This window comes from Ictidomys tridecemlineatus, chromosome 11 (genome assembly GCF_052094955.1).
Source record: "Ictidomys tridecemlineatus isolate mIctTri1 chromosome 11, mIctTri1.hap1, whole genome shotgun sequence".
NCBI classification, from domain to species: Eukaryota; Metazoa; Chordata; class Mammalia; order Rodentia; family Sciuridae; genus Ictidomys; species Ictidomys tridecemlineatus.
Genome location: NC_135487.1, coordinates 15,163,031 through 15,451,388, shown reverse-complemented (window position 1 = coordinate 15,451,388; position 288,358 = coordinate 15,163,031). Strand labels below are relative to the sequence as shown.

General features: G+C 41.9%; 5 protein-coding genes and 1 non-coding gene across 26 annotated transcripts in view; 5 read left to right on the top strand and 1 right to left on the bottom strand.

The window, feature by feature from the left end:
* The first annotated feature begins 67,202 nt into the window (after nucleotides 1–67,202).
* Nucleotides 67,203–86,404, top strand: Htr1d (5-hydroxytryptamine receptor 1D). The gene is made up of 2 exons (XM_078025587.1): nucleotides 67,203–67,440; nucleotides 84,106–86,404. The coding sequence occupies exon 2, from the start codon at nucleotides 85,039–85,041 to the stop codon at nucleotides 86,179–86,181; it is 1,143 nt and encodes a 380-aa protein (XP_077881713.1). The 5' UTR covers nucleotides 67,203–67,440; nucleotides 84,106–85,038; the 3' UTR covers nucleotides 86,182–86,404.
* An 18,085-nt stretch (nucleotides 86,405–104,489) lies between these two features.
* On the top strand, nucleotides 104,490–198,238 carry Luzp1 (leucine zipper protein 1). Of its 19 annotated transcripts, XM_078025572.1 has the most exons (9): nucleotides 104,495–104,757; nucleotides 116,829–116,905; nucleotides 117,841–117,910; nucleotides 140,253–140,341; nucleotides 165,518–165,616; nucleotides 166,092–166,122; nucleotides 166,292–166,384; nucleotides 189,583–192,764; nucleotides 194,295–198,238. In XM_078025572.1, exons 8-9 carry the CDS (start codon nucleotides 189,702–189,704, stop codon nucleotides 194,448–194,450), a joined length of 3,219 nt encoding a protein of 1,072 aa, XP_077881698.1. In that variant the 5' UTR covers nucleotides 104,495–104,757; nucleotides 116,829–116,905; nucleotides 117,841–117,910; nucleotides 140,253–140,341; nucleotides 165,518–165,616; nucleotides 166,092–166,122; nucleotides 166,292–166,384; nucleotides 189,583–189,701; the 3' UTR covers nucleotides 194,451–198,238. The 19 variants fall into 19 exon arrangements, with proteins under 19 accessions (XP_077881710.1, XP_077881698.1, XP_077881704.1 ...); XM_078025578.1 differs by lacking the exon at nucleotides 140,253–140,341; XM_078025567.1 differs by lacking the exons at nucleotides 166,092–166,122; nucleotides 166,292–166,384.
* Nucleotides 175,229–175,301, top strand: Trnav-uac (transfer RNA valine (anticodon UAC)). Its single transcript has one exon. It is a non-coding gene; the product is annotated as a tRNA-Val (tRNA).
* A 1,197-nt stretch (nucleotides 198,239–199,435) lies between the features above and the next one.
* Nucleotides 199,436–265,354, bottom strand: Kdm1a (lysine demethylase 1A). Of its 2 annotated transcripts, XM_078025585.1 has the most exons (20): nucleotides 264,864–265,354; nucleotides 255,585–255,750; nucleotides 240,366–240,425; nucleotides 234,733–234,866; nucleotides 230,734–230,812; nucleotides 229,811–229,903; nucleotides 228,280–228,386; nucleotides 223,244–223,325; nucleotides 221,266–221,360; nucleotides 212,558–212,700; nucleotides 212,107–212,197; nucleotides 210,585–210,719; nucleotides 209,799–209,872; nucleotides 208,936–209,047; nucleotides 205,110–205,242; nucleotides 203,502–203,689; nucleotides 203,028–203,142; nucleotides 201,400–201,527; nucleotides 200,677–200,823; nucleotides 199,436–199,911 (listed from the first exon to the last, which is right to left on the bottom strand). In XM_078025585.1, the coding sequence occupies exons 1-20, from the start codon at nucleotides 265,212–265,214 to the stop codon at nucleotides 199,726–199,728; spliced, it is 2,619 nt and encodes an 872-aa protein (XP_077881711.1). In that variant the 5' UTR covers nucleotides 265,215–265,354; the 3' UTR covers nucleotides 199,436–199,725. The 2 variants fall into 2 exon arrangements, with proteins under 2 accessions (XP_077881711.1, XP_077881712.1); XM_078025586.1 differs by lacking the exon at nucleotides 240,366–240,425.
* A 44-nt stretch (nucleotides 265,355–265,398) lies between these two features.
* Tex46 (testis expressed 46) lies at nucleotides 265,399–271,845 on the top strand. The gene is made up of 2 exons (XM_040288091.2): nucleotides 265,399–267,621; nucleotides 269,862–271,845. The coding sequence occupies exons 1-2, from the start codon at nucleotides 267,430–267,432 to the stop codon at nucleotides 270,159–270,161; spliced, it is 492 nt and encodes a 163-aa protein (XP_040144025.1). The 5' UTR covers nucleotides 265,399–267,429; the 3' UTR covers nucleotides 270,162–271,845.
* A 9,297-nt stretch (nucleotides 271,846–281,142) lies between these two features.
* Lactbl1 (lactamase beta like 1) overlaps nucleotides 281,143–288,358 on the top strand; it is a 19,773-nt gene continuing 12,557 nt past the window's right edge. Inside the window, exons 1-4 of one of the 2 annotated variants that reach the window (XM_021734185.3) lie at nucleotides 281,143–281,395; nucleotides 281,657–281,779; nucleotides 285,232–285,367; nucleotides 287,569–287,678. In XM_021734185.3, the coding sequence (XP_021589860.2) occupies nucleotides 281,279–281,395; nucleotides 281,657–281,779; nucleotides 285,232–285,367; nucleotides 287,569–287,678 (486 nt within the window). In that variant the 5' untranslated portion in view covers nucleotides 281,143–281,278. The remainder of the gene's footprint in view (nucleotides 281,396–281,656; nucleotides 281,780–285,231; nucleotides 285,368–287,568; nucleotides 287,679–288,358) is intronic. The other variant, XM_005317572.4, reaches the window with a different exon arrangement.

Below are 288,358 nucleotides of genomic sequence, written 5' to 3'. Positions count from 1 at the left end.
CTCAAGGTTCTGGGTTTGATCCTTAATCCCCTCTCAATCCCCCCTCTCCCACCGAAAAAAAAAAATGCAATAATTTACTAACAATATCTTTTCTCCTTCCCTGTAATCCATAGATTCCCTTAGGATCCAGGTGTTTCATTCTCCATTATGACTCATGAAACTGATTAGTATCCATTAATATGCATTTTTGTCAGCAGTCTTAACCACACTATTACATTTTGACAGGATTGAGTGCTGAGGTGATTTTTTTTTTGAAAGAAAAACATGGATAATAGTTCTTTTTTTTTTTTTTTGAAAAAATAAAATAAAAACATCTCAGGGTTATATATCATCAGGATACATGATGTAACCCGATGACTTTTCAACCTTTTCAGCTCTTCCTTCTCCATTTACTATTTTTCACCTTAAACATTTCCTTTTTAAGTAGTTTTAAGACCTATAACTACCTCTGGAACAGTCAGTATGGGAGAACTGAGGTTAACACACAGTACTGGATATAATTGCAAAGACAATCCTGCTTGAAAAGCTAATATAGAATATTTCCATATAAATCCATATAAAGTATAAATGTGGATACTAAGACAAGAAATATTTTCCTCTAAGGCCTCACAGCTAGAGAAGTAGTCCATCTGATGTTGAATGCAAGTGGGTGTGATACCAGAACTGACATTTTAACCACCATTCTACTGTCTTCTGGATTTACTTGCTCTATGCAGTCTTATTAGGTAAATATCATTGGGCTTCTTTGAAATACTGAAAAACTGGGATATTACTAACTAGGTGGTTAGGCTAACCATTTCTCCAGTTCAGAACTGTAGGGTGGGGCTAATGACTGGTTTTGTATAAAAAAAAGAGCATAAAGATTTTATGTTGTGATATTATAATTGATTTTAGCCTCTAAGTAGCTCAGAAATTTTCTTTTTATAAATAATGTACTATCAATCTAATCTTCATTTAGTGAACAAATGACTTTAAAGTAGTCAGTTTTTCAAATTTTTATTTTTGTACTTGTGACTTGTTTGTTTACTAAACATTTTAAGATTTCCTTTTACCAGTATCAGATTATCTCCTAGAGTTTTTTAGGATTTGTGTTAAATTATTTTTAATAAATGGAGGCAGGCTGTTATATTTTATCTGCAACTATTATGGTTTTACATGGAATTCAATTTTATCATCTTAACTTTTTCTTTCCAGATTGGGAGTTCTTATTCCTTGAAGGTAAAGGCCACTTTATTTCTGTGAATACTTCTTAGTTGCCCTGTTTGTACCTTCCTGCTTTCTTTTATGTCTTCAGAGTGGCTACTTACTAGAAGCTCATGAAGGTTAGGTGTATTTATAACCATGTTTGTCTGTAGTGTTGATTGTCTTTTCTATAATGCCTTCCTGATTAGGAAGTGGTCATTATTATTCCCATTTCACTTTATAACTCATGTGATTTACCTAGGCTAGGGTTATGGAATAAAGATAAAACAGAACTAGAACTTCCTGATAACTATTCACTCACCTTAATTCCTAGAGAAAACCTATAGTGATATGCATAAACAGAGGTAAACAGTACCCTGATGTACTTTGGAAAAATCTGTTCTGTGATAGTAACAGTCTGTATATGTACATGTGTGTATATATATGATTAATAAATATCCAGGATAGCAGAACTGGGACTTAATGACCAGAAAATATTAAAACAGACTGGCACTAATCATAATTAGCAACAAAGATTAACCAGCCAACTTCAGAATTCCAAATAGCTAGCTAACAAGGTATCCACAGTTTTGCAGTTCCATCTAATTGTTTTGCCTAGGAAATTTGTAATTACCGATTCATTGCTATTCAAAGTCAGTGTACTAATAATACCAATAATCTTCAGGCCATTTCAGTTGCCTTTTTGCTCCCAATCACTTGATTTCTGACACAGTAGTAGTAAAGCCCTCAAAACTTCTAGCTTTTGAATTGTTTGAACCACAATTCTATATCTTTCCTTGTCCTGGGTAATGCCTCCTTTCTGTGTAATACTTTTGTCCTACTTTAGGAACTTCTTCCACTTGTAAGGCTCTGTAGATTTTATATCTTCCTAAATCATACCTCTAGCCATAATCTTTTCACTCTCCTATGTACCTCTAGATCATTGAAACTTTGATAAAATTAAAAATAGTTACCAGCATTTGTTCACTTAAATACTTAATGAATACGTATGTTCCTAGCACTGTGGAGGCATGTGGCTACAGGGGGAACATCTGGCAAGGGGGACAAAACCTTCAAAAACAACCATGAAAGAACTGTGTGCTTTTAAAGCATTTTTGTGTGGTGATGAGGATGGAACCCAGGGCTTTGCACATACTGGGCAAGCACTGTAGCCTCTGGGAACACTCTGCATCCCACAGACTGCAATCTTCTATTGGGTTATGCCAGTTCTTGATGATGTCTTTCCCATAATTCCTGCAGTCATTAGTTCAGTATCCTCAGATGGTTGTATTTATATTTTTCTTGTAGGAAAATGACTTGGAACCAATGCAGAAACAAATATAATTATCAACAAACACCAACATGCCCATTATGTCATGATGTCTAATTAAATTCTTGAAATTTTAGACCCTTTATATAGTTTGCTAGGGTCTTCCTTTCAGACCTTTATCTTGTTAAAACTGACTGCAGTTCTGCATAATGCTTTCCTCTTAGGAAGGCTGTACTAACTTACTTGCTCACACCCTTATCCACCTCTTTACTCATTACTTCCTAGCAGTTACTTTGGAGATTATTCCCTTTTCTTTAAACAGGAGGATTGGAAGGTAATGTCATAACAGGAAAATGATATCTAGGCTCCACCCAGTGGCCCTCTTCAAGGAGCATTTGGAAACACTTAAGTGATGGGCAACAAATTTGGACAGAACTTTACTATCTAGATGTTGTGGGTAACAAAATCTGTACGTAGAAAATGTAGAAGGGTCAGCATTTAGTCATAGGGGAGTTTGAGGGATTTTAAGACCCAACCTAATGACTCAAAAGGAACTTGGAAGATTTCTCTGCTCTTCATCAGCGTGGTGTAGTCTTGCTTCCCAGTTTTTCAAAATCCCCATTCCATGGAAGTTGACTGACCAAATGGCAGAAAAAATATCCTAGTTGTCCAGTCCTAGCCTACTCCTAAAAATTAAGTGGTGGGTACATATATGCTGTTAATATACTGAAAGCAAAAGCACTATAAATATTGTGATCTGTCCATATTGCCATAGGTATCCATTACTGTGGGCAGAGTATTGGGTATGGAGCCCTTTCCTTAAATCACAGTGATAAACTCCTTTATAGTGTGTTACAGTTTTTATTTTGTTTTCCAGCTATTTCCTAGGGAAATTAAAGTACAAAAACAGCTTTTTGATATTTTGAACTTGATATCTAGTCAGCCTCCCCATTTATAAAAAGAACTCCCATTCATTGAACTCCTACTGTGTGCTAGGCACATGCTTTATATTGACTTTGACATTCAAAATAACTCTTTGAGTGGGGCTGTGGCTGTGGCTCAGTGGTAGGGCGCCCGCCGAGCACGTGTGAGGCCCTGGGTTCGATCCTCAGCACCACATAAAAATAAATAAAGATATTGTGTCCATCTACAACTAAAAAAATGTTTAAAAAAAATAACCCTTAGTTCGTTAGTAGTATCCCTGTTTGACCAGTGGGAAAATTGATGCCTTATAAAGATTGATACTTATAAAGCTGGGTTGTGACGAAGCAAGTACTGGAACTAAGAATTGACCTTTCTGTCTCCCCCCACCCTTAATCTCAAGTACGCATTAAGTTTTATAGAGGTAGAGACAAAGCATTTTCTTAGGTTAAACTTGTGGGGAGAAGACAAAACTGAAAAAACCCAAAAGGTTCGTGTCTTTTAAATTTAATTTTCTCTTGTATGCTTCTGTTGCCCCTGACCTTTGCATTGTACAATATTTTAACACATTTTGTAATTGATATATGTGTGGTTCTTTGTATGTACAAAAACTTAGTAGTTTTTTAGAGAAAAAGAATTTAAAAAGTTCAAGTAGGGTGGGATTGTAGCTCAACAGTAAAACACTTGCCTAGCTTGAGGCTCTGGGTTTGATCCCCAGCACTGCATAAAAAATACTCTAAAAAAATATTTTTAAAAGCTCAAGTATATATATAGCTTGGTGGATTTGATTGTCCCCTCAGCAAACCTGAATATTCAATTCCCTCCTCAGGATGCAGACACTAAATGAGAGCATAGTGATTCAGTACTAGAGTGCTAGCCTGGTGTGCTCTAGCCTGGGTTTGATGCCCAGCACTGGGGGAATAAAGAACATGTGATCTTTCATTTCTTTTTAGTGTAAACAGTGTCACTTGGTGCCCAAGAGGACCACTACGTTATATTTTAGGTGAGCTATTTCTAGATAAAGAGAGTTTTAAAGCGTTTACCTGAACCTCTGAAAGTTGATTATAATTGGATACATTATCAAAACCCAAACTTAAATTCCAGCCATTCAGGGAGGGAAACTTTCTGAGGGAGACCCCTGTTTTCACCATGAAAAATGAAAACAACCTACAAAGTAATATATAAATAAATATTGCCTAGCACGTGCAAGGCCCTGGGTTCAATCCTCAGCACCACATAAAAATAAATAAATAAAGCCATTGTGTTCAACTACAACTAAATAAATATTTTATAAATAATTTTTAATATTTATTTTTTAGTTTAGGTGGACACAATATATTTATTTATTTATTTTTAAATTTTTATGTGGTGTTGAGGATCGAACCCAGTGCCCTGCACGTGCCAGGCGAGCATGGCTACCGCTTGAGCCACATCCCCAGCCCTAAATAAATATTTTTTAAAAATAAAATAAATAGTATATTTTAAGTTAAATATTATAAATTAAATACATAACTGTTCCATTCTAACAGCATTTGTAAAGTGCTTACTAAGTGCTAAAGTACTGGTCAAAGTACTTCTCAGGTTTTTTTTTCTTTTTTTAGTTATACATGAACACAATATCTTTATTTTGTTTATTTTTATGTGGTGTTGAGGATTGAACCCAGGGTCTCAAATGTGAGAGGTGAGTGCTCTACGGCTGAACCACAACCCCAGACCTCAGGCCCTCAGGTGTTCTTTTTTGATCTTTGCAACTTTCGTTTACAGATCAGGATACTAGGATGCAGGGAAGTCTATTTAACTTCCCTTTTCCCCTAAGTTTATATCACCAGTAGTTAGCAGTTGAGCCATGATTTAGATACTAAATAACAGGTCTATTTAAAAAAAAAAAAAAGGAGTCCCAGAGTATTGTAGATAAAGGGCTTATACTTTGTTGCTTTTGGTATTCTCTATCTCCCTTTCTTCTCAACTGCTTTTATTCCTTTTTAAAGGATTTTTACATTCTTAGCAGAAAACTCTGAAAGTAAGTTTAGACATTTTATGAGGCATGTCAGAATAAGTATATTTCTTTGGCCTATGCCTTGTTTTAGAAACTTTTCATTTTGAACTATGTTATTTATAGGAAGGGCTATTAGTGTTCTCTCTGCCCATTTGTGATAAATTTTAGATTTCTAAATTTTGTCATGTTATAAAGGTTTAGTAAGTAATAAGTTGATTTTGTATGTCTCAAGGGTTTCTCAAATAGACACATATTTGAGTTTATTTTATTCTTGCTTTTTTCTTTCTTTCTTTCTTTTTAATTCCCCCAGTGATTCTGTTTGCAGTATTAACTGAAATTTCTTATGCTGACGCTAATTGTGATCTTTTTTTCCACTAGCATGTATTGGCGAACTCAGACTTGAAGAAGGACATAGGTAAAAAGTACAAAACAGAACATTTTCTAACATTAGGATTGTGACATTTCCTATTGTTTAGTTGAATACTTGCCACATTCTTTCTAAAATTTATTTATAAAACAATTTAAGTAGTTTAGTTTAAGCCAAAACAATTATAGATATTTCATTTCTCTTATTTTTAGAAACATAACATCAGTTCTCAATCCCTAAGGTCTCATGTTACCTTAGGACATGCTTAAGACTTAAAAGTATTTCCTCTCTATGTGAAATTTTATGCAGATTTGAATTATTTAATAAAAAAGTGAATAGCAGGTAAAACATGCTGCATCCAGGAATGCTTTCTTAACTTCCCTAGAACCCTCATTAGTTTTAAACCTACATCACATCTCACATATCTGAGGCAGGTGTGCCACTGTGAAACTACATGTCCTTGTAAATTCTTTTCAATGACTAGGAGTTGCAGAAGACCAAAAAACCTTAGGAGTGACTTACTCCTTCATCATCTTCACAAAAACAGCTTTAAAACAAACAAAAAAACAGTAAAAGAGATTGATGATGTGACTTGTGGTAAAGCACTTGCCTGGCATGCATGAGGCACTGGTTTCAGAAAAGAAACATTAAGATAGGCCTCACATCTTAAAATGATAAGCTAAATTTAGTAACATGAAAAATGTTGATGATGCACGCCTGTAATCCCAGCAACTCAGGAGGCTGAGGCAGGAGGATCAGAAGTTGAAGCCAGCCTTAGCAACTTAGTAAGACCTTGTCTCAAAGTAAATAAATAAATAAAAAGGACTAGTGGTGTAGCTCAGTGGCAAAAGCATCTCTTTCAGTGGCAAAATCATCTCTGGGTTCAATCCCTAGTGCCAAAAAAAAAAAAAAAAAGGTTGACATGTCAACAAATTATTCTGTCAAACGATTATTCTTTGAAAACAAGGTGTCTTCCATGGTATTTACTTTGGAATTACTTGAAGTTTGCTTAAACTCCATTCACTTTGAGTAGAATTGCCTCATTAGTGATTGAAAGTACTAGTACTAGGTTTTTCTTTAGAATCTGAGAACACAAGCTTCTGCATAAGTGTGATATATATTCTCTCTTTTCTAATTTTGTCTTTTTTAAAAAAAATTTTTAAAGAGAGAGAGAGAGAATTTTTTAATATTTGTTATTTTAGTTTTCAGCAGACACAACATGTTTGTTTGTATGTGGTGCTGAGGATCGAACCTGGGCCGCATGCATGCCAGGCGAGCACGCTACCACTTGAGCCACATCCCCAGCCCTCTAATTTTGTCTTGATAATCAGATATTTAAGAGCAAGGCTATAATGGTAATCTAGGAACAGTTGAGAGTAAGAATATATCAGTATTTGATTGGGGGTTGTATTTGTTTTTTAGTGGTATTAGGAATTGAACCCAGGGGCACTCTACCACTAAGCTGCACCCCCCCTAACCCCTTTTTAAAAAAATTTTTTAGAAGTTGATGGATCTTTATTTTATTCATAAATTTACATGTGGTGCTGAGAATTGAACCCAGTGCCTCACACATGCTAGGCAAGTGTTCTACCACTGAGCCACCATCCCAGCCCCCTTTTTGTTTTAGTCAGGATCTCAGTAAGTTGCCCAGGCTGGCCTGGAATATGAATGCCTCCTGCCTCAGTCTCCCAGTAGCTGAAATTATAGGTGTGTATCACTGCACCCAACAAAAATATTCCACCTTGTACATCCTGTGTATAGTAACCCAAGTTGACAAGATAAAATCAAGTATTTCACCCAGGTTTCAGATGAAACCATTAGTCCATTTATCTTACTTTAAAAAAAAAAATATTAATGGGAGAAAGGAGAAGGTGCTAATTTGAGACAATCAGAAATAAAGATGGTAAACATCATTTACATGATAAATATTGACAAGTTTTTATTTGTCAACTTAAAAAATAACTAATGAGGTTGGGGTGTAGCTCAGTGGCAGAGAACTAGACTAGCTTTTGTGAAGCCCTCTAGAAAGAGATGTTGTAAGGCATCTTTTAAATTAGTCTGTAAGTAATTGAGCATGGTGGCACATGCCTGTAATTCAGTTCCTTGGGAGGCTGAGGAAGGAAGCCAGCCCTGGCAACATAGTAAGACCCTGTCTCAAAATAATAAGGACTGGGGATGAACTCAGTGGGCGAACACTTGCCTAATACAGAGGCCATGGGGTCAATCTTCAGCTTTGCCAATAAACAAAGAAGTTAGTCTGTTAGATATTTAATGGATCTTCAGCAATTGACCTGTATCATAAAGAGAAACAATATAAATGACCTGAGCATGGTGGCACACACCTGTAATCCTAGCAATTTAGGCCCTTAGCAACCTAGTGAGACCCTGTCTCAAGTTACTTAAAAGTTCAGTTAGGTTGAAAAATAAGGGCTTGATTAATGGAACTGTATATGTAGTTCAGTTTTAGAGTGCTTAACATGTGTCAAGCCCCAGTTTCAGTCCCTAGAATGACAAAATTAAAAAGATAATGGTGATATTGCCCTTAGAAAGTGTAGGATTTTGACCTTTGTTCCAGGAGTCTGCAGCAGTTTCCACATCTCTCTACCCAAAGAGAGAGTGGGATTACCCTTCTTGAAAGTAACTTCCATTCACTTTGTCCCTGCCAGTGACCATCATTTCTAAGGTTTATTCTTAGGACCAAAAGTAAGCAAGGAGGACAGGTCACTCTGTAATTTCTGGATGATAATTTATGGGTAAGGAATAGTTCCTTTTTCTTTAGATCTGTTTATTATTTCAACAGTAATGTATTTCCCTTAATTTCCAGGAACATGATATGTCTTTTTAATTATTTACTTATCTAAAATTTTTGTCTTTTCTTTTTGCTACTGGGGATTGAACCCAAGGGGTCTTACTACTGAGTTACATCTCCAATCTGCTTTATTTTGAATTTTGAGACAGAGTCTTGCTAAGTTGCTCTGACTAGCCTCAAACTTGTGATCCTCCTGCCTCATTTTCTTACATCACTAGGCTTACAGGTGTATGCCACCACACCAAGTTGCAGTGTCTTTTTAAAGAAAGTGAGAAGAATGCCTACAAATGTTAGGAGAAGGGAATTAAGCAGGGAAAACATTTTCTCAAAAAAAAAAAAAAAAAAAAGAATGAGAACAAGGGACTGAGGATGCAGCTCAGTGGTAGAGCACTTGCTTAACATGCACAAGGCTCTGGGTTCCATCCACAGTACCAGTACCAGGGGCGGAGAAAATGAAAACAAAAAAGGTTGCAGAGAATGAAATGAGTGTCAGCATTGGGGACAGTATAGTTTGTAGTCTGATTGCTTCCTATGTGGATTATTAAAATTAATGGAAAATAAGTGTTTTGTTTCTTAATCATGCAGCTGGGAAAGAATAGGAAGCCAGCCTGGGGGCACAGATTTTCAGCAGATGCTCTGTATCCAGGCAGCAGAAATGATTCTTAGCATTGCTGGTATCTGAGAGCAAAAGCATCTCCAATAGGAGTCTGTGATTTTGAGTCTGATTACCTTCATCCTCATTAGGCTGCTGATAGGATAAGCTTTATAAAGAGAGTTTTGGTGGGTTTAGATTTTGGGGAAATTATGTTAAAAAAGACTGAAATTATGGTCAATATTCCTCCCCCCCCATTTGTTATTCTTCTGATACAGTTAACATTTCACAATAACAACACAATTATTTTTTCTTGGTATTGCAAATGAACCCATGGGTACTCTGCCACTGAGCCACAAGCTGGTCCCTTTTTTTTAAGACTGGATCTAAGTTGCTGAGGCTGGCCTTGAACTTGGACCTCAGTGCCTCAGCCTTTCAAGTCACTAGGAATACTGGTATGCACCACCACACCCAGCTATTCACAGCTAAAATATTCTTAACAGATACTCTGAAGATGCCCTTCATGAACTGAAACTGCCAAAATCACCATTTTCTAGGGCACATTTCACATTTGACCATTTATTTGCTCTCTTCAGACCATCCTCACGTTGAGAGAGATTGCCCTTTTTTTTTTTTTTTTTTTAAAGTCAGTAGTCATTTTACCTCATTATTAACAAGGATCAGCCTGCAGGTTCAGTTTTCCTCTGAGTTTAGAACTGAGTAAGTCCAGGGACAAAACCAGCAGTTGTACCCCAAATATATCTGAGTCTAGTTTGTTTTTTTCAAAAGACAGATTATTAAGCCCACCTCAGGAAGCACTGAATACTGTGTTAATATAATAGTGCTGCTCATGTTGGAAATTAAAATTTTGAAGAACTTTATAATAAACACTTGAAAAGGTAGCTGGGGGCTGGGGATGTTACCTCAGTGGTAATATCCTTGCCTGGCTTATATAAGGCCCTGAGTTCATGCCCCATACTGCATTAAAACAAACAAACAAAAAAGAAAATATATCTGGATTTGTTACAGCCAAGTGAGAAATATGGCTATTAGTGTAAGGACATAGCTTGCATGGTTCTTAATTACTTACCATTAGAGAAGAGCACAAATATGAAAAACTCAAAGGCAAGAGTTTATATGTACCTTTGTGTGAGGGATGGCTGATATCCTTGAAATTCACTTCGAGTAGATAGTGGCAATACCTGTGAAAACTTAGTGCTAGGACTTCTACTTTTTCTCAGGTCCAGTGGACAACTTCTTATCAACCAAGCATGAAGAAAAACAACAAAAAAACCCTTTTGTCCTGATCTTGAGGATGATTCTTCAACCCAGGCACAGGTATAATGGTTACATTTCTCAGAGGTTCTTCTCTGTTTTGAGCCTATAGGGGCATCTGAGATGTCAGTGAAGCTATGATGAAGTGTATTAGATATGGGAAGTTGAAACACCAAGAGAGTGTTTAGTAACATAGGTCTTAACACTGACCTTGATGAAAAAATTAACCCTGGAAATTCATAATGCAAGACTAAAGATGTGATTGGTTTTAAAAATAGCCTTGAAATTCAAGTTATTGACTTTTGTAACAGCAAAATTTCACCAGTCAAGATACATAAGAGCGAAATTCTGTGCTTGACAACTGGCAACTCTCTTCATTTAGCAAGCCTAATCCAGGGTGTATCTCAACCCTGCAACAAACTATTTTATTTTTTCCTCTTTCCAGATACCAATTTTAACACCTATGCTTTGTCCATCCCCCTACCCCACAAGCTTTGAGCAGTCTTTTTTGCTTTGAAAGAAAACTCACGTGTACATTTTTGTCTTCCCCTTAATTTTTTTTTTGGGGGGGGGTACCAGGGATTGAACGGAGGGGCACTTAATCACTGAGCCACATCCCCATCCTTTTTTGTATTTTGTTTAGAGTTAGGGCCTCACTAAGTTGCTGAGGCTGGCTTTGAACTTGAGATCCGCCTGCTTCAGCTTCCCAAGCTGCTGGGATTATAGGTATGCACCACTGCACCCAGCAAATATTTCTTTTTAACTATAAACCAAGAAACTTTGAAGCTCAGCATTCATACAGTTTGTTCTTAAACTTTCTTATTCTGTTTCTTACTATTTTTTTCTGAGGTCTTTCTAAATGTGATTCCATTTATTTTCTTTTTTGAAGGATTTTTTTTATATATATAAAGTGGAGTGTAGGTAATAAGAATCACTCTTGTCCTTTTCTGTTAAAATCTGGTATCCAGGAGCAATGTCTGATTTTCATTGATGAGTTTTTGTCTGGGATAAAAGACCTGTTGAGTCCAGTGTTGATTAACTTGGCAGTGTAAGTAAAGTCACATCCTGCTTAGTGAATAACTAGCCATTATGTTTTATATTCCTTACGCTTCTGGAATGCCAGCCTGGAAACAAACTGGAGAGGAAGGAGAATACTTTGAATGACAGACATTTGAGAGTTTTTGTTTTTTGTGGAAACAAAACTTAGGATCAAATGTCTTCATACTAGTTTTCTTTTTTCATTGCTTCTGATCATTTTGTTTATTATTTAAAATCAGCATTCTGCCTCAGGGTGTTTTTATATACTCTAACTTTTGTTTTGCCTTTCTAGCTGCTAAGGTAGATAATGATTATTGAAAGTGCACATTTTTAAATGATCTCCAGTGTGGATTGCTTCTGAGTCCCTGATGGAATGAGTTCCTAGAGGAGGAATCAGTCATTTGGAATCCAGGACCATTCAGCAAGGATAACTGCCTGCTCATATGGTCAGAATGCTCAGACTCTGGCACACCAACGGCTTTCTCCTTCATTTTCTAAGAAGCGAGTCTTGTCAGGCCCAGTGTTGCCATCTAGCTATTCTCATTTCATTCCCAAAGTAGTGATTCCACCACTTTGAATGTCAAAGGGAGTTGAAGTGTCAGTGAGTCAGTGTAACAAATCTGTTAAGGAAGCAAATAAAAAGAATTTGGTTTGCTAACTGCCTGAAGTTTAGAAAGTTCTGGTTTTCACTTTACAATTTGCAAAGCATAAAGCCATTTCCTTGTTAAATTCAGATGAATTCTTCAGTATTTCTTCTCTTAATGAATTCATTTTGATGCTTATTTCCTATAACCAAGAAGGCAGTAGAACAGAAATAAGTCTTTTAAGTTTGAAGCTTGTGCTAATAATCAGATAAAGTTCACTTTCTTCTGGTTTAAGTGATATATAAATAAAATATCCATTTTAAATTAGATTGGCAACTTAAAAAATCACTTAGAACAATTTGTTAGTATTTTTGGTTCCCTTTGATAGAATTGTTTTTCCTTTACACGTTTTTACTGCAAAATGAAGGATAGACTTGAACTAAATTGGTCAACTTGTATTTGATCTTCACGGGAATTACATCTCTTTTCACTCAACATTTATTAAAGAAGTATGAAAACCAGTTGTGGTGGCATGCGCCTGTAGACCCAGCTACTTAGTCCGAGACAGGAGGATCACTTGAGCCCAAGAGTTCAAGGCTAGCCTGGGCAATATAGTGAGATCCCGTCTTAGAAAGGAACACAGAAAATTCCAGTCTATAGCAAGTTCTTGGCTTGACTAAGAGCTGATTTTCATTAAGGAACAGAACTTGTAATTCATTTCCACACGTTAAGATACAGTTTATCCCTATTAAAATTTGTTTATTCTGAAACTACACCCTTGTCATCTAATGTTATGTCATTCCTAGTTTACTGTGTCTCACCTTCAAGATTTCGTGCCTGCTGCTGAAATGGAAACCAGCCAGTGCAGAAAACTGGGGGAAAATGACATGTGAAGAATGCAAGGGGAAATGGGAACTCATTTCTAGCATTTTCAAATCAGCTTTGTCTACTCCACTACAGTCAGAGGAAAAGAACTGACTTCATGGAATTTACCAGCTAAGCCTTACCACTGTTGTTAGTGTTTTTAGGAAATATACTAAAAGGTAAGTGAATTGTATGTTTTGAAGAATGATTGCTAGGTATTGTAAAACCAGTTGTTCCATTTTAGTAAAGATCAGCAGCTCCTTTATTCTAAACCTCAAATTCTTGCCCATATTTGGTATGTTAACAGTATTGTGGAGAAGGTGAACTTATGCAACATGGACCTTTTTCTCCACTCTCAGCAACTAAGCTGGAACTTAGGTTGAAGTATACATGGTGCTGATTTTTGCTGTTTTGTTGTGCTTAAATTTTTTTTAAATTATTTCAGTTGAGTTTTAGTTTTATCCCTCATTATATAGAAAAAAGCTTTAATGTTTCAAAGGTCCTATCAAGCATTGTATATACATTAGCTTTTGACAAATAAGAGCAACATTAAGGATTTTTATTAACATCCACCAATATATGGTTTTAATAAATAATTTTAAATTACCTGAAATAAATTATTCCACATTTATTATATACCTATGTATGCCAGGCCCTGAATACAAAGATGAACTAATATACCCAATTCATATCCTCACGGAGTTCATTTTTACTGATACACTACAGATAGAAGTTTAGTTTGAGGAATCAAAATCTGATAAAATGAGGCTAATTCCATATTCTCATCAACAATCCACTCTAATAACTAGTATGTTAATCTGAATGTGACATATTCTATAAGAAAACCTCCATTTGTGTGTACATGTGAGCTGAACATTTACCAATACTTTGTATGTGTGGGTACATCACAGGTTTAATCCTCACATCTGTGCTATGAGATAGGTGTTATTTTCTCAGGCAAGCATAAAAGCTAACTAACTTGGCCTAAGTTTGCATAACTGATGAGGACTGATACTTAAACACAGGCAGACTGATAGCAGAACATGTACTCCTAAGTTAGATGTGATATTTATATGCAGTTCTTGGCTATAAAACATTCACAGTTCTTAATAAAATATGCCTCCTTTTAAAAAAGGAAATCACAAATAGCTTAGAAAAATAGAAATATAATAGAATCTGGGGTTTTAGAGAGCCAGAAAATCACAAACTTTTTCTTCCCCAATTCAAAGATAGTTTGTATGCTGACCTTACCTCTTTGCCCCAGACACAAAATTCAGTGGAACAGAAGGAGGATATTTATATTCATGTAATATAAATATAATATTATATAAAATACATTTACACATATAAACTTACAAAACATATTAATATAATTATACAAATATTTATATAATTTAAATATTATATAATAATATTGCATTTAGGATCTTGTCCTTCAGGTCCACCCTCTTTTTTGGAATTTAGACATTTTCTTTAAGTGATAAATTATGAAAAAATACCACTGCTGAGACTTTCCTTAGGACTCTTTTTAAAAAATAGGTTAAGAATTTTTGTGCAAAAGTGAAGAAAAACTTCTGAGAAACCCAGGTAGGTAATTTATCCCCTGTTGTATGCAAAGCCTCTGCACTTCTGTCCTTTATTGTTTTATACTTCTGTAAATCTGATTTTACCTTTAATAAACTGGTTTCTAAAGTGAGTAGGTTCTTTGGTCTCATTTCCCATTAGATTCTGTGTGTTTGTTCACTTTGTGTATGTTATCGCCACTCCCTTCAACACTGGTGGGAAGAGAATGCTCCTCTTAGGAACCTAGTACAGTTGGGGGGTTTAAAGACAGGACCTCAGAGCCTTGCCTCAGCTCAGTGCAGGCTCTACCAAGTACTAAGACTTTGCAGGGAAAGCCAGAAACTGTAAAGTCACTGAACAGTGTTTATCTCAAGCAATTGTGACGGGGAAAATACTACCTTAGTGAAATCAAGCTGGCTATTCTGAAAGTAATGAAAGTGACTGGAGAGGCAATTTTGACCATATTTCTTTTTGATTACTGCTTCTCCAAACATCAGTGTTTTGTGAATTGCCTGGGAATCTTGTTAAAATGCAGTTTTGATTCAGGAGGTCTGAGGTCAACCTGATAATTTGAATATTCTTTTGCATTTAAAATAATAAAGAGTTTTATTGATACATAATTGGTACCATAAAATTCATTCGTCAGGGGCTAGGGTTGTGGGTCGTGGTAGAGTGCTCACCTATCATGGGCGAGGCTCTGGGTTTGATCCTCAGCACCACATAAAAATAAATAAACTAATTAAAGATATTGTATGCAACTACAATTAAAAAATAAACGTTTTTTTTTTTAATTCACTCTTTAGGGTTGGGGTTGTGGCTCAGCGGTAACGTGCTTGCCTAGCATGCGTGAGGCACTGGGTTTGATTCTCAGTACCACGTACAAATAAGTGAAAATAGAAGTCCATCAACAAGTAAAAAATATTTTTTTAAAAAGATAAATTTTAAAAATTCACTCTTTTTAAAAGTATATGACTGGGCTGGGGATGTGGCTCAAGCGGTAGCGCGCTCACCTGACGTGTGCGGCCCGAGTTCGATCCTCAGCACCACATACAAACAAACATGTTGTGTCCGCCGAAAACTAAAAAATAAATATTAAAAAATTCTCTCTCTCTCCTCTCTCTCTCTCTCTCTCTCTCTCTCTCTCTCTCTCTCTCTCTCTCTCTCTCTTTAAAAAAATTTTTTTAAAAAAGTGTGTGACTGGGCTGGGGTTGTGGCTCAGCGGTAGAGCACACGCCTCATATGTGATAGGCCCTGGGTTCGATCTTTAGCACCTCATAGAAAATAAATAAAATAAAGCAATTGTGTCCAACTACAACTAAAAAAGTAAGTATTTTTTTAAAGTATATGACTAAGCCAAGTTTGGTGATACACACCTGTAATTCTAGCTTCTCAGGAAGCTGAGGCAGGAGAATGGCAAATTTGAGGTCATATTCAAGTAATGCCTTTAATCCCAGCTACTCCCAAGCTAAGAGGCAAGAGGATGGCAAGTTGAAAGCCAGCCTGGACAATTTAGTGGGACCCTGTCTCGAAATAGAAAATAAAAAGGGCTTGGGATGTAATTCATTAGGAAGAGCACCTCTGGGCTCAGTCTCTAGTATTGCCAAAAAATCTTCCAAGTGTGGCTTATCTGAGTGATTCTGGCTCAGAGTCTCTTGGAGTTGCAGTCACTGAAGGCTCCACTGGGGTCAGAGGAATTGTTTCTGAAGTAGCACAGTCACTTGCCTGGCAGTTAATATATGTGGTTGGCCAGAAACCTCAGTTCCTAGACAAGTTTTACTGAAATAAAACTTTAGACCAATTAAGTGTTCTCATGATGTTCAGCTAGCTTCCCCCTTAAAGTAAATAATATACCATTTCCAAAATATCCCATTGATCACACAGGTCAGCTCTATACTGTGTAGAAGAGACTAGACTGGGCTAGAGTAATAGAAGGTCAGAATCATTGAGGCCCTCTTGGAGGTTGGCTGTCAAACTTTGAATGAATTTGAGGCTGTTACACTATCTTTTTATGAAGTTTATGAAGCTAGCCTTTGACATGCAGACTTAGTAGTGATTATTTATGATTTCCGCTACATTTCAAGTATAGTGTTCTCCAAAAGTGTTTTGATCTAAATGTAAACAAATTGTTTAGTATGCCTTCAGAACTTTGGCATAGGGGTAGGGGGTAGACATCCTTCTAAAAGGTATGTTAGTAGCTATATCAGTGTGAATTCTAGTATGTTTCAAGTGTACAAAAGGTGCTTAGTAAATATTTGCTCAATTGAACTGACTAGAAGAGAGAAGTCAGCCAGGTGCACACACACCTCTGACCCCAGCTACTTAAAAATTTTAAAAAATCTCAAAAAAATCAAAGAGGCTGAGGATATGCATGGTAAAGTGACCTAGGTTCAATCCCAAGAAGGAAGGCAGGCTTGCTAAGAAAGGAAAGAGAAAACAGGGCTACTCTTTACCGCAAGGGAATACTGGGAGGAGGCCCACTTTTTTTTTTTTTTTTAAAGAGGGATAGCCAGTAGAAAATGGGAAGGTTGAAGATACAAGAGAGGGGTGATAATTGCTGAATCAAGGCTCCAGAGAAGATGGAAGTCTTGGAATAGGTGGCTTGGGACAAGGGAACATCCAGTCCCCTTCTGAGACTGGTAAGAATACTGGAAGCTTACAAGGTGAGAAAGGGCTGTTTTAAAATTTTGAAACTTATTTGGTTTAAATATTTAATTTTTCAGGAATTAACATTCTTTAAAGTCTTTAAGAAGAGGAATGCATTATTAATGATATCTCAGATGTCAAGAAGTTTTTGTTAAACAGACTAAAATTATTATCTTCATGTTCTCAGACTGACTGGATGTGAGGGCTTACACATACCCTTTAACCTCTCTCTCTTGGCTTCAATGTTCTCATGCCTGATACCATAGCATACTTAGTGCTCTTTGCAGGTCCTGCTAGCTCTTGGTTACTGATTAATCCATGTAAGTAATGTTATTCCATGTATGTGCTCCAAGTATTCAGCTGGGCTCATTTACTGCTTTTATGTATGTATTGATGAAACCTTTAGTGGAAGTTGTGCTACATATGCAAAATATACAAGTTTCAATCAACATGAATCTCAGTAGGCAAAGTAACCTGTCTGAGCCTCTGATATCTATAAAAAAATTGCAAAGGCTAATAATACTTCATTTAATCATCATAACCGTCTTGTTATGTACGTAAAATGAATTCATGGTATTGAAAACATTACAATGATTCAGTAAATGGTAGGTTTAGAATCCTATGTGTATATACTATCATTGTGGCCAGATGTGTTGAGCAATTCAGAAATTTGGGGGATTTTAGCAAACAGTCCTGGAATGTAGGTATTTGTGTGTTATGTTATTCTCCAGCCAAGTCTGGAGCAGCATCCATAGTCGAACACATAACTGTTTGCGCAGGAAATGGTAGTAGTGTCGTGTTAGTTCAGTTTTTGTGGCCAAGTGAATTTTTTTTTACCAAACATGGAGAAATTTTGGTTTTCAGCAATGTTTGGATTTTGAATTGCAGGTAAAGACTATAGACTTGCAATTATCAAACCAGCATACATTTATTAAGCCCTAGCCTGGACAGCTGTGTTTAGCACAATGAGTCACAGAAAAAATATCCTTGGCATTTATCTTCTCTGTGCTATCTGCATCATTTATCTAGAACCCCTTGTGAGGCAGAATGGAAGGAAAGCATAAAATAAAAATTTTTTGAAAAGATAAGTCACAAGTTGGTACATTATTATTTTTTTTTTTTTTTAAAGAGAGAGTGAGAGAATTTTTTAGTTTTTAGGCGGACACAACATCTTTGTGGTGCTGAGGATCGAACCCGGGCCGCACACATGCCAGGTGAGCGCGCTACCGCTTGAGCCACATCCCCAGCCCAAGTTAGTACATTATAAAAGGTTGTTCCAGTAAATACAAAGCATGAAAAAGTGCTCAGTCTCAGTAGTAATCAGGGAAATGTATATAAAAATCACACCAAACTGCCAGTCTGATGAGTGGTGGAATAAAAATGTCTTGACAAAGGCAAGTGTTGGTGAGAATGTGAAGCAATGGGAATCTTCACTGCTAGTAGCAGAGTAAACTAGAATGCATACTGCACAGCTGGCAGTACATTTCATACCTAGTACTGGCACACCTTGAGTGTATACCCCAGAGAGACTTGTCACATCCATCAGAATATATAGCTACAGATAAATATAGACATGTAATGGGCATACAAAGTTTATGCTACATACATCATAAATGAATGTTTACCAAAGATGCCAGACAAAATTAATTAGTCTGTTTCAGGTACTTTTCTGTATTGTTTTATAATTAAAAATGGCTTTGGAGTAAAATCTATTAGAATTTAACTTGGTGGTCTTGAGCAAAATAACATCCTTGTAGTGTTGTGAGAGTTATTGAGACAGCCATCACAGTGGCAGTCCATGCTAGTGTACAGCATCTTTCCACATTTCCTGACATTGGGCTAAGGTCTAATTTTTATAACAACCCTGGGACACTGGTGCTCTTCCCTTGTCCAACATGCATGGGGCCCTGGGTTCAATCCCCAGTACCAGAAGGAAGGAGAGGGAGGAAGGGAGAAATGGAAAAACTAACTGGTGCTATTTTATTTTTCCAATTTATAGATCAAGCAAGACCCAAGGAGGTTTTGTCAGAAAAAAATAGCCTATTTGTTTAATGGCCACCTCACCAGATTTACTTCTTTAACTATAAAATTTATTTTATTTATTTTTTTTTTTAAAGAGAGGCGAGAGAGAGAGAGAATTTTTAATATTTATTTTTTTTTTAGTTCTTGGCGGACACAACATCTTTGTTGGTATGTGGTGCTGAGGATCGAACCCCGGGCCGCACACATGCCAGGCGAGCGCGCTACCGCTTGAGCCACATCCCCAGCCCTAACTATAAAATTTATAAAAATTCACATTCAAATCATTTTAATAGCAGTGACTAGATTTACTTGAGCAACTTTCTCTTAGTCTTCTCAGCTTTTTCAGGCCTGTTAGCTTGTTCTTGCAGTCATCCCTGTGAAGCAGCTGGAGGCTGCTGATGTCAGAGGTGGGCGTTACTGGGGGACATGAGGACCCTGTGGAGGAAGGGAGCAAATGATATCTAAGAAAAGCAGACTCAAAGGGAATGAATTCTACAAACCACACAATCAAAGTTAACTTACAGAACATACCAGAACCCAGGCCTTTTCATTTAGGGTATCACTGCCTCCTGTGGGCCCTTCCTATTTCAATTAGAAGACTGTGAGAACTGGAAAATCCTCCAGACTCCAGCAAAGACATTAATGATGATTAATAAATGAAGATCAGGCGGGAGGTGTAACTCAGTGGTAGAACACGTGCCTACTGTGCCTGAGCCCCTGGGTTCCATCCCCAGCACTGCAAAAAAAAAAATAGTGAAAGCACTGGAAGAAAGGTACTTTGGTCCCTGGAGTTGTAGGATAGTGAATGAGCAAATATTGGTGAGAACTCATTCGGCACTATCACCAGGGGTTGGAGGTGTAGAGAGGTGCGATGTGGCCGGCTTGGCCAGCATGAGGACCTGAGAACAACACAAGAAATGCAGGGTGCCTCAGGAGGGGCCGGGGTCAAGCAGTACAGTAACTAGTTCTCCAGGCCTCTAGTCCTTTGTTATTTCTAGAGTGTCACAGGCACTTCATAAATGTTTGCTGAACATCTAGAAATAGTGCGGGGGGGGGGGGGATATTAAAAAGACGGGAGAGGGGACAGTCGGTAGGAAAACCTTGTTAGGGTAGTCCCTACTCTGACCACCAGACGGCGCTGTTTTCACGAATTATAAGTCTTGGTTGCTTTCTAACAGGTTAAAACCATCTGTGCAAGTATGTTTATGAAAAAGAATTTCTATCTTCAGATTTCAAAGGTTTTTGAAAGGTGTTGTTTTTACCTTGACACTCACTTTTTTAAGCACCAAAAGAATGAACATCAAGCTTGAAGTTGTCCAACTGTATTCCACGAGCCCTAGGACTTGAGTGATAGGCCTCAACACTTAAAAACTGCCAGCTTGGCTGGGGATGGGGCCCAGTGGTAGAGGCATACTTTGCATGCACCAGACCCTGGATTCAATCTCCACTCACAAACAACAACAAAAACCAGATTTACTTCCACTTTTGGTATACTGGACTTGATAGCTAAAAGATTTTTGTTTTAATTCTAATCTTTAAATAAAGCATTTATAATCATGTGACTGGAAAAATAGCCAATTCCAAAATACAGATGAGATTAGTAATTTGGTATTCTTAAAAAAGTTCTTTGGGTTCTTGTTGAATCTAAGGCATATTTCAATTATTTCAACTCAATTCAATCAAAATACCTTTAAAAAAGCTCTCAAAGACAGAAGTAAGAAAGAAGGGGAATTGTAGGCATACTTAACTCTCTCATCTCCTCTTTTCCTCCTCCTCCTTTTTTTTCTTACATTATGATATGCCTTTAAGTTTATTTCAACATTTTATTATGAAGTTCTTAAACTCAGAGAAAAGTTAAATAATTTACAGAAACTAACACTACAATGACTACCAAGATTCTACAATTAATACTTTGCTTGCTTTAGCAACTATTTTTCCAGCCCCCATCAATCCACTGTATTCCTGTGATGCATTTCCAAGTAAGTATGGTATTATTAGGAGCATATTTAGGTTTTGCCAGGGTTCTTGGTATAGAACTCCTAAACCCTTGGCTGATTTTTTTTTTTTTTTTTTTGTACTGGAGATTGAATCCAGAGGTGCACATCTGCAGCCCTTTTTTGTTTTGAGACAAATCTCACTAAGTTGCTCAGGGCCTTATTAAGTTGCTGAGTCTCGCTTTGAACTTGTGATCCTCTTGCCTTAGCCTCCTAAGGCTCTGGGATTACAGAGTACCCAGCAGATGGATGGAACTTTTATCCCTAACCCTTCCAAGAAGGAAGCAGGGCTAGAGATTAAGTTCTATCTAAATTTTTTAACAATGAGATTTGATGAAATTCTGGGTTGGTGAACAAACTCATTGAGGTGGTGGGAGGGCAGTGCCCCTGGAGAGCCCTCCCTGCTCCTGGCATGCGCATCTCTTCACCAGGCTTTCTGAGTTGTATCCTGCATAATAAATCAGTGAGCCTAAGGAAGGCAAAACTTCACTGAATTCTATGACCTGTTTCTAGCAAATCATTGACTCTAAGGTATCAGAAGTGGGGTAGTCTTGGACTGAATCCTTGATCTGCACTTACTCAAGGTAGTTAGGGACAGGATTGTACCAAATCATCAGACACCCAGTTGCTGTCCCGAGAGCCGGAGAACCAGTGTAGGGAAAAAAAACCCATAAAGTATCAGAAGTCTTCCTCTAGATTGTGACAGACAGAAGTGCATGATCCCCAAGTAACTCAGCACATGATTGACCTAACATCTACTAACACAACTCTTCTGGGTTTGCAGCATTGTTTGAATGAACAGTCCTTTCGGGGACTTTAGTTCACATTTCTTCCACTCAGTGGAGCTTAAAGTCTTAATTTCTGTCCTTGGTCTTGCCAAGCTTCACAACCCTACATTCAAAGTCTCTTTCTTGGCTGACTTCTGTCTTTGGGGTCCATCCAGGATGATCAAAAAATGTGTTAGTCACTCAGTAGTGACCAAAACATGTCCATTGTCTTCAAAGTCCCCAATGACTGTCCCTATCCCCACCCTCCATGCTCCTGATGTGGCCTCTGCAACCTGCTGCCAGTTTTCTAGGAGAAACTCTTGTTCCTTCCCACTAGATTAGGGAACAATGTCAGTTTCCAAAGCAGTATGTTGCTATGGGAACCTAAAGTTATTTGGAGTTGCAAAGAGATAGCAAGTAATCAGTGACACAATCTGAAACACTCCATAATTGTCCCTCAAGAATAATAGAATAAATGTTTTATTCTTAGGTGAGGGAACTTCTGTGCTCCTGAGAGGATCTGGGAGACAGTGACAACTGCTGAGGGAGAAAGCAGAGGGTTGGGATGAGGACCTTCTGCTGGCAAGACAGACTCCTGGTTCTCCTGCTGTGTGTCTCTTAGACAATTAATCTATTCTTTCTGAGCTGCTTTTCTCTTCTGGAAAATGGGATGGCAGCCTGTAGCTGAAAGGGACCTTGGAGATGATCTGGAAGATGATTCTCTGAAACAGATGGTGCCTGCTTGTTTTACTGGGGAAAACCTACCTTTGAGGAACCAGCAATGTGAGGGCAAGTGTGTACACACAGTGCTGGACTTTGCTTTCCTTGATGTAAGTCACAGTCACACATTACACTTTGACAGTCCTTAACATTTTAATTTATAGGCTGTGACTAGTGCCATCATGTACTGCATAACTATTAACCTGCTATGGCCAGGGTGGGTGATCCTTGTGTTCCAAATGCCTTTTGTAAACAGTAGTGCTGAGGATCAAGCCCAAGTTCTAGGCACTGAGTCACATAGCCCTCAGTGTTTTTTTTTTGTTGTTGTTGTTGTTTTAATTGAGACAGAGTCTTACTATGTTGCTTAGGCTGGCTTCCAACTCCCAGGCTCAAGTGATCCTTCCACCTCAGCCTCCAGAGTAGCTGAGACTATAGGCATATTGCTACCACACCCATTGATAATGCATTTTAAAAATATATATATTTGTGATCCAGCATAGTTAAAGCCAAAATGTTTATGAACTTAAAAGATGAAATTGGAGGGCTGGGGTTGTGGCTCAGCAATAGAGTATTCGCCTAGCACATGCAAGGCCCTGGGTTCAAACCTCAGCACCACATATAAGTAAATAAATAAAAGGTGTTGTGTCCAACTATATATATATATATGAAATTGGAGGGTTGGGGCTGTAGCTCAGTGGCAGAATGCTTGCCTGGCATGCATGAGGCACTGTGTTCAATCCTCAGCACTACATAAAAATAAACAAAATAAAGGCATTCCATCCATCTACAACTACAAAAATTTTTTTTTAAAAAAGATGAAATTGGAAAGGTAATGAGAGCCGGGTGCATTGCTTCGTGCATATAATCCCAATGACTCAGAAGGGTGAAGCTGGAGGATTACAAGCTGAAGAACAGCCTGGGAAATTTAGGGACACCCTGTCTCAAAATAAAAAATGAAAACGACTGGGGATGTGGTTCAGTGGTAGAACACCCAAGGTTCAATCCTTAGTACAAAAAAAAAAAAAAAAAAAAGGCGAGAATCAGATCCATAGACCCTTAAAAACCTGCTGCAAAGGTTTTTGAGTAATAATATTGTTTGAAATTCTCCACTGGATTCCTGTTTCACATTTTCTTGCATTACCACAGTATAATTATTGAAAACAGGAATTTGAACCTGATAGAGTCTTTTTTTGGGGGGAGGGGGTTGCCAGGGATTAAACCCAGTGGGCACTTAACCATTGAGCCACATCCCCAACCTTTTTAAAAATTTTATTTAGAGACAGGGTCTCCCTGAGTTGCTTAGGGCTTGTTAAATTGCTGAGGCTGGCTTTGAACTCCTGATCCTCTTGCCTCAGCCTCCTGTGCCAAGGTGATGCCATAATATCAACTAATATACAGCCCATTTTCGAATTTCATCAATTGTCCTAATAACATCACTTACAACTATTTTTTTCCTGTCTTAGATCCAAGTCCGGGTCACATGTTGCATTTAGTGGTCTCTTTTTGTCTTACATCATTCTTCAGCCTTTCTTTATGTTGATTTCTCAGAGTAAATGCTAGTTATTTTGTAGCTTTGTCTTAATATTTCTTTATGATCAGGTCAAGATTATACATGTGTCTTTGGCAAGAATATCACAGAAGTGGCCTTAGGTCCTCAGTCTGTCATATCAGGAGACTCAGTTGGCACTAGCTTTAATCACCTGGTTAAGAATGGTGCTTGTCAGATTTCTCCACTGTAAAGTTATCATTTTTGCATTTGAAATTGCTAATGCCATTGTAAGGAAGTTCTTCAAGATTACATTTCTCATTAACAGCATTCCTTCCATATCTGTTAGTTGTCAGGCTACCACAAGGAAGAGGGTTAGGGTTAGGGTTAGAAGCCCCTTCTCCCCTTCTTCTATGGTGCTATGAACTCCTGGATTCCTGTTTTATTCTATGGTTTATGATTCACTTCAGTCATTAATTATTCTGATGTTGAAATTGTCCCAGATTTCTGGCCAGCCGTTTGCTCAAAATTCAGTTTACATGAACCATACATAGTCTCCCAGTTGGGCTTGAATAGGTGATGGGTCCAAATTGAAGTGGTAGCATTTAGGTTACTGAAAGCAGGAAGAATTTGGTAACTAAAGTCACTTTAAACGATTTTCAGGAACAAAAACACCCTATACTGAAGTGGGTTTTAAAAAGCAAGAAAAATAGCACAATCACCCAGCAGTGACAAGAAGAATTTGGACGGGGGTAGGTGTGTCCTTATGAGAAGAAGAAATGGCACAGGCAGAGCTGCTGGGTCCTTTCAACCCTGACGCTGAGGTCAGGGGTGGGGAGTGGGGATAGTGCAAGGAGCAACAGCTACTCATAGAACCAAAATGTCTGTCAGAAAGCATCGTTCAATCCATCTGGTTCAGCTGTTCCTAATCTTTGCGAGGACATAGCCTGCTCTGAGGATCTGGTGACAGCTCTGAGCCATTTCTCTTTAAAAAGTACACACTGCATTAGGTGAAAAATTATGGATTTCAAAAATTGATCCTGGGTCTGGAGGTTCAGCTCAATGGTACAGTGTGTGTACACTATGTGTGAGGCTCTGAGCTCCATCCCCAGCACTGCAGAAAAAAAGGAAGAAAGAAAACAAGTTCATCATGGGTCCTTGGTCTACTCAATTAGCCTCAATTGTTTTTAAATTCTGTAGCATTTCAATTAAAGGAGAGCATGGTTTTCCCACACAGAATAAGTACAGGTATGATCTGTTTCACCATGAGGTCATCATCCACAGATTTTTTTTTTTTTTTACTCCCATGCTTCTCTGATAACTCAATAATTAGCTACCAGCAAAAAGTTGTCTTCACCAAAAAAGAACCATTTCAAAGCCTTCCTTCCCCATGCCATGGTAAAGAACCTATATGTACTTTTAAAATTGAATTTAATTAATAATATTAATTTTTGTAGGACTAGGGATTGAACACAAGGGCACTTTACTAATGAGCTACATCTCTAGTCCCTTTTTATTTTTTCTTTTGAGACAGGGTCTTAATAAGTTGCTAAAGGAGCCTAAAGCTTGGAATCCTCCTGCCTCAACCTCCTGAATCTCTGGGATTACAGTTGTGTGCCACCAGGTCTGGCTTTGTTGGTTGGTTGATTGGTTTAACCAGTGTCCCTCTTTACTAGACTATAATTGGAAAAATTGGTTTTGCAATCAAGGCCTTGCCTTGTCCTCTTTGAGACTGATGCCGATTTAATCAGGCATGGCCAACCCTTCTAAGGAAATAAATTTGACTTTCACAGAGCCAAAGTTTTCAAAGCCTTCTCAGGAAAACCCAGCCTATACACAGGTTACAGAGCACCCAGTCTTACAGGTGAGGAAGGAAGGTCACTTCCCAGCAGCTCAAGAATCTTAGGTATTTGAGGGATTCAAGAAAAGAGGAATTCACCCAAGTTGAGATTCCTTATAAAAATTTGCAGCAATTTTCTATAGTGTGTGTGTTAAATTAAAATTCTTCCTATACCTGAGTCTATAATCAAACCAAATGTAAAGAGATCAGCCTTATTTTATGATCAACAGTGATCTTTCTTTTAATCCCAGCAGTTTGGGAGGCTGAGGCAAAAGGATCGCAAGTTCAAAGCCAGCCTTAGCAATAGTGAGGCGCTAAGCAGCTCAGTGAGACCCTGTTTCTAAATAAAATACAAAATAGGGCTGGAAATGTGGCTCAGTGATTCCATGCTTGTGAGTTTAATCCCTGGTATTGTCCCCAAAAAATGATCTTTCTTTGAAGTATTGGAAATATGGCTGAACACTGGCCTAACGTGTGAGGCCCTGGATTCAATCCCCAGGACTGGGGAAAAAAAATTAAAAAGGAAAAGAAAAGGTAATCTTTCTTGGAGATTACTTTTTTGGCCTGGGAACATAGCTAGGTGTCAGAGTGTGTGCTAGGCATGCACAAAAGCTTGGGATTTAATCCCCAGCTCCACCAAAAATATGTGTGCACATGTGTATATATATACACACACACACACACACACACACACACACACACACACACACACGAATTTATTACCCTTCATGTCTGGAGGTTAGAGATCCAAAATGGGTGTCCCTGGATTAGAGGCTGACCACATTTCTAAGTTTGTGGCTCCATCTTCAAAGACAGCAATGGATGGGGAGGTCTTTCTCACTTGCCATCTCTGTTCCAACTCTTGCCTGACTCTTTCCTGTGTAAGAATCCCTGGGATCACACTGGGCCCATCCACATAATCTAGGATACCTTCCCCATGTCCAGGTCATCTGAGTAGCAACCTTAATTCCCCCTGCCAGCTAATGTTACAGATGCACAGGTTCCAAGGACTGGGACTGGAGCACCTTTGGGGAGCCATTTTTCTGCCTTCTATGGGGGAGACTAGGGAAAAAATTGTGCCTTGATGGAAAACTGCAGTGTCTGAGCCAGAGTTTTCAAATTACGGACTATGTGGCAAATGTCACAGCCACTTGTTTTTTTTTGTTTTTTTTTTTTAATATTTATTTTTTAGTTCTCGGCGGACACAACATCAGCTGCATTTTTTTTTTTTAAAAAGAGAGAGTGAGAGAGAGGGGGGCACAGAGAGAGAGAGAGAGAATTTTAACATTTATTTATTTTTTCTTAATTCTCGGCGGACACAACATCATTGTTGGTATGTGGTGCTGCTGGGGATCGAACCCGGGCCGCACGCATGCTAGGCGAGCGCGTTACCGCTTGAGCCACATCCCCAGCCCCGCCACTTGTTTTTTGTATTCAACCTGTGTCAAGAGTCAGCCATGCGCTGTGTGTGAGCTATGTGCATTCAAGCACATGAGGGGACTGGACTGACGCTGCTGCTCTGACTGGGCTGTATGATATACGTGTCCTTTTCCCTCACTCTACCTGTGATCTCCACATAGCACCTGAGATGGGTGTGGCCTTCCAAGATGTCAGTCAATCTGCTGACTGCAAGACATCACCAAGCAACCCCCCAAAACCCAATCTTTTGCCTGCCTCTCTCGTCTCCTTTGTGGGAGCTGAGGTTGAGAAGCTGTCACTGAACCCCCAAAAAGGTATTTTCTGCCTCTGTGTGGTTATTTAGTAGCCAGCCCAATTCACCTGGAGTGACCCTGACTGATTTAGTCGTGTGCTTTGGCAAACCTGAGGATAGATTTTACATTTTTAAAGGATTGAGAAAAATGCAAAGAATAATATTTTGTGATGTGTGAAAATTATACAAAACTCAAATTTCAGTGTCCTTAAGTAAAGTTTTATTGGAACAGAGTTGTTCTCATTTATTTATGTGTAGTCCATAGCTGCTTTCATACTTCAAAGGCACAATTGAATAGCTGAAATGAAGACTATAAGGCCCATGAAACCTAAAATATCTACTCTCTGGCTCTTTACAATGTGAGTTTGTTGATCCCTAGTCAGTACATGCCTTTCTGATCCTAGCCTTATGTCTTTTGAGCTGTTTTTCAAGTCTATAAATTATAGAGAACTGAGGGCAAAGATAAATAATTCTTATCTTTTAGCAGGCAAATTCTGTCTGGCAGATTCTGTTGACTTTCCTCTCTGACTGCCCAATGAGGCAATTTCTCCTCCGTTGCAGATTGCTGTCAATATTCCCGATCTCTATTTCTTTATGAATTTCCCCAAATCAGTCATAACATCTTAACTGGCCTTCCCACTAACTATGAATTAAGTAAGATATTTAACATGTTCTTGCTTTATATTCAAATGAAAATCATGATTTTACCCTTTTTGAAAATCATCCTTTACCAATGGCTAAATCATTCTGCTATGCTTTTGCGGTGATGCTGTGGCACACACCAGGACCCAGTGGCTTCTGTGTGGCACAAGGGACTCAGAACACTGACAGACTGAAACCTATTCAGAGATGCATGGTGATAGTCTGGGGACCCAAATGCACAAAAGATAGGCAAAGTCGATGGGTTTTGAGTCAGATGGCCTAGTTCCTGCCCTAGTTCTGCCATAATGTCATCTCAGAGAAGTGACATGTCTTCTCCATGGACATAATACAAATTACCTACAAAGACTGTGTGAAGGAAACTGCATGTGATCTAAGACCTCTCCCACGGTGAGCCTTCAATAAGCATTAGCTATTATTATTACCAGTGGGGGTAGCAGGTAGCTGAGGCTGACGAGCACATGAATGCTATTTTGAAGTTGTATTAATCATTGCTAACTTTTTGACTGAGTCCTTACTCTGAGGCTCATGCTCCTTTAGTCCTCACAGTGTCACTGGGGAACTGGCACCACCACAGTAGGACACAGTTTTATTGTTTTGGTTTGGTTTGGGGATTCTGGAGATGGAACCCTGGTCTCATGCATACTAAATAAGCACTCTACCACTCAGCCACACCCCAGAACAGAGTTTATCCATCAAGTGTTGCCTTGTGGCGAAGGGGGTTGATTTTTTTCTGAGGACCCTTCAAAGTCCCAACTAACTCTGGTGTAAGTTGCAGGGAGACTCTGATATGGTTAAAGAAAGGACTTTATCCAGGTGCAGTGGTGCACACCTGTAATCCCAGTGGCTCAGGAGGCTGAGGTAGAAGGATCATGAGTTCAAAATCAGCCTCAGCAACTAAGCAAGACCCTAAGCAACTCAGACCCTTTCTCTAAGAAAAATATAAGATAGGGCTGGAGATATGGCTCAGAGGTTAAGCGCTCCTGGGTTCAATCCCTAGTACAAAAATAAAATAAAATAAGGACTTTAACATCTAAAGGTGTCACACAATGGAAAAGTCTGATGTGAGGTAGTGAACTCCCCCTTCCACGCAGTGCTAGAGCAGACAGCGTGCAAGTTTGTGGTAATGCTGAAGAGGGGGAGTCCATGTTCTGTAGAGTGTGGACAGGTGGCCTCCAGTTCCTTTCCATTCACCTTCTCTATCACTGTTACTTCCCACCTTGCTATTGATCCCCAAAACCCTACATGCACCTCTAACCTGGATCATTCTTTGTCACTCAGAAGCTTCTAATCTATATGGTCTTTAAAAAGTATCCCAGTGTTTTTGTCTTCTCTTACAGTAGTCATGAATTGGAGGAAGGACATCTCCACTTCACATGTTCCCAGGTTCCCTGCCCCTGTCTACAGTATCCATTTTCTTAAAACAGATCTCATCCCCGCTCCCACCATGAAGGTAAACTTGTAACCCAAGATAGGCCGCTCATTTCTGTGCCCCTGACCACAGTACACCAGGCCATGTCCCCTGGCATTCCTCTCTAGTCTTTTTCAAACCAAAAGTCAGAAGCAAGTTTTTTCTTCTTTCCTACAAAAATAGGAAGGTGCAATTAATGTTGCTTGTGGCCATGTCCCTAACACGTGGACAAAGTCCAGATGAGTTAGGAAAGAATGAGGCAAAAACATAAACAAAGGAGTAGTGGCCTACACCTGTGATCTCAGCTACTCCCGAGGTGAGGCAGGAGGATCTCAAGTTCAAGGCCAGCCTCAGCAACTTAGGGAGACCCTGACTCAAAATGGAAAGGGCCAGGGATGTGGCTCAGTGGTAGAGCGTCCCTGGATTCAAATCCTGAAGAAAGAAAGAAAAAGAAAGATTGAGTGAACCGAAGATAGGACTTTGCAGGGGCTGAGGCAGAGGCAACCTCTGCAGCAGTCAGGACTCCACAGCCACTTACGAGGTGGTACTGACACTCTGCTGCAGATCCTGCCACTGCCTTGCTGGGTAACTATAGGCAGGTCAGGGCCCTCCCAGGGGCACTGAAGTACATGAACCTACAGTTTCAAGCCCTCACTTACCCAAGTTCCTCAAGGCTTTACCTTATTCTGTGTTTTCATTCATTTTTTTTAAGTAGAATATTCCTTTTTTATTTAAGTTTAACTGATACATAAAAACCTTGCATTGATGTTGTATTTGTAATTTTGCATTCTTTATTTAAAGAGGGCCCTCCACGTTGTCGATGCTTCAAACCCAAACCCTCATCCCCACCCATCTGGGCTCCTCTCTGGGCTTTTGTTTCCAAAGATGTGCAAGGAGGGACTTGTTTTGGACAATGTAGACAGTCCCCTCTGGCTCTCATTTCTCCTGATACTCAGCACCTTGGCCACATGATCAAACTGGAGTGTTCCCTAGAGCATGGACATTGTGGGGAGAAGACTTTGGCATTGAGCATATTATAGCAAAACCATTGCTGCTTAGGCCAAAAGTAAAACATTTTACTTTGGCTCCCGAAGCTATGCCCAGGCTCTCCCTCTCTAGCTTCATCTTCTCCAGAAACTTCCTGTTTTTAATAATTCAACCACTCTGGCCTTCTCTAGCCAGTGCTCCTCAAAACCACAGGGTATTTGCATATGCTATTTCAGCCTGAGATGCTTTTCCTCACTCCCATTAACCCCCCCTGGTTCTCTGCCTAATTAATTAATTCTCCTCCAAGCCTTGGTCCTTTCCTGATCTCTCTAAGCCCAAGAAGAGGGTAACACTGTGTACCTCTCCCATACAGCACTTGTCACTATTATAACTTTATGTTCATTTATCTCTCTCTAGGGAGGATGAAGCTCCTTGAGGGCCCTGAGGCCAGCAACTGCTTCTACACATCCCTGGTTTTAATGCCTAGCTCTGTAGTTCACAGCAAGGGCCAATTTTGCCCCAGGTGACATTTTGGTTGTCAAACTGAAGTGTGCTACTGGTACCTGCGGCCAGGAATGTTGCTAAACATCCTGTGATACACAGTACAGACTCTTGCCACAAAGAATTGTCCTGCCCAAATGTGAGTAGCACATAAGAGGTGAGAAATGCTGGCCAACTCAATACCTGGCCAATGAAAGGGACTTGGAGAATCTGCATTGAGTGAGTGAATAAGAATGAGCCTTCAGGGTTGGGGTCGTGGCTCAGTGGTAGAACGCTTGCCTCACATGTGTGAGGCACTGGGTTCGATTCTCAGCACCACATATAAATAAGTGAAAACAATAAAGGTCCATCAACAACTAAAACAATATTTTTTTAAAAAAGTGAGCCATCTGACCCAGGTGAAGTGGTGCTCATTTTCAGTTCCAGATAGTCAGGGGACTGAGACTGGAGGGTCTCAAAGATATGAGTTGAGGCTTGAGTATTAAGTGGGGAAAAGCCAGTGGGACTGGAACTAGACTAGTGTCTGATGTTTCTATAATATGAGTAGATGTCCTATATTGAGTCTTCCTGGAAAGGGCCTCCTGGGTGTGATGATTCAGGCATCAGCACTGTATTTGTCAGCTTCCATTAATGTAACTAAATACCTGAGATAATCAACTTAAAAAGAAGAAGGGTTTGGATTACGGATGCAGCTCAGTGGTAGAGCATTTGCCTAGCATGCACTAAGGCCCTAGGATCGATCCCTGGCATTGCAAAGAAAAGAAAGAAAGAAAAAAAAAGTAAAGAAGAAAGGTTTACTTTGGTTCAGTTTCCAAGGTTCCAGCTCATGGCCTGTGGGCCCTGTCTGTCTGTGGTGAGGCAGTGTCTCATGTGGGGAGCGCATGGCAGAGGAAGATGCTCACATTGTGGCCGCCAGGAAGTGAAGAGAGAAGGGGGAGAGAACTAGGTCCCAGTAACCCTTCAAGGGCATGCCCTGGGTGACCTAACTTCCTCCCATGAGATGCCACCTCTTAAAGGTTCTCTTATGGCACCTCTCAACAGTCCCAGAGGTGGGAACAAAGGCTTCAACCTGTGAGCCACCAGGGGACCTTTTCAATCCACAGCACACATCTACAGGAAGTCCCTATGCCACTAACATTGGAATTTAAAACCCATGCTCACTGCCAACTGGGACCCTGTCGAGTCCAGAGCTCTGGTGGAAGGTAATGGCAACCAGTGGGAGGAGCAGGAGGTGGAGAGAGGGTCTTCCATTATGGCAGGTGGGACGCTCATTCCCCTGGGGCCGCCCCACCCAGGCCCTTCAGCGGACACATTCTAACCACTATCCCTCTCTACAGAGCATCCCTCAACTCCAGCCTGCCTCCAGCTCAGAGCCTTGCTCCCAAATGTCTTAAAACCAACCGTTCTTCCCACACCCACCACCCTTGGCCCCACCATGTCACCTCTTGCCTATGTCACTGCCTATGTCTCCTTGTCACTGCCTATGTCACCTCTTGCCTATGTCTCCTTGCCTTGGGCCATCCTCTGTCCTGGCAAACAGAGCTACACAGTGGCAAAAGCCTGCAGTGAAAGTCCTCAATGTGACCATGGAAATTGCTGACATTTGTACCTCCTTCTGTTTGTAAGACATGCTGTCGCAGATCAGCTCCTGAGGACGCTTAGAACCCATTTGGCATACAAAAAACAGATCCAGAGGAGGGGGTGGGTCACGGCAGCAACTGGGACAGAACTTATATCCGAATCAAATTCCTAGAATTTGTGATGGCGCCTACCTCTAGATGGGTGTGTGGGTGGGCGGATGGAACAAAAGATGAACACGTGAGAAAAACGCAATTGCTTTTCATCTCTCTCACCCTGCAGATGAGAAATCTGAGGTCTAGGAGGGTTAAGATTGCATTGTCTTGGGCTGGGGATGTGGCTCAAGCGGTAGCGCGCTCACCTGGCATGCCCGGGTTCCACCCTCAGCACCACATACAAAACAAATATGTTGTGTCTGCCGATAACTAAAAAATAAATATTAAAAATTCTCTCTCTCTCTTAAAAAAAAAGGTTAAAAAAAAAAAGATTGCATTGTCTTAAACCAAAACTAGAACTTGAATTGGGGACTTAGCCTAAAAGCTCCATGTCTAGGGAATTTTTTTGACAGCACAGCCAGCTTTTGATTTTAGTGGGGCTGAGCGCTGGGTTCTATCCTCAGCACCACATAAAAATAAAGATGTTGTGTCCACCGAAAACTAAAAAATAAATATTAAAAAATTCTCTCTCTAAAAAAAAAAAAGTGTTGTTGCTGGGGCTGGGGTTGGGGCTCAGTCGTAGAGCACTTGCCTCGAATGTGCGAGACTCTGGGTTCCATCCTCAGCACCACATAAAAATATATAAGTGAAATAAAGGTATTGTGTCCAATTACAACTAAAAAGTAAATATTTTAAAAAAGGTGTTGCTGCTAACACTTAACCCCTAGGCCAGGTGTATCTACTTCTACCATGATTGTGACATTGATGATGGCTTGGGAATTAGGTTACTTTGTTCCTATTGGTAAAAGCCGAGTGGTGTTAACAAATCTTTAAGGAGTTCTCTAATTCACCTCAAGCTCACTTCTGGGCACAGGGGACATGGCTTTCCATGTTTTTAGCATTCCTCAATCTCTTCCTGCAGAGAGACATCTTTTAGGGGTAGAGTATGTCCTTCAACCCTGACCCAGGGTAGATTTTCCCCAAAGCAGTGTTTTGGGGTGCTTAATTCATCCTAAATGCAGTAAAGTCTTCATCACTAGAGACAGAAAAGCTTTGGCATGCTTTTGGTAATGTCACACTTGGGAGACTGCAAGGGAAGGCAGAAGGCTCCCTAAGAGCAGCCTTCAATGGAGCAAGGTGCACTGAAATGCCCGCCCTGCCCCTCCCAGTTGGGGAAGAGACTGGGGGCAGGGAGCTTTTAATGTCTCCTAATTTGAGGAAGCTTCATGATGCAACTCAGGGAAAGGAGGAAGAAAATGCCTTTGGCATAGTAAAATGGGAGCTATTATTTCACAGCAAACATGATGATAAAAGGGTGACAGAAGAACACCAACCTCTCAGAAAGGCCTGCCCTCCCTGAGGAGATCAGTTCTCCGGGTGGAACAGCGTTTTGCTTTCAGCTGTTTACCAGGCCTGAGCTTCAGCCTGGAGTGGAGGTCCCCCACTGCTCCTCTCTTCATCCATGGGACCCTTTGTGCTGGCCAGGATGGAGCCGGTACCACAGCACACGCCTGTAATCCTAGCAACTCTGGAGGCCGAGGCAGGAGGATCGCAACTTCCAGGCCAGCCTGGGCAACTTAGCAAGACCCTACCTTCAAGTAAAAATAAAAAGGGCTGGCATGCCGCCCTGTGGTAAAGCACCCCTGCCCAAAAAAAAAAAAAAAAAAAAAAAAGAGAGAGAGAAAAGAGGGAGCAGAGGTGTATCCTCAGGCCCCCTTTCTTTGCCACCCAGGATGTGCTTGTAATGCTAAGAGCTGAGCAGTCCATACAGAGCTCCTCACTGTCTTTATTTTGGGACCAAAAGAGAATAGATGTGAATGGTCTTTGGGACCACCCAGGAATTCAGATTTTCTCCCTCCAGCTGAGGGTTTATGACCCAGGCACTAGTGACCTTTGGGGCCAAATGATTCTTTGTTTGGAAACCACTGTTCTGGCAGAGATGCAGGTGGACTGTGGAGTTGCTAATGAGGCAGTGGCCCACAGCCCCTCAATTTTATCAGCCCCTTTCAAAGCCCTGAGAGAAATCCTAATAATGTGTTCACAGAACAAACATTTTTGTAATATTTGTGAAAACCAGATTTTTTTTTTTTGTACCAGGAATTAAATCCAGGGGCGCTTAACCACAGAGCCACATCCCCAGGCCCCACCCCCTACCCCCCCCCCCCCCGGCACTTTTTAAAAATATTTTTTTTAGTTGTCAATGAACCTTTGTTTATTTCTATGTGGTGCTGAGAATCGAACCCAGTGCCTCACATGCTAGGCAAGTGCTCTACCACTGAGCCACAAGCCCACAAGCTCAGCCCCCCCAGCCTTTTTTTTTATACTTATTAGAGACAGAGTCTCACTGAGTTGCTTAGGGTCTTGTTAAGTTGCCGAGGCTGGGTTTGAACTCAATTCTCCTGCCTCAGCCTCCCGAATCACTGGGATTACAGGCATGTGCCACTGTATCCAGCTGAAAATCAGATATTTAAACCGCAATTAATCACAGCCATTTTGTCTCCTTTTACTCCCACACTTTTGTGTGTTTATGTGTGTGTGTGTGTGTGTGTGTGTGAGAGAGAGAGAGAGAGAGAGAGAGAGAGAGAGAGGGTCTTGCTAATCTGCTTAGGACCTCACTAAATTGCTGAGGCTGGCCTCTAACTTGCAGCCCTCCTGCCTCAGCCTCCCACAACACTTTTATATCAAACTTTGAGGTTTTTGAGGAGGAGGGTACTAAGAATCAAACCCAGGCTCTCTACCGCTGAGCCATATCCCAGCCCCTTTTATTGTTTGAGACAAGGCCTTGCTAAGTGCTGAGGCTCACCTTGAATTTGCAATCCTCCAGCCTCAGCTTCCCAAGCAGCTGGGATTATAGATATGTGCCACCATGCCCAGCTCAAAATTTGTATTTTTGATCCTTCCCTTCCCTGGGCTGAGGATGGTACCAGGGGCTCATGCATGCTAGGCGGGCACTCTACCACTGAGCTACACCCCAGCACTATCCTTTTCTTAAATATGATACTGGGTGGGGGTGTAACTCAGTGGTAGACCATCTAGCATACCCAGGGCTCTGGATTCAATTCCCAGCACCCCCTGCCCCAAAACACCAAACCAAAAAAAAAAAAAAATACCCACAATGATAAAGGTGTTTGCCCTGCCCTTCCTATGATTTGGGTTTGGCTTGTCCCTAACGTCCACATGTAGGAAGGTTGCTCCTGGAGCAGTGATATTGGATCTCGGTAGAACCTTTAAGAGGTGGGTGCTAGTGGGAAGTCTTCAGGCCGCTGCCCTCCAAAGGAAAGCCCTCACTAGAGAGCTGTTATACAAGGAGCAAGCCCAGATCCTCCCTCTCCGCTTCCTCACTTGAGATGTGACCACTTGCCCCACCATATGGGACCATCCACTGCCCACACCAGAGGTCAAACCAATGGGGCCTGCTTAATATTGAACTTCGAGCTTCCAAAACTGTCAACTAAATAAAACTCTTTTCTTCATAAGTATCCTGCCTCAGTTGCTTCGTTATACCAATGAAAAACTAATACACTAATACACTTCCCCAGTAGCCTAGGATTTAGGCCTCAAAAAACCCAAATCTGACTGTGGACTGAGAAAACCCTGGGTTCAAATCTTGGCTCTACCCCATCCTAACTCACTTAAGATTTTTAAATCTCTTTAGGCCTCAGTTTTCTTATCTGAAAAAATGGGCTAGTTAACCATGGTGCCTTCTAAGATTCTTATGAAAACTGAGAACATTCATGTCAACTGTTCGGCACCTCCGCTGAGAACAGGTGTTAGGAAGATGACGATGTTTTTTTTTCCCTCCTGGTGGAAATCAAATGTGGCGATTGCTTGAGTTGGGGAAAAGGACAAGGAGGTTCCTGAAGGTGGGAGAACAAGGTGACACTGGGGAGCTACCATATTTGGCTAGAACCATTTCCAAGGAAAAATTCTGGCTTTGAAAACAATGACTGGATGTTCAGGTGGAGACCAGGGAGAAAGATGAAGAGCAGACACTCAGAGCCGCCATTGAGGTTTTCTTTCTAGAAGGAGCCCTTGCTAGGAATTCTCTCGGCATTCCATGGGCAGCTGATTCCACCCAAGACACCTGTTTAAATAGATGCAGCCTCAGGGGCTTCACAGGTGCTGGTACCAATTCTGAGTCTCCCTGGATGGCAGGGTCAGAGGGTTCCTTAGCATTCTTTAAACAGTAAGACACACACACACACACACACACACACACACTTTCTTTGTGTGAATGGTATCTTTTCCTTTTTCCCCCAGCCCTTTTTACTTATTGATTATTTTGAGACAGGGTCCCTTTAAGTTGCTTAGGGCCTTGCTCATTTGCTGAGGCTGATTTTGAACTCGTGATCCTCCTACCTCAGCCCAAGGCTCAAGCTCCAGCATGCCCCTCTCCAAAAAAACCAAAAAAAAACCGACAACAAATATTTGCAACCTGGGAGGGTCTCCCTTGTTTCTGCCCCATCTCGGCTTCCACTTGGGCAAAATGGGCCTCTTCAGGGTCCTTTCTGGCTTTAACAGAGTAGGAGCCTCTGAAGGTCTTTGACGAATCGATAAGAACGTAATGAACTTGTCTGACAGCCGGTGTGAACGCCTCCCCACCCTGCAGCAAAAGGTACTTCTGTCCGGACATCTACAGTGGAGGCTTAATGGCTGAGAACTGGTGAAGCCAGATTTAAAGTTAGGTGGTCAGTAGTCAGTGTGGTTAGGTAAATCAGGTCTAATATCGAGTAGGATCCAAAATGGAGGCCATGTTGAGAATGAATTCCGGGAAAAGCAGAACAACTCTTGGAATGTTAATGAAGTCTGGGAAAAGCAGGACAACTCAAGGAATGTTAAAGTCCCCAAGGCCCAGAGCCCATCCCAAAGAAGTGTTAATGAAACAGCTCCCAGCAAACTTGAAGATGCTGACTCAAAAGTCCTTCCTGCCCAGATTACTCCTTTGGCCCACCTGTGCCCCACCCTTAACAGAACAAAGGACAGGAATGTGACAGGAATGCAAGAAGACCCTAGGTATAAAAAAGGGGAGACAACCGCACTTCCACGATTCCATCTCTTGGGTCCCCTTCTTCCTCTGGGAGAAGTCTTTTCTGCTGTCCTTTAATAAACTTCTACTCTCCAGTCTGACCTTGCCTCGGCAGGCTTCTCTGGGGTTATACTTCAGCTTTCGGGGAAGCAAGGACTCGTCACCGGTCAACAGCGTAACACTGGTAAGTGTGTTTGGGGAGAATTAGAAGAACTGGATCGGTCCTGGGCCTCCCTCAGAAGCTCCTCTAGAAAGCTGGGCTTTCAGGGAGGGCAGGAAACCTCAACGGGACCAGGGAACCTGCAGCCCAGCGGTGGCAGATCCACCCTGTGCAGCCCCACAGCAAGAATGACAGCAGAGACAATATGTACCATTTATAGGACACTAATGGTCCCAGGGTACAGTGCCAACTGCTTTAGTGGTCACAGAGTGCTCCTGACAATCCTCCAGTAATGTCTAATGGTGGATATTGTCCATTGAGAATTTAGTATGTACCAAGCTCCACCCAAAGAAAAAGACATAAAATATCTCACCTGGTCTCACAACTCTGTTACCCCCAAATCACAGATGGAGAAACTAAGGCAGAGTTAGGCGCTCAAGACAAATAGTTAATGTATGGTGGACAGGAAACTCATGCAGTCTGGCTCCAGGGCTGAGGCTCTTAATTTCTCTACTGCGCTCTCTTGCAGTATGGTCTGAAGCATGTGCTGTTATTACTTCCACTTCACGGATGACGCAACTGAGGCTTGGTGGGTGAAGTGACGTACCTAAGGCGGCATAGCTTGTATGGCAGAGCCAGGTTTCATCACAAGTTTAGGCACTTTCTTTCTTTTTTTTTTAATTGGTTGTTTAAAACATTACAAAGCTCTTGACATATCATATTTCATACATTAGATTTAAATGGGTTATGAACTCCCATTTTTACCCCAAATACAGATTGCAGAATCACATCAGTTACACATCCACAATTTTACATAATGCCCTAGTAGTAACTGTTATATTCTGCTACCTTTCCTATCCTCTACTATCCCCCCTCCCCTCCCCTCCCATCTTCTCTCTCTACCCCATCTGCTGTAATTCATTTCTCTTCTTGTTTATTTTCCCATTCCCCTCACAACCTCTTATATGTAATTTTGTATAACAATGAGGAGTTTAGGCACTTTCAAAGCCCAGGTTGATTGTCATTCCCTATTGCCACCAAAGTCACCAAAGGCCCACTGTGTACCCAGCACTGTGCACCCAGAACTGTGCAAGGATCTCTTGGGGAGACTCAAAACAGAAGCTGTACAAGTAGCAGTAGGTAGGACGCTCCTGTCTATGCTCTGGATTTCTCACTCATCTCTGTGTGACTTTAGGAAAGTCATGACTCTCTCTGGGCCCCCAAATCCCATCTGTAAATGAGAGGTTGTGTGATCTCCCAGAGGGTGGTGAGGTCCTGCCTAGTGGCATGGGACAAGGAGATGAGGGCATGGTAAAGGGCAGAGAGGGGCCTTTAGATGACTCAGCTGCTGTCCAAGGAGGACAGAATACCTCTAGGATGGAGGGGACGGCCCTGTAGCTTACTTTAGAAAATGCCCCTTTCCACATCTCACCTCTTTCCAGGGGAGAAGGACCAGGAAGAGGGATGATTGATAGAAGATCCTACATCACTATATATTATATTATATTACTATATTATATATTACAGTACCGTATTACTTTCCTGTGACTGTGGTAACCACTGCAAACAGTGGTTTAGAACAACAGAAATTTCTTTTCTCACAATTCTAGAAGCCAGCAGCCCTAAACCAAGGCCTCAGCAGGGTGCTGCTCCCTGAGGCTCTGGAGGCAAATCTTCTATTTGCCTCTTCTGGCTTCTGGTGGCTGTTGGCGTCCCCTGACTTGTGGCTCCTGCTCTCTCTGCTCCGTCTTCACGTCACCTCTCCTCTGTGCATGTGTCCAAGTCCTTCTGCCTTTCTCTTCATCGCTGGTGATTGCATTTAGAACCCACTGGGACAATCTCTCAAGCCCACACACCACACTTAACTAAATGTGTACAGACCCTTCTACAGAACACACTAACGTTCCCAGGTTCTGGGAATCAGGACATGGACATACTTGGGGAACCGGTTTCCAACCTGCCACAGAAAGAGAAGGAAGGGAAAGAGACAGGAATGAAGATGAGCCCTGAGCACGAGCCTGCCAGGCGTGGCCCTCGGCTGCCCCGATCCTCAGTGGGTCTGGGGGAATCTGGGTGAGCCTTCCAGCTGGGGTCTCCACGAGCTATTCTGAGGCTCCGCGGGGCCTCCAACACGCCTGCTGCAGCTGTGAATCCTAGTGGACAGCGTGGCCTGGGTGCGGGGGGTTGGAGACCTGGCTCCTGGGTCTGCTGCACGGCTGGCTGTGGAGCCTGGAGCTAGACCCTGCTCTTCTCTGAGCCTCTCTCCTGCCAACGTGCCTGCGCTCAGGCCTTTCTCTGCACTTGGATCTCCTTTGCGCTCTAGCCCTACTTTTTCTCCAATCAGTTGACAACCAGTATCTCTTCCAAAATCTCTTGCGGAAGCCTTTCCTAAATTCCCAGCGTGGGGCTAGCAACAGATACCCTGAAAACTGATAGGTATATATCTTGAATGGATTAAAGGAACTACATCGTCTTGCCCCTAGAACGGCTCATTTCTTTGTCCATCATTCACACAAACTCACCAGATCCTGAGCACCTCCAGGCATTGAGAGCCTGGAGCCAGACTGCTCGGGTTTGAGTTCAGACTCTGCCACTTAGATCTCTATGGCCTCAGGCAAACTACTTATCTCTTCAGTGCCTCAGTTTTCTTATCTGTAAAATGGGAATAATAGCAGCATCTAGCCCATGGTCCTAACTCATTCAACTGTTACCTGTAAACTACATAGAACAGCGCCTGGCACAGGTCATCGCACATTTCACACCAGTTCTTGTCATTCTCAGTATTCACATCCTCCCTCCCCCAGGGCCTGGCACACAGTGGGCTCTCAGGGACGTGCTGACAGGAACAGGTGATTTACAAGATCTTTTCCAACGTTGGGCCAATGACAAGATGAGGAGGAGAAGCCAGGAGTGGCCACAGTGCGGTGGACAGTAACTGGAACACGTCTGTGCTCCGCATCTGCTGGGAGCTGGCCAGGCCTTTCATCTGCCAGCCTGGATCTTCCTAGAAGGAAGCCAGCCCCTCTGCCTCTCTGTTCAGCCTCAGCCGGCGCCTTTGGGTGCTCACCTAGCAGCCCCCGTCTGAAAGTTGTCATGAGCCTGGCTGGTTCAGCAACTGACCCGTCCAGAAGAGGCCATTTCCTCAACTTCCTTGGGTGGCTGCAGTAGCCAGTGACACGGGAAGAAGGAGGCTGGGCCAGGGAAGTCCTGTGTCTTTGCAGGGAGACCTCGAGTCTGCGGGGATGGAGCGGCGTGTCCTCCTGTAATCCCCGTCTGTGGCCTGTGCTCTCTGTTTTTCTCCCTTGGTGGACCAGACTTGAAACTTAGGACATCACTGGGTGGACAATAAGAAACATGTGATGTGGGACGCCTATGAGATGGTTTCTGTTATTTATTTTTATATGCTGTGCTAAAAATATGTTCTTCTAAAAATCAATTGGATTTGGATTGATTTTTTAAACAACCACAAAGTTGTTCAGAGTGACCCAGCCTAGGCGGGCACCGGGGAGAATTGTGTTTCCATCTTCCTGTCCCCAGGACATGTACCTTCCCAGGCCCCCTTCTCTGCTGATATCACCCAACCCAGCTGAAGGCTGGCTGATCTATCACCTTTCTCAGGAGTGTTTGCATTTGAAAAGCAAGGGAACCCTAGCACCCCAATTCTTCCAAGTCATAGTACCCAGGATGTTGGGGTGTAGCTCAGTAGGGGAGTACAAGGGCCTGGGCTGCATCCCCAGCCCTGGAGAGAGAGAGAGAGAGAGAGAGAGAGAGAGAGAAGTTGAGGACACAGTAAGAGGGCACCAGCTGTGAACAGCTCAATGGAATCTTTTAGTACCTTTATCTTGGACTCCCCAGACTCCAGAACTATGAGAAGAAATACATTTCTGTTGTTTTTAAACTACTCAGTCTATGGCATTTTGTTATAGCAGCACGGATGGAGTAGACTCACCCAGGTTCCAATCCCAGCTTTGGACTTCTAGCTGTGGGGCTGAGTCACTTTCTCTCCCCAACCTCAGTTTTTCCATCCATAGCAGGGGGATAATGCAGCCTCCTAAGCTTGACTTCTTGATTAACTGAGATGATGTAACCAAATCTCCTGATAGTGGGAACATAGGAAATGGCAGCTGGTATTATTATTAAGAGGTACGTGTATGAACATTGCAATTTCAAGTCATTTGGGGACTGAAACATTTTCCCTGAGAGCAGATGCCCAGTGGCTCTAATGACAATCTGTGAGCAAAATCTCTGCAGGATGCAACCAGGATTTTAAAAAATGAGGTAAATGGTGAGTCGTGGATGCAAAGTGCTTAGGCCAGCGTCTAGCACACAGAGAGGATGGCGCTCCAAAAATGAGAGCCCTCCCCGGTGATCACAGTTCCACAGCCTTCTTACGCAGACTTCAAATGCCTTAGCACAATGTGAATAGCTATGAGTTGCAGAGGATTTTTCAGGAATCCATCTCATGCTATCAAAGGACCCCTACCTTGCACAACCACTTCTCTCTCTTTACAAATCATATTCTGTCCTGTGCACATGCTTTAAAGAAAAGTTACTTTTTGACAGGCTTGCATTTGGAACTGGAGAAAGGGACGAGACTGCTTCAAAGTCAGAGAGATGCAGGGTGTGAGGTTGCCATGGAAACAACTGACTGTAAACTTTATTTTACGGCCTGCCCAGCTAAATAATTGGTCAAGAGGGAAGGGGAGAAGCTGCAAGCAATTTCCTCCAAAACAGAAGAGAAAACAATAACCAGGGAAAGGCCAGCCTGTGAAGAGAGAGGTTTTTCTGCTTAGGGAAAAGAGAGTTAAAAGGTTCTTGCTTCTGGTGAGAACAGGAATTGCAGGACTTGGAGCTTGCTTTCCTTCTTTTCCCATTTTCCCTTCGGTTTCTGGATTGAAATATCAGGGAAGAAAATTAAGAGCAGAGAAAGAAAGCAACGTTAATTACACTCCCCCTAAAAGTATAGAGTCCTGGAGGCTGGGGTGTAGCTCCGTGGTAAAGTACTGGGTTCAATCCCCAGTGCCAAAAAAAGAAAGAAAGAAAAAAGAGATGAATGAATCAAGAGATATTTTCTCTTCTAGCCAGAGCCCTAAGTCAAGATTAGGCTACTGCCAGTAAATGATAATAGGTTATCATTGTTCATTATTTAATAATAAGAAGCAAACTACCTATAATAAATAATAGTTAAGAATTAATGAGACTTGGTTATTTGTTTTAAGCTGATGCTTGCTTTAATTGCATATATTTTAGCATATTATTTTATAGAGCATTAACATTTTGCTAGTGCTTCCTTGGTCTTTTAAAAAAGGCTTCTCTCTTCACTACCCATTCCATTTACTAAATCATCTTTTGCTAAGCTTTAGAGCCTTCAGGCCAATTGACAAATATTTCTTGTCTAACATTATCCAGGCCCAGTGGGAGGCTTCCAGCCATAGTAGGAGCTAATCAGGGCCTTTCCCTAAAAGTGTGCTTTCTTTTCTTTTTTTCTTCAGCACTGGGGAAGGAACCCAAGGCCTTGCATGTGCTAGGCAAATGCTCCACCCCTGAGCTACAGCCCCAGTCCCCTGGATATTATGGTCTAGGAAAGTAGGCTCCGTGAAAAACTGCAGAATTGTATTGTAGTTGTGGTAAGTGCTAAAATAAAATAAAATAAAGAGAGAGAGAGAGAGAGAGAGAGAGAGAGAGAGAGAGAGAGAGAGAGAAACCCAGTGATGTCCAATCCTATTTAAGCAGAATATGAGAAGGATGAGCTTCAAAGCAAGTACCAAAATATCATTCAGAACACAAGTCTCAGAATCTCAAAACAGGGACAAGAACCTTCTCTGTCTGTGAGTTCTGCATTTCAGCATATTCAAAATTTATTTATCTATCTTAGTGTCCATATGTGCAAGGCACAAAACAGACATGGTCCTTGCCCTCAGAAAGCTTGCACTCTACGTGAGGAGACAGACAGCTGGAAACTTTCTATGAAAATTCTGTCATTAGCTGAGTCATGGAGCTCTTACAGCTGGTACCAGGTTAAGGACTCACCAGTACCATCTCATTTCAACTTCAGGACAATCTTATCAGATAGGTATTATTATCACCCTGTTTTCCAGATGGGAAATGGAGTCACAGGGTCACATACTTAGTGAAAAGAGTAGGAATTTGAACCCAGACAGTGGAGTCCCAAGGCCTCACTATCCCGCCAGACCATGCTTCAGTTAAGCTGCGTAAGCCCCTGGGTGTAACTGCCCTGGACAGAGTCTGTTGGTCAGGAATGTGGAAACATCTTACTATGGAAATGGTGGGAACAGCCAGGACTCAAGGCTCCGAGGGGCTCCTGAGTAAAAAGAAAATCCCTTCTCTTCCTTCTTGTTGGAGTTCGTCATGCCCCATCCCTTTATTTTTTGCTTGAGTCACCATCGAGGCCTGCTCTGAGAACCTGGAGGAGGCAGAGTGAATCTAAAAGACCTCAAGAGTCAGAGGGAGAGGAGGCTTGTGTGACCCCGGGTTAGCTGGGGGTGGGCCAGGCCTGCTTCCCAGATCACAGGAGGAGAGTCTTACCAAACACCTGCAGCCCTGGGGATGGGCCCAGAAAAAGAGCACTGTAGGACGCCGGGGAAAGAGGACATAGAGGTGATATGTCCTCTATGCTGGCACCCTTGAGGGTCTTCCTTGCCATGACTCACCCTATGTCCCTGGGCCTCAGTTTCTTCTTCTGACTCTTCCTGTTGCTTTTGCAGTTTGATGTTTCCAAATTTCTGACTGGTAACCCAGGGTGAAGAAATGTAGGCAGGGCGCCTGGCCTGGCTCAGTGTCATAGGCTAGGAGGTGGCGCCTGGATGCAAACCCGTGTTCTCTTCCCCACCTCTCTGTCCTTCCCATGGCCAAGGCCCAGCTCCTGTACCGAGTCAGCAGCCCAGAGCACAGGGCCAGCTCACTTTCAGCAGGTCCTTCTCCTACTGGCTGCAGGCACCCCCAGCTCCCTGAGGGCCAGAACTAGGTTCCATCCCACCGGGTCGCCAAACCACTCAGCAGAACAGGCCTGTGATAGAAGGATGCAACTATTTCCCAGAAAAATAATGAAAATCAACCAACTGGGCATTCGCAGCCTCAGCTCTGGGGGCAGCAAGTGCTGCCTTGATTATTTCTCAAATAATTAGTGACTGAGCCTGTCAAATCTCACTTGAGGTGTGAGGAGCAGGAGGAGCCGAGTGGGGTGCTGCCTCTGCCCCATGAGGGACATGGAGGGTTATTTTTATAAACTTGGTCTTGGAGCTTTGTCTGAGACAGTCCCTTTGTGCCCTGCTGGTGTCAAGATGGGCTTTGCTGAACCTGCCAGTCCTGCAGGTCCTCCTGAAGGGACAGCTCTGAGCATGTTTTCCCTCATGCTCAGGCCTACACATTCCCACGTGAAAGCATCTGTGCCCCGACCTTGCCCAGCTCACACCCACAGGGTCACGGTGCAGCTGGAGCCAGAGGCATTGCTATGACCACACACAGCCTCCTCCTCTTGCTGTAATCACTGTGCCTGAGGCCAGCGGCTTTAGATGCCAAACCTGCTGAGTACCAGACCTACCAGCATCTCTGTTCATGACAGCTCATGCAGAGGGGCTTTGCCACCCTTGCCCACATTTTCTGGATGTGGAGACTGAGGCTCAGAGAGCTTCAGTCTCGTGCCCAGAATCCCATAGGTGGTGTGTGAAGGGAGGTTTGAAGACCAGGTCTCTGGGACCCCCAAGCTCTTTTTGTGGCACTGGGGATGGAACCCAGGGCCTCACATATGCTTAAGCAAGTGCTCTGCCCCTGAGCTGCCCCTCTGCCCTACCCTGGTGCTCTTAACCAACAAATTCATCCAGGAGGCCAGCAAGTCAGGGGGCACCCAGCTGGTTGGAAGTTCCACTGGGCCCAACCACGGAAGACTCCGGCAGCCCTTCACACTGTGAGAATGAGGTGTGAGAGGAACCTCACTGAGGACCAAAGCCCACAGTGATCTCCCCACGAAGAATAACAAAAATGTAGAGGCTGGGGTTGTGGCTCAGTGGTGGGCGCTTGCCCAGCACGTGTGAGGCACTGGGTTCCATCCTCAGCACCACATAAAAATAAGTAAAATAAAGATATTGTGTCAATCTATAACTAAAAATATTTTTAGAAAAATAACAAAAATGTGACTCTCAGAGGCCCAAGCAGCCCTCCAGGGACCCTGTGTCCTGGCAGTGATAAGGAGCTGGGAGAACCCCCACCCTGCTTGTCTGCTGAGAGTTGACCTGTGTTCCAGAAGCCTCCACCCCCCACCCTGCCCGTCTCCTTTTCTATTACCTGAAACATGCCCCCAAATTCTTTTCACATATTAAGGAGTCTGCATATTTCCCATCTTTGCAAGGAGGTGTGAAGAGGGCCAAGCCTTTGGGTAAAAACACAGACCTGAGGTTTCTGAGATAAGGAAGACAATATCCACCCCCCACAGCAGGTTCTAGGAAGATGAGAAAAGCTCTTCCTTTGTGTCTGGAGACACTAAGAGTTGACATAAAAATCTCCAGACCAGAGTCCTAGCTCAAAATTAATTCAGCATCATGATAAATAAATAAATGCAATGACAACTTATCTTTTCATACTTTTTAGTACTATTTTTTTAAATTATGGAAGTTATGCATGGTCATGCAAAAGATTTGCTTTTTTAATGCCTAAATAAATACATGTGTGTGAAGGTGGATAGTGCTGGGTTTTTTGTTTGTTACTTTCCTTTGCTTTCTTGCCTTTATCTACAGAGAATCATTCTATGGTTCTATGCCAGGAGTGGTGGTGCATGCCTGTAGTCCTACCCTAGAGGCTGAGGCAGGAGGATCACAGTTCAATTGGTAGAGCACCCCAGCACCCCATCTCCAAACGTAAATCATTCTAGGGGCTGGGATTGTGGCTCAGCGGTAGAGCGCCCGTCTAGTACGGGCAGGACCAGGGTTCGTTCCTCAGCACCACATAAAAAAAAAAAAAAATAGAGACATTGTGTTGTGTCCATCTACACCTAAAAAAGTAAATATTTTTTAAAAAAAGTAAATCATTCTATATGGTTCTGAACAGACTTTTTTTTAAAATTTAACAATATATTATGAACACCTTATATTTAGATCTTTTAATTAATCCACTGTGTGTGTGTGTGTTGCTTTGTCACTGAGCTATACCCCAAGTCCTGTCACTTTTTTAAATTTATTTTTTAATTTTTAAATTTTTTGGTACCATGGATTGAACTCAGGGGCATTTAACCACTGAGCCACATCCTCAGCCTGTTTTTATATTTTATTTAGAGTCAAGGTCTCACAATTGCTTACAGCCTTGCTAAATTGCTGAGGCTGGCTTTAAACTTGCAATCCTGCCTAGCCTCCTAAACCACTGGGATTATAGGCATGAGCCACCTTGCCCAGCCCTGCCATTTTTTAATAAGTATTACATTAGCACGATTCAAGATGCCAGAGGTACACAGACTCATCAGCACCCAGCTATCCCCCTGCAGTTGTCTTTCCTTCCAAAGCCCTGGAAGCACACTGAAGCAAATGTGCATATATATCAGTCCTGCCCTGTCTTACATAACCAGACATAGAATATGCATTGTGCTTTAATAGAGACTTGTTCTCCACCGGCTTTTTTCACTTAATACCAAGTCTTAGAGGCCATTCACAGCCATGTATAGTATTTCATTCTTCTCAGTAGCTGATCTCATCTCTGAGGTATGTAGACTAATACAGTCAGCCTCTCTCCTGACGGCCCTTCAGGTGGCTTCCAGGTTATTGGCTTTTTGCTGTTACAGAGTGCTTGGGTGGGCTCGGCTGTAGCTCAGAGGCAGAGCGCTTGCCTAGCATGCAGAGTGGTTCTGTAGAACTCCTCTTACACATATCTTTATGTCCCAGAAGTGGAATAGCTGAGTCAAAAGTATTCATGTTTTGAATTTTAATAAATAGTGCCAGAGCCAGGTGTGGTGGTGCTCACCTGTAATACTAGCAACTCAGTAGACTGAGGTGGGAGGATGGCAAGTTCAAGGCCAAGTTCAATTGTCCAAGGCCTGGACAATTTAGTAGGACCCTGTCTCAAAATAAAACAAAGACTGGTAGAGTGCCTCTGGGTTCCATTCCCAGGACCACAAAAGTAAATACATAAGTAATGCCAGGAGATTTCCCCAAAGGTTGTAGAAATTTAAGGGCTCTCTAACCCCTTCCCACATACTTTTTTGGGGGGAAGGGGTGGATACTAGGGATTAAACTCGGGTACTCAACCACTGAGCCTCATCCCCAGTGCTATTTTGTACTTTATTTAGAGACAGGGGCTCACGGAGTTGCTTAGTGCCTCGAAGTTGCTGAGGCTGGCTTTGAACTCGTGATTCTCCTTTCTCAGCCTCCCAAGCTGCTTGGATTACAGGCGTGCACCTCCATGCCCAGCCCCGCCACATGCTTTTTATTGTTTACATTTTTCCTGTATATGAGAGAAAAATGGTATGTCCTGGTGCTTAATGATGTGCATCTCCTCCACCAGCCTGAGGCTAAGTGTCCTTTCATAAGTGTCTTGGCCATTTACCGTCAGGTTCTGCGAATTGCCTGTGTCTGCCCATTTTCCTAGGGGTTTTCCTCTTTCTAGTTACTTGACAACTTGTTTGTATTAACCTTTTGTGGACTTTTCTCCCCTTTGCCATGATGGGGACAGAATGAACCCCAGGGCCTGCCTCACACACGCTGGGTGAACGCTCTACCACAGAGCCGCATCCCCAGCCGTAAGCCCTTTGTTTTATGTAGAAATATTTTCCCTTAATCTGTTATTTTTTCTTTGTTTATAATGTCATTTGCCATATAGAGAAAAGTTTATTTTTTGTGCAGTCCAAGCTGTCAAGCATGATAATATTTTAAGGAAAAGAAGTTTATTTTTAACATACACATTTTAATATAGAGTATAATTTTCCTGTGAATGCTGATTTTGCTTGCTTGCCATATGTTTTCCTATTCTAGGTAACGTGAAAAAAATAGAAAATAACACATCAATCGATACATCATGATGGCAGCGAGGAAAAGGATGAAGACCATGGAAGCCCCTTGCCGGGTCTGTGTGCCACCCTCACCCACCATCTCCTTCCAGCCTTACAACAGCCTATGGAGGTACTTTTTTCTTTTTTCTTCTTCTTCTTCTTTTTTTTTTCTTTTTGTTGGTATCAGGGATTGAACCACTGAGCTACATCCCCAGCACCCCTTTTATTTTATTTTATTTAGAGACAGGGTCTTGCTAAGTTGCTTAGGGCCTCACTAAGTTCCTGAGGCTGGCTTTGAACTCACAGTCCTCCTGCCTCAGCCTCCCAAGCCTGGATCTTCTCTTTTCTTTTTAAAATTGAAATACAATTCACAAATCATAAATTCACTTTTTCCCCCCTCAGTGCTGGGGATCTGAACCCAGGGCCTTTCATGTGCTAGGCAAGTGTTTGACCACTAAACTACACCCCTGACCCCAAAATCACTCTTTTAAAGTGAACTTTAAAGCACATTCACAAAGCCGTGTGACCATTACCACTGTTCGAATTCAGAACATTTTCACCATCCCAGAAAGAAAGCCCGTGGGAGGTGCCATTCTCATCTCCATTGTACAAATGAGGAAGCTGAGGCTCAGGGAAGCAGAGGGACCTGGCTGAGACCACACAGCCGGGTCTGGATGTGAACCTAAGCCCCATTGCCTGGGCTGGCATCTTTATCAGTGAGATCCATTGTTTTGCACCAGGGATCTGCAAATGTGTTCAGCAAAGGGTCAGGCAGTAAATGCTCTAGGGTTTGTGAGTCATTCAATGGGACAGTGGGGTTTTTTTTTTTCAGTGGGGACAGAAATCTAGGTTAATAGAATTCTTTTCTTTTGGTCTTTTAAAAATGTTTATTATCCTCTCACTTTGCTTCAGATGCAAAATCTGAAGTCACTCCCCCTACTGTTTTTTCTCTTGTTAGAGATCGAACCGGGACCTTGCACATATTAAACAAGTACCACTGAGCCCCAGCCCCAGCCCTTACTGGATTTTTTCTTTGTTTGTTTTACATTGAATTAAGGGCCTTAATTAAGACACCTCTATCGAGGAAGTTGATATGAATCTCTAAGTGTCTGAACTTGGGTCAGGATCCCATGAAGGGTAATTCGGCAGAGGGCAGGTAACTGGTAACAGTCTTCAAGGGGCGGATTCGACCTGATCTCAAGAAACCAGACAGTCCAGCTCAATGTCACCAGCACCAGACTTGTGAGGCCTCGCCCATCTCAGCAATCCCCACGTCTAAGAGCACACCTGGCACATAGTAGGCCCTTTAGAGGGTATATCATAAGGTCTAAAGTTATGTGAATTTTCTGGCATATTTGAGCCTCGCCAAGCCCTGAGCCCAGTTCTCCTGCTCCATATATTTCCCGACCCTGCCAGAAGGGCTCCCCACATGCTAGACCCCCACCAGCAGGAACAGCTGGACCCAACAGACCCTCAGCCTAGCACCTCCTGCTCCCACCTGCAAAATTATTCACACGAGACAATCCCGTCTTCCCTTGGAACCAGGCATCATGGATCCATTCGGTTCACTACAAAGCCAGCCCTCTACAACCTCTGCTTGCTCCCTGTCTTCCCGAGAGCAACCCTCACATGGCCCCTCCTGTCAGGCTGTTCTCCTCGGGGGCTGTGAGTACATTAGTTTCATAAACTGCTTTGAGCCAGGCGTGGTGGCACATGTCCACAATCCCAGTAGCTCGGGAAGCTGAGGCAGGAGGATCTCAAGTTCAAAGGCAGCCTAAGGAATTGAATGAGGCCCTAACCAACTTAGCCAGTCCCTGTCTCAAATTTGAAAAAGTAAAAAGGGCTAGGGATGTGATTCAGTGGTTAAGCGTCCCTGGGTTCAATCCCTGGTATTAAAAAAAAAAAAAAAAAAGATGAACTTGTTTGATTTCATCTGTCCATTGGAGGGTGTGATGAGTTATACCATATTGAACTAGTTAGTGTGGGATCCAGTGAGATGACTAAGAAGCAAATGGATCAGAAGACATCTGTTGCCCTTTCTCAACATTCAATCCCCCTTTTTTCTGGTAATATAACCTGATATTCCCTTGGGCAGTCCCTCTTCCTCATCCCCTCTCCCACTCATGTCTTATGGTAAGGAAAACAGAGTCTGGATCTAGCTTTACCTGAAGTGGGTTCTATTCTATTCCTAGATTTCTTTAGTTATGTGAGCCAATGTCTTCCTTGGTACAAAATGCAATGAACTCATTCCCAGTACTTACTATACTCCTTGGAACTCAGTCTCCATTTCAGAAAGAAGAAATTTTATCTGTTGGAAACTAAGCCAGGGCTAAGGTAAAAAGTCCAAGGTAGCTAGCTGGGCATGGTGACACATGGTGACAACCCTATTTTGTATTTTATTTCGAAACAAGGTCTCACTGAGTTGCTTAACACCTCGCTCTTGCTGAGGCTGGCTTTGAACTCTCGACCCTCCTGTCTCAGCCTCCCGAGCTGCAAGAATTACAGGCATGCACCACTGTGCCTTGTTTCAAAATATTTTTATGCTTATCACTACTTTTGAACTAGACTCGCCATTAGGCCAGCTGCTAGATCTTGTTATTTAATGCATTAAGAAGCATTTTTATTATTATATCATGGGCTTAAAATTATTTTGACAATTCTATTTCATTAAAATTTGTTTCCTTTGCACTCCTGCATATTTTATTTTATGCACTTAAAACCATGTTCTGGGCGGAGGCTGTGGCTCAGTGGTTGAGCAGTTGCCTTGTATGCATGAGGCACTGGGTTCGATCCTCAGCACCACATACAAAAAAATAAATAAATAAAACAAAGATACTGGTTCCATCTACAAATTAAAAAATATATATTAAAAAAAAAAACACGTTCCTAGGCTGGGATTGTGGCTCAGTGGCAGAGTGCTTGTCTCGCACGTATGTATGAAGCACTGGGGTCAATCCTCAGCACCATATAAAAATAAAAAGTAAAATAAAGGTATTTGTCCATCTACAACTAAAAAGCAACAGCAACAACAGCAACAACAACAACAAAAAACATGTTCCAAAAAAGAGACAGGTCAGAGTTCACAAATTTAAACATATTGTGTTGAATCCAATTCAGTCACTTGATTTTGTTATCTATTTTTTGCAGTACCGAGATTAAACTCAGGGGAGCACTCTACCACTGAGCTACCTCCCCAGCCCTTTTTAATTTTTGAGTCAGGGTCTCCCTAATTGATCCAGATTGGCCTCAAACTTGCCATCCTCCTCCTGCAGGCTCCGGAGTTGCTGGGATTTCAGGCATGTGCCACCACACCCGACTCCCTGACTCCAGTTCTTAGCCTCAGTGAACCTCAGTCTGGCTGTCTATAAAATAGGAGCAATAGGAGCGTTAACACCTATCTCACCAGACTGTTGTAATATTTAAGTGAAGTAAACGTGGTGTCTTGCCTGTCACTCAATATTTAAGAGAAAATCTGTTCCTGCCTATTTCCTTCCCTTCACCTCAAGCAGTTCCTGACTGGTGGTGCTGCATAAAATACAAGGACTCTTAAAAAACGTTTATTTTTTGAGGTACTGAAGATTGAACCCAGAGCTTCATGCACTCTATCACTAAGCCATATCCTCAGCCCTTAATTTTTTATCAACATGCATAAATTGTTCATATTAATAGATTCAGTGTGATATGCATACATGCGTACAATGCAGACTGATTGAATCCAGCCTCCTTTTATCCAGCCTCCTCCCTAGGCACAGGGATTTAATGCCAGACCCCTGGATTCAAATTCATTTCTGTCATTTTATTTGTTGTGTAATTTTAGATAAAGAACTTAACCTCTCTAAAATATAGTTCCTCACCTATGATGATGATGATGATGATGATGATGATGATGATGATGTTGTTGTTGCTGGGGATTGAACCCAGGCCTCACACATGCTAAACAACTGCTCTACTACTGAGCTCCATCCCCAGCCCTTAATTTAAATTTTATTTTGGGACAAGTTCTCACTAAGGCTGACCTTGAATTTGCAATTTTCCTGCTTCAGCCTCCCAGGTAGCTGGGATTATAGATATGTGCCACTGCACCTGTCTTGTTTCCTCATCTTGAAAAGGACATCATTACTTTCTGCCTGTGTAACAAGGATGAAAGACTTTAATATATACAAAGTGCCCCACATCGTGCCTGATCCAGAGTGGGTTCCAAAAATTAGAAGTTGCCATCATCACTGATGATCTCACCAGTGTCTGTACTGGAGGAAAAAAAAAAAAAATGCAGGGCCTGCCAAGCGCATGCCCAAGCTTTCCTTTCTTTTCCAGAGAATAACCCTCCTTCTCAACCCATTCCTTAATGATCCCAGCCACACTCTTTTTAAGCAATAAGCCAGTGTTTGGGGATATTTTTCCTCCCCGACCTGCTGTCCTGTCAGGATGAGCTCTGGACTCAGCCCAGAAGGACAAACTTGGGGCTGTCATATGCATCAAGAAGCAGGTGGCCAGAGTTGAGATGTCCTCTGGACCTTGTGTTATAGATGTCCTGAGAGGGCAAAGGGTCTAACTCAAGGTCGTGCAGGTTTCCTCTGGGAACACAGATGCTTTGGCTGTTCTTTCTACAAATGGCTGCATCTCTTCTCTGCATCATTGTTGCCTGAGTAGCGAGAACAGAGAAAGAAAGACAAGAGAGGCTGGGGTGCAGCTCAGCGGTGGAGTCCTGGAGGTCCTGGGTTCCACCCCCCAGTGTGGAAAAAACGAGAAGAGGGGTGGGGACAAACCTAGGCTTTTCAGGAACGGGTGGGAAAATAAGGAGAATAACACTGGAGCCTAGTGTAAGCATTCAATCATGTAGTCGTGCCTGGCCTGTTAACAGCTGTGCACACATCGCCTCCCTCCCATTTCAACCTGTGACTGTCCCCAGCTTGTCAAGCAGGAAACCCTGGAAAGGGTTACACATCTTGTCTAAGGTCACAAAGCTAGGAAGTGGCAGAGCTCCTTGCACCCGGGGCCTTTTGATCCAGCACATGCGTTCTTTCCATTCTGAATCTTAAAGCCCCTTCTGTTCCTCACCTTCATGGAATTTCAATGATGCTGGGACTTTACAGTTTTGCTGTGGCTTGAGGTTACTCCACACTGCCCCAGCCAGCGACCCTACCTCCGGCAAGCTCCCCAGCTAGCACTGGGGTCTCTACCACCCTTCCCACCCAGGGTCAAAGGTCACTGTCTTGCCAGGTGGCGGTGGTGCACAACTGTAATCCCGGTAGCTCTGAAGGCTGAGGCAGGAGGATCACAAGTTCAAAGCCCATCCCCAGGAATTTAGCGAGGCCCTGTCTCAAAATAAAAATTAAAATGGTTGAGGATGTGGCTCAGTGGTTAAGTAAGCACCCCTGGTACAAAAAAAAAAAAAAAAAAGAAGAAGCCGCCAGCTCTCTGCGGCTGGGACCAGGCTGACGAGGAGCCTTGGCGCTGGCTTACCTGAGGCCCCCACCACGCTCTCCTTCTTTTTCAAGATTGCAGGGCAGCCTGGGCCTGCTAATTGTGTTTGTATTTGGGTTGATTTATATTTGTGCTCAGTATGTGTCCACACCCCCTACCACGAAAGCAGATGGGCATGTTGTGCTTTTTGAAAGAAATATAATTAAGGCAATTTAGCATCATCCTCCAAGGAGGCTCTTCCTCCACACAAGAGGAAATGTTTTTTGCTGCTGCTTTAGAATGTCTGAGGTTGATTCTGTGGTACAGCTGGTCCTTGCTGAAGGAGGCTGAGAGGAAGAGTGGGGAAGCTTGCTTGCTTGCTTGCTTCCTTCCTTCCTTCCTTCCTTCCTTCCTTTCTTTCTTTCTAATGCCTAGGACCTGGGGCAGGAGGGGAGACGTCACCAACTCTGTGGCAGGACCACCTGCTTTGTGACTCTGAGACGGTCTCTTTCCCTTTCAGAGCCTCAGTTAACACATGGGCCTCTCTTGTTTTGTTGCTGTGCTAGGGATTGAACCCAGAGCCATGAGTGTGGTAGGCAAGTGCTCTCCTGTCCCTTGAAGAGGCCCAAGGAGTTCCCGGACAGGAGGTCCTCCACCCAGGACAAGTGGGGTCCGTGGTGGAGGAGAGGGCAAAGCCTTGCAGCGCATGTCAGAGACCCAGGTTTATGTAGGAAAGCAGACCCACACTCCAGGAGAAGCCGGCCATCTCAAGGGAGGGATGTGCTTTGGGGGTTCCTGGTTCTTATTGTGAAGGAGACTTGGTGAGGGGTGGGCTTGGGAAGGTCTGTGACGATGGCCTCAGGCTGGTGACCTCAAGGCTTATGGTGGGTCTGTTTGTTCTCAGGCTCCTTAGGCTGATGAGGTCTCCATGATCTGATCAATAGAAAAGGCCGGAAAATCCCCTAAATGATACATTTCTTCCGATGCTCGCTCTCTCTCTTTGCACAATCTATTTATTGATGGACTAATTAACAGCACACAAGGTAGTTTTTACAAGAGGGTGAGTTTGCAGTAACTCTAAGATTTACAGATTTCCCAGAAATTTGGGAGTGGACAGGACTGGGAGAGGGACGGGCTTGGGGGAGTGACAGACCTGGGACAGGATGCAGAACCTCAAGTTAAAATTATATTTCCTGTCTTTCCGTCTCCTTTCTATTTATTTATTTCTCCTACCTCAGTACTAATGAGCTACACCCCCAGCCCCGTCACATTGTTAAAAAGCACAATTATAAAGCAATCCAGCAATGATTTTAAAAGCAGTTCTACAGACTCAGAATCCTTGGAGGTGTAGAACAAATTTTCGCAAGCGATCCTGACTCAAGCTAGCCTGAGAACCTTTGGTTTAGATGCTTTTAAAAGCATATATATTTGGACTGGAGTTGTGGCTCAGCAGTAGAGCACTTGCCTAGCATGTGCGAGGCCCTGGGTTCGATCCTCAGCACCACACAGAAATAAATAAACAAAATAAAGGTATTGTGTCTAACTACAACTAAAAAATAAATAAAAAAATACATATCTTCAGAATTTTCTAGCTGGAGGTAACATTAGTACTTATCTTAATGTAACGTGGAGCATGAAGATTGCTGATATAAATCAGCTGAGCCACAGGCTTCATAATTACTTTTTCTCTTTCTATTTTATTTATTTAAATCACAAGCATTACATGCCTATTAAAAAATGTCAACAATATACTGTACCTAAGAGAATAAAGGTGAAAATGCTTTGCACCTGTCCGAGCCATCGCTCCCCTTCCCCTCCAGCTGACCACTCTGAGTGATTCCTTCCAGGTAACTTCTAGCATTTATATGTGTGTGTATATTGTTTTATTTTTTAGTTATTGGTGGGCCTTTATTTTATTCATTTATTTATATGCAGTGCTGAGAATTGAACCCAGTGCCTCACATATATGAGCCAAGTGCTCTACCACTGAGCCATGACCCCAGTCCTTTATAGTTTTTTTTTTAAAGAGAGAGTGAGAGGAGAGAGAGAGAGAGAGAGAGAGAGAGAGAGAGAGAGAGAGAGAGAGAGAGAATTTTTAATATTTATTTTTTAGTTCTTGGCAGACACAACATCTTTGTTGGTATGTGGTGCTGAGGATCTAACCCGGGCCGCACGCATGCCAGGCGAACGAGCTACCCCTTGAGCCACATCCCCAGCCCCCTTTATAGTTTTTATAGCTGTGAATATACACAAATGTAGTTCGGGATACCTGAATGGATTATAGCCTATCAACCATCATGTGAGGCAAGCGCTCTACCTCTGAGCTTCTTTTCCAGCCCTTCTGTTATTTTTCATTGCTTTAAGGTAGTGCATAATGTAGATATAATATCATTTATGTCACCAAAAGGAATTCAAGGACCTTAGGTCATCCTCATTTTTTTCACTACGATACAACAATCTGTGTGAGAGTATTTTTATAAGATGGCAGCGCAGGGTGTGGTGTCCCACACCTGTGATCCCAGCTACCTGGGAGGCTGAGGCAGGAGGATGGAAAGTTCAAGGACAGCCCTGCAACTTAGCAAGACCTTGTCTCAAAATAAAACAGGGTTGTTGCTTGGTGGGAGAGCACCCCTGGGTTCCATCCCTAGTGATGCAAAAAAAAGAAAGAAAAGAAAAAGAAAAAAGCCAAGAAGCATATTTGCTTAATATTTTGATGGATGCTGCCAAAAAAATGCTCTCCAAGAAAAGATTGCCCCAATATGCATCTGTCCTGGAAGTGCATCCTGGGGCATTGCCCTACACCCCAACCAGCACTGGGAATCACCAATCTTCTTAAACTTCTTCACTGTGATGAGTGAAGTCTGACATTTTGAAATTGAAATGAATGTTTATTTCTGTATGAAATTTGGAGGCTCTACAGGTTTTGAAAGGAATACCTGAGATTTTTAAAAAGATGTCTAGGAATCTCAAATGCATCTCTTGATTAATTATCCATTCCAGAACTTTCCCTCAGATTCCAGACACTGTTGAAATGTCTCCTCTTCTTCTCTCCATAATATCTGGAGGTTAAATTTGGAAGCAGCACTCGTGCCTTATTATTTTCCTTCCACACCACTCTTTAGAATTAAATCCTGCCTTCAGCTTAGCGGGTCCCGTGGGAGTGTCAGGATGGGCTCATAAAGTAAGGAGGCTGGTAGGTACGTGGGTTTACGGCACCAGCCCTGCTTCTCTGCTCAGCACAACAGAGAGAGAGAGAGAGAGAGCTCCTTCTCAGACGCCCCTCCTTAAATGAGATTCAACACATGTGCACACTGCAGAGAGATCCTTCAGGCACAGGGCCCTGAGAGCTGTAGGGGCACAGAGGTGAGAAAGGCAGGGAAGGGAGGGCTGGTCTCCCACTGGCTACTCTCCCCAGTCTCCTTTGAGCTTGATTCTGGGACAGCAATCCCTCACCTCACGCTTGGTTCTTCCATAACAGTTCCGTGTGAATTGTGATCCCATTTGTTTCCATGGGGTAGACACACTATTCCTATCTTGTAGGCTCAAGCCAATGGCATGGGTCCTGGAGCGCCAGCTTCCCGTGTTAAAATCCCAGCTCTGTCATTTCTCAGCTGTGAGACCTTGAGCAAGTTACTGCCCTCTCTGTGCTGTTTCATCACCTATAAAATGGGGATTATAAAGCGCAGACTCATGAACTAGTTGGGAGTATTCCTTAAGGCAGTGCCTGGAATCCAGTAAACACTTATGAGTAGTGGCTCTTTTCACAGGTTACCCTGGGGAGGGTTATTTCAGCTCTCTGAGCCTCAGGTGGTTCATCCATAAAATGGGAATGACGATTCTCCTTCTTGAAGGCTGTTGTGAAGATTAATCAAGGAATGAATCTGGCACCTGGGAAAGTGCCACAGAGAGCAGTGGGCCTTGTCACCTTTACCTTCCTGGCTCCATCTGTCTCCCAGAAGAACCCAGCTCTTTCTCTTGTTGAAATATTTGGAGGAGTGTTGTTAGGGAATGCCCTGGCAGCCCAACCAAGGGGAGGTGACTTACAAGATTGTGGCGGGTGGCATGGTAAACCAAGGATGCTCTTTGCACCTCTCCCTAAGTCTGGGATGGTCAAGAACCTCCAGACACCTCAGGAGCCTCCTCCTCTTTGTCTCCTCTTTCTCCCCACACTACCGACTGAAGCCAGGCCTGACACTTCCTGCATCAGCCTCTGGGCCTCCCTCATTGCAGATCCACCCACATGTCAGTTTCAGAGTCTCCGCCATATCATGCACAAGCTACTAAAGAACTGGTCTTTGGGGTTTTTGGTGCTGGGGATTGAATTTAGTGCCTTGCACATGGCAAGAATGCATTCTACCACGGAGCTACCCACAGCCCCTTAAATACCTGGTTTTTATTTAGCACTTACTGTGTGCCCATCACTGTGCTGAACACCTTGAAGGCATCATCTTATGAGTTCCTCACCTTAGATTATTTTATTATGCCTCTTTTATAGACCAACAGGGAAGTAACTCACCCAAAGTCATGAAGCAGGGAAGTGGAGACATGGGAGGTGAACACAGGGTCCTGCAAGCAAAATAATAGCGGTGTCTTTATTACTTTCTTCCTTCAAGATATACTTTCTAGCCAGATGGGGTGGCGCACGCCTGTAATCCCAGAGGCTCAGGAGGCTGAGGCAGGAGGATCAAAAGTTTAAAGCTGGCCTCAGCAATTTAGCAAGATCCTAAACAACTCAGTGAGACCCTGTCTCAAAATAAAAAAAATGAAAAGGGCTGGGGATGTGGCTTGGTGGTTAAGCACCACTGGGTTCAATCTTTGTTACAAAAAGAAAAAAGAAAAGAAAATGAAAAAGAAAGAAACACTTCCTGTGTGTCTAGCATGTGCAGGCTTCTATCTCAGAACCCAGATCAGCAAACAAAATAAGACAACAGTGGAGCAGATGGGTGGTCAACAACAACAAAATAACGTCAAGTAAGTGCTAAAACCACAGGTAAGAATTCAGCGTGGAGGGGAGGAGGGCTCTGGGAAGGTTCCTGGGGAGGAGGCCTCGGGAGAAAACTGAACAGAGTGGAGGAAAGGGGATCAGAGAGGAAGGGCCTTGGCCCAGGACACCCAGCTGGAGCTCGCCTGAGCAGGGGAACGAGGACTCGTGCCCAGGTCTGTGCCGTTCTTTTCTGCCCTCACCACTCCACTCTTCCTAAGGGAACCAATAACAGCTCCCTGATGCCAGAGGAAGTGGCTCCGGAGAGGGCCGGAGTAGCAGACCGGTCTCTGTCAGTTACCCCCTTGGCTCAAAGCCTTGCAGGGCAGGGCCAGGGGAGCTCAAGGCCAGAGGATCTTACTCTTGGGCCCCAAATCAGGCCACACTTGGGCAGGACAAGCTGACCTCAGCTGATGATGTTGTATCTGCATGGAACTGCTACCTCTGCTTGGGTTCTGCTCAGAGCTGGGGTGTCCGATAGAGGCCTCCTCCTGGTCATCTGGGGGCAGAAACATCAAAGTCTTTCTCAAATAGCTTTGCCATGAATTAAACACACCAGAAAATCAGTTCTTCTTGGAGGACATCTACTCAATCTTCAGTCCTTTCGGTTGAAAGAACTAATTAGGTTCAGTTGGATGTTGCTTATGGGGTGTGTGTGTGTGTGTGTGTGTGTGTGTGTATAACTGGGAAAGGAATCTGCACTCTACCACTGAGCTCTACCCCCAGTGGTCCCCACTCTCCTTTTAGACAGACCTGATCAGTGGTTTCATAAATGGTTAATCCAACACCAGCTCCATCATACGTGGGTCTATAGGAGGTCAAGGAAAGCGTGTCTTCCTCTTGGCACATCCAGCCCCCAAAAGCCTCCGAGAGTCTAGAGTAGGTTGTTATGCCAAGTAACAAGCAGCCCATGAAAAACCCAGGGCTCTGGTGACAACAGGCAGGCCAGGGATATTCTCATTTGAAACTTAATGAGTGTGCACTGTGGGCCAGACCCCATGATAGGTATTTCCATTTCTTTTTATCATTGAATTCTCACAAAAACAAAACAAAAACCCAACCAACCAAACAAACAACAACAACAACAAAAAAAAAACAGTGAAATAGAATCTAAATCCCCATCTCACAGATGAAAAAACTGTGATCCACAGAGGGGCCTTACCTGCCCAAGGTCATTCAGCCAGGGAATGGCAGAACTGGAATTTTCTCCCAGTCCTGGGCTCCTCTCTCTCTGATACATTATCTCCCTTCTATCTGCCAGGTCCTGTCCCATTTATTCCTCCCCCTAACACCTCTCATTTTATAGATGGGTCATGTGAGTGGGGTTGGTAGAGTTGTCTCCATTTTGCAGAAGAGGATCCTGAGGCTCAGGAAGGTGAACTAGTAGAATTGGAACTCACTGACTTTCCTCCAGTCCCCAGCATCGAGGCAAGACACTTGGAGTGGTGTTAAAGAAAAATTACTCATGGAGAGTGAAATTGATCAGTTTTTGTTTTTATGGTTGCAAATGTGTCACAATGAAACCACCATTCTGTGTAATTAATATGCACCAATTAAAAAAAAAAAGAAGAAAGAAACTAGGGCTGGGGTTGTAGTTCAGTGCTATACTGCTACACTGCTTACCTCGCATGTGGAGGGCGCTGGATTCAATCCTCAGCACCATGTAAAAATAAATAAAATAAAAGTATTATGTCCATCTATAACTAAAAATATTTTTTTAAAAAAAGAACAAAACTAAAATAAGTAAATCTAATTGTACCTAAAGAAAAGAAGTGGCCGACCATGGTGACACATGCCTGTAACCCCAGCAGCTCAGGAGGTTGAGGCAGGAGGATCACAAGTTCCAAGCCAGCCTCAGCAATGGCAAGGCGCTAAGCAACTCAGTGAGACCCTGTCTCTAAATAAAATACAAAATAGGGCTGGGGATGTGGCTCAGTGGTTTAGTGCCCCTGGGTTCAATACTTGGTACAAAAAAAAAAAAAAAGAAAGAAAGAAAGAAAAAGAAAAGAAGCTAAGTAAGGTGGTGCACACCTGTAATCCCAGATCCTCGGGAGGCTGAGGCAGGAAAAATCACAAGTTTGAGGCTAGCAAGAGACCCTTAGAGGTACCCTGTCTCAAAATAAAAATTAAAAAGGGCTGGGATGTGGCCCAGTGGTAAAGTGCCCTGGGTTCAATCTCTAGTACCATTGGGGAAAAAAAAATCAATGATACTTGTTAAAATGACAAAGATTCTCTGCTTGACCAAAACTTAGTCTTTTGAACCACCTCCGAGATCTATCTGTGGACTCCCTTTTAAAATCCTGTTTTTGCAGAGTTCTGTTAAATCACTTTGGCAAGAACCTCTCTGTCTGATCACCCTGAATATCTAGTGGGGTTCCTCATCCCACGCCACCACCTCCAGATGCTGTCCATCATCCTGGCCTGTCTCAGCAAGAATCCTGTCAGGTGGGTTTAGCCAGGTGCCCCTGACCGCTGATGTTTCCTGTTAGTGATTTTCCACTCACTGACCCTCACCCTGCTCTCTGGCTACCAATCCCCACTTGCCAAGTGCTGTATTGGGCATTACAATCTCTCTCCCCCATGCCAAGGCCCACTGCTCTGGGGCCCTGTGTCTGACACAATGAGTCTGGACAAAGTCTTCTTTACCATCCTTTAACCTGTATCACCAAATACTTTTTTCCATAGCAGTGTGGGTGGGAACCCTTGGGAATATCAAGCCTAGCCTTTTTCCTTGGCGGCATTAAACTTCATTTCATTTGCACTACAGAATCTCAAGTCCCAGTGGGGAAGCACTCTTGTCCTGGAGTGGACCAATGTACCCTGTGAGCTGAGGCGCTTGGCTGCAGCTTAAGTCCACAGTGCTGAGAGCAAAGTCAAGAGAGGCCCCCTCCCTTGCTTTCTCATAGCCACCAGCCTCAGCCATCCAGTCCCCTCAGATTTCTGGTCCCCAGGAGAGGCAATTGAGTTCTTAATTAAATTCTCTCACTGCAAGTCCAGCTGGAGGAAAACAAACAGAAAACCCTCTCCTGTGGACGCATCTCTTCTGGCTCGAGGCTGAGAGTCCGTCTGGAGATAGCATCTCTGTCCTCCCCTGTCCATCCCTCGCTGCTGCTCCCGGGGAATATCCTGTTGGCTCCGGCCTGGCTGGGCCCCGCCCTGTCTGGTCCAGAGGAAATTGTGACAGGAGTGCAGGCATGTTATCAGGAGTGTCTGCGCATGTTCCAGTGAGGAGCCAGTCTCTGGGCTCCAGTCCATGGGGGAGAAAAAGGGAGGCTTCAAGGGGGGAAGCTGGGAAGGGGGCATGATGGAGGCACTGAGTTCAGGGACCAGATGGGCACTTGATCACACACACATGCCACCCCTCCTGGGTACCTCCCATGACCATGCTCTAGTGGACCCAGGAACCATGCAGAGCTGGAAAGAGCATTAGAGGGGAGTCAAGAAACGCAGAGTCCAGTCCAGATCTGCTAGCAAGTCATTGTGACTGGTTAGTAATCATCAGAGCAAAATATGTGTGGCACTGGGTTCTGATCATCAGGATATTCCTACTCATGGATGTGCTCACTTCCCACAATGTTATCCCTCTTTTTCAGTCAAGGAGACTGAGATTCAGAAAGGTTAAGTAACCAACCCAGAGTCACCCAGTCCTAAGTGGTCTGGCTCCAGAGCCCAAATTCCTAACCATACTCTCCAGTTCCTCCTTCCAGGGTTCGGTTTTACCAGCTGTAAATTAACAGGATTGCTATACTTGAACTCCAAAGACCAGAACCTTCCAGCTCTGACGACTTGTGACTTATGCAGCACTCACTGGTTTGCCAGACCCTACGCTGGGAACACAAAGATAAGTCAAGCTTCACCTCTGTCCTCAGGTTATGAACTCTGTGAGAGTAGAAATCACAATTTAATGATCCTTGCTGGCCCTACACCACTTACCACAGCACTATGTAAGGACCGAGCGCACAAAAAATTTGGACATCTGATTCCTGGGGAGTCAGATATAATTGAGGTCCTGCCACTATCCTTGCAAGAGACAGTCACTTAATTTCTGTGTCTGTTTCTTCATCCACAGAGCTGAAATACACAATGGTGCTTTCCTCACAGGGTCACAGAGAGGATTAAAGTGGTTGGAACAACACAAGAATCCTGATCAATAAATGCTGGTTCCTGTTCTTGATGGATTCTCTGCCCTTTGCTTAGCCCTTGGCTGTGCTGTACCCCTCTCTGCTGTCCCCAGGCAAAATCTGTGAGGCGATTCCCACTGCAGGAGCAGATGACAAGTGAACGTGCTCAGCCAGGTCTCGAGCTGTGGGGAGGAAGGCAGGAGGGCGCGGGCTGGGCTGCAGGTCCCTGGGAACCCTCCCTGCATTCTGATTCCTATGCAGTCCCTGTTCCTCCCTGGCACTGATGTCCCCTCTGTCTAGACAGTGCTCCCCTGAAGATACTGCAAACCACAGGCTGTCTGGTGACAAGACCTGCCCAGACACAAGTCCCCTGACACAGGAGTCATTCAACATTCTTCAGAAAAGGAAAAGCCCAGTTCCTACCTTTACAGCAGAGGGACTGTAGGGAAGAGGGGTGGCCAGGTGGTTTCTTCTACTAATTTATCCATCCATCTTTGGTTGAACACTTACAACGTGTCAGCTCCAGGACGGGACAGGAGGCACACCTAGTGAATAAGACAACCCTTCCCCTCCAGAAACTCATCATATCGGGGAGGGGGAATAATTGTGGAAGGTATGTGACATCCAACTACAATTACAGTCACAGGGGACAGCCATGGGACCTACTGTGTGGTATTTACTGTTTTATATGTATGTCACACATGTGCCAGATACTGACTTCAATTTGGCTGGCATCAGAGTCCATGAGGCAGGCAGTGTTCACTGTGACACTCAACAGACGGCCAAGGCGAAGTTCACAGAACTGAGAGAACTTGTCCGGAGTTGCACGGCTACTGAGCAGTGAAATCAGAAGTCAGATCCACATGATTGCTGAGCCTGTATCTATCACCCCAAGCTGCTGCTGACCTCTGAGGAGGAAACCACAATCCCAGGCAGGGGAGATGGAGGACCATCCAGAAGTGGGTTTCTGAGCTGGGCCTTGAGGAATGAGTCCTTGTAGGTATGAAAGGAGGTATGAGAGATATGAGGGCCATTCTGGTCAAGGAAAACGGGGCTCAGAGCTTTCCAGATAGAAGATAACCATAAGCCCGAGCTGGCCATGGAGAAGTCAGGAGATGTAGGGCGGGGACAGACTGAAAAGAGCCTGGGATGCCAAGAGAGGAGGAGTGGGGACCTCTCAGGAGGCAGTGGGAAAGCACTGGTGACTTCCAGGTCTTTAGTCAGGGGATCACAGCTGTGTGGTCAGTAAGTCTGCTTTAGTAAAGCCTGGGAGAAGTTCTGCAGGGGACAGGAAGGTGACTGGGAATTGCCCCGTGTGGACCTGCCAGCAATGCCCACATGGTTGTCAGAGTTCAGGCACCAGGGATTGCTGGGCTGCCCAGTCCTGTCAAGCCCTTCCTTGTTCCCAATGGCCCTGGCCAAAGGAACGCTCCCGTCAAGCCTTCAAGTCTCCTCCTGCGCTGGCCTCTTCCTGCCCCACCAGCCCCACCTCCAACCCTATAACTCTCCCTTACCTAAAGACCTGCCGTGTCCTTCCCTGGTTCTCTGTGGCCTCAGTTTCTCTGCACAAGCTACACCTACCGGGGAACTCCTCTGCTTGTCTTGCCAGTCTTTGCCCAGATGCCTTTGACCTATCCTTCAGGGCTCAGTGCCTTTCCTGACTGCCTGCCCACCTCCCAGCTGGGCTGTGCCTCCTCCTCTCCCTGCCCACTCCCTGCTGTTGTGGCTTTTCTCCAGTGACCGACCATGAGCTCCTTGGGTGCATCACACATGCACTGGTCCAGGGTAAAGGCTGAGAAGCTGAGGTCTTCCCTCCTGAAGACCTGGGCTTTTCTTGCAACCAGCTCTTCCATAATGTTTACCATCTTTGGCTGCTTTTAGCTCCTGAGTGTTATAAGCATATGTTTCCTTAGAAAGTGTTGCAAGAGTTTGCCTCTCTTGGCCCTCTGTTGTGGACTAGGGAAGTTTTTGGGGTGTCAGGGTCTCTTTATAAAGTACACACGCTCAGGATAAGTCTCTCTCTACTCCGCTGTGTGGATTTTTCAACTTCAGACCTCCTGCCAGGACCCCAGTAGTAGTGACAATGTTGGGTTGTGTAGGCAGGACCTTTGGTTCCTCTGTGACAGTTCACCTCATGGCATCAGCAGCAGTGCTTATTCGGGGCATGACTACATATGGCACTGCTCAATCTTCTGATTTCCTATGTGGGAAAAGAGCCCAGGGCCCGAGGAGAGTGGAGAAGGCTGAGGTGTGGTTGCCGATAACTCCTGTCTGTTTGCCAGTGATTTATTTGCCTGGGATTTGCTCTAAGACAAAAAGAACTTGTGCATTATTAATGATCATTGATCACAGGCTTCCAAAAAAGAGAGAGATTGAGAGAGATGGAGGCTCCAGGCCAATCATCAAATGATAAACCAGGAAGGTGAGGTGTGGAGAAAGAGGGGAGGGGCCAGGTGGGTAGAGAATTTTGTGCACACAGAAGGACACAGAAGGACACCGAAAAGAGTTTGAATAAACTGCGGAGGTTTTTGGTGAGCTAGATGTCAGAAAGCTCTGTGGGTGCCAATGGGTGCTATGGGCCTCTCCTTAACCCCGGCTCAGGAGACTTCAAGGTGGAACATTATCAGAGACAGAGGGTCACTTCATAATGACAAAAGGGTCAACTCATTAAGATATACAGTCCTAATGATGGATGCTCCTAATAACAAGGCTTCAAAATATAGGAGTAGACAACCCACAAGGACACAGAAGGCCAGTTCTACTGCAGCTGCTCAAAACCTGGGTGCAGCCTGCTCAGTGTTTTTGCCTGTTTGGTTGGTGGAAGTTTCTTGCTGTTTCTGTCTTGGAGCTACAGTCTTCTCTCGCCCCTGGCTCTGCAACCAGGGAGATTGATCTGAGCACCTCCAACACCTACTGGATCCCTGCAGGGGGGGCTGACACTCAGAATCTGTTGCCCCCACCTCTCTGACCTCCACTACTGTTACCCAGCAGGGAAGTGGCTGGACACTGTCCCCCTCTGGATGGGGAGGGGTGTTCTTCCCTTCAGGCATCCCACTGATGCCTCCCTAGCCAGAGCCCTCAACTCCATTCTCTACTTCCCTTCCTTGCTTTAGTTCTCATCCTACCATTAACCGCTATAAACATTTTACACGTTTTGCTTATTAAGTGTATTGCGTCTACCCCAGTAGAATAGAATGTAAGCTCCACGGGATCTAAGCCCGTCTGTTCTCTGCAACATTTCTAGTGCCTCGAGCATGCCGCCATAGAGTAGATGGATAAATATTTGCAAAATGAAAAAAAAAAATCAACTTGTAATGAACACAGGGGATAAGAACAGATGGGGTCTCTGGGCATGACCCACCTCCCTGCGGGCCCTAACCTCAGACGCAGCCTTCTGGTCCTCCAACAGGTGGGGGACCTGGGCGTGCCTGGGTTCTTCTCCACCTGATTCCTCAGTGCCCTAGGTGGGCTGGGGCTGGTAGCTGTGGAGCCTGCAGTCCTGGATCGAAGGGGCCGCGCTCCCTCCTGGCGGGCGGGGGGCCGAGTGGGGAGCGAGCCCGGCAGGGGAGGAGCTGGGGAGCGGAGCGAGGAGGAGCGGCGGGCGCGGGCAGGGAGCGCAGCGCCGGAGCCGCAGGGCGCTGGGAGCGCGGAGGAGGTGGGAGCGCGAAGCGCGGCGGGGCAGAGCCCCGGGGCGGCGGGGCGGCTGCGCCCTGAGCTCCGCGGGGTTGTGGCGGAGGCCGAGCGATCGCTGGCGGAGACGCGGCGCGAGGAGCCCAAGCGGTGAAGGCGAGCCTGGCGTCTGTCCGCACCTGCAGCCGCGGAGCGGGTGAGTGCCGAGCCGCGTGCCGCCGGACAGGGGCAGGGGGCGCGCCGCCGCCGCGCGTGGCAGTGCCCGACCTGGGGTTCCGGAGAGCGCGGGGACCGGGGCACCCTCTTTGGCCCCCGGTGGCCCGCCTCCCCGCGCCTTCAGACGGGAGGGGAGTGTGGCGCCGAGGACCTGCGGCTCCCAAGGGGAACGTCGGGGTCGCCCTCCGGAGCCCCGGGACCGTGGCGTGGGCCGAGGCAGCCGTCGGGGCGGCTGAGGGGTCTCCTGCGCTTTCCGGGTGCCCCCGCTCAAGCCAGACCGGGCGGGGCACGAGGTGTGCCCCCAGGCCGGGCTACGTCGCCCCCAGGTGGTCCCAGGCGGAGGGAAGCCGGGCGCTGCCCCCTGCCGGCCAGGTCTGGGCGCGGTGCCGCGGCGGGGCTGCCCTTTCTGGAGAGGACGCGGAGCATCCAGTGTGGGGGCTCCAGTGTGGGCTTTCGGGTGGGCCCGACTTGCTTGTGACCTTGGGCAGGTCGCGGCATGTCTCGGAGCCTCAACATGCTCATATGTCAACTGGAGGAGATACTTCTCCATCTCTGCTGACTCGTGGGAATACAGGAGGGGCCGGATGGGTGTCTTCATAGACTGTGAAGTTCTGTACAAACCCTCACATAATGTCAGAACTGGAAGAGCACTAAGAAATCTGCTAATTGCAGGTGCAAAATGTGTGGAATAAATCTTGCCCAAGGTCACACTACTTGTAGGAAAAGAGAAAACAAAAATCCTGCCTTGCTATTTCTGGGGAAGTTCAAGGATTAGGAGCCAGACTGTCAGGCTGGCTGCATTAATGAACTGGCCTCAGCTACCTACTAGCTGTGTGATCAGAGAGCCCTTAACTTCTCTGAGCCTTGGTTTTCTCCCTTATGAAACGAGGATAACAACACCCCTCACAGTCTTGCTGTGCAAATCAAACGGGATCATTGCTGAGACGAACACCTGGCCCCAAACAAGAGCTCAGTCATTGGTGGCTGTGATTTGCTCTGATGAGTTGGAGCAATTCCTGTCTCTTCCTTGGAAGCACCTTCTGGTGTTTTCCAGATGAGTGTGCATGGTGGGTCTGTGCCTTTCTCTGGACCACAGGGTCACTGTGGGGTGACAGCCCTCCTCCCCGGGGATATTAAAGGACCCTATAGGAGGGCCACTTAGGCAGCTGGGCCTTTTCCAGCTTGTAACGTTGTCCAGCTGGTGGGCAGAGGTGGGTGGGCTTTGTCCTGTCATGGAGGCATCCAGGAAGCCAGGACTTGGAGGGTGGAGACAGTGCGGGTCCAGACCAGCTGTACATGATTGGAAGGCCTGGGGCATCCTCTCTCCTCCACCTGGTACAGGGTCAGAGCTACAGAGATGCTTCCTGAAGCTTGTCAGCTGCCAGTGGGTAAATAATTGAGGATGGGTCCTGTGGCCACCCCTCTGCTCCTAGGCCACAGATAGATGACTCTTCTTTCTGGCAAGGGTGATGTGAATCTAAGCAGAAGTAGTTTCTCAGAGCTTGGAGCATCCAGACCTGAGAGGTCCCTTTCCTTGCACAGATGGCTCCCTCTGAGGCCCACAGAGCCGAAGGGGTCTGCCCAAGGTCAGCAGCATCTGGGAGCTGAATTCGGCCTTAACTTTCTCTCTCAGCGGCAGTTAACACTTCCACACCTTCCCTCCAGAAGCATTCTCTTGTGACTTAACGCTATTACAGTTTTCCTTGTCTTCTCTGTTGTTTTCACCGAACAGTTTCCTTTTTACAGCCATTAGATGCCCTGCTCTCCAGGGCCCTCCTCTCCTCATAGTCAACCACTCTCTGGGCGAGTGCACCCACCCCACTGGCTTTATTTACCATCTCCATGCACATGACTCATAAATCTCTGTCCCCAGCCCAGATCACTCCTCTGGGCTAGGGACCCACACACATTTACTGTCACCAGGCACTGTTCAGGCCCTGGGAATAGAGCGATGAGCTTGACAGAAGGGGTGTTTGGTAGGGGTCTGTGCGGTGGCGGGTGTGTGGTGCACAGAGACAAGGAATTAACAACCAAGTGGAAAAGATCGGCTGGTGTTGAATGCTGAAAACGAACCAGCCCAGGAGGACACGGCAGAGCAGGAGAGCCACTGTACCTCAAAGCAGTGAGGTTTAAGGGGGGCAGCTGGTAGGAGGTGGGGGTCAAGGAGGTGGCAGGGGTGGAGGCCCGTCATGTAGGGCCTCACAGGCCAGAGTGAGGGTTTGGGGTTTTATTCTGAGTGCTACGGAAGCCCCTGAAAGGTTAAATAGAAGGGGACAGAGATGGGGGCATAGTCGTGGAAGAGTGCTTACCTGCCATGCCTGAGGTCCTGGGTTTGATCCCCAGCACCTCCCACAACTACAAGAAAGAAAGAAAGAAAGAGAGAGAGAGAGAAAGAGAGAGAGAGAGAGAGAGGGGGGGGGGGGAGGGAGGGAGGGAGGGAGGGAGGGAGAAAGGAAGGGAGGGAGGGAGGAAATGCTACTATTTACATTATTATTACTTTGTTGCTGGGACTCAAACCCAGGGCCTCAAATATGCATGTTAGCCACACCCCAGTCCAAATGCTATAATTTCTCCAGGGCCCATTTGAAAGAAGATTCTAGATTGACTGTGAGAGCTCTGGGGGCTGAGTGGGGGACAGAATAGGTAAATTTTCAAGGGGTTTCTAGACAGAGGCAACAAGAGGCACAAACAACCTGGAATCCAGAAAGAGGTGAAAGGCCAGACTGTGCTCTGGGGGCCAGGGAGGGCGTCCTGAGGTCGGGGCTTCCACATTGAAGGGGGATGGGAAGGACTTCTCTTCCACGCAGAGGGAACAGCCGGAACTGAGATGCAGATGCCCCAGAAACAAGTAGAGAAGACAGAGGGAGGAGGCAGAATCTGTAGGGGGTGACAAGTCCGAGGCTCTAGATCTGGCCGTAGATTTGGGTGAGGCTCAGGGTCCTCACCCTTTATATGAAATAAGGGATTAAGTGTTAAGAATCCCAAGTTGTGAGACTAAGCCGGGATCGTGGCTCAGTGGTAGAGCACTTGCCTAGCATGCGCAAGGCCCCGGGTCTGATTCCCAGCACCAAAAGAGAAGACAATTAAGTTTCAGGGCTAGGTAAGTGAGACTAGGGTACAGCCTGTCCGAGGGGCTGGTGTGGCTGAGAAAAGATGGCGGCTGGATTGATGTGGGGGTCCCCTGGGGGATATCCAAGAGGGATGACCAAAAGACATTTAGGGCTAAGGGTTCAGAGAGGGGAGTCAAAGAAAGGTAAAACCTGGGGCTGGGGATGTGGCTCAAGCGGTAGCGCGCTCGCCTAGCATGCGTGCGGCCCGGGTTCGATCCCCAGCAGCACCACATACCAACAATGATGTTGTGTCCGCCGAGAATTAAGAAAAAATAAATAAATGTTAAAATTTAAAAAAAAAAAAAAAAAGAAAGGTAAAACCTTAGAAATGTAATATATTTCTGGACAGGTTTAATAAACTCGAATAATTTTGGAAAAAGAAAGGGCCCAGTGTGGTGGTGCAGTCTTATAATCCTAGCTACGCGGGAGGCTGAGACAGGAGGATCTCAAATTGAAGGCCAGCCTGGGCAATTTAATGAGGCCCTGTTTCAAAATAAATAGTAAAATGGGCTGGGGTTGTTGCTCAGTGGTAGAGCACCCCTGCGTTCAATCCCAGTACCTAGGGCAGGACGGGAGTAGAAAAGAAAAGATAAAAGAAACCTAAAGCTGTCAGCATTCTTCTTTCATTCATTCCTTGAATCAATCTCTATGGAATATCTGTAAATGTTAAGCCCCAAACATGGCACTATGAACAAACTGGGTGGATCGCTCCAGAAACGTCTCTTGTGGAACAGAGACTCACCAACACTGGGCTGCATGACGCAGGGTGTAGATTATGGATCACCAACGCCCCACACCGGTACAAGGAGCAGGACAAGCTTCAGTAAAGAGAACAGTTGACTTTGGTCCTGACAGTGAACTAGAGTTGGGGGCCAGTGGAGGGACAGGCACTGGGCTTCCTGACCCACACGCTCCCCTTTCCTTCTGGAGTTCAAGTCTGGCAGGGAAACAGGATGTTGGCAAGTGAGCCCTGTCCAGGGGAGTGCAGCATGATGCCTACAGAGGAAGCCCCAAGGGGCAGAGAGGAGGGAGTGATCAGTTCCATCCCATCCTAGGGGCCAGGGGAACCTCTAGAGAGGGTAGAGGAGACCAGCAGAAAGGCATTCTGGGTAGAGGGAATAGGCTAGGCAAAGACTCAGAAGTAAGAACCAGTCAGTGTCTTCGCAAGCACAAGGCTCAGCTAAGAGAAGGGTGGAGGCATGATCTTTTGCTGAGTCCAGGTGAAGCAGGGTCACGAGGGGAAGGAGCTGCTCTGTGGGACCTCTGGATGGGTAAACAACAGGAAATGAAAAAGGATTTGGGGTGGATTGCAGACAAGGGCTCTCCAAGGTTCAGTCCTGTGGGATGGGTGTCATCGGCTCCCATTCCTCTTCACTCGCTGCTTCTTGCTGGTTCTGTTCCTTCTGTGGGCAGCCTCAAAACCACTTCCAGACGGGGCGCAGTGGTGCACATCTGTAATCCCAACAGCTTGGGAGACTGAGGCAGGAGGACTGCAAGTTCAAAGCCAGCCTCAGCAATTTCACAAGACCCAGAGCAACTTAGTGAGACCTTCTCACAATAAAAAAAATCAAAAGGGCTGGGGATGTAACTCCATGGTTAAGCACCTTTGGGTTCAATCTCCAGTATCACAAAAAAAACAAAACACTTCCGGAGTGGGATCTCAGGGTTGCAGCTGGTTACCTACTCTGTTGTCCTGCACAATCCACTGTCATCCTCATCGCATCTGTGGTCCCGGGTACCTAGAATGTTTCCCCAGGGCCACTCTGTCTTCCTAAGAGCAGTGTTCACATCTGTATTGCTCATGCCAACACCTGGTAGGCTTTACTACTTATTGAATGTAGGAGGAAACAGGCTCAGAGAGGTTGAATAACCTACCCAAAGTCCCACAGCTAGTATATGGAGCTGGTAAAGTGCGTTGTCCACCTGACTCTGTAGCTCTACCTAACTCTGAAGCCTGTGCTCCTAATCATTGCCGCATTGTGCCTCTCAGCAGGGAAAGCAGATGGTGAATGGTGGGATTGGATCCTGTAAACACTAACATATTCCGTGTTTGACTTCTAGGAAATGAATTCCTGCTGTCAGTACCTTGTTCTTCCAGACTGGAGAAGACAGCTTCTCCTCTGTCCTGAAAATGGTTTCCATCCATCAGCTCAAGTGCTCTCTGGGAATCCAGATGTACAACATCTGGGGTGGGGAGAGGAGGCAGGTTCAACTCCAGGGGCAGGGAGTGCAGTTTTAAAGGCTTCTTGAAGAGTGTGGTCAGGCCGACAGTCTCCTCCCAGGGTTACTCCCCTGCTGTGTTGGGGAGACTTGAAAATGCCAACAGCGCATGGCATGAACCTCTGGCTACTTTTGTCCTTCATCTCAATTTCCTGTTGCCAGTTGGAGGCAGTGGAAGGAGCCTGGATGGGATTCTGGAGATTTGGTCTCTGTCTGTAACTCCCTGTGTGACTTTGAGAAACAGTTTGACCCTCTCTGAGCTCATCTCCCCGTTAGCAGCATGAGGGAATTGTACTAGATGATTCCTAAGAGTCCTTCCCACTCTGATGCTGAGATCCTTGGTGAGCCCCGGGCTGCCTTCTCATTACCTTCGCTACTCAGTCTGGGCTGGGAGGCTGCAGCAGCACCAGCCTCACCTGGACCTTCCCAGACCCTCAGACTCTTAGGCCCCGCTCCAGGCCACAGAATCTGCATTTTTAACAAGAGCCCCCGGTAATGCCTACGCACAGCCAATGTGAGAAGCTTGCACAATTCCTACCCTTTCTTTTGGGCCATGCCAAGTGCTGGAGGCCTGGCAGAGGGAGGCTCTGTTCAGGCAGGTGAGCTGACTTTGCCTTGTGCCTCCTATGAGTAGGGCCCTGTGGAGTCTGGCAAGCCCAGATTCCAATCCTAAGTCCTCTGAGTCCCAGCTTTGGGACCTCAGTTCGGCCATTTCTCTGAGCCTCGGTTTTCTCTCCTGAGGAGTGGGAAGATAATTCCAGGACTCATTTCAGAGTAGTGGTTAGACTTCACCAGGTAACAGGAGTCACTGAGACACCAGCTCCTGGCAGGAAGTCAACTCTCAGTAGATGTTGACCAGGACTTTACTACCACCCTTTTTCAGCTGGGCCTGCTCCCTTGATGACATGGCTCCCGTGTTGTCCCTGTCCCAGGAATGCACCGAGCTCCCAGAGGAGTGTGATATCACCCCTGTTGAGCATCCTGGGTCTGGGACAGCACTGTCCAACAGAAACATAATGCAGGGGGGACAGGCTTGTAGCCTAGCAGCAGAGCACTTGTCTATCTAGCAGGACAAGGTCCTGGTTCCATCCCAGCACACACCAAAAAAAAAAAAAAGTATATATACATATGTGTGTGAATGTGTATGTGTGTGTGTGTGTGTGTGAGTGTGTGTATAACACAGTTGACAAACATGGTTTTTTTAGATTTAGAAAATTTAGATCACTGGGCATGGTGGCACATACCTGTAATCCCAGCAACTCAAGAGACTGAGGTAGGAAGATTACAAGTTCAAGGCCAGCCTCAGCAACTTAGCAAGACCCTATCTCAAAGTAAAAAAATAAAAAGGTCTGGGGATGTAGCTCAGTGGTAAAGTGCCCCTAGGTTCAATCTCCAGAACCTCCCCCCGCCCCCCCAAAAAAAATTAGATTTAGAAAATTTAGGAATAGCCATGTTAAAGTGAAATTAATTTTAATTGTTTTATTAACTTACTCTATCCAAATAGTAACATTTTCAACACATAACATATAAAAAATTGTTTCATTCTTCTTATGACTTGTCTTTGAAATCCGGTGCTTTGTTACACTTACAGCAGGTCTCAGTGGCTACAGTTCAAGCACTCAGTGGCCAGAGGTCGCCACTAGGGGCTATTCTGGTTCCTCAGCTTTGGCTTTCCATCCAGGCTGTGCGTGTGTGACCTTGAGCGAGTCAGTTTACCCCATCTGGAGCTCAGTTTCTTCATCTGGGAAATGGGTATGCTGATTCTGCCCCAAGGGGTATCGTTAGGGGCAGTTGGTGGGAGTTTAAAATCTCAGTGCTCATTTCCCACAGGCATGGGGGAGTCCACTGAGCGGGCAGCTCTTGCCTTTTGGCAGATGTGTGATTGTTCAGGATGGTCCCTTGCCTGTGACAAGGCTGGAGGTAGGAGGGGGTTAGCTTCTCCTACTTTCTACCCATTGCAAAGGCCTTGAGAACAGGGTTCACCTGTGTTTGATTTTCTAAAAATAACCAGTTGTCATGACGGAGCTAACTGGATGTGATCCAGGCTGGTGGGTTTCTATCCTGGCTACCCCTAGAGGTGCTTGGAGAGATTTCAGAGATCACAGTGCCTGGGCGCTACACCCTGGGAATGAGGTCTAGATATCTGGATTTTGGGGTGTGTGTGTTTAACAAATTGATATGTTTAAAGCTCCCCTAGGAGTTCAAATAGTCACCAGGAGAATCTGATTTGGTCCAATGGTCTCATTTTCAAGTTAGGGAAACTGAGGCCCATAGGAGGAGCTGACTCATCCAGGATGACTCAGAGTCGCCAGCGGAGCCGGGCTAGAGCCCAAGACCCTGCTCTCAGGCCCTGTTATATCCTTGGCCTGAAAAGTGACCTCTCCCCAGTGTCACCCTTCAGGACTAGCCTGTGGCATCTCTGCAGGAAGTGCCCCCTGACCTTCCTGAAGCCCCTCTAGGCTCAGGTGCCCCTCTCCTGAGTGCCTACCACCATGACTCCCACCATGCTAGCTGTCTCTGTCACTGGACCATGTGTTCCTTAAATGCAGGGACTGTTTCTTCCTCACACTGGCCCAATACAAGGGATCAAGCAATATCTGCCTGTTTTAGTACCAGTATATTTCCTGCTCTGATTCTTTGTCCCTGTTATATCCTTGGCCTGAAAAGTGACCTCTCCCCAGTGTCTTCCTCCAGGGCCAGTGCGCCGGCCTGGTCCTGTTCTCATGGCAGTGGCAGAGTGCAAATGGAAGAATGCACAGCCCTTTGGGGACAAATTTTGGAGCTGGCTCACTGTTGATTCTGCTTTACTCTGTTGGTCATAGCTAGACAATACTGGCCCAGACCTGAGGGACAAGAAAATACCCTCTGTTTAGTAGGGCAAGATGGAGATAGTACAGGGTGGAAGTACTGAGCTGACCTGGAGGGCTGCCGAGCTTGCCTTGTGATCTTGGGCAAGTCACACACCTCTCTGGGCATCAGCAATGTCAGCTGTTTGAAATAGAAGAACATTTTAAAAGTCTCTTCTAAATCATGTTTGCCAGGGAGGACCATCGGTTACAACTCCAGGAGACCTTCTTATCCAGGGTGGGTACATTCTGAGATCCTCTGTGATGCCTGAGACCGAAGCTAGAGCTGAACCCCATATAATGGTTTATTCTTGTACATCTGTATTTATATAAAGTCTGTGTTGGTTTTTTGTTGTTGTTGTTGTTTTGTTTTGTTTTTTGCTACTGGGGACTGAACCCAAGGCAGTTTACCACTAAGCCACATCCCCAGGCCTTTTTATTTTTTATTTAGAGACAGGGTCTCGGGAAGTTGCTTAGGGCCTTGCTAAATTGCTGAGGCTGGCTTTGAACTTGGGATCCTCCTGTCTCAGCCTCTGCATCTGCTGGCACTACAGGCATGCACCACCATGCCTGGACTATAATAAAGTTTGATTTATAAGCTGAGCACAATATGAGATTAACAAATAGCTGGCAATCTTCTGCAGTTGAGCTCTTGCCTAGCAAGAGAGAAGCCCTTGGTTTGATCCCCAGCACAGCAAAAAATAAAAGCTATGTGAATATGATCATGCTCGCTTTGTCGGAATATCTTGTTGCCCTGTCCTCACCTTTCTCATGATGATGCCTGCACTGTGAGGTGAATGACGTAGCTCTTGGCGTAGCGTTAACTCCTACCTAAGTGTTATTTGAACACAAACACTGCGATTCCAGGACACTTGATCTTATAGCAGCTGTTAAGTGACTAACGTGCAAGTAGCGTCCATGTGTATACACACAGACATGTGTGTATTTGTAGGATGGTTACACTGGACAAAGGGATGATTCACATCCTGGGCGAGACTGAACAGGACACTGTGAGATTTTATCACACTGCTCAGAATGGTGCATACTTTAAAACCTATGAATTGCTTGTTTCTGAAACTTCCCTGTAATATTTTCAGTTGATTGTGGGCAACTGAAACTGTGAAAAGCAAAACCACAGAAAGAGGGGGGCAGGTACTGCTGGAACTGGAATTTATGGAGCATTTACTATGTGCCTGTCACTTTCCACCCAGCCCACTGAAACCTAACAGAGTTAGGTTTCATGAACCTCACAGAGTTCCATCTCACATGGCATCTGGCTTCTTCTGCCCAATTTTGTGATTCATCTGTGTGGTTGTATACATCTAGGGTCCCTTCTCACTGAGGCACAGTATTCTACTGTCTGGGTTGGGTGCTATTACACTCCCCATTTTCCATATGCAGAGCCTGAGCACAGAGTGTCAGTGATGAGCCCAGACTTTGCTGTAACCTACAGAACTGGTGCATAAAAGCTAGGTATGGTAGCCTGGTGTGGTGGTACATGCCTGTAATCCCAGCAGCTTGGGAGGCTGAGGCAGGAGAATCATGAGTTCAAAGCCAGCCTCACCAAAAGTGAGGCTCTAAGCAACTTAGTGAGTTTCTGTCTCTAAAAAATAAAATGCAGGCTAGGCACAGTGGTGCATACCTATAATCCCAGGAGCTCTGAAGGCTGAGACAGGAGGATCTCAAGATCAAAAGCCAGCCTCAGCAATGGCAAGGCACTAAGTAACTCAGTGAGACCCTGTCTCCAATAAGATATAAAAATTGGGCTGGTGATGTGGCTCAATGGTTGAGTAACCCTGAGTTTAATCCCTGGTACCCCACCCCCCGAAAAAACCCTGGGCACGGTGGTGCACACCTGTAATCCCTGAAGCTTGGGAGGCTGAGGCAGGAGGATCTCAAGTTCAAAGCCAGCCTCAGTGACTTAGCAATGCCCTGAGCAATTAGCAAGACCCTGACTCTAAATAAAAAATTAAAAGGCCTGGGGATGTGGCTAAGTGGTTAAGCACCCCTTGGATTCAATTCCTGGCACACACACACACACACACACACACACACACACACACACACAAATCAGTGCATAAAGTTCTTAGGTACTTGGGCATTTAATCACTACTTTTTCGTTTTTTGGGGGGTAAAGTTTTTATAAAAGCGAAAGTGTTCAAAACACAACTGTTCATGCAGACTGATGAATTATCACAAGATGAAATGTGCAGTTCAAGAAAACATGACCTGCCCTGGGAAGCCCTCCTACTCCCTCCACCCCTCGCCCCTCCCTCAGGAGTCACACTGTACCCTGACTTCCACGTGTGGGGCTCAGTTTTGCCTGATCATGAACCTCACAGAGTTCCATCTCTCATGGCATCTGGCTTCTTCTGCCCAATTTTGTGATTCATCTGTGTGGTTGTATACATCTGGGGTCCATTCTCACTGAGGCACAGTATTCTACTGTTTGAAACTGCCACCCTTACTTATCCATTGAACTGTCGATGGTAGTTTAGTTCGTCTCCAGTTTGGGGTTGTCACAAAGAGTGCTGTTGTGGACAATTCTTGTGTACATATTTGGTAGATCTAATGGCTTCCCCACCCCCACCGCGTGGTGCTGGGGCTGGAACCGGGATCTGACTTGTGGTAGGCAAGTACTCTACCTCTGAGCCACATGCCCAGTCCCGAGGGTGGGGTGGGTGTACAGCGCGGGGTGGAAGTGCTGGGTCAGAAGTTGGCCTGCTGCACATTTTCTGCATTCTCCCGATTTTGTAATTAGAGAAACTGAAGCGCAAGAGGGATTTGTGTGCACCTCAAGACACCGATCAGAGTTCAAAACTTGCACCCAGAGAAATGCACGCACACACACACACACACACACACACACGTGCCCACACACCCATACCCATGTGAAGATTTTTTAGTCATCATCTATTTTATGTTTAACCCTCCTGACGTCGCTGGGAGGGCATACTTCATTCTTTGATTTTCTAGAGGGAAAAACTGAGGCTGCAAGATGACCTCCCTCTGGACTTGTGGAATGACCCCCCAGGGCCCTCAGCCCTACCACACAGCTTCTAGAGAGCTCACCGGAATTCCTCTGTGTGTGTGTGTGGGGGGGTCACTGGGTCTGTTTTACTGCAACAAATCTTTTATCACAGGCCTCTGGGCCTTTTTCCACCCCCTCTGAAAGGACAAGAATAGCTTCTGAGGACCCATTAACGGCATGCATCCTCTTTGTTTTTGGCAGGGTTTTATGACTCAGTTAAAGACCCTTCACAGAGGAGAGGCAACTGATCTTCCGGCCAGCCCAGTGAGCCCTGGGGAGCAAGCTCAGGTTTAGAGGAATAAAAAGGACACCTGCTGGGTGCCAGCCGCTCTGCCACTGTTGTCCCAGCTTAGCTGAAGCCACAGAACAATTCTTGGAGAAAGGTGTTGTTACCCTAATTTACAGATGAGGAAGAAGGGCCCAGGAGGTGAATGGACTTGGCTGGGATCCCACGGTAGGGATTGTTTGGTGGGAAAGAACTGAAATTCCTCTGCCTTACAGTGATTCCCAGGGCCTGCTGTGTCCATTGGAACTGGCGCAGCTGGAAAAAGATTGAAATGGGGTTTTTTTCATCCCCCCTTTTGAATCTTCTTTGCTGGGGATGGAACCTAGGGCCTCACAGGTGTGAGGCAAGCACTCTACCCCTGAGCCACATCCCAGCCCGGAAAGACTGACTTAGTACAAATGAGGCTTCCTGGGTAGAAGGTCACTCATAGGCATCTACATGTCCCTGGAAGAGGCCCAAGGAGTTCCCGGACAGGAGGTCCTCCACCCAGGACAAGTGGGGTCCGTGGTGGAGGAGAGGGAAAAGCCTTGCATCGCGTGTCAGAGACCCAGGTTTATGTAGGAAAGCAGACCCACATTCCAGGAGAAGCCAGCCATCTCAAGGGAGGGATGTGCTTTGGGGGTTCCTGGTTCTTGTTTTGAAGGAGACTTGGTGAGGGGTGGGCTTGGGAAGGTCTGTGACGATGGCCTCAGGCTGGTGACCTCAAGGCTTATGGTGGTCTGTTTGTTCTCAGGCTCCTTAGGCTGATGAGGTCTTCATGATCTGATCAATAGAAAAGGCCGGAAAATCCCCTAAATGATACATTTCTTCCGATGCTCGCTCTCTCTTTGCACAATCTATTTATTGATGGACTAATTAACAGCACACAAGGTAGTTTTTACAAGAGGGTGAGTTTGCAGTAACTCTAAGATTTACAGATTTCCCAGAAATTTGGGAGTGGACAGGCCCGGGAGAGGGACTGGCTTGGGGGAGTGACAGACCTGGGACAGGATGCAGAACCTCAAGTTAAAATTATTTCCTCATCCTTTCTATCTATTTGAACTCCTTTATGTCTCCTTCCTACCTGTTTGTTTTGTTTGTTTTTTCTTTGTTTCATACTAGGGATTGAACTCAGGGGTGCTTAACCACTAGTCTCATCCTTGACTCCTTTTTATGTTTTATTTAGAAACAGGGTCTTGGGCTGAGGATGTGGCTCAAGCGGTAGCACGCTCGCCTCACATGTGTGTGGCCCGGGTTTGATCCTCAGCACCACATACAAACAAAGAAGTTTGTGTCCGCTGAAAACTAAAAAATAAATATTAAAAAAAAATTTCTCTCTCTCTCTCTCTTAAAAAAAAAAAAAAGAATGAAAAAAGAAACAGGGTCTCCCTAGATTGCTCAGGTCTTGCTAAGTTTCTGAGGCTGCCTTTGAACTTGAGATCCTCCTGCTTCAGCCTCCTGAGCTTCTAGGGTTACGGGTGTGACCCACTGTGCCCGGCCCTCTACCTGTTTCTGATTTCTTGTATCCTGCCTCACAGGGAAGGCTGCAAGGTGCCTTCCTTCTCTGAGTCAGGTGGTTCTTCTCTCTGTTTCTTCGCCTGCCCCACTCTCCTGCTGATCTCCGATCTCTGAAGATCTGTTTTCACTTACAAACATATCATTCCCTACATACGTATGTCTGCTTGTAGTATGTGTGTGTATATGTATGCATGTATGTAGTGTGTACACACACACATAAGTATATATTATATGTAAAGATTGGAGAATAATAATAAATACCCATTTACCCACCACCACTTTTAAAAAATAGAACATTGGGGCTGGGAATGTAGCATGTTGGTTGAGTGCTTCCCTAATGTGTAAGGGACCTGGGTTCCATCCCAAGCACCACACATACACACACACACACACATACACACACGTGTGTGCACACACAATCATTCAAACATTATTGACAGCCTTAAGACCCTTCATGATTACATTCTCACATCCTTTTCCGTCCAGGGGTAACCAATATCAGTTTATCACTTGCTTTTCCTGTGGTCTTGCCACATGTATTTCTCCTTTGAAAAAGTCTATTTCTTCTTTTTGGTAATACTGGAGATTGAACCAGGGGGGCCCAGCTACATGACCCGTCCTTTTTATTTTTATTTTTAAAATTTTGAGTCTTGCTAAATGGCTAAGGCTGGCTTCCTGTGATCCTCCTGCTTCAGCCTCCTGAGTTACTAGGATTGTAGGAGTGCGTTACCACTCCCTGCGGTTTCTTTTCTTTTTGACTTTGGCACTCAGTCTTGTTTGTGAAAATCCCCATTTGATGGGTTTAGCTTTGTCTATGCTGTTTGGCTTCTCATAGCCCTCCATCATAGGGATGTGCCACATTGTACCATGCTGCTGTTGCTGGGTGCCTGTGCTGTTTCTGACTTGCTTACAGTCAGTGCTACCAAGATCCTCCTGTTTCTGTCTGATGCACAGAAGCTTCTCTGCCGTGCATTACCCAGGAGTGCAAGTACTGGGTCATGAGTTAGTTATCACAACTCTAGTTTTATAATTGTTTGCTAACAGGGCTTCCCCGGTTTATACTCAACTCTTGGCAGGGGACAGTTCCTCTCGCTCCCCACTCTTTAATCATCAGATTAAAAATCGCTTGCCTACCTGCTGTGTGGAAATGGTTCTCGCTGTCACGTGAATTTTCTAGGGAAAGAGAGAGAGAGTTGCTCACAGAGCCGAGGCATCTGTCTCCACGGGCAGCATAATGGCAGGACCCCCAGCTTTGTTCAGGATGGGGAAGGACAGCAGCAGGAAAGGAGGGGGACAGCCTCAGAATCCCTCCGCTTCCTGCGAAGCTCCAGCCCAAGTGTCCTCACCACTCTGCTCCTGTCCTTCCTCCCAGGATGTCACCAGGGCTTGCTCATCGGCCAGCCTCTCAGGCCTCTCTGAGCCCACGCCTTGCCCTGAGATGAGCTCACTGGAATGCCCGGAGCCCATGACCGCATGAGCTTGTGGGCAGGCCCAGCAGCCTCCGTGGGAAATGCCGGCACCTCGCTCGCCCAGGCTGTCTGGAGGGAAGAAAATTCCACACAGTCCAACTGGACTTCACATCTTCTCTGTGAACCAAAGTGGGAGGGACAACAGCCAGAGGCTTTGGAGGAGAGCCTGGGATGTTTGAGGGCAGGAGGACCATGTTGTCCCCTATCACCACGGGGACCCAAAACCATTCCTGGAGGCTTGTCTGCCTGAATTGCAGCTCTGTGGAGAAAGGTGGGGGTTTTGAGAGCTCAGGACCCAGTTCTTCCACTTCCAGCTGGGTGACTTTGGATAGGTGACATCACCTCTCTGAGCATCCATTGGTCCATTTATAAGTTGGGGACCATTTTGCCCCCTTGACAGGTTGGGTGACTCTTCGTCCCAGGACTGACTCAGTGCCTGGACCCATAGCAAGAGTTTCACAAAAAAGTATATTATATTTCAAATTTTGGGATATGTTTTGGGGTTGATAGCTAAGAATGAGTTTTCTTACATTGAAGCTGTATCCCTTCTCCAGGAGGATATATCTTTAAGATGAAGCACCCACAAGATTGAGAAATGGGACAGAATATCACATTGCAGATTTAGCTTCTGAATGTTTTCAAATCAATCCATCCAGACAGACTGACCTTCCTAACAAAGCCCTGAGCTGAGCTCAGGGGGTACAACAGTAATGATTCTTGACATTGCTCAGCTCTTTACTGGGTACCCAGGACCGGCCTTGCCAGGAGCAGTGTAAGTTCCCAGCATCCCTGGGAGGCAGGTTGGATGGCCACTGTTTGGCCATTGTTCAGGGAAGGAAACCTGAGACTCAGAGAGGAGAAGGGATTTTCCCAAGGCTGCACAGTAAGTCTGGAGAGCAGAGATTAGAGCCCAGGTGGTCCCAGCCCAAAGCAGACTTTCCCTGTGCCCTGCCGCCTCCCCAGCCCCTCCCTGCCCCTTCCCTGCACCAGCTGAGTCCTGAGTCTCAGCTCGTTTGGCTTCTCTGCTCTTTACACTTCAGCCAGCTTGGTCATTTGGCCAGACCTGGCCCTTTCTGACTTCTGGGGCTTTGCTCTTGCCCCTTTAACTATCAGGAATGCCAGCCTTCCCAACTCTGACTACCAGACTTTTCCTGAATTTAGCCAGGAACAAGATGTTGTTCTTAAGAATGAGGTGAGGCTGGACATGGTGGCGCATGACTGCAATCCCAGCAATTTAGGAGGCTGAGGCAGGAGATTCCAAGTTCAAGGGCAGCCTGGGCAATTTAGGAAGACTGTCTAAAAATTTTTTAAAAATATAAAAATAAAAAATAAAAACATCTGGAAATGTAGCTCAGTGGTAAAGTGCCTCTGTTCAATCCCCATTATCAGGGGGTAAAAAAGAAAAGGATGATGTGGTGGGTGGGAGTGGGTGATGGATGGAATCTTTGAGATACGTTGTTGAAAAATATTCAAACCATGAAACAAATTCATATATAATCCTAATGATCAAATGTTTTCAAGCGTGTGTACATAAATTCTAAAGTGGTCAAGCATTCCTGGGTTAAATCCCTAGTACCCAACCGGCCCAAAAAAAAATTCAAATGTATTTTCTGGAATTGAACTTTCATCACAAAAATGCCCAGGGATTTAAATGTTTGCAATTCACGTCTTTGCTTAACAAAAAAATATTCTGTTATTTTTTTGACTGTTTATTTGTTTGTTCTAAGGGTCATTCATGCTCCTCCAGAAAATTTGGAAAATTCAAATGAATATAAAAAATGTCACCCCCCCCACACACACACACACACATACACTCCCTTGAGAAATACATTGTGGCGAGCTGGTGTTTTTTCTGGTGGCTTTTGTTTCTCTCCCTGTCACAATTTGGTTTGGCTTGTTTTCATTGCTGAGTAAATAGAAGGATGTTTTCTGATTCTTTCTGATTCATGATTTAGAGAACTGATTTCTCATACTTGCAACAAGCCTGTGATACTTCCAGCTCTGTGATACCTTGTCCCCTGTGGGAATCCTGGGGGTGGGCCTATCACCCTCTGCTCTGACACCTTTGAAAAGGCAGTTTCAGGTCACTGTTGCCAGCCTTAGAGACAGTGTCCTTCTACCTGATAATTTCAGCCTTCAGAATTGTCCTTCTAGAACCTAACTCTTCACTTCTTTCTTTTTTAAAGCCCAGAGCTCCTGAACGTGCGGCCCTCCGGATGAACCCACAGCGATCCGATCCGTGTGTTTCGCCACTTCCTGCTCCTGCATTCTTCTGTCCTGGTAACCGGAATGTTCTGTCTGTTCAGGCTCAAAACATTCAGTGGAACCAGAACCAAAGCTAAGCGTCCCTCAGGATGTGTCAAGATCAATCTGGGGGAACTGAGCGGCTGATTTACTGTCTCTCTGACTCAGCGGGTGCTTCTTTTTGAGTCTAGTTTTAAAAACTCCTGGCAACAACCTGAAATCCAGAACCTTCTCTGATCAGGGATGGGGACATTTTGAAGCTTTTATTCAACACATTGATGTCTCCAGCTTTGCAAAGAGCCAAAATGCCAAAAGCTAGAATCCCAGAGCCCTGCCCACACTTCTGTGAGACCCTGATCATTGTCTAACAAATTCAGCATGTGTCCACTGGGCTGTACCATCTGCTAGGCAAGGTTCCAGAATGGCCAGACATGTCGGGATTCATCTGTTTTAGGAAAAACCTATAACTACCAGCTGGGAGTCGATTTGGTTTTTCTTTCTTTCTTTTTTGGTTCTGGGGTTGAAGCCAGGGGTGCTTAACCACTGAGCCACACTCCCAGCCCTTTTTATTTATTTTTTTTTATTTTGAGACAGGATATCACTCAGTTGTATAGGGCCTCACTAAGTTACTGAGGTTGGCTGTGAACTTGCGATCCTCCTTCCTCAGCCTCCCAAGCTGCTGGGATTACAGGGGTGCACCCCTGCACCTGGCCTTGGTGTTCTAGCCAAGTCTGCAGGTCCTTTCAAGGTGGTCTGTTCTGATGGATGGCCCCTACCAGCATGAAGCCAAAAGATGACCTTACTCTGTAGGCCAGGCGACTGGGAAAGAAGGAGCCTTGTGTGTGGAAGTCTGCAAGGAGAGCGAGCCACCTAGCATGGCCCCGCCCAACCAGTCAGTAGAAGGCTTTCCCCAGGAGGCCTCCAACAGATCCCTGAACACTACGGAAACCTCGGAGGCCTGGGATCCAGGGATCCTCCAGGTGCTCAAGATCTCCCTGGCCGTGGTCCTTTCCATCATCACGCTGGCCACCCTGCTGTCCAACGCCTTTGTACTGGCCACCATCCTGCACACCAGAAAGCTGCACACCCCGGCCAACTATCTCATTGGCTCCCTGGCCACCACCGACCTCCTGGTTTCCATCTTGGTCATGCCCATCAGCATCGCCTATACCATTACCCGCACTTGGAACTTTGGCCAAATCCTGTGTGACATCTGGGTGTCTTCTGACATCACGTGCTGCACCGCCTCCATCCTGCACCTCTGCGTCATCGCTCTGGACCGGTACTGGGCCATCACCGACGCCCTGGAGTACAGTAAGCGCCGGACGGCTGGCCACGCGGCTGCGATGATCGCCGTGGTCTGGGTCATCTCCATCTGCATCTCCATCCCACCCCTCTTCTGGCGGCAGGCCAAGGCTCAGGAGGAGATGTCCGACTGCCTGGTGAACACGTCTCAGATCTCCTACACCATCTACTCCACCTGCGGCGCCTTCTACATCCCGTCCGTCTTGCTCATCATCCTCTACGGCCGCATCTACCTGGCCGCCCGGAGCCGCATCCTGAACCCGCCCTCGCTCCACGGCAAGCGCTTCACCACGGCGCAGCTCATCGCGGGCTCCGCGGGCTCCTCGCTCTGCTCGCTCAACCCCAGTCTCCACGAGGGCCACTCGCACGCGGCCGGCTCCCCGCTCTTCTTCAACCACGTGAAGGTCAGGCTCGCCGACAGCGTCCTGGAGCGCAAGAGGATTTCTGCTGCTCGGGAGAGGAAAGCCACCAAGACGCTGGGGATCATTCTGGGGGCCTTCATCGTCTGCTGGCTGCCCTTCTTCGTGGCCTCCTTGGTCCTCCCCATCTGCCGGGACGCCTGCTGGCTCCACCCGGCCCTCTTTGACTTCTTCACCTGGCTGGGCTATTTAAACTCGCTCATCAACCCCATCGTCTACACCGTGTTCAATGAAGACTTCCGCCACGCGTTCCAGAAAGTGGTCCATGTCCGAAGGGCCTCCGAGTCTCATTAGGTGGCGACTCTTGTTCAGTCTTTTGGGTCCTGTGACTCCGTTGGGATTGTCTTTTAAACTTTTCTTTTTTTGTCCCTCCTCCCCTGGGAACTGGGTTGATTCATGATCTCTTGGGTCAATCAATAGAATTATTCTATTTCCTGAGTCTTGACTTCTGAGCCACCCAAAGCTGGGCCACTGGGTGAAAGGCGAGAGGACTGAATGAAGACTTCCCCTGACCTCATATTTTCGTGGTTCTTCCCGGGGTTGAAAGACACATGACCCACCGGATTCAGGTGAGAAACTCTCTGACTCTGTAGAAAAGACCCTGGGCCCAGAGGGAAGGCTTCCGCGTCTATCTGAAATTTGTTATGGGGGCTCAGTGAAGGATAAGATTAATGGCCTGAATTGAAAGAGAATTTGGAGCCAGGATGGAGGAGTCTCCATCCCCTGTAGCTTCTTGATTAGAAAACCATACCCAGGCTGGGCACGGTGATGACGTACACCTGTAGTCCCACCACTGGGGAGGCTGAGGCAGGAGGATCACAAGTTCAAAGTCAGCCTCAGCAATTTTAGTGATGCCCTGAGCAACATAGTGAGATCCTGTCTCAAAAAAAAAAAAAAAAAAAATTAAAGGGCTGGGGATGCAGCTTAGTGGTAAAGCACACCTAGGTTCAACCCCCACTGCCAAAAAGAAAATAATACCCAAGAATGTCTTCTACCACATCCTCCTTTCCCTGTCATCCATGAGTAGTCCAGTGACTTGGAGAGAAACTCAGAAGGTAGGGATAAGGGAATGGGATGGTGGGGACTGGATTGACTACCCCGCAGCCTTCTTTCTCCCCCAATATCCCTGCCCCATGTTAATGTTCTGAGGTTGAAACTCCTGATCACTCCACTCACGCAGATCGACAGGCTTTGGACCCACCACCATTCTCTGAGTAGAACAGCATTCTCATTTTTTTTTCTGGATTTTTTTTTTTTTTTACATCCTGTTCTCAATAGAGACCTTAAGATGTTGAGTCTTATTAAATAAAGAGCATGAGACATCGTGACGTGTCAAGTCTTTGGATAATTTTCCCCACTCTGGATATAGAAACTGTCAACTCAATTCAGTTTCCAGCATTTACTGAACACCCACCACATGCCAGGCCCTGTGCGCTGGTCTTGATATTTGGTCTATGAGTCTCATGGCAATGAGCAGCAGTATGGCATGACAACTGAGAACTCTGGATCTGGGGCTGGTGATGTGGCTCAGGGGTACAGCACTTGACTAGCATGTGTGAGGTCCTGGGTCCAATTCTCAGTAGCTACACACACACACACCCCTCAGAACCTGAGGCCTCAGTTCAAATCCAAGTGCTGGCAATTTCTAGCTGGGCAAACCTGGACCCATTTCTTAATCCCTCTTTACCTCATTTTCTGAAACTATAAAATAGGGATACTAATAGTATGCATAAATTAATACGGTGCCTGGCGTGAGAGTGCTTGTCATTTTAGAGATATAGGAATCCACCTGCTCAAGGTCAGGCAGCAATGAAAGATAAGGTGGGGAAGAGGCCGTGAGGCCTCTGCCGGGACAGGGGACAAGGGGACAAGAAAACCAGGGATGGAGAGAAGAGCAGGAGCAGAGCTTGGAGACCTGTCACACTTGCTGGGACCCTGGGAGAAGGGTAAGAGGAACAACATGGATGTCAGGAAGGGAGTGGCAGGCCTGGTGGGGAGCAGGTGTCTGCCCAGAGGACTCTTGTGCTGGCCTGAAGTTATGCTGGACAGGTCACAGTGTGTCCCTGGACCATCTGTCTGTTCCAGAATCTCCCACAGAGCTTGTTGACACTGGATTCCTGAATCAGAACCTCTGGCAGTGAGGCCCAAGAGTCCGCTGTTGATTTTTGAGACAGGGGTCTTGCTGTGTTTCCCAGGCTGGTCTTGAACTCCTGGGCTCAAGCAATCCTCCTACCTCAACCTCTCAGGTAGCTGGACCACAGGCACATGCCACCATGCATGCTAAGAGTCTGCTTTTAAATAAGCCTCTCCCACTTCCTGAGCTAGGTGACTGCTGTTAGGGAACAACCGAGTTAGTGTGTTGGCCACCCTAAGGCCAGAGACACCTCTCAGCCCACTCTTCTCTATACCTGGCCTGGCTTCCCTACCTTCCTCTAAGCTTGGCTGGTCCCTTCCATTCTGCTTTAGGTCACCCTCCTAATCTGAGAAAGATCAGGAATTCAGAGAACAGACAGGTAATGGTTCACAGGATGGCTCAGTGGCAAAGGGCGCCTGCTTTGATGTCAGGCATACCTGGGATTGCATACCAGTTCTGGAACTTATCGGCCTTGTGACCTAGGGAAAATCACCTAACTTCTCTGTGTGCTTGGGTTTCTTCATCTATTAAATGTGATTGTCGGTACATAACCCATCAGGCTTTTATGAAGATTCAATGAGGTAGTGGTTGCAAAGTTCTTTGTTCAGTAAAATGTCACCAGTTACTGTTTGAGACCTTTGAGCCAATTATAAAAAGAGAAGCTCAAATATCACCTCCTCAGAAGCTCTTCCTGACTAGACCAAAGGTTAAGAAAACAACTTCATCAAGATATAATTCACATGCCATACAGTCCATGAATTTAAAGTGCATTTAATGAGCTGGGTGTGGTAGTGCATACCTGTAATCCCAGTGACTTGGGAAGCTGAGGCAGGAGGATTGCAAGTTCTAGGCCAGCCTCAGCAACTTAGTGAGGCCCCAAGCAACTTAGCAAGATCTTGTCTCAAAAGCAAAAATAAAAAAGAGCTGGGGATGTGGCTCAATGGGAAAGCACCCCTGGGTTCAATCCCCAGTGCTTAAAAAAAAAAAAAGTACATTTAATTGTTGTGAGTGAATTCACAGAATTCTGCGACCATCATTACAGTTACCAATAGAACATTTTCATCAGCCATAAAGAAACCCTGCACTCTCCCAGCTATCACCCCCAGCCCTCCACACTCCCAGCCCCAGCAGTCTTACCCATTTTCAGTCTCTGTAGATTTCCCTAAGCTGGATATTCCCTATAAATGGACTCCTACAGTGAGTGATTTTTGTGTCTTGGCTTTCTTTACACCAGTGGCTCATCCATAGTGTAGCACCTATCAGTATTACATTCCTTTTTAATGCTGTATAATATTCCACTGTATGGCCATACCACATTTTATTTATCCATTCGTCATTTATGGACATTTGGATTGTTTCCACTTTTGGGCTACTATAAACAAGGCTATGAACATTCATGTACAACTTTTCATGTGGACATAAGTTTTTGTTCTCTTGGGTGTCTACTTAGGAATGGAATTGCTAGAACATACAACTCTATTTGCCCTTCTGGGGAAATGCCAGACTGCTTTCCAAAGTGTCTGTACCAATTTGCCTTCCTATTAGCAGTATGTAAGGATTCCAATCTGTCACCTCCTTACTGGAACTTGTCATCACCTACTTATTTATTTATTTATTTATTTTTGGTACTGGGGATTGAATTCAAGGGCACTTCACCCTGAGCTGCATCCGCACCCCAGCCATTTTGAGACAGGGTCCTGCTAAGTTGCCCAGGATGGCCTCCAACTTGCCTCAGCCTCCCGAGTCACTTAGTTTACAGACATGCACCACTGTACCCAGCTTGTCTTTAGAAATTTAAGAGCCGATGAACTGACCCTAGGGCTGGAGCCTCACATGTCATGAGATTGGTCAGGTAGGACTGGGCCAGGCAGGTGAGAGTGCGAGAGGCAAGAGGCTAGTGGCTGGCCAGCCCCAGTGTCCCAGAGGAATCAGCTGGGCTGGCCCCTTAGCCTGTCCTCAGCCCAGTCCTCTGTCCTTCAGATACCCTCCTCCTCCAGGCACTACACTCTGAGAGTCCAAGGAGAAGGACACTTTCTGGTCTTGGTCATTATTACCATTCAACTGCAGGCTCGGCTGTCACTTCTGGAGAATGGCACTCATTAGGTCACATGAAGGTCAACTTAGAAATAAGTGTGTGGGATTGCGGACGTGGCTCAGTGGCAAAGAGCTTGCCTGGCACGTGTGAGGCCCTGGGTTCCAGCCCCAGTACTGCAAAAACAAAACAAAACAAAACAAAATTTCCCAAAACATGTTTCCCAGGGTCATAGAGGAAGCCTGAGTTGGGGACCTTTCTCTTCTTTGCACTCCATCCCTGTGTCACAGATACACTCAGAGCTTGCCCATGGTGATGCTGGGGGAGATAGGAACTCAGGACTCAGGACTCGGCTAATTTCTGTTATTGGCAAATATAGCAGACCTGCAGGGTACCCACCTCGCAGCCAATTCTATTCTTTGCTCACAGTTTATTTACTGGAAAAATTATTTATATATACTTTTTTTTTTCTTTGAGATGGGCTCTCACTGTGTGGCCTAGGTTGGCCTTGAACTCCTGGGTTCAAGTGGGCTTCAACCTCCTTGAAGTAGCTGGGTACGTAGCCCTGTCTCCAGCTTCCCAGGCCAGTTGAAATGGCAATGAGGCTGGGCATGGTGGGGCATTCCTGTAATCCCAGCAACTCAGGAGGCTGAGACAGGAGGATCACAAGTTTGAGGCCAGCCTCAGCCACATAGCAAGACCCAGTCTCAAAATAAAAAATAAAAAGAGCTGAAAATGTGGCTCTATGGTAAAACCCCTCTGGGTTCAATCCCCAGTACCAAAAAATAATAAAGAAATAGCAATGGGCTCTGCCTTCCAGAATGTGAATCCTGGAGTTTGAATATCTGGGCACCACTGACACCGCCCTCCTGCTCTCACCACAGTCTCACGTGCCACTCTGCCCTGTAATCCCGCAGCAGACTATGAACCCTGCTGGGGTTCTCATCGACGATCTTTGTACTCTTAGTACCTGGAACACAGCCAGCATTTATTGAGTTCTGACTGTGTACCCAGGTATGCCCTAAGCATTTTATGAGCATTAACTTGCGTGAAGCTGCTCCTTTTATTAAATCTCCAGATGAGGAACTGGAAGCCCTAGAAGATCAATAATTTCCTGTGTCACTGATAGTTAAGTGTGGAGCCCGAATTCAGCCAGACAGTGGCACCCCAGAATCCATGCTTTTAGCCCCAAGAGGATGTGACCAGGGCCAAATGGCTGTGAGGGGCAAGGAAGAAGTGTAGGTTTGTGAATCAGTCTGAAGCAGCTGTCTGTCGCAGTTTTTCCATTTGCTTGATGTCTGTCTGCCTCAGTTTGTTCTTCTGGCTAACAATTGAGCCGACCTCACAGGCAGGCGGCTGGGACTGGTACTGTACCTGACACTGCAGCCTTCAAATCCAAATGTGACTAGGCCACAGTTTACTCACAAGGAACTAATTAATTTTAAAAACCAAACAAACTCGATGTAACCTTGCAAACCACAAAACAAGTTGTGAGCCAGGTTTGGCCCTTGGGCTACCAGTTGGCACCCTCTGCTCTTGGCTCATTTCTGTCCTCCATATGGCCGCTGGATCCTTCACGGAGCTCCCAGTTCATCCCGGGACCAAAGGGCAAGAAACAGGTTCCAGCCAGACAGCGGGTCCTCCACCATGCCTGGCCCTGCCCCACCCCCTCAGTTCTCTCTGGTGCTATTCCAGCTCATCATCCTGTTAAAGGAAGATGGATTGGGAGGGACAGAGGGGACAGTGTTTGGTTTACAGTCACTGGGAAGACCAAATGCAAGCAGTCCCCCCATCTGGGGGTCTTAGTGTATTGATGTGCTTTTCCAGGACCCCTGAATTTTGCTTCCAAGGGCAGGAGCAGGGGTTCCAGACATGGTGGATATCGGTCAGGAGGGGATCTCCAAGATCATCCAGGACAACCCCAATCAGATCACCAACATCAGAGCAGCGGCACATACATTCCGATTGTTTGACTCCCTGATCCCCCAACAACTTTGTATAGCAAGAACTGCTGTGATTCTCCATTTTACAGATGGGTAGAAGGAGGCTCAGAGTGGCTACTAATCTGCTCAAAGTATCACTGCAACTAAATAGCAAAGCCAGGATTCATGTCTGAGCAGTGGCATCCGAGAGCCAGCACCCCTAGCTATTCGCTTACACCATTTAGTCACATAGGTGCCAAGTGTTTGACCCCTCAGTGTTCCCACCAAGTATCCTTGAATGTCTGTTCACACTCTGTCATTTACCCATAGTTAACCCAGAACGATCCAGACACTAGGGTTTGCACTAAGCACTATTCCCCCCGCCCCCTATTGGCCCCTGGTACTGGGTATTGAGCCCAGGGGCCCCCTGCTACTGAGTTACATCCCCAGCTCTTTTTATTTTGGGACAGGGTCTTGCTAAGTTTCCCAGGCTGGCCATGAACTTGTGATCCTTCTGCTTCAGCTTCCCAAGTTCATGGGATTAAAGGCATGAGTCATCACACCTGGCTGCGCTCAGCATTTTAAAAATACTTTTAGGGATTGAACCCAGGGTTGCTCTACCACGGAGCTACATCCCCCAGCCTTTTTTATTTTATTTTATTTTTTATTTTTGAGATAGGATCTCGCTAAATTAACCAGGCTGGCCCTGAGTTTGTGATCTTCCTGCCTCAGCCTCTCAAGTAGCTGGGATTATAAGTGTCCACCACTGTGTTCCATGTCATACCCACTTTATGCATGACAAAACTGAGGCTTAGAGTGGTGAAGGCAATTGCCAAGGTTACAGAGCTATAGGGGACAGACCGAGATTAAATGCAGGTCTGTTCTTTATCCTGTTCAGACTAAAATCTCCCTGAGGATTGGGAGGAAGGAAAATCTCTCTCCGTGATGACCAGCCCTTGGCACCTAGTTTTTCAAACCCTTTTCCCCAGATGCTCTCTTCAGATATTTAAATGTCGATATACATACCCCTTGAGACATATCAGAGTCAATATTCTGGCTCCTTCAAATGTTCCCCATAAAAAGTAATTTTGAGGTCCTCCTCCCCAGCCATCTTGTTCATGCTGCTATGAATGAATTATGCTTCCTTCATATCCCATTCAATGTTTTGGTTTAAAAATGGGGCACAGCACTCCAGATATGAGCAGAAAGACTGTCACCTCCTCCATTAATTAACTCAATTAATACAGTTCCTAAACACAATAAAGCATCTCCTTTGTACAAATCACTGCCTCATCTCAGGAGGGATAGTGATTGAGCCAGCAACTCCTGCCCTCCTGGACGTTTTTTTGGGGTATTGGGGATTGAACATTTAACCACTGAGCTAAGCCCCACTCTTTATTTTGAGAAAGGGTCTTGCTAAGTTGCTTAGGGCCTTACTAAGTTGCTGAGGCTGGCTTTGAACTTGGGATCCTCGGCCTCAGCCTCCTGAGTTGCTGGCATTACAGGCATGTGCCACCATACCTGGCCCTCCTGGACCTCATATTCTGCTCATTCAGCTAAGGGAGTCATTTTAGATCCTACAGTGTCAGAGCTGGCAAAACCCATTCCCTTCCTGCCCTTTTTATATAGTAAGAACCTGATCCCAGAGGGACCTTAGAGAGGGTTGTAGACTTGGATGAGAATTTTGCCACTGAGAATTTTGCTAAATCCCCTAGACCTTCAGTTGGTCTCAGAGCTGTCGTAAATCCTGATCCATTCCAGGTGTGTCCACCAGGTGGCGCAGAGGCATTGGGAAAAGGGACAAATTTAAGTGGGTGAACACCTTCCTCATTCAGGGAAATTGTCACTAGTGGGTGGAGACCATTGGGTGGGAAGTCTGTGCGAGCTCTGGGCTAGCACTGGGACAACTGTATACATTATAGACATATACAGAGGTGAATTCTACCTCATTCAAGGAGATAGCATGGGGGTAGTGGTTAAAAGATAGAACACAGGCTTTGACAGCTGGGCACCTCCCTGACACCTTGCTCATACCTGTTGCAACTGGCATGTAGAATTGGGTGCAAGATAGGCTCCTCATTTCCCAGTCATCTGCACAGAACTAGAGGTTGCTGGCGTTCTCTTCTTAGAGGGATGGTGGGCAGATAGCAGGGAGGTGATTTCTGTCACCACCCCAGAAGGTGTGGCTACTGGAGTCACAATCTCCCAGCTCAGTTTAGGCCCCAAAATTGATTCACACCACACAGGGAAGTGAAGCTCAAAGGTTCTGAGGCTGGAAACTATGAACAGTTTTGGGTGCTGGGGACCAAGAGGGCCTGAGAGGACAGAGGGTTGGAGAAGAGGTAGGCTGGGCCTTGGGGACTCATCCAAGCTGTCTACTCTGAACTTTAACCTGGGAGCAACAGGGAGCTATTGAAGATTGAGAGGCATGGGGTGGTGTTGAAGGGAGGGGTGGAGGGAGAGGCCCAGAGGCCCAGAGGCCAACCAGGAGGCTGTGCGAAGATGAGGCGCAGGCTGGACGGGGGAATGACGGTGGAGGCTGGTTTTCCACCCACCGCGGCTTCTCATCAGCCGCGGGCACCCCCCTGAAACTTGTTTGGCTGTGAGACAGCTCCCACAGGGTAAGGGGCTGCCCTGGAGCCAGGGAGGAGGGTTGGATCGTCCCAGCAGCAGGTGTGTCCCAGCAGCAGGTGTGTCCCGGACCATCTTTGATATGAACAGCCTAGGAAGAGGGAAACGGGATCCTGGGTCAGGTTAGAGGGTGTAGTCCAGTGGTCAGGAGCACATGAGGCTGCCAGGTCCCAGCTCTGCTCAATCTCGGCTGTGTGACCACAGCCAGGTCACTTTGCCAATCTGAGCCTTAGTTTTCTTTCTTTCTTTTCTTTTTCTTTTTTTTTTTTTTTTTTGGTGTGTGTGTGTGGTGCTGGGGATTGAACCCAGGGCTTTGTGCATGCAAGGCAAGCCCTCCACCAACTGAGCTGTATCCCCCGTCCTGAGCCTTAGTTTTCATGTATGTAAAGTGCAATTAAGAAGGAGGATCCCCTGCTGAGGCTCTGGTGGGGCTGCAGAAGTTCATGTGTATAAAGCTGTGCCAGCACTAGGTGCCTAGGGAGCACCCAACGAAGCAGCAATTCAGGCTCTTGGTGCTCCTCAGGGGCAGTCTGGGGCTGTGGCAGGTCACTCTGGGGCTGCAGTACCTCTTCAGGCCAGGGTGACTCCAAAACCCAGCCAGCCTGGGCTGGCACCACACTGAATGGCCAAGGGAATTCCAGTCAGAAGCAAAGAAGTGATGCTTTGCTCAGCCCAGGGCCGTGTTCTGCTGGAAGTGTTCCGTGACTTCTCCCAGCTTTTTAAACATTGGAAACTAGTCTTACTCCAGGGATTCTCGGTGAGGGTCCCTGTTTTATTTTGTTATTTTTTCCCCTTCTTTTGTGGGTGTGTGTACCAAAGGCTTCCTATAATTTCAATTATTGTAATATATTTAGAGACAGGGTCTCACTGAGTTGCTTAGCACCTCATTGTTACTGAGGCTGGCTTTGATCCTCCTGCCTCAGCCTATTGGAGCTGCTGGGATTACAGGTGTGCACTGCTGTACCCAGCTGGGATAAATGTTTTGTGTGCATCATTTCATGTAGTCTTTTTTTTTTTTTTTTTTTTTTTTTTTTTTTTTTTTTTTTTTTAAAGAGAGAGTGAGAGAGGGGGACAGAGAGAGAGAGAATTTTAACATTTATTTATTTATTTATTTTTTCTTAGTTCTCGGCGGACACAACATCTTTGTTGGTATGTGGGCTGCTGAGGATCGAACCTGGGCCGCATGCATGCTAGGCGAGCGCGCAGCCGCTTGAGCCACATCCCCAGCCCTCATGTAGTCTTTATGACAACTCTCTTAGATAAGTCCTATTTGTTATTTTAAATTTTTACTTTTTATTTTTTTATTTTTTTGAAATCTATAAGAACAAGTTTCAATTAGAACCAGTCAGTGTGGACCAAAGTGACACAGAGTTGAGAGAGATAGGGGGACAGAGAGAGAGAATTTTTAACATTTATTTATTTTTTCTTAGTTCTCGGCGGACACAACATCTTTGTTGGTATGTGGTGCTGCTGAGGATCGAACCCGGGCCGCACGCATGCTAGGCGAGCGCGCTACCGCTTGAGCCACATCCCCAGCCCGAGAGAGAGAATTTTTAATATTTATTTTTCAGTTTTCGGCGGACACAACATCTTTGTTGGTATGTGGTGCTGAGGATCGAACCCGGGCCGCACGCATGCTAGGCGAGCGCGCTACCGCTTGAGCCACATCCCCAGCCCGAGAGAGAGAATTTTTAATATTTATTTTTCAGTTTTCGGCGGACACAACATCTTTGTTGGTATGTGGTGCTGAGGATCGAACCCGGGCCGCACGCATGCCAGGCGAGCGCGCTACCGCTTGAGCCACATCCCCAGCCCATTAAATTTTTATTTTTGTACTGGGGATTGAACTCAGGGGCACTTAATACTGAGCCACATCTACAGCCCTTTTTATTTTTTATTATGAGACAGAGTCTTGCTAAATTGCTTAGGGCCTTGCTAAATTGCTGAAGCTGACCTTGAACTTGTGATACTCCTGTGCCAGCCTCCTGAGCCGCTGGGATTACAGGTGTATGCCACTGCACCTGGACCAATTTGTTATTATTGTCACTGTATGGATGACAAAACTGAGGCTGTAGGAAGTTAAAAAATGTACCTGGATCTGTCCAGTACCAACTCCTTCACCCCTTACCACTACATTTTCCTGGCCTATGGACAGGTCATCACAAAGACGCTAGTGCCCTAGGTTACCCCAGCACCCTGCCCCTGCAGATTACCCAGTGAATACAATACCAATATCTGTCTGTATTACAAGGCAATAAAAGAAGAATGTAACATGGTCCAGCATTAGTCACAACACTCTGACTGAGGCACTTTCCATTTTCTAGTGAGGGCTCCTTATAGAATACACTCCTCTGAGAGTTTAGTGCAGGGAAAACTTGTCTCTCAAATCACTGGCCTGGTCCTTCCAATCACATCACAATAGTTAATTCACCCTTTCTTGTACTGGAGATTGAACCCAGGGCCTCACCCATGCACATGCTAAGCACACTCTCTACCACTGAGCTACAACCCCAGCCCCGAGAGTTAATTCTTATATACAATTTACCACATGCCAGGTCTGTTATCGGAACTGAAGGTGGTCAGGTGCAGGGGCACACTGCGTAATCCCAGTAACTCTGGAGGCTGAGGCAGGAGGATTGCATGTTCCAGGTCAGCCTAGGCAACTCAGTAAGATGCAGTCTCAGAATAAAAAATAAAAAGAGAAAGGGGGATGTAACTCAGTGGTAGAGCACCCTGGGCTCAAAACCTAATATCACCCAAAACAAGCTAACAAACAAACTGAACATGTTTTGATTCATTTATTCCTCCCAATGATCCAAAATTTTATTATTATACCATTGCCATTTTTCAGAGGAAGGAACAGAAGCACAGATAAATTCATTAACTGCTTAAGGTCATGTGACAAGTAACTGGTCTGACACGGCGGACTCCAGGGTCTGTATGCTCTACACATGTTTAGTACTTTCTATGCAATTGGAAACACATCCTGTTTCCTTCTTCACTTGGACTGCCAGGGAACTCAGAGCCAAGGCTTTTGCTCTATCACAGTTGCTATCCTTAGAAAACCCAGCCTAGCATTTCTGCTGTATTTAGTCAATTTTTCATTTCCTTTCCTTCTTTCTTCATTGGCGTTCTGCCCAGGCTTTCAACACTCCTTGATTCTTGCTCTTTATTGATAAATGATCTTGAGGCTACAGTGGAAACCACCTCAAAACCCTTTTTGGAATAGGAGGACATAATACATTAATGAGATGAACAGACTTTCTGATCCGCTGAGCCAGCTGGACACAGTCGGCACTAGATGGGTGTCTTTGAGCGTCTTCCATGTGAACAACACAATGTTCCCTTACATGGTGGATAACGGTGAACTTAAGCTGATCCTGCATCAATGAAGTTATATTAACTCCTGTCAGAGACAAATCCTCAAGTCTCAATGCCTGAATATCATACAAGTTAGTTCAATGTGTGCCCCATGCAGTTGAGTGACTAAGAGAGTCGCAAGTTGACTAAGGCCTTGCCACGTTCTATATGTGGCTTCCAAGGTCACCCTGATGTTGGCATCCGGTAGGAGATGGGAGGGAAAAGAGAAAGTATGCATATTTGTAACCACGTTGGCTTGAAGGCGGCACCCATCATCTCTGCCTATATCCTGTTGGTGAAAACTAGTCACACACCTAATTGCAAATTGGAAAAAATGTAGTTTGAGTTGCTTCTCTCTAAAACAATTCTATCCATGGAAGGGGACATCTTTGGAGAATAGTTGACATTGTTCCAGTGCACTAAGAACTTAAAATTATTGAACTATTCATGCTTATAAAATGGCTAAAAATAATGCGGGGATATATGTAGTGGCCTGCGGTAGGAAAGGAAATGATCTTGCCTTACTTTCAAGGAACCAGGGACCAAAGGGAGCACTTAGAGTTTAAACCAAATTTATTTGTCCACAGGGATATTATGGGAGAGGGAGGGAGTTCTTCGTGATGGGGAATAGTCAACCAGAGGTTGGATTTTCACTTGGCTGAAGATTCTAGAAGTCAGGTTAGATGCCCCCATACCCAGCCTTCTGAGTTTGAGTTTCTGTGCTGGGTTGCATAGTCATCCCTGTGTACCTACTTTGGACCAAAGTCAAGGTCTTGGCCCACAGGTTACTCAGTTATAGAGGGGAAACTACATAGTGCCATGGGCTGAGCTCTGGAAGCAGGGGACAGGAAAAAGATTCCTAGCTCCTTTACTTTGTAGCTGTGTGATGTTAAAGAAGCCAGTCGGCCTCTCTGGTTCTCATTTTCCTCACTTAGAAAACAGGAACCATAGTTATGTTCATACAAAACATATAGCGCAGTGCCCGTGGACGGTAGGCGCTCTATCTGACTGGCAGTAAGGTGTCCAGGATGACTTTGGGTAGGTGCCCTCATTCTGTGCAGCCTCGGTTTTCTCGTCCGTCGGATGGAGTCGAGGAACTTACATCACGGGGTTGGAATCCCGCTGTGGTGTGGGGTCTGGAGCCTGCCATTTGGTCTCGGGCTTGGCTTGCTCGTGGGATAAGTGGGTCGCCCCACGCCCAGCGGGGAGGGCTGAGCCGCGAGGCGCGGCCTTCGCGCGGTTCCCGGCACCGAGCAGGAACCGGGGTTCCCAAGGACGCGATTTCCTGGCGGCGCTCCCGGGGAAGGAGGTCTGCGCAGGGTCCCAGCCCCCGGCGGGTCCCGCTCAGGAAACGCCGAGAGAAAGCCAGGAACCAGGCCGGCCAGGCCCGCGGCCCCGCCGCGCCGTCCCTCCTCCCGGCCTTGGGCTGCAGGAAGCCGGCTGGCGGGAACGCCCTGCCCGGGCTGGAAGGGCCGAGCGCGCCGCCCGCCGCTCCCAGGCCGCGGCGCGGAGCTGTCACTGCGGCAGACGCGCCCGCCGCGCCGCGCCGCAGTCCGCGCAGCGCTGCACCAAGTGCAGGGCCCCGGCGGCGGCCGCGCAGGGCCGAGTCCTCTGCGCCCTCGGCCGCCGGCAGGGCCCCCAGCTGGGGCTGGGGAGGGAGGACCGCGGGGGCGTGCAGCGCTCTGGGGGGAGGTGAGACGCGAGGCCCCGGGTAGGTGAGTGTCCAAGGTCATGGCTAGGAGACGGTACAGCCCGGACCCCACGCGCGCGGTCTGTTGGACTCACGAGTTTGTGCCTGGAGTCTGTGGTTCGGGCCCAGTTTCTTCAGAGTTTGGGGTGGGGGTTCAGGTTCTTAGGGAACCTCAACGACAGATAAAAAACTGGAGACTACCGAGCTGGACAGACCTTCCTCCCTTCTCACCAATAAGAGCCAAGGAAGAAAAAGACAGGGGGGAGGTAAAAGGCAGGACTTTCTAGAAGGCTCCGAGGCATTAGAGTCAGGCATTCCTGGGCTAAAATCCTAGCTTTTCCATTTACCAGCTCTGTGACCTTGAGCAGTTTCCTTACCCTCTCTGAGCCTCTAGGCCACCTCCTTCTGGAAGCTTTCCCTGCCTACTAGATTCAGTTAGGTCCCCACCCTGCATTTCTCAATTTCTCGTAGAACATGGCCTGATCCCTTGTGGTACTTAGTACAACTGTTATAAAGTCATTCTGTTTAAAGTTGTCGGGTCTCTCCGCTTAACCAGGCCCAAGATCCAGGTCTGTGTAGTGTGCCTGGCACATGTTGGGCCCTTGGCCATTTGTTGTGAAACAAATGACAGTGAAGGAATAGAGGGATGCAAGCCAGATCCTGCACTGGGGGCTGAAAGGCATCAGAAATGAATAGGCATCATTCCTGTATTTGAGGAGGTCCCGGGCTAGTGGAGGAAATGAAGTGGATTTGGAGCAAAGGAGATTGACCCGAGTGCACTAAGGAGGTTAAACAGTAATGGAGAGAAACACCAACGTGGAGGGCAATAAGAGATCCAAGGAGGAGTGAGACCCAGTTTCCAAAGAAACAATGGCTTTCCTTTTTATTATGGGTTTCAACCTGCAGAATGCTGAATTTGCATAAAATATCTGTGTTATACCTTTTTCCTTCAGGGGTGGGGAAACTGCTGCTAAGAGAGTTCAGTGACTTGCCCAGGGCTACCAGGCCAATAATGACCTCCTGATCTAATTAGCACAGCTCATTAGCTTTGGAATACAGGCCACTTCCTCCAGGACTTGGGCTTTGATGTTGCTGCAGGTCTTGGTTTAGATCCCACTAGATTTGTGGCTTTGGGCAAGTTACTTTACTTCTCAGAAACTTGTTTTCCTAATCTGCAAGATAACAGTAATGATCCCCTATAACCTAAGAGATAGTACATGGAAATTACTCATCATGATTCTCTGTATATGGTAGAGACTTCATAAATGTTTGTGGAATGAATAAATGAAATGCATGTAAGGTTGGGTGCCCGGATATGTGAGGGGACTTAAAATCATGCCATTTGGGGGTTAGCAAAGGAAGGGAGGGTGATTTTATCCCTTCCTACTCTCACTTTTTACGATGCCTATGAGACTTTGCTACTGGCCTCGACCATGTTGTGTTATTATTTATTGTTTGCAGACCAACAAAAGTGAACCAATCCTAGCATGGTTAGCATTCTTTTTTTATATATGATTTTCTGCCTTTTTTTTTTTTTCTGATGACGAAGAAATGCATGCTGCTTTTAATACATTTAAATTGCAGAAATACGTCGAGGGAAAAATGAAAGTGCAAGATTAGGCACAGTAGACACAAGATGCTGACCTATTGTTATTCTTTGTGAGGGAAGGGAAAGGGCTAATTTTATGTGTCAGTGTAACTGGGCTCAGGGATGCCTACATCCCTGCTGGTGTGTCTGTGAGGGAGTTTCCAGAATAGATTAGTATTTAAATAGGTAGACTGAGTAAGTGGTAAATGGTGTAGCTGAGATTTGAATAGTAATCTTACTATTATTTTTTGCTGCTGGAAATTGAACCCAGGGCCTTGCACATACTAAGCATCTGCTCCACCACTGATCTACACTCTTCTAGTCCCTGGGATTTGAAACTTGGTTTGCCAAAACTTTTGCTGTGAATGAATAAGTTGTTGATAGGGTCCTGCATCCTGGGGGTGGGGGATGAGGAAGAGTTCTGTTTTCAGAATCTTTCCCTGGAACCCCACAAAGAATGAGTTGGAACCCACAGAACTTTCTGTGGCAGTGTGCACAGTTGCCCTGTAGCTGTATTTTTATTCCTTTTACTCCCTTTTAGCATTCGGAAAAGTCTTTCAAAGTTCTTACTATACACACCCATAGAAAAACAGCAAAAGGAAACAAAGTGAAAGCTCTCTATTTTGTTCTTTATAGTTTCCACATTTTTCTATGTATAGACTAAGCATATATTATAAATTACAACAATGGAATCCTGTTACACCTGAGAGCCCTGCAAACTTTCTCTTTTCCCTTAGAAATATCCAGTAGATATCTTTTTTTTTCATGCAAAGTTCCTTTAATTTTTTTGGTTGTAAATGGACAGAATAATTTTATTTATTTAAAAAAAAATTTTTATGTGGTACTGCTGAGAATCGAACCCAGTGCCTCACATGTGCTATGCAAGTACTGTGCCACTGAGCAGCCCCCTCTACTGATCCCTTTACTGATGGGTCTCTTGAGGGCAGGACTATTATTTAGCCCAACTTCCAGCCTAGAGGCCTACACATGGGGGACTTACTGGGAGGACATGTGGAAATTCTAACAGCAATCACCATGTCTTGGCATGAACTGGGTGCTTGGGTCTGAACTAAGTTCTTCCATATGTTATTTCATTCAGTCTTCAACAACCATTGTGTGAGATAGGTACATAATTATTCCCATTTTGCAGATGAGAAACTGAGATGCAGAGACTTGAAAGCTCAAGGTTAAACAATGGGTCAGTAGTAAAGCTACAATTGGGTTCCTGATCTGTCCTGTGCCAACTCTTTTTTTTTTTAATTTTTTATTTAGGTGGACACAATATCTTTATTTTACATTTATGTGGTGCTGAGGATTGAACCTAGTGCCTTGTGGGTGCTAAGCGAGCACTCTATCACTGAGCCACGACCCCAGCCCACTGTGCCAACTCTTTTGCTGTGAATTAATGAACAAATAGTTGATGGAGTCCTGTGTGGGTGAAGTGGGGGGGGCAGGTTCTCTCTTCTGAGGGTTTGCAGTTCTTGGAGTCAGTGTCAGAAGGGACTCAGGAAAGGCTTTCTGTGTCTGCAGCAATTCTGTGGTCATGCTCCTTTTTCATGGGGAGTAGAATTTTTGAATCTCCTATTCTAAAAATAAGCCACAATTTGTAGGGGCCTTTGAGGACTAGCCCAGGCATTTCAGGGCGGCTATTTGCCTGTCCGCAGCGCAGGAAATTAATCAGAACCCCAAAGCTCTTCCCTTCTTTCCACAGCCCAGTGCTCTGGAAACGCCCAATGCTTTGCCGCAGCTCTCCTGGAGGACTGCAGAGATGCCAAGGGCAGTTTAACACAGATCCGTCTTTCTGTAAAGCACGTGAGAGGAGAAAGGCACCAGGCAGAAAAGGGTCAGCTCTGCCGCAAAGAACCTTCAGAGAGAACTCGCAGCTGTCCTCCACTTGGAGGGGTGCTGAGTGACAGATGCCCTGGGGCCTCAGATGTGACTGCAGAATCCACCTGGTGCTGGTTCCTGTTCCAATGGCAATGCTTTGTAGGGCTACTTTAAGCAAGTCTCTCCTAGTTTAGGCCCTTAAAGTCTTCCACTATGAAATGATTGGGTGGATTAACATAGGTGTGGTGTGTGAGGAGCAGGAAATAGTATTGATGATAGTGATAACACTGAAAATAGGAATGACATCTGCATCAACTGTGGAGTACTGTGCCTGGTGCTTTCCGTAGTATTACCTGTAATTTGAAAACAAACACGACCAGGACCATATTATTATTTCCATTTTACACAGGAGGAGACTGAGGCTGAGAACAGGTATGCACAAGAACATGGGTATGTGACCCCAGGGTTTTCTGGCAACAGATCTTGAGCTCCACAAACAAGTGTGGTTTCTGACCTTCAGAAAGTGCTAAGAAACAAAGGGGAGGTTCCTTTGATACAAGTTGTAATGTGCCCATGCCCATGTGAGAGTTCAACTCAATGCCACTGAATATTCAGAGCAGGGAAGACTGGCTTCTCGCTGAAAGAAACTTGGAGGGCTGTGTGTTGAGATGAGACAGCAAGGGAAGAGTTATGAGCAAAGGGGCAGATGTGGGAAAACAGTGGGTGTGCTACGGGAAGTTTAGATAAACTTTAGAGAGGCTGTGAGTGTGTGTGTGCGTATGTGCACCTAAAGGTAGGAAGTGATCATACCAGTCCAGGGTTTTGGCCTTTATTCCACAGGCAATAAAGAGCTTACACAAGAGATGTCTTAAGAGACCAACCATGCTGCTGTACTAAGAGAGGAAACCGCTCTCAGTGCATCTGTGTCCCAGCTTGTGGATGCCACTGCCTGCCAGTGCGTGGGAGGGCATCTGCAGGAAGAGGGTGTCTTTGGCCTGTGTTGTGCTGGGTGTGGGTCCTTAGCTCTTTCAAAGTCCTCCTCTCACCTTCTCTGGGCCCTAGGTGCTTTGCACATAGTAGGCCCACAGAAAGTATGTCATAAAATCCTTGGAGGGATTTCTAAGATCATAAAGTCTTTGCTTCTTCCCATTTTAAAGAAGGTTAAAGTAGGGAACATAGATGGGAAAGGACTTTTCTAGGCTCACATAATGAATTAGAGCTGGGGGACTGGAATTCATGCCCTCTGAGTCTACCTAGGGTTCCTTTTCTACATTTCCTGAGTAACAGAAGCAGTATTTGTTGAGTGATTACTCCATACCAGGGCCTGGGCTAAGCACTTTCCATGGATCATCTCATTTAATCCTCACAATCCCCTGAATGCTTCTTGAGAGCTGGGAATCTTGCCTTTCATTTGGATTTCCCAAGGGGCCTAGCACCTGCCCTGGGCACCTACCTAGGGAGGCAATAAAAACTTGGGAGGGTGGAGTCCTGTGCTAAGGGAAAAGCAGGAGGGGAGGGCGGGGCCTGAAGACAACCCGCCCCCACGACATGCCCCGCCTCCCGGAACGTGACGTCACCATCGCCCCGCCCCTCATTGTCAGTCCCCGGGAGCCCGAGGAGGCGCCGGCCGCTGGGAGCCTAACGCGGAGCCCCGAGAGGGCGGGAGCGCGGGCCGGAGTCGCGGAGGTGAGGGGTCCGTGGGGGAGGTGGCGGGAACGCGGCGCCGGGCCGGAGCGAGGAGGGCGGCCGGAGGGGGCAGCCGGCCCGCGGAGGGGTCGGGACTGCGGGGCGACGGGGCAGAGCCGGCGGCGCACCGGGGAGGGATGGGGTGTGGGGCGGGAGAGTTTGGGTGGCTTTGGGAGGACGCGCTCGGGAGGGGAGGTCTTCTGGGGCGAGACTGGAGAGTGTTTTCGGAGTTGGAGGAAGAGAATCTGAGGAGATTTTTCCCCCGGAGGGGGAGGGAAGGGTCCGAGGAGACTTCTTGGTGTGAGCGGGAAACTGAGGAGAGGCGTTGGGGGCCGCGGCGGCGGAGAGGTCCTCGGGCCCGGGGAGAGTTTCGGGCCGGGTGGCCGGCGGGGAGGCGCGGGGCGCGGGTCTGTGGGGGCGGGGAGGCGCGCGGGTCGGGGCCGGCCCGGCCGCCGGGGAGGGGGCTGCGCGGGGCCCGCGGGCACCGGGAGGAAGGAAGTGATCAGACAGGAAGGGCCGGAGCTCGGCCGGGAGGCGGAGGGCGGCCTGGGAGCGCGGCGGCCGGCGTGCGGGACCCGGCTGCGGGCCGCCGGGGAGGGGTCCCGCGCCGCAGCTGTTGACCGCGCCGCGGCGTCCCGGGCGCTGCTGGTCTCGCGGCCAGACCGCCGGGCCGGGAAGGAATTCGAGGCATTCGCTTTGTTTAAGTTGCCAGTAGACAGTCCTTAGGACTAATTAATGGTGGAATCTGCAGGGGGACGCGGCAAAGCGGGCCGCCCCCCGCCCGCAGCCGCCGCCGGCGCGGTGAACTTTCCGCAGCGCGCGGCCCGCCTCCCTGCGCACCCCCGCCCGGCCGCCCGCGGGAGGGAGCCATGGCTTCCCGAAGCGCAGGAATGAAGTGCGGTTTCTGGGCCGGTGGCCTCTGGCTGCCGAGGCTGCGGGCAGGGAAGCCGGCGTCCCGGGGCGGCGGGGCGGGGGCTTCGCCGAGCCACCCGGCAGAGACCTCTCTGAGGTGCCTGCGGTTTCTGCTAATTACCTCCGAGGAGGATTTGCCAGCCGAGAAAGACCATCTTGCTTTGGAGCATCTGTTTCTTCATCGCGTCAGCCCCTTTCCTAACACTGCAGAGCTTGTTGTGGCTTGTTTCGGAAATGCCGAGGCCAGTGCTCACACTTGAGGGTGGGAGAAGGGAAGAGAATAGGCACCCCCCCCCCCAAAAAAAAATCTCTACAGTGTTAATTGCAGAAGGCCGGGGGTTGTTTGCAGAGTCTCCGTCGCGCCTTCACTGACTTGAATGACCTTGGGGAAAAGGATTGTGCTTCTGAGCGCCTGGTGGCTTATCTATCCATTGAGGAGAAAATTCTCTGGACCTCCCTGCCTTTTGGGGATATTTCGAGAGGTGGGGTTTGTTCAGGATATTTCTTTTGCCAACTGCTGCAGTTCTGGCCTCAGGAGCTGGACTAGTGTCAGAGCCAGGAAGAATTCAGATCACCTAGGAAGATTTCACTACCCCAAATTAGGAATGGAGAGTTTGGATTTTAGGAGGATATTTTCTTTCAGAGAATCTGTACACTGCGTTCCAGATTGCCTTCTGTCACTTCTTATGCAGCTTTGGTGGCATTTGTGTGGTTAAATTGAATAACCCCAATAGAAAAATCTTTTCTTGTTCGAAATAATTGTTTTGCTCAGAATTTCCCTTGGGGCAGATTAAGGTTTTGCTCAATTTACTCAGAAGAATTTTCCAGCTTTCTAAAATTAAATCGCTTTTCTAAACATAGTAACTAAAGTTTGAAAAACTGGAAATAGTGGGATGGGGAGGGAATGGGTTGGAGTATGAATAAGGCAGAAAGTATAGGTTCATTATTGATCAGAGATAATGTGGATTGATAATTAGCCTTCCTTGATTATTTGATGTTTAAAAAATTATAATTTAAGATTGAGAAAGGGGGGCTGTGGCTCAGTGGTAGGGTGCTTGCCTAGCACTTGTGAGGCACTGGGTTCAATCCTCAATACTGCATAAAGATAAAATAATGGTATTGTGTCCATCAACAACTAAAAAAAAAAAGATTGAGAAAGGGAACTAATATTGTTTAGTTGCCTACTCTATTGCCCAGTAATTTTGATAGGTGGTGGGTAGATAGCTTACCTAGTTTTCCCAAGAGTTTTGTGAGGTGGTAGTTGACATCACTGTTTTATAGATGAACAGACTGAAGGTCAGAAGGTAAAGTGACTGTCCCAAGTTCTCACATATAACCAGTAAGAAGTATAGCTGAAATTCAGACCCCCAGGTCTGTTTCTAAAGTTGATGATTATTTTCATGATGCATGCTACCTTGGGAACCAAGAAGCCTGGTTTTCATGTCTTTTACTCAGCCACTGGGTCATTGTGGACCCTAGAATAAGTCATTTAAAATCTACTTTCCCATTCTTACAGCAATGTTAGTAAACATTTGAGATGTGCTAGTTTTTTGGTAGAAAGATGTGTAAGGTTTGGTAGTGGTATGTCTTATTTACAGTAGATACTTTATTTTTTGTTTATATTGGAAGCATTTGTATTAAAATATAGAGTACCCAAGTGAGCTTATATTCCATTTGTATAATTTCATCATGTCATGGAAGGTAGCTAGTGGTCCTTTCACTGTAAAAATCATTATTAAGGGGCTGCAGTTGTAGCTCAGTGAAGAGTGCATGTCTAGCATGTGTGAGGCACTGGGTGATCCTCAGCACCACATAAAAAAATAAATAAATAAAGGTATTGTGTCCATCTACAACTTAAAAAAAAAATAAACCACCATTAAGTTGACTTTCATGATCAGAAACTAAACCATTTTTCTTGCAGCATGACTTTTGGTGACAGTGTTGCAGAGTAATGCACAATACAGGTAGGACCCAGGTATTCCAAATGGAAAGATCTGGTATAAATTTTGATGCACAAAGTAGATAGTAAACATTTGCCAAATGAATGAATGTATACATTATTTTTTTAAAAATGAACTTTATGGGGGCTGGGGTTGTGGCTCAGCGGTAGAGCGCTCGCCTCGCACGTGCGAGACCCTGGGTTCAATCCTCAGCACCACATAAAAATAAATAAGCGAAATAAAGGTATTGTGTCCAACTACAACTAAAAAATAAATTTGAAAAAAAATGAACTTTATGAGGGAATACTTTATATAAAGTATAATATAATCCACCAATTTTAAATGTTTTGTGAGTTTGATAAGCTTTGACAGATATATACATTTGGGCTGGGGATGTAGCTCAGTGATAGGTTGCTTGCTTAGCATGAGAGAAGCCTTGGGTTCTATTCCCCATACTGTCCCCCTCAAATGTATACAATTGTGTAACCATTACCATTGCCTTTATTTTTTTGATACTGAGGATTGAACCCAGGAGCACTCTACCACTAAAATACGTTCCGTCCTTTAAAAAAATTTGCTTAACATTGTGAGCTGAATTGTTGAATAGTCTTTGAACTTTTAATCTTCCTGTCTTAGTCTCCTGCCATTACCTTCATTTCAAATCATTTTAGGTATTAGGTGATATCTATGCTCAGATTTAATACTGTGAAATCAGAGTGAATACTAGAGAGTCAGAGTGCCAACTTGGTAGGAAATAGGGAAACCTTAGATATTTAGTGGTGAGGTGAATTGGAAGAATAAGAGAGGGAGAGGTAACTTGTTTGATCAGGGGAAAGATGAATAAATTCAGAAAGAAGTAGATTTTAGATACTTTTAGGCTGCAGGATTTATATTTTTGGAAAACATTACCCAAAGATTTTTTAAAGGAATAGAACTTTTTGTTTCCCTTTGAAATGCTAGTGCCTATACTTAAGAATTGCTTAACATGTTATGTTAATGTTACATGTCCAGATAAGACTTAAGGGTGGGGATGCTATAAAGTGATTGAAAGCCTTCTCTTACCACCTATGATAGAATATCCTTAGTGTTGATCTCTAACTTGTTTTAGCTAATTTTCTACAAAGAGAAGAATACATTAAGTATTAGGTAGAAATTGTGGCTTGTTGGGAAGACATAAGATTAATTTTTCTTTATAATTTCTTTAGTTACCAAATCTGACCCAATTTGACTTAGCTCAAGTTTCTTTATCTTAGGAAATGTTTGAAACCTCTGCTACTGAACATGTATTTTCATCCTTCTATTTTGTTTTTATTTAGTTTCTATGATAAGTGTTTCATAAAATTCCTCTCCCACCTATGAATTCCTCTGAGAATGGAAACTCTTGTTAATATCAAGTACTGGCCCTCCATATACCATCAGGAAATAAAATACCTTCCAGACTACCTGTTCAACATTTTGGGTGACTGTGGGGAGCAAACAATCACTCTATGAGGTAGTCATTATCCTCATTTTATTCATGAGGAAGCTAAGCTCAGAGCAGTTACTGCTACAGTAGGGAGCAGAGCACTGATTGAAGCTCAAGTATGGTTGATGCTCAGGTTTAGGTTCTTTTATTTAATTTTACACTCTGTTGTATTGGGGTGGGGAAAGGTCAAGGGAAGATTTTGAAATTACCATATTAAAACCTGAACCATAACATAAACAAGTATTGTTAATATTTTGTAGTGCTGCTTTTATCTGTTCATTTCTTAATTTCTAGAGATACCTCCTTACAAGTCTATGGAATTTATAGTTCATCTTTTATTGCACAGTTCCCTCCCCAGAACCAGCGTTCTGTTCTATTTATTTATTTATTTATTTATTTAACTTTTTCAAACCCAGAGATGCTCTACCATTCGAGTTACATCCCAACTCTGCTTATTTATTTATTTATTTATTTATTTACTTACTTACTTTTAAAATATTTATTTTTTAGTTGTAGTTGAACACAATGCCTTTATTTTATTGATTTATATGTGGTGTTGAGGATGGAACCCAGGGCCGCGCAGGTGCTAGGCAAATGCTCTACCGCTGAGCCACAACCACAGCCCCAGTTCTGTTTATTTTTAATTTGGAAAAAGGACATAGCTCAGTTGCTGATGCTGACCTGTAGTTTGGAATCTTCCTGCCTCAGCCTCTGGAGTAGCTAGGATTACAGGCATGTCAGGCTCAGCATTTATTCTTTATAAGTATGGTACTTTGTATTCACTGGCTTTGAATTGCCCCTCCTATTTTACATGTATCTGAAAGTTTCTGTCAGGTTTGTTATTAAAGAGACTTTATGTGTCCACGTGCCTCTCTAATCCTGTTTTATCTGGACAGAGGTATATTTTTAAAATATGTTATTAAAACTTGCATAAAACTTAAAAAAGTAACATACCTGTTATTGAAGTACATAATATATGTACAGAAAACTGCACATAAAAATTCAATGATTTTTTTTTTCCCCCTGTAAATTGAATGTAACCAGTACCCAGATCAAGAAAAAGCCTTATTGGTACCTAGAAAACCCCATTAAATTCCCTTTCAGTGCCTCTCTCCTTCTACCATCTGGGATAATCAACCATCTTAATATCTAATAGCCTAGATTAATTTTGCCCTTTTTGTAAAAATGGAATCATTTTTTGGTCTGGCTTCTTTTATTTAATGAATACATAAAAAAATTAAGTGGTTTTTAAAAAAGATTTTTTAAAAAATATTTGTTTATGTATCTTTAGTTTTAGGTGGATACATTTGTTTGTTTTTATGTGGTGCCGAGGATCGAACCCAGTGCCTCATGCAAACTAGGCGAGCACTCTACCACTGAGCCACCACCCCAGCCCCTTAAAAGATGTTTTTTTTTTTTTTAAAGATGGACACAATATCTTTATTTTATTTATTTTTATGTGGTACTGAGAATCGAACTCAGTGCCTCACATGTGTGAGGCAAGCGCTCTACCACTGAGCTATAACCCCAGCCGCAAATTTAGTGTTTTTAAACTTTTTACTTGTAATCCAAATTCAGACATTTTATTTTAGCCCTATAATGCATTGCTATATCATAGCAATCTTTTTTTTTTTTTTAAATCTGAGAGTGGAGTATTTTTTTTTTTTTTGAGAGAGAGAGAGAGAGAGAGAGAGAGAGAGAGAATTTTAATATTTATTTTTTAGTTTTCGGCGGACACAGCATCTTTGTTTGTATGTGGTGCTGAGGATCGAACCTGGGCCGCATGCATGCCAGGTGAGCGCGCTACGCTTGAGCCACATCCCCAGCCCCATATTATAGCAATCTTATTGCCCATTATACTATAGTCACACTAACTTCTTATTTTTAAATTCAATAAGCTCTTTCTGCCTCTGGACCTTTGTATGTATGGCTGTTTCTTTCTTTAATTCTTTCTCCTCTTTGCATTGCTTCCTCCTTCATACCTGAGATAGCTTCTTTCATCATCCTGTCTTGCTCATCTTTTCCCGTTATTCCCCGTTACTACCTTCTATTGCCTCTCTTCATAGGATAGGATGTATTATGATTTATAATGACATATCTGCTTACATGATTATTATCTGTCTTCCCCACTAGACTCCAGAAGAGCAAAGAACTCATTTATATTTTTCTCCAATGTATACTCAGAACTTTACACAGTGACTGACATGGTGGTGTTTAGTAATACTTAGTGGCATATCCCAATTCAGTACCTTTGGTCCCATTATCTTTTGTCTTTTTCTTCTTTCTAAAGCTGTTTAACTACTTAAATCTTTTCTATTCTTCACCAAGATTCAGCTCACTGTTTTCCCTCTTTGAAATCTGATTTTGCAATAGTAAATCTCTCTTCTCTAAATTGTGTGGCATTCTTTGTTGATATTCCTCATGTTCTTGGTAAGTCACACTAGTATTCTCAGTTTCTTTCTCTGAGCTTTGCAATAGGTCCTCACTGGAGTTTTAGGTGATTGATTATAGTAATGCTTTTATACAGCTAGCAATTTTAATTTCTTAGGCTTACTAACAGGATTCTCATTACTGAGATTCTGTTTAATGTATTCTTTAATCCAGAGGCTAGGAATGCACTAACTGCTTCAGGTGATAGAGAGACTATTAGGGTGTGAAAATACAACAGTCCAGTCCTAGTGCCATAAAGCACATACTTCTTTGGAACCCATCACTGGCAAATAACTAACTCTGCAGATTTTTCTGGGAAAGTTCTTAATCTCTGCTTCTTTATTGTTCCATGATTGAGTTAGTAACTGAAATGAGACACTAGGTAGTACCTCACTTTAACTAATATTTTATTTTGGTGTCAGTAGCAAAAATCTTGAGCCAATTAGATGTTTAAATCCACTTTAAACATGTCAGTAAACTCTCTATACTTATTCTCCTATGTTAAAGGCAAAATAATGTATATAAGTTACCGCAGATTAACAGTATATATTCATAATTGATTGGTCAAATGTAGATCTGTTTTTTAAGAGGGGCTATTATATATTTTAAATATGATTTTTAAATTTTTATGATGGAAAAGTGTATCACAAGATTGCAGGGTAGGTTAGTAATTGTTTTTGTGAAAACACTGAAGCAGAGGTACTGGTGAAGTTTCTGAGGGACATTTAGATAAATTTTGTTTACTTTCATAATCTCACTGATATCTTTTTCTTTAGCATCTTAGAAGTTTTTTACTCTAAGTTAAAAGAAAAAAGGTAGAACACGTGTGCATTCCATCACACTTCAAACCATCAATAAATTGACATTTAAAAAAACTAGGAGACAAATGATAAATTGTGGGAAATCTATTACAAAAAGTAGTTTTCAGGGTTGAATACAAAGTTAATGTATACTCAGTCTCCTGTATTTTATACATTTATGTGGACAGAATTGTCCATAACCTGGGAGTCCTTTTCTTTTATCTTTTTCCAAGTACTGGGAATTGAACCTAGGGGTGTTTTACTACTGAGCTACATCCCCAGTATCTTTTATTTTGAGACAGTGTCCCACTAAATTGCTCAGGGTCTTGCTAAATTGCTGAGGCTGCCCTGGAAATTGGTGATCTTTCTGCTTCTAGCCTCCTGAGTCACTGGGATTATAGGTGTCCACCATTGTGCCCATCTAGTCTTTTTCTCAGTCATTAATTTTTTTTATTTTTAATTTTTTTTAGTTGTAGATAGACATGATGTCTTTATTTGATTAATTAATTAATTAATTAATTTATATGGTGCTGAGGATTGAGCCCAGTGCCTCATGCATTCGAGACAAGTGTTTAACCACTGAGCCACAACTCTAGCCTCTCTGTCATTAAATTTTATTCAAATAAAACAAGTAAATGTGGTTTACTGTATTCTGATACATTTATTTGTACATTTGTGGCTTTGTTTGATAATTGTCCATTTGTGACTCATTTTTTATGTTAGTTAAATAATGCTTTTATTAAAGCTATAAAATTCCAGTTATTGGGCTCAGAAAGCCTCAATTTTTCCTGAAAACAGTGAGGATTAAAAATATTAAACATGCAAGATGGGTACGGTTGGTACACACCTGTGATCCCAGCTACTCTGGAGGCAGAGGCAGGAGGATACCAAGTTTGAGGCCAGCCCCGGTAATTCAGTGAAACCCTGTGTGAGATATAATATGGGCTGGCCAGGCATGGTGGCTCAGGCTTGTAATTCCAGTGGCTCTGGGGGATAAGACAGGAGGATCTTAAGTTCAAGGTTAGCCTCAGAAATTTAGCCAGATCCTAAGCATCTCAGTGAGTCCCTGTCTCTAAAATACAAAAAAGCTGGAGTTGTGGCTGAATGGGTAAGCGCCTCTGGGTTCAAACTCTGCTCACCCCAACATGCCAAATAATAATAATAGGGGTTGGAGACACAACACAGCTCAGTGTTAGAATGCCCCTGGGTTCAATTCCTAGTACTGTTTAAAACACACACACACACACACACACACACAAAAAAGGCACTTAAGTTCTAATGCTAGTTCATTAGTATTAGTCATTTCAGTTTCACTTTTACATTTTTGTTTATCCAAAGAATAGAAGAAAAATTCCTCTATTTTTGTTATTTTTAAATTTTAGTATGAGTTAGTCTAAAGTCAGATATTCTTTATGTACTTTCAGAGTAGAAGAAACTCAAGAATTTTTAAATGCTGAATTTTAACTTTATTGATTTTTGATTATGCTAAGCAACTTTCTCAGTGACTAGTTTGATTTCCTTTGTAGAAATTTGTTTTTTTTTTAAATTAAAAAAGTTTTTTTAAGTTATGGACACAATACCTATTTATTTATTTATTTATTTGTTTTTATGTGGTGCTGAGGATTGAACCCAAGTCTCACATGTGCTAGGCAAGTGCTCTACCACTGAGCTACAAACCCAGCCCAACTTCGTTTTCTTGAATGGCTTATCTTTACCAGTATTGGCTATGTGGTTATAATTAGTACTGGGGAGAGGTGATTTTTGGATGCTTTAGCCAGCGCTTTCTCATCAAAGAAGGATTCTGCAGTTGGAAATTGAGGTGCTTGGTGAGATAATATATGAGTGTTTCCAACCATTATAATTTTTGAAAATTAATTAAGTAATTGAATTTATAAATTCTTTTAAAGTAAGAAGTCTGGTTATAGTTTTGGGATAGGATATTAATATTGTTAGCTATTGACTCCTGCTTACCCCAGGTACAGATCTCATGCATGCTAGGCAAATGCTCTACCCATTCAGAAATGCCCCCAGCCTCAGGTATAGATCTCATGTAATTATTATAACATTAGCTATGTATCAGAGACTATCCTAAGAATTTTGTATATTTTAATTCATCTACTCATTAATTCAGATATTTATTGAATACCTACCATGTTTCAAGCACATAATCTCATTTAATCCTCACTGTATCTATAATGTGTTAATGGTTTATTATCTCACACATTTCACAGGTAAGAAGCTGGGACACAGAGAAACTAAGTGTCTTGTCCAATGTCAAAAAGCTTTGAGAGTCAGAATTTTCTTTCTTTCTTTTTATTCATTTGTTCCATCCTTCTTTCTTTCTTTCTTTCTCTTTTCTTTTTTTTAATTTTTGTGGCGCTGGGGATTAAACCCAGGAATTTATGCATGCTAGGCAGGCACTTTACCACCGAGCTATACCCTAGCCCTCAAATTAGACAACTTCATTTCTCATGACTTCACTATCCTTTTGCTGCTTGATATTTTAGATTTCTAGTTTTACTGTGTAATTTTATGGTCCTCTTTGAGGGTTATCTGTAGGGTATCATGATAACTTTATAAATACAAACATCAGAATTTTCCAAAATGGAAAGTTATTTATTTATTTTAATGAAATTCTAAACTGTGGATTTAGCATAAAGTAGTAGTGTTCCTTTATCCAGGGTTTCACTTTTTAAAGTTTTAATTACCTGTATTTAGTTGTGGTCCAAAAATATTAATCTTTGTCTTGTGGCTGAGGGTATATATGACTTAGTGTGTTTGGCATGTGCAGGGCCCTGGGTTTGGTCCCCAGCACCAAAAGAACAAAAAAACAAAAACCCCCAAATACCCCAGGCAAAATGACAAAATTTTTTGTCTTAACTTTCTAAAGAGATCACTTTCACATTACTTTTATTATGGTATTTTAATTGTTCATTTTATTATTAGTTTTTATTTGTTAATCTTTTATTTGCCTTATTTATAAATTAAACTTTATCATAGGTGTGTATCAGGAGAAAAAAAAACATACTATATATAAGGGTTCAGTACTACCCATGGTTTCAGGTACCTATTGGGTGTCTTGCAATAAATCCCCTAGGGATGACATGTAGGCTACTTTTTTTTTTTTAATGTGATTCTGGAAATTGAACCTAGGGGTACTTTACCACTGATTGACATCCCCAGCCCTTTTTAATTTTGAGACAGGGTCTTGATAAAGTTGCTCAGGTTGGTCTCAGTCTCCTAAGCAGCTGGGATTTTACAGGCATATGCCAACTGTGCTCAGTCTGTATTTACTGTAGAATATATTGCATTTTCTCAATCCTGCTAAATCTTCAGTTTTAGGGGGCTTATTTAACTTTGGCTATAGGCAATTTGGGTGAGTGAAGTGAATAATCAACATTATTTTGGGTTACAAGAGGCATGTAATTCTAAAGGGTGGAGACTAGGTTTTTGGTGTATGCAAGGTTTTTCTTTGAGAATCTTAGAAATAGTTTCAAAAAGGTTTTGAGCTTTGGCCACATGATTGAGAGAGTGTTGCTTCTTCTTTTTTTTTTTTTTTTTAAACCATGTCTAGGTTTCTTTCTTTTCTTTTTTTTTTTTTTAAAGAGAGTGAGAGAGAATTTTTTTTTAATATTTATTTTTTTGTTTTTGGCGGACACAACATCTTTGTTTTTATGTGGTGCTAAGGATCGAACCCGGGCCGCACGCATGCCAGGTGAGCGCGCTACCGCTTGAGCCACATCCCCAGCCCAGTGTTGCTTCTTAAGATGATGCCCTTTGAATAGTATCCCTTTTTTTTGGATCTCTATAAATAAAAAGTCATTGCTTAAATATAACTTGTTTAAGTTTTATTATGATTGAATTAGAATTCTCTTAATGAATCATTAGCTTATTAATATCAACATGATTTTATTTATAGCCTTTAAAAAATTACAGCCATTTTTGGGGATTTAAGAAATATTTTTTAGTATGCTGATAGGCAAATCTGCATAGGAGCAGATTTGAACTTAATTATAATCAAAGGATAAAATGTATTTCCTGAGCCCTTTACCAACACTTTATTTGTATAGGCTTTTTGCAGAAGCTAAAGATTTCAGATAAAAAAATGGTATCATTCACTTTGCTCTGATAGCATTTTCCTGTTTATAAGCTTAAAGAAATCTCTGATTTTATCCAGTTCCAAGTTAACTGGAAATGTTAAATCCTCATCAAGATAAAAGTTAATTTTTCACTCTTTACGCTCTGGAACAGCTTTATCACATATGTGCCGTATTTCTAATTACTTGGGGGGGGGAGGTATTTATCTTATTTAGGTCATTTTAATTATTTATATTTAATACCTGAGCTATGGTTTGGATTGAACTCATAGCCCCATACATGCACTGTACTGCTGCAGTAGAACCCATACCTCATTTAAGTTTTTTTTTTTTTTTGTATTGTTGATTAAACCCATGGGTGCCTTACCACTGAGCTTCATGAGCTTTGTTCACTCCAAGCCGTTTTTATTCTTTATGTTTGAGACAGGGGCTTGCCAAGTGGCTGAGACAGGCCTTGAACTTGTGATCCTCCTACCTTAACCTCCCAAGTTGCAAGAATTACAGGTATGTGCCACATTGCCTGGCTCATTCAAGTTTTATTATTTTTATTTTTATTTTTTTGTGGTACTGGGGTTTGAACCCAGGGCCTTGCACATACTAGGCAAGCACTCTACTGCTGAGCCACATCCCTAGCCCCTCATTAAAGTTTTATAAGTAAAATTTCTCTATTAGTCTTGAGGACTAATATTATAACCCAATATTTACTAAATTCTATGTATCAGTAGCCACAAGTTTTAATTTTCTTCCAATAACCCTTTGGGGTAGATAATATTATCTCCATTTTATAGGTGACAGAACTGAGTTCTTAAGATGTGAGATCAGTTTTTCAGAGGTTAGTTCCAAGCAAGGATTCGACTCAAGTCTTACTCTTAGTATTGTTCAGACCAGAACATAGGAAAGTTTTGTGAACTGTGTATATTTCAGACCATTACTCCCTAAGTAAACAAGATCAACATTTTCTCATGCTTCCCTTTGGAAGGAAGAGAATACCATTTTTAGATTTTTGTGGACTTAAAACATTCATTAAATGTCCTTGAAATGGAAGACCCGATGTAGAAACTGGTTCAATATAGAAGATATTTAATGGAGATTCTTAGAGATGTTAGTTAGACTTTGTAACAAAGTACTTGTGATCCTCTTGCCTCAACTTTTTGAGTAGCTGGGAATATGAGATATTCTTTTTTTTTTTTTTTTGGTAGTTATAGATGGACATAGTGTCTTTATTATTTGTTTATTTTTATGTGGTTCTGAGGATTGAACACAGTGCCTTATGCATGCTAGGCAAGGGCTCTGCCGCTGACCTACAGACCCAGTCCCCGAGATATTTAATATAATTTGATAAAATTAGACACTTTCAAAATATTTTCTGTAGGAACTTTTCTGGTGATCAAGTTAAGACTTTTTTTTTTTTTTTGAGAATTTTAATATTTATTCTTTAGTTTTCGGCAGACACAACATCTTTGTAAGTGATGCTGAGGATCGAATCCGGGCCACCCGCACACATGCCAGGTGAGTGCGCTACTGCTTGAGCCACATCCCCAGCCCAATCAAGTTAAGACTTTTGAGACTAGATCCTAAGGCAATTTGAAAGAGATGATCAAAATCTTAAAAGAGAAATGGGTATAGCTCAAGTGGTAGCTTGTTTTTAGCATGCAGGAGTCCCAGAGTTTCCAGTTGTCCTTGTGTGCTTGCGCACACACCCTGGGCTGGGGTGTAGCTTGGTGGTAGAACACCTGCTTCCATGTGGGAAGCCCTAGGTTTAATACGCATTACCCCACCCCAAAAAAAGCTTTTAAAAAATTGTGAAGGAAAAATAGGTGGGAGGATAGTGAGTTAATGGGGCAGGGAAAAATATTAAGGGACTAAGAAGGTAACTGAAGGATAAAATTTCAGATCATAAATAGAGGCCAGTAGAGTGGAATTAGAGATATTGGGAGGTAGGTGATTGTTTATTAAGTGGGTACAATCCAGAAAATTGCAAAGAATCTGTTGAGAGATGACAAGTGGAGAGGAGACAAGGCATACTGGCCTGAGTTACATTTTGGTCAGTTTCGCATTAGATTTAAAAGCCATGAATTTCATTAATTCTATTTAGTTTATAGTACTTGTTTTGTATTCAACCCAGGGCTAGTTAATATGGAGAAAACAAAAAGATGAAGGATGTGCCGTATTTAGCCTTGTTCATAAGAAATTTAAAATTCTATTTGGGGAGACAGTACTTAGTTTTTGCAACAGTTCCATAACAATATTGAACCATATAAGCCAAAACAAGAGATGAAGACTAGCATACTGTTCCTGTGCTTGGGTTTTCTAAACCAGATATATTTCAAGAACTTTTTATTTTCCATGAAAATGAAGAACAACTCTCATCTAATATCACCATTTTATAAAAGACAGAACATTTAAAAACAGATAAAGGATATCATGTCAGATTAAAGGAGTTTTTAATTTTGAATCATTGAGCCTCATGAAAAATGCTGGTATTCTTTAGTGAAAACGCCTTGGACTAGAGTGACTGCTTTAAGAGGTCTTGTTTCACGGTACTAGTTTATGACAAAATGACAGTTTATAGTTTACTAAGATTAGTCTGGGCTGAAGTGTGTGAGGGCTTCATGGAGGCAGACTGTTTTACAATGATGAATGGATAGGATATGAATAGACGGAAAGGAAAAGGATGGTTTTTCAGGCCAGGGCAAAGATTGGAATAAGTCTGTGTTAGTGATTGAGTGAGAATGCAGTTTAGGTTATGTTCTAGCAGGAGATAAAATTAATGAGGTGATGTTCACTTAGGCTGTAAACAGCATTAATAATTACACTAAAGATGGGCTGGGGTTGTGGCTCAGCAGTAGAGCACTCACCTCGCACATGTGAGGCCCTGGGGTCGATCCTCAGCACCATATAAACATAAATAAATAAAATAAAGGTATCATGTTCAACTACAACTAAAAAATAAATATTTAAAAAATATTTACACTAAAGAATTTAGACTTGATCTTGCCAACATTTGGGGACCATTGAAGGTTTATAAATTGGGCAATGACTTGATATGATATACTTGGAATTATAGTCTGATTAATCAAGAGGTGTTATGTAGATTATTGGAAAGGGGGCCAGGTAAGGAATTTTTTAGAAATTCAGATGTGAATACTGTCAGGGTATGATTAGGGAATGGAGTGGGGAAAAAAAAATCAAACTGGGGGAATATATTGGATATTTTGAAGAAGGAAGAGATTAATGATGATATAGAGAAAGAAGGTAACTTTAAGATTTTTATGAGATTGGTAAAACTGGGAATTATTTGTGATACTAGTTAACTGAAATTAGGGAAGGTGAGGGTGAGGACATAACTTCTATTATCCTTATTCTCTGCCAACTACATTACTCTACATCCAAGTGTTTTTTCTTTTCTTTTTTAAACACCATTTATTTGAGAAATGTTGAAATTGTCTGAAATTGCCCTGGAATTGATCTGGAAATTAAAAGGTTTTATTTATTTTGGAAACACTCAATTGGGAAAAAAATACTACATTTCAAACCGCTAAACATTATATATAAAATTATACTGTAATTAATATCATCATTGTTTGTTAGATTAACTGTTAAGTGGAGTGAAATTTTGGGGATATTTTTGTTACTTTAGGATTTTTTTAAACAGAATTTTTCCTATGTCTATTAGTACACTTATTACAAGTGTAGCAATAAATTGTGGTTCAGGGGCTGGGATTGTGGCTGAGCAGTAGAGCACTTGCCTAGCATGTGCGAGGCCCTGGGTTTGATCCTCAGCACCACATAAAATAAATAAATAAAAGAACGATACTATGTCCAACTACAACTAAAAAATAAATATTTAAAAACTTGATGGCAGGGCTGGGGATGTGGCTCAAGCGGTAGCGTGCTCGCCTGGCATGTGCGTGTAGTGCTGAGGATCGAACTCAGCTGAGTTCCATCCTCAGCACCACATACAAATAAAGATGTTGTGTCCGCCAAAAACTAAACCCCCCCCCCTTTCTTTTTTTTTTTTTTAAAAAAAAAACTTGGTGGCTTAGTTTATGTTAATGTTAATTAAGTAAATCTTCCATTTTTCTCTGTCATTGCTGTATGTTACAGTAGAATATATTATCTACCATTTCTTTAGCATCTACTGTGGAGTAGGTCCTTGATATGTATTAACACTTCAGTCTTTACAAGTGCCTCATAAATAGGTTCTATTATTCCTGCTTTATAGATAAGAAAAGTGAAGCTCATCTTAGACATTTAAGAAATATTCCTGGGAGGAATGGTAGAGGTAAGATTCTAGATTTTTCTTTCAGAGCCTACGTTCTTTCTAGTACTCTATCCTTGGATTAGACATCATCATAATAGGAATAAACGATGAGTCAGTTGAGATAACGGATTAGAAAGCAATTCAAGTCAGTGAAGTGCTACCCAGATATAACTTGGTGCTCTCGTTTTTGTATACTATGTATGAAAAGAGGGGCTTAAAAAGACCAAGTTTGATCTATAGACTAGTTCTAGTCATATAGTATTCATTTATTAGTCAGATAAAGTCCCTTCTATCCTTTTGTATTTATCCTTTTTATTTAAAAACAAATGTCCAATGTGCAAGGCCCTGGGTTCAATCCCTAGCACTGTCCCCCCTGCCCCCTAAAAAAAGTCCAGTGGTGCACCTCTGTAATCCCAGCAACTCAGAGGCTGAGGCAAGAGGATCACAATTTCTTTTTTTTTTGAGAGAGAGAATTTTTTTTTAATATTTATTTTTCAGTTTTTGGCGGACACAATATCTTTGTATGTGGTGCTGAGGATCGAACCCGGGCGGCATGCATGCTAGGCGATTGCGCTACCGCTTGAGCCACATCCCCAGCCGGAGGATCACAATTTCAAGGCCAGCCTCAGCAATTTAGTGAGACTCTAAGCAACTTAATGAGACCCTGTCTCAAAAAAAAAAAAAAAAAAAAAAAAAAAAAAAGGGCTGGGATGTTATTCAGTGGTAAAAGTGCTTCGGGGTTACATCCTCAGCACCAATAATAATAATAATAATAATATCATCCAGTTCAAAAAACAAACTGTTGGCAGTTCAGCAAATTTCTAGTCTTCACAAATGAAAATAAAGGATGTTTCAGGGTTCAACTTCTGAAAAAGTGAATTTTGAAGATCATTTCACTTGAAAATGTTGGATTCGTAAGTGCCAAATACTCATTGTTACAGCATCTAATACTGTTTTGGTATGCCTCCTTTAGTTATCCCTGTCCTCTGCAACAATATAGCTCTTTAGTTTACTCTTCTTCATCTTTGCTGTTTAAAATTACTTCAAAGTTCTGTCTACTGTAATTACCTCCTTATTATAAACCTCAGCCCCACCCACTTCCACCTCATTCCTGATGTCCCTTTACCTTACCAGCTGTTTCTACTGTGTCTGGTAGAATCTGTGTATAAGTGTGAGCAAAGTCCTAGGTTCAAATCTTTTCTTCCAACATTTCCTTCATCTTCTAACTAGTAACTTACAGTAAGGGTTTTCTGTAATGAAACTATTCTATTTTTGCTATATGAATACTCCTTAACTCCTTGGATAAGAAAGGAGTTGTGCTTTTTTTTGGGTACAGCTTCTAATATTTCAAAGTTTTTAACCATCTACTGTCCCCCATTTCTGATGCTTTGATGACTTCCATGACCCACATGGATCAGTTTTATTTATTGTATTCCCTTCCCTAGTATTCACTTTGTTTAGTATCTCACACTCTCTTTTTAAAATATTTATTTTTTTAGTTTTAACTGGACACAGTACCTTTACTTTATTTATTTATTTTTATGTAGTGCTGAAGTTCGAACCCAGGGCCTTGCATGTGCAAGGCTTGTGCTCTATCGCTGAGCCACAACCCCAGCCCCAGTATTTCACTCTTAATCAATTACTATCTTTTCTCTTGTATATGTAGCTTCATTCTTTGAGTCCTTCCTTTCTTTTTTTTTTTTTAACATTTTGTTTTTAGTTGTAGTTGGACATAATATCTCTAATTAATTTATTTTTATGTGGTGCTGAGGATTGAATCTAGCACCTCGAACGTGCTGGACAAGCACTCTACCGCTGAGCCATAACCCCAGGTGCGCCACCCCCCCCCCAGCTTTCCTGAGGTCTCTTCTATTCTCAAATAAATCAATAAAAGCCCTCTACCATTAAGAACATTCAGTATGTAGCTTTTTCTTTTACTTTCTTCTCATTCTTCAACATTTCTCCTGTCTTGTTTCTGTGCCCGATACTTTACTGTAAATGCACTTTCAGAAGATCCACAGTCCATGTACTTAGGCACTTTCATAGTCCTTAATGTCTGTGCAATATTTAAGCTGTTGATCCTCCTCCTCCTTAAACTTCTGTTCTTTAACTAGGAGTTAGAAATGTTTGAGCCAGGTAAGGTGGGGCATGCCTTTAATCCCAGTGACTTGGGAGGCTGAGGCAGGAGGATCACAAGTTTGAGACTAGCCTCAGCACTTTAGCAAGACCCTGTCTCAAAAAAATAATGGGGGCTGGGGGTATAGCTCAGTAATAGAGCTTGCCTGGGTTGTTCAATCTCCAGTTTGGAAAAAGAAAGAAAAATAATAAAAAAAATGTATGTGGCTCTATCTAGCTTGGTAAGGCCCTTTTGCCTAGCACTTTGCTATTTGTTGGACTCTGGTCCTCATCTCGTGGCCTGTACTAACTAGGAGGGAAGGGGTGGAACAGGTTGGCACTGTGCATCTTATAGAGCTCTGTACCCTGTGGACTTTTAAGTAAATAATTGATTTGACTTGCCAGTCTTCCTGTTCTCTCTCTTCCTGTCTGTTCTTGTTGTGGCTTGAATATAAAATAGATTTCATGCTTATGTTTGATTATGATTAAAAACTATGAAATATAAAAAATAGTCTGTTTTTCAGTTCAGACTTGAAAGAATGATGTGAGTTTTTGCTAAACTCCAGTTAGAATTGAAATGCTCTAAAAATTTTTGGGAAAGCTTAATGTCAGTGGTCTTACTGAGAAAAATTTTGTTGTCTTTTATTTTAGTATAGTTTTTGTGGAAAGCTGTTTCTGAAAAAAGATTAGATTCTATCACAGCAAAAATAACAATGAAAATCTCAATATCATAGAATTTCTAAGTTTATTTTCAGGTGCGTTTGCTATAGTAGCATTGTGTTATAATAGCATTGTACTATGACAGTCCTTGAAGTTTGTTTATTAAGATGATTTTTTTTGGAGAGGAGTACTGGGGATTGAAACTAGGGGTACTCTACCACTGAGCTACATTCCCAGCTCTGCCCCTTTAATTTTTTTTTAAATCTTGAAACAGGGTCTTGCTAAATTTCTGAAGCTTGCCTCAAACTTGTGATCCTTCTGTCTCAGCATCCCAAGTTGCTGGGATTATAGGTGGTGCCATGCCCAGCTGTTATTAATGTTTAAGGTTGTTTTTTTTTAAGTTGTAGATGGACATAATACCTTTATTTTATTCATTTAGTTTTTATGTGTTGCTGAGGATTGAACCCAGTGCCTCACCCAGTGCTAGGCAAGCACTGTACCACTAAGCTACAGCCCCAGCCCAAGAGCAAGTTTTTGAGTTGACATGAGTTTTCAAAAAGGAAACAGTATTGAGTAAGGCCATATTTTTTTTATTGTTGTTGTTGTGCCACATTAATGATCTTTGAAGACTTGCTTCCTGAATTTTTTTTCTAACCTTTAGAGATTTGAGTTATTTTTGTCCTCAGATGTTTATTCTCTCCTCTGATAAGAAATGGAATTATCCAGTCTAGTGAGATGATAAAGAGCTTTGGGCTCAGTATGAAGATTCTGGTTCAGTTCTTTGTCATTATCTACCTATACAAACTTTAGCAAGTCACTTTACCTTTTGGCCTTGAGATTTTTTAGTTGAGAAAGTAAATAATTTCTAAGAAAATAACTATCACTTTAGCTAGAGGTATTTTGATAAAATGTTGTACACAGTGACTTTAAAACTTACTTTACTAGTGCAATCAGAAATGTGACAATTTGGGAGTGCGGCTCAGTGATAGAATGTCTCCTTAGCATTGTGGAGGTTCTACTTACCATCCCTATTTGGAATGGGGTGGAGGAAGGAGGAGAAGAAATGTGACAGTTTGTATTAAGAGTTAAGGGTTTGCAATATTACAGTTACATGTAAGAAATACAATGTAGCTATGTGTTTAAATTGATAGAATAGTTGCTCACTTCAGTGGCAGTGTTACATATATCATAAAATTACTGGAAATTTTTCAAAAAAGGAGGACACTAAAACGTGAAATCCAGTGTACATAAGCCCATGTCAATATTACATGATGTCTTTGGGGCAAAATTTTTTATATATTTGTTTACATGGAAATGGGCAAAATAGCAAAGAAGCTGGGTGCCTATAATTCCAGTGACTCAGGAGGCTGAGGCAAGAGGATCCCAAGTTTGAGACCAGCCTCAGTAATTTTCTTTTCTTTTTTTTTTTTTTAAAGAAAGAGAGAGAGAAAGAGAATTTTATTATTTATTTTTTAGTTTTCGGCAGACACAACATCTTTGTTTGTATGTGGTGCTGAGGATCGAACCCGGGCCACACGCATGCCAGGCGAGCGCACTACTGCTTGAGCCACATCCCCAGCCCAGCCTCAGTAATTTTCAAGGCCCTCAACAACTTAGCCAAATTGTCCAAAAAAAAAAAAAAAAGGTAGTAACTAATGATGTTTGTTTATCACCTTACTGTATGCCAACTGCTATTCTGAGATAAGTTTATGATGTATTTAGTTTTAAATTCTGTGTGGTGGGTATTAATCCTGTTTTATACATGCATATTGAAATATTTCAAAAACTTACCCATCCTGTTATTAAATGACATTGTGTGACTAGGTCTGTGTGACTTCAGAGTTCTTACCCATAAATTATCTGTCACATTTTAATCTTAGAATGCATAAAGATGATGGAATATGATATAATTAACTACGAGAATATTTAATTAGAATGGGATATCATAGGAATAAAGTAGAATTTAAATATTTTTTGAATGTTCAATTAGGTTATTGGGGGTTTTTTTGTTTCCTTAAGCCATGTGCTGTAATAGTCTAATACAATTTTCACTACATATTACATATACATCAATTTAGTAACATATACTGAAATTGATTGACCCAAGTGCCCTGTGTTTTAAATTCTAATTGTACAATATTTGTGTAAACTTGGGAAAGGAACTTTATTTCTTTGGGCCTCAGTTTACTCATCTGAAAAAATTATTTTAATAGTATCAGTCTCATGGAGTTGTGAGGCATTAACAAATTAGTTGGAGCAAAGAGCTTAGAATGACACAGTGTTACCTATCATTGTGCTTTTGGGTTTTTCAGGTACTTTAACATGTTCTTCAGATAACATTCCTGTGAAAAAGATAGATTCTAGAGTCTTTTACAAAAAAGAAATCCATGAAGGAACTTGTGTAAGGACACAAGAACAAAATTAAAAGGAATAAAATTTAAAAGATTACTTAACCCTAAGCTGAAAGAGGGGAGGGGAAAAAAAAGAGTTTGGGATGAGTATTATAGTAGTCACCTCTTATAATCTATGCTATTTTAAATGAGAGAGATCACTCCCTACTACTCTTTTCTTCTGGTCTTTGATTCTCCTCTTGCTGTTGGAGGGAAGGTAGGGAGGATGTTTCTGTGTCATTTCTGTGTTCTAGTCTAGCAACCTAGAAAGCTGAGAAGATATTACATTTGAAGGATATTACATTTGTTGGGAACTGGGAAAACAGCTTAGCTTTTTTACTTGGGAGTTGGGGGAAGGCAAAATGTCGGGAGAGGCAATGAAATACCAGTATGATTTATTTGTTAAATCATAAAGTTTTTCCATGGCTTTAGCTCTTGAAGTGCTTCAGCTGAACCCCATTCTTTTCTGCTATGTTAGTTTCCTGCAGTCCTTTAGAAGCATTTTTAGAATGTAAGTGCTTCTAGGCTAAAAAAAAAAAAAAAAAAAAAAAAGCAAGCCTATGCTGCTTGATACCTTTTAGCTGTTGGCATCAGATTTTACTGCAGTGTGTACTGCATGATTTCTGCATTGCTGTAACTAGAACTTGGCTAGATTTACTCTTTACATTTCTGAAGATATTTTTTCTTTGTATTTCTCCTATAGGCTAGTACACTGTAGCACTGGAGGCTCTTCCATAGCCCTTGGAAAACCTGAAGAGGAAAAGAGGCTTATTTTATTTATTTATTTATTTTTGCTTGCTCATTATTGCTCATTATTTATTGTTTTCATCTGAAAGTCTTCCTAAAAAAACTGTTATGATTTAGTTTTCAGCAGCCTGTTCTTGAGTTCTGAAGAAGTTTGCGTTCTTTTGATATATCCAATCTTTCTTTTGGGCAAGGGACATTTCAGGATGGTTCCCCCTCTTCTTTTTTAACATTTTTTTAAAATATTTATTTTTAGTTGTAGTTGGACACAATACCTTGAGTTTATTTATTTATTTTTTATGTGGTGCTGAGGATCGAACCCAGAGCCTCGCATGTGCTAGGTGAGCGCTCTACCACTGAGCTACAGCCCTCTTTTTAACTTCTTAAAGAGGGCTATTTTTTTTTTTTTTTTAAGAAAGAGGGCTATTTTTGTGGTACTAGGGATTGAACTCAGTGATGTTTTACCACAGTCCTACATCCCCAATCCTGTTTTTGTTTTTAAAATTTTTTAAAAGACATTTTTTAGTTGTCAATGGATCTCTTATTTTTTTATATGCAGTGCTAAGGATTGAACCCAGGGCATGTGTGAGGCATGTGTGAGGCCTTGGGTTCAATGTTTTTAAATTTTTAATTTTGAGACAGGGTCTCGCTAAGTTGCTAACGCTGGCCTTGAATTTGTGATCCTTCTGCCTTAGCCTCCCTAGTCAATTATAGTTGTGCACTGTGCCTGGTGAGAGTTTTTGAGGAGTCACCTTGTGTTGGGGTTTCTTTTGGCTTGCATTTCTCCAACTGTAACCTTTCCTTCCTTATGTCCAGTACATAGAAACAGTGTCTTCACTAAATGTGTATTTGTTATGGTTTAGATTCAGGGTATCTCCCAAAAGCTCATGTATGAGACAATGTCAGAAAGCATAAATTTGAAAGGATTGGTTATGAGAGCCTTAACTTAATCAGTGCATCAGTCCTCTGATAAGGCAGGTAGGGTGTAGCTGGAGGAGGTGGGTCATCAAGGACATGCCTTTGGGATATATACTTTCTCTGTGATGAGGGGAATCTTTCTGATACTGTGTGGTCATGTCCTGTGCCACTTACCTCTGCCACGCTTTTACCCCCATGATGTTCTATTTCTCTTTGGGCCCCAAACAATGGAGCTAGCTGTCTGTGGACTGAGACCTCTGGAATTGTGAGCCCCAAAATAAACTTTTCTTCTTAAAATTAAATTCCTCTAAATATCATACCTCTCCATGCAAGGGACTATTATGGTACTAGCCGTTGGCTATTACAGGGACTGCAAGAATTGAAGTCTTATTTTATTAGATTAAATAAGATTGAAGAGAGACAAAGTAATATATTTTAGTGGAAAGAGTTTTAGGATTGGCAGCTCTGGATTTGATTCCAGTTCTGCCTTTTAATAACTAGTGCAACCCTGAGCAAACTGCTTAGTTTCTGCTGGATGTAGTGGCGCACACCTGTAATTCCAGTGGCTCCGGAGGCTGAGGATCATGATTTCAAAGCCAGCCACAGCAAAAGCGAGGTGCTAAGCAACTCAGTGAGATCCTGACTCTAAATAAAATTCAAAATAGGGCTGGGGATGTGGCTCAATGGTTGATGTCCCTGAGTTCAATTCCCAGTAGCCTCCCCTACACACAAAAAAATTGGCTTAGCTTCCCTGAGTGTTTTCTAGAAAGACTAATAAATACCTAGTTCTTCGGGTTTTTGGAAGGATTAAATGAGACGACAAATTTATAATACTTAACAATGCATGGATGTAGTATTGTGAATTGTTACATTAACCTTTTGGAAGTGGAGTTGGAATATTTGTATTTATCTCAGGTTTGTTGTAAAATATTAATAATAGTCTAGCGCATGAACCTAGGGTTTCTTTTTTTGGTGTGTTTGTGTGTGTGTGTGTGTGTGTGTGTGTGTGTGTGTGTGTGTGTCTGTATGTGTGTGTGTGTGTGTATAACTGGAGGTTTAACTCAGGGGTGCTCTTTTTTATTTTGAGACACAGTTTTGTTAAGTAGGTGGGGCTGGGCTCAAGTAGCTGGGGTTACAAGTATGCCTCCATGTCCTGCTCCTAATCTGAGGATTTTTTTTAAGTTGTAGATGTACACTATTTTATGTGGTGCTGAGGATCAAACCCAGTGCCTCACACATGTAAAACAAGCTTTCTACCACTGAGCTATAACCCCAGCCCCTAATCTGAGGATTTTTATGGTAAAGAATATGTGAAATAATAACTGAAGCAAGAGAAATACTATAGGTAGTATTTAAAATCTTGCCCAAGTCATACCATTACCAGCAAGTAGTCGATGCTATTTCAGCAGTCTATTGGGGTTTTTCTAACTACTGAACTAAATATGAACATTTCCAATTGTATTTTACCTGCTATTATTTAGTTTATCCCAAAGTCTAGTTACTTTCTATTTATACAACGTTAGGTTCTACTCATTCTCAAATCAGCTAAAATTTCACCATGAAGCTTTCTCAGGTTATTCTGGAGAAATGATTTGTCCCACTTTTTAATGCCATTTTTAAAGCCATTGTCAGCAGTCCATAAACTGATATATAGCATCTTTTGCTCTCATTATCTGCCTGGAGAAAACGTCTTATTTTTAAAGATTTAGTTTAGAAATCTTTTCTATGAAACTTTTCTTGATTCATAATATTTTTTTCTATTCTTTGTACATATGAAACTTTTCTTGATTCATAATATTTTTTTTCTATTCTTTGTACATCTCTTGTGGTGCTTAACACATTATATTCTAATTATTTGCCTATGTTTGTCTATTTACAATATACTATGAGGATCATAAAAACAGTATTTATTTCTGTATACCCACTTTTGAGCCTGTCTTGCTCAGTAGATATTGAATTGAGACATTTTTCTTTTTTCTAATCTTAGAGGTCATGAGTGGGAAATGCACTTTGGAGTCTGTGTATTTGAAACAAAACAAAACAAAATAAAGCTGTGTGCGGTGGCATATACCTGTAGTCTCAGCTATTTGGAAAGCTGAGGTGGGAGGACTATTTGAGCCCAGGAATTCCAGACCAGACTGGGCAACATGTTGACACCCCATTTCAAAAATGAATAAAGCCTGGCATTATGGTGCATGCCTATAATCTCAGAGACTCTGGAAGCTGAGGCAGGAGGATTGCAATTTCAAGACCAACTTCGGCAGCTTCGTGAGACCTTGTGTCAAAATAATATTTTCATCACCTCAAAAAGAAACCACATAACCATTAGTAGTAACTCTCCATTCTCCATACCTGTAGTACCTACCAACCATAATCCACTTTCTGTCTGTATGGATTTTTCTATTTGGGACTTTTTATAGAAATGTCTGAATTTTTATCAACTCAGTAGATTTGTGTCTGACTTCTTTTACTTTCCAAAGTGTTTTCAAGATTATCCATATTTTAGTATGTATTAATACTTTATTTCTTTTTACAGCTGAGTAATATGCCATTGTATGATAATACCAGTTTTATTTTACTCATTAGTTGGTAGAAATTTGCATTGTTTCCACTTCTGGATGTTAGGAATAATACATGGTTTAAAGTTTTGGTACAGACATAAATTTTCATGTCTTTTGGTTATGTATCTACAGAGAATTGCTGGGTCATATGGTAACTCTGTATTTAACATTTTGAGGAACTGCTACCAAAATTTTTTCCACAGTATCTGCGCCATTTTGCATTCCCAACAGCAATGTATAAGTGTTCCAGTTTTTCCACATTCTTGCAACATTTTTTTTTTTTTTTTGTAGCCATGCTAGTGGATATGAAATGGAGAAGTGCCTGTTCATTCTGTATTTTATTAATTGGTTATTTGTCTTTTTGTTAGTTTTGGTTTTAGAATTTTATTTTTTCTACATTTTTTATTTTGATACATTATAGTTATATATAATGATGGAATTTGTTGTTACATATTCATTCATACAAGCACACAATATAACACTGTAATTTGGTTGATATCACTTCCCCCATCCCTCTTTACCTCCTGTCCCCTGGTCCATTTCTTCTATTGATCTCCCTTTGATTTTCATGAGATCCCACCCTCCCTTCTTTTTGTTTTTCCTCTCTAGCTTTCACACACGAGAGAAGCCATATGACCTTTGACCTTCACAGTTTGGCTATTTATGCTTATAATAATGATCTAATTCCATTAATTTCCCTGAAAATGACATAATTTCATTTTTTTAATGGCTGAATAGAACTCGTGTGTGTGTGTGTGTGTGTGTGTGTGTGTGTGTGTGTGTAATCATTATCCATTTATTCATTGATAGACACCTAGGCTGGTTCTGTAGTTTGGCTTTGTGAATTGTGGTGTAATAAACATGGGTATCACTATAGTATGACCATGTTAATTCTTTAGGATAAATACCGAGGAGTCGTATAGCTGGGGTCATATGTTGGTTCTATGCCTAATCTTTAATTTTTTTTTAAAGTTGTAGGTGGACACAATATTTTTATTTTACATTTATGTGGTGCTGAGGATCGAACCCAGTGCCTCATGCATGCTAGGTGAGCACTCTACCACTGAGCCACAACCCCAGCCCCTATGCCTAATCTTTTGCGGAATCTTCATACATATTTCCATAATGGTTGCTAATTTGCAGCCCCACCAACAATGTAAAAGTGTTCCTTTTTCTCCACTTCCTCTTCAGTATTTATTATTTGTATTTTTGATGACTGCCATTCTGACTGAGGTGAGATGAAATCTCAGTGTAGTTTTGATTTGCATTTCCCTGATTGCTAATGATATGTAATGTGTTTTAATATATTTGTTGGCCACTTGTATTTTTTCTTTTGAGAAGTGTCTGGTTAAATCATTTGCCCATTTATGAATTTGAGTTATTTGATTTTTTTGGCAAGGTTTTGATTTCTTTATATATTCTAGATATTAATCCTGTGTCAGAAGAATAGCCAGCAAAAATTGTCTTCTGTTCTGTAGGTTCTTTCTTTACATTCCTAATTGTTTCCTTTGCTGTGCAGAAGCTTTTTAATTTGATGCCATCCCATTTATTAACTCTTGGCATTATTTCCTGACCTTTAGGGGTCCTGTGATTCAGTTTTAAGAATTCTCTGTATATTTTGGATAGTAGTGTTGTGGATATAAGATTTGCAGATATTTTTCTCTATGGAGTTTTTGGATCTCTTTGCCTAGAATCCATATCTTTCTTTGCTTTGTTGTGAACAGCTCCTTATAAATGGATTCTTCCTGAAACAAACCTTGAGTTTTTGTACTGGGCCTTCATTGGTTGATAAAGCCTGGAAATTTCTACTACTGATGTTATTGTGGTTGGTTTGTTTTTTTTGTAAGAACATTGCTGTGTCATGTATTCATTAATATTAAGGAGGGTATTTTTCTTTATTTTTAAAAGTAGACAAGGGGTTTTCATGATGTCTTTTTTTTTCCCTTCAATTATTTTAAAAATTTCTAAAAACAGTTGAATTACAAACACCCATATACCTTTCACCTACATCATTGATTATCTGTGGATTTGTGGGGTTTCCTGAGGCCCTGTAAGGTAGTCTACAGGGTCAAAACTATTACCACAATACTAAGACATTATTTGCCTTTTTCACTTTGGTAACATTTGTTCTAACAGTACAAAAGCAATCAATGCTGGATAAAGTTGCTGCTTTATTTAGCACAAACCAAGGCAATAGAACTGTATTAGCAATAATTATGTTTCGTGTTGCACTTGTTATAAAACAAAAATGTCAGTTTTGCTTAGAAATATCCTTGATGAAATAGTAAAAACATTAATTTTTTAAAAATATCTTGACCCTTGAATACACATGTTTTTAATATTCTATGTGATGGGAAGTTCATGTGAATCCCTTCTGCATGTGAAAGTAAAGTGGTTAGATAAAGGAAGGAAAAACAGTAGTGGGATTAAGTTGCAAGCTAAACTAACCCTTTTCATTTCCTGGATCATCATTTTTACTTGAAAGAAAGATTGGTTCTCAGACTTGGGCATTTGGCTGATATTTTCTTGAAAATGGGTGAAATGTAGCTTGTCATCCTAAAGAAAACAACTGGTGGAACCTACTGCCAGTGATAAAATTTGAGCTTTCAAGCAGAAATTAGAGTTATAGATAACTTTTGTTTCTGTGAATTTGGAAGTGTCTTAATACTTAGACTTTTTAAAGAGTAAGAGTGGTGGTGATATTAACAAGTGGTTTTTAAAATTTTTTTTAGATATTGTACAGTATTTTTTTAGATATTGACATATGCCAGCATTTAAAAATTCTGCATTCTTGTTAACTTAAAGGAGTATTTTCCAAACAATCAATGCATTCTTTTACAAAAGTAAAAGATCGATCCAAAGTGCAAAATAGATCAAAGGATTTTATGTAACAGTATGAAAAGTTCATTATTTTGGCTTTAGATTCCACATTGTAACAAACCTTTTAAAAATATCACTTGTCAAGTTATGGTGTAGTATCAAAGAATAATATTGCTGATCATCTTAGAAGATCATTTTATCCAAATACATATTGTATGAAAAATTGTGTTTTCTTCATATGCTTCACCTAGGAGGTATTTGTGTGTGTGTGTGTGTGTGTGTGTGTGTGTGTGTTTTGCTGCAGATTGAATGCATTGAGCATGGTGTTGCCACTGAGTTGTATCCCCAGCCCCTTATACTTCAAACAAAGCACCTTGTTAATATGATTGAGTACAGAAGCAGATGAGAGTGCTGCGGCAGACATTAAAGAGATTTGTAGATGTGGCACACCAGTGTCTTTTTGTTACATTTTTTATGTTTTGAAAATCTATTTTCATTAAAATATGTTATTTATGGTAACATGTAATGGGCTTATTGCTGTTTTAAAATCAAAACATGTTTTACAATTTTCTTTTTTAAATTTTTTTATGTAGTAAGTACAGATATAACTTTAAGCCCTTTGAAAAGGTCATTAATTTTTAAGAGTAAAGGAGTCCAGAGACCCAAAAATTTGAGAACCTCTCTTCTAAATTCCAATTTTTATTATTTTGTCTCATTTGCATTATTCATGTCTAATTTTTTTTTTTTCTGTCTGAAGCTTTTCCCCCCTTTGGCTGAAACATTTGAAAGTATGTTGTATATATTGTGACCTAAATACTGTCATTCATAAATACTTCAGCATTCAGCAATCATATATTGTCTGATATTAGTTCATATTTAAATTACTCAGTTGTTCCATAAATGTTCTTCATAGTCTCCATTCCCTTTAGAATCCATTTTAATGGTCTCTTGTACATTTGATTGTCATGTCTCTTTTAATCTAGAGTAGAAGTCAGTAATTTTTTTTCTGTAATGAGCCAGAGAGTAAATATTTGCGGCATTGTGTCTCTTATGAGGGAAAGATAGCCATAGACAGTACATAAATGAATGGGTATGGCTGTATTCTAATAAAACTTAAGTTATCAGACCGTTGATCTACAATAGCCCTCTCAAACACTTTTTTTAAATGTGTATATGTGTCTTAATAACATTTCCTCTCTGAACAGAGTTCAAGCAGTTATAATGTCCCAGAAATTGATTATTTTCTCATGCTTAAATTTAGGATAAACTTATTTTTTTAAGAGCCTCATGCATTTTAGGCAGGCATTTTACCACTGAGCTACGCCTGCAACCTTATGATAAACATTTTAAGTAAGAAATAGTACATAGATGATGTTTGCATTTTCTTTGTTATATTGGAAAGATAAGCCTTTTCCATTATTACTATCAAGGATAAGTTTGATCTTTTCATTTTAAAGGTACCTACTCCCCTTTATAAGTTATCTGTGGGATGTCTTTGAGGCAATGTGAATTTCCTGTTCTCTAACCAAATGGTTTTAGCATCACTGTTAATCTTTGCCTGAATCAATTATGTTGATAGTTGTGATGAGATTTCTTAATAATGTGCTTAAGTAACAATAGGAATAATAAATTGTATTTTCAATATCCTCATGAGCTTAGAAAAGCCCTTTTCAGATATATTATATGCTCTAATTCTGTGGGTTAGTTTCCCATTGTAGACTTTGTCTGCATGAGGCTGAAAGATTGGGTCTGTTTGTGTTGTGCTGAACAGATGCTGGGTTCCATAATATGTTGTCTTTCTTTTCTGAGCTCAAGGCTGTTTTTAAAAAGGGGGAACCTGGCCTATCCTGGATTGGAAGTTCTTTTGTCCTTAGGTAGTTTTACTTGTTCCTTACCACTTTGTCAATATATCTTGTATTAATTATTCAATTTCTGGGTCCTATAGTATTCTATGCATCACTTTTGGTCTAATTATATGTTAAAGCTCATAGTAAAAGCCAATCAAGAAGTTACAGCTAGAAAAATACACTTAATAACATCTTAAGAGAAACATTTTCTTCTACCAACTTCTAATGAAAATTTTCAAACATGAAAAAGTTGATAGACTAGTTTAATATATCTTTCACCTGGATTCAATAATTGTTAACTGTTTGCCTTATACTTATGTAGCTATTAATGTCTGTATTTTTTGGGTAGCTCAGTGATAAGGGTACTTGCTTAGCATTTGTGAAGTCCTGCCAAAGGAAGGAAAAAAACCTTTTTTTTTTTCTTCCTGAACTATTTGATAAGCTGCAGATGTGTGACACTCTAGAATAAGGACTGTCTACTAATAACTACTTTATCATTATCATACCTTAGCAGTCCATATTTAAATGTCTCTAGATTTCTCTGGAGTAACTTTAATGGTTTTCATTTTTTGAGAGATTTCTCTGAGAACACAGCAATGGATGAGAGATTGATGTAATTGGACAGTTAAGTTCTCTGTGTGGTCTCTTGACATAAACCATAACTAACTACCTTTATATGGTGCCCTGCAGATAGCTGTAATTAATAGTCTTTCATTGGTGGGTAAAATAAGGTCACCAGACTGGGAGTGAAGGGAAGTCAGGGCTATGATCAAATATTGAACCTTTTAGAATATCAGTGATAAGGGCTGGGGGTATAGCTCAGTGATAGAGCACTTGTCTACCAGCATAGGGCCTGGGTTCCATCCCTAGCCCAGGAAGAAGAAAAACAAAATCGGTCAATGATGAGCAAAATATGTTGGAAAAAGTAAGAAATTAGGGTGACATCTAACTCAATGCCTGGCTCATGGTATGTTCTTAATGCATATTTGTTGACTTAAAAGTGTAACTGGAGGCATATTTTGGAAAAGGAAAGATTATTTCTGTCCTCGTTAGTTGAAAATTTATTTGGTGATTCCAGTGTATTTGGTCTGTTAGGTGCTGTAGGTATGTTAAAAAAAAAAAGAAATAGAAAATAATGTTCATGCTCTTAGAATACAGTATTAGCTAAGAAGAAACAATGTTTTTTGATGTTTATATATTGTCTTTTGCATGCCAGGTGTAGTCTAAGTACTGGAATACAGTGGTAAACAACACTGAAAAAATCCATGCCTTGTGGAGTTTATGTATTAGTTGCGAGAGATAAACAGTAAACATATCAACAAAATGATTTCTGCTAGAGGTGTTTATAAAATTAAAGTTTAATGCAGTTAGTAATGGAGAGGAGTGCAACTTTAGCCAATTATCAGATAAGGCATTCTGAGGAATGTGACTTGAATTACAAAGGGGTAATGGGAATTACAGCATGGGAAGATTTGGGGAGAGGTAGAGGAGGCAACAAATAGAAAGATCATAAGGTTGAGCTAGACTGTGAGGACCCAGGAGACTATAGTATGTGTGGAGCAGAGTGAGAGGCGTCAAAGTGGTAAAAAAATATGATAGGAGATGAAATAAGAGTGAAAGGCAATAACCAGATTTAGTAGGGTTCTTATTTTAAGTCATAGAAAGCCACTGAGGAATATAAATTTTATTCCATGAAATAGGTGATGATTTTAAGAAACTATTGATTTGGTGGACCCAGAAGATAACCCTCTTTTATCTTTTGCATGACTGGGTATAGAACCCAGGGGTGCTCTCCTACTGAGCCATATCTCCAGTCTTTTTTTTTTTTTTTAAAGGAGAGAGAGAGAGAGAGAGAGAGAGAGAGAGAGAGAGAGAGAGAGAGAGAGAGAGAATTTTTTAATATTTATTTTTTATTTTTTGGCAGACACAACATCTTTGTTTGTATGTGGTGTTGAGGATCCAACCCGGGCCGCACGCATGCCAGGCGAACACGCTACCACTTGAGCCACATCCTCAGCCTCATATCTCCAATCTTTAAAACATTTTTTTTTTTTTTTTTTTAGGGCTGGAGCTATATAGCTCAGTGGTAGAGCTTGCCTAACACATGTGAGGCATTGGGTTTGATCCTTAGCACCACATACAAATAAAAAAATAAAGGTATTGTGTCCATCTACAACTTAAAATATTATTATTATTATTTTTGAAATTTAGAGACAGGGTCTCCCTAAGTTCCTAAGTTGCGGGGCTGGGGATGTGGCTCAAGCGGTAGCGCGCTCGCCTAACATGCGTGCGGCCCGGGTTCGATCCTCAGCAGCACCACATACCAACAAAGATGTTGTGTCCGCCAAGAACTAAGAAAAAATAAATAAATGTTAAAATTCTCTCTCTCTCTCTCTGTCCCCCTCTCTCTCACTCTCTCTTTAAAAAAAAAAAAAAAAAAAAAGTTCCTAAGTTGCTCAGGCTGGCCTTGAACTTATGATCCGCTTGCCTCAGCCTCCTCAATACTGGAATTACAGGTATGTGCAATCACACCTTGATCCCTATTTCACTTTTTTTCTTCAACACATCTTATATTGAATAACCATTATATTCACAATAGTATACTGGTGAGAATACAAAGAAATGACAGTTCTTGCACCTTCAAGGAGTTTTGTGATGTAGTTAGAGTAACATGGCATAAACACATAAGAATAAATGTCTGTGAGTATAATGTATAGAAAAGGGGTTTATCTATAATTGTATATACTTATCTGCTAAATGAGAATGGGTATTCAACAAGGGAAATGTTAAGAAGCAGTGAGAATGGAAGGGTTCCACTGAAGAGAAGATAGCATTGAATTGTATTTTGGGTAGATTTGACAAGGTGGAGAAGGGCATTCTAGGCAGGGGAAATATCTGGACAGAGGTAGAACATGAAGGAATTGTCCTCAGGAAATAATGAGTAGATCAGTTTATCCAAGGTAGGAAAAAGATAATGGCCAGGGGGCTGAGGTTGTGGCTCAGTGGTAGAATGCTTGCCTAGCTTGTGTGAGAGGCACTGGGTTCGATTCTCAGCACACATATAAATTAATAAAAAAAAAAAGGTCCATCACAACAATAAAATATTATATATACTAAAAAAATAAATAAATTAAAAGATAATGGCCAGCATGTCAGGAATTGAGGGACAGACTAAAAAATCAGAGTTTAATCTGTAGTTGTAAGCACTCCTTGTTGTATATCTTGTTAGTCACTTGCATTCTAAATTTGTTTTCTTAGCTAATATTACTGCCTACTGTGTACACTTGAATTTTTGGGAACAGCCTGGTCCCTTGCAGATACAAAATCAAATTGTGATTTTGGCATATGGTTTGTTTGTTTGTTTATTTATTTATTTTAAAATATTTTTAGTTGTCAATGGATCTTTATTTATTTATATGTGGTGCTGAGGATCGAACCCAGTGCCTCACACATGCTAGGCAAGCACTCTCCCACTGAGCCCCAGCCCCAGCCCCAAGTTAGTTTTATTGATTTTATTTTTTTAGATACACACAGCAGAATGCATTACAATTCTTATACATATAGAGTACAATTTTTCATATTTTTGAGTATGTTCACGTCAATTCGTGCCTTTATACATGTACTTTTTTTGGTATTATAATTCTTATTATACATATATGCCACAATTTTTTTATATCTCTTGGCATATGGTGTGTGTGTGTTTGTGTGTGTGTGTATATGTATATATATAAATAAATAAATGTAACAAATGAAGTCAGGAGGAACTTTTAAGTGATTTTTATTTCAGTAGGCAAGTTTGATGGGATGGCGTTTGAATCACTAGTAGGAGCAGAATAGTTAGAGGATTTTATTGGTGAAAGATGAATTGGGGGATATATTGAATTATAAGAAGGCTATGTTAGCTGAGTACCTTAGCGCATGCCTGTAACTCCAGTGGCTCAGGAGGCTGAGACAGGAGATTCCCAAGTTCCAAGCTAGTCTCAGCAACTGAGACCCTGTCTCTAAATAAAATACAAAAAAAGGCTGAGGATGTGGCCCAGTGGTCGAGTACCCCTGAGTTCAATCCCCAGTATCAGAAAAGGAAAAAAAAAAAGAAGGCTAGGTTAATGTCAAAATGTGTTGTAAGATTCTGAAGCTCATTGACATTTATAATCTGGGTTTGATAGGGCAATGATTGTTCCAGGTTGGGACTAAAAATAAGAGAATGGGGGGCCTAAGATAAACATTTTTAAAATCTTGATCATTATTTAGAATACAACCACGTACCATAGACATAATCCTAGTGCTCCTGAACACTTTCTCTTTTACTTACCCCAATCCCACTGATTTTAAAAGATTTTGTTTCATACCAATTTCAGCAATGTTCAATGATAAATGTACTTTGTCATTAATTAGAACTGATGCCTACCTTTTATTTAAAATTGTAAAGAGCTTTTTTCCCCCTGTATTCTGCTTATTTATTTTTTAGCTTATGGAGGACCAAGCCCAACATATTTTTATGCTAATAATGGTTTTTGGCTTCTCCTAAGGACAAGAGCTTTTTAGCTGGAAGAAACCATTAAGAGCTGGGTATGGTGGTGCACATCTGTAATCCCAGTGATTTGGGAGGTTGAGGCAGAAGAATTCCAAGTTTGAACCCAGCCTCAGCAGCTCAGCAAGTCCCCGTCTCAAAATAAATAAATAAAAAGCCTGGGGAATGTAGCTCAGTGGTAAAGTGCCCCTATGTTCAATCCCCAGTACACACACACACACACACACACACACACACACACACACGCGCACAGAAAAAAGAAATCATCTGAAATATTTCTTAGCACTTGTTTTTTTTCCCCAAATTTGTTTAAAAAATTTTTTTTTGTAGTTGTATATGGACAGCATGCTTTATTTATTTTGAACCCAGTGCCTCACATGTGCTAGGCAACCACTCTGCCACTGAGCTACAGCCCCAGCTCTGATTTTTTTTTATTAATTTGAAGTAAATTTATTCATGTGGACATGGAAATTTTTGTTATTAAAGTGCTCATTTGATATATAGGTGAATTTAAACGTGTCCTTGGTATTCCTTGGTTTTATATGTCTGACAACTAATATTCCAAATGGATAAGTGCAATAGCATGAAAGGAATTATTATCCGGATACAGAGGAGCCCAGTCCATCACTTTTCCCTACAATATGGGGTGAGGCCATTGTTGTAATCCTTCTTAAAACAGTATATTATGGGAGGTATATATATATTCCAATTCTTTGCAGTGGAGAGAGAGCACTCACACATAAAAAGATTAATAATGGATAAGCTACATTTTTTTTTTTAAAGATATACTACCTGGAGTTTAAGATGTTTACCTCAATATTTAAGATACAGTGGAGCTTTTAATAATGCTGGTCTTATGGGTAAGGAAACATTATCAGACTTTTATTCTTTCATCAAGGTTCAGTTCACAATAATAATAACAGTTATTATTTTTGTACTGGGGATTGAATCCAGGGGTGCCTTACCACTGAGCTATCTTTCTATTCCTTTTAATTTTTTAGTGAGACAGTGTCTCCCTGAGTTGCCTAAGCTGGTCTGGAATTTGCAGTCCTCCTGCCTCAGCCTCTCCAGTAGCTGGGATTACAGTCAGGTACTGCCTAGTAATTGTTTTTGTATAACACTTTACAGTTGTGTTTTTTACAGGTGTTATCACATTTGAGCTTTAAGGTACTGTTGTTACATGGGGAAGCAAGTACATTTATCCCTATTTTAAGCTGAAATTAAAAGTTAATAACTCAAACTCAGATTTTACCTCACATCTACCTCTTTTTTAAAAAATGTCTTTATTTTGTTTTTATGTAGTGCTGAGAATCGAACCCAGTGCCTCACTTATGCTAGGTGAGCACGCTACCACTTGAGCCACACCCCCAGCCCACATCTACCTCTTAGTGTGCTAGACTATACTACCTTTTATAACTTCAGTTTCTTTATATCCAAATTTCCATAGTAATGAATTATGTTATGCCGAGTTTCATTTTAGAATAAACCCAATATCTTTAACTAAAAATGCCATATTTTCCGTTACTATTTACCATTCAGAAGTCATTGAATGAACTTATTATTTTTTAAAATAAAATTGGAACTGAAGAATTTAATCCTAAAAAGATCCTTGAATTAGAGTAAAATTATCCTGTTTAACTCATGGATTCAACAAACACTTATTAAATATCTTTTTTGTGCCAAGTTTAGTGCAGAGGGTGGAAGGTGGGGGAACCTTCGGAATCGAAGTATTAAAATGAAAAAGCAAGAATTTAAAGTCATGTAGATCTGAATTCAAATCCCAGCCCTGTTACTTAGTGGGAATCTCTTAGAGCTTCAATTTCCTGATCTTCAAAAGGTGGATAATAATGCCTGTCTCTTAGAATTGTTTTGAGGAATAGGATGATATATATCTATAGCACATACTATATAAGACATTACTTTTCATAGATGAATGAATATTCAAATATGAGAGTTAGCTGAGTTTTGACAGGAAGTGTTTGGCTGACAATAGTCTAAAGTGATTTTGGCTGTATGTTGTGTTCTGCTGCTGTTGAAACTTGCAGCTCTTATACTGGTGTTTCTCAATGATGCATTTGACTTCTCACATAGGAGAAGCCGAGTTATTCCTTTGGAGTATAAGTCTTTTGGAAACCTCTGCAGGCTAAACCATTAAACTAACTTCGTTGCAATTCAGTTGAGGGAAAATTGCACATTACCATAGAGTAGTGAAAATCAGGTGTCAGGGTACCTCTTTTTGGCTGGTACCTATATTCAGTTTCTTGAATGATGTAGCCGTCAAAAGCAAAATTAATGGTCACACATGGTGAAAAGTACTGCTGACCTTGAGTGAGACCAGTAAACTAAACAGGATGAAAGACTGAGAACTTTTCGTTTTCTGAAATGGTGCTATATTCATTTATAAATATTTTTAGAGCACTTATTGTATGCCAGGTGTTGTTGCGGATGCTAGGAATACAGTAGTAGTGGTGGGGAGGGATCTTTTATGGTAGAGTTGTATTCCAGTTAGGGAGGTAAATAAATGTAAGATAATGAGTTTCAAGAAACGCTAAGAACCATGTAGAGGAATAGAACAAGAGAACTGATGTCAAGTTAGAGAAGGGATGCTTATTTTTAAATAGAGTCTTATTTTAGATAGAACAATATAGAATACTTTTCTGAGATAACAAACAAACAGGACCCAAGAAAAGAAGCTAAAACAGGCACTGTGTTTAGTCACTATTTGGAAAGGTCTTTGTATGAGGAATAGATAGCTGACTTCCGAGGTTGCTTTAGGAAGAAGAAAGGGAGGATGACTACCTTGTTAAGTGATTGAAATCAGCCCATATTTATTCTAAAAACTGATTACTAAAGGGAAGGGAGTAGGTCTGGTACTGTTGAAAATCAACCTACATGCCATTTTCGGAACACAAACATTATATTATAGGCTATATTACTCCAGAAAATGTGTATTTTGGTGTCCAGGAAGCCTAATGATTTTTATCCCCTATAGTTTTTTAAAAAGTGAGGTTTTTTTTTTTTTTTTTTGAACCCAGGGACACTTAACCACCAAGCCACACTCCCAGCCTATCTATCTATCTATCTATCTATCTATCTATCTATCTATCTATCTGTCTATTTATATGTGGTGCAGAGAATAAAACTCAGTGCCTCACACATCTTAGGCAAGTGCTTTACCACTGAGCCACAATACCCTTTTTAATATATTTGGTTTTAGAGACAGGGTCCCACTGGGCTGCTTAGGGCCTCTCTAAGTTGCTGAGGCTGGCTTTGAACTTGTGGTCCTCCTACCTCAGGCTCCTGAGCTACTGGGATTACAGGCAAGTGTCACCATTGCCTGGCAAGTGTAGTCTTTTGTCTGCATCAGAATGCATGTGCAAATTTATTTGCTCCACCACAATAAATATCTTTTTAAGAATATTTGAGGATTGTATCTGTGAGTCTGCAATTTTAACAAGTACTCAGGTAGTTCTGTATGAAACACTGTATCCTCTATCTTAAGATGATGAGCAGCAGAAACCAATGAGAAGGCTATAGATTAATGTGCTATAGTAAAGAGCTTATCCACCTTTAACACTTTTTGGTTGTTGTTTTTTTCTGTTGAGCATTCTAGTTATTTATCTGTGATTGAGAGTTTACATTTTTTCATAGATCATTAAATCTCTAACATGCAAATACCTTAATGAAAGAGAAACATAGAAAATGAGGATTCAGAGAAAGTATATAATATATTTAGTAGTAGGCACAATGAATATTCAATTTGATTTTAAGGGAGGAGATTGAAACAATCAGCAATGGGACATTTAAACCATCTGTAGGTGATCAAAGGGGATCCTTAAAAAGCATCACAGACAACATTCTAGTACAACTGTTAAAGAAGAAAGGTGTGCACTGTTTACTGCCTTGTATGTGTGTGCATACGTGTAGGATGTGTAATGCTGGAGGTTTAACCCAGAGGTACTTCATCACTGAGCTACATCCCTAGCCCTTTTTTAAATTTTTTTTTTAAAGAGAGAGTGAGAGAGGAGAGAGAGAGAGAGAGAGAGAGAGAGAGAGAGAGAGAGAGAGAGAATTTTCAATATTTATTTTTTAGTTCTTGGCAGACACAACATCTTTGGTATGTGGTGCTGAGGATTGAACCCAGGCCGCACGCATGACAGGCGAGCGCGCTACCGCTTAAGCCACATCCCCAGCCCCCTTTTTTAAAATTTTGATTTTGAAATAGGGTCCTGCTAAATTGCCCAGGCTGACTTCCATCTTGCTATCCTCTTGCTTCAACCTCTTGAGTCTCTGGGATTATAGGCTTATACCTGGCTGAGTCAGTGGAATTACAGGCATGTACCTGTGCCTAGCTGTTTCCTACATTTTTAAGTTTAATGGTATCACTGTTATTGTCAGGTTGTGGGAAAACTACCAGCTAGGAATTCTTTCTGTTTAGAACCCTAGGATCCTGTCTTTAAGCCTGTGGCTCAAGACTTTTATAACTTGCCTTTTTGGATAATGCCAGGTGTACTGTTGACGTTGGACCTTTTAGAAGTTGAAAGGACTTTAGAGTAAATAAAAGTATATATACTTTCTACCATCAAAGAAACCAAGATTCAGAAAAATGAAATTATTTTCTCCAAGGCTTAATGTGAAATCAGATGATATGATTTCCTTTAATGGAGTCATCCATTTTTGTCATCTTTTAAGAATGTGTTCCTTTCTCTCAAAGAATGTTATCCTTCTGTTTAAGGATATTCATATCTTTCCATCCTAGTAGTTGGTTGTTTTTATTTTATCTGTTTAGTGATTGGAAGAACCCATTAAGGTGTGAGTGGTAATTTATGATTTTTAGTTTTTTTAAAAAAGTGATATTTAAGAGAAAATTAATGAAATTAAAACATATGGGGGAGTACTAACTGCTCCTGAATCATACCACAAAGTATTAGAAAAGAAGAGTTCACGAAGAGTTTCTTTAAAATTTTTTTTTTTTTTTTGGTTGTAGTTAGACATAATACCTTTATTTATTTATTTTATGTGGTGCTGAGGATCAAACCCACATGTGCTAGGCGAGTGCCCTGCTGTTTAGCCACAACACCAGTCCAAGAGTTGTTTTTTTTGGTTTGTTTGTTTGTTTGATACTGTATACTATATTCACTTTCTTTTGCTTGGTATTATTAACTATACTTACTTTCTTTTGTCCTTTCTTTCTTAGCCACTTGACTCCTGTAAACTTGATCTTGTGAAGAGGTGTGGTATGGTAGAAGATGCCCGAGTTAGGAGTCTAGGTCTAATTTGGCTTCAAGTCTCCATATCTTCTCTTTGGCACTTATTTACTGCATCTTTAAAATGAAAGATCAGCTGGGTGCAGTTCTGCACACCTGTAATCCTAGTCACTTGGGAGGCTGAGGCAGAAGGATCATAAATTCAAGGTCAGCCTGAGCAACTTAGCAAGACCCTTTCTCAGAATAAAAAAAGTTTGGGGATGTGGCTTAGTGGTTAAGCGCCCCTGGGTTCAATCCTGGGAGCCAAAATAAATAAGTAAATATAAATGAATGAATGAATGAAATCAAAAGGCTGGACTGGATGATTGCTCTCCAAAGATCTTTCCAACTCTGATATTCTGTGATTTCATGAATTCTAGGAAGGTTCTGACCCTTTGAAGGGTTGCAGTAGCATGCAGTTTTTGTTCTGTTGTGTAGTTAGATTCTGCACTGGAACTCATCACAGTACTTCTTGGGTGGTCTCATGTTTAAGTTTTTGTTTTTCTTTTTTTCCCCAGGAGAAATGTTTCTGAGAGCATAGACTTTATAGATAAATCAGTTTTTGTTTAGTTGTTTAAAAAGAGATGGTGAAATGTTTAAAAATAAGAGTGAGAGAAGATTACTTGAAACTTGGATCTGTAGGAAATAATTACTGTCCATCCCAAGTGACTATTCTAGATAAGAAATATCTTGTTGGAGGCTGGGGCTGTAGCTCAGTAGCAGAGTGCTTGCCAGGCATGCGTGAAGTACTGGGTTCGATCCTCAGCACCACATAAAAATAAATAAAATAAAGGCATTCTGTCCATGTACATCCACAAAAAAAGAAAAAATTAAAAAATCTTGTTGGGTCTGTATAGGGTGGTAACAGCATTGTGGCATTTTTCTGATACTATTGCAAAGAACAAATAAGTTCAAAGTCCATAGTTAATTTTTGCTTTGGTAAGAGGAGTACTGGCTCACTTATAGGCTTGAGAGCTGGGAGAGCTATGGAAAACAGTTTTCTAGCATCCTTAGAACTCTCACTTCTTAGTGGTATGATCTGAGTCCCTCTATCAACCCTACATGACTGGAAAATTGGCAATTCAAGCTTAACTTGTCTTAAATGATGAAAGTTTATTTCCCTTGAAAAAATAATTTCAACCCCAGGATACCCTAATGATTCTTGTAGGGTACGCAGGGCTATTTGGACATGTGTGTCTCCAGAGTAGGCTTAATGGCTGTGTTTTAAGGTGAAGAAACAAGCACAGTCTGGGTTTATACTGGAAGCCATTTGCCCTTATGCTGTATTCTAGGTGGGTGGGGCTCTTTCCATTCCTGCCTGAATGAAAAGCATTTAGCTGACTTCCTGATCATGCCCTATCTTGTCCTTCAATTTTTCTTTGCTGTAGCTCAGCTTTTCTTCTAGTGTGGTTCTATACAAGGCAGAAACCTTGTATATATATATATATGAAGCTCTTCATGTGTTTGTTTATCTGAAGGGAAACTTTAAATGCATAAGTTAGTAGTTTAGGTCTCTTGCTCAGTTCTCAGGGCAGATTAGGAGGAATAGTGGGGAATATAGGGAAGGTGTGGAGACTTGCATGTAATAAGATGCTCTAGGGCTGGGGATTTGGCTCAGTTGGTAGAGTGCTTGCCTTGCATGCACAAGGCCTGGGTTCAATCCCCAGCATTACAAAAAATAAAAATAAAAATAAAGAAAGCTTTTTGGGTTGGGGATGTGGCTCAAGCAGTAACGCGCTTGCCTGGCATGCGCGGGGCGCTGGGTTTGATCCTCAGCACCACATAAAAATAAAGATGTTGTGTCCACCGAAAACCGAAAAATAAATATTAAAAAATTCTCTCTCTCTCTCTCTCTTTAAAAAAATAGTTAATGACTATTTAATAGTTAATAGTAGGGTGGTGAAGAGATAATTAAAAAAAAAATGGGCTGGGGATGTGGCTCAAGCGGTAGCGCACTCGGGCCTGGCATGCGTGCGGCCAGGGTTCGATCCTCAGCACCACATACAAAGATGTTGTGTCTGCCGAAAACTAAAAAAAAAAAAAATAAATAAATATTAAAATTCTCTCTCTCTCTCTCTCTCTCAAAAAAAAAAGATACTCTAGATGAAGTATTTGAGGAAATAGAACTTTGGATTACTGACAGGGCATAAATACTTGAGGATTGCTCCTGTTTTGATAAATAGGTTATTTTTAGTTTTCAGAAAACTAAAAAAACATCAGCATATTGGAATCTCGCAGTCATGTTTGTAACTTAAACTAATCGGCTTAGGCTATGCCGGAAAAGTGTCAGATGGCATACTCATTTCCTCCAAACCCTTATACTGCATGGCTTTACTGCAGCAAACCTGTGGCTGGGCTTCAGGGCATTGTTAAAGGTAAGTAATGGGTGAAGGGGGTGAGCTACTGCTGGTTGAGATGCTGGCCTAAGGAGAGAGAACTTGAATGCTGGTTCTCTTGGGCTGTAGATGTCTGCTGTAGATGTAAGGTGGTACTTAAATTCAGAGTGTTTGACTTAATGGCACTCCAGGTATGACTGGGTGAAACTGCCTTAGATCCTTATTTGCTATTTTTTCAATTTACTTGACATTCTCTACACATCTCTTCTGGTTTTTGTCCTGGATATTTTGTTTGCTATAGTAGTTTTCTTTTTTTTTTAAAAAAAATGTTTTTTAATATATATTTTTAGTTGTAGTTGGACACTGTACCTTTATTTTATTTATTTATATGTGGTGCTGAGGATTGAACCCAGCGCCTTGAACATGCTAGGTGAACACTCTACTGCTGAGCCACAACCCTAGCCCCGCCATAGTAGTTTTTGATGGATTTAAAGTTCTCAGTTATCATTCACACAGCACACCCTTATTGAGTGCCCACTCATATGTGTGCCTGGCTCTATTGCAAGTGTTCAGTGTCCTTTGGTGTTGTTTCTTAGAGATTATAAATTTTATGTTATTTTGTTAGTCATTTAAAGTATTTTAATTTTAAAATTTGTTTTTATGTGGTGCTGAGGATTGAACCCAGGGCCTTGCATGTGCTAGGCAAGCGCTCTACTGCTGAGCCACAACCCCAGCCCTGACTTTAGCTATTGAAGGGTTTAGAATGGCCACACTGAATCAGCTGTGCATAACTAACCACCTAAGTGCTCAGGGGCTATTTGATCAGTAGGGTTGACATCTTCCTGCTAGAGCATGTTTTGCTTTAAGTTGTTTAGCTTTTTACACAAAGGTGTAAGCCAGCAGTTTATTACTATGGCTGTTTTCAGTGTTGGGAAGTTTTCTTCTTGGGCTGACCTTATTTTTTATGTAAAACATAATAAAAAATAGTTTACATAAATGATCTTCATGGGGATAGGGAAAATTTAAGAGAGTTTAGTAAAACAATAGCAGCTTGGTGGACTGATTCAGCTCATTTGGAGAGGCCAGGGACATGGAAGTATTGATCCTTTCCTATCTCTTCTGGGCACCGAAGAAAGAATACAAGTGAAAGCCCTTCTTCACTTGCTGTAGCTTGCAACAAATTATTTAAACTTTGAGCCTCAGTTTCCTCACATAAAATAGATTTGATAATCCCATTTTAGGAGGGTTGTTGTGAGCATTGAGTATGGGTATGAAAATACTTTGAGCTAAGATACTGTGTTAGCATTAGATACTTATGTGATATATTATTATTATGAGGTAATATGTAAACATTAGATACTAGGATATTTCTTCCTCCTCCTTTTCCCCTCCACCATTAACTCCTCCTCCTTTATTGTTTGCAGTACTGGGTATTGAATCCAGGAGCAACATTCCCAGCCCTTATTGTTTTGTTTTTATTTTGAGAAAGGATCTCACCACCAGGTTGGCCTTGAATTCCTGGACTAAAGTGATTCTCTTTCCTCAGCTTTTTGAGTCGCTAGGAGGTATATTATTCAGGGAATAAGAGGTATGGACTTCTGAAGTCCCTGTCTGTACATCTTCTAGGGACCCTGAATTTCCAATGATTCTGGACATTCTAGAATCTGGACTACTTTTACTGGGTGTTATTAAGGAAAATAATATTATTTAATGTTATTTGAAAGGATGTACATTTAGAAGATGAATTATTCCTCTATGTTAAGTACAAGCACACATAATTTTCATCAATTTAGTCATTGAACATTTACAGACAGAACCCTAGCCTTTTAGGAGCTCAAGGTTTGGTGCTGGAGTTAAACAGGTAGACAATTATAATACAAAATGATAAGTGCTATGCTAGTAAACCCTAGGGTCTGTTGAAAGGACTTGTTCCTACTTGATTCCTCTCAACTGCCTCTTCAGATGTTGTTTAAAAGCTGTTAGAGATCCCAGTGAAGCCTGGTGAAATGGGGCAATTTGCCCAAGTTCGCACAATAGTTAGTCATTTACAAAGCTGGAGCTAATATCAGAGCTGTGCTACCAGTTGGCACTTTCACCCATGTTCTTAGTTTGATCAGCACTAACTTTTGTCTTTTCTCCTCAGCCTGGATCTTTACTTTTTTCAAGTGTTTTCCTGTCTCCTGCTCTGCCCTGTTGTCTTTTAGCTTCTGTTCTTATACCTTTCTTCTATAAGAGGAAGAACCTTCCATTCTTATAATAGTAACCTCATAGTTACTATTGCATTGGAAATAGGAAGAACATAAATTAAATTTGAGTTTGTTAAGGTAGAAGAATGGTTTTTAGTATTGACTACACATTAGAATGCTTACAGAACTTTTCACTAAATACTGATATCCAAAATTTTGATTTTTATTCTCATATTTGTTTGCTCATGACTGATATACAGAAATTATTCAATGAATTTTTTTTCCCCTGGGACCTGAACCCAGGGTGCTTTATCATTGAGCTACACATTCCCCAGTCCTTTTTTTGGTGTGTGTGTGTGGGGGGGTGCGGGTACTGGGGGTTGAACTCGGGGGTACTGCAACACTGAGCCACATCCCCAGCTCTATTTTGTATTTTATTTAGAGACAGGGTCTCACTGAGTTGCTTAGCACTTTTCTTTTGCTGAGGCTGGCTTTGAAATCATGATCCTCGGCCTCCTGAGCTGCTAGGATTACAGGTGTGCGCCACCGTACCAGGCTTCCCAGTCCTTTTTATTTTTCATTTTGAGACAGAGTGTTGATAAGTTGCCTAGCTGGACTTGAACTTTGCGATCCTCCTACCTCAGGCTCCCTAGTCTCTGGGATTACAGGCCAAAGTCATTGTACCTAACTAGCTCTCAATGCGCACACGCACATACACACACACACACACATACACACACACGCACACAGAGTTATGTAAAGATTACTCAAAAGATGAAAGATCACTAGAGTAGAGGGAAAGGAAGAGGGAGAGGGAGAATGAAGAGAAAGGGGAAGCACTGGGGACTCAATTATAGCAAATTATATTCCACGCTTGTATAATTATGTCAAAATGAACTCTGATATTATATGATGGAAATGAACTAATTAAAAAAAAAAGAGAGAGAGAGACAACCCATATGGAGGTATGTAACAGATTAAGACAGAACATTTTCAGACTTCTAGAAAGCTCCCTTGCTACTCTTTCTCATCCATACTGGCTACCCAAGTAGCTATTTTTTTTGGTTGTAGATAGACACAATATGTTTATTTTATTTATTTATTTTTATGTGGTGCTGAGGATTGAACCCAGTGCCTTACACATGCTAGGCAAACGCTCTACTGCTGAGCCACAACCCCAGCCCCCACCTACCCTGTTTTTATTAACTACTTTTGTCTATTCTTGAATTTCGTATAGAGCCAAGACAGTATGTACTGTATGTACTGTCTTGGTTTTGGCTTTTTTTTTTGTTGTTCAATATCTTATTAGACATTCATATATGTTATGTGTAGCAATATATAATATTACATTGTGTCTGAACCACAGTTACATATTAATTCAGTTGATGGACATTTGGGATCTTATCAGTTTGGGCTATATGAGAAGATGCTATGAGCATCTTTTATTGTTTTACATGTCTTGTGAACTTACACACTCATTTCTCTTGAGTATATACTAAGGAATAGGATTGCTGGGTCATGTGTTCAGCTTTGGTAGATATTACCAAACAGTTTGTATTAAATATTGGCATTAGCATTAAACATATTCTAAATTATAAAGAATCTTAAAAATACTCTAAATTAGGGAGGCTAATAAAAATGAACCTGGGGCTGTGGACATAGCTCAGCTTGTAGAATGCACCCCCCCCCCAAAAAAAAATCTTGTACATATTTAGATTTAGTAGTTTTAAAGATTTTACCACGTCATGTGTTCCTTTTTTGTTTGTTTTTCGAGGCATTTTAAAGAAAATCCTAGATATTATGTCATTTTAGTCTACATACTTCCATGTGTATCATTCATTATGGACATTTTCTCACATAACCATAATGCCATTATTTATAAAATTAACAAATCTTTAACAACACTTAATTCCTAGTTCATAATAATTTTTTCTTGACTATCAAAAATATCCTCATAGTTTGTTAGAATAAGAATCCAACAAAACCCCACATGGTATAGTACCTTGATATTTTTCCCTAAGTTTCATCTAGAGCAACTCCTCTTCTGCTGCTCCCTCCTTTATTTTAATTATTTGTATGTGGTGCTGAGGATCGAACCCAGTGCCTCACATGTGTGAGGCAAGTGCTTTGCCACTGAGCCTCAGTCCTAGCCCTGCCTCCCTCCTTTTTGATGTCATTGACTTGCTGCAGAAATTGGCTTACTTGTCAGATGGTGATGTTTGAAAGCTCCCCAGGTTTCCCTGATATTTAGCCTGAGATAGGATAAATAGGAATGTATATTTCAGGACTTTCTTTTTTTTGAGACAAAGGCTTGTCTTTCTTTGTTGCCAAGGCTAGAGTCCTGATCTCAAGCAGTTGCCTCCTGAATAGCTGAGATTACAGATAACTTGCCACCTTGCCTGTCCAGCCCATTGTTAAAAAGAGGGTAAGGCGTAGTATAGGATATAAATATTGTATATGTAATTAAAGCTATCATGACAGATTAGAGCATAAACATCTTTTATGGTAGAAGTGGGAGGTGGCAGTAGAAATGGTAAGATACTCCAAGAAAGAGTGAGAACTAAGGCACTAGGTTCCCATTTGTCTCTCCATTAATTTCTCTTTTAAGAATTAGACTTTGAAGAGAAAAAGCAGATATAATTTCTTTCTTCTAAAGGTTCTTTTCTTGTATAGACCATAAGATCTTTTTAATTAGCTGAAACAAAACTGAGCTTTGAAAAATAGGTCATTCACAACAATCTAGATATTTATGACTTATGAGAGGAAACTTTAAGGGATTAAGAAATTAAGTTTGTCTACAGAGTAGGGAGGAAATGTTAAAATACTTATGCACAGGCTGGGGTTGTTGCTCAGTGGAAGAGTGTCTGTCTAGCATGTGTGAGGCACTGGGTTTGATTCTCAGCACCACATACAAATAAAATAAAGGCCCATCAACAACTAAAAAATATTCTAAAAAATACTTATGCAGGCAGGAGATTATCATGTCCTAAGACAGATGAGAAATAAAGTAAAACCAGTGATAGCTTTCTATAGTAGGAGACCTTAGAGTGATTTCTCCTAGTTTGTGCCAAGCACTTTGTAGCAATTGGCTATTGTACACTCTGTTCTCTTTACCTACTGGGGTCAAATTCTACTTTCTTTTTTTTGGGGGGTGGGTACTGGGGCACTTGACCATTGAGCCACATTCCCACATTCTTATTTTAACCCATCAGATTTAAGTACTTCACAGTTTTTATGGAAAAGTGATGTTGGTCACTAGCATAGACTGAAGTGATATATGCAGTCAGGAAACCTGGGAAAGGATAGTATTTATGCTTTGGCTTTGAGGTACTGTGGAATCATAGGTTGTCAGTTCTAGAAGGGCCCTTGAGTTCTTGGATTTTACCCAGCCTGCCCCACTTGCATTCTTCTTCTTCTTCTTCTTCTTCTTCTTCTTCTTCTTCTTCTTCTTCTTCTTCTTCTTCTACTACTACTACTACTACTACTACTACTACCACTACCACTACTACTACTACTACTACTACTTCCTCTTCCCCTTCCTCCTCCTCTTCTTCCTCCTCCTCTTTTTCTTCCTCTTCTTCCTCCTCCTCTTCCTCTTCTTCCTCCTCCTCTTCTTCCTCTTCCTCCTCCTCCTTCTTCTTTCTTCCTTCTTTCTTCTTCCTTCTTCTTTCTTTTTCCTTCTTCCAGGTATTAAACCCAAAGGTGCTTAACCACTGAGCCATGTCCTCAGCCCTTTTTTATATTTTATTTAGAGACAGGATCTCGCTGAGTTGCGAAAGCTGGCTTTCATCTCGAGTTCCTGCTTCAGCCTTCTGAGCTTCTGCGATTACAGGTGTGCACCACCACACCCATCCACATTCTACTTTTTTTTTTTTTTTTGGGTATTGGGGAACTTGACCACTGAGCCACATTCCCAGCCGTATTTTGTATTTTATTTAGAGACAGGATCTCATTGAGTTGCTTAGTGCCTCACTTTTGCTGAGGCTGGCTTTGAACTTGTGATCCTCCTACCTTAGCCTCCCGAGCCTCTGGGATTACAGGCATGTGCCACTGTGCCTGGCCCACATTATACTTCTTAATTAACTTTCATTTACCTATTTTCAACAATTATGAACATATGATCAATATTGTTTTTTATACACCTGTCCACTTAATCCCCATTCCATTCTTCCTTCCTACCCACCTCGTGCCTGCTAAGCAGTGCACTGAGCACATCCCCAGGCCTCATCTTGTATTTTCAAGCAAATTCCAAATATCATATAATTATATCTGTTTGTTATATATGTATATACATGTTTTATACATATACTTTTTTTTTTTTGTACCAGGGATTGAAACTGGGGGCTTTTCTTTTTAAAAAACATACAGAAGGGGTATTCGTTATCTGTTATGTGGCAAAATTTAGCAGCATAAAATAATATACATGATATCATAGCTTCTGTGGATTCAGAACCTGGGCATGGTTAACTGTGTCCTCTGCTTCAGAGTCTCACACAAGACTGCAGTCAAAGTGTCAGCCAGGATCAGTCTTCTCAGGGTATGACTGGGGAAGGACAGGTACCTGTGGTACCACAGATAAAAAAGAAAGAAAATTACTAAAGTAAAGTCAAGTCACTTCTAAGATCAGGATACAAAAAAAATATTTCTTTCTTACTAATGTGGGCTTGTGCACACTCATGTACTTGCTCTCAGTCTCCCTCTTTTGCTCTTTTTATTTCTTCCTTGCTTTGATGAAGCCATTTGCTATGCTAAAGAACTCTCACGCCAAGCAACTGATTGATGGTGGCCTTAGTCTACCAACCAGCAAGGAACTGAAACCTCAGTTCAACTGCTAGAGAAGACTAATTGAATCCTGCTAACAATCACTGAGTGAACTTGGAAACAGGTCCTATCCTTCCCCAGTCAATACCTAAGAAGACTGCAATCCTGGCTGACACTATAAAAAGGAAAGATGACAAAGTTGGAGAGAACCTACAGATAAAAAGATTCTTTAAAAGTGTATCAACCAATCATAATGTAAAGATCTTAAATGAATTCTGATTCAAATAAATGACAAAAAATTATTACATTAATGAGACATCTGAAATTTGAAAAATGAAATGTTTAATGATATTTATAAATTCTGACCAATTTTTGATGTGACCTTAAAATTATGGCGTTTTTTAATTTTAAAAAGTATATGTGGAGGAGACTGGGTTATGGTTCAATGGTAGAGCACTTGCCTAGGAGGGCGAGGACCTAAGCTCGATCCTCAATACCACATTTAAAAAAAAATAAAAAAGTATGTGTGCAGCCTGACAAGGTGGCTCACCCCTATAATCCCAAGGGGCCCTAGAGGCTGAGTCAGGAGGATCACAAGTTCAAAGCCAGCCTCAGTCACTTAGCTAGGCGCCAAGCAACTCAGTGAGACCCTATCTCTAAATAAAATATAAAAAGGGCTGTGTATTTCATACTGTGTCAAGCCTTTTTTTTAAAAAAATATATATTTTTCGTAGTTATACACATTATTTATTTTTATGTGGTGCTGAGGATTGAACCCAAGACCTTGCACATGGGAGGCGAGTGCTCTACCTCTGAGCCATAACCCCAGCCCCTATGTCAAGCCTTTGGAGACACAAAAGTAGTAGAGAAGAATAAGAAGAAAGATTTTCATTGTTGTGTGGTATGGATAATAAGTGCAATAAATGAGAAATTAGCACTAAGTTAATTCAACCAGTATTTTTTGAATACTTTGTATGTATAAAAATAAGTAAGTGCTGTGGAGAATGTAAAACTCTGTGGAACAGCCTCTTATTTTTGCTCTTAAGAGAGTACCATCAGATTAAAACCATGATGCAAAGTAGACCATGGAAATTACTCAAGTAGAGAGACATTGACAAAATGTTAGACATTGACAAATGTTAGAACCAAAAGTGTAGTTAGAGTTATCAAGTCTAGTGGTCTTTGGTGGGGGGACATGGAACCATATGGTCAGAGCTAAGTCCAAGTAAACTTGCTAAAATAAGGAAATCAAGTAAAATTGGGAAGATAATTAGGGAGAGGAGGATTTGAGTTGGAAATAGGCAGCCTTGGCTTACAGAATATTCCAGAACTGATGGCTTTCTAAGTGAAACTTAACACCTAAACTGGCCAAAGGTAGACTAGCTCTGCTTTGTGTATTTATAATATAACAATAACCATATTTTATAGTGTACAAAGTACTTTGACATACATTATTTCATTTGATTCTTATGGGATATATTTTCATATCTGTCTTACAAATGAGGAAACTTTAATTCAGAGAATTTAATATTCCTACAAGGGTCACAGAACTAGTAAATTAAGAGAGATAAGACTAGAATTTAGGATTCAGCTACCTACATTACTACATAGTATGTGTGTGAATGAAAGGCTGTTTTGTTTTTAATGCTGAAGATGATCAACTTGAAAAACAATCAAATTATTTCTAGTGGAAATGTGCAAGTTAGTCTCTCAGGATTTGTATTTCCAAAGACTTCCAGATCCACCTAAACAAAGGGAAACAAACTAAATAAAAATATGTAAGATTTAATTAGAATGGTGATGAAAAGAAGACTGAATTTATGTAGACCTTATGTGTTTGGGTGCTTAATGTATATTTTTAGACAATCCTTAAAACAGTCCCATGAAGTTGGATATAATCTGTATATTCAGTTGAGGAAACAGGTTGTAAAGTTTAATCATCAAAACTGCCATGTGACTGAATTAAAGCTGGGACCCAGAGCCTTTTAATTTCAAAACTGTGTTTACTATTTCTATTATACTATGTTGCTAGGCAGGGTAGGAGAGAAAGTGAAGTGGAGACAAAGTGACATTCTTTAGAGGCTGTAGAATGGAAAGACAATTTTGGGGGTAGAAATAACAATGACTCCACAAAATGTCTTCAAATTAAAATGAGAAACAGCAGAAAACCTTTCTTACTCAGACCCTGTATTATATACACCCCACAGTTCTATTCTTATACCTAGGTAAAATATATGGGAACCATATTTATCCTTCATTGGAATAAGGGAGATAACACACACACACACACACACACACACACACACACACACACACAGAGAGAGAGAGAGAGAGAGAGAGAGAGAGAGAGAAATATATATAAATAAAACTTATAGTTTGATCCTGTGGGCACTTTGGCATCAGTCCAAGCAAAATCACACATTCCACGTTGAATGTGAGAGTAAAAAAGATTTGAAAGATTTAGATGACCTGTACCTACTAAGTTTTGCAGCTTGTATCTGTGATATGCGAGGGTGATGCCCCATTAAACAAAAACAAATGAAAAACCCATTCCTCAACTCTGTCTTTTCTTTGTCACCTTCACTTTCCAGGCAAACTGTTCTAAAAAGCTGTCTGTATTCACTGCCTCATTCCATTCCAGTCTGCCTCTCCACTCATATCATTTCTTTCTTTTTTTTTTTTTTAAAGAGAGAGTGAGAGAGGAGAGAGAGAGAGAGAGAGAGAGAGAGAGAGAGAGAGAGAGAGAGAGAGAGAGAGTTTTTTTTTTAATATTTATTTTTTTAGTTCTCAGCGGACACAACATCTTTGTTGGTATGTGGTGCTGAGGATCGAACCCGGGCCGCACGCATGCCAGGCGAGCGCGCTACCGCTTGAGCCACATCCCCAGCCCCACTCATATCATTTCAATATAACACTTCTTACTAAGGTCATTAATGTCTTCCACCAAGCTGAATTCAACATCCCTACTCTAATTTCCTCACTGTTGACTGCTCATTCCTTCCAGAAGTACTCTTCTCTTGACTTCAGTGACATAACATTTGCTGTCCTATTTTTCCTCCTACTTTTCTCTTGTTTTTCGGACTCATCCTCTCTAAACTATTACATTGTTACTCTCCCAGGCCCTCCTCTCTTCTCTAGTAGACCTTCTTCCTGTGTGATCTCAGTCTATGTCACTGAGTTTAGTAACTTCACTTCTGTGGATATGACTCTTAATTTATGTCTCCATATCTGCAGCCCAGATCACTCTTCTGGGCTATAGACCTTGTGTTTATTGTCAGTCAGGCACTCTTGGTTCTGGGTATATAGTGATGAGTTAGTGGTTACAAGGGAAAAGACAAGCAATAAACAAACAAAATATCAATTAAGGTTGATGGTAAAGTGAGACTAAATCATGGTGATATATTAGAGACTGAGAACTACTTTAGGTTGGCTGGTCAAGGCTTTACTGAGGTGGTAAAGCTTATGCTGACCTTTGAATGACTAAAAGGGGCCAGCTTGTAAAAAGGGAAGGGGGAATAGCTAGTGCAAAGGCGCTAGACAGGAATAAACAATGAATGTGCATGAAACAGGAAGTGAGGAAAAAAGCTGGTAGGAAATGAGGTCAGAGAGTACGTAGAGGGCCAGAATCTTATAGGGCCTCATAGGCTATGGAAAGGCTTTGGATTAATCTAAGTGAAATGGAAAGCCATTGAAGCATTTGAAATTGTTGCAGCAACTGTCAGCTTGCTACACTATGGTCTAAATGTTTACTTTTTGTAGTAGTTCTAAAGATAATGGTTTGTGAGCCAGTACTGATTTGTGGATTTCATTCTGAGTAGCATTCTTCTAGAGCATGTTTGCATGCTGATGCACATAAGACTAGAGAAAAATGATGATGATGATGTTGTTGTTGTGAGGAATTGTATCTGTAATAAATATGAAAAGTTGTATTTTGTATACTAACAAAAACTGTTTATTTTAACTATAGGGAAAGCAGAATTGTTATGTTAGATTTGGAGATAGGAAAACAAGGATCCGAATGTTGTTTCTTGGTGATGAGTGTTATCAGCTGATGGGTGCTGGAGGTTTACTGAGAGAAGAAAATGTGTGAGAGATATCTTTGGTTGTGAGAAGGTTGAACCTATTAGGAAAAATGTAGCAGGATTGCTGGCAGCATCAAGATGTGCGTTTGAAGTTTGTAGTGATAAATTTAAATTTAAAATGATACTAGTTGAACTGGATATGATTGTGCACACCTATAATCCCAGCAGCTTGGGAGGCAGGAGGATTGAGAGTTCAAAGCCAGCCTCAGCAATTTAGCAAGGCGCTAAGCAACTTAGGAGAGACCCTGTCTCAAAATAAAAAAGGACTGGGGATGTGGCTCAGTGTTTAAGTACCATGCGCCCCCCCCCCCCAAAAAAAAAGATACTATTTGATGATACTAGTGGTTGGCTTCTCAATGGCACTTAACTGCTTTGGTGTGTGCTTGGAGAGTTTCTTAGTTTGGTTCACCCAGGATTAAAGTTTTTTTTTTTTTTTTAATTTTTTTTTAGGTGTTGATGGACCTTTATTTTATTCATTTATTTATATGTGGTGCTGAGAACTGAACCCAGTGCTTCACACATGTGAATTAAGCACTCTACCACTGAGCCCCACAACCCCAGCCTCAAAAGTTTTGAGTATGAAAAAGGCGAAGAGGGCAAGTTGATTAAAAGTGTTTGCAAAGGACTGATTGACATAAAGGATGAACGTGAAGTGGAACACCTAATCCAGTTAATTAATTCTATCTTCATTTTATGAATAGAAGTACTAGTGCCATGGAGTTATTATAAGGATTAATCTTGTTCATATAAAGTGATTAGAATGAATGGGTGCCTAGAACATGGTAAGAGAGGGTATGTGCCCATTATTGTTGGCTTTTATTACCGTTATCCCTTTTGGACTACACAACCTGTCTCCTAACTGATCTTTGCATTATTCTTCCTTCCATCTGTTTTCCATACTGAAGCCAAAGTGATCTTTTTGGAATATGTTTGTTTGGCTTCTATTTAATACTAAAAGTTACTTATTCTAACTTTTTGGATAAAGATATAAATCCAAAATTTGGCCTCCAAGGATCTCTGCATGGTGTGGCTCTCTCTGTACCTCTTTAGCTTCCTCTTACTTGTACTTCTGTTTGTTCTCAGTTCTTTGGCCACATAGATTGACTTTTAGCTCTTCAATTTCACCATGCTCTCTTGTCACGGAACGTTCTCACTAGAGGGAGCCTTCCTAGACCTCCCTGAGTGAGTCCATTTCTATTAAATTGTATTTATATAATTTAAATTAAATGATAAGATTCTTTTTTTTCTGTTGCTGTATACTATAAATGCCATGGATACAGAGTCTATTTCAACTCACTGTTTTATCCCTAGGCTGACTTCAGAGTTTGATGCACCATGGGCTTTCCTGAGGGTAAGATTTGTTAGAGAACTACCAAGAGAGGTGGTATAATGGAGAGGAGAAAGCAAAATTTATAGCAGAAATAACCTGGGTGAGAATCCGCTTTACTTATCTGCTATATGACTTTGAGCCATGTTTTTTCTTCTTTATACAATAAATATGATGGTCTTTATCTGATTAGGGTTACCTTGAAGATTAGTAGGTAATGAAGGCCCTTTTGGTTTCTTTCTCCTTAGGGTGATTGTTGTGACTTGCTGTTTAACTACTTTTGCCATACCTGTTATAATCTTTATGGCCACTTGACAATCTTAATCACAGACTCCTTGAGGTTAAAGGGATCCTGCATGTTCCTTTGATTCTGTCATCTTTCTTAAAGCAGGTGAATAATTAACAATTTTAGACATGTGGTTCTGTTGCTAAACCTCACAAACACAGGCTAATTGCAAGGAAGCCTAGTCTCAATTATGGACTACTTGTTAGGAGAAGGAAATAGCAGAGACAGGTGGTGATTCTTTTAATGCCAGTTTTCAAATACACACACTAATCTCAAGTTAGGCTTACCAATTGTTAATTAATAAATGCTTTCAAAGTGCATGAAAGTTCTTAAGTTTTTTTCATTCTAATTCCAATATTTTTCTTTTCTCTTGTAAATTTTCTTTGAGAAAAGAACGTGATACATACGCAGCAGTGAGATTGTTTGATTCTAGTCTGGTCTCTGTTATTAGTTTTTAAAAAGGGTCACAAGTCACTTAAACCTGTTCACTTATGCATCATATGAGAGATAAGATTATCTGCCTTCTCATCTCAAGGGTTACATAGATTGAAAAGTTATCCTGGGAGAATTAAAAGCACTTTCAAATGCAAGACATTATTTTAGCAGCCCTCCATCACAGAGACAGGTTTTGAAGTCTCTGTTACTAATGTATTTAATAATTAATGATGACTTAAAAAAATTCTTTAAAAATTTTGAATAATTATGTAATATTGAGGTAGTATTATAAATCAAGTGAATTTACATGTCTGCTTCTGCCTTTTGGGATTTATTATTCATAGTCTTCAAGGACAGATGGAGATAACATGAATAGGGATGTTAAACGTAGTGCCATTGGAAAGGACAGTAATATATCATTGTTAAATATCATTTAGTCTGACCTTTTAGTTTTACACATGAAACCGTGACCCAGAGAATATAAAAGACATTTCCACTAATATTAGTGGTAAAACTAGGGCTGCCATCTTGGTGCTTCACTCTTTGCACAAGGTATTTATACTTAGAGGGCATATTGTCTTGTTCTGTTTTGCACTTGAGTCAGAAACAATCACTCTTAATTCTCTTCTTTCCTTATGTGGGGAGATGGGGTATGGAAGAGGGGATGAGAAAAGGGCTGGCCTTACCAAAATTGATGTATCTTCTTAGCTTATGTTTCTTCTGTTTATACTTAGACCGTCCTAAGGTCCAACGTAAGTGACCTGAACATGTGAAGTCAGTATTGGTGTTCAGGTTATCTGCTTCTACCAACCTCAGTGGCACTGAATTGACTCTTGCCAAGCTGCTGGCACTGTGCAGCTCAGATCTACTGATTGCTCCTACCTGGACCTGCTATCAGTCTGTTTGCCAGATTAGTGGTTCTCTTGAAAAACATACTTATTACTAATCTCAAGTTAGTCTTACCAGTTGTTTATTTTTAAATGCTCTCAAAATGCATGAAAGTTCTTAAGTTTTTTCATTCTAATTCCAATCTTTCTTTTCTCTGGTAAATTTTCTTTGGTAAGTGAAAAGAACGTGATACATAGCAGTGAGATTGTTGGATTCTAGTATAATTGTTGGATTAGTTTTTAAAAAGGGTCGCAAGTCACTTAAACCTGTTCACTTATGCATCATATGAGAGGTAAGATTATCTGCACAATACCTCGATATCTATCTATCTATCTGTCTATCTATCTATCTATCTGTCTGTCTGTCTGTCTGTCTGTCTGTCTATCTGTTTATCTATCTATTTATTTATTTTTATGTGGTGCTGTGTATTGAACCCAGTGCCTCATGTATGCTAGGCAAGCCTTATACAACCAAGCCACAACCACAGCCCCTAGATTAGCTTTTTAATGAAGAGACTGCACAGGGCAGAAAAACCATTGAAGTCCCTCTTGGCATTTTCCCCTGAACAATCTTGAGTGTTGTCTCATCCATTATGGGAGGAAAGCAATGATTCTTCTTGCTCCCTAACATATAGTGGAACATTAGATTTGCTTCCTGAGTCTTTGGGTATTATGGATATCTTTGGTTTTAATTTTTATCCTGTGCTTTCATTTTTCACCTTCAAAATTATTCTACTTATATCTGCAAGACCCTAGGAAGTTTAATTAGTAGATGAGGGTGGATTGGTCTAACAAAATTGCCACTAAATAGTTTTTCTAATCTGTGATCTTAAGTTATTCTGTTTCTCCCTGGTATCAAATTTTCTGATAACATAAAGTTATCACTTTGTACTCTCTGGTGAACAGTTCTAAGAGTGGTTTTTCTAGAGACTGCAGATGGCCCAGAGTTATTTCAGTTTGTATAATTTCTGTTCTTCAAGCTTCACCGACTCTTACCTTTGTCATCTTCATTCTGTTCTAAGCCCATTCATTGAATTTCTCTTCTAAAAGTTTCCATTTAAAAAAAACTTTTGATTTCTCTGGTATTTACTGTTGTTTTTCCCTTCATTTTGAGCATGTTTTCTTTTACTTCATTGAACTCAGTTATAATAGCTATGCCTTAACTATTCTTGTCTTATCATCTCAACATGTCATCATTTTGAAATTGCCCTCTGGTGATTGTCCATGGCCAACAAGCTTAATTTTTCTAGTTATTCATGTAATTTGATATTGTGTTTTGCACATTATGAATGTTATGTTGTGGGAACTCAAATAGTGTTGATATTTTTATTTGAGCAGGCAGCAGACTGTAAGCTGTGTTACCTATAATAGCTGGCAGTCCAAATCTCAGTCCAGTTTTTGTTGTTGTTGCTGTTATTGTAGTGCTAGCAATTGAACCCACTGAACTATATCCCTAGCCCTTTCATTTTTTGAGGTAGGGTCTTACCAAATTGCCCAGGCCGGCCTTGAATATTTTATCTTCCTCAGCCTCAGAAGTAGCTGGGATTATAGGCTTGTACTATTTATTGCACCTGGCTTCAATCCAATTCTTTTGTTCTTAACTGAGATCTTTGAATTCTGCTCTTTGTATGCATGGTTCAGGGGTCAGACAGTCTTAGGTAGAATTTGCACACAGAACCTGAGACTCTCCTTCTCTGGTTCTTGTCCTACTTCCCATTATCTGTGGCTGCTCTGGGCGGTGTCTTCTGGTACTTCAAGATTGAAAGCCTAAGATTTGGTTTTTATTTGAATTATAGCTGGATACTCTGAAACCAGAGCTCCAAAAAATGAGGAATTATTCATTCCAGTCCCTTCATCCAATTTTCAGCTTCTTTCTAAAATTTGCCAGCTTTTGTTCATTTTTGTATTTTATCTAGTTTGTAGTTGTTGTGTCTTGGAGGGTCACACTGGAAACAGAGTTCTCCATAGCACTTACACATTACTGAAGCATTTTGGGAACAAAAGAACTCAACCATGTTCCCATTAACTTGCTTTATAACCTTGGTCAAATCTTCTCTCTCAGACTTACTTGCTCCTCAGGAAAATGAGGCAGTTGAATGGATTCTTTGTGATTGTAAGGGTTCTTTAATCTTGATTTTTGGACAGATCAATCAACCACCACCACCACCACTACCACGACCAAAAGTTACAGTAAGCACCAGAAGAGATGCCTGAGGGAAGTGATGAGGTGGATCTCTAGAGTGGAAAGCTCTGCGAAGGGGCAGCACTACAGAATTGGATATTTACAATCATCCTGTGATTGTGATGACAGAAGCCAGTACATGGAGGATGCTAGAAGTAGATGACATGCATAAGGAAGAAATCGCTTGCTGCTTGCTTCTATTCCTCAGGAATGAGGAGAGAATGTAGACAGTTGAAAAAAAAATAAGGATCATTTGGAGTTCCTGTTTGCTTGACTTTGGGCAGTGCATTTCATCCTTTTTTTTTTTTTAATATTTATTTTTTAGTTGTAGTTGGACACAATACCTTTATTTTATTTATGTGGTGCTGAGGATTGAACCCAGGACCTTGCATGTGCTAGGCAAGTGCTCTATCCCTGAGCCACAACCCCAGTCATTCATCCTGTTTTAAAGAGAAAGGCCCCCTGGGCTTTAGAAATGTGTCAGTAAATTTGGCAATGCGTGGTGGGTGCTGTGGCAGTAGTTTTCAGTGGAGTCTTACTGTCACCTTTGGGCTATTGAGATGTCAGTGGAGATAGGTCAGATTTTTTTTTTTTAAGGAAAAAGAATGCACAAAATTTACTTCATGTACTATATGCCTAAGGCATGGGAGTATTAGTGTTCTGGGGCCAGGTTTATGGCACCATTTCAGATTTTTTATGTAGGAGAGGTTGTAGGCCATGCAGAGGAAGGGGTGTGTGTGTGTGTGTGTGTGTGTGTGTGTGTGTGTGTGTGTGTGTGTGTATGTGTGGGGATGGGGTAGAGATGGATGGTGATAGGGGCAGGACAGAAGGCCTGTGAGGTTTATCCTGATGCTGTTTGAATGGCAATCACACTTAACTTTGACTAATGTTTTTAAAGGGGGGCACAGGAAGCTGAAGGTTTCCGCACACCCACCCAAGCCATCTTTTGGGTGCTGCCTTCCACATATATTTTTATAGCTGTTTTTATTGTGTATCAATAATTATTATGGCTTCAGGCTAATTGGCTTGAGGGCTCCTTTTGCTCTCATCTTTTAAACCATTTGAAAACAAAATAAAACATTTCTCCATGTTAATTCTATCATTTTGTCTGGTGTGGTTTTGTACATATGTAATCTCAGCAATTTGGGAGGCTGAGGCAGAAGGATTGTAAGGTCAAGACCAGTCTTAGCAATTTAGCGAGGCCCTAAGCAATTTAGCAAGTCTCTGCTTCCAAAAATAAATAAATAAAAAGGGCTGGAGATGTTGCTCAATGATAAAACACTTTGGGTTCAGTCCCCAGTACCCAAATAAATAAATAAATAAATAAATAAATAAATTCTATCTTTTCAGCTCTTTTAAATTTTTTTTTCAGTTGATGGATACAATACCTTTATTTATTATGTGATGCTGAGGACCAAACCCAGTGCTTCATATGCTGGGCAAACGATCTACCACTGAGCTACAGCCCCAGTCCTCCCTTTGCTCTTTAGGAGAAAAGAGGCAGGGATGGAGTCTGGGGTGCGTGTGTGTTTTGAAGGTGTAGAAATCACGGTAGTCTGTAGGTATGTGTAAGGGAGGGATAGGCAATCATGATGAAAGGAAGGGGATATTTGAATGTGAAGCTTTTAGATTACCACTAACTGAGAAGCAACCTTTCCATTCTTTCTCAGGATCACCATAGACAGGAAGATTTGACCCAGATCTCCTATCTCTAGTAACACTTCTCTTAATTTAATTCAGCTCTCCTGTAGGTGGCTGCTTGTTATAAAACTGGAGGGTAAGGTTGTAGACATAGAAGCTCTATTTTTAGTTCTAATTGATATCTGGTGGTTCAGGGCTCTTTTGAGGACTGAGAAAAGAGGCAGCAAAATGAGAGTAAGCATGGTGAAGGGGCTTTTGTAGTCAGACAGACATGGGTTTAAAATCAGGATTTAAAATCCTGACTGCCATTTACTAGGCAAGCTATAAGACCTTGGACAAGTCACTTGACTTCTTGAAATTTAGATTCTTTATGCATATGGTAGGGATAACATCATATTATTGACTTATATAAAACATAGTATCTAGGATATAGTGGATACTCTACAGATGTTTATCTTTTCTAACCCATCTTCCAGAACATCTAATTTTTAGTAAAATCCTAGCTTTACCCCTAAATAATTATGTGACTCACCCTTTCCAAGCTTCACTTTTTTTCCTTACAATAAGGACATTTAACTATTGATTTCTGAGATGCTTCCCAGCTATAAGATGTCATATAAATATTTCAACTACTGACGTATATATAGGCCTGTTAATTTAAAGAAAGACAATTTGGCCCTCGGATCATATCATCTGATAGGAAAGGGGAAGTGTTCTGGGGCCAAACTCCTTTTTGTCTCTTGAGAGACATAGCCAACTTCCTTCATGATCAGGATGTAGACTCAGCTCTTGTCTTTTCTGACATTGTCCTACATGTGAAGGCCTTTGGATCAGCTCAGCCTTGATGTGATTCATGCTTTACCTATATCTCTTCCTTTCTTTTTATATTCTATCCAGGACAAGAGCAATTACCATTGAAAGATAGTGACTGTGTCCAAGACAACAAACATTGGGGGAGAGCCAGAAGTATGACAGAAAGCTTAAATTGCCTAAATGGTAAGTTTGTTGTACAGTGAAGTCTGGGTACACCAGTAGAATTGGGTGACTTCTGAGTCCTCTATAATTTTTTACTATCATAAGGGGAAGGGAGGAAAATCAATATTTGTTAATGACCTGTTGTGAAACAAACACTAGGCTAAGTACTTCACTTATTTTCTTCTTTAATCAATAGACCAATCTGACGAGGATAAAAATCTTGTGGAAGTTGACAATCTTAAGAAGCAGTCCTAAACTGCCACTTACTGAATATTTACTGAATGCCAGGCACTGCCCCATTTGACATATATCATCTCCCTTAATAATAACTCCAGCCTTGTAAGGTTAAGGTTAGTGCTTTTATCATTACCACAAGGAAATGAGCTTAGAGAGAATAAATAATTTCTCCAAGTTCACACAGGTAGTAAATGATAGGACTAGGTTTCATATCCCTACTATTTTCATTAATGTTTTTCTTTTGTTTTTGTGGTACTAGGGATTAAACCCAGAGGCCTCAGGCATGCAAGGCAAGTACTCTACCATTGAGCCAAATTCCCAATTCTCTAATGTTTCTCAATAAGTAAGTTACTTTTCTTATTGAGATAGTAATGGACATAACCTTTAAAAAGCCTTGCAAAATTAACAGATTAAAGAAACTTTTGATCAACAACTAGTTTCTTTTTCTATCCCTTTCAGGATTTCATGTGCCAGTACTTTATTGGCTGGTGTCCATGAGAGCAGTGGAGAACACCAGTGAAATAGGAGTGAGTGAAGTGAGACCTTTGAGCAGTGAGTAGCCGAGCAATAGTGGTCTTGGTTGCCACTGGTAGCTAGATGATAGAGAAGAGTTCTCTGGGGACATAAAGCAATAGGGAAACACATATACTAAGTCTGGGACATGGGTACTAGTCACAGGAGTGAATGGACATAAGAAAGAAATCTCAACAAGACCTCTCATTTTCATGTCAACCAACTCCTTGCAGGAAATAGGCACAATTTATTGTGGGAGTAGGAAACTTAAAGGCAAACTCTTGCCCTTCTAAGTAGTTCAGGATTTTTGTTCTGTTCTTTTCCCTGAAACATTCTTCCTACTTCAGGTTATGAAATTAATTTCTGGTTGAGTGAATGGAAGCAAGTCTTTATCTTTCTTTTTGGAGCACCAATGCTTTCTAATATATATATTTGGTGAAATTTGGGGGAAAAAGAATCATTTTTATCAACAAAACTTATACATACTAATTTATTCATAGAATTTTTTCTATACTGAGACTTATGTTCTGATTATAGAAATTGACCACTTACTACAGGCCTAACACAATTCTTGGAACCTATTATACGACAATAAGCAAATAGAAAAAGTCCTTGCCATTATACTCTAATGGATAGAAACAGATAAATAAATGACTAGCCAAATATAAATAAAGAGGTAAATAAATGACATCCACCAACTGATAATGTGTTAGAAAGAAAAAAGGGTGAAGTGATAGTGATGGGGATCTTGGAGGGGTTGCTGCTTTTTATAAGGTACCAAGGAAGGTGTCTGATGATGAAATTTTAAGTTAAGATCTGAAAGAAGTGAGAAGTCCAGCAAGGAAAATATCTGGGAGGAAAGCATCCTAGGCAAAGGGACTGACAGGTATAAAATTTCTAAGGTGTGGGTTGACTTACTATGTCTTAAAGACTCACAGGGAAGCCAGTGTGACTGGAGAAGAACAGGAAGAGCAGTAGGAGATAAGGAAAAGAAGTAACAAGGCCTAGATCATGAACAGCCTGACAGTCAGGGAGACACCTTTGGGGTGCATTTTATTCTGAGTGAAGTGGGACCTACTGGAGAATGTAGAGCAGAGGAGTGATGTCATCTGATGTGCTTTTACATTTATTCTGTGGTAGAAAAATAGACTATGGAGGGTGAGGAAAGGTCACCCTTGTAGAAAGACCTTCTACAAGGTCTACCCTTGTAGAAGGGAGACCAGTTAGGAAACTTTTGCAGTAATCAGTAGTCTGGACTAGGGGGTGGTAGTGGTGATTATCCAGAAAGTAAGGAATTTTAGACGTATTTTGAAGACAGTCAAATTTTGATTCTCCCTATAATGATGTTTGATTTATTTGGAGTTAACTGTAGATCATGGGGGCTTGAGAGTGTCATTGGAAACTTGCCAGTGATTCCTGGTAAAATTTTAAAATTGAGCAAAAGGTGAGAACACAGTGATCCCAAAAGGCAGCTTTTGTTATACTAAGTCATGCTAACTAACAACAATTCCTTTTTTTTTTCCTTTAAGGTTTGACATGGTTTTATTTAAACTATAAAGTAGTACAATTTTATTATAGAAAAATAGCAGATGTAAGCCAAAACAACAAAAATCACACTATCTAGAGATGATTACCATATTATATATTTTGAGATATGTATAGAGAGCAAGCTCAGGGCATTTCGTTTTTGAAATGTTTCCTAGCCTGCAGGATCAGGAATATGCTATAAAGCTTAAATGCTAAAATCAGGTGTTTAATGGTTTCACGTATGATCCCAACATAAAATGTGGACCTGGCTTTGGAGCTGATTGAACAATTGACATGCAGGTGTTGTAGTACCAATTCATGGATAGTTGTTTATCTAGAGAAGCATTTTTAGTGACATTCTAGAGGACTATTCTTGGTAATAGTTTTTAAAAAAAATTTGAATGTCAACTTAGATGAAGATAAGACATGCCTATTAGATTTATAAATAAGAATGTTTATAAATTAGACAATAGAAAATGTTTTGATAATGGATTGAAACCAAGAAGTTGAAATGTAAAAACAAAATAAACAATAATTTTTAACAATAATTAAAATCTTATACGGTACTTAATGTGGATCAGGTACTGGTTTAAGAGCTCTCTCTCTCTCTCTCTCTCTCTCTCTCTCTCTCTCTCTCTATATATATATATATATATATATATATATATATATATATATATATATATACACACACACACACACACACACATAAATACACAAATATACATACACATACCATATAACTAATTTATTACACTTACATAATATTTAATTTATATGCTTACATAATCCTATAAGATAGGTATCAAAGCATAGAGAAATCAAGTGACTTATCCAAGGTCATATAGCTAGTAAGTTAATAAAATCAGCGTTTGAATTTAGGCTTTCAGTGGCTCCAGAGTTGTGTATATAATAATTTTTAATCATTGTACCACACTGCCTGCAAAAGTAAAGTTATAAGAAGTAAGTTATTTAGGTATTTTAAAATTAATTAGATCTAATAGTTTGAGGAGAAAAGCAGTATGAACCCACAAAACTGGTAGTGTGGCTGCCAGATTAGCGCTTGCAGTTTTGGGCTTCATTATTAGAACTGGATAGACCAGGTCATCTTTCAAATCCACCTCCAATCCTTTTACCTCATTGCTACTGCCCTGGTTCAGGCCCATATCCTGTCTCTTGCCTAGACTGTTATAATTACTTCTAGTTTTTCCTAGCCAATGGTCTTTCAGAATGCAGTTCTGATTGTGTTACTTCATACTTAAATTCCTGTTGCCGCAGTCTAGCTGGGCACAATTCATAAGCCACTTATCAAGCAGGACGAACTTTATTTTACGCCGCACCTCCCGAGCTCTTCAGGAATTCCCTCAGAGACAACTGCCACCACCGGCTCCTCTGGCAAGCCTCTCAACCCCCACTCCTCCTGCTCTTGAGGCCGATTGGCTGGATTGCGTGGGTGGAGCCAAAAGAGTCCCCCAATGAGCAGCTCTGTGGTCTGAAAGGGCGGGGATACAGCCCAATGAGCATCACCTCAGAGAACCAATCAGCTAGAAGTTTGCTTAGGCCGTAGTGAGCCCATCAGCTGGAAGCTTGCTGAGGCGGCTGTGAACCAATCAGCTGGAAGTTTGCTGGGGCCGCTTTGGCTGTGGCTCTCAACATCTCCCCCTCTCTGTTTAATTAAACAACAAGCATGTGGCTTAGGGACCATGCCTGCCTTAGGTTGTCCAATACTACATATGGTCCTTACCCATCATCGGATGAGCTGACCTCAAGGCGTCAGCCTCCTGTCTTAGGTTGGTACCATTGCAATTGGATCTTACCTGTCATTACTACCGGACCAGCATATAGCCATACCTGTGGATAGGCCTTTGTACCAGTGGGGGGGTGAGGTTCTTTGCCTCACCTCTGTTGGCCCCCAAATTTTAGCTGAACGACCATCACAAGCAGAAAGGAGGAGGATACACCAAGCCAATTGACTGCTCCTTTTGGAAAAATTGTACCACCGATGACACCATCAGCAAAAATACCCGGCACTACCACAAGTCGCTGCACCAACAGATAGTTCACAATGCATACAAGTGATACATAGTCGAGGCAAGTTCTGCAAGCAGTTCAGTGATAGCTATTGCAGAAACTGTAGTTTGGTTTTATCTTAGTCTTCACCGGCACTGGGATGAAGATAGGAATTCTGGCAATAATGGCTAAAGAAAAAATTATGTAACATCAGGCACTAAAAGAAAACAATTTTCTGAACAATTTACATTATCCTGAACAGAATTATTAAATATAATGAAAAGGAAAGGTGAAAGTAAACAAACAGATCTGTTAACCTCCTTTTTTGTTCACATATTAAAACAATCCTCAACAGCTGTTTACCCAATTTAAATTAAACCATTTAAATCACGTGAATAAGAAAAAATTATTTGGATCCATTTTTTTATGAGCGCTTGTCATATATGATATATGGACATACGCACATACAAACATACAACACAAAACACAAGTGTGCACACATAATACATACAACACATAACATAATAGTAAAGGCCTTGTAACTTTTTACAGGTGAAATCTCCATTGCAATGTTTAAAAACTCCATAGTCAAAAAATAAAACTGATCAGCAAAACATTAACCTAGGTCTGTATGAGCTCAAAAAACAAAATAGAACTTCATGATGTGGGAAAGAAAATAATAAAATAGATATTGAAAAAGGCATCCTGGTTTCATTAGCCTCCAGGTGTGGGAGAACCACTGTCGCAGATGTTCTAGATATCAGCTGTTATGGATTTGAGCCAAATCATCATCTTTTTGGTCTGTAGAAATCACTTTAGATAGTCTCTCTGGAATCCAAATCGGCTGCTGTTCTCCCTGTGGAAACACACAAACAGACCCCGAACTCCAGACAATCACTGGGTCAGGACCTTTCCAATGTCCTGTTAGAATATCCTTCCAAAGTACCTTGGACTTATGTACATTTTTTTGGACACATATGCCTTTCCGCAGCACTAAGCCCTGAAGAATCCAAAGTTAAAAAGTTTAGAGTAAAAAGGATTATTTTAAGTTTATCTTTGGGGAATATATACCCTTTCCCAATTCCCTCTTTTTGCTTTAATAAGTACATTTTAATAGTTTGATGAGCTCTTTCAACTATGCCTTGTCACTGTGGATTGTATGGGATTCCTGTTATGTGAGTAATACCAAATGATGAGCAAAATTGTTTAAAAAAGGTAGAAGTATAACCAGGGGCATTATCTGTTTTTAACTGTTTTGGAACGCCCACAGTGGCAAAATTTTGTAAGCAATGAGCTATAATATCTTTAGTTATTTCTCTGGCATGAAGGGAGCCCATCAAAAATCCAGAAGAAGTATCAACTATAACACACAAATATTTTAGTTTTCCAAATTCTGGCAAGTGTGTGACGTCCATCTGCCAAATATGGTTAGGTATCAGTCCTCTAGGATTGACTCCAAGATTAATTTGTGGTAAAAAGGTCACACAATTTTGACATTGTTTTATTATTTGTCTAGCTTGTTCCTTAGTTAATTTTAACACATTTTTGTAAAGTATTAGCATTAACATGGAACCTTTTATGAAAATTTGTAGCTTCTTCTAGTGTAGAGAAAATATGTATGTCATGTGTAGTTTTATCTGCTAAATCATTGCCCAAACTAAGGGCTCCAGGCAATCCTGTATGTGCCCCGCTATGTCCTATAAAGAGTGGATCTTTTCTGTCCCAGATTAGACTTTGTATAGTGGAAAACAAAGAGAAAACAGTAGAGGAAGGGGAAAATCCTACAAGCATCTTCAAGGGATACTATAGCATTAACTATATACCTACTATCAGAAAATAAATTAAATATAGAATCTTTAAACATCACAAAAGCTTGTAATACTGCATTAAGCTCTACCTTTTGAGCTGATTGTTTGGGTACTAAAAATGTAAAAGTTTTACCAGGGGTAACTACTGCTGCTGTACCATTATTTGACCCGTCAGTGAATATATTTGGAGCATTCATGATAGGTGTTTTTCTTGTTATTTTTGGAAAAATTACAGAATGTGATGACCAAAAAGACAACAAAGGATTAGATGGTAAGTGGTTATCAAATGAAAATTTAGATTTGCACATGATTATTGCCCAAGTATTTAACTCATTAGCTAACTCATCAATTTGATCCATAGTATATGGAGTAATAATTTTATTGGGAGAAATTCCAAACACTCCCTTTGCTGCTTTTATTCCTCTGAGTATTAATTGTCCTACAGCCTCAGGATACCTAGTAAGAATAGTGTTAGGAGAATAAGATAAATGTATCCATAATAATGGACCTTTTTGCCAAAATACTCCTGTAGGAATATTTTTTGTTGGTAGTACAATTAAATTTTCCAATTAATTATTTAGGAGTTTTATTATCCTCAACCATGGTCCCTCCACCAAAAATTCAAATACGAGTAGATCAGCTCAAATCACTTAACGACTTTCAAAAGTTATTAGGAGACATAAATTGGTTAAGGCCTTATCTAGGCATACCAACAGGAGAGTTGGGACCTTTGTTTGATATCCTAAAAGGCCCATCAGATCCAAATTCACCCCGCATGTTAACTCCTGAAGCAAGAAAGACATTAGAAATCATTGAAACATATATGGAAAATATGCATTTGGATAGAATTGATATAAGTTTGCCTTTATGTATTTATTTGCCCCAGCAAACTTCCAGCTGATTGGCTCCTCTGCGGTGATGCTCCTTGGGCTGTTTCCCCGCCCATTCAGACCACAGAGCTGTTCATTGGGGGACTCTTGGCTGTGGTTCTCAACACCTGTGTCTAAAATAGGTTCCAAATTTGCTTCCCATGTCCATTTGAAGGTATATCAGTATGTTTTAGAGGGCCTTCATAATGGTGTTCTTTTTCTTATTTGAATTTGTTGACTACATTTAAGAGATTTCATATAAAAGTAGGGGCTGATCTTCCTTCTTAGCCACAATCCTTCTAGGCCCCTGACATTTGCTTACATAACTGGCCTGATCTCTGATATTTGTGTTTGCAGCCTTTGACATAAAAGCTAAGTATCTTTCCTAGAATGTAGTACCCTGATTTAAAAAAAAAAAAAAAAAAGACAAAATATAAAAAAATCTAAATGTAGTTTAGCCAGTACAGAATACAATAAAACTGTTATAGTCATTTATTTTTTTATTTTTTATTTTTAATATTTATTTATTTATTTATTTTTTAGTTTTTGGCAGACACAACATCTTTGTTTGTATGTGGGGCTGAGGATCGAACCCAGGTCGCACGCATGCCAGGCGAGCGCGCTACTGCTTGAGCCACATCCCCAGCCCCTATAGTCATTTATTTACCAAACATTTTTTAAGGTTTTTACATTAAAACACTACATTTGTTTAATGTTCAGGACAGTAGAAGGAAGGTAACACAACCCCTGCTTTCAGAGCTGAAAGCCTAGTACAGGATGACAAATATATAAAGTAAATATCATGGCTACAGTGATGGAAGTATTTACAAAATTTAGGATAGTGCATTTTGATGGGTGGCACAATTTGAAGGGGCTTGAGAAAAGGTGTTCACCATCAGAATGGCACAGTGAAGGCTCAATATGCTGGGGAGAAGGGAGATGAGGAAATTCTAAGTGTTCCTCAAACATTACGACCTTAGCCTCTGCATTTGCTCCAAGATTTCGAGAGTCTCAAATCAACCTCTCAGACCTTATCAGTTATTTACTTTCCCCTCCTCTTGTGCCTCTCATGTCAGCCAGGCTGACTTACTTTAAGTTCCCCAAATACATTATCCTCCCACCTTCCTTCAAATAAACATTTATTTATTTTAATAACCCTGTGTACTAGATACTATTCAGGTGCTGGTGATACAACAGCACAAATAAGAACAACCTCAAAAAACCACATTCCTTACCTCACAGATCTTACATTCTGGTTAAAAAAAAAAAAAAAGGCAGGCAATAAACAAATTCACAAGTAATCAGGTGGTTAAATGTGCTAAGAAGAAAAACAAGTAAAATATGTAATCTTAGAGTTGTCCAAAGTTGGAATGAGTTGTCCTGGGGGGAAGTGAATGACCTTCCTGTCGTTAGAAGTGTTTGAGCAGGAGTTGAATGACTACTTGCTAGATAACTTCTACACTACACATCCTTTCCAATCTGAAGAATCTCTGAATGTTACTTGATCTACTAATCCTGAAATTTGCATGTCTAAAATACATGAATTTGTGATTTCTGGAAAATTCACTGAAGCCTAGAATTAAATAGAAACACTCAAGAAGTAGTAGTGAGATAATGCTTTGATGGCTTATTTTTTTTTTTAACAACTACCTTAGGGGTCTGACCACTCCCTCTTGATATTTTTTTTAATATTTATTTTTTAGTTATAGGTGGATACAATATCTTTATTTTATTTTTATGTGGTGCTGGGGATCAAACCAAGTACCTCACCATGGTAGGCAAGTGCTCTATTTCTAAGCCACAACCCCAGCCTCAATGGCTTAAGGTTTTAAAATGGGTAACTAGGGTATGGTCAAAATGAAGTTATTTAAAAATAACACTGTGGGCTGGGGATATGGCTCAATCGGTAGCGCGCTCGCCTGGTGTGCATGCGGCCTGGGTTGGATCCTCAGCACCACATACAAAGATGTTGTGTCCGCCGATAACTGAAAAATAAATATTGAAATTCTCTCTCTCTCTTTAAAAAAAAAAACACTGTGATTTTTCCTGTAGAGGAGATGGTAAACTCACTCTGGCCTGCAGTCCTCCTACCTGATTTTGTAAATAAAGTTTAATTGAAACACACTGTGTCCATTCACTTGTATATTCTGTATGACTGCTTCACACTACCATGTCAGAGTTGAGTTGTTGAGATAGAGACCTTAGTCCTAAGTTTGTATACTTATATATCAAACTAAAGAAGTGTCCTCATTCCTGCTTTAAATGATTATTGGGAACAGGAAGTGAATCATGGCAGCTGTGTTGGGAGAAGGGGTAGGGCAGGCTGATTATGTTCTATTTTAGACCTTCCTGAATTGCCAGGACAGGAAGAAGAGCCAGTTTCTAAAATTTTGGATAGGACCACTTAGAACCAAGTTCAAGAAATGGCAGAAATGAGCCCTAAATGATTGATGATTGGCATCTTTCTAGTGTGAATTGGAACTAAGTTAGACACTGGTGTGAGAGAATTTGGCATTAAGAGATGAGGCTTTCCTTCCCTTTCTTTACTTTCCTATGATTATATGAGATTAATACAATTTTCTTCCCAGGTGCCACCTTCCAGTGTGTATATATGATGGTAAAATGTGCTAAAAAAACAAAGATTGGGTAAGAAGGCAGAAAGCAGGGGCTGGGGTTGTAGCTCAGTGGTAGAGCACTTGCCTTACATGCATGAGGCCCTGGGTTCGATTCTCAGCACCACATAAAATAAATAAATAAATAAAGATTGTCCATCTACAACTAAAAAAATTAATAATAAAAAGGAAAGGAGAACATAATTTTAAAAAAGGCAGGAAGCTGAAGGGTATGTGCTATATTATGTGAGGTGGTCAGGCAAGGCTTCTTTATCATTTCTTTATAATTGCCTATTTCTGTTTGATTCCAGAAAGGCAAGGTGGAGGTCTTAATTTTCTCATTCTAGAACTTGGCAAAATGTTGGGTGTAGGGCTGGAGATATAGCTCAGTGGGCTGGGATATAGCTCAGTTGGTAAAGTGTTTGCCTCATGTGCACAAAACTCTAGGTTCAATCCCCAGCACCACAAAAGAGGAAAAAAGGAAAGAAAGAAAAAAAAAATGCTGGGTGTATCATAGATGTTTTCTAAATATCTACTAAATAATGAATTTTACCAGCGAGTGAGGGAAGAACTAAGAAGAAAGGAGTCCGTCTCTTCCCTTTGTGGATGGTCTGGGAGGCAGCAAAGCCTTTCTTTCTGACTGTGCTTAGGCACAAAAGGTCAAAGATTTCTGATCTATTCCTTTGTTTACCTTGGATAGAAGGAATGATCTTAGCAAGTTGTTATTTAGGAAGATTCTGCCTGGTGTGACTTACCTTAGGTATTCATAAGACTTTTCAAAATTAGTTTGCTAACTATTGCATGGTGTTGCTGTGAGGTAGGTTGGATTGATATTGTTTTTTCAGGGGAAGGAATTCTGAGGCATAGAGAAGAGCCATGAATATTATATAAGTTTGAGGGCCCCCATAACGTTATTGTACAGGCTGAAAAGAATAATAGTAATAATAGTTACTGTTATTATGACTTATGTACAGTGCATTCTATTAGGCCCTGTATATTCCCAAAGATTGCCATATTGTCATTGTATAGATGTGACACTCAGAGAAATAATTTAAGAACATATATAGTAAATAGTGGATCTGGGATTCCTGGACAAACAGATATATGAGGTACTTAATAGTGTATAGTAGCACTTGGTTTATAGTTCCATCTGTTCCTTTATACCCTTTTGTTGTTACTGGTTTGTATAATTAGAATTCCTCAATGTTTTTGTGGTAATAGGTATTGAACCCAGGAGTGCTCTACCACTGAGCCACTGAGCTATGTCTTCAGCCCTTTTTAAATTTTTATTTTGAGATAGGATCTTGCTAAATTGCCCAGGATGGCCTTTGAACTTTTGATTCTCTTCTCTCAGCCTCCCAAGTAGCTGGGATTACAGGTGTGTGCTACCAAACCTGGTTGAGAATTCCTCATTTTATAAAAATGCTGAAGACTTTGTAGAGAGGTGATTTTGCATAATGGGAAGAATACTGGATATTGAAAGAAGACTACTGAAGTCTTTGGCTATAGAACTCTTTCTTCAATACAGTCATATGTACAGAGCAGGGAGGAAGAGCAAGAGGAAAAGATCAACTTTAAAATGAGACATGAGGTGGGAGGGAAAGGGAGAGAAAAGGGAAATTGCATGGAAATGGAAGGAGACCCTCATTGTTATACAAAATTACATATAAGAGGATGTGAGGGGAAAGGGGAAAAAAAAACAAGAGAAAGAATTAAATTACAACAGATGGGGTAGAGAGAGAAGATGGGAGGGGAGGGGAGGGGATAGTAGAGGATAGGAAAGGTAGCAGATTACTAATATGGCATTATGTAAAAATGTGGATGTGTAATTGATGTGATTCTGCAATCTGTATTTGGGGTAAAAATGGGAGTTCATAACCCACTTGAATCGAATGTATGAAATATGATATGTCAAGAGTTTTGTAATGTTTTGAATAACCAATAAAAAAAATACAGTCATGTGAGGAACCCAATATGGTAAAAGTCAAAAATCAAATTGGTTGACTTAAGTGAGAGAAAGAGCCTGTGACTCATCCTGCTTAAACCTTCTCCCCTGCTTTCTTTGCCTCAGTAGTCATCCTGAAAGGGTTCACTGAATCCAGTTTGAAAACTAGTGGACTAAGTGATTTTAAAAAAATAATTATTATTATTATTTGCGGTTTTGGGGATTGAACCCAGAAATGTTCTACTACTGAGCTGCATCCCCAGACTTTTTTATTTTTGGAGACAGGGTTTTGCTAAATTGTTGAAGCTGGCCTTGAATTTGTGATCCTCCTGCCTCAGCCTCCCATGTTGCTAGGGTTACAGGAAGGTGCCACTATGTCTGGCTGCTAAATGATCTTTGTTCTGAAATTGCATTTTGAGGAGTGGAAGAAGACCCAGAAATATTTTCTGCTTTTAAAAAAAATTTTTAGTTGTAGTTGGAAATAATAACTTTATTTTACTTATTTATTTTTATGTGGTGCTGAGGATTGAACCCAGGGCCTCGCACATGCTAGACAAGTGCTCTACCTCTAAGCTACAACTCCAGCCCTATTTTCTGCTTCTTATCTGTCACATGGTCCAATAACTACAGCTGGACAGTGATTATTGAGAGAGTGGTGTGGTTTTGTTATTTTTGTCCTGTTTCTATAGCATAGATATGTAAGCTAGAAGGGGGTGTTATTTAGATTGAGATAATGTGCAAGTGATGCAGGGTGGAATCTTTCAGAACATTCCCACAGGATCTGATGTTCTATGCTGTCTGTATCCACTCTTGCCGATGGTTTTCTCTTTTGTAATCCATTTTCCTTGACATTATTTTTAATATTTTCTGTTAATGCCAAAGGGCTGATCAACCATTTCTTAATTAGGAAGCTCATTCAGCCATTCAATCATCAAATTGAAAGCATTTATTATGTGCTAGGGCACTAAGAATACAGTGGTGAATAAGCTGGCAAGCTGGGAAAATAAAATGAATAAATATAACTTGAATACATTTTGATAAATGTAGTGATGGGATGGATACAGAAGACTAAAAGCAAGAGAGGCCCTGATCCTGGGGCCCCAGAAAGGAGGAGTGCTACAGGAGCTTATCTAAAGTAGGATCTGAAGAAATAAGAAGGCATGAAGCTTACCATCCAGAGATGAGAGAGCACAAGAACAGAGCTGATGCCGTTGAAGTCCAGGCTGAAGAGGTGTAGGGCCTGTGCCATTTCGGAGTTGGACTTCATCCTGGGAACAATAAGGACCTTCAAAGAATTTAATGTAGAGTAGCAGTATTCCACTGTGTCTGGCTGCTTAAGGATCTTTAGCTACCTATGTAATACCTGCTTTCTCTTCACAGTTCCAGGATTTACTGTATTTTGCTTTTTCATTTCTTATGTTATGCTGATTGATTTCCATTAGATGGGGCTGTACTAAAATTTAACATTTTCTTCTTTTGAAGAAGGGATTGTCCATGAAAACTCTTCTTTTAAACTAGTTAAAATAAGATGTGTTGAGGGGAATGTAACAGGTAGAGGATAAACTGGGGGTTTTTTGTTTTGTTTTAGTTTTGAGACAAGTCTTCCTTACTATGTTGTCAGGCTGGTCTGAATTTCTGGACTCAAGTGATCCTCCCGTCTCAGCCTTCTGAGTAGCTAACTGGGATACATGTGTGTACCACTTGGCCTAGCTGGGTTTTGTTTTTTTTTTTTAATAGCCTTATTAAGATATAAGGTTTTAGATATATTTACAAGGAAAGGCTGTTTTAAAGTACTTTTAGACATAAATACCAGTTGTCTTATCATAACAGTTGTGTCAATACAAATCCTTTCTCTTTCTACTCATTTAAAATTGGTTTATGGCCCACACTTAGTTTGGTCCCCACCCCTCCACTCTGTGTATAAATTGATCTGGCTTTTGCTGTGCCACTAGGCAGAAGGCCAAAGGCAAGAGTTTTGTATGTGGCCCTCAAAAGTAGGAGATGTGATGGGAATAAGGGAAAACATTTCTTTATATAATCATTTTTGGAAAATGAGGAAGCACATAGACTGGGGGAGGGCTAGAGGTGAGGTGGAGGTAGGAAGGGTGCCCTGTTTGGTATTCCCAAGGGCTCCAGGCCTTGCTGTTTATAAGAGCTGAGCTGTGCTCCATCTGGTGGCTCTGGGCTTAAAGTGCAGCCAGTAGACACAGACATGTTCTTGAAGGTAGAGAGGATTGGCATTTGGCATTTATGCTTTTATTTGCTTTTCTTTTGTTCTGGGCTTTCTCATTGAATTATTTTTGGAGTAAATTCTTCCCTCAAATGGAAGTGATTTTCTTCTATGGCTCTTTGTTTCTTCTTTTCTGCTAGTTTTGAGCCTAATCTTTTTTTTTTTTTTTAAAAGAGAGAGAGAATGAACCTTTTTTTGGGGGGGTGGGAGAAGATGGACACAACACAATGCCTTTATTTTTATGTGGTGCTGAGAATCGAACCCAGGTCCCACCCGTGCTAGGCGAGCACTCTACTACTGAGCCACAATCCCAGCCCTGAACCTAATCTTATCAGACTATATCATCCAGTACTCTTATTGTTGTGGTCATCGTCTGGGTCACTGCCCCTGATTTCTAATGACTTCATTCTATTTTAATGTCACTCTTTCCAACACCGTTCCTGTTTTAAGTTTTTTTAAAAGATTTTTTCCCCCTGAGCCTCATGCATGCCAGGCAAGCACTCTACCTCTGAGCTACACTCTTGGTACCAGTCGGTAGTGCTTTCAGGAACATGCTGGTGATCCTTGTGACACCTTTGCCTCAATTTTCTCTCTCTTCTAGTCACTGTCACTTGACAGAGTTGACCATTCCTTTCTTTGCTAGGTTTCCATGATGCTGTGTACTTTCCCCAGTTTTCTGTCTACTTCACTGACTTTGCTTTGTCTCCTTTGCTAGTTTCTCTACATCTCTATCAGTAAAAATATTGCCGCCACCCCCCCCCCCCCATCAGACCTGTGACTTCTTGTTTTACCTGTATTCAGTCAGTTCCTTGGCAAACTCATCCAGGTCATGGCTTCATAAACCATCCATTTGTTATTGATGCACAGATTTATTTATTTACTATTTATTTATTTTGGGGGTACCAGGAATTGAACCCAGGGGTGCTTAACCACTGAGCCATGTCCCCAACCCTTTTTATATTTTATTTAGAGACAGAGTCTCACTGAGTTGTGATCCTCTTGCCTTAGCCTCCCAAGCTGCTGGGATTACAAGCATATGCCACTGTGCGCAGCTGACTCACAGATTTATATCTTCAGTCCATACTGCTCTCCATACTTATATATGCAGTGGCCTCTTTAATGTCTCTGTTTGGATGACTGATACATATTTTAAAACTAATATGTCATGAACTGAACTCTTGATCTTTCTTTTCAGATTGCTCCATTTGTATTGATCCCCATTTGAATCAATGATAATGCTGTCCTTCCAAATTCAGACCAGCAACCTTAGAGTCACACTTAATTGCTTTCTTTTCTACACACCACATACAATCTAAGAACAAATCTCTTCACGTGGCTAGAATTCTGCCCACTTTCTACTGCCTGTATTGCCAACGTGAGGGTCCAGGCCATAACTGCCTTTTGCCTGGATTACTGCAGTACCCTCCCACTTGGTCTTCCACCCACCCACCCCTTTTTTAGTTGTAGGTGGACCCAATGCCTTTATTTGATTGATTGATTGATTCATTCATTCATTCATTCATTCCTTCATTCATTCATTCATCTGTGTGGTGCTGAGGATCGAATCCAGTGCCTTGAGGCAGGTGCTCTACCACTGAGCCACAACCTTAGCTCTCTTTGCTCCCACTCTTATCCTCTATGGTCTCTTATTTATTTATTTATTTATTTTTTAATTTTTTTAAAGTGAGAGAGGGGGACACAGAGAGAGAGAGAATTTTAACATTTATTTATTTTTTCTTAGTTCTCGGCGGACACATCTTTGTTGGTATGTGGTGCTGCTGAGGATCGAACCCGGGCCGCACGCATGCTAGGCGAGCGCGCTACCGCTTGAGCCACATCCCAGCCCCTATGGTCTCTTTTTTAGCACATCAGTTATACTGATCCTTATCTTTTTTGAGGTCATTAAAATAATTAACACTTAAAGTCTATAATCTTTATATTAGAGTTCACTCTTTTTTTAAAAAAATATTTTTATGGGCTGAGGATGTGGCTCAAGTGGTAGCGCGCTCGCCTGGCAAGTGTGCAGCCCAGGTTCGATCCTCAGCACCACATACAAACAAAGATGTTGTGTCCGCCGAAAACTAGAAAATAAATATTAAAAAACCTCTCTCTCTCTCTCTCTCTCTCTCTCTTTAAAAAAATATTTTTATAGTAGATGGGCACAACACCTTTATTTTTTTTATGTTTAGGTGGTACTGTGGATCGAACTCAGTGCCTCACACATGCTAGGTGAGTGCTCTACCAAGTGAGGTATAACCCCAGCCCTAGAGTTCACTCTTGATGTTGTTGTATAATGATACCTATCCATAATTAATATGCAGAGAGTTTTCGCTGCCGTAAAAATCCTCTATGTCCTACCTGTTCACTCTTTTCATTTCCTCTCTCCTGGCAACCAATGAGCCTTTTACTGTCTCCATAGTTTTGCATTTTCCAGAAAGTCAAATAATTAGAATCATACTAAGAAAGATACATTTAAGGTTCCTCTGTTTTTCATGGCTTGATAACTTATTTCCTTTTAGTACTGAATAGTACTTCATTACCTGGATGTATCAGTTTATCCATTCACCCACTAAGGAAGTCTGAGTTGCTTCCAAGTTTTGGTAATTACAAGTAAAGCTACTATAAATACTCACATGTAGATTTTTGGGTGGGTTTTCAATTCATTTTGGTAAATAACAAAGTGTCCAACTGCTGGATCAATTATAAGAATGTTTAGTTTTAAGAAACTGACAAATTATCTTCAAAAGTGGATGTACCATTTTGCATTGCCACTAGCAATGAGTGAGTTCCTGTTCCACATCCTCACCAGCATTTGGTGTTGTCATTGTTTTGGGTTTTGTCCATTTTGATAGTTATATGTTGGTTTTTTTTTTTTGTTTTTTTTTTAAAGAATTTAACCTTTGGGCTGGGGATGTGGCTCAAGCGGTAGCGTGCTCACCTAGCGTGCGTGCGGCCCGGGTTCGATCCTCAGCACCACATACAAACAAAGATATTGTGTCCGCCGAGTACTAAGAAAAATAAATAAATATTTAAAAAAAAAAAAAAAGAATTTAACCTTTGAGGCTGGGGTTATGGCTCAGCGGTAGAACACTTGCCTAGCACAGGCAAGGCCCTGGGTTTGATCCTCAGCACCACATAAAAATAAATAAATAAAAAAGGTTTTGTGTCCAACTACACCTAAAAAATAAATATTAAAAAAAGAATTTAACCTTTATTTATGTTTTTGTTGTTGTTTATTTGTTTTTATGTGGTGCTGAGGATCGAACCCAGGGCCTTACCATCCTAGGCAAGCATTCTACCACTGAGTTACAACTGCAGCCCAATGGTTGTATCTTATATTTTTTAATTTGCAGTTCCAAAATGCTATATGATGCTGATTTTCTCATGCTTATTTGCCATCTATATATCTTCTTTGGCAGGTATCTGTTTGGATCTTTTGCCCATTTTTAGAGAGAGAATTTTTTTTTTAATATTTATTTTTTAATTTTCAGTGGACACAACATCTTTGTATGTGGTGCTGAGGATCGAACCCGGGCCACACACATGCCAGGGGAGCGCACTACTGCTTGAGCCAAATCCCCAGCCTGACTTTTGCCCATTTTTAAATTGTGTTTTCTTTTTATTGAGTTTTAATAGTTCTTTGCCTATTTTGGTTAATAGTCTTTCGTCAGATATCTTTTACAAATGTTTTCTCCCAGTCTATGGCTTGTCTTCTCATTCACTTGACAATGTCTTTTGCAGAGCAGAAGATTTGTTTACTTTGAGGAAGTCCTGTTTCATGGATGATACCTTAGTGTCTTTAAAAGTCATCATTATACCCCAGGTCATCTAAGTTTTCTCTGTATTGTTTTCTAGAAATTTATAGTTTTTGCATTTTACATTTAGGTATGCAGTCTATTTTGAGATAACTTTTTGTGGAGGGTGTAAGGCCTATGTCCAGATTTTTTTCTTTATTCCTTTGGCATAAGGATGTCCAGTTTCAGTATCATTTATTATAAAAGATTGTATTTGCTTCATTGAATTGCCTTTGTTTTTAAAGATCAATTGATTAAATTCATATGGGTCTATTTCTGGACTTTCTATTTTGTTCATTGATCTATCTATCCTTTCTCTTGTATACAGTGTCTTAAATATTATGACTTTATAGTAAGACTTGAATCTAGATAGAATCAGTGTCTGGTTTTGTTCCTCTTCAATATTGTATTGACTCTTCTTTGTCTTTTTGGTGTGGGGTTAATTGAACTCAGGGGAACTCAACCACTGAGCCACATCCCCAGCCCTATTTTGAATTTTATTTAGAGACAGGGTCTCACTGAGTTGCTTAGCACCTCATTGTTACTGAGGCTGGCTTTGAACTTATGATCCTTCTGCCTCAGATTCCTGAGCTGCTGGGATTATAGGCATGCTCCCCCAGTTCTTCTGGGTCTTTTCCTCTCCATATAAACTTTAGAATCAATTTGTCGATATCTACAAAACAGTTTGTTGGGATTTTGATTGAGATTGTGTTGACTCTATAGATCAAGTTGGAAAGAATTGATATCTTGATAATATTGACTCTTCCTACCCATGAGTCTGGAATATATCTTAATTTATTTAACTCTTGGGATATTTTTCATTAGTGTTTTATAGTTTGCCTGACATACAAAATTTACATATTGTATTTTTTATTTATACCTAACTATTTCCAGTTTGAGTGACTAATATAACTGGTATTTTTTTCAAAATATTGTTTTAGTTGTTGATGGACTTGGACCTTTATTTATTTATATGTGGTGCTGAGAATTAAACCCAGGGCCTAAGTGCTCTACCACTGAGCCACAACCCTAGCTTGGTATTGTTTTTGTTTTGTTTTGTTTTGTTTTTTGCTTGTCACCCAAAGGTTTTATTTTTTAGAGAACAAGTTTTATTTAAAGGATAGAATAGAAACAGGTATTGTGTTTTTAACTTCAAATTCCATTTGTTCATTGCTGGTATATATAGGAAAGCAACTGACTTTTATATATTAGCTTTATATCCTGCAACCTTGCTATAATTATTCCAAGGTGGCTTTTTTTGTCAGTTCTTTTGGATTTTCTACATAAACATGTCAGCTATAAACAGATCATTTTATTTCTTTCTTCCCAGTCAGTATCCCTTTTATTTTATTATTGTATTAGCTAGGTTTCTGGTATAGTATTGAAAGGAATGGTGAGAGAGTACATTCTTGCTTTGTTCCTAATTTTAGCCAGAAAACTTTGAGTTACTTACCTTTAAGTATGATAGCTGCAGCTTTTTTGTAGCTATTCTTTTATCATGCTGAGGAAATTTTCTTCTATTTCTGGATTGCCGAGAGGTTTTTTGTTTGTTTTTTTGTTTGTTTCTTTGTTTGTTTATGATGAGTAGATGTTGGATTTTATTAATGCAATTTCTGCCTCTGTTCACAGTGATCATTATTATTTTTCTTTAACCTAGTGATGTGATTTACCTTGCATATCTGGGGTAACTCCCAATTGATGGTGGTATATAATAACTCTTATATATTGTTGGTTTGATTTACTAATATTTTGTGGAATATCTTTGCATCTATTTGTTTTCTTTTTTAAATATTTATTTCTTAGTTTTAGGTGAACTCGGGCCGCACGCATGCCAGGCGAGCGCACTACTGCTTGAGCCACATCCCCAACTCCCGAACACAATATTTTTTATTTTTATAGTTTTATTTTATATTTATGTGGTGCTGAGGATTGAACCCAGTGCTTCATGCATGCTAGGTGAGCACTCTACCACTGAGCCACAACCCCAGCCCCTTTGTTTGTTTTCTTATAATGTCTTCAAGGCTAGGTAATGCTGGCCTCATTCTATGAGTTAGAAATTATTCCTACTACATCTATGTTCTGGAAGAAATTGTAGAAAATTGGGAAAATTTTCTCTTTAAATATATGGTATTATTCACCAATGAACCCATATGGGCCCCGTGTGCACTGTTTTTGAAAGTTATTAAATATTGATTCAATTTCTTTGATATCATCCTATTCAGATTGTCTAATAGAAGGATTGTAATTTTCAATGAATTAGTCCGATTTTTACCTAGGTCATCAAATTTGTGGTCAGAGAGTTGTTTATAAATTTCTTTATTATCCTTTTGATGTCCTTGAGATTTGTTGTGATGAGATCTCATCTCTAGTAATGTCTCTTCTTTCATTTCTGATAACAGTAGTTTGTTTTCTCTGTCAGCCTGCTAAAATCTTATTGATTTTATTTATCATTTCAAAGAGTCAGCTTTTGGTTTCACTGATTCTCCCCCCCCCCACTTTACTGATTATTTTCCATTTTCAGCTTCTGCTCTAATTTCTATTATTTATTTTCTTCTACTTAATTTTGATTATGGATTGATTTAGAGACAGCAGTTTTGTTATATTGCCCTGACTGGCCTTTAAACTCCTGGACAATCCTCTTTAATGAGCCTCCCAAGTAGGAGACACTATAGGCACATACCATCCACCTGGCTCAATTTACATTTAATTTGCTCCTTTTCTAGTTTTCTAAGGTGGTAGCTTAGATTATTGATTTTGTATCTTGCTTCCTAATGTAAGCATTTAATGCCATAAAATTCTCTCTAAGCAGTGTGTTTATTGCATCCCACAGATTTTAATAAGTTTTAGTTTTGTTTTCATTCAGTTAAAAATATTTTAAAATTTCTCTTGGGATTTCCTCCCTTGAATCATGTCTTATTTAGAAGAGAGTTGTTTAATCGCTTAAGTATTTTGGAATTTGCTAGTTGTCTTTCTTTTACTGACTTCCAGTTTAATTCCTTTATGGTCTGAGAGCATATAACATATAAATTCTATTCTTTTGGAGTTGTTAGGGTATGTTTAATGGTCTAGAAGGTAGTCTACTTTGAAATGTTCCATGTGAGCTTGAGAAGAATCTGTCATCCACTGTTGTTGAATAGTGCCTATCTGCATGCCTATATACCCAGCAGCCTAGGGGAGACCAAGCCAGGAGGATCAAATTCAAAGCCAGCATCACCAACTTAGTGAGGCCCAAAGCAACTTAAGGAGACACTATCTCAAAATAAAAAATAAGAGGGACTGGGGATTGTGGCTTAGTGGTTAAGCACCCCTGGGTTCAATCCCCAGTACCAATAAATGGGGGGATGGATGATAGATAGATAATAGATAGACAGATAAACAATGTTTATTATATCCAGTTCACTGATGGTGCTAATGAGTTAAGCTATGTGCTGACTTTGATTTGTATTTCCCTAATGATTAACAATGCTGAGCATCATTTCATGTTTGTTGACCATTTGTTTACTTCTTTGGAGAAATATCTATTATATTGTCCTTTTTAAAAATTGTTTTATTGTTGTTGAGTTGTAGTATTATTAGATAATATAGATTAACATCTATTTTTAATATCTAAAATTAATAATAATAATTTTTAATAATATCTAAAATTGTAACTGTCCTTTTCCCAAACAATGCAGAGTCTTTAGAGCACTTGAGTTGTGATTCCTGTGTAATTTACAAGTTATTGTTGTCCAGTGTTTTAGTTCCACTTTGGTTTTATCCTTAATTTTGATTTTGGATTGATTTAGAGACAGCAGTCTTGTTATTTTTGAAAGTTATTAAATAGTGATTCAATTCAATATATACCACTACCTCCACCATCGATTTTTATTGTTTAACTGAACCAGTGCTCATTTAGGTTAGTTGCTTACCCTTTTTTCTTGAGTCTCCTGCCTTCCTTTCTTTCTTCCTTTTCTTTTGGTATTTCAAATCTGAGCTACCTCCTCAGCCCGAGTCTTCTGCCTTTCTTAAGGGATCAGTTTGTGTCTTCTGAATTGCATCCTGAGTAGTTCCTTCAATGAGGTCTGTTAATAAACTCTCAGGTTTTTATTTTCCTTTTATCTGTTTTGAAAGTGTTTCTAATATCAGAATGTGGGCTATCTTGATAAAGGTTTCATGTGAGTTTGAGGCGAATGTATCATCTTATGGTGTTGGATATACTTTATATGCATGTCCCTTACATTCATTTCATTGATAGTACTAATAAGTTAACTAAGTTAAATTATTTATTCATTTCCTTCCTCCCTTCCTCCCTTCCTCCCTCCCTCCCTCCCTTCCTTCCTTCCTTCCTTCCTTCCTAGCGCCTTGTACATGCCCCAGCACTCTACCAACTGTGTTTATTAATTTTCATAATTTAGCTGGGTATATGCTTCTAGGTTTACTGTTAATTTGTTTTAGAACTTTAAATGTATCAGTGCCTTTTATCTTTTACTTGCCACCTACTGAAAAGTTTCTACTGAGAACATGCTGTTTCTTTATAGATTGTTGCTGTGGTTTGAATGTGTTTCCTCAAAAATTAATTGAAATGTAATCTTCAGTGTAACAGTATTAAGAGGGGGAGCCCTTAAGAGATGATAAGGCCATGAGGCCAAACCCCTCGTGGATGGGATTAGCATCCTTGTAAATGGGCTCAAGAGAGTGAGTTCTCAACCTCTTTTGCCCGTCCACCCCTCTTTTTCTCCCTTTCCCCTGGCACCATGAGAAGACACAAACATTTAAGGTGCCATTTTTGGAGCAGAGGCCAGGCCCTCACCTCACAGAACCTGCTGGCATGTTGATCTTGGATCTTCCAGCCTCCAGAACTGTAAGAAGTAAATTCTTGTCCTTTACAATTTAGCCAGTTTGTGTTACAGCAGCACAAACAGACTGAGAATTATCTTTTTTCACTTGCTGCTTTTAGACTACCTATATGTGGAATTCTTCTGTATGTTTATGTGTCTAGTGCAGATTTAATTTTTTCCTGTTTAGGACATTGCTTCCCAAATTTGAGGTTCCTTATCTTTCATCAACTCTTGAAAAATCTTTGCTAGTATCTCTACAAATATTGTTTGTTGCCTGTTCTTTCTGTTTCATCCTTTCGGGCTTCCTGATAAACTTCCTCATGCTGGTCTCTTTATTTCCCTTGTCATTTAACAATATCTCTCTTTCCATCTTCTTAACTCTGTGCTGCCTTTTGTTATTTAGTCATATCTCTTCTTGACTACTGTTTTCTCTTAATTTGCATTTAATATGCTTTTAAAAAATTCTAGCTGATCTGTTTGGTTAATTTTCAAGTCTTCTGGTCTTTAAACATTGGAATATACTTCATAAAAGTACTCTTATTAATAAATATTAAAAAAATACATAATAGTAACCCACTCATTTTAAATATGAGGAAATGAAATACAAAACTATAGCCATGGCCCACTTTGGCTTTCTCCTTCCTCTGTTTCCTTTGAGTTACTATTTGGTGTGTATCCTCAGTGAGATTAAAAAATATATATATATACACAGTAGCTTTATGAACCCAGTACCTCATGCATGCTAGGTAAGTAAGTGCTCTACCACTGTGAGCAAGCCACAATCCTAGCCCATGAAATTGTTTTTGAAGAAACACTTTTATCCTCACATCTGAGGGTCTGGGGCCTTTCTGTTATAATACCAAAGGGCAAAGTTTGTTGAAACTTCCTGTTGGTTGGTTAAGGCCAAGCCATACCTAAATTCATTTACAAATCTGCCTATACTGTTGGGAGAAGAGATGTTGGTAACAGGTGAGGGAAGATCATGTTAGTACAATGAGAAGCTTGCCATTTATATAGCAAGGTGGATGGATTTTTATCATCATCATCATCATCATCATCATTTTTTAATTTTTTGTTCTACTTAGTTGGACATGACAGCAGAATGCATTTCAATTCATCGTACAGAAATGAAGTACAACATTTCAATTCTCTGTATAGATTATATTATTTTCAAGTCACCATAGTTCGTGAAAGATAACTTTTCTTACAATAATCTCAGGATTGTTTAGTGCCAAGAGCTTTCCATGTATTATCTAAAAACAACACAGTGGAGAGATACAGTAGGCATCATTGTCCTTATTTTACAACTAAGTAAAACTAAAATTTAGTTTTACTTAATGGCTTATAGAAAGGTAAAGATTTTCTGATACCTACCATGTGTTGGGGCTTCCTTCTCATCTTTCTGCCATGCTGCCTCTGGTAGCATTCTTCATCAGGGTGAAATCAATATCAACTGTAAAGAACCAGTGTTTTCTTGCAGGTTTATTTAAATTCAGTCATTCAACAAACATAGCACTTGCTATGTTTGACGTAAAAGGATTACAAATGGGAACTCTTTATAGTTTAGAGCTAAAGTGCAGGTTTGAGATTTGCTAACTGACTTGCCTTCTGCTTTCCTTCTATAGACTGATAATGGTTTCCAGCTGCCAAAGAAGGTTGTGGATGCCAAGAGAAAGGTAACCATTTCTCATCTCCTCAAGTGGAATTGGATGCCCCTGGGAGCCCACGTTGGCTGGCAGTAGATATGGCTGAATTTACTAGCTACAAGGATACTGCCTCCAGCCGCCATCTGCGGTTCAAGTTACAAAGCTTAAGTCGCCGCCTGGATGAATTGGAGGAAGCCACGAAAAACCTCCAAAAAGCAGAGGATGAGCTCCTGGATCTCCAGGACAAGGTGATTCAAGCAGAAGGCAGCAATTCCAGCATGTTGGCAGAGATTGAAGTGCTGCGCCAACGGGTGCTGAGAATTGAAGGAAAGGATGAGGAAATTAAGAGAGCAGAGGACCTGTGTCATCTGATGAAGGAGAAACTTGAAGAGGAGGAAAACCTCACCAGGGAACTGAAATCTGAGATTGAGCGGCTTCAGAAACGAATGGCTGAGTTGGAGAAGCTAGAGGAGGCCTTTAGCAGGAGCAAGAATGACTGTACCCAGCTTTGTTTGAGTCTAAACGAGGAGAGAAATTTGACCAAGAAAATCTCCTCTGAGCTGGAAATGCTCAGAGTCAAAGTGAAAGAACTGGAGTCTTCTGAGGATCGCCTGGATAAAACTGAGCAGAGTTTAGTGTCAGAGTTAGAAAAGTTGAAATCATTGACTCTGAGCTTTGTAAGTGAGAGAAAATACTTGAATGAAAAGGAGAAGGAAAATGAGAAACTGATAAAAGAGCTCACCCAAAAACTGGAGCAGAACAAGAAAATGAACCGAGATTATACAAGGAACGCGTCTAATCTTCTGGAAAGGAATGACCTACGGATTGAGGATGGCATCCCTTCTACCCTGCCATCCAAAGAGCCAAGAAGGAAGGGCACTCTGGACTATCTCAAGCAGGTGGAGAACGAAACAAGAAACAAAACAGAAAATGAAAAGAACCGAAATCAGGAGGACAACAAAGTTAAGGATCTGAACCAAGAGATTGAGAAACTTAAGACACAGATCAAACATTTTGAATCTTTGGAAGAAGAGCTTAAGAAAATGAGGGCCAAAAATAATGACCTTCAGGATAATTACCAAAGTGAACAAAATAGAAACAAAATCCTAGCCAATCAGTTGGAAGAGATAAAACTACAAATCAAGAAACAGAAAGAGTTAGAAAATGGGGAGGTAGAAGGGGAAGATGCTTTCCTGTCCAGCAAAGGAAGGCATGAGAGGACTAAGCCTAGAGGCCATGGGGGTGAAGCATCTGTGTCCAAGCACGCATCTCGGGAGCTGTCTCCTCAGCATAAGCGGGAAAGGCTCCGAAATAGGGAGTTTGTTCTTGGCAATGAAAACTATTCTCTGAGCAACAGGCAGGTTTCCTCTCCCACTTTCACCAATAGGAGGGCGGCCAAAGCCTCCAACATGGGGGCAGGTACAGACAGTGGGTCTCAGGAAGCAAAGAGAACTGAAGACCGATTTGCACCTGGATCGTCTCAGAGTGAAGGGAAGAAGTCCAGGGAGCAGCCATCAGTGCTTAGCCGCTACCCTCCAGCTGCTCAGGAGCACAGTAAAGTTTGGAAGTCATCTCCTAAGCCAGGCACTGACAGCGGACTAAAGGGTAAAGTAGAGAAGACAACAAGAACATTTACTGACTCCACCCATGGATCTGTTCCCAGTGACACACTGGGTAGAGCTGACAAGGCTTCTGATACCCCAGAGGCCCTCTTTGGCAAGAGGGGACAGGTTCCTGGCAGTGGAAATCAAATAACACTGGCTACAGATTCCAGCTGTTCTAAGACCATTGCACCTTTGAGCTCATCTCGAAGATCCTCCTCAGAAGGACTGTCTAAGGGCAAAAAGACTGCCAATGGCCTGGAGGCTGATAACAGCTTCCAAAATTCCAAGGCTCCTATTTTATCAAAGTATCCTTATAGCTCCAAAAGCCAGGAGAACATCCTTCCTGGATTCTCAGCCCCAAATAAAGAAGGAGCTGAGCAGTCCATAGCCGTTGTGATGGAAGATAGTAGCCAACATGAAGCCCTGAGATGTCGGGTCATCAAGTCCAGTGGCAGAGAGAAACCTGACTCAGATGATGACTTGGACGTAGCATCTCTGGTTACCGCCAAATTGGTAAGCACAACCATCACTCCTGAGCCAGAGCCCAAACTACAGCCTAACTCTAGAGAAAAGGCCAAATCCCGCATGGGACCTAGAAACTCTGTATTTGAGAATGATAAAAATGCTGGGATAGAAAACGAATCTATGAAACCTATCAGGGCCTTTACCAATGCCATGGAATTCTCAGATGCCAATGGTGCTGGGGTAAAAAACCAAAGGCCCTTTAGCCCCAGAGAGGCCTTGCGGTCTAGAGCTGTCATCAAACCTGTTATCATTGATAAAGATGTGAAAAAAATCATGGGAGGATCTGGAACTGAGGCCGTGATGGAGAAGCAGAAATCCACCTCAAAACCAGGGCCAAACAAAGTGACAAGCAGCATTACTATCTACCCCTCTGACAGCAGCAGCCCTAGAGCCATCCCAGGTGAGGCCCCAAGGGAGAGGCACACGTCCACCAGCAACATCCAGGTGGGGCCCCCAGAGCGCATAGCAGTTAGCAACCATGTCAACCCCCCCTTTGAGCTCTCTATTAATAAACATGACATCACCCTGCAGCTCACAGAAGCTGAAAAAATGGGAGACGAGCCCCTAAGGAATAGGCCAGAAACAGTGGTCTCTCGGAGCAGCATTCTAATCAAGCCATCAGATTCTGTGGAGAGGAATAGCCACGCCCCCCAAGCAGAGACAATCAGGTGGAAAAGCCATAGTGCCCCTTCAGAGGTGGGCTCCTCTGACACCAGACACGTTACTGTACGGAACGCCTGGAAGAGTAAGCGAGACTTGAAATCTTTAGAAGACCCCCCAACTCGAGTAGGTAGAAATGTAGAATCTACTAATGCTTACACCCAGAGGTCTTCCACAGACTTCTCAGAACTTGAACAGCCCAGGTCCTACCTTTCTGAGCAGGGCACTAGAAAGGTAGGAAATTCAGGAGATGGCCCAGAGCTGTCCTCGAGAAGGACCCAAAGTAGCCTCACCGTGTCAGAGGTGCTCACCCGTCGGAATCGGGTAGGAGACGCCATCACAGCTGCAGCTTGGAACCACTCATCAGGCATGGTGAGTCCCATGACTTTCCTTCTCTGCCCTGGTCCTCCTTTACTTTCTCCTTTTCTCTGTCCCTGTTTGTGTAACCCGATTTGGGAACTATGTGGCTGGGAAACACTGGGTAAAACTGGGTCTCTCTGAGAACTGGTGAAATCAGGTGGGTTTGGCAGAGAGCAGCGTGATTTTCCAACGTTCCCTTTTCCAATTTGTCTTCTCCATTTTGCTGTCAATCATGAAGGCAACACACATAGGAAAACTGGCCTCTGTTCTCTTGCGTTTCAGAGAAGTCTGAGGAGTTCCCAGATCAGTATTTGGAAGCATAAGAAGCAGCTGGAGTTGACAGGGAAGCTCTGGGTGCAAGTCGGAAGCTCTGAGAGCTTTCAGACATGATGGCTTGGTGAACAAGTTCTTGTCCTGCTGCCTCAGACAGTGGGTTTTGCAGGTCATTAGCATATGGGGGAAGAAAGCCAGGGCTTCCCCTAGGTCTACCTTATAAACTTCATATGCAAGTGTCACATTCTTTTGTCCTAGACAGCTGTCTGGCCCATTATACCTTTCTGAGGGTAGGGTTGGTTCAGCCTGGCTCAGTACAAGATAGATAAATCCAGAACCACCAGCTTTATTTGAGGGTCAGAGTGTCAGAACAGTATCTGAAAGACAGGTCCCCACGAGTGTCTTTTAGATGTGGAACCTATGATGCTTAGAGACATTTTGCCCAAGACACACATTCCTTCAAATCCCCATTTATTAGATACAGAAGCTGAGGGTCACAGACACAAAGTGCTCAAGATCACCCAAGTAAGTTACTGCAAGAGCTAAGATTGGAATTGGAAATTGGCATCTCTTAATCCAGCCCTCTTTCCATCCTGCTGTCTTTCTTACTTGTACTTTCATTCTTTGATTTGCATTTGCTTGGGAAGACAAAGGAGAACATTCAAAAGGCACAATTGCAGCAGAGCAGTGGGGAGAAAGACAGGAGTTTGGGCCCCGGAAACTTTGGACCTGAGAGAGGAGGTACAGGATGAGAGCCAGACATGGGATATAAACGGGAAGGCATGTGAGTTTTTTGGTAATTCAAAGTGAGGAGTGTAAAAAAGAGCTATTTAGCCTTTTTGGCACATACCCTTCTTTAGCTCCCACCCTTACCTCAAAATGGCTTTCACCCCAGAATGCAGCCTGCCCTTGAGTGCATGAAGCATGCAACTCAAGGACTGCTGACCACCACTTAGGGGTACCGTGCCATGTTCCCATTGTCCTAGGCTCTGTCCTGTAAGGCTCCTGGTCAGCTGAGTCCCCTGGTCTACCCCAGTTTTTCCCAACAGCTTGGAGTTCTATTGTATTCTGATTTGTAAGGAATTTTTGTATAGGCCTCTCAAACAAAAGCCTGTCTTGGCTGTTACAGTGGCCTGTGTATCTCTACCAGGTGCGGGGGTTGGGGGGGGTTGGGGGGTGGGGATGTGCCCATTTGGTGTAGGAAATGAGGGTGTCTTGGTCCTTGCTGTACCATCTTCTGCAGCTCACTTTTTTCATTTATTGGCATAGGAGGAGGGTGAAGACTGCACACTTACTGTCTACCGGCGGCTGCACAACTCCCTGGAGCGGTCTGAATCGCCCGTGAAGCAAGGGCTACCAGAGCCTGGGCGAGTCCGGGCCGAGGAACGATTACGACCAAACAGGCCTTGTGCTGAGGAAAACTGAGCCAGCTGGTGAGGTCTGCTCTGTCTCCTCTGCTGCTGCTTTTTAGCTCTTCCATTTCCTGCCCTGTGAAGACTCCAAGACCAGTTCTCCAGGCTAGGCACAAGGCCTTGGCTGGGAGACTGGTAGACAGCTGGGCTGTGGCTCAGGTAATTTTTGCCTGTTGGTCAGAGGGAATCAGAGACTACAAACCAGAGTCCCTAGGCCCAGCCTTCCCTGATGCATGAGTCCTTTCTCCTCGTTCCTGTCCCTAAGGTAACTTGGGCCACTCTGGCCCCCAAATGGGAAGATATAGAAACCCCACCACCAGAAACAGTAGCAGAAAGTTCTCCTCTGCTGCTTGGTGGGTTGTTTCTGTATCATAGAACAGCCCCTTCTCCGTGTGGGTAATGAATGCCCTGATTTCTGCCTCCTTACCACGAGGGCCCAAGTACAAGAATGACCGGCTATCAACTTTTTTTTTCTTTCTGGGGGCTTCCATTTTTTTCCTACTTGGAGTTCCTCAGACTTTGAAAGTCACAGGGGTTCGTGCTGCCTCTGAGCTACCCTTCAAGTTGAAACTTCTCTGACCTGGCCCCCTGGCTGATCAGTTTCTTGGGGACAGAGCATGTAGACACCCATTGGAATGACACATCCCTCCCCCACCCCAGCTCTCTGCTCCCCGTTCCAAAGGCCTCTGGAAGTGCACAAGCTTCATGCGTCTCCTTCCCTGGGCACCAGTAATGCTGCTGGCACCACTTGCTCTTTCCTGTGGCTAGAGACCTCAGCTAACTTCATGTTCCCATCTTGGGAAAATCCCTAGACTGAGCTGGGCCTGACACGGCACACTGCCTTCTAGGACGTGCCCAGCAAGGGGGAAGTCAGGCAGGAAGAAGCAATTCCCTGTGGTCACTCCACAAGCAATAGCTCCATGGAAGGCACGGACTGAGAATACTCCCTCCTTTTCCTCCTCCATCCCTGTGGAGGAGGCTTCGCACTTTACGGCGCTGATGCATTCCTATGGAAGCGGCCTCTGGTTTCTGCAGGTTGACTATCATTACATGCCTTCATTGGAGGAAAGGTGATTCCTGCCCATCGAGGACCTCAGGTTTATACATTCAAAGTGCAGTAACCTTTCAGAAAGCCACAAAAATACAAATGGATTTGTTTTTTTATACCAATCACATAAGGCAGTTAAAAAGGATTGTACACTCCTGGCCCTGCTTTTTCTGTAGCATTCTCAATTTAAAGAAGGGTCCCCTTCAAAAGCTGCTTGTATGAAGCAGACGCTGTTGCCTTCAAACAAGAGAACATTAGACCAGATGTCTGGAAAGCTGGTTTTTCCCCATGGCTTTACTTCCTTGCTGTGTGACCTTGGGAGAATCATTGTCCTCCTGAAGCCTCTTTCCCTATTTGTAAAATGAGTTCTTTGAAATGAATGATCTTGTATTCTGAGATCCCCATTTTCACCATCCGGTGTGGGCTGATTTTTACTTCTAGAAGGTATTGTCTACAGGAGTTTCCCTCCTGCCTACAGTCGTCTCTCTGGGCCTTATTATGCTTTCTAGTCTCATGGAAGTGAGGGCAGAAAAGTTCCCTATTCCTACATTTCCACCTGCTAAGTGAAGGACTTTGACTGGATGGTGTCAGAGGCCTTGTGTGGCACCAGCTTTGCCTGATGCCAGACAGATGTCTGCCTGTCAGGCCAGGTGCTTTCTGTAGCACAAGTCTCCCATTCCTGTTCCTCTCTCTCCAATTTCCTGGTAAGAGGGAAGACAGAGAACTTCCTTGAGAGGACTGAGTGGCCTTCCCTGCCTCAATTCAGCATGGGCCCCAACATTCATCCTGCCCCATGTTTGCACCAGACTATGCTGTCCTGAGGTGACTTGGGTCACAGCTACCTACCTTACTTCCACACTAGTTTTCCAGAGTTTGCCAATCTAAAGGCATTTTCATGTGGCTTGCCTCTCCTCTTCACATCCCATCTCATATGCACTACTTAGGACGCTGTTTTTAAGATCTCTTCCTGCTGCTTCTCCTGGGTCGCTCACTGGCCAGAAACTTGCTCACTGAAGGATGCAACCCCTTCTTTGCAGCATCCCACCATTCTCCTTAACCATTTGGCAGCCCTGAGTGTTCAAAGGAAATTGACCTCTGTAGTGGTCAATTGCGGGTACAGAAACAAGTCTGTAGCTCTTCTCCACTGATGGAAACAGGAGGGCATCCGACATGCCTAAAAAGATCTCGCCAATAATTTTTGTCTTTGGGTGTTGGAGCCCTGGATTCTGGTGCTGTAGCTCCTGGTGCCAAAGTTTGGATCCTTCCACATTTCAGCAGCACCAACATCTGCTGCTACTCAAAATGCTCTATGGAAAAGGGACAGTTGTAGTGCCCTTTTACTGGGGCTGCCATTTTGAAATCTGAGTGCAATAGGGTTTGATTGTAACAATTATTTCAGGATAAATATTGTATTTGTTTCTTTAATCTGCACACTTTCTAGGACCTCTGTAAAATAGATTTTATTTTTAAATGTTCTCAGCATTGCAGAAAATAGCATTTGTACTAGTGAGTGAAGGCTGAGGCTCATGTCCTTTGGGCTTCAAATGGCTAGCAAGGCTGGCCTCAGATTCCAAAGTAGGAAGGCACATTTCTGAAAAGCAGCCAAGGTGTGACCATTCAGACCAGGACCTCACCATCAGGGGTCCTGGAGGAAGCCTTCAAGTAGCAGGGAGACCTGGTAGTTGAATAGTTGTCTAACCAAGCCAAATATTCCCACTGTCCCAGCCAACAAACCCACTTTAGAATCTTCCGCAGCCTGGCTCGAACTTAAAATGTACCAGCAGGTGTATGGTTGTGGGAGGGTTCCTGGTGAAGCTGGGGAACTTGTCCCCACAGAGCTTCTTGGAGAAAATAAAGCTGGCTACATGCCAGGAGCTGGTCTTTTCTGCTCTGATACTAAAACTACCAGGGAAAGCTACAAGGGTGGTGGCCAGAGAAGCCATGGCAGGGAAATGGTTATAAGTATGGGTGGAAGGGATGTGAGTGGGGCCAACAACTCCAGTCTGGGTTGCAGACAAGCTTGCACACGGCTCTTCCCCTCTCAAGAGTTTTGGGGTGTGGGAGGGCCTCTAGTGTTCTTGGACTTTGTCCTGGGGCAGTTGTAGTTTTTTAGATTTAGTGGGTCAGTGCCAAGTGCTACACTTCCCAGTAAAGGAACAGGGTCCCTGGCTGCCTTTGTTGGTGTGGGATTCTTTGTTAACAAACTCTGGCAAGATTGCTTTGGAAGAGCTGCTTGTAGGGATTATCTTTTGAATACCCCAAGTGGGGAACAGGGCTCTCCTCAAAGCCTCAACCAAGATCATAGGAAAGGGGCCCTATTTTCCTGCTGCTTCACAGCTCAGAACATGTACTGAACGAACGGAATGTATTTTTAAGAGAATAAAGTCTATTTTTTTGTATTTTAAAGATGGGGGTGGGCTAGAAAGATAGCCCTCAAATAAACTGATACTGCGTTATAGGCCCCTGTGCTGGGGCACCAGTCTTTAGTCGGTCCACACCTACTTGCTCAAGCAGGGGCTTTGGCTTCACCCCTGCTCCTTGGAGTCTAGGTGTAGTAGCTTCTGCTCCAAGAATGGGACCAAGGGAGCTATAGAACCTGCCGCTGGAAACCAGGGCAAAGCCATGGGCAGTGGCTCAGGGCTCCTTGGGTGCATGTGTAGAGTTGAAGCTCCTGTCTGCATGTATCCTCTGGCTCTCATGCTCTCTGTTGACTCTGCAGCACAGTATGTACCAATAAAGTTCCCTAGTTTCCACATGCGTGGTGTTGAGTGGTCAGTGATGCCAATTTTATTGATGTCTCTTTTCTCTCCATTGGTGCATCCAGTGTATTTCACCAGTTAACTGAACAAGAGTTAGAATCAGCTATTTGCTAAACGTTTTCTTTTCAAATCTGTTGTCACAAAAAGCAGCCTCTCTTCCAACTGCTTGTGTCATAATCAGCCCCATCAGGTTGCAGTGGTGGTGGCAGCACTGGGATTCAAATCAAGTGTGCATCCCAAGCCCAAGCACTTTCTTCCATATGTGGTTCCCATCTTTCCGTCAGTTATTTTAATCTTCGTCAGACCACCAATATAATGTCCTTTCATCTCATCTAGACTAACTGTAAGGAGGAACTGGCCAACACAAGTGAAATCTGATTGCCAGGAGCTACTACTTCCTGTGCACTGCAATAGCATAGCATTTGTTAAAAGCCCCCAAGAAAGGAATGCTCCTGTTCCCTTCTTGTAAAACTGTTTTCATGTGGCAAAGAGCACACTACAGAATTGTGAGTTAGTTGGAGAGAACTAACTCACAAGAATCCCAACGCAGGGCGACAGGTTTGACTATAGGGGAAGGCATCCGCACCAACATAGTCAGCCACTCGAAGCTGAAAAAGGTGAGGAAACAGCTCTCAGATCCTCCACAGTAAATGCAGCCACACAGACCCACCGTAGACTGGCCATCCCCAAACTGCAAGAAAGTTTGTTGTTTTAAGCCACTAACAGCCAAATCACCCAAGCCTTTGATCCGCTCATGTAATACTTCCCAGATCGACACCATTGCAAAGTGAGCAAGCACACTGCCTTCAGAGGGGATCTGAGGAATAAAGGCGGAATGATGGTCTGTTAAAAACTATTTACACAAACTTGGGCCCTCTATCTCGAAAATGCACCTGAGGTTCCCCTCATACACTGTTGGCACACCACCCCACAGTTCCAGCAGGGACATCAAGCCCCACTGGCCAGAAAGTACACTGTACCTATGGGCACGCCCTGAAACCATTTTCCCCTTTGTAGGAATATCCTCATTTAAATAGGGAGAACACACACCACTATCATCATAAGGTAGAATACTTATAATTCTGTCTTAGCCTTCCGAGTTGCTTGGATTATAGGAAGATTCCCATTGAAGTAACACCCCTACTTTGTACCCAACTCCCATCCAAAAGACAAAAAAAAAAAAAAAAAGACTAATTTTTTTATGAAGTTTTATTCTCAAAATATAGAAAAAAAAAACCAAAAAACGCCAAAAGACTAAGATGTTATCTCACAACACTTGCCTCAGTCTTTATGAAGAACACAATTCCAAACTAGTGGACAAGTTCTTCTCTGAGAATGTGACCCTCTGTCAGATCAGGAGCCCTCCCAGCTGATGGTGAGTCCAGGTAACAGGATGGGACCTTCTCAGTGGGATCTAATATTGCTAGAAGAGCTTCCTTTACATGGCAAAAGACACCAGATCTCCTCAGGATACCTCTGTCTCACATGCTTGGAGACTGCTGCGCAGGAACACCTGGTGTGGCCTGGCGAGGCAGTGTGTACATGGCTCCCAAGAACTGGTCTGCAATCCTTCCTGCTTCTCGAAGCCCACTCAGCAGAGCACCATGGACTGTGGCGGGGTAGTTCCGGATTGTATGCTCTCCCGCAAAGAAGAGTCGTGGGATTGGCTATTTCAGAGAGAAAAAAAAATTAGGAGGTTAGAAGTATGTTTATTCTTTGAACTGCCAAATTCCTATTGACCTTTGAAGGCTGATCCTGCTCCAGGCAGTTAACTATCAATTCTATGAAAGTCTCTTACAATAAAGCATTTTCCTAGGATTGACAGAAGGAGAAATCGGACTCAGCCCAGCCTCAGTTCTAGTGATACTTATTAACTGCATCTATTCTTATCAGTTTAATGATGCTCAAATTTCTAGCTTTCTTTACCGCATGTAGTGCCTAGTGATGGCAGAGATGGGGGTGTCTTACCCATTCTGAACTAGAGAGTAGAGCACTTAGTCCAATTCAGGAATTCTTTCACCTCTAGTTCAGAGCAAACCCAAGTCCTAGGCTACGGTACTGAGGAAGCTTCCCTGATCTGTGGAATAAGGTCTGACAAAAGTCTAAATAGGGGTCCACAGCTATTTCTCAGGGACATGGCCTTGAAGCCCCTAGAGACTGAAATCCCTTTAACAACCTGAGTTATGCATAATTAAAAATGGGTCTTGTTTTATAAAGGGAAAAACTTAAGTTCCTGACTGGCATAGCTCTTCCATTTTGAATGTAGACTGCAAGAAAACAGACGCAAACACTATGCTCCCTTTCCATCTGCTCCTGCTACCCGAAAGGGTCTAAGGATAGAACGAACCATTAAGGAGAGAAATCGGTGACTTCAATTTTGCCCTGGGACACTCTTTCTGGATAAGCCCAGAAATAAATTTCTAGTCTCTCACCTGTGGGGCCCCTGGAATTGAGGGCCCAGGAGTGATTGGCTGAGCCATTAAATCATAATCGTTTCCAGATGATCCTGCAGCTACATAGGAATAGGAGCCCCGAGCCCAGGGATCAGCACGCCAACGAGACACCACAGTTTCCTTGGGCTAAAGGGAAAAACACAAGCAAAAGTCAGTAGCACCAAGGACAAACCAGCCATCTCCAAGAGGTGTAAAAGCAGGTGTGAGCTGGGCATGAATACACCGCTGCTTTGAACTACTGAGGCAAAATGACTTCAGACTGCAAAGGCACTTCCACCACGCCTCCTTGTCCACGACTCAGGGCCACACAGCACTTGACTGTTACTCTCTATATATGGAACATTAATGTCCCTCCCTTCAAAGAAATAAGTGGCTGACATTATCACAGTGGCTCTAAAGGAGAAAAAAAGCACGATGGGATTCTCTCAGGACTTCCCTGGGGCATTCGCTAATCTGGCCACTTTGTCTAAAAATCGAAAGTGGCGTGGCTCTGCAGGCAGAAAAGAAATGCAGCCAACAGCCTATAGATTCTGACTCGGGCACCAAGGGGCTTTTTCTAAATGCCAATGGAGTCCTGGAGTCCACATACATTGAAATTCACACAACCCAGCACACACTGAAACGGAAACTGTCCTGACCGAGAACTTCCAAACCCTAGTTGAGTCTGAATCTGGATCCCTCTTGTTCCCTCCACTAACTTACCTGGGGCACTGCACTGCTACCAAAAATCCCTTTGAGAATGGCTAGGCACCGGCCAACAATCACATCGTCGCTGATATTTTCCATGATGCCTGCGGCTTCTCCTGCCACCAGTGCCAACAGTATAGGAGCTGGACAAACAGAACAATTCCAGGGTTTTCTAGATTGTTCTCAAGAACTACCCTGTTAAGCCCCACCCTTGTTCCTGGCACTCTGGCAGCATCACTCAAATGCTAGCAACATGATTTTCCTAAACTCCATCCCCAGAAGTTGGCCAGAGGGGTTGGTCTTCTACAGTGAGTGCAGCAGGACACTTTGCTGCTGCTTGCTCCACAGAACGCAGCGGCCCTGAGCACCTCACACGGCTCCAGGACCAGGGCTGTCCCTTCTGTTATCTCGGGCCCCTCTCCAAGCCCATCGCTGCCTTTAGTCACTTGGAGAGTGTTTATGAAACAGACATGTATGAGGAGCACAGGGCTAGATCCTGGGGATAGAAAATACAGAAACTAGACCCTACTCCATTCAAGTCACAAATGACCACGCAGATATGATTAGGAACTGGGATGCTCTGAAAATATAGGATACAGGGCCAAATGCAATGGGCATGCTTAGTGTCCTTGAAAGGCCTCTTTGAAATACTGACATTTAGCCCAAGACCTGAAGGCTGAGAACAAGCCAGGTTGGGAAGAGATGAAGGAAAATAGTGGCCCAGGCCACAGCACAAGCTGGGGCCCAAAGTGAAAACCAGTACAGCGACCTATAACCAGGAGGTCAAGTCAGTGTGCCTGGAGTAGAGCAGTGGGAGGAGACAAGAGGCGGCTGGAGAGGGTTACATTAAGGTGAGCTCTGAGGTGGCCAGGAGGAGGAGGAGGAATTTGAATGTTTTCCTTCAGCAACAGAAAGATATCAAAAGAGAAAAGTAGGAATTATGAATAGTAAATTGGCAGCTGCCAGGTGAGAGGTGAGAGTGGCCTGGACTGGAGAGGGCAGTGGAGAAGGAGCACTCAGGTCTGAGGAATACTGCGAGATAGCACTGAGGGGACCTGATGCCTGGGTGGAGAAAGGGAAAAAGCACTTGTCAGTGCGCTGTGACAGGAGCAAAGCACCTCCTCCATGGAAAGAGCAGCTCTGGAGGTGAGGACGGCACTTCCCCACTAAGCAGGGAGACAGGAGGAGCTGGGGTGGCTCATTCATGTGCCTGCACCATCAAGGCCACGCCCTGGGTGCAGCTGTGTAGTCAAGGTCAGTTCCTGTCTCCTACGTGGAGGGAGGTGAGGATGCACAGACTTTTTCCCTCTAATACAGAGTTAACAGGAGTCCAATTACAGAACAAGAGACAGGGATATGAAAAATGCATCAAATGGAAGTGATCAAAGACTCAGGGTGAAGTGGGTATGACAGTCTGAGAATGAAAATACCAGCTGCTTTTTCCAGGAAGCCTCCCCAGCCCGCCCCTCCCTGCTAACGTGATTCTTTTTATGTGTTCTTTTCCCGACACCTAGAAGGAGTTCTAGGAATTGCTTACTGGGTTAAGCAAAATAAAAATTAAAGCATGTAAGTTTGAGGAAACCTCCAATGTTCCTAATTCTGTGTTCCTATAAGAATATGAGAAAAAGCTAAAAAGCAGTTACCTTTATAGAGGTTCCAGAAGAGGAAGAGCTCACCCCTGCTGGCAGTCGTACTGCCAACGTGCCCGAACAAATTGACACTCGGATCCCAGAACACACGGTCAAAACACAGCACCACCTGCAGAAGGGGGCAAGTGAGCTGCTGCGGCCTCCACCCACAGCCTTCTTGGAGTGGTTCTGTTCCTCAGCAGGAACCACTTCCTCCTCAGACTTCATTAAAGTCTCCTCATGTACTTTTGTGCTCATGTATAAGCCCAGAAACCCACCATCCATCTACTACTGAGGATGCCACTTATGACTGACTTTGTGTAGGCGCAGTTTGCAGAATGACCCTATAAGATTAAATGAGTTTGGACTTTATGCTATTATATACCTGGGTGCTGAAGGAATGAGAAGACAGGCCTCAGCCCGTGAGAGACAGCGGACAGCACTGCCAAGGGCACACCAGGCACAGAGAGGGCGCCTAGAGCACGTCACCTTGTTAAGGTTGCCAAATCCCATCCTTTGGACTGCAGATGTTTTCCACTCAGGAAGAGGCGGCACAAACTGAACAGCCGGTGGCTGCTGCTTCAGCACGCCCAGGGGGAGGGTGCAGAGAACGGCGTCACACTTATAAATAAAGGTCTGGCTTGTGGAGCGGGTATTCACAGCTATCACTTCGCAGCCTAGAGAAGGGAAGAAGAGCCTATTGATGATGAGGAGGATAGTAATAAGGGCACTAAACACTTAATGCACAACAGGATCCACATGCCATTCTTCTAAGCCCGAGTACTTGCCCACGAGGTAGGTACTGTTATCTCCATTCCTTACCAAAGAAAACAGGTAAGAGGTGAGTCTAAGGCTACACAAGTAAGAGCTGCCAAGACTTAAACCCCCACTGCCCACATCAAGTCATCGATCCCCACCCCACTCTGGCTCGCCCTCACACACTGGTCACCTGCTCGACTTAACACTTACAAAGGGAAGTAATTTAGTAAAATTAAGAGCAAAATCCCTGCCCAAAAGGACACAGTGCCTTTCCACTGTGGCTAGCTGCTCACTAAGGCCCCAGAGAGGAACAGCAGCAGAAGAGTGTGACGCAGACTGAGGGGACACAGCCTCAAACTGTTGCTCTCTTCCTGAGAACACACTATAATGCTCAGACTATGAATGAGCTCAAAGTTAACCACAGAAAGGGTTCTGAAGTCATGTTGTTATTTTACCTCATTTATGCTTACTACTAAATACTAATTTATATATTAAAAATACACGTATCATTCTGCTATCATATAAAATGTATCCCATAATACAGTGTGAGTGCTCAGCACATGACCATCTCTGGTTGCAGAACTAGGGAAAACAACACTAGTTACTCTCAATGCTCTCCATCTGCCTCCAAAGGCTATTTCAAGGCTGTAGACCTTCATCAGCTAGAAGCTGCCTTTGATGGGAAAATTCAACAGAAAACTCTGTGACTGTAAAAGCAAACATGTACTGTGGGGATCTCAGTAACTTAGGAAAGGGACCAGGAGAGTTAAGATTGGTGGCCCCAATCTCCACTTCTCATGCCTAGGCACTCATGTGGGTCTTTAAAGAGGGAGGTGATCTATTGTTCTAAGGAGTTCAGAACAGCAGGCCAACGTGGCTGAACAACAAGTTTTCTGCATCCCACCCAAAAGTAACTGACAATAACAAGGACATTGCACTTACCCCATAAACTCTCAGGACCAGAGCCAGAATGAACCCAAAGACCATGAATCAGAGAAGTGTGAGGAGTGGGCCCCTCTAAAGTGCAGGTGTCCAAATTTTGATATTGATATACTTAGCAAAATTAAACCCAAACTCACTGGCTGCTACTGTAATACTCTCCTACTTCATGTGAAAACTTGTCTCAATTTTCTGGTTCATACAAAATATGGTGATTCAAACCTCCAACGTCTCCAAAGACTCAATCATCTGTAAATGCACAGCTTTCACCTGGGAGCCATCATTTATCAAACACTGTACTAGAAAACATACATACTGTTCTTGCTGAAGGTCATATTCAACAAAAGAGCAATCCCCTGTTTCCGGGGAAGAGCTCTTATCCGCACAACCATCACCTACCTGAAGCTGTATAGCGAACCTGGCGCACTGCTGTGTTCAGTTTAATGTCCAAGCCTTCTGCCAATGCCACAGGAACACAGGAATAACCGTTCCTCACTGTCAGGTGGCTGCCAGTAAACTCAAAGTCATCATCCTAATGAGGAGAGGAGGGAATTTAGTTCCACATTTCTTTCTTTTTTTTTTAATATTTATTTTTTCAGTTGTAGATACAATATCTTTATTTCACTTTTATATGGTGCTGAGGTTTGAACACTGTGCTTCAGGTGTGTTGGTGAGCACCCTACTGTTCAGCCCCCAAAGCCACAACCTCAGCCCCCCCCCACCATTTTTTAATAAAATCTATGTCATTTGCATCAAGTTCTAAATGATAATACTGAAAAAATACAAGCTTGTGGGAATAATCACTCAGTATTCAACTACAGCCACCCAAAGAAAATTAAGGAGAAACAAACACCAATGTGCCCCAAATCTTTGGGGAGTGGGAGTAAGGCAGTTGCTTTTCCCCTATATCGTCAAATTCCTACATCAGGGTTGGGGTCTGTAGCTCGGTGGTAGAGTGCTTTCTCAGCACAGGTGAGGCACTGGGTTCGATCCTCAGCACCACATAAAAACAAATAAAGGTCAAAATTCTTTAAAAAAAAAAAAATCCTATATCAAGGTCCAGATTGTCCATGGGGGATGGGCATGGAAACTCAGACAATTAACAAAGCAGTTTATTTGATTTCTGAGTGCGTTAAATATTTGTAGGACATCAGATTCACCATCGTAATTAAATTTTCCTTTACCCTAAGAGCAAAATCAGTCTTTATTTCTTAAACTTAGATTTTTAAAATTGAGGAAGATTTCCAAAAACTAGCCAGTCAAACTAGATTAGGGCAATCCAGGATTATACAAAGGCCCAAGATAATCCATATAGTTTAAAAAAAAAAAAAAAAAGCCAAGTTTTGGCCTGGAAATTAAGAATCTCCAAAGTTATCTTATTTCTTTGAATTTGCTGAAAAAGAAAATTCTATATAGAGAAATGTTTGAAGGCTAGTCAATCAAACATACCCTAATCTTTGGAATTAGATAAAAATATTGGGCAGGCAGCAAAAATTTCACTACTTTGCACTGACTCATCTGTTCCCCACCAGGTCAGCTAAAAAACTGCTTGCAAAATCTAGACTATCATGACTGTTATAAATATATGTGTACTGAAACCTCAGAGGATAATCAGTGAGCTTGAGGGCCTAATTTAGAATTTGGATCTGGAATGTCCCCCAAAGCTCCATGTGTTGAAGGCTTGGTCCCCAGCTGGTGGCTCTACTGGTAGGTGGGGCCTAGTTAGTTAAAAGGCGCGGGTCTCTGGGATGTGCTTCTGAAGGGTCTCTTCTGTCCCTCTGCTGCTCTGACTCTACCTCAAGCAGCCAGCTGTTCTTTTGGTGAGCTCCGCCTCACCAAAGCCCAGGGCAATGGAGCCAAATGACCACAGATTGAAAACATAAGCCTAAATCTTTTCTCCTATAACTTGGTTTTCTCAAGTAGTCATATCACAGCAACCGAAAGCTGACTAACACAAGTGAAAAACTATAAAAGAACTGGTTAATTCTCTAAGATTTTACCATAAACAAGTCCAGTCCTAGTTAATTCAAATATTAAAGAATAACAGTGACAATTTAAAGATTAATTGTTAGATTAAGAAGCCAGGGGGGGCTGGGGATGTGGCTCAGGCAGTAGTGCGCTCGTCTGGCATGTGTGCGGCCCGGGTTCGATCCTCAGCACCACATACCAACAACGATGTTGTGTCCGCCGAGAACTAAAAAATAAATATTAAAATTCTCTCTCTCTCTCTGTCCCCCTATCACTCTCTCTTTAAAAAAAAAAAAAAAAGAAAGAAGCCAGGGGCTGGGATTGTGGCTCAGTGGTATAACGCTTGCCTAGCATGCACAGGGCCCTTAGTTCGATCCTTAACACCACATAAAAAAATAAATGAATGGAATAAAGGTATTGTGTCCAACAACAACTAAAAAAATAAATATTAAAAAAATAGTCAAATGATTTTACTAGGAAAACATGAAGAAAGCAAAAATACGTAAGTAAAATTTTACTTTACTATAGAGTCTTAAAATTGGCCAAGGTCTCAGATTTAAAGATTAGTCCTTTTAATATTCTAGAAACCCTGTACAAGTCACCCTTAAATATAGCATAAAGCAGGTAAGACCTGTACACTGGGAACTTTAAGACATTGCTGAGATGAAGAAAATCTAAATAGTGGAGAGATAAACTATACTAAATTGTGGAGAGACAATCTATACTACTCAAGGATTAGAAGGAGCCCACACCCATATTGAGGACTGAACTCAAGGCCTCATGCATGCAAGGGAAGGATTCTACCATGGAGCCGTATCTTTGACCCAGAGGATTCTTAAGACAGCAATTCCTCTTAAGCTGATCTAGAAATCTGATGTCCTCCAAAAAAAATTCTAGAAGGTATTTTTTGCAGAAAATGACAAGCTAATTCTAAATTTTTTATGGAAACAGAAAAACTAACATAGCCAAAACAATTTCAAAAGAGAACAAAGTTGCAAAACAAATCAGTACTTAAAGATTTTAAAACTTACTTTAAAGCAATAATAATCAAGATTTTGTGATACTGGCATATGGATCAACTGATAAATGAATAGAAAAGAGTAAACTATAGACTCACACTTACATGGCTGAGTGATTTTCAACAAAAGGCAAAGATACAATAAATAAAAAATGATGATGTTGAAATAATTAGATACCCCCCCAAGGAAAATTATAAATTCTACCTTTACTTCTCATTAGATGTAAAAATGAACTAAAATGGATTAAAAACAAATAAAAGAATTTAGACCTAAACCCAAGAGCTGAACCTTCAAAACTCTGAAAGGATAATATAGAAAACCTTTGTGAGCTCAGGTAAGACAAAAGATTTATTTATTTTTTCAAGTTTTCAATGGACCTTGATTTTCTTTATTGATACATGGTGCTGAGAATTGAACCCAGTGCCTCACACATGCTAGGTAAGTGCTCTGCCCCTGAGCTACAACCCCAGCCCAAGACAAAAGATTTTTTTAGGGTATAAAAGGTACAAAGCCAAGGGATGGGAGATGTGGCTCAGTGGTACAGCATGTGTTTAGTATGCATGAGGCCCTGGGTTCAACCCCCAGCACAACCAATGAAAAAGGAAAACCATGGGCTGGGGTTGGGGCTCAGTGGTAGAGCGCTCGCCTAGCACTTGTGAGGCCCTGGGTTCGATCCTCAGCACTGCATAAAAATAAAATAAAGATATTGTGTCTAACTATAACTAAAAAATAAACATAAAAAAGAGAAAAACCATGAAGCTTTAAAGAAAAGATTATAAATACGACTTCATAGCCCAGAAGATGGAAACATCCCCAGTGTCCATCAGTGCACCAATGACAAGCTAGCACTCTATGGCATATCCTCGTGGTGGAATACTACTAAGTAATAAAAAGGACCTATCTATGCTGTTCAATCTGTTTACTATAGAATAAGCAAAACTATAGTGATAAAAAGCAAACTACTGGGTGTCTAGGGCCAGGAGCCAGGATGGGGTATTAGCTGCGAAGGGGCATGAGAAAATTTTCCAGAATGATGGAAATGCTCTTTATCTTAATCATAGTGGTAGCTCATGACTATCTGGCAAATCATCAAACTGTTCACTTAACATGGGTGAATTTCACTGCACATAAATGATACCTCTTACTAAAGCTGTTTAAAAATACACAAAAATTAACAGTTTATCTTAAGGTTACTCTGAGATATGTACTTCACAAAATAAATGATAAAAGAATTTTACCTGATCCCAATGTTTAAGGGAAAGTGTAGAGAGAGGTGTGGCATTAGCAAATTCGAGATTTGCAAAATGCCAATCAAGTATCTGTCTGTCTCTTGACGAGAGGTACACATCACTGGAAAGTAAGGACAAGGGAACAAGAGTTAATAGAGACGTCATTATGGTTCTCAAGGGGCAGATAATGGAGTCTCAGTAAATGTATTGGAACCTAAGCTAGGGATGGGGCTTGTGACTTTTATGATGAAATTATAGTCAGAAAGTAGAATCTTATCTGTCTTTATTAACTGCTTTACCCCTAATGTCATGAACAGTGACGAGTTCTTCTCAGAAAGCAAAGAACAGTGGGGCCTCATTTATCTGGAAAAAAGACTTCATACTCAGTCTTCTTGCAGTATCAAAGTTTATTATGAAAAATTTTGTTTTAGGACTTTATAGCCAAGGATGAGAAGCATCCCTGACTAGAGAACAGAGGAATTTTGCACATGGAGCATCTTATCAGCATGCAGTTACTGTCCCAACTCTCAGGAAAATAAAGTATGACACCTTCCTAGGCCTCAGAATTATGGAAAGTGAAAGCAAAGGCACTTCTAGCACACTCAAAGACACTCCACCTTCACCCAAACACTAGATTTTATGGAGCAAGGTTATCTTCTCACAGATAATCTGTTTAGATACCTAAAATTATTACACATTAAATTATAAAGGAAGGGGATTAAAAACCTGAAATTTGTTCATAGATATTTTTCATTCATTAAACAATTTAAAATACACTTGCTGAATATAAAAGCGCACGTTTTCCTTCTAATTCGTACATAGAATGAATAGGCGAAGCTATCCCTCTGAATGTTCAGGTTTATTTTCCTCACCTTGGGGGATTGGCTTCCAACTCTTGAAGTTTTTCTTCTAGTTTTCCTTGTGTCTCAGCTAACTCATCATATTCCTGATAAAAAATTTTAAAGTTAAGTGAATATGATTTATCCTGAAAGGTCAATATTTATTTATCAACCCAGCTTATTTTTCCCATAAGGGGCATGTATGTTCTGGCCACATATTCTGTCATAGCTCAGGAATTTTTGATCTTAGAAACTGTAAGCCTGGGACAAACTTGGGCAGAGGGAGAGTGTGCAGAAAGAGAAAAGGGGAGGAAGGAAAAAAAGGAAGAAATATACTAGTAGTATGCTACAAAGTATGGATGAAAAATAATAGCTACTACATTTCCTGAGCATTTACATTGTCCCTAGCACCAGAATAAGCACTTTGGATACATAACGTGATTCTCACTTTGCTACTACCTCCCCCCAACATGAGTTACTATGAACACCACGTATGAATGAGGTGATTAAGGAGTCTAAGGTCACAAGACTGGGAGATACCACATTAGGGATTTTACCAGACAGTGTGACTCCATGTGACTTTATTTCATATTCATTACTATTATTCTAAACTGTGAGGGTAAAAATTCCTCAGAAAAAGCAGATCCTAAACTGAACTAATCCCATAAGTCTCCATGGTTGGTAGTGTCCCCAACCCTCTTCTTGGGTACTACAACACCTGTGATTGGCTAGTGATTATCTTTTTTCCCCAGAGTCCCCAGATCTGTGCTGTTTCTTAGAATTCCAAGAGAAACCAGTCAGGCACACTCGCTACTGCACCTTGCACAGGGCAGTCAGATCTCTATGCTTGCTCTTCACCAAGAACTCGGCAGTAATGTCTCTGGGTGGCTTCACTTCAGATGCTTCTTTATATTGCTGATGGAGTTCTTTAATTTTCTCTTTCAAATTTACCATCTAAGGGGAAAAGTACAAATTTCCCATTTCAGAAAGAAATGTAATTCACTTCTAATTACAGTACCCTTGTTTGGCTCCTCTACTAAGCTTTTATGTTAAGGTCCTTAGAATTCTTCAATACCTACTCCACATCACACAATTTGAGAACAAAACGACAATCCTTCACAGAGGTGTGGTGCTGTCAACTACAACAGGTTCTTCTCAAACGAGAGGGAAGGAGTATACAATTGAACAAAATGTACTGAAATGAATTTAATTTCCTAGAAAAACAATCTACTACTAATTAAACTTATCTGGGGAAGCCAGTTATTTTCTTAGATACATAAAAGTGCTAAATCATCACACAAAGAACCTTATGGAACCATTCTTTTTTTTTTTTTAATATTTTAAAATATTTTTTTGGGAGTTGTAGATGGACAGAATGCCTTTATTGTTTGTTTGTTTATATATATATATATATATATATATTTTAGGGGCCTTATTTATTTAAATGTGGGGATGAGGATCTAACCCAGTGCCTCACGCATGCTAGGCAAGTGCTCTGCCACTGAGCTACAGCCCCGGCCCTGGAACCATTCTTAATGTCAGTTTTTAAAACTGACATTAACTGTAAGGACATGGGTGACAGAATCCAAGAGTGGGCCCTGTAGGTCTCCTGCAGCTGGCAGCTCTCCCCCAGTCATTCTTCTCATTCCATCCTTCCCCTACTCATGCAGATGAGCTGGAGACCTCTTTGACAGAAATGAAGAAATGAGATAGAGTGAGAAAGCGAGGAGACCCCAGTCACAAGGCACACCCAGAGTTTGCACTGAAAAGCCCCCGACCCTCACTACAGGGGCTTTCGCCCTAACTGGTATTATTCTGCAGTTGGCCAGATGAGGAGAAATAAATGGTTGAACTCAAATAGTCCAGAACCTGGAGCTAAAGTGGAGGTGGTGGTAGTAGAGCAAGGCCCTTCCTTGGCTGGAGAATGGGGAGGGAGGGGGCTGTTCGGCTCCTCAGTAATTATGGTGATGAACTGGCTGCTGATTTGTTGGTCTTCATCGGTGGGTACTCTGGCCCCAGTACAGCTGATCTCTCTCTGATCTTAGAATTCAGCAGGAATACTGGGCCAGCTTTGGAAGAGTTAAAAAGACACACAGGAAGGACCTATTTCTCCTAACAATGACTTCACAATGGTGTCATACTGAAAGACTGACAAATACAACTGTGTCTTTCACTAGTCATTATTTTGTTAATAATAACGAGCTCCAGCTCTACAGACCTTCTCTTCATGGAAAAACCCAGAAATGCCTTTAAAGTTTCTAAATGAAAGGCTCCCCCCGCCCCCACCGCCGCTCCCCTGCATTGAAGCTTATCTACAATGAAAATAAATACAGACTTTCACCTTATTAAGAAGTTCTTTCAGTTCTTCCTGAGTTTTCACTATCTTCTTCCAGTGCTCAATCTGCTCATCTTTGACATGCTTTTCTTGTAACCTAGGAGAGACAACACGTATGCCCCGGCCACACAGCCAGCTCTGCAGCACAAGACTAGCCATGTCTAGCACGTCCAGGGACATCAAGGCCCACTGGGACTTGTAACACTCAGGAAGAAGAAAGTTGGCCGGTGGCAAATTATTATATGTTAAATACAGCAATAATGTCATAAAAGCTATCAATTTGAGAACTGAAAGGGGCTTTAAGGACCATGAAATTATTTTAAATGCTTTTTTCCTTTGGGATTTAACAATTTCATATGAAAACTAGTTGAAATTAGACTTACTGAAAACTTACAATATAAACAACAAATCTGTAAAAGGAGTTCACTATACAATAAGCTGTTACCAAAATACTTACTGAATGACAACTTCCAGTGCCTGGCCAAGGGACACAGGCTTATTATTGAGAACATTGAAGTCTAGTTGATGACTAAGGTAAGATGTAGCTTCTAGCAACCGGTTAAATTCTTGCTCTACCATTTCATCTTTCTCTTTAGGAACCTGAAAATCCGAAGTATAGCAGAGTTGGTCCTTATTAAGACTAACACCACTCACAAAGACACAAATGCTCTGAGGTTTAAAAAGGTCAAAATATGTATCTCAAAGGGAAAAACCTTTGAGGACAATGATTTGAATTTTCTTTTCTATGAAGTGGTTAAGTTCGTTTAAATGAGATGTGAAATGTTTTGGCCCTGATTACTTCCCTCTTTTCCCACTCTGCCCTCGGATCTTGGACTCCATCCACCTCCATCAACAGCCATGAGATTTACATGGTGCTAACTGAAGCTTCATGGAGCACGAGGTGCACTGAGCTGACATGCACTGAGTTGAGCTGGGCTGACATGCAAACGACACACCAGATAAGTCCTAGGAACCAAAACTACACTAACACACCTGAGAACCTTCCAGAATAGGGGCAGGATGGAAAAATAAGAAGCCCACGTTATCTGCTTCCCCTAAGATGACAGAATTTCAGGAGGGAGTAGGGAAGAAAAAAAGTGAAATATATGGCTACTAATAAGAACACATTAGCACCTTTTGCAGAGTAATAATGTTTTATGGTACCAATAATTTCAGAGCTAAATGCCCAAAGTTTCTAGAGAGACTAGAAGAGACTGAGATACCAGAAGGCTTGGCCCCTCACTGTTGTAGAGGAAGGAAACAAATCACAAAACAGGTCATCAAGCAGCAAGACCACGTCATAGGCCAGGCAGTGCCCTTGCCCACTGATGTCATTGATCGACATGCATCCCTCTGCTACTGCTTAATTCTGCCCCAAAGCAAACTCTTTGCATCCTGCTGCTGGATTCATGGCAGCAAGAGAAGAAAAAAGCATGTCTAAGGAAAGCATCTCTTGCTATAAGCTGGGCATTGACTGGAAAATGGAATTCAAAACATGGACATTCACTTTACAGTCTACGTAAAATCAGTAAGAAGAAAACAAAACACTAAAGCATATTCTAGTAAACACTAAAACTAATCAGAGGTAGCTAACTGCTGACAAGATCATCACAGTGAGAGTCTACCTGTTTGAAACTCCTTGTTTTTGCCCTTGCAACCAAACAGATGAGCCTCTACCCCTTTATTGACCATACAAGTAACTCTCTGAGATGAGCAAAAAGAATCTGGTGTTTAATGCAATCTGCAGGAAAAAAAAAAAAGAAAGCTCTCTTTGGATCTATATGAACACCACAACGGATTTAATCAAAGTCATACTTGAAGCTTTCAGTTCTGTAAGACTACTCGTGGGATCAAGGTATCCTAATGAATTAGAGAATCACCCTTAGCCTAAAGAAAATCTAAATTCCTAAGAATCTTTTGGTTTGTATTGAGAAATGAGGCCGAGAATCAGGTCCTGGATACGTTGTACCATTTATATACCAGGGCAGTCCCAGGACTTGGTGGATTCAAAGACATCCAACCTATCCACCCATGGCCAAAAAAGAGGGCTCTTAGCGAAAAAGACCTTCTTGTTAGGAATTTCATCCACTTTCTCATCATCACTTTTCTTCATTGTCATCGTGGTCATATAAAGAGCAACTCAAACAATGAAATTCTACTCAGAAATTTGCTATTTCTAATGCAACTACTGCAAAGATGTTCTGCAAAGATAGTTCTCCTTTCAAAAAGGAAACAACTATATTTTAACATGAAATCTATAGTTATGTGATCTTAATTGATCATAGATACTATGTGCAAGACTGGTTTTTCTGGAGCACAAAAAGGTGGCAGTTCCATATGTGGCTTCTAAAATGCCTAACAAGAGGATGCTACAGCAGGAAGGGGGACTAGATCACATATGCCACTACTACAGGGCAGAATGTGCCAGTACACAAGAATGCAAATGAGACAGATTAAAGCTCCTCCAGTGCCAAATGGATGGCTTATTTCAGACAAGCTTTAATCTTTGCAGCTAGGGTGACAGTCACATAGGAGGTTTCATACTGAGAAAGTAGGCAGCACTCAGGCTCAGTAACTGGGTCCAGGATGTGTGGTAGAGAAATATTTAAAGGGACACTGTCAAGGTTAGAGGGACCAAATTGACCTTTTGTTTCTTCCCTCTGTTTTCTGAGCAGCTCGCTTGATTCATTACACTTTCCCCTTTAGTCTACCCACACTCCCCACAAAAAAAAACTGACGTTTTACATGCGCTTTCAATGACAAAAACTCAAATGGCACCAGCCCAACATATAGGCGCAACTCTACAACAACAAACCAGTGTGAATGTGTGATGGAGAGGATCTTCGAAAGGAAAAGATTTAAGTGTCAAGCTTTTAATGGGTTATTGTAAACGGTGAGGAAAATGATTTGAAAAATTATGAAAAAATACCTTGACAGTGTCCTTTTAACCAGTGCAGCAGAGAGAGAAATAAACTGTAAATAACAGCCCAACAGCCACTTCAAGTTTAGTTTTGTACGACAGCAGTAAAATCAAGGCTTTAAACACATAGCATGACAGAAGCATTCTGTTAGCTCAGAAGCTGCAACCACCAGAGAAATAAGGACAGACTATACAGAGACCAAAATGAGAGTGAAGGCATAGAAATGGCCAAAAGAAAGGCAATTTTAAAAAGGCAGGGAGTGGGGAGAGGTGTCAGAAAGCAATGGGGAACAAAGCAAAACTTAACAAAAAGAAAGGAAAAACATAGAACAGTAACAACAAAATCAAACAAAAATCAAACCAAAAAATTACTGCCACATTCGACTGACACCAGATGACAGGACTGCATCTCTGGGACACCACTCAAACCAAGGTTTAGCTTCACAAGATTTGTAAAATACAGTCAGCAACCAGGCCTCATTGGCCTCGTCAAGCAACCACTGGAGGGTTGCACATGTTGACACCTGGCTGTTCTCCCATTAACTTTAATATTCCCATTCGAAATTCAAGGAATATTTGGAAAATAGTAAATAAAATACTTATCCCCTGGGCAAACAATACTGACCAGGATAAACCCAAAATGTGTTTTTAAAATACATTTAAATCTTGAATCCATTTCTAAAAATAAGTAATTACAAATGTTCTCTTTAATATATCCAAATAACAAAAAGAAATTTTAGCAAATAACTATCTAAGCACCCCAAACTATCTCTGTTTCAGGTAATTTTCCCTCTTGGTGACAATTCTGAGATTCTATTAGTTCTGCCAATAATTATGAAAAAAGTATATCATACTGGAGTTGAAATATTGCCAATCTCTAAATAAAAGTCACAGAAATTTTAATTTTATTTGACCATTTTATTCCAGGTCCTTAAACGGTATCCCTTCTGAGAAAGGAACTCAACACATGATTAGGAACCAAGTTAGAAGGCAGGTGAATTTCCACATTATGGCATAATAAGAACTTTTAACAGCAAACTAAGTAGCATTTGGGGGGAAAGGATCAATAATTTAGCACCTTCTATCAAAGAAGGAACACCAATTAATATTATTTTAAACAGATATTCATTAGGATTTTTCAAAGCCATTTATTTTTCTCTATGAAAATTCCAGGTAAAATGATGCCTTTCAAATTTGAAAAGAATTTGATGAGTATCACTGTTCTAAAGGGTTCAATTCTGTGTTGGTCCTAAAGATTATATGAAGCATCCCTGAACATGGTCGGAGAAGGGCAGCCTGAGTGCCCAGCTCGCATAGAAAATACTTAGGGAAAACCAAACATCTTTCTTGACTAGGCCCCTAACACTGCAGAAAATATCTCAAAATAAGGACAGCTCCCTTTAGTTCTGTCTCTGATCACACTCCATCAATACAAGATCTTTAATTCTTCAAAAACATTTTTATCTATATTGCTTCCAGTCTTCAAAAGCTTTCTAGCAGCAGAGCTTAATGTGCAGCAATGGTCCCATAAAAAATCACATTTTTGAAAAAAATCATAAATGGCCAAATTTCAGTCACTCTCCGAGTCCCCCACCCTTATACCATTTAGCACTTCTAGAATTATGGTAAGACAGAAAATTAAGATTAGTTCCTCTGGTTAAGACCTGGAAGAAGAAATTTACACCTGAAGAGTCTCTACTTCAGATTATCCCAAACAGCCATAGGTAGGGCTTATTCCCTTAATGGGAAAATAAGGACAAAATTTATCCAAACAAAATTCAATGTGATTCTGTAAATCGAGACTGTTACTCTCCACCTTGACCTCTTTAACTCATGAATCTTAAAGGGGATATAAATAACTGACTTACTTAAAGCAGGGATTAGAGTGTGGAGAGGCACATGAACATCTACCATAGTTCATTCTTGCAGTTTTTAGCACACAGTAGAGGCACTCAATAAATTCTTCTTAAAGGAATAAATAAATATAGTTTGGAAAAGCAAAGTCAGGATCATAACTTTATTTGAGGAGGGGGAAACTATTTTGGAACTGTGGGACCATTAAAGGAAGACAGGAGATTTTTATTATAGAAACAGGGATTGGCAGTCGTGATTTTAAAGGATTCAGGAAAGAAATACTGCTATTAAGATACTTAAGATGTTTCTTCAAAGAAAGATGAAAACCAAAAAGGCTAACAGGCCTGTGTCAAAAAAATAAATAAATAAATCTCTATGTGAATACAAATGATGTTGACATCAGTACTGGGCAGACCACCACCTGTGGTGAGAGTGGAGCCAGTCCCAAGAAGTTACTCAAGATCCGCTTCTCAGTTCTCTTTGGATCTACCTTGGAAACAACACAAGCTCCCTGTCTTCCTAAGCTTCCTAGAGCAGAGCACTGCAGTAACCTTGCCATGCAGAATGCTATAGCACTGCAGGGGCTGAGGGACCCTCCCCAGTCCTTTTGAAAAACAGAAATCTAAGGCCTCCAAGTTACTAGCTGGTACACAGGAGAGGCAGGAAACACTCAGAGCCCTTTCATCCCCGCTTCCCCATATATGCTTTCAGTCCCCTCCCTGGCAGGGCCCAAGATGTTCCTGATAGAAATCACCCACTTCTCCCTGTCCAGTTAAAGCTGATTACAGCGCAGGGCAGCCTCTACCTCCATCAACCAACAATCCGTGACAGCTGCTCTGTTGGCTTCTTTTTTTTTTTTCCCTCCCAGGCTTAGGGTTTGGGAGACCCCTTCTATTGACCAGGTAGCCTTACTAACCCTACAATATTTTACACTCTACGTTATAGCCCTTCACAGAACACTCCCTGTTCTAGACATTCGGAGCCACAAAATAAAATTCCCCTGTCAAAAACAAAACTGAAGCTCAATATTGTACCTGCTTATGTAGGACCAGACAGCACAGAGAGGTAAACTCTAGGATCCTGTGATTGAGATTAGAACAGTAACAACATAACCTTATGGTAGCAAAAAGGCTGGGTATGAAAATGTCTTTAAGATAATATTATAAAGTAGTACTTATGGGGCTGGGGATGTGGCTCAAGTGATAGCGCGCTCGCCTGGCATGCGTGCGGGTTCGATCCTCAGCACCACATACAAACAAAGATGTTGTGTCTGCCGAAAACTAAAAATAAATATTAAAATTCTCTCTCTCTTTAACTGAGTAACTAACTGCTGGCCTTGTACAGGGTGACAGAATTATTTTTTACTTACTAATAACAGAACCATTAAATTCTGTTTTGTCCAGTTGCACACTAAGAATGGAAAAACACAAACCCATTTTATCTAACAGTTGACTAAAGGAAATTCAATGGCTTGAGTAAATTTCTACATTAAAGAAAGCTCTCTGAGGAGGAGACTTGGCACACACAACCATACAGACAAAATGGCACACACTCATTCTGCACCATCTTCCCTGAAAGAGCAGGCAGAACAACTATGGGATGTGAGCCAAAATATCACCCAATAGGTTCTGGCTCTTCTACATATTCACTACAGTGACCTTAAGAAAACAATGGTAGTTTTAGTTTATTTCAATCCCCAGCAGAAAAGGAAAAATGACATTACTGACCTACTTACCCCTTTAGATTTCAAAAGCCCTGAAATATATTTATTATTATAAGCATAAATAAGTAGGGTTCTCTGTACTTGTCCTGTAAGCCAAAAACTAGTCTATCAATCAACAGCTGTCCATTATTACTCTGAACCAGACTATTGGAGACAGAATAGAAAAAGATACTACAGTAACATGCCTTCTAATGTTTGGTTAAAGCAAGAGACACTCAAGGCTGCAAAGAATTCTTCCCAAAATTTGAGAATACTTAGAGACTCTTCCTTACCACTTGGCTACTGCATCAAATACAAGCATACCAACTCAAGAAAAATTCCTATACAGATCAGTGATGACAACTACCAATTTCACCTGGAAAATATCTCTGCATACAAAATGCTGAAAACCGCATATTCACTCAGTGCTGCTCAAAGAGCTGATCCTGGTGAGATCCAGAGCTCAAGTCAGAACACAAGTCAATGTACCACTTTTCTTTATAAGAAAGTTTTGCTACCAAAAAGGAAAGTCACCATCTGAACAAGAGTGTAGCTAATGACATACTTTATCTAAATAGTACAAGCTATTTATCTCATCCCATACTGGAAACCAAAAGTTCAAACTGGCAGCCCACACTCAAGGGGAGGACGTACCACTAGACGAGTTAGAAATAAATGTCTGAAAATATTATTCTGAAGAGGGTGGGGTGTAGCATAGTAGTAGAATGCTTGCCTAGCAAGCAGAAGGCCCTAGATTCAATCCCCAGCACCACACAAAAAAAGAAGGAAAAAATAAATAAATAAAGGTGTTAAAATTCATCTAATACCAAGAAAGCATTTCTCTAAACATCTTACTAGAAAAATTTCTCTCTTTACTGTTAGATTAAATGAACTACTCTACATTCAGGAAAGTCAAAGAGAGGGTGTTCTCAACCATCAGGGACTGTCTTTCCTGTGGGCTCTCGTTTATTAAGGACTACATACAGTGCTTCAGAGCCTACTTCCCTGCCTCGGATCTGCACATGCCTGACTACCTACATCCAAATGCCTCTGATCCTGCCTCTTCCCCTGCTCAAAGACCTCTGATGTTCCAACCTGCAGACTGGCCTCACAAGCACACTCCTCCCCACCCTGAACTGTAGGTGTCTGTCTCCTATCCTCTCTTCACCCTCCTTGACAGACTTAGTTCTCTGCTTCCTTATACCTTCCTCTGCTTCCAATGCCTTTCTCCTCTATAACCACAGGTTGGAGTCTTCTCCAATCACTCTCCTCCTTCCTTCCAAATCTCTCTCCTGACCCCTCCCCACCTCCGCATACGCCCTTGCTTCATTGACTCTTGTGGCAATCTGTTCTATGGAACCCTAGGCAAAACTGCCTCGACTAAGCTTCTGATAAATTTATGGTGATATGTGTGTGATTTGCTTCCAAAACATTACACAACACACACACACACACACACACACACACACACACACACACAGAGCAAGAAGAGGATATATAAAACAAGACTGGAAAACAGGGTTCGTTATGGTATTCCCTCTACTTTTGTGCATATTTAAAATTTGCCATAATCAAAAATTGGGGGGGGGGGAAGGATGATTTGTGTTATTTGTGCACAAGTACTATGGCAGGAACTTATTTGTATCTATGCCTTTTTCAGATCTCTGTAGAATAACAGAAATTTATTGAAATTTTTAATTAACCTCTACTTCATCCTTACTTTATTCTGCCAGGTGCCTTAAACCTGGAAGAAATCTGGACCAGGATGGTATATTCCTTGAAAGTATGTCCTTTTCTGATATGAACACCATAAAGCCTAAATGTGGATAGGAATAACTGAGGATGTCCCTAGAGACCCAAAATTCAAGAGTTGGGATCATCCCAGTTTTAGTAACAACAGGGAAGCCAACATACACACAGCAAATCTTCCCTTGTTCAGAATATAAAGATAGTAAAATGCTTGTATCATGGGAGTATAGCTCAGTGGCAGAGTACTTGCCTAGCATGAATTTGATCTCCAGCATTGAAAAAAAAGGGTGCTTATATCCCATGAGGTATGGACTCTCACCCTGACAGGGGAGTTGATAACATTTCTGTTAATGCAAACTTTGGAATTTTATTCATCCCTAAAAATTCAGAACTGACTCAGCCTAAGCCTACCTTATAGTAGTCAAACTGTTCGTTCTCATTCACCCAACCAATTATCAGCTTCATACTACTGTCTTATTAAAAATACGAAGCTCCTATGCTTCTGGTCAACAAATACTTGAAATATATTTGAATAAGTACCACCATTTGGCTATTAGCCCATCAAAAGCTTGAGCCTATAAACACAAAACTGAAGTCATAAAAAGCACACAAAGCCAAAGCACACAATGAAGGCACAATAAAAGAAATGAAGAATCAGATTTCAATTCCATAGGTCTCTTGGAATAAGTGGGCACAGCCAAATAAAAAAAAGATTAGCTAGCTAGCTACTAGCCTTCTTCATTCAGAGTTAATAAAAGTCTAAATAGACACGTCAATTTGTACATTTATAATAACCCCTTCCTATATATAGCACAGTTAGAAAACAACCAAAAAATGTCATTATTTCTCAGTTTACATCATTTGTATGTATATTCACACATTACCCAAGTTTTCAACTAAATCAAAGAAATTCTGAAAGTTCTGTTTGTCCTCAACTTACAGCTTGTCCATTGGCTTCATAAAGTGGGCACTTTTGCTTGATCTTGGCCAGTTCCATATTTACTTGTTTGCTGACCACAGCCATGGGATTTCCTCCTAGAAAAAAACTCAAACAATTAAATTCAGCATAGCCGTGAGAAGAGGGGGAAAACCTCAAAGTGAGAATATTTTTGTTCAAAAACACTCAAAACTTACAGTATGTAAAAATTATATATTCTAAAAAACAGTCAAATTAAAAATATGTAAAATAAGCAAAAAATTATCCATCATCCCACCCTTCTAGATTTTAGGTACATAAAATTATCTCCCACATAAAGGGTAATACATTGTTTTTGTGATCTTTTTTTTAACTTAGCAATATACCATGAATATTTTATGTTACTACGGACCTATATAATTTTTAGTGGCTATTTAATTCTTACCGGGGTGTGTGTGTGTGTGTGTGTGTGTGTGTGTGTGTGTGTGTGTTGAGAATTATGTGTGTGTATATACTTATTATTTATTTTTTATTTTTTGGCATTGTCTTGGAGATTGAACCCAAGGGTGCTCTATCACTGAGCTACAATCCCATGCCTTTCTATTTTTTATTTTGAGATAGGATCTTGCTAAGTGGCCCGAGTCTGGTCTCAAACTTGCAATCCTCCTGCCTCTGCTTTCTAAGTAGTTGTGATTGTAGGCATGCACTACCAAAACAGCACATTGTATAATAATTTAATCTTCTAATCTGTGGATACTAATGTTCTGCTATTAAAATAATGCCATGGGCAGTAGAGCACCTGCCTATCATGTTCAAGGTACTGGGTTCGATCCTCAATACCACATAAAATAAATAAATAAAATAAAGGCATTGTGTCCAACTACAATTTAAAAACAAAGAAAAAAAAAAGCCATATTAAAAATGCTTCAGCCAGGTGTGGTGGTACATGCCTATAATCCCAGCAATTCGAGAGGTTAAGGCAAGAAGATCACAAGTTCAAAGCTATCCTCAGCAACTTAGTGAGACTGTGTCTAAAAAATAACAATTAAAAAGGGGGGGGGACTGGGGCTGGGGTTGTGGCTCAGTGGTAGAGTACTTGCCTGGCAGATGTGTGAGGCACTGGGTTCGATTCTCAGCACCACATATAAATAAATAAAAGTCCATTGACAACTTATATATATTGACTATATATATTGACAACTAATATATATAGGGCAGGGAGGGCTTAGCTCAAAGGTTAAGTGCCCCTGGGTTTAATCCCTAGGAACAAAAACAAAAACAAAAATTCCCTAGTACTAAAAACCCCAAACACAAAATTGTCCATGACTCTTTTCTTTTTTATTTTGTTTATTTTGTTTCAGATAATTTCCTAGAACTAGAAAAAGACATCCTAGGTCAAAAGATTTGATTCATTTAAATTTTGTTTGTACATATTGATATATCCCTTCAGAAAGACCTTGGTAATTCACCTCTCACTAACAAAAGAAAAACAGACCTGCTAGGTTTTGAATATGGTTTGTTCCCTCAAAATTCATGCTGGCATTTAAATCCCACTGTGAAATAATAAGGGAGAAGAACCTTAACCCATCATAGTGTTTAGAGGTGGGGCCTTTTAGAGGTATTCAGGATTGGAGAAGGTCATTAGGGTGAAGTCTCATGATTATTTCATTGGTGGCTTCATAAGGATACTAGCAGAGACACAGACACAACACTGGCATTCCAAGTCTCTTGCTATGGGATGATGATCTGCACCACTTCAGGACTCAGCAAGAAGGCTATCACCAGATATATCTTGGCCTTGGACCAGAACTGTGGGCCAAAATTAATTTTTATTTATAACTCACCCAGTCAGTAACATTTTGTTACTGGTTAAAAAAAAAAAATTAACAAATAGTACCCAAACCAAAATATTTTAAATTGCACCTATGGCTTTAAGATGTAAGCCTAACAATCTTATTAGTTTCAGACTGCATATTATGGCATAAAACCACAAATGACTTACCAAGACCTGTTACCACCATTGCTCCAAGATCAGCTACATAGTTTCCTTTGCGAAATGTAGCAACTCGTCCACCCACACGATCCTGTTTTTTAGAAATTAAATGGCCAAAATCATCAGTTCTGTTTTAACCACAATAACCTGGCACACAGGGATTGATTTCCATAATTTAAAAAGAAAGAGTGATTTAAAATTTACATGGAGTACAATCAATAAAGCAGGCACAAAGAACAAATGAAGTTTAATTCAAAGTTAAAGTAAAGGTAACATAACATGCAAGAAGTATAGGATTAAATGATGTGATACAAAACAATTTGCCAGAAGACATATATTGTCACTGATTCTATTATCTTTCTAACCAGCTGTCTATAATACCTCTTCACATACAGATGTGCAAGGATGTGCAGGGGCCACCCAGAGAAAAATGTACGTTCACAGACTCCAACACTTTTAAATACCAACTTTCTACCACTGTGATTTCATTCTTGCCCCGCCCCCAATCCCTATAGTTATCTGTGAAACTTTTTTCCCTCCTCAGATGGGTCTTGCTATAATGCTCAGGCTCGTCTTGAATTTATGGGTTCAAGTGATCCTTCCACCTTAGCCTTCCAAGTAGCTGGGACTATATAAGGCATTGCATCACCATGTCCAGCTTAGCTATGAATAATTTTAAAAAATTTTTAAGTTACAGGGGCTGGGATTATGGCCAAGTGGTAGAGCACTTGCCTAGCACGGGCGTGACCTGGGTTTGATCCTCAGCAACACATAAAAATAAAGGCACTATGTTGTGTCCACCTACACTTAAAAAATAAATATTTTTTAAAGAAATTTTTAAGTTATATATATATATATATATTTATAAATAAATGAACCTTTATTTATTTATAAATATATACATATTTATTTTAGTTGTATGGACCTTTATTTTATTTATATGTAGGGATGAGACTTGAACCCAGAGCCTCACACATACTAGGCAAGAGCTCTACCACTGAGCTATTAACTCCAGCCCCAGCTGTGAACAATTTGATAAATATTTCTCTGACAAATTGTTCTCCAGCATAACCCAAAGGGCAAAGTCTACTGAACATAAGCTGCTGATAATAACATTCATCACTCGCTGTGATCCATTCTTTATAGGACATATCAGGGCACATACAGGATTGCCTGGAGCCCTTAGTTTGGGCAATGATTTAGCAGATAAAACTACACATGACATACATATTTTCTCTACACTAGAAGAAGCTATAAATTTTCATAAAAGATTCCATGTCAATGCTAATACTTTACAAAAGCGTTTTAAAATAACTAAGGAACAAGCTAGACAAATAATAAAACAATGTCAAAATTGTGTGACCTTTTTACCACAAGTTAATCTTGGAGTCAATCCTAGAGGATTGATACCTAACCATATTTGGCAGATGGACATCACACACTTGCCAGAATTTGGAAAATTAAAATATTTGCATGTTACAGTTGATACTTCTTCTGGATTTTTGATGGGCTCCCTTCATGCCGGAGAAAAAACTAAAGATGTTATAGCTCATTGCTTACAAAATTTTGCCACAGTGGGCATTCCAAAACAATTAAAAACAGATAATGCCCCTGGTTATACGTCTACTTCTTTTAAACAATTTTGCTCATCATTTGGCATTACTCATATAACAGGAATCCCATACAATCCACAGGGACAAGGCATAGTTGAAAGAGCTCATCAAACTATTAAAATGTACTTATTAAAGCAAAAAGACAGAATTGGGAAGGGGTATATATTCCCCAAAGATAAACTTAAAATAACCCTTTTTACTCTAAACTTTTTAAATTTGGATTCATCAGGACTTAGTGCTGCAGAAAGGCATATGTGTCCAAAAAATGTACATAAGCCCAAGGTACTTTGGAAAGATATTCTAACAGGACAATGGAAAGGTCCTGACCCAGTAATTGTCTGGAGTCGGGGGTCTGTTTGTGTGTTTCCATAGGAAGAACAGCAGCCGATTTGGATTCCAGAGAGATTAACTAAAGCGATTTCTACAGACCAAAAAGAAGATGATTTAGCTCAAATCCATAACAGCTGATATCCAAAACTCCAATTTGGCTATCCTTACATCTGCGACAGAACCAGGATGCTTTATTCAATATCTATTTTATTATTGCACTTTCCCATATCATGAAGTTCTATTTTGTTTTTTTGAGCTCATACAGACCTAGGTTAATGTTTTGCTGATCAGTTCTATTTTTTTTTTTTTGACTATAGAGTTTTTAAACATTGCAATAGAGATTTTACCTGTAAAAAGTTATAAGGCCTTTACTATTATGTTATGTGTTGTATGTATTATGTGTGCACACTTGTGTTTTGTGTTATACGTTTGAACGTACGTATGTCCATATATCATATATGATGAGCGCTCAAGAAAAAAATGGATCCAAATATTTTTTTTATTCACGTGATTTAAATGGTTTAATTTAAATTGGGTAAATAACTGTTAAGAATTGTTTTAATATGTAAACAAAAAAAGGAGGTTAACAGATCTGTTTGTTTACTTTCACCTTTCCTTTTCATTATATTTAATAATTCTCTTCAAGATAATGTAAATTGTTAAGAAAATTGTTTTCTTTTAGTGCCTTCTGGAATGTTACATAATTTTTTCTTTAGCCATTATTGCCAGAATTCCTATCTTCATCCTAGTGCCAGTGAAGACAAATCTACACTGTAAAACTAATCTACAGCTTCTGCAATAGCCATCACTGAACTGCTTGCAGAACTTGCCTAGACTATGTATCACTTGTATGCATTGTGAACTCATTTGTATGCATTGTGAACTATCTGTTAGTGCATCAACTTGTGGTAGTGTTGGGGTATTTTTGCTGATGATGTCATCGGTGGTTCAATTTTTCCAACAAGAGCCGTCAATTGGCTTGGTGTATCTTCCTCCTTTCTGCTTGTCATGATCATTCAGCTAAAATTTGGGGGCCAACAGAGGTGAGGCAAAGAACCTCACCCCCCCGCTGGTACAAAGACCTCTCCACAGGTGTGGCTGTATACTGGACCGGTAGTCAATGACAGGTAAGATCCAATTACAATGGTACCAACCTAAAACAGGAGGCTGACGCCCTGAGGTCAGCTCATCCGAAGACGGGTAAGGACCATATGTAGTATTGGACAACCTAAGGCAGGCATGGTCCCTAAGCCACATGCTTGTTGTTTAAACAGAGAGGGGGAGATGTTGAGAGCCACAGCCCAAGGGGCCCCAGGAAACTTCCAGCTGCCAGAACTTCCAGCTGCCGGCTGATGATTGGCTCACAGCGGCCCCAGCAACATCTAGCTGATTGGCTCCTCTGCGGTGATGTTCATTGAGCTGTTTCCCTGCCCTTCAGACTGCCAGCTGATGACTGGCTCACAGCGGCCCCAGCAACATCTAGCTGATTGGCTCCTCCACGGAGCTGCTCATTGGGGGACTTCTTTGGCTCTGCCCACGCAACCCAGCCAATCGGCCTCAAGGGCAGGAGGATTGTGGGAGGTTGAGAGGCTTGTGGAAGCCGGTGGTGGCAGTTGGGCTCTGAGGGTTTTTTCCCTGAGGAGCTGTTTTGTTTGGCGTTTGTAGTTCTAAAAATAAAGTTAGTTTCTTTTGACAAGTGGCTCCTGAATTGTGTCAAGCCAGACTTCGGCAATCACTAAATAGGCTTAGGTACCTCTGCTGACTAGCGAATCTCAATTATGGGAAAACTTTACTGAGCTGGAGTGATAATTTATTGTATATAATACGAGGAGCATATTCTATAAACTCCAGATAAGCAAACAAAAAAACCCCAAAGACAAGCCTAACTATAAACTAACTATAAACTCCACATGGGTGAGGATTTACAACAATCCTATTATTACTTATTAAACAAATGTTATCTGAATTAATAAATAAAGTATTACTTTTAATAAAAGACTATATTGAAATATTTAATTTTAATTTCCCCACTCCATTATTTAGGTTACCTGAGAAGTATGTTTTTTAAAACGATGGGGGCTCAGGGAGCCTTTAAGTCACTGGAAAATAATCAAATTTCAAAAATTATTCATGAAAATAATTTCCATAGTAGCATCCTAATGTGATGCTCTTTCCCTGCTGTGTGCTATCAACCCTTTCCTCCTTCAGCTTCTACTTCTCCAGGGCTAATAATTAAGAGGATATCTTGGGGGTTATGGCTCAGTGGTAGAGCACTTGCCTAACATAAGTGGGGCACTGGGTTCTATACTCAGCACCACATAAAAATAAATAAATAAAATAAAGGTGCTGTGTTCTAAATACAACTAAAAATACAAGTTAAAAAAAAAAAAAGAGGATATCTTGGCTTTATCATGCCCTAAAAGATGGCTCCCACCTAAGAAACAACTCCTTTTCTTTGACTTTCAAACAGGGAATACAATTCACGACTGAAAATAACTGCTTCCTACAAAAGGTAAAGACCATGAATGCCCCAAATTTGAGTTAACTGCAATAAATAAGGATCTGAAAATATCCATTCCCCTACAAACTTTATTCATTAGAACTTTCCAAAGCTTTATTGTCAGAAGTTCTATTCTCCCCCGCCCCCGTACTGGGGATTGAATTGAGGGACACTTAACCACTGAGCCACAACCCCAGCCATTTTTATGTTTTATTTTGAGACAGGGTTTCACTAAATTGCTTAGTGAACATTGCCTTGCTATGTTGTTGAGGCTGGCTTTGAACTCACGGTCTGCCTGCCTTGGCCTCCCAAGCTGCTGGGATTATAGATATCCATCACCATGCCTGGCTATTGTCACAAATTCTTTATCTAAAGGTTGGGAGTGTAGCTCAGTGATAGAGTACTTACCAAACACATGAAGGCCCTGGATTTGATCCCTAGCACTTCAATAAAAAACAAGTTTTATCAACTATAAGTCGGAGTACCCAAAATACTGTACAAATACAATTAAATCAACTTGGCTAAGTTCAAGGTGCACTATTCCTTGATTTGTAACATATTTCCATTAGACCAGACTTCTACAACCAAAATAAAATTCTTACCCTGGCTTCCAAAAGTGTGACATCCATTCCAAAACTTTGTAGTTGTCGAGCTGCTGCCAAGCCTGAGACTCCAGAGCCTATAATAATTACCTTTCCTGTCTTTTTCGCTAAAAGCAAAAAGAACAACAAAAATTAAAATGTTTTGTTGTAATTAGTTGGGTACATAGTTTTTTTTCCTCATGAAAATCTCTGGATTCTTAACATATCACAATGTCTTAAAAGTACATCAATTATTTTCAAAATATGGAAACTATCTGAAAATAAAGTTGACAAATATCTGAAGTTTATAAAACACTAATTCAATGTTGAACATTAATAAATCAAATTCCTTCTCTTGAGATTTACTTTCTCATTATTTTAATCCCATGTTTCAGACTCTATCCTGGATATGCTATGAACGACTGGTTTCATTACCTCATAATTGTATGAAGACAATTTTGGGTGTGAGCTATTTACATTCAGCTCTATTTTTTTGTCTTAAGTTGGTATTCCTTTTGGAAGAATAATTAAAGCATGGAAAATCAGGCCAGGCTCGGTGGTGCACACCTGTAATCCCATCGTCTCAGGAAGCTGAGACAGGAGGATCATGAGTTCAAAGCCAGCCTCAGCAACTTAGCAAGGCCCTAAGCAACTATTCAGTGAGATCCTGACTCCAAATGGGCTGGGGATGTGGCTCAATGGTTATGCCCCTGGATCCAATCCCTGGTACCAAAACAACAATTAAATAAATAAATGCAATAGTTGGGAGCAGTGGCACACAATCGTAACCCCAACAACTTGAGGCAGGAGGATTGCAAGTTGAAGGCCAACCTCAGTAATTTAGTGAGGCCCTCAGCAACTTAACAAAGCCCTGTTTCAAGATTGAAATTAAGGGCTGAGGCTGTGGCTCTGTGGTGGAGTGCTTGCCCAACATGCATAAGGCCATGGGTTCGATCCTCAGCACCAAATTAAAAATAAATAAATAAACAAAAAAAAAATAAAGAAACTGTGTCCAACTACAACTAAAAAATAATTTTAAAAAATTGAAATTAAAAAGGGCTGGGATGTGGCTCAGTGGTAAAACACTCTGCCCACCCCTGGGTTCAATCCCCAAAATCCCCTCCCCATTTTTAAAAAAGCATTAATTCTCAAAATATCCCTCTCTCCTGAATTCCTGACAGACATTGTCCAAACACTGTGAAAGGGACAAACTGTATATTTGTTTTAAAAGCAAATGAGAGGAAAAGAATCTCAAGCCTCCTGCTTGCATAACTAACTTCTTTCATTTTTTTAAAACACTTGTTTTATTAATTCTATTTTTTTAACTTAGAAATCCTATTTTTTCTAAGTACCTATCAAACTAGAACTTAAGGAAATGTATATTTAAAATTTTTAAAATGTTATTTATAAAAAAAACTTCAGACTATTTTGACAAATATAGATTTACAAATCAAAATTAAATACTAACAACATCATAGATATAAAAGGTGGTCCTAGATTTATAGCTAAAAATTATTTATAACTAAAATACATTGGCTGGGTAAGTCCTTACTTGGTAGTGGTTTTATCCTCTTATAGATGCCAAAGTTGATAAGACCATGACGCTCTAAATAACTGTGAACTCGGTGGACAAGCACAGTATCACCTACATAAATAAATAAATTTAAAAATATGTTTATGTTTGAAGCAGTTTAAACAGAAACCTCTTCTTACACCTCTATTTCTCCATCATGAAATCACTGAATACACTTTTCCCATAAATTTCAAGTCATGTGACTCCTTAAGTGGAAAAGTGATTCTTCAGAGCTTTTAGTCTATGAGGAGTCCAAAATGTACATCATATAATTTGTAATTTTTAAAAATGGCATTCCATTATGGAACAAATGAAGGATCAATCTTTGAAAATAGTTGTAATGCTCCGTTTACTTTGGTAAAATTTTCATAAGACTTTGTTAGTGACAAATGAGAAAAGAAAACCAGACCAGCTATCAAGAGCCAAGAGAGATAGGTCAAAGCTGGGTAACAGTCTAGAAAAATTATTTTAAAATCTCTTGAACTCATTTGTTGACACAACTTAAAGATCAGGAAAACAAAAACAGAAAAGAAGCTGGGCACAGTGGTGCACACCTGTAATCCCAGCAACCCAGGAAGCTGAGGCAGGAAGATCGCCAAGTTTGAGTCCAGCCACAGCAACTTAGCAAGACCCTGTCTCAAAACAAAATAAAAGAAAGGCATGCGGATGTAGCTCAGTGGTGAAGCATCTCTGGGTTCAATCCCCAGTACCAAAAATAAATAAATAAATAAAATTAAAAAAACTGCACAGAAAACAGGTTTTATATAAGGTTCACTGTTGTACAGCACAAGATGAAATAAAATATGAATGAAAAAATTAGCAAGAAACCAAGAGGCTCCAGAAGGAAGCATTAATTTTAGCAATAAGGTCCCAAAATTAGTCCTAGTGAGCATGCTACTTACTGTTATAAGGTGCTTCCAACTGTTGCAGTGTAGCTTCAAACGTCAGCTGAATCTTTGGATTATCCAACCACAACTGCAACTATATTTAAATGATATAAACTGTATTATATAAGCTGTATTATAAATGATATAAACTGTATTATGCCACTTGACCATCTACAAAATCATCTTTAAGACCTCAAACACAAACTTTATTTTCAAACAATGAAGTTTTATTCCTGAGAAAGAAATTGATAAAACACAAAACCATGCCAAATGAGTGAATTATTAAAGAAGCTGGGGAAATTTAGCCTAAAAAGGAACAATACTAGTAACTTACCAAAGTCATACAGCAGTAGGAAAAAAATAGGATTTAAACCTTATTTATTTACTTGATTCCAGAAATACTGAGTAGATGAAATCCCCAAAACTTTATAATAATAATAATAAATTAGAAATGCAGAAGTAGGGGAGAGAGGGGTGAAGGATAACTTCTGCTTTTGATCTATAAAACTAAATGAGTTGGTGTGCTATTCACTGAAAGAAGAAATCAGGAAATGAGTCTGGTAATAGGGCAAACAAGAGGAGGTATAAAATAGGCAGCTCAGAGGAAGTATGAAGCCAAACATGCAGAAGAGGGCTTTAAGAAAAAAAAGAGGAAAAAAAAAAAAAAAGAAGAGGAGAGAATCTCAGAGAAGTCCCAAGCAGCTCACATAATGGCTGATTTTAAGGATACACCTAGAAAAAAATACATCAGAGATGACAACTATGGAGGCAGGAGACAAACCAAAACCTGTGTTACAGAAGCCAAAGGAGTAGTGTGTTAAGGGAAAAAGGAGCAGTCTATTATTTCAAATACTGCTGACAAAACAGTAAGAGGAGAAATGAAAAAAAATATATGGTATAGTTAAAGGGTTTAAATAGGAATTCTCTTTAGAGTAATATATATGTGTGTGTATTTGTAAAATACAAAAGAAACTAAACACCACTGTATGAAAGTCTTAGCTAAAAGTCAATAAATACTATTCTAGGGGACTGGGGATGTGGCTCAAGCGGTAGTGCGCTTGCCTGGCATGCATGCGGCCGGGGTCCAATCCTTAGCACCACATACACACAAAGATGTTGTGTCCGCCGAAAACTAATAAAAAAAATAAATAAATACTAAAATTCTAAAAAAAAAAAAAATACTATTCTATATACAAGGTTTCAACCAAGGAGGAGTTAATTTGGCTAGATGTAAATAAACTAAATTACAAAGGGATATGTCCAAATCCATATAGACACTCTACTTTGCTCTGTGGCCACATTAAGGGAATTCCTCACATACACACTGGGCCTAAGTTCCCGAACTCTCACACAAACTTCTAACCTATAAAATAAAATTCAGTTCTAGTTCAATAATCCTAAATGGTAGTTTTAAAATCAGGAGGCAAAATATGCCATTTAAGATTTGAGAACTAGCGCCGGGCACGGTGGTACACATCTGTAATCCTGGTGTCTAGGGAGGCTAAGGCAGGAGGATCACAAGTTCAAAGCCAGCCTCAGTAAAAGCAACGCACTAAGCAACTCAGTGAGACCCTGCCTCTAAATAAAATACAAAATAGGGCTGGGGCTATTGTGACTCAGTAGTTGAGTGCCCCCAAGTTCAATCTCTGGTATCAACGCCCCCCCAAAAAAAGATTGGAGAATTGACAAATGATACTCCCCCCTCCTTTAACTTTAACCTGGGTCAACTGTTCCCCAAAGCGTGACTTTTAGTCACAGGCCCAAGTAAAAATTGAAAACTCTCTTCAGATGAAACAAAAACATGAAAACTTATCTAAAAATCCAATTGGATCAAATACTGATAAGTGACACACAAATGTTGGTTCATTTATAAGACAAAGGAGCCTCAGAAGTACATACTTAAGAACTTTTCACTCTCTTAAGCAAACAAAACAAACAAAAAAAAATCACCCTGTCTTTTCTGTTACAAAAACTCAGTAATATCTACCAACCACTCTAGCCAAATGATACTTAACCCAAATTTAGCAGTGATTTTGCAATCTAACAGAAAAATTAATCAAAGACGGTTAAAAGACATGCTAAATGACTTCTCTAAAATAGCTGAAATCTCTATTTCCACCTTACATTACCCTCGATACAACTATATGCTCTAAATAGCACTTTGCTGCCTATCTTCTATAGTTAAAGTTTGTTTGTTTCTTGCAGTACCAGGAATTGAACCCAGAGCTTTATTCATGCCAGTCAAGCACTCTACCACTGAGTTACACCCCCTAATTCTATGGCTAAAGAATTTTTGATGAGGGCTGGGGTTGTGGATCAGCGGTAGAGTGTTCACCTCGCATGTGCGAGACCCTGGGTTCACTCCTCAGTACCACATAAAAATAAAAAAGTGTAATAAAAGTACTGTGTCCAACTATAACTAATGAATAAATTTTTTTAAAAAATTGATGAATAAGAGACATGAAAGAAAAATTCAAGAATACTAATTCATGTAAAAAAGCAGTAGTCTCATTAATCCAAGAAATAAAAAACAGTAGTATAGATTATCATTGTTTTAATAACAAAAACAGGGGCAGCATCTATAGATGAATGGATTAAGAAAACATGGCATATATACATTGGGGTCTTACTTAGTCATAAAAGAATGAAATCATGGTATTTGCCAAAAAAGAGAACTGGAGAACATCATGCTAAGTGAAATAAGCCAGACTCAGAAAATCAAGGGTTGATTGTTCTCTTGTATATGAAAGCTAGAACAAAATAAAGGGGAAAGGATGGATATCAAGATATAGGGAAGATCAGGGAGTAAAAGAAGGGATCGAGAAGGATGGGAAAGGGAAAGAAATGCAGGATGAATTTAACAAAACCACACTATGTGCATATGAAAATATATCACAGGGAATTCCACATTTTGGATATGTACAAAGCACCAATTAAAAATAAATAAAGGAAGATCAGTAGAATAGAGGAAAGAGGGGGAGGAGGATGGGATTAAAGGAGGGCAGGGAACTAGGGCCAAAATGAAATAAATCAAGTTCAATCAAAATAGGATTTTGTTGAAATGAACTCAACTACTGTGTGTGTGACTATAATGCTCTGATACCAAAAATAGAAAAGAAAGAAGAGAAGATAGAGAAAAGTAAACAGAACAGGGATGGGCACTGGGGATGTTGACTGGTTCAGCCCTTCTGGGAGCAATCTAGCAATAGGTATCAAAACTTAAAAGCATTCACTCTTTGACAAATTAGTTTTTCTTTGAGATCTGTAATATACGGAAATAATGCCCCAGATAGAGTAAAGGATGTATGAGGTTCTTCAGAAAGGCAAAAATGAAAATTTAAATGTCTAATGATTAAATTAGAATCCAACTGGCAACCGGACATTGTATAGATCTTAATCATTCAGCCAGAGGAAGCTGACCTAGGTGATGAGAATACAATAAGCGTTTCACTTATCTTAGAAGGAAAGACAAAGTGACTGTTTCAACAAGTTTTTTCTTGGGCTGGATTTACAGCTCAGTGGCAGAGCACTTGCCTAACATGCACAAGGTGCTGGGTTCAATTCCCAGCATCAGACACAAGAAAAATGATTGAATATTTAAATAAATATACCTTAATGTGGGCTGGGGTTGTGGTACAGCGGTAGAGCGCTCGCCTAGCTCGGGCGAGGCCCTGGGTTAGATCCCCAAAACCACATAAAAATATAAAGATATTGTGTCCAACTACAACTAAAAAATAAATATTAAAAAAAGATACCTTAATGTACACTATGAGGTATGAAAAGGATCCACCAAAATGGATATAAATAGGACCTCAATTTATAGAAACAAAAATTTCATATATATTTTTTTAAATACCCAAACAAAAAGCCACTAATTTTTAACAATGGTTATCTCTGGAGTAATAGTATTACAAACCATTTTAAAATTCTTTCCTTTTTTTTCTCCATATTCTCTACAAAAATCATTTGTAGTTTTCATAATCCAGTTGGAAAAAGGCTAGCATGGAAACTTACTGTACGATTTCTAATGAACAGAAAAACCTTCTGGGTCTGCTGAGGCCCACTGATGATGTCTGGAAAACAAGCTGCTTCCTGAGAGGTCATCCGGTCATGAGGAAGTCTGCTCTGGAAAGCTGCACCCTCCACACCTAGCAAAGAAAGCAAAGGTCTGCTGGGAAAAGCGCAATTAGGTACAAAACCACGGATGATGATATCGTGAACTCCTTTTATACCTGAATAATTCTGTGGCGTTTTGCCTCATTCACAGACTGATCTCACCTCCTTTAAAAACCAACTTTCAATTTGTTTCAAAAGCTGAAACTTCCTTACAAATCAGCTACTCAGCATGCCCAAGTAAACATTTATTAATGAGTGAAATAATACATAAGGTATTTAGAATATTTTCTTCATCCACAAAATAACTATAATACTGGCTGATGTTCTAAAATTAGCATCACTAGTGGTGTAGAATAAAATCTAAAAGTGAAGAACCAGCCAGGTACGGTGGTGCACTCCTGTAATCCCAGCAACTCGGGAAGCTGAGGCAGGAAGACAGCAAGTTCGAAGCCAGCTCCAGCAACTTAGCAATGCCCTAAGCTACTTAAACAAGACCCTGTCTCAAAATAAATAATAAAAAGGGCTGAGGATGTGGCTCAATGATAAGTCCCTCTGGATTCAATCCTTAGTACCAAACAAACAAAAATCCAAAATACAAACAACAACAAATGATAAATAAATAAAAGAATAAGATTAAAGGGAATATATACTAACAGGAAAGTGAGAGGCTATGAAGTTGAAAACACAATTGCATGCCTTCTTTTAGGGTTATAGCATGTAACAGAAAGATGATGCTAAATACATGATTCCATCAATAGCAGCATCCATCAGCATCAATATTCAATTTTGGCAAAGAGTGACAGAAATTAAGCAGACTACAGTGATAAGTCAGAAGAATGCAAGGACTTCACTCTTGCTGGCAGAAAACATTAAAGATGCTTTACTATACACTACATTAAAAGTATATTACCATATGTGCTACATAGTACATTTAGTGTACACATACACTATATACAAGTAAAATCTTGTTTTGAAATTCTTTAAATTGGTTAGTAAATATTTTTATAAGCTGGTGGACACGGACATCTTTAGAAATATCTAATTTACAAATATTATGCTCATTTCCAAGATCATCTTATAAAGATGTAGTAATCACTAGCTTATAAAAATACAGGGCTGAGAGTGTAGCTCTCTAGTACACAGCATGCTTAGCATGAGCAAGGCCCTGGGTTCAATCCCCAACATTAAAAAAAAAAAAAAAAAAGAATTTAAAGAATTTCAAAATTCAAAACCGTTGAAGTAATTATATATAAGTAACAAAACAGAGACCAGATGTCTGTATTTAATCATTTTACATAACACAAGAGGAATTAGTAAAATTAGGAGATAGAACAAGACAGGTGAAGATGTAACTCAGATAACTATTAGGTTATTGAGGGGTCTGTTTCCATAATGACACTCAAATGGCAAATACTACCTAGAAAAAAATAATGGTTAATAAAGAGATTATGCAAAAATGATGCTAACAGGGCTACATATTAACACTGTTCTTAGGGACAAGGAGAAAAGGCTATTCATACTCTATAGATAATGAGCATAAACACTGTTTCGCATTATTAAACCAAGTCAACAATCCTTAAATTTAATTCATTATATCATAAAATTAAAGACTGTCAGGGAAAAAAGAAACAATCAGGAAGAGCCACAATGCTGCAGGTAAAGCACGAAATTAAGAAAAGAAGAAATGCTCATTATCAGGGGTAAGAGTTGTTCCCCAAAATGGGAAATGTCCTAAAACTATATAGCTTTGATGTCCCCAGTCTCTATCTCCAAACCAAAATAAATTAAACAAAAACCAAAAATCTAAGACCAAAACCATCTCACATTATAAGGAACACTATTACCTCACAATAATCCTGAATAATCGAACCAAATACCTCTTTTTTATGAAAAAGAAAAAATTCCCACTGGGGACTGAACCCAGCCAGAGAAACCACTGAGCTGTATCTCCAGGCCTTTATATTTTGAGACAGGGTCTCATTAAGTTGCTGAGGCTGACCTTAAACTTGTGATCCTCCTGCTTCAGCCTCCCAAGTAGCTGGGAATACAGGTATGCACCAATGTGTCCAGTTACCAAATATCTCTTAATAGGTTACACATTGGTATACATTTTATGTGTATGCTATTAACATGAAAATCACTTATTCCTATTAAATTACACTTTTTCCTGCCAAAAACAGGAGTTTTTTTTTTTCTTGGCCATATAATCTATATGTTTAACAGGTAGTTGGTCAAGGAAAATTCTACTACAAAAACTATTTTTCCATGAAAGCCAGAATAGCCATGTGGGGGGAAAAAAAAAAAAGCCCACTAGATTTCATATTATATTTGGTTCCTCATTTAAATGTCCTTACCAAAAATCACTCTAGTTTCCTAACTTTGAGAATATGTAACAAGAATTGTTACAATGTTATAAATGTTACTTACATAAGTCATTCATGTGTCAATTTCTAAGTAACTCTCTAAGTTAAAACATCAAAACTTTAAACAAATGCAATTAAAGAAGTTATCAGCTGTGAATTATCATATACCTGAACTAATACTCTCTTCCATCTTTCTTTATTTTTCCCAGCACTGGGGATTAAAACCTAGCACACTCTACCACTAAGCTACATCCCCAGTCCTCTTTTTTATTTTCTATTTTGAAACAGGGTCTTATTAAACTGTCCAGACTATTGGCTTCAAACTTGTATTTCTCCTGCCTCTGCCTCCCAAACTGCTGGAATTATAGGCATGCACGACTGCTATGATTGGCCCCTTTTTCAAAGAAAAAAAAAAAAAAGTTGATTTGGAACTAAATCAAAACATCCTTTTTTGTAGGATATTTCCAAAGTGTAGTAGTAGACTACTTTGGGTAATCCAACTCATAAGTTATCTCCTTTACTGAAAAAACCTTTTAGAATACAATTGATGTTAACAATATATTCATTATTTAAATAAGTATCAATAGTACATATAATTCAGAAGAAATTTACATTTACTCTGGAACACAGTTTTGCGCTTTGTTGTGTAAATGCGTTTAACAAAATCTAGTATTCTGGAAATTTAGAGTGTTTCAAAGATGCTAAAATTTTCAGAGGCTCCAAGGCTGACTACATATCAGTTTCCCTTCTGTTCAATTCCTTCCAGCTCATCACTTCACACAAGTAATTCCAGTATCACCTCCAGAATGTAATCATGCTAAGGCAGAACTGTCCTTTCTATTCAATAGTTTGACTCGCTCACGCTCTCTGAAAACATTTAGGCGAATAACTTAGACCTTTTTGGGTAGGCCAACTAGAGAGGAAGAAGAGGGAGGAAAGCAGGGGAAGTTGAGATTATAGGCCCTCTATTCTATGAAATCATTTCCCCAATTCAGATAAGATACAGGTAGCATTTTGATTAGAGTAAGGTAATGGAAGGGGGGAAGACCTCCATGAAAAATTACTTGCCTTTGACTTTTTAACTAAAGTAGATAAATTTACTACAACTAGATTTCTGAGAAGTATGAAAACAGAAGCCCAATAAGAGACATATAATAAGGTTATTTAAAATTAGTGAACTAGAAATGCACCATAACAAGACCTATAATTGTTAAAAAATAAAATAAAATAAGAAGAATAGTAGGAGAAAGAAAAGAAAAAATGGAGAATCATGATTTTTTTCTATACTTCAGATTTTGCATTTTTGGGGTAAATGCCTATCTTAAATTAACCTAGTGGTGTAAGCAATGGTCTACGCACCAAGTGGTAAGAATCCCTGGACTCTCACTCCTCTACAACTATTGTTTCATCATTGGCTGAGTCACTAAACCTCTTTGGATTTTAGGTTCTAATCCATGAAATAAGAGGAATAGAATGCTGCTTAGTGAAGACAGGATGCTAGACAAGATGGCCCCAAGATCCCTTCTAGAGCCAAGATTGGGATGTACACAACCAAGTTGAGGTGGATTTTAAAGAAGTCAAGCCCCTAGCTGCAAGATACCCATGAGGGGTCATCCAGCTTCATCAAGAGAAGAAAGCTGATCACCTGTATGCACATTTTTAATACTAATGGATTGTCTCAAAAAAACAAACTTCAGAACATGACAAGGACCCGAAGAAAGAGCCTGAAGGGTTCCGAACAGTTACCACCACTCCTGGAAATTCCTTAAAAGTCATGTTTTACTAACAGTAAGAAGCAACACCATTTCACATAAAAGTCCAGTTACTTTCAGCAACAAACCACATTGTTTACTTTAAGTAAAAAAGCAAATATTTTGATAAAAACAAAACAAAAAAAACAACAAAATTCAAATTATTTGAGATTAAAGCTCTAAAAGCTTTCCCTGATCCTCAACAGTTCCATTTAAGTGTTCTTGATCCATCTTCATAGATAACAGTACTACATCAGAATTGTAATTTCTCCAAGAAAAGCGTGTACTGAGTATCAATCTCTGGTCCTTAGGATAGCATTTAAAGAAGTAGACTTCTAACATTCTGGATCTCTTTCACTACCAACTACTGTATAAACACAGAACTACCTTTGATCCAAGAGAATAAGATACAAATACTTTCTGGCCTGCTATATGCACACTGCAACAGACAGTAATTTTAAAGTAGATTTAATAGAAAGTGACAACCTCCAACAAAGAAGTAATACCTATTCCAAATCTATCAAATGGTATATATAAACCAGCTTGAAGAACTGGAACACACAAAAACATCCTTCAAAGGATGAAATCCAAACACTACTTTGGGTTCCTGGAACAAACTGTTTCAGAAGGTGGCCCCTATAATTTTTTTTACTTTTTTCTAGGAGTAAAAATTTCTGAAAAGTGCTCTCAGTAGACTTTTTTTTTTAAGATAATTTTCACTTGAGATAAACTGTAAATTAACTATATAACATCAATAGAAAAAAATAGTTCCCAACACCATGTATCAACCTTATCTAAAAATATGTCACTTGGGGCTGGGGATGTGGCTCAAGCGGTAGCGCGCCCGCCTGGCATGCTTGCGGCCCGGGTTCGATCCTCAGCACCACATACCAACAAAGATGTTGTGTCCGCCGAGAACTAAAAAATAAATATTAAAAATTCTCTCTCTCTCTCTCTCTCTCTCTCTCTCTCTCTCCCCTCAAAAAAAAAAAATGTCACTTGCCTACATAGTGTGCCTGACTAGTCCTAGCATACTTCTTTTTTTTTTTTTTTAACTTTCAAGTCCGTGGCATTTCTATGCATACTGCTACTCTTCTTTTTAAGGGTCCCATGATTCCTAAGTGTTTTACATCATGTTTATTTTTACTGCAAAGACTGCTAGTGAGAAAAGTATTCGCCATCTCCTCAAAAACATGAAGAAGAGCGGAGGGCTGAGACCGGCCTGAGGACTTCAACAGGTTTTGCTTGCCTTTATTCTGGCCACACTCTCTCCTATCAGACTACTCTGTCCTGTGGGTCACATTTCCCCTGCACTCTGGCTAAAATGTGGATACCACAGCCAAAAACACTTGCAAGCATCAATTCCTGACTTGGCGGCTCTTGCTACTAAGTGGCAAGCATCTAGTGCCACCCTCACCTGATGCTTGGCCGTCTCCATACCCTCCAGAACTGTCGTCTTGAAGTCCTCCTGCTTGCCCTGTGGAAGGAAAGAGGAGAACTCAGGGACCTTACTCCATAAATTAAGATAATATCTGGACATAAAGGCCTAACAGTTGGTGACTCATGAATTCACCACCAACTAGTAAACCCAGATTCAGAGAACTCCTTCTTCTGGAATCAAGGCCCAGAGTATTACATCATAATCTTCCAAATCCTGGTCAGGAAATTTCAACTTTACACGCTGCTTCTTGTTAAGTCAGTGGAACAAAGTACATGGTATTTCTAATCACTAAATTCTTGCTGTCAGTCTTATTTACTAAGGGTTAATTGGGGAGGAGAAATGGATTCTAAACGCCTTTGGTAAGAAAATGGGTATGAAATGGGCTCTAGCACCTGGAGTTGCAACAATTCAACATCAACTCAATAGTTGTTTAACTTTCTATCTAAAAAAGTTAAACATGAAGACAACAAGCAAAAGACTGATAATGAAAAAAGTTTACTTCTCAAAGCAAAGAACACAACTTAAAGATTCAGCTCCAGAATTAGTTTCACTTACTACACACAGGAGATAGTACTAGAGCTGAATATGCCAATGCTTCTTTAGTAAATACAACTTCAGAACATATTCCAAGACACCCTATCAGAGGCCAAGTACTGCAGATACACATGCACTTATGGGTGGTATAAAGGGAGGCAGGTGAGATCCTAAAGGAACTTCTAACTTGAGCTACACAATAAGCCTTGTTAAGAAATCTTCCTTCTTTGATTAATGTGTAGGAGTAATGTCAAGAAAAGAATCAAAGCTGGAAAATTCAATCTGAAAAAATCAGGATAGATTGTCTTCCAGACGCTTCCAAAATCTTTTACCAAGACAGATACTATAATCCTCTTAAGCCTCTAGCCCCCAGTACACTACAGGAAAACTACAGCATGATCTTTTGGAAGATATGAAAACACCATTTCCCACTGATCTATACCTGGAAAAGCTTCATTAATTAAACAGTCTATTTTAAACCATACAGTCCAACTAGAAAGCAGATTGACTGTTCTACCACTTGAATTAGAAGGGAGTAGTAAAATCAAACCAAGCTAGCCCCATAAAAATGCTCCAAGGTCTGTGAGACTTTGAATGACATCTTCATCCTTAAACACATTATTTACAAATAAAATTGATTTTTTATAATATCAGAATATGCTCCTAGAAGTTATATACTCTGTACAAAGAATCTTTTTCTATGATTATTTTACTACGCTGTTGTCTAAAAAGTCCTCTAGGCTCTAGAAGGGTAGGCTCAGATAAGGCATAATGTATGTGATCTGTTGTTTATAACCCTTGGAAAATAGCATATGATCATTAAGAGAAGATCCAATTCCTAAATCCAATCTGCAAACTTATCTTGAAAATGCAGGCCCTACATTTATTTTTATTTTTTAAATTATTATTATTATTATTATTATTATTATTATTATTTTAGTTGTAGATGGACACAATGCCTTTATTTTTATTTTTATGTGGTGCTGAGGATTCAAACTCAGAGCCTCACACACGCTAGGCAAGCACTCTACCACAGAGCCACAACCCCAGCTCAGGCCTTACGTTTTAAATTATAAAGTTTAAATAAGAAACAATAAGTTCTGGATTTATTCTTTAAAAAAAAAAAAAGTTGTCATTGTTTTGTTTGATTTCCAATAGAACCAAGCTGGATAAGAATACTAAACAGTATTTGGTGGGGGGATGGATTCAGAACAGTGAAACAAACAGAGTTTGAAGAAGAACATTTAGACATTAGGAATAACATTTTCTCTCTCAAATGATTCTCCTGATTTGGCAAGAATGAAAGTAAAAATCTCTTGTCACCTTACCACTACTAAAAAATTAGATAAATAAAACGAAAAACACTGTCAACCTCACCATTCAGTCTGAATTACTTTATCCTTCCTATTCCTATCATTTTCCTTATTTTCAAACTATATGTCACACAATACTCTACTTAGTTCATGTTAACCTACAGAAGGTAGATACGACTGACTTCTCCTTTTTTGTGAGTCAATGATAATTAACAGAAATGCGTATTTCTTACTCCTAACTTAGGTGTTTAAAAAAAAAAGGGCAGGGGTAATAAGAACAATAATGGTACAACAAGGCAAGGTAAGGTGATCTTTTTTGATATATACATATCATATACTTATTACACAATATATATATGTATACATATGTAAGAAATTTTTATAAAGTACTTTTCTGGGCTGGGTTTGTGGCTCAGTGATAGAGCACTTGTCTAGCATGTGTGAGGCACTGGGTTCAATTCTCAGCACCACATATAAATAAATAAATTAAATAAAGGTCCATCAAAAACTAAATTTTTTTTTTAAAAAAAGTACTTTTCTTTAATTTAAAAAATACTTAAAAGAGAAAAATGGAAAATATTCAAAACCCAGGGTAGATTTTTAACATAACACTAAGAAGTCAAGAAATGAAATTCCAAAGGATTATTTAAGCAGAAAAACAGAATGAAACAATAGAAGGTAGTGTAAACATAAAAAGTGATGGAAAACAAAACTAAAAAGTGCTTAAAATAAGCTTAAGGAAAAAGATACTTTCTTTTTTCCTGATAAGAGTCTAACTTGTTTAGAAATAACAGGATGAGGTTGCTTATTTCCTCTCATGGGTACTGAAGAAGCCTATTTTTCCAAAGAGCTGAAAAGGGTCATCTTTGTTAGAGGTATTATAGACCAATTCTTCATCATTTTAATTATAGCACACAAACATTTGCAGTTAACTTTCCATCCAGTGTTTCTGAGTAGCGCACATATATAATACCAATGCCTTATTCACCAGCTTCCAAGGCTTTTCCAAGTGAAGACCCTATTTCTGACAGTGACACAAAGACATATCAGCAGGCAAGCATGGCTGTTATCTTCCATGAATACAAGTTCAAAACCGAAATGAAAATATTCAAAAGCAACTTTTTAATATCAACTCAATTTTGACTTCCTTTTGTTTCATCACAAGCCCTTCCCCCCACCATACACCCTCAAGTTTTAAAGTAAAGCTCTTAAATATTCAGGTTATTTGTGCATATCTTCTCCAAACTGAAAATCAAATCCTTTTGGTTTATCTTACACAAAAGCCTTTCTTTCAGTTGTCTTTCATCAGATCTGATTAGAAGTGTTTCAGTTATAGTCATATGCTGGATGCTTTCTCATCTTGATTCAAATATTCAAGAGATCACTTTTTTCAACACCCCCTTTTTTTGGCAGGGTATGGGGGTACTGGGATTAAACTCAGGGGCACTCGACCACTAAGCCACATCCCCAGCCCTATTTTGTATTTTATTTGGAGACAGGGTCTCAATTGCTTAACACCTTGCTCTTGCTTGAGGCTGGCTTTGAACCTGCAATCCTCCTGCCAAAGCCTCTCATGACACAGGTGTGCACCACCGCCCAGATCCCAGCCCTTTTAATTTTGACAAGAGTCTCACTAAGTTGCTGAGGCGGTCCTTGAACTTTTGGTCCTCCCGTGTCAGGTTCTCTAGCCACTGGGATTACAAGCATGCGCCCCCGTGCCCAGCTCTTCCAACATCTTAAAGGAAGCCTATGTTGACTTTCAAATACTTAGGCAAGCATGGAGATAAGAATCATTGGTTTGCCATTCCTAGGAACTTCAGTTCACATTTGACTAGCTTCTTGGAATAGCATTCGTATTTGGTAACTTTAGTGAACATTTTGAGAAACTAGTAAATCTTTTAGGAAGCATAATTTTTAGAGAAGAGCAATTATCAAAATGGCTATATTAGTGAAGGGAACAACATTTCAAAAGTTAAAACCATCTTTCAACACACAAATCTCCACTGTATTAACAAATCAGCTGAGTTTCTTATTTAATAATCTCACTAATTTGATGTTTATTGAATACCAATCAAAAACCATCACGTACCAATATTAAAGAATAGGTAAAGACCTTGTTTTCAAAGAGTGTGTAACTATTTGGGGAAAGATTCAAGCAATAAGGAAGCTAACCTTGAGAATCAAGGAAGCTTTTCTGCAAAAGTCCAGAGAACATTTGGTAGACAGAGAGGCAGTGAAAACACCACTATGGTTCAGAACACTCATAGAGGCAAAAGAAAAGCACAGATCTTAATGTGCAGTGCCATTAAGAACACAGCCTGGAAGAGCAGTGGGGAACCAAGCAGAGGGGGAAAAAGGGGTCACACCTTCGTGTCTAAACCAAACACTGATCTTAGCAGTAACCAGTGTGGGTGGGGTGGGGTGTGGGGGAGAATGCACAGAACCATGTAAGCTTTGGCAAGAAAGCAACAAAACAACTGGCCACCTTGTATCACACAGATTAGAGGAGACAAGTGACCTAGATAAAAGAGATTCAATCAAAAGGCTATTGAAATCATTTAGATCTTAAGTGAAATACACTTATAATAACATGGTTAAGTGGGTAAGGCATAGCAAATAAAAAAGATTACATAAGACAATTGACTTTAACAGACTTAGTAAAGAGGAATAAAGGTCATTCATGATGATTCAGGTTTTAATACAATGAACAAAATGGGAAACTTGGGAGATAAGCTAATAAAATCAAATGGAAATCTTCTAAAGATGGTTGGAAATTCAAGAACAGAACTCTGAAGTCAGAATGGGTCTTGAAAAGCCTTTAAAATAGCATGAAGGTAGTTAGCTCAGCAAGCTTGAGACAGTTATAACTGTATGATTAATCTCATGAGCATAGGAAAGTCATAGTTTCAAAAAGGAATTGGTTAAACAGAGACAACTGACCAAACAAAGGGGAAGGGGACATAAAACTGAGAAAGATAGTTGTAACTTTGTGGATTAGTCTCTGTGTCCTCTATTCTGTACCATTGGTCCAACCGCCTGTTTTGGTACCAGTACCATGCTGTTTTTGTTACTATTGCTCTGTAATATATTTCAAACTAATACTAGTTTGAAATCTAGTATTGCTATACCGCCTGATTCACACTTCCTGCTTAGAATTGCTTTTGCTATTCTGGGTCTTTTATTTTTCCATATGAATTTCATGATTGCTTTATATATTTCTACAAGAAATGCCTTTGGGATTTTGATTGGCATTGCATTAAACCTATAGAGAACTTTTGGCAATATCACCATTTTGATGATGTTAGTTCTGCCTATCCATGAACAGGGTATATTTTTCCATCTTCTAAGATCTTCTTCTACTTCTCTCTTTAGGGTTCTGTAGTTTTCATTGTATAAATCTTTCACGTCTTTTGTTAGGTTCATTCCCAAGTATTTTTTTTGAGGATATTGTGAATGGAATGTTTTTCCTCATTTCCATTTCAGAAGTTTTGTCGCTGATATACAGAAATGCCTTTGATTTATCACACTTCAGGTAGAGCCCTAAGAGTATACAAAGAACTCAAAATATTAGACAATAAGATAACAAATAACCCAATAAACAAATGGGCCAAGGACCTGAACAGACACTTCTCAGAGGAGGACATACAATCAATCAACAAGTACATGAAAAAATGCTCACCATCTCTAGCAGTCAGAGAAATGCAAATCAAAACCACCCTAAGATACCATCTCACTCCAGTAAGATTGGCAGCCATTATGAAGTCAAACAACAACAAGTGTTGGCGAGGATGTGGGGAAAAGGGTACTCTTGTACATTGCTGGTGGGACTGCAAATTGGTGCGGCCAATTTGGAAAGCAGTATGGAGATTCCTGGGAAAGCTGGGAATGGAACCACCATTTGACCCAGCTATTGCCCTTCTCGGACTATTCCCTGAAGACCTTAAAAGAGCGTACTACAGGGATACTGCCACATCAATGTTCACAGCAGCACAATTCACAATAGCTAGACTGTGGAACCAACCCAGATGCCCTTCAATAGATGAATGGATTAAAAAATGTGGCATTTATACACCATGGAGTATTATGCAGCACTAAAAAATGACAAAATCATGGAATTTGCAGGGAAATGGATGGCACTAGAGCAGATTATGAAGCTAGCCAATCTCTAAAAAACAAATACCAAATGTCTTCTTTGATATAATGAGAGCAACTAAGAACAGAGCAGAGAGAAAGAGCAGGAAGAAAAGTTTAACATTAAACAGAGACATGAGGTAGGAGGGAAAGGGAGAAAAAAAGGAAATTGCATGGAAATGAAGGGATACCCTCATTGCTATACAAACATATAAGAGGTTGTGAGGGGAATGGGAAAATAAACAAGGAGAGAAATGAATTACAGTAGATGGGGTAGAGAGAGAAGATGGGAGGGGAGGGGAGGGGGGATAGTAGAGAATAGGAAAGGTAGCAGAATACAACAGTTACTAATAGGGCATTATGTAAAATTGTGGATGTGTAACCGATGTGATTCTGCAATCTGCATTTGGGGTAAAAATTGGGAGTTCATAACCCACTTGAATCTAATGTATGAAATATGATATGTCAAGAGCTTTGTAATGTTGTGAACAACCAATTAAAAAAAAAAACTGAGAAAGGCAGGAGTTACTGGTAACCATCACCACTTCATGCTGCCTTTTCAAAAAGAGGATTATACATTTTTCTTTGTGTGTTTCTTTCCTGATACCTTTTTGACCATGACTCTTGGCAAAATAAATGGTCTTATACTATTAAGAAGAAATGTAAAAATGAAGTAAACTGGGCTAAGCTAATCAGAATGAAAAGGATCAGGGGTTCCTTTGAAGCACATAGAGACCCTTTAACTGCTAACAATGATCAGTTCTGGTCAACAGAATTATCCTAAATGAAATTCATTGGTTTCAATCAGAACAGCAATCCCAGGGTTAGACAGTACATAAACCCACCTTCTAAGGATCTAGAAAAGAGAAAAATGGTTCTGCTTGAAGTAGGAACCTGCCTGGAATTTCCACTGAACCACTGAAGAAGAAGAAATGAGAAACTTAGTAGCCAGGATCCTATCAAAAGTAAAGGGCTTACAAGTAAATCTTTTAGAAACTGATGGAGAGAATTTAAATTTTCACATGCTATTTACCTAAACATTCCAAAATAGGAATTTTCTTGATCCTACTTATTTTGCTGCAAAATTTGGTTCATAATTTACATTTCAAAATGTTTTAAAGAAAGTTTATAATGCAGATGCTATTAAATGTTGCCCAATTACCAAACTTAAGGTGATTTTTTTTTTGAGCAATTAAAAATAAAGCCTACTTTTTTACTTATTCACCTGTTTTTAAAATGGGCAATACATTAAACTTTTTTCTGGAGCTTCTATTAAAAGCACTCATCTAACATTAACAATGAGATGAATGAGTTTCCTAAACAGAATCCACTTTCCCTGCTCAAGGTAATAGCTTCTCAGAACTCTAGTTTTATCTGGATGTCAGTAGCCAAAGGCTCTCTTCCGCCTAAAATATGTCTTGGGTTTAATACTTTCAAGGAAGATACAATTTTCATGTTCTTCGATCTTCAAATAACATATATAATATATATATATATATATATAAAATATGTAATATATTATATATAATATATATATATATATATAAAGCAAACCCCTTCCACAAACTATCTTCAATTTTTAAAACCTCTGATCAGCAAACACAATAAAAAATGTTCCTATCTGTTATATCTCAACAGTTGATACATTAATTTCAATTATTCCCTTGAGAAGGAAAGGTCTATGTTATAAGTACCAATATTTGCCATTTTTCTCATGATTTAACAAAAAAGATTTAATACCAAGATTTAAAAGTTCTTACACACACAAATACACATACTGCAAAGGGATACAGATTCTTTAAGAATGATCTGCTTCAGGGCTGGGGTTATGGCTCAGAGATAGAGTGCTTGCCTACCATGCATGAGGCACTGGGTTCGATCCTCAGCACCATGTAAAAATAAAATAAAGATATTGTATCCTCCTATAACTAAAAATAAATATTAAAAAAAGAGAATGATTTGTTTTATAAATGACAAGACTGACAATGAGATACTATAAACATTTTCCAGTTTCCAAAACTAACAGCATAATATATCTTCATAATCCATAAACTGACCCAATTTTTTTCTCTTAATAAAACACCAGCCTACCCCATTCCTGTTCCTAGTTCAAATGTTTAATAAATCCAAATGTTTATACATAAAGGTAAATATCACATTTTTTCATTTGATCCTCACAGTAAATTTATTTGTCAGATAAGACCTTAACCCTAACCCTCACAGTAAAATTTTATTGTCATGGACAAATCAACCTATTCTATTACAACAAGGTCAAATCAAATAAATGGTATTAAAAAGAATTCAGAGGCAAATGAAATTGCTTACCTAAAAAAATTATTTTTCTTAATAAAAAGTAAAAATAATCAATGAAATGAAATAATTCATTAAGCAGATCTCTCTCTCAAGGATTAAACATCTGATTCAATGGTTCTTATCAGCCAGATTCAATGGTTACAGAATCTAAAGGATCTAAAATTGCTTCATAAAAGCCCAACTTCAATCCTCCACATTTAATGTAAAATTTCCAAACTCTAATCTGGGACAGAAACATTCTTTTTTCTTTTATTTTTTAGTCTATTCTAATTAGTTAGAAACATTCTTTAACATTCATACTACATGGTGGGACTAGAGTTAATAATGACATATCGTATTAAAAAATGCTAAGTGTAGATGTTAAAAAAATGACGACTATGTGAGTTAATACATGTGAAGTAACTAGACTTAATTCTACAATGCATATGTACTTTAAAAAATGTTGTAAATGTAAATTCATACAATTTTATCCGTCATTTAAGAAATAAAAATTACATAAGTTCCTTACATATTGTGTATACAGTTCTATTCTATTGTTTCTTCACTGTGGCCAATTGTTAATATCCAAAACCCTACAGTATATTGAATTCTTTGCAGGAGTCCCAGTCATCTTTGAACTCCTGGAGTAAAGCACTGTGCCTGCAACAAAGTATTGTAGTTGTAAAATCAAAGTGTGTAGAATAAAGTGAATGAGGAACTACCATATTTGGAGGCAGAGAATGTCTCCATTTCATATTTTAAAAAATTCTCCTCCATACTTCCAATCCTCTGCCTTCACCTTTCTACCTACAAGTCCCTCTAGAATCTTCAACTGAAAATATAACACTCTGAGTTCTCCCTTCTGTTTCACAGGCATACATCTGTGTCTCATGGTAGGCAATAAATTACCTAAGAATGGGGACCAGAGTTGTATAGTATACATATGTTAGTCCATTTATAGTATCTCTCAGAACATAAGAATTTTGATGAATTCATCTAAATTACCTTTACAGCCTGTCACATTTTTCTCAGTCCTCCATTAAGTTATTTTGGAGCACAGATCCAAATCATGACACTGAAATAATGCTTTGCAACAAAACAAAACACAACAAAGCAAGAAAGTTAATCCTAGGTCTGTTGTCTGAATGTGTTTACCATACCTCATATAATAAAACCTCAAATTATTTCAGGCATTTATTTTACACTATCAGGTCTCAATGGCAACATAAACAGCTTTATCAGGAATGAATTCCCTAGTCAGTTCTGGTAAATCTATATAAGAGGGTTTTGTGCTAGGCATAGGGATATAACAGAATCTTGAAATTTTTCTTCTGGAGGTAAGATCCGAGTTAATTCTCAACGAAACTGAAAGCCATTCTCACTCTTGACTCCACTTGCTAGGATGGAGAGAAATCTGAGAATAGCCAAAACAAGATAGAAAACAAAATTTCAAGAAAACAAAAAAACATGGGCTTGGGATATAGCTTAGAGCGCTTGCCTAGCATGGACAAGGCACTGGATCCAATCCTAGTACCACCAAAACCAAAATATTCACCTGAGCTCTGACCATACCATTCAGCATAGATGTGCTGAATCCCGTACCTAGCAATATACACCCAAGGCTGTTACCAACTGATCAGTATGCCTGCCTTGTAGGTAAGATCAGGGCTTCTTATATAAGAAAAAAACTAGACAAAGATAAAGTTACAATATTAGAACCATAGAGGTTTTGTTTCATTCCCTCCCCCCCTTTTAAAGAAAGGAAATCAATATTTAACTCTTCTCTAGTCAAATTCTACTATATCAACTTGAAGGGATAATCCAAAAAATTCTGCCTTCTGGATTTTTGCTATGCTGAATAATGAATCAAAATTTTGGTCAAAGTTTTATCATATAGATATTTTCATAATAATAGCATTTGTGATCAAATGTGACTGAATATTAAGTTAAATTCTTTTGAACCATAACTCTTTTATATGTTGTTATTTAGCATTTTTACTAATTCAGGTTGTATCTTACATGATTTTTTTTAATGGGATGGGGAATGAAACCCAGGACTTTGTGTATGCTAGGAAAGCACTCTACCCCTGAGCTACCTCCCCAACCCAATGTGATTTTTAAAAATACCATCAATCCAAAATTTTACTATTACAAAAGCAGAGTCCAGAATTTATTAAATACACACACAAAAATCGTCAACCCAAAATCTCTGATTTTCATTAATTTATTTAACACATACTTCCTAAGTTACCATGTACAACAAAGAGCTTCTTGTGATCCAAACAGAGGAAAAACTTTCTCTGGTCCAATAAAAATATATACAAGGAGACAAAGTAATTCGTCCCATAATAAACAAAATAAATTATAATACAGAGCTATCACCAATCAGCTAACCAAATCTTAAAAAATTGACTTGAAGAGTTAACCAATGGTTTAAAAGGAACCTGAACTCCACTAGAAAGTATGAGTACCATAACTGAGCCTAGAAAACTGGTAATGCACGCATGTGCTTTTACACATGCACACACTTCTGCCGTCTCTACTGAGAAATTTACAACTTGAAAAGTCTTGAGAAAAGCATCCTAGCTGGGCCTGGTACATACCTGTAGTACCAGCTACTTGGAAGCTGAGGTAGGAGGATGGCCTGCACCCAGGAGTTCAAGACTATCCTGGGTAATATAGCAAGACCCCACCTCAAAGAAAAGAAAAGGTGGAGAAGAAAGGTGGGCATCCTAATAGCTCATTTCAAATTTCCTTTACGTTTCCATAAAATCTCAGGTTATATAAAACAAAGCTACTTCTAACTCAAAATAGACTATATCTTCCCAAATCAGAATTTCTCTAGTGAAAATTTAAATCCAGGGACAAGTTAGTAAGATTTTTCTTGTAAATTTCAACTGCTAAAAGTGTGGGGCAGAGGGCCTAAATCATGATTTTGTTTGAAAATGAAAAATCTAAGTGCTGGCAATATAGTAAAGCCTCACTAATGTGAAACTGAGGAATGATCTAAGATACATAATAACTGAGCCAAGAAAGCAAAAAAGCATTTTTTCTAATAGAAGGCAACTTAAATGGAAGGGCAATTATTCTTCAGCAGTAATGCCCAACTGAATGAAATTTTACTGTTTTATAGAAGCTCCACTATGATGACACTAAATCAAACACACTCAATTCAAAGGCAATCTCTTCAGGATCAGTTGCTATGATCTTAAAAAAAACATAAAAACAAAAAAACAAAACTTTATCTTCACAAAAAAGGTACTAGAAGGAAAGCAAGTAAAATCATCATTTGTTGAAACAAATATGTAATACAGTAAATATAAAAATACACGAAAATCTAAAAAAAAGGTAGATATTAAATACAAACAATACATAGTATTAAAAATCACAGTATTTACCCACTTTGATTACCACCAAGGCTATAACGCTGCATTAAGTTATGGCCAAAAATTAAAAATCTAAAAATAATATTTAGGCCTAAACGGATAACTTCTTCCTCTCAATAAAATAAATTCAATCAGACAAAATAACAAACCTCCTGTTTTCATAAATAAAATAAAATAAATCAACTTTAGAGTTGGAGTGTACCTTAGTAATAGAGTAAATGCTTAGCATGAGCAAGGACCTACATTAATCCCCAGCACTCCTTCCCCACTAAAATACAAACAAACAAAAAAACCTTCTGATATTGAGAGAGTATTTTTCCATTGATCAAAATCCACTAAACTCAATTACCAAAATAGTACAGGTTACCTCTGCAATTCCAGTTTTTTTGACTCCTTTAGTCACCCTTACAGAGCATATCAGATTGATTTTTGTACAATAAATACTTCAATACAATCCCTCTTGCTCAAAAATCTCCAGCGTGTGGGAATACTGCAGTGGTTACAGATAGCTAGATGGTAGAGTGCTTGCCTAGTTCGCCAGCATAGAGTAACCACCTATCAAAACAAAAAGGCATCTATCTCAGTGCTACTACCTACAACCAGAGTCTCCTAACAGGGCTCAATTCCTAACAAGGCTTCATACAGCATGACTCCAACCTGCCTCTTGTGCTTCCTTCTTAGTCCTCTCCTGAGAGCCTACTCCAGTCAAATCATTTGACCCATTCTTTTCAGAATACCTTATGTCTGGTAAGGAAACATATACATCTTCTCTGAGATTTTAATATGTCTATATCATAATGCTTCCATTCAATTTTTAACTAAAAACTATTAAAAGATTCTGATTTTAATATGAAAACAGACATGGTAAGTATAGACAGTTGCCAAATATTTAACTTACCTGGTAGCATTTTATGATTCACCATCAGGGCCCAATCTGTTTCTAAACTACACCAGCTAATCAATTGCCACTGCTTTCTACAGAAAAGTACTTCTTAATTCACACCAAAATTTCTGAAAAATTTTATTTTAGAAAAAAATACATTTTTATAACCACAAATAATGTATTAGCAAGTTTTTGTTGTTGCCAACACATCTTTAAACACTGAAAATATTTTCAACTTAAACAAAACTTCAACTTTCCTAAAAATACTAAAACAATAAAAGTACTGATAGAATGAACTACACACAATAGAATAAGGATAGTTCCCCCCAATCCTAAATCCCTTTGCTAAGACACTTACTCTTTATGGGAACAATGACTAATATTTATAAAATAAAAATCTGTCTGTCTGTCCGTCTCTCTCTCTCTCTCTCTCTCTCTCTCTCTCACACACACACACACACACACACACACACACAAAACACCAATAAAATTTGCTTTAAAATTTTCAGAAGACAAAGTATTAACTTGATACCTATAGATAAATCATTCAACCGTATCCCTGGGACACTGACAACCACACCAAAAGAAAATGAAGCAGCATCTGAGACATCAGATCATCACTGTATAATCCTTAGAGCCTTTTTTAATTAAGACATTAGGAGTTTCTTGAGCAACTACATGTATGTCAATCATAGATGTACAGAAAAAGTAGAAAGGAAACAAAGATAAAGAATCAAGAAGACTACAGAGGAGCAAAGGGACAGGGATAAAGGGAAAGGATTGGAGATAAGGGAAAAAATAAGGAAAGAGAGTTAAATATTGAAGATTTACATACAAGGAGGAAAAATCAAGCACAAGAGAAAGTATTGCTGAGGTACTTGCTCAGAACATTATTCCCAAAGGTCATATGCCACTGAGACTAGAACCCCTCCAGCAAGGAGTGACCCCCCCAAATCACTTTCAGATAGTTTTAGAAAAACCACTCTTAAAAAACAACAACAAAAAAAAAAACACAATGACTTTTGGGATGATTTGAACCCAGAATCTAATCTTTCTGTATTTCCAAACACTATTTATTCATAACATTTTATTTCAATCATATAAATCATAGTTTTGTTTTTTAAGAGTTTTAATCAGAATTTGTTTAAGCTCTAGACCTGGGTTTAAATTAACACAAAATCTCCAGTGAAGTGTCAGTACTAATACTGCTCATTTTAAAAAACAAAATAATTTCTATTAATTTATAACACCATAGGAGAAATACCTTTAAAAAATAAAAGGTTAAATCAAAAACTAAAATTCATCATAACAGGTTCCTAATTGGGGTACCTATGAAAGTCATGGAAGATATAGCAGATAGGATCTGAAACAAGCACTGTTTTTTGTGGGGTTTTTTTTAAAATATTATTTTTTAGGTTTAGATAGATGGACACAACACAATGCCTTTATTTATTTTTTTTTATGTGGTGCTGAGGATTGAACCCAGGTCCCACCTGCGCTAGGCGAGCGCTCTACTGCTGAGCCATAAGCCCAGCCCCAACAAGCACTGTTTTTTAAAAAAGCATAGGACTGAAAGAATTGGTGAAGTTAAATGCGCCTGAACCTCACTGGAATTATTTTAAATTATTTGAAACTTCAGTCAAGAAGACTCAATGAAATATCATTAAAGGCAGAGAATTAAAAAAATTGTTTGCTTTTGCTTGGTCTCCAAAACAGAAGGGCACCCCCTTACTGGTCTGAATATCCTCAGAAAATCAGGACTAGGAATATTAATAAGAATTCTTTAGAGCTACTTGAAATTCTAACACAAATACTATGAATTTCAATAATCTTTTCATGGTATAAGAAGCTTGCTCTTTAAGATTCTCTTCATCATATTCTCTTACAGTATTCCTTTGGTTGAAGGGCTCCACAATGAAACAATTACAGGCACTAAGACCTCTTTCCTTTTTCTGCACAAGTTTTTACATTTGTTCACCAGAAAAGGCATTTGTTGAAACTGATCCACACCATAAAGATTTTACCAAAACTACCTGTTGTAAATAATAGTGTTTTTTCATTCCTTCCTTCCTTCCTCCCTCCCTCCCTCCCTCCCTTCCTTCCTGGAACTCACAGGAGCTCTACTACCAAGCTACATCCTTAGCCCTTTTTAATTTTTGAGATAAGTTCTTGCTAAGTTGCCTCGGTGAATCAAAAAGACTGGCCACCAAATCGCAATTCTCTTGCCCCAGCCTCCAGAGCAGGTGGGATTATAGGTGTGCAGCACTGCACCCAGCACAAAGGTATTGTTTTAACCAGACCAATTCCTAAATCATTGCATCTATAAATTCTGAGAGCTGTCATTAAGAGGACTAGTTCTTTGGATTTGGCATTCTGTATGTTTTCTCCAACCATTTTTTTCTCCTCCTTCCACCACCACCCTTTACTTTCCTACTATATATATATACACAGACAAATACACAAAGATTATCAATACCACTACGCATGAATGTCTATATATACACACACACACATACATATACACACATATAGACACACAAGGCAAGAGCCTGAATATCAGAGTACAAACAGACAAATAATATTGCAGAATAGGAATAAATCTATTTATTCTTATCTCTGAGATAAAACATAACTGTGCTTGGTTTCTTCAACTTACCGGATGGTTCTTCAGGCTCACTTTCATTTTCTTCCTCAGGTGGGGCTTGAGGGGGTGGGGGGGGGAGCTTCTTTTCCTTCTCTGCTTTAGCATTTCTTTCTTCTTCTGAATAATACTCATCTTCTGAGAGGTTGGCCAAGCTTTCATCCATCTCTCTATACTCCACCTATAGAGATTATACCAGGAAAAATACAATAAACATCTAAAATCAAGGACTCTATTTGAAATCATTAGTGAATATGAACTGCTTTAGAACTACAAATTTTAAAGGAAATAAGCATACAGCAAGGAAAAAGCTTATAATAGGTAATTACCAAATACAAAAAGCATCATGAAACCATCAAGTCAGGTTTAGCCTGATCTATAACTTACATAATAGTACTGACCATTTCAAATCACTGACTCTCTGAGGCTCTCTACAACTCCTAAAAACTTTTTTCGGTGTGTATCACACTCATATATTGGAAGTTTCAACAAAAGACTAAATTAACTCTCAGTTAGGTAAAAATAGTTAACCAGAATATCACTGTCTAATGTTAAGCCTATGCTTCTAACTATTCCATGGAGAAACAGCAGAAGAATTACACAAACTAAATGGGGGACGGGATGTGTGTAAAACCTGCAAATAACAACAGTCAACCTAAAATTGTAAAAAAAGGTGAACTGGCTTAAAAAAAAAATGTACCTAGGAGAACTGAATGATGAGCAAAGAATCCTTATTACAACAAACTAAGGAACAAGTGACATGGAAATTGAGGATATAGCTCTTAATACTAATTTATCCTCTAATTATATAGAAGACAGAACTAGACACACATGCAAAAAGTATGTATCACTAGGGATAAAGAAGTGTAGGATAAAGAAGATTGCATTATGGACCTGAGGCCAAATGTGAAACGTGTAACAGAGTATTATAAAGAGTTGTCAACATTAAAACGCTGTTAAATTGCTGTTAGATTCCAGGAAACCTCAGAAACTACAGTTCTGATTATGGACTCAATAAAAAAATGAAATCAATTAAAATAACCAGATACAGAGATCAAGCAATGATAACATAGTCTCCACAAATAATATATCCAATGTGTTAGATTTCCAATATGAATAGTCCTATGGATTATGGTGAATGGGTAATCTATTTTAGTTTTCTAAATGTCTTTGAAAGAGCTCCAGGTATCTGGATACTTTATGTTTTCTTTTTTTCCCTCCTTCTTCTTTTATATGACATGACCATAGAATTTGGGTGACAGGGCAGGAAGTAGGGGAGGGAAAAGAATGGAATTGAGGTAGAAAATGGAAACAAAAATTAAGAATAAATTGACAAGTTATGACTAGTGCTCTAGGAATCCTAATTTAACATATGAATTTAATATTGTTCATCTACTCAAATATTGAACACAGAGTACATGGCACAATGGAGTAAATAAGTATGAATGAGTGTGTATCCCTACTTTTTGGGGGAGGGGAATACTGGGGATTGTAACCCAGGGAGCACTTAACCATTGAGCCCCATCCATATCTCCTGATCATCAATCCTATTCATTCAATAATGACTAAAAACTTCCTGATGTGAAACTAGGCCATGAAAACATTTTAAGACAAACACAAAGAACACAAAATCCTTTCTACTGCAGAAGTTCAGCTTTTCCTAAAGGATGTTCCTTAGACACTAAGCCTCTTAAAGAAGAAGGGATCCAAGATCAAGTTGGGGGAACGTGTGTGTGTGTGTGTGTGTGTGTTAAAGTCATAATGCATACTAACACATTATGTCCTATCATCTCAGTTCTAGAATATCTAAAAAACTTTGAGCAACAAATATGCCAGTTATGTAACTTTGAAAATAAATATTTATAGTTGTGGAGTTCTAATCTTTTGAGAAAAGTGTAAAAGGTGAATGATTAGTGATAATATTCATAGTATTAATAGTAAATTATATAATAAACTCTAAATTGCCATTTCCAACCTGTTTTTTAAATTTATTTGTTTATTTATTTATTTTAACTGTAGTTGGACATAATATCTTTTATTTTATTTATTTATTTTTATGTGGTGCTGAGGCTCGAACTCAGGGCCTTGCATGTGCTAGGCAAGCACTAGACAAGCGCTAGGCAAGCGCTCTATTGCTGAGCCACAACCCCAACCCCTCCAAACTGTTTTTAAGGTAGCTGTTAGGTAAGAGTTCAGGGACACCAAGATGGCAGAGGCAGGGTAAAGTAAAAATGCTTCTGGAGGGCAAGACAAGGTGATGAGTCATATGTCCCTGTAAGTGAAATCCCAATACCCTGACAACTCCCATCACGAGGACTTATGGCCCATGATAACTCCCACCACAGGTTCGGTATTCTAAAATGACCAATGGTGGGAAATTGGACAGTATTCCAATCAGGTATCATAAGGTAACCAATGGGAGCAAATGGGGTAAGGTCTTCAATAAGACCCTTGTAGGGAAGAGAATGCCTCCCAGCTCAGCATATGAAACACTAATTTCCAGACATTAAGGCCCTGAGCCTGTGCCTCACCCCCACCCCTCCAGGTCTACTCCACTCTACCTTACCGAGTGCTATTTTCACCTTCACCTTCAATAAATCAGTTCTTTACCTATTACTTCTGCATGTCTTGTTCAATTGTCGTTTAGGAACCAAGGACCTGGACCCCAAATGGATTCCCCAATGACAGCACACCTTGGTCAATTTCACTGAAATATTTACAGAACTGAAAACTTGGGAACTTAATGGGTTAAAGGTAACTGAGAAGTTTTATAGCAAAATGATCTTTTTTTTAATATTTATTTTTTAGGTGTAGATGGACAACACAATGCCTTTTATTTTTATATTTTTTATGTGGTGCTGAGGATCGAACCAGGTCCTGCCCATGCTAGGCGAGCCACAATTTCAGCCCAGCAAAATGATCTTTTCTAACACTGTTTAATCCAATGTTTGGTCAGAGAAATTAACAAGAATATCTACAGAATGAGATTGTTCAAATTACGTTATGTTGATGTTCAAATATGGCAAAATTAACCCATAATTATATATGATTATATACCAGTAAGAAATAAATGATTAAAAATAAGAAGCAAAATATACACTTGGAAAAGACTCTCCTCTACAGAGCTTTTAATCTTCAGGAAAAAGAGATTAGAAAAATTAGTAGAGGCAGAAGCAAGAACATCTAAAGGCAGTATTTAAAAAGAAACTACTGTTCCACAGAGCCACAGAGTTCTTTGGGATTTGTGATTTTCATTTTTTTAGTGTTATTATCAAGGAGCCCAGTGCAGTGGCACCTGAAATCTCAGCCATTTGGGAGGTTGAGGTAGGAGGATTCCAAGTTTGAGATGAGTCTTAGCAAAATAGCAAGATCCTTTCTAAAGAATAAAAAAGGTCTGGGGATACAGCTCAGTGGTAAAGTGGCCCTAGGTTGAATTTCCAGAAATTAAAAAAAAAAAAAAAAAAAAATATATATATATATATATATATATATATATACACACCATATATGTATATAACTAATAAATATATGTAGCTATGTGTTAAACCAAGCCTTAACACTTCAAAGACATTAACCAACATATTAACTTGCCCTGCTTGGATAACTCAGTTTGAGGTAGACATAAGAATGAAGTTTCTGGGGCTGGGGATGTGGCTCAAGCGGTAGAACACTCGCCTGGCATGCGTGCCGCCTGGGTTCGATCCTCAGCATCATATACAAACAAAGATGTTGTGTCCACTGAAAAACTAAAAAATAAATATTAAAATTCTCTCTCTCTCTCTCTCTCTCAAAAAAAAAAAAAAAAAAAAAAGAATGAAGTTTCTGGGGCTGGGATTATAGCTCAGCGGTAGAGCACTTGCCTAGCACATGGGAGGCCCTGGATTAGATCCTCAACATCACTTAAGAATAAATAAATAAAATAAAGATACTGTATCCAGTTACAACCAAAAAATAAATATTAAAAAAATTAAAAAAAAAAAAAGAATTAAGTTTCTTCTGCCATCTCTATTCAACTAAGAGTCTCCTAAAAAAGATGGCAAGGCAAGCTAAAAAAGGCATAATCTGTAGTATTTATTAATACTGGATTGTTATAATTTACAAATAAAACAAAATACAAAAATAAAATTGGACTGTAAGGCTGAAACCATACTGTTTTATCTCCAGTCTCAAAGTTGGTTCTCCAATAGCCTCATGTTCTCATAGACTGTCAACTAAAATAAAAGATAAAATTTAAACTTCTTATTCCAAAAAGGGCAAGTATTTTTGTTTTGGGATCTTGCAGAAAACTGTATTTTATAAAAAGATTTCCCCATTTAATAAAGCTTTAAGGTCATCTAAAAAAAGCATACAATCTCTAAAAAATAAAACTATTCCCCTGCAAAAAGGCATAGTTCAGGCAGGAGGTGGCACACACCTGTAATCCCAGCCACTCTGGAGACTGAGGCAGGAGGATCTCAAGCAACAGTGAGACCCTGTCTCTAAATAAAATACAAAATAGGGCTGGGGATGTGGCTCAGTGGGTTGAGACCCCCTGAGTTCAATTGCTGGTATCCCCCCTCCCAAAAAAAAAGGCATAGTTCAATCTTTGAACCCAGAATACTGGGAATCTCTCATCTCTAGGTAAAAACTCCAAAGACTTTAGGTTCTACAACTACTTATACACTATATACCAAGGTCTTAAAAATATCCCAGTACAGATTGAAGAAGGGTAATTGTTTTTAGTTTTACACTTGACGACTCTCAAAAATTTATATCGCTAATCTCTTCCTTCTCATTCTCACTGTTACTATACTGTTTCAATTTCCAATCACCTTAAAGCTCCAGTCTTTTTATTTTTTAAATCTTTCTCCCTGTTTAGAACAAGGGCACAAATGCCACAAACTTTCCAAAAGGGTGAGGTTTTCAGAAAACTTAACAGATAAGTGCCAAAATTTTTAAATTAGCATATGTAAGCTCTCTGGCTCAATTCAAACTTAGCCCTCTCATTACTTAACACATTAGAGTCAAGAAATCCTTAATGCTATTCTACCCACTCCTAAACTCCCTAAAAGCTTTTTCAATCTTTTTCTTTCTTCTAATCCAGTGTCTAAAATTCAAGGCCTGCTTCCTCTGTAAATTATTTTCTATTATTCTAAACTTACCACTCTTATTTTCCCCTTTTCTAAATTCTCATAAAGTTTATGGTCTGTACTTCATTTCACATAGTTCAGTTCTGTGCTGAGAGAACTTTTTGTGATAAAGGAAACTTTCCATATCTGTGTTTCCAATATTGTGGCCACTGGCCCCCAAAAAAGTCTCTTAAATACTGAAAACGCAGCTACTGTGACTGAGGAAACAATTTTAATTTAACTTGAATAGCCACATGTGGCTAGTGGCCACTATACTAGACAGCACAAATCAAGTATTCTATACAATTCAAGCCCTAACTCTGGGTCACCTTTCCTCAAACTGTATAGTAATCCTGAAGTCCCAACCAATTTACCAATTTTAACACTTAAATATTTTGCATATACCACCCAGAAGTGACTTTATTATAAAACTAATGAAACTTAAGCTTGAAGACTCCTCAATTGCATGAACCCATCCCAATAACCTGAAACTAAATTTTAATTATGCAATTAACTTTTTAAGAGGGTTCCCAAAACAGATATATTCCCTGCATACACCCCAGAAACACTGAAGCTTGGTCTGTCTACTCTGGTCTCAGCTTGCTTTTTCACTCCTTAAATAGACACACTATTCATTGAGGGCCTTTTTCTCTGGCTCCCAAAACTGGCTATGAACGAGTAACTTTTTCCCAGGTCCTTGTTTTCTAGTTGCTTACTTAAGTCAACACATAACTCATTTTTCTTTTAAAAGTCTAAGAGCTAACCACAACAGAAAAAACAGTATAATCAGAATTCAAATAAACTCAGGGGAAGGACAAAAATCTTATCAGCATGCCCCAAATTAATCAACAGATTCAATACAATTCTCAATCTAAATCCCAACTGCCTTTTTTCGGTGAAATTGATAAAGTGACCCTATAACTCATATGGAAACAGAAAGGAAAGAGAACAGTCAACACAATCTTGAAAATAAGAACAAAGCTGAAAAGCTCACACTTGGGGACTTCAAAACTTAATACAATGCTAGAATAATAAGAACAGTGTGATGCTGGCCTAAGGACAGAAATATAGAGTAACAAGACAGAACTGAGAGTTCAAAAATAGGTCCTTATATGTATGATCACTCACCAAGAGTACTGACCATTCAGTGGAGGGAGAACGGACTTCATCAAATTGTGCTGGGACAATTCACATGCAAAAGAATGAAATTGACCCCCTATTATCTCAACACATATACAAACTCCAAAAGGATCATAGACCTAAATACAAAAACTAAAACTATAAAACTTTTAGAAGAAAACACATAAGTAAATCCTCACAATATTGAATTAAGCAATGTTTTCTTAGCTGTAAGACTAGAAACAAACAAAACAACAAATTGGACCTAATCAAGATTAAGAATGTTCATAACTAAAATGAAGAACTCTTACATCAAAACAATTTTTTAAAATGATCCAAGGATTTGAACGGATATTTTACATCTCACCAAGAAGGATACACAGTGGCCAATGAGAAGATGCTCAACATTATTACTCATTATGGAAGTGCATAAGAAACCACAATGAGGGGCTGGGGTTGTGGCTCAGTGGTAGAGCGCTCGCCTAGCATGCCCGAGGCACTGGGTTGGATCCTCAGCATCACATAAATGTAAAATAAAAATATTGTGTCCACCTAAAAAAAACCTTAAGAATAAATATTTTAAAAAAAGAAAGAAACCACAATGAGATACCACTAGAATGGCTGTAACAAGACATAAAAGCTAAGGATATGGAGAAATTGGAGCCCTCAAACATTGTTAGTGAAAATGTAAAATAAGACTGGGGCTGTGGCTCAGTGGTAGAGCGCTTGCCTAGCATGTGTGAGGCCCTGGGTTCGGTCCTCAGCACCACATATGAACAAACAAAGTGAAAAATCCACTGGCAACAAAAAAAATTTAAAAAAAAAAAAGAAAATGTAAAATAGTGTGGCTGCGGTGGAAAAATGGCAGTTCCTCAAAAGTTAAAATGGAATTACCATATAACCCAGTAATTCTACCCATGGACATACATTCAAGAGAGCTGAAAAACATTCACACAAAAAATGTTAATGTTCCCAGCCATGTTATGCAGAACAGCTAAAAAGTGGAAACCCAAATGTTAATCAATGGATAAACAAAGGGTGGTATATAAAAACACGCTACAGCAAAATACAAAAGGACACATATCATATCATGCCATATAAAAATATCCAGAATAGGCAAATCCACACAGTAAGAAAGTAGACTAGTGGCTGGAGACAGGGAGGATTGGGGAGTTACTGCTAATGATACAGGTAACTCTGGTGAGCAACTAGAATGTTCTAAAATTGTAGTGCCAAGTGAAAGTCATAAAAACCACTGAACTGTACACTTTAAAATGGTGAGGCAAGGTGCAGTGCCACACATTTGTAATCCCAGCTACTTGGGAAGCTGAGGCAGGAGGATGAAAGTTCACGGCATTCAGGCAGCTTAGCAAGACCGAAAATAAGAAATAAAAGGGGCACCTCTGGGTTCAATCCCCAGTACTGCAAAATAAATAAATAAAATGTTGACTTTTATCATATGTAACTGGTATAAATGAAAATCTGTTTTTTTAACAATACCACATGGTTTCTGGCTATCCTTTTCATTAAAAGGGCAAAAGAAAATCCTATTGGGCTTCTGTCCTCTATTTCATTTCTGAAAGTTGAGGTCATCAACCTCTGCTTTTCTATCCCATATTTTGGTAAAAAGCCCCCAAATTTTTCTTTGAAATTCTTTCTACACAGCCCTGGACATACTATAGAGAAGTGTCCCAAGCAGGCAGCTGAAACAGGGCTCTCAGTCTAAACAATACTCATCTCAAGAAGCTCCTCATCTGTACTGACCTAGTATTTGCACTTCAAAATGACACACAGTAAGCAACTCAGAAGCCTAAAGTAGAAAGATCACAAATTTAAGGCCAGCCCTCAGGAGCTTAAAGAGACCGGATCAATCTGGAGTACCAAAAGAAAACAACAAACCAAAAAAAATTATACACAGTTGCTGAACATAGAGGCATGCACTTGTAGTCTCAGCTATTCAGGAGGCTGAGGCAGGAGGCTCTCTGGAGCCCAGATATTGGGAGAGCAGTCTAGACAATACAGACGAGTCTCAAAAACAAAGAACACCCCACAGGTAATTTTACAAGGGCAAATGAATAAACTGTACAATTTTATTTCATATATTTACGTATTCGTTTGTTTTGTGCCGCAGGGATGGAATCCAGGGCCTCCACACAATGTAAACAAGTACTCTGCTACTCAGTTACATCCCCAACCTGGCTTAGATATTTTTTCTATCTACATATATTTCCAGTTTTTTGAACTAGGAAATCAACTCTTCAGAAAAACACACGACTCTGCCCTAAGACTGACCCAGTGCCCTACATACTATTATTAGTGGTGTCCCATGTGGTCCTTTGTTTCATGATACCCTGCCACAAGCGTGGGACTCACATGCCAGTTCTATGACTTACTAGTTTTGTGACTTGAGGGAAGTCACCTAAACTGAGTGCCTCTGTTTACTCATTCCCAAAATAAGGCTAACAGCGACCTGACCTTTGGTGCTTGGAGAAAGTAAAACGGCTGGGCATCTGGCACACTCTTTGTGTGCTGTCTGGTGTCGCGGCTTTTTCTTCCCACTTGCACTAACTGACCAAGCCCTTCTCGTCGGCTTCCTCGTCTATAAAGACTACATCAAAAGACAGAGTAAAATCAAAGATTGCAACTCTGGGCCTACAGCAAGCGCTCAAACAAAAAAAGTTCTCTTCTTTCCCGACCCGTTTCCAAGGCGGTTTTTCCAGCATCGCCCTCCAGTCCCTTGGCGGCTGGACCGAGATGCCACCGACAGCGCGGAACCGCTCGCTGACACTTCGGCCGCGGCCCACGAGCGGTGCCCCCGGCAGCGCGACGCGCCTCCACGCCGGGAAGCCATGTTCCCAGCCCTGGAGACGGAAAGGTGTGCGGGACGGCGCCGCCACCCCTCCTCCCGCCCGGCCCGAAGCCGCGGGTCCCAACACAAAGGCCGCGCCGGTGCCCCCTCGTCTCCCCACCGGCCGGCTGCGGCGCGGGCGTGCGCCAGGCGAGGCGGTGGTCGCGGGGCCGGCGGCCCGGGGCGGGGACCCCCGGGTAGGGAGCGGTCCGGCCTCACCTTGGCCCGCTTGCGCCGGCTGGTCCGTCGTCCCTCGGGGGTCTCCGCTATTCCCGTCTCCATGGGGGTCGCAGACCCAGGCACCACCGTAGGCCCGGCCTGAGGCCCGACGGACCCCGGCGGCTCGGCCAGGCCCCCGGGGGGCGAGGCCCGCGGAGGCTCCTTCTTGCGGGGAGTGCGCTCCCCGGCCGCTCCCGGTCCGACCTCGGCAGGGCCCGACAGGCCCGTGGGCGGCGCGGACACCTCGGAGCCATTCTCGGCGCCGCCCGCTGCCCCGGGGCCGGCCTCCGTCCCGGCTGCCGCCGCCGCCGCCGCTGCCGCCGCCGCCGCGGCCTTCTTCCCGGACAACATCTCAGGCCGCCGGGCCGCCGACGGCCGCCGGAGCCGCTCGGTCTGTCGCTCCGTGGGTCCGGAGCCGCCGCGCCGCGCTGCGCCTCACACTTTCCAAGCGCCTCCAACAGCCGCCGCTTTCGCTCGTCCCACGCGCGCTCCCGCCGAGTCGGGACAAAAAGGCCCCGGAGCCGCGCCCGAGCCCGGCCCCGCCCCCGCTGCCATAGAGCGGCGGCTTTGCAGCTAGAGCGACGCCATGGACTGGAGCGCGAGGCTGGTTTAGAGCGCCCCCTCAGCCTTGGGAGTTGCATCCAGTCCCGACAGTGCTCAGGACCAAACTGCACCTCCCAAGGCCACCCTTTTTTTATTCCAGAGACTTGCACCGTTCACTCCCTCCGTCCTCCGCTCTTTGATCGGTTCAACCAACATTTACGAATGCTCCTGAAGTTATTCTGGAACAGTCTGGTGGGGGGAAGGCACATGGAAGTGTGACCGCTGGAACTTGCGAAGGGCACACAGTCTCGGTGGTAATAAGACGGAGGGGAGTTAGGAAATCCAGGGTGGAGTCCACGTGGAATTGCTCCTCGTCCCCAAGCCTCTGTTCGTGTTCTCCCGGGTCTCCGGACCCCGGCCCACTCCGGGGTCTCGCCCGTACTCCACGTCCCCCGCCCCGCGCCCGGCCACCTCCTGCTCGACGCCCCGGTCGGGTCTTCCTGACCACCCTGAGGCCGGGGGTGGTGGCGGAGTTTTCATTTAATTATTCAAGGAATCCCTTGCTGAGCCAACGGAACAGTTGATGTGTTCTTCGAGCTTCTTTCCAGTTGTTACACAGATAGAAGCCTGTTTGTCCGCCCGCGGTCCTGGGGATTGAACCCAAGGGCACGCTTCCACGGAGCATCCTCAGCCCCCCCCCCTTTTTTTTTTTTTTTTTTTTGTTGAGACAGGGTCTCATTGATTACCCACGTTAGCCTCGAACTTCCGATCCTCCTGCCTGTCAGCCTCCCAAGTAAGTAGGATTCCCGCATGTCTGCACCATACCCGGCTATAAATCTGCCTTTTTAAGTCGCCTGTCTCTTCAAAGACTAGTTTTCAAACAAGACTGTGCCATTTACATAAAATACAAAAACTGATTTAAAAAAAAAAAAAACTCATCTCTAGGAATAAAATCCAGTCAGTGGTCGCCTGAAATAAGAGTTAGGGGTTGACCGCCAAAGACCAGGAGGGGATTATCAAAGCCAGGGATGGAAATGATTTGGCTTGAATGGAGTGATGGTTCCAGGGGTGTAAATATTCAGCAAAACTCAATGAACTAGGCATGCAAAATAGGTGTATTTGTTTACTGTAAACTGTACTTCAATGAAGTTAAATTAAAAACAAACAACTAAGTAAACAGGAAGAGGGGGAAAAAAGAGACAACTAATCCAGGAAGAAAAAGAAAGCTATGCAAAAAAGAAAATGTAATTACAGCACAACATATTGATGTGTCAATGAATTTTGTTTTACCAAAGTGATAGAATTATACTGAGAGCACGGAGAAAAAAGATTGGAGGGGGAGAGAGAAGAGAGGGGCTGAGGGCAGGGTCACAGGAGGCACCAAGTGAGAGCTAAATCCTCAAGGTCCATCCCAGAATAAATGGTAGTCGAGAAATCAAGAAATAACAGTATAAGCATAATGTTTGGGAATATAAAGGTAAATGCCAAGGAAACAACTAGAAGATTGAGAACTGGTTACCTGTGAGACACGGAACTTGAGGTGACAGGCTGTTGAAACTTGTCTTAAACCCTGTGGGTCGACCTGGCTGGTTTGCACATTTAACAATCTGATAAAGCTTGAGATTTGATTTGGGGATTGAACCCAGGGACACTTAACCGATGAGACACATTTCCACCCCTTTTTTATATTTTATTTAGAGACAGAGTCTCACTGAGTTGCTTAGGAACTCACCAAGTTACTGAAGCTGGCTCTGAACTCACCATCCTCCTGCCTCAGCCTCCTGAGGCACTGGGATTCCAGGTGTGCATCACCTGGCGGTTGTGAGGAAGTCGTGAGACGTGCTTGAAAACTGCCTGTCAAAGAGTCTGGCACACAGTGAATACACATAGGTGTAGTTAACATTGTTATGCAGCAGCTGGGTGGGGGGAAGGGACTAATTATGACTCAGGAGTGAGTGGCCGTGCCTCCTGTCATGGAGGGGACTGAGGCAGGGTCCTGGGGCCCGTGTTCTTCCATGCCACAATGTTGGGGGAACTGATGCTTGTTTTTAGGAATTTCCTTGCCATACTTGCTTCCTCGGGCACCCTGGGAGCTTTGGTGGCTTGGTTGATAAGCTATAAGCCAGTTTTGTTTGGGTTCCTATTCCTTCTACTGTTGCTTAGCAACTGGCTGGTCAAGTATGAACTCAAGCCCACCTCCTCAGAGAACTGTCAGGTGAGCAAGAGGGGATTTAGCATCAGCTGAGGGTTATGGGATATTCTGCTGGATTGGGGAGTGGAGGGCCGGACAGTGAAAGGATGATGGGGGGAAGACTGAGGAACTTAAAGCTGGTTTTCGTCCCTGCTCTGGAGATACCTCTTAGTGGTGGTGGACAAAACATGTCCCTCACAAGGCCTCAGTGGTCTTAACTGTAAAATAGTGACCTTGTATATGCTCCTACTTCATGTTTGAAGTCCACATGCCTCAACATGGTATGGGCTACTCTAAGTGATATGATTTCAAATGGCTAGTGATACAAGTACCAACCTAGGTACAACTTTAGAGAACAGTCACAAAGACAGAAGAAATGCACCTAGTGTAGACTATGACATTGTGTCTGTATAATATATACCTGAAACAATCGATTTATAAAGAGAAGAGTTTATTTTGTCTCAGGCTCCATGATCAGGCAACCCATCACTTTTAGGCCTCTGTTTGGGGGTGTGGTAGAGGATATCCCCCCCATGACTTGAAAACCTCTCTCGGACCCACCTTTTAAAGTTTCCACCGTCTCCTAATAACTGGGAACTAAGTCTCTGCTTTGCAAATCTTTGGGACACATTCCGGGTCCAAACTCTAGCAGATACCTTTTATATAGTATCAGAAAAGGTGGTGCATACAGGTAATCCCAGTGACTCTGGAGGCTAAGATAGGAAGAGTTCAACACCAGCTTCAGCAACTTAGTGAAACCCTATCTCAAAATTAAACAAAAGGGCTGAGGATGTGGCTCAGTGGTAAAGCACCCCTGGGTTAAATTCCCAGAACAATAACAAAATCAAAACAATATCCTGTATTGTTTATAGATGTATAGGTGTAGTGAAAGTATGCTAAGGGAGGAGGTCTAGACCTTGACACTGGTGACATCCCGGTGGCATAATTTGTTGTCCAGCTGTCTTGTGCATTAGAAAGTTTAGCAGTACCCTGGCTTCTACCCAAGAGTCCAGCATCACACCCCTACCCTGTTTGTGACAACCAAAATTATCTTCAGATATTGTCCCATGTCATTGGGGAGAGGCAAAAGAGCCTCTGATTTTAAAATGTATGGAAAAAGTAAATACTAAATTCAGGATTACAGATGGATCCGGTGGCACACACCCATAATCCCAGCAACTTGGGAAGCTAAGGCAGAAGAGTCGCAAGTTCAAGGCCAGCCTCAGCAATTTAAGGAGACCATGTGTCAAAATAAAAAATGAAAAGGGCTCAGATGTAGCTCACCAGTAGAACACTCTTAGGTTCAATCCCAAGTACTGCAGAGAAAACACGCTCAGGATCACAACTGAGGGTGGGGTGGGGAGAATATTTTAGAAGAAGGAGCCCATAGGAGATTTTAATTCTATTTGTGATATTGTCCTTCTTAAACTGGTGTGGGAACACAGATATTATGATAATTACTTTTTTGCACACCTGAAATCGTATTAAAATGTTTTTAGATACCAGGAGTTTGTAGTTGAATCCAAAAATAAGGATCAGGTGATATTATTAGCTGAGAGGAAGAGGACAGCAAAACTGAATGAGCGTTACTGAGATCAGAGCATGTCATCAGGGCTGGGGCTGGGGCTGGGGCTCCGTGGTGGAGCGCTTGCCTAGCACGGGTGAGGCCCTGGATTCGATCCTTCAGCACCATGTGAATATAAAATAAATAAAACCGAACTAAAATAAAGAATTTCATCCAATGGGGCTGGGGTTGAGGCTCAGTAGTAGAGCACTTGCCTAGCATGTGTGAGGCACTGGGTTCGATTCTTAGCACCACATACAAATAAATAAAATAAAGGTCCATCAACAACAACAACAAATTAAAAAAAAAAAGAATTTCACCCAAGAAGTTTGGGGGGTGGGGGGAAGCATTCTATGAGAGCACTGAGACTTGGCAATTGAAGGATCCATGAGCCCTGACAAAATGCTCCAAGAGGCACACTGGAAAAACAAACTCTGGGGACAGCTGTATTGGGTTAAGGACTTTATGTCAATGGCAGACCATTCCTATGAACCAAAGGCAACCAAAGGTCTTGGAAGTTTGGGGTCCATGTGGCCCGAGAAAGTGAACTTCCCTTGCTGAGTCCCCACTGTCACAGAAGATGGCAAAACTGCTTCCTTTTGAAGCAGGTGAGAGAGTTGGTTAAGATGAGGGCATGGAGCAAGAAGGGATGAGCATGAATAACCAATTTTTTCCCTTTTCCTGGTGGTGGGGAGCTTAGGAGGAGGCCATAAATTCAAAGACTCCGGAAGCCCACGCCAACAACAATAACCTGAACCCAAAACAAGTGGAGAGGCTGCAGGCCTGCTTTGCGCTCCAGGACAAGATCCTTGAACGGCTTTTGTTCAGTGAACTAAAGCTGAAGGTCTTGGAAAATCAGATGTTCATCATATGGAATAAATTGAATCACCCTAAGCGATCAAGCAGACATCGAAATTTCCCCACGAAGAAAGACAAAACGAGGAGGCATGAGTCCACGTTTTCCATCCTCTCTGATTGTACTTCCAACTCCCCCACCTAATGAGACTGAGGTGGGCTAGCTTCTGCTGATGTTACCCTGACTCATTGTATTAGTCTGTTTTTTGTTGCTGTGACAAAAATGCTGGTGACTGGGTCCTTTATAAAAAAAAGAGGTTTATTTAGCTCACAGTTCTGGAGATCCAAGAGTAGAGTGCTTATAACAGCTTTTCCTAGGGCCTCATGGCAGATGGCGTCACGTGGCAAATGAGAGAAAAGACAGATCCCACGGTGAGAAAGAAAGTACCAGAGAGCACTGAGAAAGCTGAATTTGCTTGATAACAAACCTCTCTCGAGGTAACTGATCTAGTCCCCCAAGATCTAATCCACTCCTAGAGAGAGGCGTTGATTCCTCCAAGAGCAGTGCCCCCAGTGACCTCATCACCTCGCATGAGGCCCGGGTCTTGGAAACTTGGAGTCCAGAGGGACTGAGAGAGTGACTTTCCCCCATTGGGTCCCAATTCCCTTGGGGCTGCACCACCTCCCGATACCATCCCACAGGGGACCAAGCCCCCAGAACACGGGAACAGACGACATCCAAACCCCAGCACTCAGGAGAGCCCAGGAGGTCACTGAAAGTTCCCAGTGAGTCACACTGGGAGGCACCTGGGGGCGAGAGGAGGACAGACTGAAAGGCCATCTCTGGAGGGTCCACCTCTATGCAGCCAGCTGCCCGGTGGCTAACAGTGCAGCCTGAGACCTCGGGGGCTCCTGAGTCCTCCTGGTCAGGCCCCTTCTACCCCATCCGGGTCCTGTTCCCCCGGGGTCTCCCCACTGCTGCTGAGCCCCCACCTGCCCTCAGGCCAGAGGAGCTCTGCCAAGCACGACGCTGACCGTGCTCCCTGCCTATGCCCCGTCTGGCTGCTGTGGTCGACAGAGTGAAACCCACCCTGATTCCCCTGTGTTCACGTGCCCCCTGACCTGACCCCTACCCAGCCCTTCTTCGCCTCCATTACTCCTCTGCACACCCCAGTCTGCTCTTGGTGGTGTATACCTGTAATCCCAGCACCTCTGGAGGCTGAGGCTAGAGGATGGCAAGTTCAAGGCCCGTAGCAGCGATTTAATGAGGCCCTAAGCAAAAGAAAAAAATAAAAAGAGGGGCTGGGGTCGTGGCTCGGTGGTAGAGCACTTGCCTAGCATGTGTGAGGCACTGGGTTTGATTCTCAGCACCACATATAAATAAATAAGTAAGGTATTGTATCCATCAACAACTAAAAAAAAAAAAATCAAAAAAGAACTGGGGATTTAGCTCTGTGGTAAAGCACTCCTGGGTTCAATTCCTAGTACCACAAAACAAAGGAAGTATGTCTAAATATTCTAAACATCGGGTATTTCTGTACCATCTTTGTGACTTTGCCTTAGCTGTGCACCACCTGAATGTGTAACGCAACCTTGTCCCTGCCTTTTTTCTCCTTACCAGGGATTCAACGCAGGACTTTGTACATGTTAGGCAACTGCTCTGCCACCAACCTATGTCTCCAGCCTTAGTATTGTCCCTTTAAATCAGCTATTTCTTTCTTCCATAAATTTATCCATAAGGGAAAAAAATAAGGGCTGGGGATGTGGCTCAAGCGGTAGCGCGCTCGCCTGGCATGCGTGCGGCCCGGGTTCGATCCTCAGCACCACATACCAACAAGATGTTGTGTCCGCCGAGAACTAAAAAATAAATATTAAAAATTCTCTCTCTCTCCCCTCTCTCACTCTCTCTAAAAAAAAAAAAAAAGAAAAAGAAAAAAAAGACCGTATGACCAATAAGGTCACATTCACAGACACTGGCAACTAGACTTCAACATGTCTTTAAAAAAAAAAAAAAAAGGGAAAAAAATAAGTGGCAATTTCCCTGTAAATAAAAAAAAAGTGTGATTCACTTAAATAACACACAACTGTAAAAATAAAGACAGTAAAAATAAAACCATGTTTTGATCTAACCAGAGCCTATGAATTTGGGGGTTAGAAAGTGAGAAAACCAGGTGTCAAGAGTTTGAGAGAAAGACCGCACCAAGCTGAGGCTTCTCCATGAGGAGAATTGGGAAGGAAGTCACCATCGCACTGTGATTCAGTGTGACCCAATACCACATTGCTGTCCCACTAAAAACCACCCACCTCGTAGCACCTAACCCAGGGGTTAGTATACAGTCAGTGCTCAATAAATAACAACTCTGAATGTGGATCTCAGGTTTATGTGTTCTGGCCTTTTCTCTACCATGCTCTTGTATCATATTTCAAGGGCCAGATCTCTGGGGCTAAACTGCCTGGGACTGAATCCCACTTCTACAATTGGGAATGGTGCAGCGACTCAGGAAGCTGAGGCAGGGGGATCGCTTGAGCCCACAAATTCAAAACCAGCCTGGACCCTGGACAGCACAGTAAGCAGAGAGCAGAAAGGGACGGGTGAGGTGAGGAACCATGGAACAGGAATGAGGCACAGAAGAAGGTTTATCAGGGGGCGCTTCTGGGGGAGGTTCACCCATCAGCAAAAGGGTGAGGGCCGGGGAAGTAGCAGGTGTGTGTGTGGGGACAAGAACAATGCTAATTAGGGAAGCTGGAGGTGGGAGGGCCTGGGCCATCTAAATTGCAGCTACTGACAGCAGGTTGGCCAAGCCCGAGTTTAGGGGTTGGTGTCTGTCACTGGGTTGGTCAGAGCTGATGTGAGATGACAGGGCTATTGCTTCAGTAGCAACTGTGGTGGTTGGGGGGGGTCCCGGTGCCATTTCAGCTTCTGATTGGCCATTTCGGTCCCGCCCCCAGCTGCCATGAAAGAGGAGGGGGAAGGGAAGACTGCCGACCTAATAGTAAGACCCTGTCTTAAAAAATTGTCCCAACTCTCAGTTGTGTGAGCCTACACAACTTTGCGTCATTTATTCTTACTGTCCTCTGCCACCTCGACTATGTAATTGGGAGAGTAATATCACAAATCTTATGTAAAGTTGTTAGGATGAAAGGGTGTATGAGTCTGTTTTTGCTGCTATAACAAAATACAAAGTTTATAAAGCGGCTGGTTTCCTTCTGTTTACACTGTCTCCTTATCATATAATTGCTTGGCTATACTCTTGGCTTTTTCTCCTTTTTTTAATATTTACTTTTTAGTTATGAGTGAAAATAATATATTTTATTTTTATGTGGTGCTGAGGATCAAGCCCTGTGCCTCATGCATGCTAGGCAAGCACTCTACCTCTGAGCCAAACCCCAGCCCCAGCTTTTTCTCCTTCATACACATTTTCTTTACTTTTCCAAGCTAAGAAATTTTCAAATATTTATGGTCTGCTTCCTTTTTAATTATAAATCATCCTCTTCTTCTTTAAATCATTTTTCTTGTCTCCCATTTTGTCGTAAGGGATTAAGAGAAACCTTGCCACACATCCTGAGCCCTTTACAGCCTAAAGATACCATTTGTCAAACATCCTAAAGTCCCAGGACACAGACACAATTCAGCCAAGTTCTTTCCCACTTTATAACAAGGATGGCCTATCCTCTGGGTTCCAATACCCGGCTCCTCATTTTGTCTGGGACCTAATCAGAATCAGCATGACTGTCACAACATGTAAGTCATCTCTGAGAAGAAAGGGCCTTCCCATGGCTCCTTTTCTGCACCCTCACCAGAACTGCCCTCCATGCTCTATTCACGGCAGCTCAGGCTTTTCCAGTGGGGCCTTCCATTGGCCCAGCCTCTATCCATCTCTCATTCCCAAGCTGCTTCTGCTTTTTGAAGTGTTTGTTATGTGACGTCCTCTTGTGCTACCAAATTCGGTCTTAGTCTGTTTGTGCTACTATAAGAAAATGCCTGAGACTAGATGATTCATAAAGAACAGAAACTTATTACTTAGAATTCTGGAGGCTGGGAAATCCAGGATCAAAGTAGTGGCACATTTGGTGTCTGGCGAGGATCTGCTCTCCGCTTCCAAGATGGTGCCTTGGCCTCCACACTCTCCAGAGGGAGGGAATGCTGTGTCCTCACAAGACAGAAGGTGGAAGGGAAAAAGAGGAAAGAAGAAACAAACTGCCTTGGTCAAGCCTTTTTTTTTTTTTTTAAACAAAGCCTTTATTTTATTTATTTATTTTTATGTTGTGCTAAGGATCGAACCCAGAGCCTCAATTGAACCCAGAGCCTCGCATGTGCTAGACCGCTGAGCCACAATCCCAGCCCTGTCAAGCCTATTGATAATGGCATTAATCCATCACGAGACAGGAGTCCTCTTGACCTAAACACCTCCCAAAAGGCCACGCCTCCCAATGTTGTCAGGTGGAAGGTCAAGTTTCTACCAGGTTTTAGGAGACACATTTAGACAAGTAGATGAGCCACTGCACCCCTCCAGGTCTTGGCTCAGATGACCCCTCCTACTTAAGACGGCACCCTCCCTTGTGTGTCAGAGATCCTGACTTGCCCCTCAGGTCCCCTCTCCATCCCTTTCCTGACTTTTCTCCAGGGACACTGTATGGGAATGGATGACATCATTGGGTGCCCTTGCCCCATGGCTTCCAGCCAGGTTTGGCCAATGCTGGGGGGTGGGGGTCCTCTGGAAGAAGACAGGAGGAAGGAGTAGGTTGGGGTATTTACCTCCCCAGCCCCCTCCACGGCAGCTGGGAGTGGGCTAGCTGCGCCCCAGGAGCTCTCTATCACTCTTTCCTTCCAGGTCCCCTTTGGGCCTGGGCTGGTGGCATCTCCACAGGTTTCCTGCTCAGGGGTTCTGCACCATCCTGAGGGTCCCCTATAGCCCACTCAGATCCATGTAAACAGTCGCTTTTGTGCAGTTTCAACCCACCATTGCTAATGGTCTTGCTGAGTGGAACTGGACCATCAGGAGAACAGCCATGCATGTTGCCCCCGTGGTGGAAACAGAACAATTCCACCATGAACTTGACCTGTTTGTGACATGTGAGGCAAAATAAGGCACTGATCTTGCAGAGAGCATCAATAGTAATAAAGCTAATCAAGATGATGTGACGGTCACATCCTTTTGGTGCCCTAGACTCAGGTCTGGGCCTGCCACAAGAGCAAAACCCCAGGGAGGTCTGAGGTGGCCTGGGGGCCTGACTTAGCCTGTTAAGAACTGGGCCCGTGGTGTCATATTACTTACCAGCAACACTGTTTGGTGGCCCCAGGCAGTTGAGGCCCCGTACCCTGTGGCTCTGAGCAGTCCACAGTCAGTGGTGGCTGTGAGGACTCTGCCTGCCAAGGACATGATTTCGGCACCTGGGTGGCTGATTTCTGCCATCAGGGGGACAGCTCCCAGACTCTGAAGTCCTGGGCTGGGACTTCCAGATGAGACACCATCTGACAGTGGCCGCTGTTTACAGCTGGGGCCCGGCTGACCTGGAACTGCTCCTCCACCCTTGTCACCTGCACCTGGCAGGTCCGGTCAAGCCTGGGAACAGATGACTCAAGGAGCAGGCATGTCAGTCCCTCCCTGTCACTCCCTGCAGCACCCAGGAGCAGGAGAGCCCTGTGACCTCGGGTCTCCAGAGTCTGCTCCCAATCACCCCTCCTTTTTTGAGTCCATACTGGATCTGACCATTGGCTGGTTGAAGGAAAACTGGGTGGACATGACTTTGGGTCCTTTTTGGTAGGCTACTTGGTGGACATCCACTCTGGGGTGGTCAACCCCTGACACTACCTTCACCTTTTTTTTTCCTTTTTATTAATTTTTTTATAACTTTATTTCATTTATTTATTTTTATATGTGGTGCTGAGGATCGAACCCAGTGCCTCACGCGTGCTAGGCAAGCGCTCTGCCACTGAGCCACCACCCAGCCCACCGCCTTCACCCTGAAGTCCCGTTCCCACCATCTCCTCTGAGGCTGTGGTTGCTTGTGCAATAGGTCTCCTCTGCCCTGGGGCCACCTTCCGTGATTCCCCAGAGGTTACCTTTGGGGTCAGAATGGAGACTGGCAGGTTCCTATGAGGCCAACACTCTAGAACAAGTACAGACTATCTGGCAGGTCTGGGGGCAGGACAGACCGCAGCTGATCTAGCAGGAACACATGCAAGCAGTCTCACGAAGCAGACCAGGTGGAGGGTCTCAGAGTAGACCATGTGGGAGGGTCAAATAACCTCCTACCCTCTTCCAGATGTGGATGGGCATTGCTGAATAGCCTCTGGCAGCTGCCTGGGACGCAGAACCTATAGTCCTGAATACATCACCCCCACTACCCCACCCACCATGCCCAGCTATAGGGGATCCGAGGGTGTCTACCTTTCTGACCACTACTCCCAGGTGGCCACAGTGGCAGAAACTTCTGAGTCTTGGGGCCTGTGTGACCACGTTCCCGTCCTTGGCGTGGCTGGTACTGGGGCAGGCTGGCAAAAGATGTTGAACCACATTTCAGAGGTACAATCTAGACAGTGTCTGGCCTGTGACATGAGATGAGAGTCAAAGCTATCACCAAGGAGGTGAGATGGAGAGAAGGAGGAAGCTGAGGACTGAGCCCAGAGGCCCCGGAGAGGTCAGTTCCCGGGAAGGTGGATTCCGCCAGGTCACGCGGCCCAAGCAGCCTTCACTGGGGCGGAACCACTTGTTTTGGGCCCTGGGTATAGTTCCTTCCTTGGACATAGGGCCACCTGCGTACACAACTTCCTGATAGCTTTGTGACTCTCCCGCCTGGACTACTCTGTGTGGGTTTCACCATTTCCACAGATGGTCCTCCCACAGGTAGGTGGACTCCACGATCCACAGTGGCTCAGCCATCTTGGAGGAAATCACCACAGCGACAGCCAGGGCTCTCCCTGCCAAGGAGGTCACCATGAATCGCCAGCTCAGCTTGTGCTGGATAGCCCTGTAGCTGGGGACTATTTGCTGGCCAGATGACAGAGTAGCCACACTGGCAATGTCACCTTGGGCCAAGTCAGGAAGCCCAGGGAGCAACTGCAGGAGAAGCCCAGAGGCTCGGGGCTGCACCCCTGGCTGAGCCTCGGCTCCTTCCTCAGACGTGACCTGGCCTCCAGGGCCAGAGGGCTCAGGCTGTGCCTCTGCGCTACGCCTCCAGGCCTCTCTGTTTCTCCAAAGTCTCCTCCAGCTTTGCCAGCAACCACTGATCCCTGCCGTCAGCCCTGAGGGTCGCCACTCCTGTAGGGGGGCTTACGTGTGGTGAACCCCTCAGCCAGCGGGTGGATCTGTGTCAGACAATTTGCATCCTTTTGGAGACCCTGGGGGCTCCTTCCAGGTTCTGGGGGCTCTAGAACCTGGAGGGGGGTCTTCAGGGGCTCCATCCCTAAAGCAGAAGTGAGTCCAGCCAGTCTCTACCTCCCACAGGGTCTCAGGTGCCCTCAGCACTGCGGGTGGTTCCCTGAGCTCAGGCCAGGTGCTTTGCTGGGGAGACTGACCTTACACTTGCCTATAAAGGTCGAGTGGCAAGAGGGGTTCCCTTCCAGGGCACACGCTGGCGTTTCCAGCCACGTCCTGCCTGTTTCCAGCGCCGCACAAGGAGAGGCTGGAGGTCCCCAGGCCTGGTCAGCTCCGACCCTCTGCCTCTGCGTTGTCCCAGTGAAGGCTGCTTGGGCCGAGAGACCTGGTGGAATCCACCTTTCCAGGGGCCTCTGGGCTCAGTCCTCAGCTTCCTCCTTCTCTCCATCTCACCTCCTTGGTGATAGCTTTGACTATCATCTCATGTCACAGGCCAGACACTTTCTAGATCGCACCTTCTGGTACCCACCTTTCAGCTCCAGATGCAGGTGCCCGCCCGCCGGCTTCCCAGCTTCACCCTGACATTTCACCGTTCATGTGGCCAGCCCTGAACTTGGAGTCCTCCCTCGCCCGCTCCCCACGTCCCTGGCTTGCAGAGAAAGCCCCCTCCCTGCTCCCAGCTGCACAGGACAGCAACCGTGGAGCCCCTCCCCACCGCCCTCCTGCTCCGCACCCAACTCCCACGCAGCACAGACCCCCCAGCTGCACCTTCAAGAACGTCAGCCTCTGAAGCTCACACCTGCTGCTGGTCCCGGTCACTGGCTCTCACCAGAACATGCATGGCAGCTTCTTAACCGGACTCCCTGCCCACCACCCGTCTCAACACAGAAGCCAGAGATGGTCTGTGCCTGACCCCTGCTGAGTCCATGGGCTAGAATCTTGACCTCCAGGGTGGTGATGTTGGCACATGGTGTTGTTTTTTTTTTTTTTTTTTTTTTTTGTAGTAGTGGGGATTGAACCCAGGGGGTGCTCCACTACTGAGCTATCTGTACCCCCAGCCCTTTTTTATTTTCTATTTTAAGACAGGGTCTCACTAAATTGCCCAGGCTGGCCTTCAACTTGTGGTCCTCCACCCTCAGCCTGGGAGTAGCTGGGAATACAGGCATGCAAGTGGTGGAGCCTTTAAGAGCAGGCTCTAGTGTAAAGTGATTGGGTCAGCGGGGGTGCTGTCCTTTGAAAGAATCAGTGTAGTTCCAGGGAACCCTGGTGAGTACCTTGCCTCTCTCTGGCTTTCTGTCTCCTCATGTGATCTTTCCCTGACTTTTGCATTCCTGCCATGATTCATGCACGATGATTTTACACAGTAAGGGAGCTCACCATGCTGTTTGGACTTTGTTTTAAAAACTGTGAACGAGGAGCTGAGGATGTGGCTCAAGCGGTAGCGTGCTCCCCTGGCATGCGTGCAGCCCAGGTTCGATCCTCAGCACCACATACAAACAAAGATGTTGTGTCCGCCGAAAACTAAAAAATAAATATTAAAAAATACCCTAAAAAAACCAAAACTAAACTGTGAACTCTTAGTGAGGCCCCTCCCAGCCAGGCAATTTAACACTATAATCTATCCCTCCTACCCAGCTCTACTTGTTTTTCCATGGCATGTTTCACTGTCTAGCACATCACTTAATTTATGCACCTGCTGCTCCTGCCAGGGTCAAGCTCTCTGAGGCCAGGGATGTCTGCCTGTGTTGTTCGCTGGTATCCCAGAAGCACCCAAACAGTGTCCAGCCCCAAGTAGGTGCTCAGTGAACATGTGTTGACAATATCCGTTACTAGGTCTGCCTGGCCATTGTCCCCTTCCCCAGACCCAGACGGGAAGCGCATGTTCAATGACTGTGAACTGAGCTACTGGGGAGTCAATGAATCAAAGCCCAAATGGGGGAAATGCTCGGTATCTCAATGTATCTTTTGGGAACATAATTTTCCTTGTTCAAGTTTAACTTATCTTTCCTTTTCAGCCACATTCTTCTTTCTTAACAACCCTGATGTTAAGGATGGTGACAATTGCCTTCTCCCTGGAAGAGCAGGTCCATGACATTGAAGGGAGTAACATTAAAGGATTTGGAATTGTTCAAAAGAACAGGCGGCAGCCATGGGAGTTCAGCAAAGGATGAACACGGTCTCTAGTCTCCATGAGGATGAATGATGGCTTCCTACCTGGCTGGTGTGGGGGATGGTCTTGGTTGGTGGATGGAAGGCGCCGGGTGTGGGTGTGGCGGAAGAGCACCTTCCAGTAAAGGGTCCCTTGAAGGAGGGACCCACGGCTTTACAGGTGGGCATCTGCTGCCACCGTGTGGCCATCTTGCTGTATGACAGGCTGCGATTCCGGGGAAAATTGGCTGCTTCCAGAGACAGGGCAAGAACAAAGGAGGACCCCCCAGAAAGTCCTGGAGGGCATCCTGAGCTGGGGGCTCAGGGCCCTGCAGGGGGTTAACTGAGCCAGTCAGCATCAGCTTTAAGATGCAGTTCTTGCTTCATGGGACCTCACAGATGGGAACACAAGACCGGAGGCCCCCCTGTCTGGGAGACTCCTGGGTCCAAATCTCAGTCCTCCTACTTCCTGGAGACCTCACGCATCAGTTTCCTTGGAAGTAAAACGGGACAGGATAAAACCTGCTCCGTGGGACAACAGTCCCAGGCAGCACTCGTCTCTGTGTGTGCACATTGTCAATACCCTTGACCTTGAGGCCGACTGCACAGGCCTCTCTGAGCTGCGGTGACAGCTAACCCAGAAACCAGGTAGGATGGAAAAGGCCTGGGTCCTAGCACCATCCCCATCACTAAACCTGCTGTGTGATCTTTCATTTCCCATCTCGGAGCCTGATTCACCAGCCGCACAAAGGAGAGTTCCAGAAAAATCATTCAGCTGTTTGGACAAGGGGGCCACAGAAGGTCCAGATTTGCCTCGGCCCATTCACAAACCCAGCTCTGAGCGCAGCCAAAGGAGATTATAATGAGGGGGCTGATGGGAATCCATCAGTTGCCAAGGAGTCTTGCTCCTCAAAGTGTGGTCCCCAGGCCAGCATCAGCATCGCCTGGGAGATGGCCAGAAACGGAGACTGTCCCACCCTGACCACCCGCTTAGAACCCCTGGAGGGTCCCATGTGCAGTGAAGTTGGGGGCACACGGGCCTGGGGCCATGGTTCTCAACCCTGGCACACAGTAGAATCACCGAGGACCCTGCACACATTGTGATGTCTGGGCTACAGTCCTGAGAACCCGGGACCCAAACACCAGTGGTTTTAAAAAGCCCCCCCCCCAGGTAATTCCCGCGCGCGGCCTTGTCTAGGGCTAACAAGGCAAGTATGTTGATCTTTGGTGTCAACTAAAATCAACAGATGTGCAACTCCAGAATGTCCACGAGAGCTCTCTCTCCCACAGGGGCTGGGCAGCAGTGGAGCACAGAAGCCAAGTCAGAGCGCGAAGCTGACCTTTACGGAGCCCTTTCTAGGTGCCAGGTCCTGGGCTGCCTGCTCCACAAGCACGCTCTAATGTAATCCTCACTCCAACCCGGGTGTTCCTGTTATGACCCCTGATTTCCAGAGGAAGAAACACAGAGACTGTGCTTCCCCCGGGGTCACAGGCCGTGACAGACCCGGGACTTGAACCCAGTTACCTGAAGGTTTCAACACGAGGCTTCAAACCTCAGAGGTGCACGAGGAGCTGCTGTGGGTTGGGACAGGGTCCAGGAAGCCCTGTGGGACCCACCTTGCAGCTGCCACCTGCCACCTCTCTTCCACACGGGGCTGGGCAGGGACTCCTTCCGGACAGAGTGTTCCTGCTCCTCTGACCTCCATCCTAGAGTATCTCCGGTCACGTGGCTCGTCCATCTCTCCCCAGCAGGACAGGTCTGCCTCCTTCCCTGTCACTGGGGACCCCAGCACTAATCCCCTTGGCAGAGGCGCTTGCTGGGGTGCGGGTGGGGGATTAGCGCTGGGGAAATCAGATGCCACATCTGCCCGTCCCTGGAGAGCTGGGGCAGGGCCTCTCCTGTCCCCGGAGCACAGGGCATCACGTTGGGGGGCCTGAACTGCCCTGTCCTTCCCAGGCCTCCTGGAAGAAGGTAAGCCTGGCCAGTGCCCGAGGGCCTGGCAGGGGTGTCTCTGAGCAGGCTGGAGGGGGGAGGAACTCCAGGGGGGCAGGTTGGTGGCAGCTCTCCCCGTTTGCTGGTGACTGAGGAAGGGCTCTCTGGGAAGGTAGGACTCTCAGCGCTAAAATCAGGATGGCCCTGGGCAAACAGAGACATCGGCCATCTGCACGGGGGCCTGGCGGGGAGGTGAAGCCAGGCTTCCCAGTAGCTCCTGTCCCCTCCTCTCCTTCCCAGCCCCCCACGGCCTCTTTTTGCCTTCGCTCCTCTGACTCAGCTTGTGGTCCACGGGGCTCCCGGTGCCTAGACCCGAATCCTCCAGAGCTGGACCGTCCTTGCCTTGGGGAGATGAAGACCCAGGTAAGGCCCAGGCCCGTGGCCTCAGGCACTGCCCTCAATGGCCCACCCCCTGTCACCTGCGTGGCCACCACTGGCATTTCCAGAGCCCCGGCCTAGTCCAGGAGCAGTGTGGATTGGAGCGCTCTGTCCCCTCCACCCAGAGCCCACCCCTCCCGCGCACAGCCTGGCTTGTCCTGGCCCGATCCAGGAGGCACGGGGAGGCCTCACGAAGCAGATGCCCTGAGGTGCAGTCCTGTGTCCCCAGCTGAGGAGGGCAGAGTCCTTCCTCACCCGGCCCAGGCCCTGGTCCCAGTGCACCCGGTGGCTAGCGCAGGGTGACAGGGGGTGGTGTGGACCCGCCCTGGGAACCAGCGCCGCCCAGGGAATGAATGAGTGGACAAAGCGGGCGGTCCGAGTGGGCCCCCAGGAGAGGGCCAAGGAGGCCAAGGGGACTGGTGTGGGACCGCAGGGGCAGTGGGTGCTGCGTGCGGGGGGGCCTGGCTTCTCCAGGGCCGCCCCACACCAGCGTTCTCCAGCCAGAAGGGACAGGGAGAGCCTTTCAGTCCAAAGGCGGCAGCTGGTGAACAGCTTAAGGCTAAATCCTGGCTCGCCCCGGGTCTACGGGGGTAAATCCTGCGATTGGAGAAAGACAGGGGATGAGGCTGAACCCCAGGGAGGGCTGCAGATTGGGGGTGCAGAGCCCCCAGCTGCACGTGGAGGTGGGTGGGGTGGAGAGAGCGAGCGCAGAGCCCCCACCCCAGCCCTGGCGCTCTCAGCTGTCGCCCAACGCCAGAGGGCGAGGTGAGGGCACCCAGGTCTTGCTGGCTCCGCACCTGCTGCTCTTGGCTTCTGCGTCTTTGTGCAAACCTGTGACAGTGACAGGTGGAGCCTTACATCTGGTGCCACTCCTCTGACACTCTGGTGGACGCTCCTAGTACTCTCAGGGTCTTTAATGGACTCATTTTACGAAAACTGAGCTTTTCACCTGTGATCTCAACTGCCTCAGAGGCTGAGGCAGGAGGATCACAAGTTCAAGGCCAGCCTCAGCAACCCAGCAAGACCCTGTCTCCAAACACAAGGGTCAGGGACGCAGCTCAGTGGCAGAGCACTTGCCCAGCATGTACGAGGTTCTGGATTCAATTCCCATTACTGCAAAAATAAACTAAAAACAAACAATAACAAACACGGAGGCATTTACAAACAGTAAGTCCACACAGTTCTATGAGTTTTGACAAATGCATACAGTCTCTTAATCACCTCCACGGGATGGAGAACGATTCCACCAACTCCCCGATTCACTTCTGTTCTCTCTCTCTACACACACACACACTTGGTTGTAAGGGGACACAATACCTCTATTTTACTTATTTGCATGTGGTGCTGAGGATGGAACCCAGGGCCTCACGTGTCTGGCAAATGCTCTACCTGCTGAGCCACAGCCCTAGCCCCAGTTTCTGCTTTTGTGTAGCCTCCCCAGCCCCAGTCCACTATTGTTTTATCTTCCTGTAATCTGACCTTTTCCATAACGGTGTATAAGTGGTATTATATAGTCTGTAGCCTTTTGAGTCTGGCTTATTTCACTTAGTATCATGCATTTGAAAGTCATCTATATTATTGCACATACCAGAAGTCCATCGCTTTACACTGCTGTGTAGTATTCCATGGTATGGACACAGCATATTTGTTTATTATTCCCCAGTTCAGACATTTGGGTTGATCTTATCTTTGAAAATTAAAAATAAATAATGGCTTGGTGGTAAAATACTTGCCTGGCATGAGTAAGGCCCTGAATTCAATCATCCCCAGCACTGGGGAAATAAAAAAGAAGGCTTCAGCATGAATACCAAATTCTGGAGCTGGACGATTCTTTTGAAATTCAGTGAGATTTCCAGATGGAAAAATAAACTCCTGGGCTGGGGACCGAGCTCCGTTGGTAGAGTGCTTGCCTTGTGTGCACAAAGTCCTGGGTCCCATCCCCAGCACCACAAAAATAACTAAATAAACTCTTCACAAGTAGCCCAGTCCTCTTCTTCAACAATTGAAGAGGCGGAAGCCCAGAGATATGAGGGACTTACCAGATTGGTGGATTTAGGAGGTAGAGCTGAGATTGGAACCCAAGACTCTCAACTTACAGGACAATGTGAAGTTCAAAAGCATATCTTAAGAACCAGGAAAATAATAGTACCTGCTCGTCTTCAATTGCAAGGATCAAATGAGGTGATGTTTATAAATAACCTGGAACAGTGCTGAGCACATAGTAGGCCTTCTTACTGAAGGCCTACTATGTGCTAGTCTCTGAGTCAGCATCAGAGACACGCTGACGCGTGGAGAGGAAGCCTCCTCTGTGCTGCGGGCCAGCCAGGGAGAAGGTTTCAGGCACCACCCCTCCAGCTCCCTGGGGGTGCCTATTCCTGAGGTTGGTTCACTGCTGAACCCTGTGGCCTCCAATAGTGCCTGACACCTAGTAGGTGCTCAATAAAGAGATGCTAAAGTACAGGGACAAAGAGGCTCAGAGGAGGGCATGTTGTCAGACACAGGGTTGACAGTTGGGCAGAACAGACTTCCTTTGCTTAACCTCTCTGAGCCCCGTTTATCACCTATAAAACAGAGGTTCCAAACCAGCCTTGTGAGCAGGTGGTGAGGTCCACTAAGATGGTGTTAGCCAGGCAGGCAGCGGCACACACCTGTGATCCCAGCAGCTCAGGAGGCTGAGGCAGAAGGCCATCACAAGTTCAAGGCCAGCCTCAGCAACTCAGCAAGACTCTGTCTCAAAACAAAAAGGGATGAGGACGTAATTCAGAGCTGGGCATAGAGCTGTGTGTGTGTGTGTGTGTGTGTGTGTGTGTGTGTGTAATAAGCCCTTTCCTTCCTGTAACCTCCGTCTGCCCACCTGGAAATCAGATGATTCAACCAACGACCATTAAGGGTCTTCTAGAACCTTGGTTGAGCAGGTGGGAGACTGGGTGCTGGGTTCAAATCCCTGATCTGCTGGCTGTGTGACCTTGGGCAAGTCACTTCTCTGAGCCTTGTCTGTAACATAAGGGCCCTCACAGTGCCTCTCTCACCGGGCGGGTGCTGTGGCACTCCTCTTAAAGGGGCTTAGCCCAGGTCTGGGACAGAGGCTGGAGGTGGGACCTAGGCCTTTAGTTGGCCCTGTGAGAGCGCAACCATCTCCCCCTCCAGGACTCTGGCCCTCTGTCCACTGCCTCTTCTCCCTCATGGCTTCAGGACTTGCTCTCCCATGTCTACACCGCCTGCTGCCTGTGCCCCGCGGGGCTTCCTCCTCCAGATCTCCTGAACCTGCCACCAGGGTGCAGCGGGGCCTTGTGCCAGGAGCTGAAGGGGCCACCGGGGGAGGGGGGGGCCTGGATCCCAGGGCTGGGGTCATCTGAAGCTGTGGATGCTCACGACGTCCGCGGGGACCTGAGGCAGGAGTGGTGGGTGCAGTGACCGCCGTGTCCCTGCTCTTCTAGGCTGGCTGGCGGCCCCAGCTGCCCAGAGTGCGGAGGAGGTGGCTCTTCCCGGCCCTCAGCGGCTTCCTCTTCCTCTTCTCCGTGGTCATGACTGGCTGCTTCCTGTGGCAGTATCAGCTTCCCAAGCTTCCGACTGGTGAGTGCCACACTGGTACGGCCCCTGCTCCTGTCCCCAGGGGTCCTTTGGGCTTTGAGCTGCTGCCAAGCCCAGGGCGCAGGGAGGACCCAGGTTTAGACTCAGGAGCTCCGGCCTCCATTCCCACTCACCAGGCCTCGGGAACTGTGCACCTTTGGGCAACTTCCGTGACCTCTCTGGGCCTTGACGCTCTCCTGTATGAAACGCAGACCTCCCCTAATCCACCAGGGCTTCTCAAGCCCCCCAGTCAGGGTAAGACTCAGGGTCCCGAAAGGGCCAACAGTATTTCCCCTGCTCTGCCACCATGGTGGGATCTCGGCCCAGCCATGGGCCCAGCCCTGTGGTCAGCCCTGTGGCCCAGTGAAGGAGCCACCATTGCCGTCTCTCGCCTCTGTTGCCATGGCAACCCTGGGAACTCCAACCTGCTGGGATCCTAGAGGGATCTGGAGTGGGGGAGGTCTCTGGAGTGGGGGAGGCCTGTCTCCATGCCTGTGTCACCCTGTGTCACAGAGGCCCCCAAGCTCAGTGAGGGCCACGGCTCCCAACGTACCAGAGATCTTACGCCTTGGCTCCTCTTCCTCACGGGCGGCTCCTCCCTCCCACCGCAGCCCTTTCTTTCCAGGGTTGATTCCTCTATAAGCGGCTTCTCAGTTCCTCAGATGAAAAGACCCCGGGTGGGCAGGCTGGCCCGTCCCCTGTCCCCCGGGGCCATGCTTCTCAAGCCACCATCTTACCACTCCCTGGCAGACTGACATTGCCAGAAAGCACAAATGAACCATTAGGGAAAACTAAACAATACCCAGAATGGAAGCGAGTTTCTTATTAGTAGATTCAGCAAATACCGAATGGCCCCGTTGAACTGCCCCGAGTTCTGCCCTTTCCCTCCCACTGTGTCCCCACTCGTCACCAGTGGGAGGCCCACGGTTCACAGCCCTCGCCACTCAGGTCTGCACCCTCCACGGGCGTCACTGAGCGGCTGTGGGAGGCAGGACTCTCAGACCCCGCGCGGCGCTAGGGGGTCAAGTCTGCATGTTAGGATCCCAGGTGACTTTTCAGGTGTGTGCACCAGAGGCCAAGCTTGCCCCAGCTCCGCCCCAGGCCGACAAATCCCGGCTCTACTGAGCCCCGACTCTGATCATTGGCCTGTGCTGGGAACTTGCTGCCCCCCCCCGCCCAGGTGATCTTCCTGTTGAAGTGACAGACCTCCCCAGGCTCACTGGCTCTGGGACTCTGGGGCTGGCAGAGCCAAGTGGCTGGCGCGACCTGGGCCTCCTTCCGTGCAGCAGGCCAGCCAGTGGGGACAGAGGCCTCTCCCTCCCCGGGCCTCTCCTTTTCAGGAGGCAGGAGGTCTCCCAGGAGGAAATCCCTGGTCTCTGCTTGGAAGTCAAATGGCCCTCGTTCCATTGGCCTTAAGGAGTCATAAAGCAGCCAGACTCCTAAGTGCGGAGAGGGCTGGGTGGGGCTGGGTGGCAGGGGGCTGGCCTTCAGCCTCAGCACGGGGTGGGGGTGGGGTGGGAAGAGCTTCAGAACTGTGGCCCTGCTGATCCTACCACAGGACCGTGGCTCAGCTTGGGGAGGTGTCAGGCGGCCGTGGACGGCCAGGAGAGGTGGTTCCCGGGGGTCCTCAGACCCTCACCAGCCCACACTGGCCTCACAGGGTAAGCTCAGGTCTGGGAGCCCAGGAATCCGGCCCTGCCAACACGCCTACTGCCCCCCTGAGGTGGCGGGGCTGCCACACCTGGAGAGAGGCAGAGTGGACGCAGGCCCCCTGCCCCCTGGCTCAGGTCTGGTGACAGAAGGAGCTAGGCCTGGAGCCTAAGTGTGGCTCCAAGGCCCCTCCCCACCCTAACATGGACCAGAGAGACAGACAGACAGACAGAAGTAGCTAGGCTGCCCCCACGAGCTCAGTGAGTGACCACCAGGCAGGAAGCTGGCTGAGCCAGAGAGGAGGGGCTCAGTGGCCGCCAGCCAGGTCTGTGGCCTACTGAACCTCTGAGGCCAAGCAGAGGGCGGCGGGTGTGGACGGGCCTCCTCCGCCCCTTGCCCCTCGGGGCCTGCTGGTGGGCCCTGGGCGCTGGCCAGGCTCCTGGGGGGGACTTTCCCAGGACATGGCTCTGAGCTGTGCTGCCACCACCCCCTCCAGGGTGACCCGACTCTCCTCCTGACCTCTGTCCTTACTCACCATGTGATGTCCCCTCCAGGTTCCTCGGGGCCAGAGGTGACCTCCGCCCCTGTGAGGATGTGTCCCCGGCACCCCGAGCCTGTGCCCCTGGCCCACCCGCTCCCTGTGTTGAAGGAGGCCCTGGAAAAGGTCAGTGAGCACCGGAGGGCACGGGGGGCGGCGGGCACTTGTCCACTCACCCCCTTGCTCAGTGTGTGCTTCCTGAGCCGAGCTCTGGGGACGGGGCAGGAAGACCACACTGACCTGTCCCCAGACCCCCAGGCTGGGAGCCAAGGGACAGACAAGAGGACAAGTATGTCTACCACGGGGGCAAGAGTGGGGACAAACAGGGCTGGCTGGGGTCAGGGGGCTCTGGGGGGAGGGCGAGGGCTGCCCTGTGAAGAGGAGGCTGTGTCTCCCCGGGAGCCTGGGACGGAAGGGCGTCTCCCGACAGGGAACAGCAGGGAAAGGCCCCGAGCTGAGGCTGAGGATGTGGTACCCAGAGGACAGGAGGCCACACGGGAGGTGGGACACATGAGATGGGAGAAGGGGCAGAGTCCACGTCACAGAGGCCAGTGCGTGCCATCACACCCCCCACAGCACCGCTCTGCTCTGTGCCCGTCGGACCCACCCGAGTCACTCAGCCAGGAGTCTCGGAGCCAAGGAAACGCATCAGAACCCGGAGCTGATGCCCCTTGGTGTGGTGGTGGGGGACTCGAAACTGCCACCAGAGGGGCAGGTGAAGGGAAGGGGGTGGGGGGCCCAAGGAAGGGAAGGCAGGACCAGTGTGGGGCCAGATCGCCACCTGCAAAAGCCTGAGAGGCGTCTGA

Coding starts and splice junctions, on each gene's coding strand:
- Kdm1a (XM_078025585.1), bottom strand. CDS start 265,214: ATGTTGTCCGGGAAGAAGGCCGCGGCGGCGGCGGCAGCGGCGGCGGCG. Junction 229,904..230,733: donor GTTGGAAGCACCTTATAACA/GTAAGTAGCATG, acceptor TTATTTATGTAG/GTGATACTGTGCTTGTCCAC. Junction 209,048..209,798: donor TTGGAAGCCAATCCCCCAAG/GTGAGGAAAATA, acceptor CTTACTTTCCAG/TGATGTGTACCTCTCGTCAA.
- Luzp1 (XM_078025583.1), top strand. CDS start 189,702: ATGGCTGAATTTACTAGCTACAAGGATACTGCCTCCAGCCGCCATCTG. Junction 192,765..194,294: donor GGAACCACTCATCAGGCATG/GTGAGTCCCATG, acceptor TTATTGGCATAG/GAGGAGGGTGAAGACTGCAC.
- Htr1d (XM_078025587.1), top strand. CDS start 85,039: ATGGCCCCGCCCAACCAGTCAGTAGAAGGCTTTCCCCAGGAGGCCTCC.
- Tex46 (XM_040288091.2), top strand. CDS start 267,430: ATGTTGGGGGAACTGATGCTTGTTTTTAGGAATTTCCTTGCCATACTT. Junction 267,622..269,861: donor CCTCCTCAGAGAACTGTCAG/GTGAGCAAGAGG, acceptor TGGGGAGCTTAG/GAGGAGGCCATAAATTCAAA.